General features: G+C 44.6%; 2 protein-coding genes across 3 annotated transcripts in view; one reads left to right on the top strand and one right to left on the bottom strand.

Moving 5' to 3' along the window:
- Positions 1–44539: 44539 nt before the first annotated feature.
- PPP1R9A (protein phosphatase 1 regulatory subunit 9A) lies at positions 44540–212326 on the top strand. Of its 2 annotated transcripts, XM_069729374.1 has the most exons (17): positions 44540–44696; positions 49145–50669; positions 136051–136183; positions 140811–140931; positions 151478–151582; positions 160163–160298; positions 171251–171403; positions 181362–181415; positions 183697–183926; positions 184689–184785; positions 184901–185072; positions 193050–193094; positions 200869–201026; positions 207026–207145; positions 207857–207880; positions 210106–210288; positions 210994–212326. In XM_069729374.1, the coding sequence occupies exons 2-17, from the start codon at positions 49287–49289 to the stop codon at positions 211198–211200; spliced, it is 3321 nt and encodes a 1106-aa protein (XP_069585475.1). In that variant the 5' UTR covers positions 44540–44696; positions 49145–49286; the 3' UTR covers positions 211201–212326. The 2 variants fall into 2 exon arrangements, with proteins under 2 accessions (XP_069585475.1, XP_069585476.1); XM_069729375.1 differs by lacking the exon at positions 207857–207880 and having other exon boundaries at positions 210994–211344.
- A 12227-nt stretch (positions 212327–224553) lies between these two features.
- The window catches only part of LOC138641750 (serum paraoxonase/arylesterase 2-like), a 71309-nt gene continuing 47780 nt past the window's right edge, over positions 224554–248082 (bottom strand). Inside the window, exon 9 of the mRNA XM_069729380.1 lies at positions 224554–224809. Coding sequence (XP_069585481.1) covers positions 224648–224809 — 162 coding nt within the window. The 3' untranslated portion in view covers positions 224554–224647. The remainder of the gene's footprint in view (positions 224810–248082) is intronic.

The following is a 248082-nucleotide window of genomic DNA, read 5'->3' as shown; positions in this document are numbered from 1 at the left end:
ATCACTAAAAAAAGATCCAGACTCCCTAAACTGATTCAGATCCCAGACCAGATTGTCTAAATTAAAACTATTCCGCAACCAGATGCCCCTAACACAGACCCTCTAAACTAATACAGACCCTAGATCAGGTCCCTTATACAAAATTTGCAAAAACTGAGACCATGACCAGACCCCGTAAACTCACACAGACCCAAGAACAGATTCCCAAACTAATTCGGATCCCAGACTAGATCATTAAGAAAAGACTCAGACCCCATGCAAACCCCAGACAAGATAGTCTAATCTAAAACTGATCCCAGGCCAGAGGCCCCAAAATACAGATCCCCCTAAACTAGATCAGTTCCTCTAAGCAAAAAAATGACCCCAAACTGATCCCCTAAAAAGAGACCCAGACCAGACCCCCTAAACCTATACCGACTCCAGAACAGACCCTGGACCACATCCCTTAAACAAGTGACCTATACCAGACCCCGTAAACTCATACCGACTCCAGAACAGATGTTCTAAACTAAAACTAAACCCCAATCAAATGCCCCTTAACTAGTACAGACCCTAGACCAGGGGCAGACATACCATTGGTGCAACCTGTGCGGCCGCACAGGGGCCCAAGAGGTAAGGGGGCCCATTTCTCGCTCCAAAGCAAGTGCAAATTTGCATTTTTAGGAGTTCTCGGGCTGCAAAGGGCCCATATATTGTTCTTGCACAGGGACCCTTTTCTGACTGTGTCTGCCAGTGCCCTAGACCACATCCCTCAAACAAGTGACCCCAGACTGATCCCCTAAAAAGAAACCCAGACCAGAACCCCTAAACTCAAATTGACTCCAGAACAGATACTCTAAACTAGTATTACAGACGCTTATGGGATAAATAGTGGGATATTTTATTAGTTTTCGACACTTACACACTTTGCGATATTAAATATTTACATTTGTATTTATGTATTTATTTTTTTAGGTTATCTTTATGTTCCAAAAAAAGGTGTGACATGAAAAAATGGAGGCAGCACACCATTCGTAGTGAAAAAGCAGGAGCTACTTTTATTAGCCCATCCCAGCTGCGGATAGCTCCTGCTGTTTCACTACGAATGGTGTGCTGCCTCCATTTTTTGGATTCCTGTAATTGAGGTTTAGTCTATTCCTGGGGGGTTTTGCACCAAATTTTTATTTTCTTCTTCTTTTGTTTTCTTTTGTGCTGCTCTAATTCCTCTTTTTTTCACTTTATATATATTATGATGCAGCGGTAGCACACTTATGCAGTGATGTGGCAGTGACCCAACAAAGTTCAAAGCAAAACGTCTCTTTAATGCGTTTACTTCACAGCATGAATGCCCAACTCATAAACACAGCACACAATATCCTCCAGATCGCATCCGGGCACATATCCTCTGGATTACAGTCACTAAACACGCCAGTCCTCCTCTTGAGACCAGTTGCCATGGGCGACTGCACCACCATGTTAATGTTCTACTCACAGCATTACACAGTACATGATATCCTCTGGATCGCAGCCGGGAACCATATCCTCCAGTTTTCAGTCACTAAACACGCTAGTCCTCCTCCAGGACATACTACCTCCAGTTCGCCGCTTGGCACAAGACAGTCCACCTCCGAGACCAGTTACCGTGGGCGAATGCACCGCTGTGTATGTGAGTCGCCCTCCAGGGCCGTGGGGTACCCGATACCGGGTCCGGGGTTCGCAGGGGGATGTCACGGTGGGTGACCCGGTCTGTGGCCCTGAGTGCCCATGTAAAAGGGAGATTGAATAAAGTTTATGTTCGTGACGCCACCTGTGGTATTCGGTCAGTGGGGACCGACGTGGCTTTAAGGGGTCCTCTGGGGTGATGTTATGGCAGCTAAATGGTATACTTTCCCACAGATGAAGTGTGACCCCAGGGCTCCCGGTGTGTAGATGGAAGATGGTGAATGGCGCAGTAAAGAACGAGGACACAGGTTTCCAGTCTCTTTACCTGGTTTACTGAAGACTTCAGCATCCACAGTCCAGGGCACCAGATCACAGGGCAGGCAGGGTCCGGTCGGCTTGGAATCGAATCCAGAGTTCCCCTTTACCAGGTGGAGATGAAAGCCTTCCTCTAGCGTGGTGGTGCTGTAGTCCCTTACTGCCTATGGCTTCAGATAAGGTCCTCACAGTTCTTCGCTGTCCCCCATATAGGATAGGACAATACCTGCATGACCGGTAATTCGAGCCTTTTTACAGGGACTCTAGCACGCCCCGGGCTCTGTGTTACTGTGTCTCAGGTGTGTGTGGCAGACAGGTAACTTGCAGCTCAGCTGTCCTGCCAGTCTCTGCTGTAAGTCGTAGAGTCCTTTACAACCTCGGTGTCCCGGCTACCGGTTATCTGCGCTTCAGAGGGAGACAGCTTGTTTGCAGCTGGTCTCCCCTGATATCACTCTCCTGTGATTCGCTCTCCTACATGCTCACTGAACGATGTTCTTTCCTTCTGTATCTCTATCCAGGAGCTGCAGCACTTTCTCGTGGCTGCACGGCCCCTCTACTTCCTTTCCCTCTGTCTCTCTAACAGGAACTAACTCACTTTCCCTCCAAACCACAATATATATAGGGGAGTCACCTAGGAATAGGATCAAAAGCTCCTGGATCGCCCCCCCCAGGGCTAGGGGTTACTCGGAGTCGGGCCCTTCGGTTCTCGTCGGGGATGTCACGGTGGGTGACCAGGTCCATTGCCCTAGGGACGTCCGTTAATAAGATGGGGAAAGGCCTTTAAAGGGATAGTGTTCGTGATGCCACCTGTGGGTGATGAGGGGTCCGCTGGGGTGATGTTATGGCAGCTAGATGGTATACCTTCCCACAGGTGAAGTATGTCCCCAGGGCTTCCCAGAGTTATGGATGGGGGATGGTGGATGATGTAAGGCGCTGTGAATAACGAGGACACAAGGTTGCAGTCTCTTTACCTTTACTGAAGGCTTCAGCATCCACAGTCCAGGGTACAGACCACAGAGTAGGCAGAGTCCGGCCAGTCTGAAGGCAAATCCAGAGTCCCCCCTTATCCAGGTAGAAATCAGTAGCCTTCCTCTAGCGCCTGTGTGTTGTAGTACCTCCCTGCTGAGCTTCTCGGTAAGGTCCTCACAACTATTGGAGATGTTAAGTCTCTTTCTCTCTGTCCCCCTGATGGATACGATAGGACAAAACCCATATGACTGATGGCCTGAGGCTTTTTGTAGGGACCCTACGACGCCCCGGCCTCCACAAGTTGCCACTGTGCCTCCTGGGTATATGGTGGGGCAGCCAACGTGGAATTAACTGTCCTGCCAGCATAGAGATCCTTACTCCCTTGGTGTTCTGGCTACCGGGATACTTGCACCTCAGAAGGAGGCAGCCTTTTACAGGGCAGAACTCCTTCTGCTTTTCCTCTCCTTTTGCTATGACTTCGTTTCTCACTCACTGCAACACAATTCCCTTTAATGTCTCTTTCTTTGGATGCTGCCGCACGTGGGGCAGGCACAGCTCCGTGGACCCTCGTCCTCCGCAGACCGCAGTCTGGATCTGGCTGGAACCCACTCCAACCAGCTTCTGCCAAACTCCGTCGGGTTCTGACTAACTTTCTGTCTAGACCACCAGTTTTACCTATATGTGAGGAGTGCCCTAATAGATAGAAGCTTAGCTCCACCTGGCGGACTGGAGTGTGAAGTGTGTTATGTGGTTGTGATACCTGGACAGAAGATCTCCTTCATTGCCTTCAGATGTAACATCACTCCCCCTGGTGGAAGAATAACATTACTGCAACGACAAGGACTCTGGGGCGTTGCACTCCCTCTTGTGGCCTGGAGTGTGAACATGTTGTGTGCATTGTGATCACCTGATGAGAGTTATCCTTCATCAGGGGCGGATTATCAGAGGGTCAATGTGGGCGGTAGCCCAGGGCCCAGTGGTCTGGGGGGGCCCTGGGCTATCGCACAGATTGACCCTCCGCTAATCGTCTGAATGCCCGCCGGCATTTGTGTGCCCCCGGACCCAGTGGGCAGAGAGAGGGGGCCCGCATCTGGCCCCTTCCGGCGCTGCGGCGGTTTCCTATTGATGTGCGGGCGCGCGCACATCAATAGTTAACAACAACAGCCGCCAGCCAATTGGAGGCTGGCAGCTGATGTCGGCCGCAGCACACACGTTGCCGGCGTCTGACGTCATTGTCAGTCGCCGGCGAGTATGCGCTGCTGAAGGGAGCTCGCCGCCTGGAGCGTAGACAGGTGAGGAGACTGTTTGTTTTTTTTGTTTTTTTAATCAGTTAACGGTGGACACACTGGGGGGCAATGCTGGAGACACTGGGGTAGATTGCTAGAGACACTGGGGCAGATTGTTGGAGACAGTGGGGCAATGCTGGAGACAGTGGGGCAATGCTAGAGACAGTGGGGCAGATTGCTGGAGGACACACTGGGGGCAATGCTGGAGACACTGGGGCAGATTGCTGGAGACAGTGGGGCAGATTGTTGGAGACAGTGGGGCAATGCTGGAGACAATGGGGCAATGCTGGAGACAGTGGGGCAATGCTGGAGACAGTGGGGCAGATTGCTGGAGGACACACTGGGGGCAATGCTGGAGACACTGGGGCAGATTGCTGGAGACAGTGGGGCAGATTGTTGGAGACAGTGGGGCAATGCTGGAGACAGTGGGGCAGATTGCTGGAGGACACACTGGGGGCAATGCTGGAGACAGTGGGGCAGATTGCTGGAGGACACACTGGGGGCAATGCTGGAGACAGTGGGGTAGATTGCTGGAGACAGTGGGGCAGATTGCTGGAGACAGTGGGGCAATGCTGGAGACAGTGGGGCAATGCTGGAGACAGTGGGGCAGATTGCTGGAGGACACACTGGGGGCAATGCTGGAGACAGTGGGGCAGATTGCTGGAGACAGTGGGGCAGATTGCTGGAGACAGTGGGGCAGATTGCTGGAGACAGTGGGGCAATGCTGGAGACAGTGGGGCAATGCTGGAGACAGTGGGGCAATGCTGGAGACAGTGGGGCAGATTGCTGGAGGACACACTAGGGGCAATGCTGGAGACAGTGGGGCAGATTGCAGGAGACAGTGGGGCAATGCTGGAGACAGTGGGGCAATGCTGGAGGACACACTGGGGCAATGCTGGAGGACACACTGGGGCAATGCTGGAGGACACACTGGGGCAATGCTGGAGTCACTGGGGCAGATTGCTGGAGACAGTGGGGCAGATTGCTGGAGACAGTGGGGCAGATTGCTGGAGGACACACTGGGGGCAATGCTGGAGACAGTGGGGCAGATTGCTGGAGACAGTGGGGCAGATTGCTGGAGACAGTGGGGCAGATTGCTGGAGACAGTGGGGCAGATTGCTGGAGACAGTGGGGCAGATTGCTGGAGACACTGGGGCAATGCTGGAGACACTGGGGCAGATTGCTGGACACACTGGGGGTAATATGCTGGACACACATGGGGCAGGATTGGATCATGGGGCAGGATGGATACGATGGAGACAGATGGGGCAGGATGGGGAGATCATATGGTGTAGAATGGATACTCATGAGTGCAGGATGGGAGAACATATGGCTGGAGCCAGGAATGAGACACACGGGGCCAGGATGGGGAATATTATTACCATAGGGGCTAATTAAGGGATATTATTACTGCAGTGATGTATTTATTTTATTTTTTGAGTATACTGTTTTAAATGGGGGGGGGGGGGGGGGCGGTCCTGTTACTGTGCAGAGTGACACTATATTGCCTTTTTTTCTTCATGTGGTGCAATTTAGAAGTTGTGAAAAATTAAGTAATGTGTTCTGCAAGCGGAGCTCGAGATAACTGTGTTATTTCCTGCAGAAACGAGTCCTGGCTGGAAGAAATGATGGCGGTCTGAGCTGGATGAAAGATGAAGGACTTCACCTAGAGACGTCACTGGTGAGTCAGTGTTACCTATACACTGACACTATACACTGTATACTATATACAGAGCTCCTGTGTATAATGTCACCAGTGATCACTGTATTACCTATACATTATATACAGAGCTCCTGTGTACAATGTCACCAGTGATCTCTGTATTAGCTCTACACAGACACTGCATACTAAGTACAGATCTCCTGTGAATACTGGCACTTATGGTGATAGTATTGTGTTTTTGTTTTTTTTTTATTACTGATCAGTATTGTAGTATTCAGTCACTATATGGTGGTAATATGTGGTCTGGAAATGGTGCGGTGGTATTTGTCCCTTGTATGTGCTATTTGGTCACCAAGTGGTAATATGTGGTCTTGACATGGTGCGGTGGTATTTGTTCCTTGTATGTGATATTATTCGATCACTGTGGTTGTAATTTGTGGTCTGGTCATGGTGCGGTTGTATTTGTTCCTTGTATGTGATATTATTGGTCAAGATATACCTAAATTGTATTGCAGATTTTAACAAATATTTAATAGGTTACAGTAGACTAGGGCCCGGCCATTTTTCTGGAATAATCTGGTTCGGGTATATCATGACCCCCGTCACATGACCCCCGTCACATGACCCCCATCACATGACCCCCGTCACATGACCCCCATCACATGACCCCCGTCACATGACCGGGGGGGCCCACAGTGTGTGAACAGCCCGGGGCCCTGGCTACCCTTAATCCACCCCTGTCCTTCATCGCTTCCAAGCGTGACATCACTCTTCCCATGAGGAAAGCAATGCTACTGTGATGGCCAGGACCCTGGAGCGTCACACTTGCTGTGGATGCCAGGCTATTCAGCTGCTTTGGCTGTTTGGCTCCTCTGGCCTGTGTTGCCTCACCAGGTGGAGCGCTGCAGAGCCTCCTGCTCTGTACTCTTCCAAACACCAGACTGACCCTGACACACACAAACCCTATACTGCAGGGTTTTTAACTAGCAACCTGTGCCAGGTCAAAACCCGGGCCAGGAATGAAATGGACTGCACCAATGCCATGTCCAGTCTGTTTCAAAACACCCAAAACCCAGAGCAGGTTTTCCCTAAATCTGCCTTGGACAACTAGCATGTCCAAAACTTATACTCACTTTAGTCTGCACTGCAACCACAGCTACACCTGTGACCACAATGCCCTCACTTATGGCCTCAATACTCCTCCGTGTGCATCCTGGGGGAACATACAGCGACCCCTACATGTAACACTAGTCACTGCCTCACAATATATATATGTATACAGTGGGTATGGAAAGTATTCATACCCTCTTAAATTTTTCACTGTTTCATTGCAGCCATTTGGTAGATTCAAAATTCAAAAAAGTTCATTTTTTTTCTCAGTAATGTACACTCTGCACCCCATCTTGACTGAAAAGAAAAACAGACATGTAGACAAGCCCCTTCCAGGTATATATGTCCTCCATCCTGGGCCCCTTCCTGGTATATATGTCCCCTATCCTGGGCCCATTCCAGATATATATGTCCCCCATCCTGGGCCCCTTCAAGTTATATATGTCCTCCATCCTGGGCCCCTTCCTGGTATATATGTCCCCTATCCTGGGCCCCTTCCAGATATATATGTCCCCCATCTTGGGCACCTTTCAGGTATATATGTCCCCCATTATGGGCCCCTTCCAGGTATACAGTATATGTCCCCCATCCTGGGTCCCTTCAAGGTATATATGTCCTCCATCCTGGGCCCCTTCCTGGTATATATGTCCCCTATCCTGGGCCCCTTCCAGATATATATGTCCCCCATCTTGGGCACCTTTCAGGTATATATGTCCCCCATTATGGGCCCCTTCCAGGTATACAGTATATGTCTCCCATCCTGGACCACCTCCTGGTATATACAGTATGTCCCCCTTCTTGGGCCCCTTCCAGGTATATATGCTCCCCATCCTGGGCCCCTTCCAGGTATATATGACCCCCATCCTGGGCCCCTTCCAGATATATATGTCCCCCACCCCATGTTTTTGGTTTTTATCCTGATGAAGAAGTCATGTGGAACCTCGAAACGCGTTGATTTCTAAAACTTGTAACATTAAACCTTTTGGATTTTACCTCTGCCGTGAGTTTGCAGATGTGAGCTTGCACATTTTATTTTTCTAACATTAGTTACCGGCCTCTGATTTGCCATCAGCATGTATTGCGGTGCATGGGCCTATGCAGGTCTCTGCGCCACATTACATTTCAGCTGAATGTGTGTCCTCGGACTCACATCCAGCTGAAATAGGTGCTGGCGTAGGCAGGCACCCCTCCTGCACAGACCCGGTCACGATTGCACCCTCTGCGACCACGAACCTTATGCCCTTGCTTATGTGCATGTTTGTAACCCCAGCAATCTGCAGTAATCCCTGGGAAAAACTGGCAGCAAATGTAAAATATCCATTAGCGCCACTATGCCGAACATAGGAAACCCCTCCCCGTTAATTGTATGTTCAGTAACAGGGCCATATTACTGTATAATGCAAACTCTGTCAAATATACAACATGTTAATACACCTTAGTTTTATGCTAATAACCAATGCACTGGCAGCAAATAATGAAGGTTTCTATTTGACAGCAAGCAGAGATTTTGAAAATTTTAATTGGTACAAAAGGTTTATTAAACTGTACATATAATTTTGAGAAAAAAAGTTTTTTTCTAAAACTGTAGTACCCCGTTAAAAATTAAATACAATTTCTGCAATCAAGTAGACATATTTTTACGAAAATATTAAAATAAGGATTTTTTTTTTATGTAGGGTACAGTACTTACTGTAGGCCACCAGATGTCACTGGTGCTATTGAAGTGAGCAATAGCGCATTGCATAGTAGCAATGATGTCAGGAAAGACCTAAAAACACTGGGGTAATGACAAAATATAAGTGTTAATTAGCTCTACTCTATATTAAAATGATTTTTTTAATTAAGTATATTTATAACCTATTTACATTTCTAGGGTCTTCCTATTAATAAGAGCACCGCCAATCCAAAGAACAGGTGCCCCAAAGACCCTAGTGTGGATGGACAATTGATGCACTAGTGACCCATCCTTTATTCACTTCTATGGGGCTGATGGAGGTGCAATCTCTGAATCCCATAGACTATGAATAGGAGCGTCAGTGCACATGCATGACATCTTTTCTTGTGATAGATGGGACCCTCAGTGATCAGAAACTCAGGGCTGAACATATCATTGATGCAATGTGTGCAGCCGCACAGGGGCCCAAGAGGTAAGGGGGTCCACTCTCACCTTAAAATCAGGAAATAGGTCCTATTAAACCATTTCTCGGCTAATGATGCCTGCAGCAGATCTTCTAGCAACATTTTATACACGACTTTCTAGGAAAACTACGTAAAAACAAAATAAATTACTTTAGGGGCAACTGCTGTCTCTGGAGCATACGATTATTATTAGATGAGTTATATTATAATGGATGACTTGTCCTGCACCGATACACGTGTCACGTGTACGATAAGCAGATGGCGCGCTATTCACGGGGGCTCGTTATTATCAGGGAATGCGCTAATTTACATCTCCAGTCTGTCAGGACAACAGAAATAATAGGGTGCGTATTACTGAACCAGATGTTTGTTTGCTTTTGTTCTGTAGTCAAAAAAGTGTCAAACACAGCAGGGGGGCCATTAGTTGCCCTCCAATATGGATGTAATAAATCTCTATCTTTAGGGCTGCAAAATCTGTAACAGGGCCTCCACCTATGAGACTGGCCTTTACGCCCTTTAAAGGGGGTTTTCCAAGTTTCGTAAACCCATCTCCCTTGAGCAGTTTTCTTTTTAAGACCAAACAGAGCTTCACCCACCTTTCCCGGGTCCAGAGCTGGGTTTCTGCCACTGCTCACAGTATCGTTTATTGTCTGCAGTGCAGACATCACGTCGATAGTGCTGCAGACAATCACTGAGCTCAGCGGTTCTGTCTGAGTTAATGGTGAGCTCACTGATTGGCTGCAGTGCTGTCAACGTGATGTCAGCGCTGCAGATAAAACCATCATCAGGAGCACTGGCGGGGAGACTCGGCGCTGGAAGAGTTAGTAAAGATATATAACTAAAGAAAGTTAGCTAAAGTTTTTAAATCAAATTGCAGCTGAGGAACAGAACTGATGTAGGATATCCCGGGGTTGGGGCCTCCTTCCCTATTCCTGAAGCTAAGGGCGACCTAGCTATCCATGCTCCCGGGATTACTTCTGATGGTGAAGAAGGCAGAGCCATGGGCCTTACAGAGCTCCTAAATCAGCCCTGATCTGTCCCCTCCCCAACCAGGGAAATGGGGACTTGTAGTGTATTTAAATACACAAACCAGACTAACAAGGGAAGATGTGCAGGGATAAATGAAAATACCAATTATACAAATATGCACTCACAAACAACATAGGAGAACCCAGGGAAGTAAAGGAAGCAAAAAGTCTAAAATGAGAGGATGAGGATATGCAAACAGACAAATCACCAAGGAACAGTCTTCTGAGCAATACTCCAAAAGCGTCCTCAACCAACACCTCCAACTCCAGAACCAGGCAGTATAAAACTAACAAGAGGTGAGTATATATAACAGAGGGTGGTGACCAACACCGAACAGCTAAGCCAAAGCCAGGAGAGGGAGAAAAATTCAGAAGTGGTGAATGTGCTTCTTTTAAACTTTTCCTCTGATTGTTCCACTCCTGATTTTGGCTTACAAATACTGAGGTAAAATATTGACCAAATACTGAACGTGTGAACGTGGCCTACATCAGTAACTCAGCTTTTCCAGGCTCCTGAATTACAAATCTTCACAGCTATGTAGTTGTGGAAGACGCACCACAGAATTTTTAGGAGATTTTTTAAACCTTAGCGAGCTATTTCAACAAACACTGTAATGGTGGCCATATTGGTCATTCTAGCTTTCCCAGAAACACAGGACAAATGATTAAAGTTTTTTTGTGTTTTTTTCTTTATAGGGGAGCTGTATATACTTATATAAGTGCAATGTATTGGTATTACAGCCCCAGAGGTATGTAATGCCAATATATAAACCTTGTAGGCCTCATTTATCAAAACAACCTTTGTTGTCTATAGCAACCAATCAAGATGCAGCTTTCGTTTTATAAACTGCTCTGGTAACTTGAAAGCTGCGCTGTGATTGGTTGCTATGGACAATAAAGACAATTTACTCTTTAAAGGGCTTTTTGACAAATCCATTAACTGTGATTTTGGGGATTTTTTTTTGTGACGTGACTGGGACTGGAAAATTAGCATAATGCAAGCAAACATCCCAACAGTGAAATGTCTGTGCCGGGGCACACGCCATCCTCCAGCAGGCCGTAATATGGCGTAGTAGCTGGTTACCATGGCAACCACCATTTTGTTCTGACACAAAGCCAAATAGTGTGAAGAGAGTAACCAGAGTTATGAGCGAGCCTGAGCTCGGGGTGGACAACGCTTGCACAGTTGTGACATTCTTGACAAGGGCTGGACGGCGGCCACACTGACCTCATTGTTGTTTACCTTTTCAAGATGTCTTCCAGACATTCTCCCCCCTCCAGACTGCATACATATAATGTCACTCCTAAAACATACAGGTATTTTTTTATTTTTTAAAGACTGGCTGAAGAAGGGAAGAAATGGACCAAACGGCTTATGTTTGGATGTCACGGAAATGAACAGAGGACTGAGAAGATGTCAAAACTTAAATGAGCATAATGGGTCCTTTTTTCAGTATTAGAAAAAACAAGACTACTTTCTTCTAAAAATGGCGCCACCGGTATCTAAAGGTTGTTTGTGGTATTACACACACTCCCTGTAGACAGGTGAGGCGCTGCTTTTGGAAGGAAGCAGTCATCTTTTCCAAATCCTAAACATCCCCTTTAATCCATTTTGTGTTTTTGCGCTTTTGGTACTCACCGTAACTTTTTTCATTTTCCGTTGGCGTATTCATTTTACCATACAATGTACTGGAAAATTAAATTCAAGTGCTGTGAAATAATGAAAAATAAATCAATTCTGTAAATTTATTTTTTTTTTTGGGGGGGGGTTCATTTTTAAGACGTTCTTTGTGCAGTAAAAATGACCTGGTAATATAATTCCCATGGGCACTGCAGTTACAGGCACTCCAAACTTGGATAGTTTTGGGGTTTTTTTTTCTAGATTTTTTTATAATCTATTCTTTACTGGTGACGGAGCCAAATTTTTGAAATCCGACCAGCGTCACTTTATGTGGTAATAACTCTGCAGCGCTTCAACAAATCCCAGTGATTTTGAGAATGTTTTTTCGTGACACATTATACTTTGTGATAATGGTAAATTTAGGTCAATATGTTTTGTGTTTATTTATAAAAAAATATCAAAAGTTTGAGAAAAATGTTAAAAAATTAGCAATTTTCAAACTTTGAATGATTATCCCTTTAATCCAGATGGCCATACCACAGCAAACCATTATTAAATAACATTTCCCACATGTCTGCTTTACATCAGCACCATTTGTAAAATGTTATTTTATTTTGTTAGCATTTTAGGAGGATTAAAAATGTAGCAGCAATTTTTCATTTTTTTTCAAGGAAATTTACAAAATTTATTTTTTAGGGACTTATCCATGTTTGAAGTGACTTTAGGGGTCTCATATATGGGGAAACCCCCAAACGTGATACCATTTTAAAAACAGCACCCCCTGACATATTGAAAACTGCAGTCAAGTAGTTTATTAACCCTTCAGGTGCTTTACAGGAATTAATGCAAAGAGGCATGATAGGAATGAAAATGTGTATTTTTACCACCTAAATGCCTCTAACTTCTGAACAGATTACTACAGCCTACAGACTCTAAGGCCACTATTTGGTCATGAATTGCCATGGCAAACATCAGGACCACAAAATCAAGATCTGAGGGCACCAATTTGGTTAAATAGGAAGCCCCCACACTCTGTTAACCATTTATAATGATGTAGTCACTATTGACAGCAGCATCTAAGGGGTTAAACAGAGTTGGACGGTGCAAACACTGATCGTGGCTGATGTAGCAAGTTGTCAGCTATAGTGGACAGCCGACAGCTACTGGATTGTCATCTGTATGGGGAGGCTATGCTCTTATATCTCAGGTCAGTTAAAAGACGTATTGGCTGTCATTAAGGGGTTAAAAAAGTTTCAGAACTTCTGGTTCATGCCTCCGTTTTCAAAGCTCCATAGCATTTTACCTTTCTTTCAAGGGCTCTGTATGAGGGCTTTAGCACGGCGAGCTTTGGTTTTTAACCCCTTTACACCATGTCCGTTTTCTTTTTTTTTTTTTTTTTCGTTTTTTCCTCCCCTTCTAAGAGTTTTAACTTTTTTTATTTTTCCATCAATATAACTGTATAAAGGTTTGTGTTTTTGTGGAACAAGTTGTACTTTTGAATGACACCATTTATTTGACCATATTTTACCGAAATTCCAAGTGCGGTGAAATTGCAAGAAAAAAAGTGCAATTCCATAATTGTTTTTTGTTAGTTTTTTCTTTTTTTATCATGTTCACAATATGGTAAAACTGACCAGGCAATATGATTCCCAGGCCAGTACAAGTACACAGATACTAAACATGTACAGTATCATTTATTTTTTATTTAAGTGGAGGAAAAAAATTCTGACATTTGTATGAAAAAAAAGTTTTTTTTGTTCTTGTTCCCATTTTCTGAGACCTGTAGCTTTTTAATTTTTCGAGATCTGGGGTTATTTTTTGTGCCCTGAGCTGACATTTTTATTGATAAAATTTGGGGGTAGATACAATGTTTTGATCGCCTCTTACTGCATTTTATTGCAATGTTATGGCTGCAAAAAAAAAAACGTAATTCGATTTTTTTTTTTCTCATTATGTCGCTTACTGACATGATTATTTTAGTTTATATTTTGATAAGAGTGGACATTTCTGAAGGCAGCTATACCAAATATGTGTGTTTTGTCATTTATTTATTTTCAATGTGACAAAAGGGAGGGTGATTTTAACTTTTGTGTTTTAATTGGGGGGGTTTCATATTTTTTCAAACTTTTTTTTTTTCATTTTGTACTTTATTAAGTAGTCCCCTCAGGAGACTTGAGGCAGCGATCGTCTAATCACTTCAGCACTGCTATGTATAGCAAAAATCACGAGCTGGAGTTCACAGGACTGGAGATCCAAAATGACAAGCATGGGGGCCTTCTGCCGACCACCAGCTGTCACGACAACCCATAGTGACAAGGTCGCCGATGGGTGGGATTTGTCCGAGATTGACAGTGGGATTTAACTGGTTAACAGCTGCAGGTGGAGCTCCAATCCACCCATGGCTGTTAAAGGTGCATGACAGCTGATTAAATCGGCGCCAAACCCTGCATCAAAGTCAGGGACACAACATATGACGTAAATATACGCATATTATGGGGAAGGTATGGCCACTAAAAAAAAACAGCAATTCTGGGGTTTCAATTTTATTTTCTTTATATTGTTTATTATACGAGTAATTTAATATTTTCATAGATCTTTTATGGTCATAATTATATGCGATTTTCAAAATAATTTTTTCTTTATTTTTCCTTTTTTTAGTTGGTCTTTTTTTCCTCTCTCCTAAATTAGTAAAATATTTTCAGCCATTTTACTATTTTTTTTTTCTGTTCCTGTGGTGCCAACAACCAGTATGGCCGCTGCTTACTAATACATTCCTTACATGGCATATTGGCTGCCGGGAGCTGTAGGAAGGCTGCGTGACCAAGTACATTTCCATAAGTAAATGCTCTTACGATTTCGTGTCTGATCCTTTGAACTTTTGTAAGACACGCGTCTCTGAATTCCGGAATCTTGTGATTCGGACTATAAAACCTAAAAGAACAGGATTTGTTCAGAATTATATTATTATTAGTCAGTAATGTCTTGCATCATGTTTTCTTTCCCCCACCCCTGCAGCAGCCTCTCACAAGATCACAAAACACAAATGTCCTCTGTGCTGCTGTGAATGCACCATGACACGACTGGCTAACCTCACCAGCTATGTGAAAATGTATCTGTCTCAGACAGGCCTGCTGCTTCACCAAGCGGCTGCTGTAGGCTTCAGCCCTGGTTGGTTTCACACACTTTACTAATGGGTGCTTTGGGGGGAACACAGATAGCAGAGCCTTCTTTCCTGGGTGGCACAGCTTTAATCCCCCACAAACACTGAAAACTACTTTTGGTGAATGTATCAGCCTACTATGTCCTGGAACTGTCCTGATTCACATGCTTTGTAACTTGTCATCCACTCTTATAAATGAGCATTTCATCTTCGTCGGCATTTTGCCAGCACTATAAGTGCTGGAATTTAGTTTTTCAGAGATATAATCACTTGTAGATATATGCCCAAAGACATGCTGTGGTATTCTTCTCCCTTTTTACCTGCCATGCCCCATCTGTGCCTGATGCCCACCCATCACACATCTAACCAGGCTCGGACTGGCCCACAGGAGAACAGGAGAATCCTCCAGTAGGCGCTGGTGAAGGACTGATAATGAGTAGTGTTATTACACTAGATTCACAAATTGCAGGAAAAGGTATCATCTAATCAATCATGCATTAAACAAGCTAGGCAAATTAATATTCTATAGAAGCAAAAATACATTTGTGCACTAAGGTCAGATTATTTTTGCATGTAGCTGAACAGTGGGCCCCAAGTAGGGCCCTTTAGTGGTCACTGGTGGGCCTTTGCCAACCCATTCCAACATTGCATCTAACCACGGACCCCAAATACCTTTTTAAACCTTCCAGTTTTAGCGGAACAGAGGAGATTTGCCCACTCTTCAAGGAGTCCACAAGATCTACCTTTTTCCACTAATCTTGAATGTGCTAACACAATTTTGAAAAAAAAAGTATTCTTTACCTGACAACCAGGTTTCATGTTATAAAACTTGAAGGGTTATTAACTAACTCATGAGTTAAAGTGTAGCTGAGCTTTCATGCAAAACTAATAGAAAAGCATGACCTCGTTGTCATTACGTGCCATAAAAACTGATTTTGGTGTACTGTACATATTAGTCTATGTCCCTCCTTTTTAGTTAGTGGTTTCTCTTCATTAGCATTCTGCCACTACTATAGGTGTTAGAATTTCCTTCACTTCCCAGAATGCACAGTGCTTTCCATTGGTCATGAACTGACAGCCCTCCTCAATGTTGTACCTGTATACACATTGTCAAATAACATAGTAACATAGTAACATAGTTAGTAAGGCCGAAAAAAGACATTTGTCCATCCAGTTCAGCCTATATTCCATCATAATAAATCCCCAGATCTACGTCCTTCTACAGAACCTAATTGTATGATACAATATTGTTCTGCTCCAGGAAGACATCCAGGCCTCTCTTGAACCCCTCGACTGCAAATAGAAGCTGCAGTGAATCAAACAGCCATTTCCTGCGGAGAAACAAAGCCCTTCCCCCACTTCCTGTAGAGAAACAAAGACCCGCCCTAATTTCCTGTAGAGAAACAAAGACCCACCTCCACTTCCTGTAGAGATAATGATCCACCCTAATTTCCTTTAGAAAGACAAAGAACTGCCCCCACTTTCTGTATTAAGACAAAGACCAGTGCCCACTTTCTGTAGAGAAAAAAAACCGCCCACACTACTTGTATAGGTAAAGACCCTCCCCCACTTCCTGTATAGGTAAAGACCCTCCCCCACTTCCTGTATAGGTAAAGACCCTCCCCCACTTCCTGTATAGGTAAAGACCCTCCCCCACTTCCTGTATAGATAAAGATCCTACCCACTTCCTCTATAGATAAAGATCCTGCCCTCTTCCTGTGTAGATAAAGACCGCCCCCACTTCTTGTGTAGATAAAGACCCGCCCCCACTTCTTGTGTAGATAAAGACCCACCCCCACTTCTTGTGTAGATAAAGACCCGCCCCCACTTCTTGTGTAGATAAAGATCCGCCCCCACTTCTTGTGTAGATAAAGACCCACCCCCACTTCCTGTGTAGATAAAGACCCGCCCCCACTTCCTGTGTAGATAAAGACCCGCCCCCACTTCCTGTGTAGATAAAGACCCGCCCCCACTTCTTGTGTAGATAAAGACCCACCCCCACTTCCTGTGTAGATAAAGACCCGCCCCCACTTCCTGTATAGATAAAGATCCTACCCACTTCCTGTGTAGATAAAGACCCACCCCCACTTCCTGTGTAGATAAAGACCCACCCCCACTTCCTGTGTAGATAAAGACCCACCCCCACTTCCTGTGTAGATAAAGACCCGCCCCCACTTCCTGTGTAGATAAAGACCCGCCCCCACTTCTTGTGTAGATAAAGACCCACCCCCACTTCCTGTGTAGATAAAGACCCATCCCCACTTCCTGTGTAGATAAAGACCCGCCCCCACTTCTTGTGTAGATAAAGACCCACCCCCACTTCCTGTGTAGATAAAGACCCGCCCCCACTTCCTGTGTAGATAAAGACCCGCCCCCACTTCCTGTGTAGATAAAGACCTGCCCCCACTTCCTGTGTAGATAAAGACCCGCCCCCACTTCCTGTGTAGATAAAGACCCTCCCCCACTTCCTGTATAGATAAAGATCCTACCCACTTCCTGTGAAAAGACCCTCATCCACTTCCTGTGTAGTTAAAGACCTGCCCCCACTTTCTGAGGAAAGACAAAGACCTATCACCACTTTGTGCAGAGACAAAAAACCCGCCCCACTTCCTTTAGAGGGACAATGACCTGCCCCGCTTCCTTTAGAGGGACAAAGACCCGCCACCACTTCCTTTAGAGGGACAAAGACCTGCCCCCACTTGCTTTAGAGGGACAAAGACCCTCCACCACTTCCTTTAGAGGGACAAAGACCTGCCCCCACGTCCTTTAGAGGGACAAAGACCTGCCCCCACGTCCTTTAGAGGGACAAAGACCTGCCCCCACTTCCTTTAGAGGGACAAAGACCCTCCCCCTATATAAAGGAAATAGATCCTCCCCTACTTCCTATAGAAAGATAAATACCCTCCCAAATTCCAGTAGAGACAAAAGCCCACAACCACTTACGGTAACATAAATATATATAAAAAAAACACAACTTTTTGAAGCGAGACAAATGCCGGCCACAAATTCTTGCAGAAAAATAAATATCCGTCCCCACTTCATTTAACGTGACAAAGACCTGCCCCATTTCCTGTAAAAACGACAACGTCCCTCCCCCTCATCCTGTAGCGATATAAACCCTCGCCCACGTTCTATATTCTGTCTATGTATCTCTGCTGTTTGAGACGGATTACACCTGACAACAGGCAGTGGACAGTAAACTACACAGAAGAGAGACATCTTGTGGCTGGCACTTTGGAGGGAATTTTTTATGGTAACGACATGATTTATAAATTAAATGATTTGCAGATTGTCTATCAAAGAGGTCAAGTTGTCTGAAAGGGACCATTTACTGTAGACATTTTCTTTCACTTTCCCCGTTCCCCTGCTGTGCCTGTTCTTCGGGGCAGGACTAGACTGTGTGGGCGAAACTGGCAAAATGTGTTTACTGCCCCTGCAGCGCCACCACTGGAGAAATTAAGTATTACATGGTGAACTTTGAAATGAATAGACTGTCGCTGTTATGTGTGGACATGCTGGTTCCTCTGGTCCTCCAGAGTGATGCTGTTCGTAGCCGCTCCAAGAGAACCCAATCTATTTTTTTAATCTAGATAACCCTTTTAAGTCACCATAGCTTGCCTCATTCATTATTATAGACTTCCTAACATTCCTAGCGGAGCGATAAGTGGTCAATAAATTACCCTCCCTGTACGAAAATCACGGTTAACCTCAAGAATTCCCTTTTAACACATTGCAATTCATTATGAAGTAAGGAGGAACGGATACGGTGTGAATAATTTATATTCTGCATCTCATTATATTGGTATCTTCGGCCTCATGGCCACCAATGAAAAAGTGAAATCTGTACATTACACCTATAACTTGTATTTATCTGAGCCGACCGGATGTTTATTCCATAAAATATTGATTTCATAATTACGGAGGAAAAAGCGACAGTGATGGCGACAGATAAGTGCAATTTTGGAGCTGACAGGAGGATTATCTACCATTACTGGGGGATTTCTGAGGATTATCTGCTTTCTAAAACAATATGAGAGGCAGGAATCTTATCTCTGTAAATGGAAGAATATGTCATTACCAGTAATCTCCCATCAGGGGGTTGTGACACTTTGTTTCCACCTGAGAGACATGTCTGGAGCAGTGACTCCAGCTGTTGAAAAACTACAACTCCCAGCATGCCTCAGCAGCTCAGGCGGAACTAAGGAACCTTTTACCCGCCAGGGGAAATTATTGCGAGAGCCCACCATGGGGCCATGGAAAGCAAGTGCGTAGGTTCTTAGTGTATTAACTCCCCCTCAAATAGCAAAAAAATAAAAATAATTAACTTCTGTCATATCCGATGGAGTTGTCCTTTAATGTTTTTTTTTTTTTTTTTAAGAACATATTGTGCTATAGGCGGCCCATTATTTTTGCAAAGCATCGACCCACCGGAAAATTTTAATCTGGGCTCTGTACATCCACACATACAGTATTTGTGATGTCTATGAAGGTATAAAGAAGTGCAAGATGTGTCCACTATACATCTTATTCCTAATTATTATGCAAATTGGAATTACGGTAGGTATTATAAAGATACTTAAGAAGGATTTTCCACATTATTAAGCAGCCACAGGTTTCAAGCAATATGGGAAAAAAGAGGATCTATCTGCTGACACAAAGTGTCAAATGCCTTGGACATGGTATGAAAACATTAGATATTTCACAAAAACTTAAAGGGGTTGTCCACTACTAGGACAACGCCTTCTCATACCTAGTGCTTGGCCCCAATAAAATAAAAAAGCCTATATTCGCCTCCCATGCCGGCGGCATTCCCCTGGTGTCGGCACTCGCTCTCCCGGGGCAGTGTTGTGACATTTGGTGTGCCCAATCAGCGCTGCCGTCACTGTCTCCACTTTCGGACAAATTGAAAATGAAGAGGAAGTCAGGGCTGCAGCTGATCTCTGACTTACTGTCCCCTCCTTCTGTCAAATTGAACATGAAGAGTAACGCCAGCGCCGAATGGGTGCCGGGGTCACGTGTCATCACAACCACACAAGAGTCCTGGGACCGCGACATCGGGGTCAAGCAAGGGGATTGAGACGGGGTTATCCAAGTAGTAGACACCCCCTTTAAGCGTGGTCATCTTACTGTGAAGACATTTGTGGCTGATACAGAGCATTGACAGGTTTGTGCAGATAAAGGCATAATGAGGAAGGTTTCTTGCAGACAAATAAATCAGATTAAGAGACAATACAATTGAAAAGCAGCAAACATGTAGTTGAAGCTGCTGGTGCCTTTGGAGTCCTCCAGAGGCTGTAGTTGTGCATAAACTTACTACTGGCCCACCACTAAAAACTGCTCACAAGCAGAAATGGTTGCAGTGGCCAAGACATACACAAAGACGAATTTTATTCTATACTGATTAGTGCCTTGCAATCTTGGATGGTCCACATAGATGGAGTAGTGGATGGCCACCATGTCCCAACAAGGTTTCAACATTGGCAAGGGGGTGGAGGAGTCATGTTCTGGGGCCGAAATCATGGAGAGAGAGCTGGTAGGGCCCTTTTTGGTCCCTGAATGTGTGAAAGTTATCTTGGGAAAGTAAATAGAGTTTCCGACCCACCACTTTCTTCCATGGTACAAACAGAAGTATTGTGCCATCTGTAGCAAAATCATCTTCATGCTGACAATGCACCATCTCATGTTGCAAAAAAAAACCTGAGTCATTGGCTCCTTTGGGCATAAAAGGAGATAAACTCATGGTGTGGTCACCATCTTCCCCTGACCTCAACCCTATAGAGAACCTATGGAGTATCATCCAGCACAAGATCTATGAGGGTGGGAAGTAGTTCATACCAAATCAGCAGCTCCGGGGGCGATTCTGATATTCTGCAGAGGAATTCAAGGAGAAACTCTCCAAAAACTCACAAGTTTGTGAGAATTGTGAAGGTGACATCAAAGAAGGGTCCGATGATACATGTAACTTGGCCTGTTAAGATGATTTTGATCGGAAAAGCTCTTGATTTCAGTAAATCAATGCTGCAAATTCAACAAATAACCATTTTTAGTTTTTTACATCCTATAAAATGTCTGGAAACTTTCTTGCGCAGAATAATTTGGTGCATTGTGAGTTTTTTTAAAATTTGCAAACTGTCCTGTTATCATTGGGAGGTTTGTCCAATAGAATGTGATTTATGCTCTAAGAGTTGATGATTGGAACATTATACTGACTCATTTGCATCGACCATTTAGGAAAATCGGGGAAAAGTAACCCCATAACAACCACTGTACCTCTATCATATTCAACGTAACCCCAGCTCACCAACTATACTCCTATCATAGACACAGTAACTGTACCTCAACCACTGTACCCCTATCATATCCTATGTAACCCCATATCAACCACTGTACCCCTATCATATCCTCTGTAACCCCATGTCAACCACTGTACCCCTATCATATCCACCGAAACCCCATCTCACCCACTGTACCCCTATCATATCCACCGAAACCCCATCTCACCCACTGTACCCCTATCATATCCACCGAAACCCCATCTCACCCACTGTACCCCTATCATATCCACCGAAACCCCATCTCACCCACTGTACCCCTATCATATCCACCGTAACCCTATCATTCAGGGGTACCGTGGCTGTGATGGGGGTACTGTGGCTGTGATAAGGTAGCAGGTAGCTGTGATAGGGGTACCGTTGATGTGATAGGGGTACTGTGGCTGTGATATGGGTACCATGGCTGTGATATGGGTACCTTGGCTGTGATGGGGTCCTGTGGCTGTGATGGGGGTACTGTGGCTGTGATAGGGGTACTGTAGCTGTGATAAGGTAGCAGGTAGCTGTGATAAGGTAGCAGGTAGCTGTGATAGGGGTACCGTGGCTGTAATAGGAGTACCGTGGCTGTGATAAGGGTACCTTGGCTGTGATAGGGGTACTGTGGCTATGATGGGGGTCCTGTGACTGTGATGGGGGTCCTGTGGCTATGATGGGAGTCCTGTGGCTGTGATGGGAGTCCTGTGGCTGTGATGGGGGTACTGTGGCTGTGATGGGGGTACTGTGGCTGTGATGGGGGTACTGTGGCTGTGATGGGGGTCCTGTGGCTGTGATGGGGGTCCTGTAGCTGTGATGAGGGTCCTGTGGCTGTGATGGGAGTACTGTGGCTGTGATAGGGGTCCTGTGGCTGTGATGGGGGTACTGTGGCTATGATAAGGTAGCAGGTAGCTGTGATAGGGGTACCGTTGATGTGATAGGGGTACTGTGGCTGTGATATGGGTACCATGGCTGTGATAGGGGTACCTTGGCTGTGATGGGGGTCCTGTGGCTGTGATGGGGGTACTGTGGCTGTGATAAGGTAGCAGGTAGCTGTGATAAGGTAGCAGGTAGCTGTGATAGGGGTACCGTGGCTGTAATAGGAGTACCGTGGCTGTGATAAGGGTACCTTGGCTGTGATAGGGGTACTGTGGCTATGATGGGGGTCCTGTGACTGTGATGGGGGTCCTGTGGCTGTGATGGGAGTCCTGTGGCTGTGATGGGGGTACTGTGGCTGTGATGGGGGTACTGTGGCTGTGATAGGGGTGCTGTGGCTGTGATGGGAGTACTGTGGCTGTGATGGGGGTCCTGTGGCTGTGATGGGGGTCCTGTGGCTGTGATGGGGGTCCTGTGGCTGTGATGAGGGTCCTGTGGCTGTGATGGGAGTACTGTGGCTGTGATGAGGGTCCTGTGGCTGTGATGGGAGTACTGTGGCTGTGATGGGAGTACTGTGGCTGTGATAGGGGTCCTGTGGCTGTGATGGGGGTACTGTGGCTGTGATAAGGTAGCAGGTAGCTGTGATAGGGGTACCGTGGCTGTGATAAGGGTACCTTGGCTGTGATAGGGGTACTGTGGCTATGATGGGGGTCCTGTGACTGTGATGGGGGTCCTGTGGCTGTGATGAGGGTCCTGTGGCTGTGATGGGGGTACTGTGGCTGTGATAAGGTAGCAGGTAGCTGTGATAGGGGTACCGTGGCTGTGATAAGGGTACCTTGGCTGTGATAGGGGTACTGTGGCTATGATGGGGGTCCTGTGGCTGTGATGGGGGTCCTGTGGCTTTGATGAGGGTCCTGTGGCTGTGATGGGAGTACTGTGGCTGTGATGGGGGTCCTGTGGCTGTGATGGGAGTACTGTGGCTGTGATGGGGGTCCTGTGGCTGTGATGGGAGTACTGTGGCTGTGATGGGGGTCCTGTGGATGTGATGGGAGTCCTGTGGTTGTGATGGGAGTCCTGTGGCTGTGATGGGAGTACTGTGGCTGTGATAGGGGTACTGTAGCTGTGATAAGGTAGCAGGTAGCTGTGATAGGAGTACCGTGGCTGTGATAAGGGTACCTTGGCTGTGATAGGTGTACTATGGCTATGATGGGGGTCCTGTGGCTGTGATGGGGGTCCTGTGGCTGTGATGAGGGTGCTGTGGCTGTGATGGGAGTACTGTGGCTGTGATGGGGGTTCTGTGGCTGTGATGAGGGTGCTGTGGCTGTGATGAGGGTGCTGTGGCTGTGATGGGAGTACTGTGGCTGTGATGGGGGTCCTGTGGCTGTGATGGGGGTCCTGTGGCTGTGATGAGGGTGCTGTGGCTGTGATGGGAGTACTGTGGCTGTGATGGGGGTTCTGTGGCTGTGATGAGGGTGCTGTGGCTGTGATGAGGGTGCTGTGGCTGTGATGGGAGTACTGTGGCTGTGATGGGGGTCCTGTGGCTGTGATGGGGGTACTGTGGCTGTGATAAGGTAGCAGGTAGCTGTGATAGGGGTACCGTGGCTGTGATAAGGGTACCTTGGCTGTGATAGGGGTACTGTGGCTATGATGGGGGTCCTGTGACTGTGATGGGGGTCCTGTGGCTGTGATGAGGGTCCTGTGGCTGTGATGGGGGTACTGTGGCTGTGATAAGGTAGCAGGTAGCTGTGATAGGGGTACCGTGGCTGTGATAAGGGTACCTTGGCTGTGATAGGGGTACTGTGGCTATGATGGGGGTCCTGTGGCTGTGATGGGGGTCCTGTGGCTTTGATGAGGGTCCTGTGGCTGTGATGGGAGTACTGTGGCTGTGATGGGGGTCCTGTGGCTGTGATGGGAGTACTGTGACTGTGATGGGGGTCCTGTGGCTGTGATGAGGGTCCTGTGGCTGTGATGGGGGTACTGTGGCTGTGATAAGGTAGCAGGTAGCTGTGATAGGGGTACCGTGGCTGTGATAAGGGTACCTTGGCTGTGATAGGGGTACTGTGGCTATGATAGGGGTCCTGTGGCTGTGATGGGGGTCCTGTGGCTTTGATGAGGGTCCTGTGGCTGTGATGGGAGTACTGTGGCTGTGATGGGGGTCCTGTGGCTGTGATGGGAGTACTGTGGCTGTGATGGGGGTCCTGTGGCTGTGATGGGAGTACTGTGGCTGTGATGGGGGTCCTGTGGCTGTGATGGGAGTCCTGTGGTTGTGATGGGAGTCCTGTGGCTGTGATGGGAGTACTGTGGCTGTGATAGGGGTACTGTAGCTGTGATAAGGTAGCAGGTAGCTGTGATAGGAGTACCGTGGCTGTGATAAGGGTACCTTGGCTGTGATAGGTGTACTATGGCTATGATGGGGGTCCTGTGGCTGTGATGGGGGTCCTGTGGCTGTGATGAGGGTGCTGTGGCTGTGATGGGAGTACTGTGGCTGTGATGGGGGTTCTGTGGCTGTGATGAGGGTGCTGTGGCTGTGATGAGGGTGCTGTGGCTGTGATGGGAGTACTGTGGCTGTGATGGGGGTCCTGTGGCTGTGATGGGGGTCCTGTGGCTGTGATGAGGGTGCTGTGGCTGTGATGGGAGTACTGTGGCTGTGATGGGGGTTCTGTGGCTGTGATGAGGGTGCTGTGGCTGTGATGAGGGTGCTGTGGCTGTGATAGGAGTACTGTGGCTGTGATGGGGGTCCTGTGGCTGTGATGGGGGTACTGTGGCTGTGATAAGGTAGCAGGTAGCTGTGATAGGGGTACCGTGGCTGTGATAAGGGTACCTTGGCTGTGATAGGGGTACTGTGGCTATGATGGGGGTCCTGTGACTGTGATAGGGGTCCTGTGGCTGTGATGAGGGTCCTGTGGCTGTGATGGGGGTACTGTGGCTGTGATAAGGTAGCAGGTAGCTGTGATAGGGGTACCGTGGCTGTGATAAGGGTACCTTGGCTGTGATAGGGGTACTGTGGCTATGATGGGGGTCCTGTGGCTGTGATGGGGGTCCTGTGGCTTTGATGAGGGTCCTGTGGCTGTGATGGGAGTACTGTGGCTGTGATGGGGGTCCTGTGGCTGTGATGGGAGTACTGTGGCTGTGATGGGGGTCCTGTGGCTGTGATGGGAGTCCTGTGGTTGTGATGGGGGTCCTGTGGCTGTGATGGGAGTCCTGTGGCTGTGATGGGAGTCCTGTGGTTGTGATGGGGGTCCTGTGGCTGTGATGGGAGTCCTGTGGCTGTGATGGGAGTACTGTGGCTGTGATAGGGGTACTGTAGCTGTGATAAGGTAGCAGGTAGCTGTGATAGGAGTACCGTGGCTGTGATAAGGGTACCTTGGCTGTGATAGGTGTACTATGGCTATGATGGGGGTCCTGTGGCTGTGATGGGGGTCCTGTGGCTGTGATGAGGGTGCTGTGGCTGTGATGGGAGTACTGTGGCTGTGATGGGGGTTCTGTGGCTGTGATGAGGGTGCTGTGGCTGTGATGGGAGTACTGTGGCTGTGATGGGAGTACTGTGGCTGTAATGGGGGGTCCTGTGGCTGTAATGGGGGGGTCCTGTGGCTGTGATGGGGGTCCTGTGGCTGTGATGGGGTCATGTGGCTGTGATGGTGGTCCTATGTCTGTGATGGGGTCCTGTGGCTGTGATAAAGTTACTACAATGTCATACAAATGGTAGAAGTGTTGGCATAGCTGAGGCTGCTGATTGGCTGAGCAGTCACATAAGTGGAAGTGATGTCATCATTGAGGACTGGTGGGGACCACTGAAGTGGCAGAGCCGGACCAGGGGGAGATTAAAGAGCTAATTATTGGTTATTTTATTAGTTTATACCATTTCCTGCAGTATAGAGTAATCCTTGTGTGTCTTACTGTAAGACCTATGTTCACACCTGTGTCCCGGGCACACCCCAATGACTTCATAGCAAGTCTCCATTGATTTCAGACCATTGTCAATCTGCTCCAGCGCGAGTTAATTATTACACGAGATTAAAGGCAGATTTCCCATTGCTGCAGTAAATCTCCATGTATTAACCATTGCTGCTAACGTTTCGCTCCCAGACTGCAAACATCAGGTACATTCAAAGCAGGGCGGAAAGAGGGGACAGAGCAGCGTCCATGCACGAATGTGAAGCCCGGGTGACTGTGCCGAAATATCTCCACTCACTACCAAGACCACCAGAGAGGCGTCCGATCTGAGCCAAGGTGACGGAAGAAGGGCAAGGCTCCTTTAAGACCATGCATTCAATAAATTGGTCTGTTGCGGCTAAGAAGGGCCACCTCTTATGCATTTTCTAGAATTCTGGATTTCTCAATCCCTCCATTGTTCCTCTTGGAATTGTCTGAAAATGAAGTATCTTTCCTTCTGTTTGGCAGCAATGACACCTGATACATTTATACGTAGTCAGGATTCTAGAAAGGTATAAAAGAAATATTTGACACTTGATAAAAATGAGAAAATAAAAATGTTACTTGCTAGTACATAATACATTTCTATTAGTATTGTAATAAAATATATGTAGATTGAAGAAGAGCTGTCCTTTCTACCACATCTATCCTAGTGAACACTTCATAGATCTGTTTGTTGTGCGGTTCCTCTGTTGTTACTCCTGTCATGGGTTAATAAACCGACAACTTAATGTTACCAGTTTTGGAAATATTTCTTCATACATTTACAATTGTTGGTGCCCTGGTCGGACTCACTAAGGACAAACGTTTTTGACAAAGGTAACAACCGATTCTCGATTTATTCCTACATTTTCAGGAGGAATAACAGAGGAACAGCACAAAGCAGAGTTCTAGGAAATGATGCTCCGACATTGCTATTCCATCAGGAACACAAGTATGTATGGATCCTCCTGAACACACAATATAACAGCGCTGACAGTTACCTTTTTTTTAACCCCTTCATGACCCAGCCTATTTTGACCTTAAAGACCTTGCCGTTTTTTGCAATTCTGACCAGTGTCCCTTCATGAGGTAATAACTCAGGAACGCTTCAATGGATCCTAGCGGTTCTGAGATTGTTTTTTCGTGACATATTGGGCTTCATGTTAGTGGTAAATTTAGGTCAATAAATTCTGTGTTTATTTGTGATAAAAACGGAAATTTGGCGAAAATTTTGAAAATTTCGCAATTTTCAGATTTTGAATTTTTATTCTGTTAAACCAGAGAGTTATGTGACACAAAATAGTTAATAAATAACATTTCCCACATGTATACTTTACATCAGCACAATTTTGGAAACAAAATTTTTTTTTGCTAGGAAGTTATAAGGGTTAAAATTTGACCAGCGATTTCTCATTTTTACAACGAAATTTACAAAACCATTTTTTTTAGGGACCACCTCACATTTGAAGTCAGTTTGAGGGGTCTATATGGCTGAAAATACCCAAAAGTGACACCATTCTAAAAATTGCACCCCTCAAGGTGCACAAAACCACATTCAAGAAGTTTATTAACCCTTCAGGTGCTTCACAGCAGCAGAAGCAACATGGAAGGAAAAAATGAACATTTAACTTTTTAGTCACAAAAATGATTTTTCAGCAACAATTTTTTTATTTTCCCAAAGGTAAAAGGAGAAACTGAACCACGAAAGTTGTTGTCCAATTTGTCCTGAGTACGCTGATACCTCATATGTGGGGGTAAACCACTGTTTGGACGCACGGCAGGGCTTGGAAGGGAAGGAGCGCCATTTGACTTTTTAAATGAAAAATTGGCTGCACTCTTTAGCGGACACCATGTCACATTTGGAGAGCCCCCGTGTGCCTAAAATTGGAGCTCCCCCACAAGTGACCCCATTTTGGAAACTAGACGCCCCAAGGAACTTATCTAGATGCATAGTGAGCCCTTTAAACCCCCAGGTGCTTCACAAATTGATCCGTAAAAATGAAAAAGTACTTTTTTTTCACAAAAAAATTCTTTTAGCCTCAATTTTTTCATTTTCACATGGACAACAGGATAAAATGGATCCTAAAATTTGTTTGGCAATTTCTCCTGAGTACACCGATACTTCACATGTGGGGGTAAACCACTGTTTGGGCACATGGTAAGGCTCGGAAGGGAAGGAGCGCCATTTGACTTTTTGAATGAAAAATTATCTCTATCGTTAGCGGACACCATGTCGCGTTTGGAGAGACCCTGTGTGCTTAAACATTGGAGCTCCCCCACAAGTGACCCCATTTTGGAAACTGGACCCCCCAAGGAACTTATCTAGATGCCTAGTGAGCACTTTAAACCCTCAGGTGCTTCACAAATTGATCCGTAAAAATGAAAAAGTACTTTTTTTTCACAAAAAATTTATTTTCGCCTCAATTTTTTCATTTTCACATGGGCAATAGGATAAAATGGATCCTAAAATTTGTTGAGCAATTTCTCCCGAGTACGCCGATACCTCATATGTGGGGGTAAACCACTGTTTGGGCACAGGGCAGGGCTCGGAAGGGAAGGCGCGCCTTTTAACTTTTTGAATGGAAAATTAGCTCCAATTGTTAGCGGACACCATGTCGCGTTTGGAGAGCCCCTGTGTGCCTATGCAATGGAGCTCCCCCACAAGTGACCCCATTTTGGAAACTAGACCCCCCAAGGAACTTATCTAGATGCATACTGAGCACTTTAAACCCCCAGGTGCTTCACAGAAGTTTGTAATGCAGAGCCATGAAAATAAAAAATAATTTTTCTTTTCTCAAAAATGATTTTTTAGCCTGGAATTTCCTATTTTGCCAATGGTAATAGGAGAAATTGGACCACAAATGTTGTTGTCCAGTTTGTCCTGAGTATGCAGATACCCCATATGTGGGGGTAAACCACTGTTTGGGCGCACGGCAGGGCTCAGAAGGGAAGGCACGCCATTTGGCTTTTTAAATGGAAAATTATCTCCAATCATTAGCGGACACCATGTCGCGTTTGGAGAGCCCCTGTGTGCCTAAACATTGGAGATCCCCCACAAATTACCCCATTTTGGAAACTAGACCCCTAAAGGAACTAATCTAGATGTGTAGTGAGCACTTTGAACCCTCAAGTGCTTCACAGAAGTTTATAACGCAGAGCCATGAAAATAAAAAAAAAAAAAATATTTTCTCAAAAATGAATTTTAGCCCGCAATTTTTTATTTTCCCAAGGGTAACAGGAGAAATTTGACCTCAAAAGTTGTTGTCCAGTTTCTCCTGAGTACGCTGATACCCCATATGTGGGGGGTAAACCACTGTTTAGGCACATGCTGGGGCTCGGAAGTGAAGTAGTGACGTTTTGAAATGCAGACTTTGATGGAATGCTCTGTGGGCGTCACGTTGCGTTTGCAGAGCCCCTGATGTGGCTAAACAGTAGAAACCCCCCACAAGTGTCCCCATTTTGGAAACTAGACCCCGAAAGGAACTTATCTAGATGTGAGGTGAGCACTTTGAACCCCCAAGTGCTTCACAGAAGTTCATAACACAGAGCAGTGAAAATAATAAATACGTTTTCTTTCCTCAAAAATAATTTTTTAGCCCAGAATTTTTTATTTTCCCAAGGGTTACAGGAGAAATTGGACCACAAAAGTTGTTGTCCAGTTTCTCCTGAGTACGCTGATACCCCATGTGTGGGGGTAAACCACTGTTTGGGCACACGTGGGGGCTCAGAAGGGAAGTAGTGACTTTTGAAATGCAGACTTTGATGGAATGGTCTGCGGGCGTCACGTTGCGTTTGCAGAGCCCCTGGTGTGCCTAAACAGTAGAAACCCCCCACAAGTGACCCCATTTTGGAAACTAGACCCCCAAAGGAACTTATCTAGATGTGTGGTGAGCACTTTCAACCCCCAAGTGCTTTACAGAAGTTTATAACGCAGAGCCGTGAAAATAATAAATACGTTTTCTTTCCTCAAAAATAATTTTTTAGCCCAGAATTTTTTATTTTCCCAAGGGTTACAGGAGAAATTGGACCACAAAAGTTGTTGTCCAGTTTCTCCTGAGTACGCTGATGCCCCATGTGTGGGGGTAAACCACTGTTTGGGCACACGTGGGGGCTCAGAAGGGAAGTAGTGACTTTTGAAATGCAGACTTTGATGGAATGGTCTGCGGGCGTCACGTTGCGTTTGCAGAGCCCCTGGTGTGCCTAAACAGTAGAAACCCCCCACAAGTGACCCCATTTTGGAAACTAGACCCCCCAAGGAACTTATCTAGATATGTGGTGAGCACTTTGAACCCCCAAGTGCTTCACAGACGTTTACAACGCAGAGCCGTGAAAATAAAAAATCATTTTTCTTTCCTCAAAAATGATGTTTTATCAAGCAATTTTTTATTTTCTCAAGGGTAACAGGAGAAATTGGACCCCAGTAATTGTTGCGCAGTTTGTCCTGAGTATGCTGGTACCCCATATGTGGGGGTAAACCACTGTTTGGGCACACGTCGGGGCTCGGAAGTGAGGGAGCACCATTTGAATTTTTGAATACAAGATTGGCTGGAATCAATGGTGGCGCCATGTTGCGTTTGGAGACCCCCTGAAGTGCCTAAACAGTGGAAACCCCTCAATTCTACCTCCAACACACCCCTAACCCTTATCCCAACTGTAGCCGTAACCCTAATCACCACCTTAACCCCAACACACCCCTAACCACAACCCTAACCCCAAAACACCCCTAACCCTAACCACAACCCTAATTCCAACCCAACCCTAAGGCTATGTGCCAACGTTGCGGATTCGTATGAGATTTTTCAGCACCATTTTTGAAAAATCCGTGGGTAAAAGGCACTGCGTTTTACCTGTGGATTTACCGTGGATTTCCAGTGTTTTTTGTGCGGATTTCACCTGTGGATTCCTATTGAGGAACAGGTGTAAAACGCTGCGGAATCCGCACAAAGAATTGGCATGCTGCGGAAAATACAACGCAGCGTTCCCGCACAGTATTTTCCGCACCATGGGCACAGCGGATTTGGTTTTCCATATGTTTACATGGTACTGTAAACCTGATGGAACACTGCTGCGGATCCTCAGCCAAATCCGCACCGTGTGCACATAGCCTAATTCTAAAGGTATGTGCACACGCTGCAGAAAATGCTGCGGATCCGCAGCAGTTTCCCATGAGTTTACAGTTCAATGTGAACCTATGGGAACCAAAAATCACTGTACACATGCTGCGGAAAAACTGCACGGAAACGCAGCGGTTTACATTCCGCAGCATGTCACTTCTTTGTGCGGATTCCGCAGCGGTTTTACAACTGCTCCAATAGAAAATCGCAGTTGTAAAACCGCAGTGAAATGCGCAGAAAAACCGCGGTAAATCCACGATAAATCGGCAGCGGTTTAGCACTGTGGATTTTTCAAATCCGCTGCGGAAAAATCCGCATAGGACCAGAATATGTGTGCACATTCCTACCCCTAACCCTAACCCTACCCCTAACCCTACCCCTAACCCTACCCCTAACCCTACCCCTAATTCTTACCCCAACCTTAGTGAAAAAAAAAAAAATCTTTATTTTTTTTATTGTCCCTATCTATGGGGGTGACAAAGGGGGGGGGGGGGGGTCATTTACTATTTTTTTTATTTTGATCACTGAGATAGGTTATATCTCAGTGATCGAAATTCACTCTGGAACGAATCTGCCGGCCGGCAGATTCGGTGGGCGCACTGCACATGCGCCCGCCATTTTGGAAGATGGCGGCGCCCAGGAAAGAAGACGGACGGACCTCGGGCGGCTAGGTAAGTATAAGGGGGGGGAGATCAGGTCACGGGGGGGGCGTCGGAGCACGGGGGGGTGGATCGGAGCATGGGGGGTGGATCGGAACACGGGAGGGAGGATTGGAGCACGGGGGAGGATTGGAGCACGGGGTGAGGGATCGCTGTGCGGGGGGGTGGATCGGAGCACGGGGGGGGGGGGTCGCTGTGTGCGGGGGGGTGATCGGAGTGCGGGGGGGTTTGATTGGAGCACGGGGGTGGGATTGGTGCACGGGGGAAGAGGACAGGAGGACGGGGGAGCGGAGCACAGGACGGAGGGGAGCGGACCACAGATCGGGGGGCTGGGGGGGGCGATCGGAGGGGTGGGGTGGGTGCACATAAGTGTTTCCAGCCATGGCCGATGATATTGCAGCATCGGCCATGGCTGGATTGTAATATTTCACCAGTTTTTTAGGTGAAATATTACAAATCGCTCATATTGGCAGTTTCACTTTCAACAGCCAATCAGAGCGATCGTAGCCACGAGGGGGTGAAGCCACCCCCCCTGGGCTAAACTACCACTCCCCCTGTCCCTGCAGATCGGGTGAAATGGGAGTTAACTCTTTCATCCGGCCTGCAGGGACGCGATCTTTCCATGACGCATATGCTGCGTCATGGGTCGGAATGGCACCGACTTTCATGACGCAGCGTATGCGTCAAAGGTCGGGAAGGGGTTAAAGGGATTCTCCTTAAAGGGAGCCAGTCAATAGTTTTTAGCTGCATTAACAAAAGGTAAAATGAAGTAGCAACAGGGTACCTTTATTGCTGTGAATGGAGGTTTAGAAAAAAAATAGATTGAGAAATAGTCAGGAACGGGAAAAAGTGTCCAGTGGGTGTTTCCCCTGTAGCTAGCCTAGGGAGCGACCTGTCAATCAAACCAAACCAGGAAGTGAGAAGCTTCAGGGGAGAAACCCACTGGACACTCCTCCCCATTCCTGACTCTTTCTCAAACTGTGGTTGAGTTTTTAGCTGCATTAACATTAGGAAAATGAAATATCAACAGGGTACCTTATGGCTGTGAATAGAGATTTAGAAAAAATATAGTTTGAGAAAGAGTCAGGAACGGGGAAAAGTGTCCAGTGGGTGTTTCCTGTCCATCGAGCCTAGGGAGCGACCTGTCAATCAAACCAAACCAGGAAGTGAGAAACCCACTGGACACTCCTCCCTATTCCTGATTCTTTCTCACACTGGTTCAGGTGACATGAAACTGGCCTTTAAATACCTAATAATAATAATTTACAGTATATCATTTTATGAAAGATTCTCTCCTCTCCTTTTCTTTCTTGTGAAATTCCAAATTATTTTACCGTCTCTGATAGGAATAAGTGCCAGTTTTTCACGCAAATCAGATTCCAGATTAAAGGAATTCATTATGCAAATATAGCGTCGTATGGCTACAAGCATTACAGAAGAAGTGACCGTGCGCCACTGCGATTAAAGAGTTTTTTGTAACAATTTTATCTTTGTTCAGATGCCCTGTTACATCAGCATAAGACCAACTAAAGTGCCGCCATGCGGGGCACGAAACGTTACAGCCTAACAGAAAAGTTGGGATTTATTTAGAACATAATGTAACTATTGTCATCCCTCCCGAATTAACATAAATATTCACTGATGTATCTGTAGAAAGCTGGAGAAGAGGTGGTGGCGCTCCCTTTCCAGCTTGTGTCTGCAGATGTATCATATTGCTGCGTGGTACAGGGATGACCCGCCGCCCTTGAGAAGCCGCCTGGTGCCCGGGGTGAGGTTCTCCTATCCTGCTTTATAAGCAGCTTCAATGCGTTCTCTGATCTCTCCTGCCTTTGATTCCGCCTTTTACTGCAAGCCTAACCATAACGTCTTCTTTGTGAGCAAAACACCCGATGCCTTCTCTCCCTCCATAAACAGGACGGTCAGATGCAAGAACTCAGCCCAACTTCTTCGTGTACTTATTATATGTTGTACATACAGTATATATTTTTATGTCATTACTAGTCCCTTTAAGGGGTCTTGGAACCGGCCTGCAACAAAATTTTGTATCACAGCGGCAGCCATATAAATAAAGGACCCTTCATTTAATATAGAACGGGCCGACGATCATTACAGAAGGAATCCTAAGGGTGGGACCCCACCTGCATCACACGACATAAGAAAATGGAGACAAACCGTTCAACCCCCCAGGATTGGGCAAAAGCGGGGCATAGTTTAAAAAAACTCAATACTCATCTCTACAATCCCCCGCTAGTCGTGCACTGCAGCTCTGGTTCTCAGCTAGCTTTCTACATTGGGTGCAGGCTGCACATTGTGCATGTGAACGGGGCCATCTCCAGGCTGCCGCGGACAAGAACGGGGCCATCTCCAGGCTTCCGCGGATAGAAACGGGGCCATCTCCAGGCTTTCGCGGATGAAAACGGGGCCATCTCTAGGCTTCTGCGAATGTGAACAGGGCCATCTCCAGGCTTCCGCTAATGGGAACGGGGCCATCTTCAGGCTTCCGCGGATAGAAATGGGGCCATCTCCAGGCTTCCGTGGATGTGAATGGGGCTGTCACGATAATGTGAATATGCCATGTTTGAGTATCTACCTAGAAGTTCCATGGCTTTCCAGATACACGCTGTGGGCCTTTCCGACCCCCCTCTTCCCCTTCTTTTCTCTGTGTGTATTCCTAAACCTCTCATTCCCCCCCCCAAGAAATAAGATGGCTTTACGCTGCGCAGTCAGACTCTGTGAAAATCCCTCATTCCCCCTCCCACCTGGTACTAATTAAAACTGGTATACAAAGCATGAGCTTCTATTGTTCTTTGAAGGTTATGTCTATTGGCACCGATCAGGGCTAGAGATATAAGAATTATATATTCCGGATGTTCATCGAGGGATCTATAATTGCCCTGATGTGGGGCACCTCCTGATCATTGTGGCTTTCATATACGAGATTCATACAGCGAGCTAGGCATAAATATGGGTTCCATACCTCTAAGTAAAGGGGAGGTTTCAGCCTCTAAGGGAGGTCACCATAGGGTGAGGACTTTGGTTTTAGGCTAGGAAATAAGTGAGTGAAGCAGCTGTCTTCACGTGTCTTTGTCTGGGGTCTAGCTGCTATACAGATGTGTGCTATGCATCTAGATGTGTCCCCTCCACAGCACACGGTCGGCCATGAGATGTGATGACATAGCAAAATGTAAGTGATTTTTCAACATTAATCACTTTTTATTTGTAATTGTCTTCTTTACAATATCTTTTTATACCTCTGTAAACACTGCCTACCTTTGTTGGGAGTAAAATATAAAATTACTAGCTTGTCTCTCCTTGCTGTCTAATGTACGGTCATGTCCTCTGAAGTGAATTACGCTACTAATCTGAGTTGGCTCCGTACCCGGTAATAATTAAGAAATCGGAGCTGGTGGCAGCGGATTTGTCCTGTACGGTTGCGAGCCTTTGTAGCGACCAGCGGCATTGATAATTATTATTCCCGCCTGAGTGAGACTAGTTATATCGCCCTCGCTGCAGTGTGCCTAATAGCCAGTACATAGAAGGCAGCCTTTCTGGCGACTAATTATCCTAGGTGCTGTACCTGGTCTGTCCTGAGGGTAAGGGGGCGCCAGAGAGCTGCTAGTTCCAAACAGGAACTGGGAAGTGGGATATAGATAAATCCCCTTCAGAAAGAACCAAGGGCACCCAAACAACCCCGGTTCATGACAAATTGGTGTGAGTGGTGGGGATGATAAAGGTATCATCCCCGTGAACCGTGACAGGGGCCATCTCCAGGCTTCCGTGGATGTGAACGGGGCCTTCTCCAGGCTTCGGTGGATGTGAGAGGGGCCATCTCCAGGCTTCCGTGGATGTGAACGGGGCCATCTCCAGGCTTCCGTGGAGGTGAACAGGGCCATCTCCAGGCTTCCGTGGAGGTGAAAGGGGCCATCTCCAGGCTTCCATGGATGGGAACGGGGCCATCTACAGGCTTCCACGGATGTGAACATGGCCATCTCCAGGCTTCTGTGGATGTGAATGGGTCCATCTCCAGGCTTTCGCGGATGTGAACAGGGCCATCTCCAGGCTTCCATGGACCTTTGGGCAAAAGAGTTCCAGTGGCCCTTTATTAGACCCAGGGTTGTCCATCCTATATGTGTCATCAGATGTTTCTCCAATGACACACTTTTCTAGTCACCCGACCGCTACAGGCAGGGATCGGACTGTCCCACCAGAAAATCCTCTGGTGGGCCCTGACTTCTCCTTCAGGAGATTTCACAGTGCAAACCTTACAGCTGCTATTGGACTCTTGAGTGGGTGAGAAAGGTGGGCCTTCAGAATCAAATCCTCTGGTGGGCCCAATGTTCTTCAGCCTGACACTAGCTGCAGGGTGTCTACCCCTACTTTCGAACATGGTAGACATGGCTTCCAAAGCCATTGGAGATCTCTGCATTGGATCAGATGAGTGCTAGAATATAAGTACGCCTCAATTTATAGGGGTTAAAAAATGGTTTCAAAATAATAAGCTGAGGCATATTTATAGTCTAGCACTCATCTGATCTAGTGTAGATCTCCATTGACTTCAGACTGGACCTTTTCAAACACTTTGACCCGTGTTATCTGCCCTAAAATAATCAATTGTATCTCTTTTTCGAATCAGTGGCTGCCAATCAATATGGCCATCATTACAGCATCTTCTGGGGTTGACTTGTAACCCATTTTGTGGACCAATGAATAGCATTTGTCAGATAGCAATCAGGAAAACATGGTGTATAATTATATTATACATCTGCGGACCAATTGTCACGATTCCCCTGACCGCTGTCACCAATGGGTCAGGATTCACACCGTGACCGTCACCCCTACGTCACGGATCGGGGTGACTTTAGGCCAACAGACAGCTATCACATGTGCAGGGGGCTTATCTTAGTTATCCCTCCACTCCACGATGTGATGAAAAACCACACACAAGGCTATTGACCTCTTAGTTTACAGCAGGGGCTTATTCTAGGTATCCCACTGCTTTTCTATATACCACGAACTGCAGGGATTTATGTATATCCCGCTTACAGTTCCACTTAACACTTGCAGCTCTCTGGCGCCCCCCTTACTCTCAGGTCAGATTAGGTACTGCACCCTGGGTAATTAGTCGCCAGAAAGGCTGCCTGCTATGTACTGGCTATTGGGCACGCTGCAGCGACGCGATAACTACTCCCACTCAGGCAGGAACAATAATTATCAAACCCGCAGTTGCTTCAGCATAATCCAACAGTCAGCACACTTTCGCTGCCACCAGCTTCGATTAAACGGGTCCGAAGCTAACCCAACTCAACAGTAACAGTAGCGTTTTCCCTTCAGAAGACTTAGGGTACGGTTTTTAGAGCATGGAGAAGAACTAACATATAATAGTATATCCCATTAAAAATTAGGCAGTGCGTTATCAAAAATATTTTATAAAGAAGTTACAAATGAGACAATTGCAAATATGTACATGGGTAATTATAACATAAAGGGAATAAATGAGAAAAGCAACACTCACATGTTTAAAGCATGACAGGCATCCAGGCTAGTGGAGTTTTTCCATATGTCCCAGCTCATTTGGACGTGCTGCTGGCTTCAGAAGACAAGCAGTCCAGAAGGAGACATCAGCAGATGTATATGCGGAATATGTTGGCGCTATATATAAATAAAAATTATTATATTAATAATGAGGAACAATATGGATATTGAGCTCTGTGTTCGCTTCCTTGACCGTAAGTAGATTATAAAGTGTCCTCCTACTGGGATCCTCAGCGATCAGCTGCAATCGGTGAGAAAAGAAAGTGTTTAATTTATCTGCAGTGCCTCCTCAGGAACAATGAAGTATTACAGCATGTCTATTCACATGAACGGTAATGCAGGACAAGACTGGTCCTCCAGGGTGAGAGACGCTCTTTGTCATCACCACTCATGGACCCTCTTCGTCTCCAAAAGCCAATAACAAAACAGTGAAGTACTAAGCGCAAGCTCTGGGGATAGTTAGCGTAATCCGTAAACTAGTAGGAATTGTTGAAAACTTTTTTTTTGTTATAGTTGGCCCCCTTGTCTACAGAGCCACAATGTAGCTGCACATATGATCGGTTCTCTGGTCCACCGTTGGGCACAAACATTTCTTTTCTGCAGACAGATACATCTAACACCAGCAATAGCTTTCAGTCGAGGCATTGACTAAAGATGGGCAAGTGTAGACTTGGTTCTTCCAGGCAACTTTTGAGATAATTGCATTTTTTTTTCCAGAGAATCTACTAAGAGCAAGATTAAGATTAAGTCTTCAGCTGTCAGATATATATATCCATGAATCTAGAAGACGTCGTCCCCCCATGAGTCATAATCCAGGTTGTACTTGCAGTGGAAAGCGTGGGATGCCAGCTCCTGTAGCCAGGCGAATATTTTGAACCCCCTAATCTATGAACCGTTAGGACTCTCTGAGTCCCTTCCAGTAGTCCAGGATTACAGTAAACCCCTTGTCCCCAAAGCACATGTATTATAATTTGAGCAAAATATTGATTTAATTAAAGCTTGCCCTTTCACCCTACTAGTTTTTTTTTCCAGATTTATTTTTGTTCAAATCAGACATAAAGTTTCCAAAATAAAAAAAGTTAAATGTTGCAATATTTTTTTGAATATTTTTAGAAATACGTTTTAATGTAACAATTTTATCTCCCTAGCCCTATGTTTAACCCTAACCCTAGCCCTGAGTTTAACCCTAACTCTAACCCTTATTAGGTGTCGAAAAAAGTGTAAAAACATAAAAGCAGCTCTTATTACCGTAAGCCACACCTATTAAAATCAGAAATGCCCTGAAACTTCCAAGAACCATCCTTTTTTTGTTACCATAAAGGCAAGCTATCATTTAAAAATAATCTATTGTGTATATCAAGTTTTTTTGTGATAATTATAGTTTTTTTTAAATTATTTTTTTTTTCATACATATTCCGAAAGAGACAAAAGTATTATAGTAGTAATATCTTTATTGGCTAACCAGAAAAATTATATTTGAGAATAATTTTTTTTTACAAATCTTGCAGTTCTCATATCGACCACTGGGGATTTTTTAGACTCTAACATCCTGATGTTTCAGGAAAAACACATGCACATTAGCAGCAATGAACTAACTCCGCCCTATCTTTTGTATTGAAGCATCTAATGAGCATGAGCAAAGGTCATTGTGAAGAGAGAAGCAGGGGAGCTGTGACATCACTTATTGTGATTGGTGGATTCTGTCTTATCAGCTGTATATAGAGGTGTTATCAGTCATTGTTATTCTGCCTCTGATGATAAGGAGTCTTCTGTAAAGGACAGGAAGTATGAGCCATAAAAAAGCCCCACTGGCCAGTATAAAAACTTCAAGACTACTATTTTTTTAATGAAGATCATGATAAGAAAGAAACACTATTGCCAAATTTAAAAAAATACACATAACTCAAAAGCAAAATTGAAACACTGTACCATAGCTTCCCTCAATTTTAGGATCTGAGTGACTGATAAATTATGATGACTAGACTGGGTGAGAGCATATTCAGAAAGGAAGATCTTGTGGGGTGTTCCTTCTATTTGGAGTGTCTTGTGGGGTGTTCCCTGGATTTGTAGATGTAGTGAAATATGTCCAGTGCCTTGCGAAAGTATTTGGCCCCCTGGAACTTTTCAACCTTTTCCCACATATCCACATATCATGCTTCAAACATAAAGATACCAAATGTAAATTTTTGGTGAAGAATCAACAACAAGTGGAACACAATTGTGAAGTTGAACGAAATTTATTGGTTATTTTAAATTTTTGTGGAAATTCAAAAACTGAAAAGTGGGGCGTGCAATATTATTCGGCCCCTGTAACTTAATACTTTGTTGCGCCGCCTTTTGCTGCGATTACAAGTCGCTTGGGGTCTGTCTCTATCGGTTTTGTACATCGAGAGACTGAAATTCTTGCCCATTCTTCCTTGGCAAACAGCTCGAGCTCAGTGAGGTTTGATGGAGATCGTTTGTGAACAGCAGTTTTCAGCTCTTTCCACAGATTCTCCATTGGATTGAGGTCTGGACTCTGACTTGGCCATTCTAACATCTGGATACGTTTATTTGTGAACCATTCCATTGTAGATTTTTCTTTATGTTTGGGATCATTGTCTTGTTGGAAGACAAGTCTCCGTCCCAGTCTCAGGTCTTTTGCAGGCTCCAACAGGTTTTCTTCAAGATTGATCCTGTATTTGGCTCCATTCATGTTCCCATCAATTTTAACCATCTTCCCTGTCCCTGCTGAAAAAAAGCAGGCCCAAACCATGATGCTGCCACCACCATGTTTGACAGTGGGGATGGTGTGTTCAGGGTGATGAGCTGTGTTGCCTTTGAGAAATGGCTTTCTTCTTGACACTCTTCCATAAAGGCCAGATTTGTGCAGTGTACGACTGATTGTTGTCCTATGGACAGACTGTCCCACCTCAGCTGTAGATCTCTGCAGGTCATCCAGAGTGATCATGGGCCTCTTGGCTGCATCTCTGATCAGTCTTCTCCTTGTTTGAGATGAAAGTTTAGAGGGACGGCCGGGTCTTGGTAGATTTGCAGTGGTATGATGCTCCGTCCATTTCAATATGATCGCTTGCACAGTGCTCCTTGGGATGTTTAATGTTTTGGAAATCATTTTGTATCCAAATCCGGCTTTAAACTTCTCCACAACAGTATCACGGACCTGCCTGTTGTGTTCCTTGGTCTTCATGATGCTCTCTGTGCTTCACACAGAACCCTGAGACTATCACAGAGCAGGTGCATTTATACGGAGACTTGATTACACACAGGTGGATTATATTTATCATCATTAGGCATTTAGGACAACATTGGATCATTCAGAGATCCACAATGAACTTCTGGAGGGAGTTTGTTGCACTGAAAGTAAAGGGGCCGAATAATATTGCATGCCCCACTTTTCAGTTTTTGAATTTGAACAAAAATGTAAAATAATCAATAAATTTCGTTCAACTTCACAATTGTGTTCCACTTGTTGTTGATTCTTAACCAAAAATTTACATTTGCTATCTTTATGTTTGAAGCATGATATGTGGGAAAAGGTTGAAAAGTTCCAGGTGGCCGAATACTTTCGCAAGTCACTGTATATGTACGGATGTATGACCAGCAGTAAATTAACATCTGTCTTGGACTGCAGCTCTCACAATGGGCATGACCTACGTTATCCTGAGCAGGCAGTTTCCTGGTCTCCATTCACCCCAGGGGGCTGGTCTAAAAATCTGACCTCCAAGTTAACTCTATAAATTAGGCCTTTACACATAGATGTTCACAGATTGAGGGGCAGCAAGCTGATGTGAGCCATTCCATATTCACCCCCCCCCTCAGGGAGCAGAATGCTGGACTGCAAAGTTTATATATTTCTGTAAGTTTTCTAACCTTTATTTTTATAATTGTTTTGCATATTTGTATGTCACTTTTTATTTCCATATTTTTATATCTTTTTTATTGTAAGCACAGTACCTTTTCTATGAAAGCTTAAAACTTTAATAAGTTGGAACCTTGTATGCTCTAAGGAATTCATAGCCTTAGAGGGTGTGGCTCTGATGATTGGCAGACAGTAGTAGTAGTATTTCCGGGACTCATCATCCGTGTGTTCGGTGAATGGTGGGAGCGTGTATCAGCGGGGTGCATGGTCTGTGTTGGGGGTGATTTATGCTCCCATTGCAGCATGGGACAGAGGCTGAATGCTAGACTGAGAGAGATGCGATATATTAACCCTTGCAGGTGCAACCCTAGTCACCTGTTGAGAAGCAGGTAAGTGACAGTAGGGTCTTGTGGGGTGTTCCCTCTCTTTGGAGAGTCTTGTGGGGTGTTCCCTCTATTTGGAGGGTCTTGTGAGGTGTTCCCTGGATATGGAGGGTCTTGTGGGGTGTTCCCTCTATATGGAGCGTCTTGTGGGGTGTTCCAGCTGTGGTGTCACCTGTATACAAACGGCTATCCACCCCTCTGTCTACTCTCTACCCCACTACCTCTCCTTACATCACCACTCATTTTCCTTGTACCCTGCTACATTTCTCTTGTTTCCATCATTACTCCCATATCCTGTAATCTGCAACCTCTCAGCACTTCAACACCTGTCTGTCCTGTACCCCATGATCTCACCACCCCTTCTCCCCATGACATCACCTTCCCCACTCTCTAATGACCTCACCACCTCTCCCCATGACATCACCAACCCCACCCCACTGTCCAACATGACATCACCATCCCCTCCACTGTACCCTATTTTTCCCTTGTACTGCATCACTAATCTTTTCTGTGCATCACCTCACTCTCCTCTGTACCCCACCCGCTGTACCCCATTGTCATAGAATCAGAATTTTAGAGTTGGAAGGGACCTCCTGGATCATCTGGTCCAACCCCCTGCTCAATGCAGGATTCACTAAATCATCCCAGACAGATGTCTGTCCAGCCTCTGTTTTAAGACTTCCTTTGAAGAACTCACCACCTCTCGTGGCCGCCTGCACCACTCATTGATCACCCTCACTGTCAAAAAGTTTTTTCTAATATCTAATCTGTGTCTCCTCCTATTCACTTTCATCCCATTGCTTCTAGTCTTTCCTTGTGCAAATGAGAATAATGATGATCCTTCTACAATGTGACAGCCCTTGAGATATTTGTAGACGGCTATTAAGTCTCCTCTCAAGTCTTCTTTTTTGCAAGCTAAACATTCCCAAATCCTGTAACCGTTCCTCATAGGACATGGTCTGCAGACCGATCTCTATTCTGGTCTCTCATCTCTGAACTTGCTCCAGTTTGTTGATGTCTTTTTTTTAAAATGTGGTGCCCATCTCTCCCTTGTACCCATTGCCTTTCTCCTTCCAGTCCCCCATCGTTTCTCTCCCTCACCTCCGCCCTCTCACATGTCCCCATCGCCCCTCTCTCCCCTGTCCCTCATCGCCCTTCTCCCCATCACCTCTTTGCATCCTGTCCCCATCCCCCCTCTCCCCTTTTCTCCCGTCTCCCATCATCCGTCTCTTCCTCATTGCCCCTCTCTCCCTTGTCTCCCATCGTCCCTCTATCCCCTATCTCCCCTGTCCCCATCTCCCTTCTCTCCTGTCCCCCATCTCCCTTCTCTCCTGTCCCCCATCTCCCCTATCACCCCACTCTCCTGTCCCCATCTACCCTCTCTCCTGTACCCATCTCTCCTGTCCCCCATCTCCCCTCTCTCTCCTGTCCCCATCTCCCTTCTCTCCTGTCCCCCATCTTCCTCATCTCCCCTGTCCCCCATCTCCCCTGTCCCCCATCTCCCCTGTCCCCCATCTCTCCTGTCCCCCATCTCCCCTCTCTCTCCTGTCCCCATCTTCCTTCTCTCCTGTCCCCCATCTTCCTCATCTCCCCTGTCCCCCATCTCTCCTGTCCCCCATCTCCCCTGTCCCCCATCTCTCCTGTCCCCCATCTCCCCTGTCCCCCATCTCTCCTGTCCCCCATCTCCCCTCTCTCTCCTGTCCCCATCCCCCCTCTCTCCTGTCCCCCATCTTCCTCATCTCCCCTGTCCCCCATCTCTCCTGTCCCCCATCTCCCCTGTCCCCCATCTCTCCTGTCCCCCATCTCCCCTGTCCCCCATCTCCCCTGTCCCCCATCTCCCCTGTCCCCCATCTCTCCTGTCCCCCATCTCCCCTCTCTCTCCTGTCCCCATCCCCCCTCTCTCCTGTCCCCCATCTTCCTCATCTCCCCTGTCCCCCATCTCTCCTGTCCCCCATCTCCCCTGTCCCCCATCTCTCCTGTCCCCCATCTCCCCTGTCCCCCATCTCCCCTGTCCCCCATCTCTCCTGTCCCCCATCTCCCCTCTCTCTCCTGTCCCCATCTTCCTTCTCTCCTGTCCCCCATCTTCCTCATCTCCCCTGTCCCCCATCTCTCCTGTCCCCCATCTCCCCTGTCCCCCATCTCTCCTGTCCCCCATCTCTCCTGTCCCCCATCTCCCCTGTCCCCCATCTCCCCTGTCCCCCATCTCTCCTGTCCCCCATCTCCCCTCTCTCTCCTGTCCCCATCCCCCCTCTCTCCTGTCCCCCATCTTCCTCATCTCCCCTGTCCCCCATCTCTCCTGTCCCCCATCTCCCCTGTCCCCCATCTCTCCTGTCCCCCATCTCCCCTGTCCCCCATCTCCCCTGTCCCCCATCTCCCCTGTCCCCCATCTCTCCTGTCCCCCATCTCCCCTCTCTCTCCTGTCCCCATCTTCCTTCTCTCCTGTCCCCCATCTTCCTCATCTCCCCTGTCCCCCATCTCTCCTGTCCCCCATCTCCCCTGTCCCCCATCTCCCCTGTCCCCCATCTCTCCTGTCCCCCATCTCTCCTGTCCCCCATCTCCCCTCTCTCTCCTGTCCCCATCCCCCCTCTCTCCTGTCCCCCATGTTCCTCATCTCCCCTGTCCCCCATCTCCCCTGTCCCCCATCTCTCCTGTCCCCCATCTCCCCTCTCTCTCCTGTCCCCATCCCCCCTCTCTCCTGTCCCCCATGTTCCTCATCTCCCCTGTCCCCCATCTCCCCTGTCCCCCATCTCCCCCATCTCCCCTCGCCTCCATCCCGCAGTGCTGCAGTCACCCCCGCCTGTCTACATCACACGAGCTCCATAGTGTTCATTTCTATACAGACACATGTTGTATCTTCCGCTGTACAGTAATGAGAGGCGCTGGAATGGTAGACTCCACACCCCCCGCAGCTGGCGTGAATGGTCTCTCCCGAGCAGAAAGCCGAGCACAAGGGCAATCACTGGCATTACTGACTCTGATGGCACCGTGACTGGTCGCCGCAGCGCCCGGCCGTGCACGCAGGAGGCGGCTGGAGAGATGGGGACGCTGCAGCACTGAGTCATGAGGAGGAGGCACCGGCGGCCACAGCCAGCGCCGAGCACCGCAGCTGCAGCTCCGCCAGGTAACAGCCGGCCAGGAATGGGGGCTCCCGGCGGCCCCAAACCCGACAATGGGCTTTGTTCATATGTCAGTGTGTGCAGTGTGCATGTGTGTGCAGTGTGCATGTGTGTGCAGTGTGCATGTGTGTGCAGTGTGCATGTGTGTGCAGTGTGCATGTGTGTGCAGTGTGCATGTGTGTGCAGTGTGCATGTGTGTGCAGTGTGCATGTGTGTGCAGTGTGCATGTGTGTGCAGTGTGCATGTGTGTGCAGTGTGCATGTGTGTGCAGCACCTAGGACCGGCACCGGAGACTGCACCGGAGACTGCACATGTATGTAGGGAGCAAGCCCCGCTGTGTGCGCATGTGTCTGCTGTGTACTGTGTGCGGCACCGGGCACATCACAGAAATACAGAGCCACACACCTATATATACGATATATATATATATATATATATATATATATATATATATATATATATATATATATATATATATATATATATATATACCCATATACATACCCATACACACACACGTATATACCCTGGGGAGAGCGGCACACACACACGTACATACATAGACATAGACAAGCTCACTCCTAGATCTATATATACAGTAAATACAAACACTGTATATATATATATATAGTGATTCCGATGTGCACACACATACAGCTTTATATATATACACACTCATTCTGATGTGCACACATATACAGCTTTATATATATATACACACATTCTGATATGCACACACATATACAGCTATATATATATACATACACACATCCTGATGTGCACACACATGCACAGCTATATATATATACACACATTCTGATGTGCACACACATGCACAGCTATATATATATACATACACACATCCTGATGTGCACACACATATACAGTGATGCTGTACGCACAGATATCGGTATGTAATGGCTGTATATGCGCTCAGCGCTCCTGTTATGGATGGATGTGTAGGTTTTCCATGCTCTGTACGGTATATTCCTATACGCACTGGTCTTTGCCATTCCCATGTCTCTTACTCTGTATCATGTCTGTGCATTCCGTATTGTTTCCCCTGACATCCCGCACGGCGTCCGTCCTCGCGCACGCACATGCCGCCCCCCCCCTTTATACCATGCAGTACTATTACTTGGAGCGAGCCATTTTCCACCAATAGCAGAGGATGGAGACAGAGTTAACCCTTTCCGTCTCCACCAGCCGTAGTAAGCCATCCATCCATCCATCGTCATCGTGGTTGCTGATTTTTGCTGCAGGTGGAGCAGGATTTGTGCAGCTCGGAGGCGTAACGCCGCGGTGTTCACGGCTGGGACTCGTTCTGCCGCCTGCCTTTATTTCATTACATTTTCTCCGGGGTTTAAGATCCTCGGCGCCATTGGATTTTAATATTTCCTGGTTTATTGATTGCGGGATTGATTTCCATAGTTACCAGACTATAACAGTAGAGGTCATATAAATTACGGGAATGGCGAAATCATTTTTTTTCAAAATCTGGGACTGCCGAGGATGGCACGCTGGACAGCGCCATGGTATATGTGACGTGTTCCAGTGCGTCACGTCATGGGCAGCATCTATACAGGACACTGGGGCTTTATTGTTCGGGCCATATTTTGCCTTTAAGGCACAAGCAGACGCTCAGAGCGACTTCATTAAAACCTTTACTGTTCAAAGAGACAGTAACTCATAGTGAAGCGTGCAGGCCCATTATAGCCGCCGCCGAGGGTCTGCTCCGTAGTGTTTAAAGCGGTATCTCACCCACAAAAATGTGAAATAAACCCCAAATACCGTAGGTACTAGAAGTTGCCATGAACCACATAGCAGAGGCTAAACTGCAATAGCATTGGGATATTTTTCACATTTTTTTTACTGGAAGTATGTGCCTTCAACACCAAGTGGTTGTAAAAAAAAAAAGTGCACAAGGAGGGGGCCAATATCAAGCTGTCTCCAAAAGCAGAAGAACCCCCAAATAATCATCTCCATCCCCAACCTTCTGAGCCAAGTGGATTTGCAAGGGTGAGGGATTGATGGCCTTACTTCGACAAAGCTTAGGGATACCCCATCTTGCTCCAGGTTGCCAATGTAATGTCCACCAGCAGCCAAATACAAGGTTTGGAGGTTATGAAGGGGTAAGGTTTCTGATGGCCTCTAGCCTCAAAGCTAGAAGGTCCCTGGAAGGGTTAGAGATTGATAACCTTGCTTTGGAGAATCTTAGAGGAGGCCTATCTTGCCCCTACTTTCTGCCTTTACTGTCACCCAGCATCTGCCAAGGTGAGATTTGGCTCCCCCGAAAGGCAATGGTGGTGACCATCAAGGTAAGGTGGCCATGCAAGGTCCAGGTATTGATGGCCTCTCTTTGCCTATATTTGAGAGCCTATTTCTCGCCAGCCATCCACCTGGTCTGCCACTCTAGTGCCGACCAAACGCCAACGTTGAGGATTGGTTCCACCAGAAGTCTGATAAGAAACCAAATATCTCCAGGTCTTAAAGCTGGAAGCCCCTGAAAGCCTCAGGGTGTGGATGGCTTCACTTCTTCTCACCCTCCTATCTACATAGTCTCGTGAGTAGCAGATGCCATCTCCTGAGTTCAGGGGCTGGCATCTACTGGCATTGTAGGCAGCTCTATTTTTTCTCGTCAAACTGGCAAATACCATTGGGAAATCCGGCAGACCCCATTATAGGATAGTGGGGGCCCCTGGTGCCCATCATCCAGAGGCTCCATGAAAGCATTGCTAGTACAAAAGGGCACAAAGCAGATGTGAATGTAAACTGTACAAGTGTGAGGACCTCTATGTACCCCATAAGGGGCCTCTGGGGTGGAGATACCCGATACACAGTATGACCATAGAAATCTATGGTGAGCAGTGATGTACGTCACCCGTAACGCTGCCTGTATGGGGGAGACTGATGTACTGTATATACAGCCCCCCACAGTCTTGACATCATGTCTGGAGACTAATACTGAAGCTCTTTACCAGCCCCTTGTATGTGTATATAGCATTATATACGCTCGCCTCCCCTGTTTTCTGCTTCACATCAATAAAACTTGCAAAGAAAGTGGATGGAATCATTAAGCCACACAAGGGTGACCACAGAAACTCAATTGGTCAGTCACTGCAGCAGCGCAAAGGACATGCACGTCTAAAGTGTTCACATGTAGCAGGGCCGAGCTTGTTAGCTGCAACAGAGCTGAGTGTGTGCAATGCAGCAGAGCAGAGTATCATGGATGCAGCAGAGCAGAGTATCATGCATGTAGCACAGCTGAGGTTGGAAGATGCAGCAGAGTATCCTGGATGTAGCAGAGCTGATGTTGGAAGATGCAGTAGAGTATCATAGATATAGCAGAGCTGAGGTTGGATGATGCAGCAGAGCAGAGTATCGTGGATGCAGCAGAGTTGAGGTTGAAGGATGCAGCAGAGCATTGTTTTGAAATCCTGCAGAATTGAATTTTGAACATTCGGCAGAGCGTAGTTTGGGACATGCGTCGGAGCGGAGTGTGGGACATGCGTCGGAGCGGAGTGTGGGACATGCGTCGGAGCGGAGTGTGGGGCATGCGTCGGAGCGGAGTGTGGGGCATGCGTCGGAGCGGAGTGTGGGGCATGCGTCGGAGCGGAGGGTGGGGCATGCGTCGGAGCGGAGGGTGGGGCATGCGTCGGAGCGGAGCGTGGGGCATGCGTCGGAGCGGAGCGTGGGGCATGCGTCGGAGCGGAGCGTGGGGCATGCGTCGGAGCGGAGCGTGGGGCATGCGTCGGAGCGGAGCGTGGGGCATGCGTCGGAGCGGAGCGTGGGGCATGCGTCGGAGCGGAGCGTGGGGCATGCGTCGGAGCGGAGCGTGGGGCATGCGTCGGAGCGGAGCGTGGGGCATGCGTCGGAGCGGAGCGTGGGGCATGCGTCGGAGCGGAGCGTGGGACATGCGTCGGAGCGGAGCGTGGGGCATGCGTCGGAGCGGAGTGTGGGAGTTGCAGAAGAACTGAGGGGCATATAGCAGAGCTTAGTTTCCGAGATGCAGCAGAGCTGAGTCTGAGAGAGGCAGAGAGTTGGATTTTGGAGAGAGAGCTGAACGGAAAACTGTAGTTAGAGGGATGTAGCAGAGCGGAGTCTGAGAGAGGTAGAGTTGGGTTAGATGAATGTAGCAGAGCTGACTTCGGAGGATGCGCTGCAGTTGTGTGCAGGATGTTCTGATTATGTGAGTGATATAAGTCCATAGGTGCTCAGCGCTTGGGTACTTTGACCTCTGTTTTATATTTATGGTTGAGCTATGGTGATCTGTGGTGTCGGGGCAGCCATGCCCTTCAGCCTCCTTTAACAAGGTAATATGTAATTTATCAAGTTTGTTTCTATTTCCATTCACGTAAAAAACACAAATATGCTGTAATTAGCTAAATAGTCAGAAGAAAGCTATATTTACCTCGATAAACATCTCTCATATAATTTCTTGTCTCTGTCACAGCTCGTCTTGGAGATTTACAAGAAACCTACTTGGAGGTGAGGCATGTCATAGCAGCGATATTCCCATACTAACCCTACAAATCTATATGCCAGGAGATCTCCAAGCGTCTTAGTCATCATGCACAGTGTGCTGGTCTGCTGAAATGAACATGATGAAGACAGAAGCCTCGGGAGAGCGCTCGAACCTGAGGAGCGCCTCGCCCCACCGGAATGCATACAGGACGGAGTTTCAGGCTCTCAAAAGCACCTTCGACAAAACAAAGCCCATTGGGGAAGAGAAACAAAAAAGTGAGGATGAGGTACCCCAAACGCAACAGACGAGGGGACGGAGGTATGGGTCAAATGTCAACAGAATCAAAAACCTGTTCATGCAGATGGGCATGGACCCCACTGAAAATAATGGTGTTCCACCAAGGAAGTCCAAAGGAACACCATCCTCTCCTCCAAGGAGATCAAAGCCCAGAGAGTTTGTGGAAAAGAAGGAAGTACCGGACGTAAAACTCAAGACTACGGTTTCAGAAAGGGTCAGCCGCTTTGACACTTTGGATGGTCCTTGTTATTCCAAGTTTACGGAAACCAGAAAGTTGTTTGAACACAGTACGCAAGACTCGGGGATGAGTAGTCGCTACAATTCCCGGAAGGAAAGACGAGGATCTGGTGAACTTCTAGATGAAGGACGCGGAAGTAAGTCAAATAGGGGGAGCAGTGACTCTTTGGACAGCTTGAGTTCGCGGACGGAGGCTTTGTCTCCAACGGTGAGCCAACTTAGCGCCGTGTTTGAGAACAGCGATTCTCCGAGCCCAAATACCCTGGAGAAAAATGAAAATAGCGAAGAGTATTCGGTAACGGGACATTATCCGCTCAACATTGTCCCTTCTTCTGTGGAAGGTTATGGGCAAAATGAAGACACAAATTCTTGGTCTCCACCAGGGGAGACCGACACGGATATATCTATGGAGAACATGCATCAAAGAAACAAGGCGGGATTACAAGAAGGTGGTCACAACTCCACCAAAGAGGTGAAAAGAGAAAAGAGTGTGGGCTGCAGTACCTCCAATGACAACATACCGGCCATGAATAATCTCATGGATGGTGCTGACAATGGAAGGCACATAGTGAAAAAACATGACCATATAATACAACACAATAACCTGTCTGAAGATTCAGTGAATGCTTTTGATAGGACTAAATCTGGAGAATCTCCGACCCCCGTGGAAAACCATGACAACTTTACAGCCAGTCGTAATCACGGAGCACCCACTTCTAATAACGTTGGGACGAGTATGACCGGTGATTTGAATTGTCTATCGACCATTCAGTCCTACGAACACTCCGATTATAATGTTTACAGAGTCCGCTCACGGTTTAACACAGACTGGGAAGAGACTGAACCTGGCGATGACGACGATAGTGATGAAAATAAGTCTTACGAGCCTGACATGGAATATTACGAGGTACCGGGATTGGCAGAAGAAGAGGAAGTTCCGGCCCAGAGGAAAATTAAATTTAGTAAAGCTCCTATCAAAGTAAGACACAGTTGTTTTTTTTTTTATGTTCGTGATCATTTTTGACACTTTTGTTGACTTTGCGTGAAAGGCTATGCTGACGCTTCCATTTATAACAGGTGCCGTAGAGCGCTGCCCAATCTTTTGTACCGATGCCAGACAGACTGCAGTGACTTATTCAAGGGTCCGGCCAGATCCATGTGGTTTCTGTCATAAATAGTGTAGTATACAGTGTTATTCTTTAGACCTAGTTTACGGAGTCTGCCGATAGAGGCTCTGAACGGCAATGTGAACAGACCCCCCAAGTCCTAATGTGTTTGAAGGGGTTGAATGTAATTAGTAAAGTGGTTCCCTTTTCCCAGTAATAGGGGCCTCTGTTTTTGAAGACCTTTTTCCTAATCTTGATTAACCCCTTTAAGTGTAAGGGAATTATGTGAATTTCTTGATAATTGTTGTTATGGATGTTTTTCCCATATAGACTTAGGAAGTGTTACACAAGTTAAAGGGAACCTCTCAGCAGAATTGTGTACAGTAACTACAGACAGTGTCTGGTCGGCACCGTTATACTGATTACAATGATACCTGGTGATGAAATCCATCTTGTGGTTGTTGTGTAATCTTTATTTTCAGTTTTAGGGTTATTACGAACATGAAAAGTTGGCATCTCCATGATGACTTATGGATTGGTGGGGTCTGCCCTCTTGACATCCTTGACATCCCCATGTGTCTCTGACTGGTGACTTGAATTATCTATCGACCGTTCAGTCCTACGAACACTCTGATAATGATAATGTTTACATTAAAAGTTTTCCCCTACCAGATTGTTAAGGGATTACTTATGGTTTGGTGAGGTACAACCGCTGGGACCATTCACAGATCCCAAGAACGGGGCCACCATTGAAATGTGGTCACTTCCTTTCATTCTCTTTAGGACTTCTGTAGTTAGTGCTCCATTCTAATAGGGAACTTTAGAGCCCCGTTCTTGGGATTGTTGGGGGTCTCAGCAGACCACTTCTAGATACCTTTTTGGGAACCTTTGTGATGCATGTCTCCAATCCCATATCATTAGGTTGGAATTCTGGAAAAATCTTGAAGACAAAATCCTGTAGATGCTTAAAATTTCTCTTGTTCTGGCTGCTATTTTTGGAAATAATGGCAAGTAAATCAGATAGAACTAACTAACCTCTAAATCCGCCCAGACATCAGGGGTGCTGCTACAGGAGGTGCGAGTTTTGAAGTTTAACCCTGGCCTTGGTGCTTCCGGGTGCCCAGAAATGGCCCTTGGAAGGTAGTTACGATTCTGCCACACAAGGATCGATTGTTTTTCTTGTGCTAGTTTGGAGATCAGACATCTGACCATTTGTGGGGGGCAATCAGAAGCTCTTGAGATCACCACACAAAAGAGATCATTGATTGAGCTCTTCCTTTTAGAGAGTGTCCAGATGTCTCACCACCAATTCAGTGTCAAGTGAGACATCTGGACATCTATGACCATCTGCCAAGTACAGGGTGATTCACTCACTACTTTACTCGGAGAAATTGCTGTAACTTCAAAAAGAGATGGTGGACCATACTGAAATGTGGACTGTACATACAGGTGCTTATCACAAAATCAGAATATCATCAAAAAGTTAATTTATTTCAATTCTTCAATACAAAAGTGAAACTCCTATATTTATATAGAGTCATTACAAACAGAGCGATCTATTTCAAGTGTTTATTTCTGTTAATGTTGATGATTATGGCTTACAGCCAATGAAAACCCAAATGTCAATAAATATCTCAGTTAATTAAAATACTTTATAACACCAGCTTGAAAAATTATTTTAAAATCATAAATGTTGGCCTACTGAAATGTATGTTCAGTAAATGCACTCAATACTTGGTCGGGGCTCCTTTTGCATCAACGACTGCATTAATGCGGCGTGGCATGGAGGCGATCAGCCTGTGGCACTGCTGAGGGGTTATGGAAGCCCAGGTTGCTTTGATAGCTTCCTTCAGCTTGTCTGCACTGTTGGGTCTGGTGTCTCTCATCTTCCTCTTGAAAATACCCTATAGATTCTCTCACCCATCCTCTGTAGACTGTGAGCCCTCGCGGGCAGGTCCTCTCTCCTGTACTTGTTTGTGCCCTGTTTTACTCATGTTTATTGTACTTGTCTATATTTGCCCCTTTCACATGTAAAGCGCCATGGAATAACTGGCACTATATAAATGTGTAATAATAATAATAATAATAATAATCATCATCATCAAAAAGTTAATTTATTTCAGTTCGCAATGCAAAAAGTGAAACTCATATAGTCATTACAGAGTGATCTATTTCAAGTGTTTATTTCTGTTAATGTCGATGATTATGGCTTAGATTATATTCTAATTCTGTGAGAAGCACCTGTATTTTTGGTTCATGAGAAGTGAGATTGCAATGAATCATAGTGACTGCACCGAGAAACATCCCTGCATTGAGTGGTCTTGTTGACTTGTTGCCCGCCGGTCGTCTGCACTATGAGATAGACTTGCTGCGCGCTTCTCTGCGTGTCGGTAGGTTACGTGCGGTGCTTGTATTTCACTCTTGCCTAATTCCTTCTTCATAATGTACATATACAGTTTGGAGGAGCGCGATTTCATTGTGAAAACTTATTGGAGAACTGAGTCCTTAAAGAGGTTCCAAAGTGAGTTTCTAAAGAAGTTTGGAGGTCAAAATCTGCCTTCCAAACCGTGGAGTGAAGCTTTCTTTGATGACCGAGTAATTTCCAAGGGACTGTGGCCACCAAAATCGTCTTGATATAACGCCTCTGGGGTCATATGAAGGGTCAGGTGTACAGTAACAAGCCACGAACATTACAGGTGCTCAGAGAGAACATACAGCGAGAAATTCAGGCAATGACCCCAGACCTCCTGCAGAATATATTCAACAATATGGAATGGTGCGTACAGGCATGCTTGGATGTGACCGGTGGACATTTTTAACATCTGCTTTAAAACATCAGTTTCTCATGAACTAAGTTATGTACAGTCCAAATTTCAGTACGATAAATCGTTTCTTCTAGAAGTTACAGCAATTTTTTCCTCCGGCTAAAGTAGCAAGTGAATCACACTGTAGAATTTTTTACCAGAACGATATTTTTATTTTCGCGGCAAATGTTCTTTAATTCTTCCGACAAAGTTCTGCAATTCTGAAAAAAAAGATTTCTCCCAAAGTTTTCAAAAAAAGGAAAGTGGAAGATCTTTGGATTAGTGGTGGAAAGTCCTGGTGGTCTCTTGCCACGTTTTGTGGTGTTTGTATGTGTGTTTTACATATAGAAGCTGTGGAAACATTTCTTAGTGGTTGTTTTATAGGTTTTGCTCCATGTCTTCAAGCATCACTTTAAACCCGGAATTTACTATCTCAAATATGAAGACAAAACAGAGTGTAGAGAGTTTACCCGGTGTATCGTGTTTCCTCGTGAGTCATTCTGTAATGTTGCTTCTACAGTTACAGCTTTTATGTTATGTGCCACGCAAGGTGATCCCTGGCAAAGAAGAAAAAACGGATCACTTTTTAGTAGGTTTATATGGAGTTTTGCTCAGAAAAATGGCATTAATTCATTAATTAAATGGTCAAAAGACCCTCTTACCAACTATAGACCTGGTGGATACCAATTTGGCATCCTTACGTCGGACATCATTATACTTTTTTTATACCTTCTGAGCTTTTCTTAGTTGCCTGCTGCAAAAGTTGTTTAGTGCACGGTATGAAATGTGTAGGCATGTTGAAGACGATATGCATGCTATGCATTGTCATACATTGGGTTACGATAAGGTCATTTGTTGTGACATTTTCCCGACATGAGAGACGAAAATAAAATTTGTACCGTTATTTTAAAAAGTTCAACGATGTTAAAAAAAATATAAGAAATAGGGAGGTCCTCAGTCCATGATCCTCATTTCTTGGTCAGGTTGGAGAGCGATTACAAAGAGCATCTCTTGCTCTGGAGGACCTCTCCTGTCCCAGAGGACTTTAATAGACAATGATGTGTAGTAATTAATTTCCCCTGTGGTGGCGCTGCAGGAAATTGTATCAGGTTTCTTCACGGATTACAGCGGATCAATGGGGGTCTCAGCGAGGAGGGGAGACACTTTGTGATTAGCTTGAGGAACTCTACTAATGATACAAAGTGAAGAAGGAAATTTTTCATTACAAACCTCCTCACGATACTGATTGAAAGTCATATAAACCTGAGGTTATTGCATAGAAGGAGATACAAGTCGATGTCATCACATTGTTTTCTTCCCGTAGAATCTTTGACACAAATTCCACCATAAAATAAACTGTTGTCTGTATGTTAAAGTGCAGCGCGGAGATCACGGTCCTCTCCGGCTTCCATACACATAGCCGGGGGTGTCAGTGTATTGTCTCCAACAATTAACGTCGTTGGAAACAGATTCATTTTCCTGTGGGGTCTATAAAGAACACAAAATGATTTGTTGCCCCTTTATGACTTTTGTGCTTTAAAAAAAAAAAAATGTTTATAGGATTTTATACGGTAGTTCGTACTTTGGTTTGCAGCATTAATCGTAGCTTAGTTGCTACCTACCTGCCTGTTGTGACCGATGCCGATCTCCACCAGCGATCTCACAGACCACTCCTGGTGATTCAGCTGACGTCGCATCGACAGAGCAGCGGCTTCTCTTCCACTCCACTCTGTTGACTGGATGTGACTGCCGACGCATGTCATGCTGATTGCAATCCAGCTTCCTACTGCCTAACTGCAGGGAGCCAGCGGTCAATCAGCATGACGTTGGCTGTCGCGCCCCATCGACAAAAGGTAGCCCAGAACAGGAAGAGCTGCTCTATTGATGTGGAGGAGTTGAATAGCTGGCAGGACCTCTATCATTGACATCATTGAGACCAACAATGAATATAGGCACCATCATTTCTATATGCCTTGGTTTGTAGATCAGCAGATTTGGCAAACCAGGAAACTTAGATTCTGATCCTAAGATGCTATCTCTCCCCCGATCCTCTACCAGACCCTTGAACATCTATGGTACCTGAGTATCTCCTGCGGAAACAAAAGTATTTGAAGGGTTTCTGAGGGATGTTATTCTGGATTATCTCAATGAGAATAACTGTTTAACTCCATATCAGCATGGGTTTATGAGAAATCGCTCCTGTCAAACCAATCTAATCAGTTTTTATGAAGAGGTAAGCTATAGGCTGGACCACGGTGAGTCATTGGACGTGGTATATCTCGATTTTTCCAAAGCGTTTGATACCGTGCCGCACAAGAGGTTGGTACACAAAATGAGAATGCTTGGTCTGGGGGAAAATGTGTGTAAATGGGTTAGTAACTGGCTTAGTGATAGAAAGCAGAGGGTGGTTATAAATGGTATAGTCTCTAACTGGGTCGCTGTGACCAGTGGGGTACCGCAGGGGTCAGTATTGGGACCTGTTCTCTTCAACATATTCATTAATGATCTGGTAGAAGGTTTACACAGTAAAATATCGATATTTGCAGATGATACAAAACTATGTAAAGCAGTTAATACAAGAGAAGATAGTATTCTGCTACAGATGGATCTGGATAAGTTGGAAACTTGGGCTGAAAGGTGGCAGATGAGGTTTAACAATGATAAATGTAAGGTTATACACATGGGAAGAAGGAATCAATATCACCATTACACACTGAACGGGAAACCACTGGGTAAATCTGACAGGGAGAAGGACTTGGGGATCCTAGTTAATGATAAACTTACCTGGAGCAGCCAGTGCCAGGCAGCAGCTGCCAAGGCAAACAGGATCATGGGGTGCATTAAAAGAGGTCTGGATACACATGATGAGAGCATTATACTGCCTCTGTACAAATCCCTAGCTAGACCGCACATGGAGTACTGTGTCCAGTTTTGGGCACCGGTGCTCAGGAAGGATATAATGGAACTAGAGAGAGTACAAGGGAGGGCAACAAAATTAATAAAGGGGATGGGAGAACTATAATACCCAGATAGATTAGCGAAATTAGGATTATTTAGTCTAGAAAAAAGACGACTGAGGGGCGATCTAATAACCATGTATAAGTATATAAGGGGACAATACAAATATCTCGCTGAGGATCTGTTTATACCAAGGAAGGTGACGGGCACAAGGGGGCATTCTTTGCGTCTGGAGGAGAGAAGGTTTTTCCACCAACATAGAAGAGGATTCTTTACTGTTAGGGCAGTGAGAATCTGGAATTGCTTGCCTGAGGAGGTGGTGATGGCGAACTCAGTCGAGGGGTTCAAGAGAGGCCTGGATGTCTTCCTGGAGCAGAACAATATTGTATCATACAATTATTAGGTTCTGTAGAAGGACGTAGATCTGGGGATTTATTATGATGGAATATAGGCTGAACTGGATAGACAAATGTCTTTTTTCGGCCTTACTAACTATGTTACTATGTTACTATGAGGAATAAATTTATACTGCCCAATCCTACTCACACCTTACTATAAACTATGTTTGTAGGAATTTTACTCACGCTTGAATTGGGGTTTTCATTCATAACCTCAAAGCGTTGATACCAAGACTGTCCGATGGACCCCATGAAATTTCACCGGGGTTCTAAATTAAGTTTCTGAAGACATTTATCACCAGGAAGAATGCAAAAAAAATCCTTTATTGCTCCATAGATGTAATAAAATACAGCAACATTTCAATCCCAAATGTCTTTTTTTCTTTTTTGAGCTTGAAAAAGACCATTGTGGTTAAACGTTGCATCTTATTACATCTATTGAGCAGTAAAGGATTTTTTCTATATTCTTCTTGGTGAGCGACGTCTTCAGAAACTGAATTTTTGGATCAGTACCTAGTGGATTTCTCGGACAAATTTGGACTGTCGCTCCATAGGCCCTGGATGGGCTGTGGAAAAAAATACTTTTTGTAAATCCCAATGGGGTGTCGTCAGCATGTCCAGCATTTTCAAGAAATGGTATTCAAAGGATATAAATACAACCTGAAAGTGCCAATATACATTAGATAAATGTTGACCAACCTTTTCAATTTTAGCAGCTCTAGCCACCCATCAAATATGTTTTAGGATGCAGAGTTTGGTAGACGTGGTGAATTTCTACATGTCCAATCCTTTTGTTCTTTTAGAAGAAAACTTCCATGGGCATCTGGCAGCAGCTTACTCCCCTCTAATTAAACGCGTGAAAACTTGGGCATCGGGAGGAATGCCGGTGGTCCAAACCTTTTGGTGGACATCTATCTAATTGTTTAACCTCCTTATTTTTACAAAGTGGGCCACGTTCATAGATCTAATGAATACAATACTACATGGTCTTTGTAGACCAATGATTTTTTATACTTTTGGGTAGATCGTAGTTGGCAATGTCCCGGTGTGTTCAAGAGCCATGGTAACATCTAGAGAAGTAGAAGCTATCTCTCTTAACCATTAGGTGTCATCATGAATTACATGTTTGCATCCCATGCAATGTTTTCAAGAACCACAATTGGGAAAAACTGACCTATGCAAGCTTTTCTGCATGTTTCGACTCCCCTGTAAGGCCGATAACGAGACTTCTTAGATGGAGCATCTCACAACCTGCTCATGCACACCTACTTTGCTTGCATAAAATTTTGCCTAAATGTTGACTATAACATAAGATCTGAAGAAGGCGCGACGAGAAGAAATGAAAAGAGACGCAATTAAAAAGTTAAAAGTGTGTTTCATCGAAACCTTCAAAGTACTGAGATGTCATTTCAATGACAAGGCAAAAGCTTGCACTAAGCATTACAATAACGACACAACTCCAAGCCCGGTTGTCAATCATGTCTTGGCCAGGCTTATACTTACTTATCACAGCGGGAAGGACAGCCCCGAGATAATAATACAGTCTGTCCAGGGTGTAACCTTGTCAGTGACTTCAGGCTTGTATAGGACAACCCTACTGAGCTGACGTACGGAGAGGATAAATTATTTTAGGCCAGATATTATAATTGAGTTATTTTCCCACCACTTGTTTCTGCAGGTTATGGCTGCATTGTGCTCCATGGGTCGTCAAGAGCAAATAAAAGACCTTCCCGTAGGCAGCATGTGCTGTATTGATCCTGGTTTGCTGCCAGCATTTGCATTTCTGTTCTGTAGATAACTTCAGACTTGTAAGGGCTTGTAAAGTGAGATTTAGATGCTTGGTGCGCTTATATAATTCCCACAAATGGAAGGTGGAGCATGTATTATTGTATAGTATCACTTAGGATCTGTTCACACTGTCATTAGAGGCTTCATTGGCAGTCTCAGAAAGAATTATCCCGCATACATTTCAGCCTAAAAACTCTTTAAGTACAGGGAAAAGGGGTCCGGCTATGGGGTCCAATAGGATCCCTCTCCAGTTGTAGATGAGGAGTACCGTAATTAGTGAGGGAGTAATGGAATAGTTATTGTATGTTACTGGGGAAAAGGGGAAAAGACTCAAGGGACGTAGCAGAGACCAAAATAGTAATCAATTTTTTTAAGTCCCGAACTCACTGTTAAAAGGGTTATTCCTTCTGACACAAGTTGCCACCTATATGGGGGTAGGGGTCTAGCTATGGGGTCCAACAGGGTCCCTCCCCAATCCTAGATGAACAGTGATTAGTGGGGGAGCAATGGAAACTTTAATATAGATTACTAGAGAAAAGGAAAAAAAACCTCAAGGGATGTAACAGAGACCAAATTAACCATCAACTTTTCAAGTATCGAAGTCACTAATGTTAAAAGGCTAATTCCTTCTGATGCAAGTTACCACCTATCTAGGGGTAGGGGTCTGACTATGGGGTCCAACAGGGTCCCTCTCCAATTATAGAAGAAAAGTGATTAGTGCGGGAGCAATGGAAAGTTTAATGTCCAGTAGATTACTGTAGAAAAGGGAAAAAGACTCAAGGGACGTAGCAGAGACCAAAATAACCATCAACTTTTAAAGTCCCAAACTCACTAATGTTAAAATGGTAATTCCTTCTGACACCAGTTACCACCTGTCTGGTGCTGATAGATGGGGATCTGACCACTGGGACCCCTACTGATTTCAACAACTACGCTCTTAAATGTCCCACTGAAACGGAGAGGTGATTGGACGTGAGTGTCACTGCATTGTCTATTATTTTAGGATCTGCTGGAGATAGCAAAAAGCTGTACTTCGCTACCCCCGGCAGTCCCGTAGACAGTAAATGGAGCAGTGGCACACATTCGTCAATTCAGAGCCCCATTATAAGGATCGGTGGGAGTCCCGTGGTAAGATGAATATTTGCAATCCATGGAAATAATTTGGTCCTCTACAAGGGGAGCCTCTCTTCGTAGCATTTAGATGGGGATCCCGAACAGATGATACACCCCCATTTAGATGGGGATCCCGAACAGATGATACACCCCCATTTAATCCATACACTTATCCACCCCAATTTTGAAATTGATGATACTCTGAAGATTGATGCAGCATTTTCGAGCTGGTGCCCCATCTGTGGGACTTTTGCAACCTCTACAATTATAATCGTTGGACATTTTGTGCTTTTCCCTTTTTTCAATATTTTTTTTGTGGTATAAAAGTGAATGCTAAAATGTCTTGAGCTCATTTTTGAAAGTAATAATTTGCCTGGTGCCAGGTAATTGGTGATTGCCGGCTCATGGGTGCCGGATATACAAGGATATATTGTAGTTTTATTTGTCGTTTTATGTCTCCCCTCGCCATTGACATACTCGTTTGCGTGGAGTTGACCATCTCCTCGGCTTTGCGGTACATATTCATGAATGCTAATGAGAATGTGAAGCGCGGGAGCATGCTAATTTGTGTTTTTAGCAAATTGCACACATATTGTATAGATTCCTGGTTGTCACTGGAGATTTCACGGCCACCAAGACGACCGCCGGCAGCAACGGCAGGCAATTTCTTTTGTACCTAATGTATTGTAGCTGTAAGACCTGCCAATATCTATTCATTCAACACCAATACGGAGGCGTCCAGTCCTAATCTCTTTCGCCTACAAATCTTTCAGGAGGATCCTTCTAACTGGCGATAGGAGTATATCCATAAAATCCCCGTCATGACCTCTTGGCGTAAAAAAAAAAAAAATAGCAATTACGGCTGAAAAAAAATACAAAAACGAGCCCCGCACCCCTCCTGTTTTCACTTAGCAAATTAACTTGCAAAATTCGGCAGCCGTTATTAACCTCCTTTATGGAAAATAAACAGATGGGGCTTTGTTGTCGCTCATTAGATACAGTGTTCTCGGCAGAGATTGTCATATTCTTCATCGGTCACATGAAGCCGCTTAATATTTACCCCTCCGGAAAAAAAATACAAGCATTTTCCTCTCCATTCTCCAGGGTCGGAGAACAGGAGCTGCTGAATTGCTCTCTATTTATTTATTTATTTTTTTGCTGCTTGGAATCAATATCCTGTATAAATTTCCCACGAGGTGCGGAGCTGAGAGCGGAGATGTCAACGGGACCTATTTGCTAGCAGGAGAGCTGCCATGTTGGTTTCTTGTAAGACGTTCGTCAGTAGCGCAAGATCACTTAGAAGGAGCGCAGCTTCCGGGATGTCGGATTTATCATGGAAATTAAGGTTGCAAAGGGAATCGGGAAAAAAATCTTTCCGTTGTGGAGGATGAATCCTAAAAGTAAAAACCAAGTGATCACAAATGTTTTTTTAGTACATAGGGCGGATTTTCCTGCTGCAAAATCTGCATGCGCATCGTGCCAAATCTGCCATGGATTTCACTCCTTTTCTACACCAGATATCTGCGCTGGAAAATGTCGCCCAAATGATTGTAATCCACACAGAAAATCAGCATTTCTGGCACCAGAGGACATAATTTTGCGGCCATATTTTATATTTTGTGTTCTAGCTGCAGATTCATCTCGACCGACTGTTTCATGACCAAAACTGGACATTTTTGACAGTTAGTTGTGTTTTGGAGACCCGCTGTCGGACTGCAAATCGTGACCAGAAAATACGCCTGGGATACCGTGTGAATCTGGCCTAAATCCTCACAATATTTCACCTATCAATCATGATCAACCATTTTGGAAGTGATGGTGGAACTTTTCCAGTCACCTATCTGGTTACAAACATGCACATACAGGTCCCAACTCTCTTTTTTTCCTGTTCGTTCCCCTACTTCGTGCCCACACGACAATCTGCACGCATCCGGAGTATTCGCTCCTTTTTTGTTGTGAGGCCACATTCGCAAGCACAAATTTCTCCGCCACGGATTTGAGATACGGCGGTATAAAAATCTTTAATGGCTGATAACAGGGAACAATGAAATTCTAAGGAAGGTGACCATTATTACTATGCTTCTCGTTACTCTTCTCCTGCCCGACACTCTCATGTTCACACTATTTCAATCTCGGCATCTGTCTAGTACGGGAATAACCTTGGGCTGACCCATCATTCTTCGTTACGGCCCATCTGCTCATATCCCGCCACTGGCATCGCGTATTTCCAGTGCTTTTGAGGGGAATGAACAATCGTTTTCGGTTTGTCACATTCGTAGGCCAACCGTGTTGGTCTTTCATAGAACGTGCCGGCTTCTGTGAGTTGTACAAGGCGGCGATCAGGGATTTTTGAGGATTCTGTGGTTGATGCGCTATCCAGGAGACAGGTCCGGCATTATTGGGTCAGTAACCGCCATATTGGTCGTCACCCAGCTTTTCTAGGAAAAAAAAGGTTTTGGATTTGCATTGTAATTTGATTTCAGCATGACCCAAGTGATAATGCGTTTTTACTATATTTTTGTGGTGGAAGGTTCAATGTTCTTAACCCTTTTACTCCCCCCCCCCATTGTGGTTTGCACGTTAATGACCAGGCCAATTTTTACAATTCTGTACGTTATGAGGTAATAAATCTTTAACACTTTAACGGATCACCGATTCTGAGAGTTTTTTTTCGTGACATATTGTACTTCATGCTAATGGTAAAATGTCTTCGATATAACTTACGTTTTATTTAGGAAAAAAATTGAAATTTGGCAAATTTAGAAAATTTAGCAATTTTCAAAATTTTAATTTTAGTACCCTTAAATCAGAGAGTTATGTCACACAAATTAGTTAATAAATAACATCTCGCACATGTCTACTTTGCATCAGCACAATTGTGGAAACCTAATTTTTTTTTTTTGTTAGGAAGTTATAAGGTTTAAAAGTTTACCAGCGATTTCTTATTTTTCCAACAAAATTTACAAAACCCATTTTTTTTAGCGACCACATCACATTTGAGTTGAGGGGTCTATATGACAAAAAATACCCAAAAGTGACACCATTCAAAAAACTGCACCCCTCAAGGTGCTCAAAATCACATTCGAGAAGTTTATTAACCCTTCAGGTGCTTCATGAGAACTGAAGCAATGTGGAAGGAAAAAATGAACATTTAACTTTTTTCACAAAAAAAATACTTTAGACCCAAAGTTTTTTTTTTTTTTTTCACCAGGGTAATAAGAGAAAATGGACCTCAAAATTTGTTGTGCAATTTCTCCTGAGTACGCCGATACCCCATATGTGGGGGAAAACCACTGTTTAGGCGCACGGCAGAACTCGGAAGGGAATGAGCACAGTTTGACTTTTTGAGCGCAAACTTGGCTAGAATCAGGAGCGGATGCTCAGTTATAGGGTCCATCACAGTGATCATAAGGAACCAATAGGAAAAATTCCCTATTGTTGCCGGGTGCTGGCTGGCAGATCTTGGCAGGCGTGCGCATGCACCCGCCATTTTTTTTTCAAGGAAGATTACGCGGAGAAAGGCCGAGGGACAGATCAGGAGGAACCAAGGATGGTGGATGTATCGGGGGGCCTCTCTGATATGTTAGATCATATCACCCAACAACCAGGAAGCAAGTAGGTGCAGAATTGCGGTGCGCTCCTGAAGAAATGAAGTTGAGAACGCTCCTTCAACCCCTTTTAGGATAGACCTGTTTTTAGCCCTTATGAATGAGTAATTTTTTAACTTTTTTTTTTTTATTGATGGAATCGAAACACCTTTTTTTCCCCCAACCTTTCTGTTGATGCAGCCGTTTGAGAGTTTTTTTTTTTTTTTTTATCATGGGGCAGATTTATATTTCCTAATTTTATCTCTTTGAGGCATGTATAATTTATTGATTAGCTTTTATTAAAAGTTATTTAGTACAAATGCAAAACTAACCCCATGTTTTCTGCCATGTTTTTTTTTTTACTGTTTAGCCTACAGCACCATGTTAACAGGTCGGCGTGAGTGCAGTTCCAAATAACTTTTTCATTTTTTGGTGGAACTAGTCACATCAGGTCTTTTCTGTTGCAGAATGAAGGTATTTTTTTCTGGCTATTATGTTGGGTACATATCATGTAGTGGCATCATACGGCATGGCACAATAGATGCTTATAAAGCAAGCACGGACCCCCGGCTAGCATAGTAACCGAGGATATCGATGGTCTGGCAGACAGAGCCCCCTCCCTGTGCCAAACACTTTCCATGATGGGTGCAGGTCCTCCTTTCTCTAAAAGAGAGTATGACTGCTGGATCAGACTACACAGGGTGTCTGTAGTCTGTTACCATGGAAACATATAGATCTGCCTAGCAACTGACCAACACAGAATTTGCACGTTTGCCTTGTTTCTCAAATTACCGTAGATAAATGGAAGCAAACACAAATGTTTTTGAGGGCGGACAGATATTTTAGGGCATTGATAACCCAGCAAGGTAATAAGTAGTGAAAACTGTCTGCACTGCTCCTTATATACAGTATAGCACTTCTGCCGGTTTCTTCTCCTTAAAATATGTTGAGTTGTATAACGGCCAATAATCCATGAACAATATGAACAATGGCGCCTATAACAAACGGCACATGGAGAACGTTTACTATAATTATATCCACATCTGTGACGAGCTGAAGTCAGACAGAACGGGGGTCATACGGCAAACTACAGTGTCACAGCCTGGCAGACCCCCGAATATCATGTGTAGTGTCTGCAGCTCCACACTGGGGGGATACAGCATAATCTACACTGGGGGATACAGCATAATCTACACTGGGGGGGATACAGCATAATCTACACTGGGGGATACGGCATAATATACACTGGGGGGATACAGCATAATATACACTGGGGAGATACAGCACAATCTACACTGGGGAGATACAGCACAATCTACACTGGGGGATACAGCACAATCTACACTGGGGGATACAGCATAATCTACACTGGGGGGATACAGCACCATCTACACTGGGGGATACAGCATAATCTACACTGGGGGATACGGCATAATCTACACTGGGGGGGATACGGCATAATCTACACTGGAGGATACAGCATAATATACACTGGGGGGATACAGCATAATCTACACTGGGGGATACAGCACAATCTACACTGGGGGGATACAGCACAATCTACACTGGGGGATACAGCACAATCTACACTGGGGGATACAGCACAATCTACACTGGGGGATACAGCATAATCTACACTGGGGGGATACAGCACAATCTACACTGGGGGGATACAGCATAATCTACACTGGGGGGGATACAGCATAATCTACACTGGGGGATACGGCATAATATACACTGGGGGGATACAGCACAATCTACACTGGGGGATACAGCACAATCTACACTGGGGGGATACAGCACAATCTACACTGGGGGATACAGCACAATCTACACTGGGGGATACAGCACAATCTACACTGGGGGGATACAGCACAATCTACACTGGGGGATACAGCACAATCTACACTGGGGGATACAGCACAATCTACACTGGGGGGATACAGCACCATCTACACTGGGGGATACAGCATAATCTACACTGGGGGATACGGCATAATCTACACTGGGGGGGATACGGCATAATCTACACTGGAGGATACAGCATAATATACACTGGGGGATACAGCATAATCTACACTGGGGGGATACAGCATAATCTACACTGGGGGGATACAGCATAATCTACACTGGGGGATACAGCATAATCTACACTGTGGGGATACAGCACAATCTACACTGGGGGGATACAGCATAATCTACACTGGGGAGATACAGCATAATCTACACTGGGGGATACAGCATAATCTACACTGGGGGGATACAGCATAATCTACACTGGGGGGATACAGCACAATCTACACTGGGGAGATACAGCATAATCTACACTGGGGGATACGGCATAATCTACACTGGGGGATACGGCATAATCTACACTGGAGGATACGGCATAATCTACACTGGGGGGATACGGCATAATCTACACTGGGGGGATACAGCACAATCTACACTGGGGAGATACGGCATAATCTACACTGGGGGGATACGGCATAATCTACACTGGGGGGATTGTTGTGAATTCCGCTCTTGGGCTCCCTCCGGTGGTTGTAAGTGGCACTTTTGTGAGTTCTGCTCTTGGGCTCCCTCCGGTGGTATTAAGTGGTATGGCTGCTCCTTGGATTTAGCAGTCTGCAGCTGCTTCCACTGATTGTCTTTCTGCTCGGCTATTTATGCCTGGCTCTTCCTTCAGCCAGTGCAACTTGTCAATGGTTCCTGGTTGGATTCACATCTCTCTTGGATTTCCCTGATATCCTGACCAGTTCAGCAAAGTTAAGTCCTTGCTTGCTCTTTTCTGTCCACATGTTGTGGACTTATTCGTTCTGTGCATTCTATGTTTTGTCCAGCTTGTTAGTATGGATTAATTCTGTTAAGCTGGAAGCTCTGGGAAGCAGATTTACCATCCACACCTTTAGTCAGGTGTGGAGATTTTTGTAAACTCTGTGTGGATTTTTGTAGTTTTTAATACTGACCGCACAGTATTCTATCCTGTCTTATCTATCTAGCTAGACTGGCCTCCTGTGCTACATCCTGGTTTCATTCTGTGTATGTCTTTTTCCTCTACACTGGGGGGATACGGCATAATCTACACTGGGGGATACGGCATAATCTACACTGGGGGGATACGGCATAATCTACACTGGGGGGATACAGCATAATATACACTGGGAGGATACGGCATAATCTACACTGGGGGGATACGGCATAGTCTACACTGGGGGGATACGGCATAATCTACACTGGGGGGATACAGCATAATCTACACTGGGGAGATACAGCATAATCTACACTGGGGGATACAGCACAATCTACACTGGGGGATACAGCATAATCTACACTGGGGATATACAGCATAAGAACATTACTACCAGTGAAGATTATAAATGCTCAGAGGAGTAAAATATATTATCTCTAAAATTCAGTTAAAGCCTCCATAGTACAATATACATCTCAAACCACATCTAGATGAAAAGTTTTAAGTTGTAAATCCATTACATCCTGTACTGATCCTGAGTTACCTCCAGAGCTGCATTCACTATTCTGCTGGTGCAGTCACTGTGTACATACATTACATTACTGATCCTGAGTTACATCCTGTATTATACTCCAGAGCTGCACTCACTATTCTGCTGGTGCAGTCACTGTGTACATACATTACATTACTGATCCTGAGTTACATCCTGTATTATACCCCAGAGCTGCACTCACTATTCTGCTGGTGCAGTCACTGTGTACATACATTACATTACTGATCCTGAGTTACATCCTGTATTATACCCCAGAGCTGCACTCACTATTCTGCTGGTGCAGTCACTGTGTACATACATTACATTACTGATCCTGAGATACATCCTGTATTATACTCCAGAGCTGCACTCACTATTCTGCTGGTGCAGTCACTGTGTACATACATTACATTACTGATCCTGAGTTACATCCTGTATTATACCCCAGAGCTGCACTCACTATTCTGCTGGTGCAGCCACTGTGTACATACATTACATTACTGATCCTGAGTTACATCCTGTATTATACCCCAGAGATGCACTCACTATTCTGCTGGTGCAGTCACTGTGTACATACATTACATTACTGATCCTGAGTTACATCCTGTATTATACTCCAGAGCTGCACTCACTATTCTGCTGGTGCAGTCACTGTGTACATACATTACATTACTGATGCTGAGTTACATCCTGTATTATACCCCAGAGCTGCACTCACTATTCTGCTGGTGCAGTCACTGTGTACATACATTACATTACTGATCCTGAGTTACATCCTGTATTATACTCCAGAGCTGCACTCACTATTCTGCTGGTGCAGTCACTGTGTACATACATTACATTACTGATCCTGAGTTACATCCTGTATTATACCCCAGAGCTGCACTCACTATTCTGCTGGTGCAGTCACTGTGTACATACATTACATTACTGATCCTGAGTTACATCCTGTATTATACCCCAGAGCTGCACTCACTATTCTGCTGGTGCAGTCACTGTGTACATACATTACATTACTGATCCTGAGTTACATCCTGTATTATACCCCAGAGCTGCACTCACTATTCTGCTGATGGAGAAATCTAGTTGTCTGCTCCCTCAGTGGCCCCTGTATTGTGGTATCTGACCCGCTTGCCTCTGGGGCCCCGGCACACGGTGTATGTGTGTCCACTTCCCTGCTCTGGCCGCTTCTCTCTGCTCGGTGTTTTTAGTCTCTGTATCGGGGGATATCTTTAGCTCATCCTCTGTGAAGAGGCCGCAGTCTTTTATGTAATCGCTTGATTCTTTCAAGCAGCTTTCTGCAAAATTGGGCAATTTATTTTTCCATTATCGGCCTGCACAGCGGCAGAGGAGGTGATGGCGATGTTACGCTTATGTCTGGTATAGCTCCAGTATAAGTGACCAGTGCAGAGCCGCAGCCGAGGAGCCCGGGGGGCCACAATCTTATAATTGAAGCCATTCTCATGATCAGGGACTGGATGTAAAGTGTTTGTCCCGGAGCAGACTGGCCTTATACTGGGGTGAGATCTGAGCGAGCATATAAAGCTGTGACACTATCATAGAGAAGTATCTGCTGGGTCAGGTGATGTTATTTGTGTGTTCCTGAAGAATAACACTATTTATGAGCATTATTGTATATGAGATATTCATTCTACAGGATATCTGTATTTTTCAGTTATCTTTGGATTAGTTGGTTGAGGACTAACACAGACATGAAATATTCCTGTTCAAAACGATAAGGGTATGTTCACACGTTCAGGATTTCCATCCTTTTTTTTTCCTGACTGTTTTTTAAAAAACTGCAGCTCTTGGCAGAAAACGCAGGTCCTTTTTTTGGTCCTTTTTTGGTCCGTTTTTGATGCGTTTTTTGATGCGTTTTTTGATGCGTTTTTTTGATGCAGTTTTCTAGCCAGAGTCTGTGTGTTTTCTAGGAATTTTTTTAGGGTTAAAATGGCTGAAAATACCCTAACCCTACCCCTACCCCTAACCCTAACCCTACCCCTAACCCTAACCCTACCCCTAACCCTACCCCTAACCCTAACCCTACCCCTAACCCTACCCCTAACCCTAACCCTACCCCTAACCCTAACCCTACCCCTAACCCTACCCCTAACCCTAACATTGTAAAAGTAACACTGAGCAGGGTAGCTGTGAATCCAGCTCTAAAAAGAGATGAAACACTTCCTGTAGGCTACAGTAGGATCCATCTCTCTCCGCTCTAAGGGTATGTTCACACGTTCAGGATTTCCATCCTTTTATTTTTTCAGGACAGTTTTTTTAAAAAACTGCAGCTCTTGGCAGAAAACGCAGGTCCTTTTTTTGGTCCTTTTTTTGTCCTTTTTTGATGCGTTTTTTGATGCGTTTTTTTAGGGTATGTTCACACGTTCAGGATTTCCATCCTTTTTTTTTCCTGACTGTTTTTTAAAAAACTGCAGCTCTTGGCAGAAAACGCAGGTCCTTTTTTTGGTCCTTTTTTGGTCCGTTTTTGATGCGTTTTTTGATGCGTTTTTTTGATGCAGTTTTCTAGCCAGAGTCTGTGTGTTTTCTAGGAATTTTTTTAGGGTTAAAATGGCTGAAAATACCCTAACCCTACCCCTAACCCTACCCCTACCCCTAACCCTAACCCTAACCCTAACCCTACCCCTAACCCTACCCCTACCCCTATTCTAACCTTAGTGAAAAAAAAAAAAAAAAAATTCTTTATTTTTTTTATTGTCCCTACCTATGGGGGTGACAAAGGGGGGGGGGTGTCATTTACTATTTTTTTATTTTGATCACTGAGATAGGTTATATCTCAGTGATCAAAATGCACTTTGGAACGAATCTGCCGGCCGGCAAATTCGGCGGGCGCACTGCGCATGCGCCCGCCATTTTGCAAGATGGCGGCGCCCAGGGAGAAGACGGCCGGACGGACACCGGGACGCCGGGTGAGTATAAGGGGGGGAGATTAGGGCACGGGGGGGGCATCAGAGCACTGGGGGGGGCATCGGAGCACTGGGGGGGGGCATCGGAGCACGGGGGGGCGGGATCGGAACACGGGGGGGCAGCCACACTCCGCCCACGCACTTCCGCCCGCTCCCCGCACTTCCTGCTGCAGCGGTTCTGCACATCAAACCGCAGTAAAACCCGCAGATATATTTTTGATCTGCGGGTTTTACTGCGGTTTGGACCTCACAATGGAGGTCTATGGGTGCAGAACCGCTGCGGCTCCGGAAAAAGAATTGACATGCTCCTTCTTTTTTCCGGGAGCTATTCAGCGCGTCTTTTTTTTTACAATTTCCGGACCATGTGCACAGTGTGTCCTGTTTTCCATAGGGTACAGTGTACTGTACCCTGCATGGAAAACAGCTGCGGAACCGCAGCGGCAAAACCGCCGCGGTTCCGCGGTAAAAAACGCACTGTGTGAACATGGCCTAAATAGGATTCAAGAGGCAGCTGTAATCTGATTCCTCAGTGAGTTGGTGTCCTCTTTAAATTGTCATCAGGGCAGAGTTAAATTTTAAGGGATTGTCCATATTTTAAGTAAATTATCCCCATGCTAATTTTTACTGCTTTAAGAAAGATTTTTCTTTAGATGGGGAAAGGTCATGGCAAATTTTTTTTGCAACTGCAGACAAAGGTGTAACTAATCATTGCTATTCGCTAAAAAAATGTATCAGGTACCATCAGCTTTTAATAAGCCAATCACATTATTTCTCCCAGCGATCAACTTTGATCTGTGATCGATCCAGACAGTAATTGCTCATTTCTCCCACAGCACCACCACAGGGCAAATGAAGTATTACACCTCTCCTGTGAATATCAGTGGGTTATCTATGCAGTTTGCAGACGTATCGGGTCCTCCAAAGGGAATTTCACTATTTCCAGTCGCTATAGTCATTATAGGTTTTCCAAAAAAGTTTTTTTTATTTTTTTTTCACACCAGACTAACGTAGGATGTGTGGGTTTTGGTCTGGACAACTGGAGGGGATTTCAGCAGAAGTTTCCTTTCTGTTTGCACAATTGTGTCTGTCTCGTCACTCGTTTTCCAAAGTGCGAGGAATCTTCGTTTTGCCATGAAAATGTGTGAAAATAAATAGCAAGAAAAGAGAAATTCTGCCAATCCAAGAGGCTTTAAATGTGATTGTTTGTGAACTTCCTCTTCGCCGTAGACATCTGACCTTCGGTTTATGACCACAGATTGGTAAAAAAAAAAAAAAATCATAGCAACATCAAAACAATCCGACTTTTTAGTTACAATGACAATAACTAGCAGCAAAAAGTTACATTCTGAGGATGAGGGTTCAGTTCATCTGATTGACTGCCAGGAAGAACTAATAGAAGGAAAGGAGGAGGACCAAGTGACAGATACAGCCAGTATGGCTGACACTGACAGCTGTTGAGTAGGGGACACAAACATAATAGTTAGAGTTCTCTTATAGAGGTGTTATCAGTCATTGTACAGGAGGAGGAGGTGAGCTGTGACATCACCTAATGTGAATGGTGGATCCTGTGTTATCTACTGTATATAGAGGTGTTATCAGTCATTGTACAGGAGGAGGTGAGCTGTGATATCCCCTATTGTGAATGGTGGATTCTGTGTTATCTACTGTATATAAAGGTGTTATCAGTCATTGTACAGGAGGAGGAGGTGAGCTGTGACATCACCTATTGTGAATGGTGGATCCTGTGTTATCTACTGTATATAGAGGTGTTATCAGTCATTGTAAAGAAGGAGGAGGTGAGCTGTGACATCACCTATTGTGAATGGTGGGTCCTGTGTTATCTACTGTATATAGAGGTGTTATCAGTAATTGTACAGGAGGAGGAGGTGAGCTGTGACATCACTTATTGTGAATGGTGGATCCTGTGTTATCTACTGTATATAGAGGTGTTATCAGTCATTGTACAGGAGGAGGTGAGCTGTGACATCACCTATTGTGAATGGTGGATCCTGTGTTATCTACTGTATATTGAGGTGTTATCAGTCATTGTACAGGAGGAGGAGGTGAGCTGTGACATCACCTATTGTGAATGGTGGATCCTGTATTATCTACTGTATATAGAGGTGTTATCAGTCATTGTACAGGAGGAGGAGTTGAGCTGTGATATCACCTATTGTGAATGGTGGATCCTGTGTTATTTACTGTATATAGATGTGTTATCAGTCATTGTACAGGAGGTGGCGGTGAGCTGTGACAGCACCTATTGTGAATGGTGGATCCTGTGTTATTTACTGTATATTGAGGTATAGAGGTGTTATCAGTCATTGTACAGGAGGAGGCGGTGAGCTGTGTCATAACCTATTGTGAATGGTGGATCCTGTGTTATCTACAGTATATAGAGGTGTTATCAGTCATTGTACAGGAGGAGGAGGTGAGCTGTGACATTATCTATTGTGAATGGTGGATCCTGTGTTATCTACTGTATATAGAGGTGTTATCAGTCATTGTACAGGAGGAGGTGAGCTGTGACATCACCTATTGTTAATGGTGGATCCTGTGTTATCTACTGTATATAGAGGTGTTATCAGTCATTGTACAGGAGGAGGAGGTGAGCTGTGACATCACCTATTGTGAATGGTGGATCCTGTGTTATTTACTGTATGTAGAGGTGTTATCAGTCATTGTACAGGAGGAGGAGGGGAGCTGTGACATCACCTATTGTGAATGGTGGATCCTGTGTTATCTACTGTATATAGTGGTGTTATCAGTCATTGTACAGGAGGGGGAGGTGAGCTGTGACATCACCTATTGTGAATGGTGGATCCTGTGTTATTTACTGTATGTAGAGGTGTTATCAGTCATTGTACAGGAGGAGGAGGTGAGCTGTGACATCAGGTATTGTAAGTGGAGGATCCTGAGGGCTACCTATGGCTGAGAGCACTTCTTGACTATTACCATACAGCGAGTACAATGTGTCGTCCCTGGAAGAGCAATGAATATCACAGACAAATCTGATTAATTTCCAGGAAGCAATAAATAAGATATTTTAGAAGATGGACTGCGGCGTAATTCTCTAAGAAATACAAAGTGACAGATGACGTTATTTTTTTCTCGTTGCTTAAAGGGAGAGAGAAATTTATATATATATATATATTACATCTTATATCAATGTGGTCCAGTTGTAACAACGGAGACATTTCTGGTAGGAGGACAAATGGAGTAGCCAGTGGAGCAGGGTATATTCAGCGATGAGCAATCGTAAGAGCATAACTGAGTAGCACCTTTAGGTAGAGTAGGTCCCGTGCTGTAGGAGAGTTATATCAGTGATATAGCAGAGCTGGGTTTGTCACAGAGTCCATGGCAATGCTGGCACAATGATGAGGCTTGAGTTCTCAGCGATACATCAGAGCTTGGTTTGTCACTGAATACAAGGCTGAGCTGGCAGCAGTATAGCAGAGGTATCCAGTGCTATAGCAGAGGTGGGTTTGTCACAGAGTCCATGGCAATGCTGGCACAATGATGAGGCTTGAGTTCTCAGCGATACATCAGAGCTTGGTTTGTCACTGAATACAAGGCTGAGCTGGCAGCAGTATAGCAGAGGTATCCAGTGCTATAGCAGAGGTGGGTTTGCCACAGAGTCCAAGGTAGAACTGGCCAGCGGAATGACAGTGTTAAACAGCAGTATAGCAGAGCTGTGTTTGTCATGAGTTTCTAGGGCTGAAGCAGTCCATTCTAGCATTTTGACTGCAGCATCATCTCCCCCCTACCTCTCCTTTCCTCCGTGTCCTAAGTTATTGGACACTACTAAAGGTACAGCTCGTCAATAACTGAGAGCGGACATGTAGAGAGGCTGCAGGCAGGAACGGTGACATACGGGTTACTGGAAGGTCAAGGTGACATCTAGTCTTCTATGTCCTGGGTCCAACTTGCCTGAATAATGGATTGGTGAGTGCCTCCCTCCATTACCGTTGTAGTACTTGGATCAAGGCAAAAAAAAATTTAGAGAAAAATGTACGTTTTTTAGGGAAATAAACGATTAACCAATTTTGTAAGTTTTTTGTTGTTGCTGATTTTGCAGGGTGTGAATCTACGAGCGGATGTGACCGCTGTGATAGGAGCGCCTCAGACATTTTAGAAGTTCCTCTTTTCTGTTCAGTGTGTCGCCAAATATATACAACAGTGCGGGGTCTCTGCGGGAATCTGAAGGGTTAAACCATGTGAGCCCCCATAGTCCTCGCTCCTTGTACTGCGCGTAGGCTGTTGAAATTTTGCAGATCTGCCACAGAGTACCCCGGAGTGAAGAGGAGCACAGTCAACTGTGTCCATGCCTGCACCTATAGGGTTAGAGAAGCCTCTCTGGAATAAACAGTATATAAATATATTTTCCATGTGTTAGTGGTAGAGATGGGAGAATCGATTTGGAGGCGTTCCCGGCTCTGCCTCTGACGTTGTGCGTGCGTCACACCGCAATGATGACGTCGCGCCATCGATGGCCAGAGGTCCTACAAAACCATTCTCCCATCTCTAGTTAGGGGTTATGGGTACCCAATAATCAGCCTGATCCAAGTTCCAGATTCTTCTCGTGTGTGAGTGTCTCTCTCAGTAATATAGGCTGGATGTGAAGTATCAGCGGTGCTGCTGTCTTCACTGCTCATATGTCAGCACAGCTTCTACCCTGCACCTACATCCTCTTCATGTGCTAACATTCTTATCTACAGTCTGATTTCTCTGCCCTCCCAGAGACTATACATGCTTTCTCTTCTCTCCACACTGTAAATCTGTATACAACCCGTATATCTCTAACCATCTTATTCAGACGTTTGTGTTTAAACACATACGTAATAAAAATGGTACCGTTATCAGTGTTTGTCCATTGTGTGGTCCGTGTATCCATCAGTATCATGTTTTTTTGTCCTTTGTTTGGTCCCTGTTTGCCATCGGGGTGGTCATCAGCGTTTTTCATGGGTGGATAAATAAATAAATTTCATTACAAAGCTTCTCTTATACTTTGCCATGATGAATACGTTCATCACACGGGGGGCTCAGGAATGTCATCCATGTCCTGCTGGAAAAAAAAACAAGGACATGTGACAAGCACCATAGATTATAATGGGTACGTGTTTTATCCGTGAAAAAAAGAAAAACTTTGAGAGAAGGGAAGGGGGAGACGAGGGAGAGTTGTAGCACCACTGTCAGATTTGTTACATTTTTGCAGAACATTCCGTTGGCTAAAACCCCCTTACGACACTCTGCAGCAGCAAAATTAAAAAAATTGGGGACTAAAAAATTGCAAAAACAATTAAAAATTAAAGCAAATTCGTCACCCCTCGTAAATTCACCTATTGTTGTTACGCTCCTGCCTGCTGCTCATATGGCACCAACATATTCAGCGGAGGTGCTGGTCCGCAGGAGAGCTCACAACCTAATATCCCTATCCCAGCCTGCAAACGAGGGGCAGCACACGTGCAACGTACGTCCGCTCCTGCCACATGACGGCTCAGGATTACCACTGCACACAGATAAAGCTTCTTAAAGGGACAGTCACATGATTGCATTTAGGGCACATGGTGACCTCTTTGGCCGCATAACATTGTGACTTGTGGCCGGAAATCACGTTTTTACCCATCCTGGACCCAGTAAGTCTGGCCAAGCACAGCTATGTCTTCCGACGACTCCTCCATGCACATACGTGCTGGGTTCTGCCGAGCATCCATGTGTTTTTGAAAGGGAAAACTGAGTCATTTATCTTTCCTGAATACGGAATCCTTCTATTTTTCCAGAAATCTGCTCTAGGTGGAAAGTTGGGAGGGTGATTCCTCGGATCAATGGGGGTCCAACTCCCTTGATCCATTGTTTATAGGTCCCAGATGTAAGGAATGTACAAAGCCAAAAGAGTACAGCGCCCTACACTGTGTAGTGGCCATTCTTGGGTACTGCAGGTCAGATCACGTTCACATCAATGGGAGCGAAGCTGCAGAAGCTGCAGTACCTGAGAACGGCCACTAGACATGTGATGATGACACATGAAGACGCTGTCGGATCTGATGGGTGGAACGTGCGATGTCCGCATGTGATGAATACATTATGTATCGGGATTGTTTCCTACACTCCGTCCGACCTGCAGGGAACGTTCTGTGCTGGCGGGAACTGCCGACATGGATTTGTCATTGCGCTGTCATAAAGTAGCAAATCTAAAAGTGTCACATTCTGAGTATTAATGTCTGGTCAGGTCCATAAACCAAACAGGGAGGCCATGTGGCGGAGATGAGGCCGGAACACAAGACTTATGTGAGTCCAGTATGGCGCAGTTATGTATGTGCTCTATGGGAGTGTAACTGCGGTATTATACGGTGCTGTAATCCGGACACCATCACACTGTTATATGAGTATTATTCAGTGATTTATCAAGGCACCATATGGGACTAGTGTGTGAGCATTGTATGGGCTATCTGTAGGCACGTAATAGTACAGGATGTAATGTATGTACACTGTGACTGCACAAGCAGAATAGTGAGTGCAGCTCTGGAGTATAATACAGGATGTAACTCAGGATCAGTAATGTAATGTATGTACACTGTGACTGCACAAGCAGAATAGTGAGTGCAGCTCTGGAGTATAATACAGGATGTAACTCAGGATCAGTAATGTAATGTATGTACACAGTGACTGCACCAGCAGAATAGTGAGTGCTGCTCTGGAGTATAATACAGGATGTAACTCAGGATCAGTAATGTAATGTATGTACACAGTGACTGCACCAGCAGAATAGTGAGCGCAGCTCTGGAGTATAATACAGGATGTAACTCAGGATCAGTAATGTAATGTATGTACACAGTGACTGCACCAGCAGAATAGTGAGTGCTGCTCTGGGGTATAATACAGGATGTAACTCAGGATCAGTAATGTAATGTATGTACACAGTGACTGCACCAGCAGAATAGTGAGTGCAGCTCTGGAGTATAATACAGGATGTAACTCAGGATAAGTACAGGGTCAGTAATGTATGTACACAGTGACTGCACCAGCAGAATAGTGAGCGCAGCTCTGGAGTATAATACAGGATGTAACTCAGGATCAGTAATGTAATGTATGTACACAGTGACTGCACCAGCAGAATAGTGAGTGCAGCTCTGGGGTATAATACAGAAGGTAACTCAGGATCAGTAATGTAATGTATGTACACAGTGACTGCACCAGCAGAATAGTGAATGCAGCTCTGGGGTATAATACAGGATGTAACTCAGGATCAGTAATGTAATGTATGTACACAGTGACTGCACCAGCAGAATAGTGAGCGCAGCTCTGGAGTATAATACAGGATGTAACTCAGGATCAGTAATGTAATGTATGTACACAGTGACTGCACCAGCAGAATAGTGAGCGCAGCTCTGGAGTATAATACAGGATGTAACTCAGGATCAGTAATGTAATGTATGTACACAGTGACTGCACCAGCAGAATAGTGAGTGCTGCTCTGGGGTATAATACAGGATGTAACTCAGGATCAGTAATGTAATGTATGTACACAGTGACTGCACCAGCAGAATAGTGAGCGCAGCTCTGGAGTATAATACAGGATGTAACTCAGGATCAGTAATGTAATGTATGTACACAGTGACTGCACCAGCAGAATAGTGAATGCAGCTCTGGGGTATAATACAGGATGTAACTCAGGATCAGTAATGTAATGTATGTACACAGTGACTGCACCAGCAGAATAGTGAGTGCTGCTCTGGAGTATAATACAGGATGTAACTCAGGATCAGTAATGTATGTACACAGTGACTGCACCAGCAGAATAGTGACTGCAGCTCTGAGGTATAATACAGGATATAACTCAGGATCAGTAATGTAATGTATGTACACAGTGACTGCACCAGCAGAATAGTGAGTGCAGCTCTGGGGTATAATACAGGATGTAACTCAGGATCAGTAATGTAATGTATGTACACAGTGACTGCACCAGCAGAATAGTGAGCGCTGCTCTGGGGTATAATACAGGATGTAACTCAGGATCAGTAATGTAATGTATGTACACAGTGACTGCACCAGCAGAATAGTGAGTGCAGCTCTAGGGTATAATGCAGGATATAACTCAGGATCAGTAATGTAATGTATGTACACAGTGACTGCACCAGCAGAATAGTGAGCGCAGCTCTGGGGTATAATACAGGATGTAACTCAGGATCAGTAATGTAATGTATGTACACAGTGACTGCACCAGCAGAATAGTGAGCGCAGCTCTGGAGTATAATACAGGATGTAACTCAGGATCAGTTATGTAATGTATGTACACAGTGACTGCACCAGCAGAATAGTGAGTGCAGCTCTGGGGTATAAGACAGGAGGTAACTCAGGATCAGTAATGTATGTACACAGTGACTGCACCAGCAGAATAGTGAGTGCAGCTCTGGGGTATAATACAGGAGGTAACTCAGGATCAGTAATGTAATGTATGTACACAGTGACTGCACCAGCAGAATAGTGAGTGCAGCTCTGGAGTATAATACAGGATGTAACTCAGAATCAGTACAGGATCAGTAATGTAATGTATGTACACAGTGACTGCACCAGCAGAATAGTGAGTGCAGCTCTGGGGTATAATACAGGATGTAACTCAGGATCTGTAATGTATGTACACAGTGACTGCACCAGCAGAATAGTGAGTGTAGCTCTGAGGTATAATACAGGATATAACTCAGGATCAGTAATGTATGTACACAGTGACTGCACCAGCAGAATAGTGAGTGTAGCTCTGAGGTATAATACAGGATATAACTCAGGATCAGTAATGTATGTACACAGTGACTGCACCAGCAGAATAGTGAGCGCAGCTCTGGAGTATAATACAGGAGGTAACTCAGGATCAGTTATGTAATGTATGTACACAGTGACTGCACCAGCAGAATAGTGAGTGCAGCTCTGGGGTATAATACAGGATGTAACTCAGTATCAGTAATGTATGTACACAGTGACTGCACCAGCAGAATAGTGAGCGCAGCTCTGGGGTATAATACAGGATGTAACTCAGGATCAGTAATGTAATGTATGTACACAGTGACTGCACCAGCAGAATAGTGAGTGCAGCTCTGGGGTATAATACAGGATGTAACTCAGGATCAGTAATGTAATGTATGTACACAGTGACTGCACCAGCAGAATAGTCAGAATAGTGAGTGCAGCTCTGGAGTATAATACAGGAGGTAACTCAGGATCAGTAATGTATGTACACAGTGACTGCACCAGCAGAATAGTGAGTGCAGCTCTGGAGTATAATACAGGATGTAACTCAGGATCAGTAATGTAATGTATGTACACAGTGACTACACCAGCAGAATAGGGAGTGCAGCTCTGGAGTATAATACAGGATGTAACTCAGGATCAGTAATGTAATGTATGTACACAGTGACTGCACCAGCAGAATAGTGAGTGCAGCGCTGGGGTATAATACAGGATGTAACTCCGGATCAGTAATGTAATGTATGTATACAGTGACTGCACCAGCAGAATAGTGAGTGCAGCTCTGGAGTATAATACAGGATGTAGCTCAGGATCAGTAATGTAATGTATGTACACAGTGACTGCACCAGCAGAATAGTGAGTGCAGCTCTGGAGTATAATACAGGAGGTAACTCAGGATCAGTAATGTAATGTATGTACACAGTGACTGCACCAGCAGAATAGTGAGTGCAGCTCTGGGGTATAATACAGGATGTAACTCAGGATCAGTAATGTAATGTATGTACACAGTGACTGCACCAGCAGAATAGTCAGAATAGTGAGTGCAGCTCTGGAGTATAATACAGGAGGTAACTCAGGATCAGTAATGTATGTACACAGTGACTGCACCAGCAGAATAGTGTGTGCAGCTCTGGAGTATAATACAGGATGTAACTCAGGATCAGTAATGTAATGTATGTACACAGTGACTGCAGCAGCAGAATAGTGAGTGCAGCTCTGGAGTATAATCCATAAATAAATGATAAAAAGGTAAAGTTAAATAAATGTTATGTACAATGTAGTAAAATCATTTGAGACTATTTTGAAACTTGTAATGTAAAGATGAACATTGATTTCCGCCTCCAGAGGTCTCATGTATCTGGTGGAGAATGAGGATTAGTTCTAATGTGACTATTATGTAGATTCTAAATCTGACGCTTCCTCGGTTATGATGGCGGTTTGCTTTCAGTGTGCAGGTTGTGGGGAGCAGCGTCCTTGTGTCTATAGATATCACATATTATAGAGGGGCTTCTGCAGGTTTCTGTTCACAGACTCAGTGTCTTGTGGGGGAAATGTTTATAAGGAATGATTGGTGGAAGCTGTGGGGGATGATCCCCAAAACAGGGGCCGAGGTTTTTTTTTCTTAGTAATAATGGGTCAGGGCTGGATTATAGGACACATGGAGCACATATGTTGGGTCGCCAGCAACGTGATGAGCGCTGCTCTGCAGGAAGAAGCCCTGATGGAGCGCTGCGGCCTGATTACATATATCGTCCACCGTGATAATATTTCCGAGTCTGATTCTGGCGCAGTGAGCAGATTATCAGAACTGCATTATTAATGTAAATTCCTCCATGTGCTTTCTGTGTATCCACGGCCGGCATAGAATCCCACAAATGCAGCCGGATGTCAGACCCCCCTTTTCTCCCATTCCTTCCAATGTGCAGCATTCAGGATAACGTCCCCCTTCATGTGCTCTAGATCAGTGGAGCCCAACCTGCGGCTCTTCAGCTGCTGCGAGAGTATGACCCCCAGCATGTGCGATACAAAGGGAGTCGTAGTCATGTAAAGACGGGAGACCGCTGCTGTCTATCGTGCTGCTCAGCGACACAACACAATGTAATGCCCCCCTATACAGTATGATGCCCCCTCAGTGCCCCCAAGCAGTCTAATGCCCCCTCTGCCACCAACACACAGTTTAATGCCCCACACCGTATGATGCCCTCTCGGTGACCCCACACCGTATGATGCCCTCTCGGTGACCCCACACAGTATGATGCCCCCTCATTGCCTCAACCCATTTTAATGCCCCTCTACACAGTATAATGTCCCCTCAGCGCCACTAACCTAGTCTAATTCCCTCCGCACAGTATGATGCTCCCCAACATAGTTTAATGCCCCTCTACACAGTATGATGCCCTCTGTGGCCCCAACAGTAATGCCTGTTCACAGTATGATGCCCCTAAAGTGCCCCTAACACAGTTTATTGCCCCTCCACACATTATAATGCCCCCTGTGTGCCCCAACACAGTCTGATGCCCCCTCAGGGACCCCAACACAGTCTGATGCCCCCTCAGTGCCACCAACACAGTCTGATGCCCCCTCAGGGACCCCAACACAGTCTGATACCCCCTCAGTGCCACCAACACAGTATGATGCCCCCTCAGGGACCCCAATACAGTCTGATACCCCGTCAGTGACACCAACACAGTAAGATGCCCCCCCCTCAGGGACCCCAACACATTAAGATGCCCCCTCAGGGACCCCAACATAGTATGATATCCCTTCAGTGCCACCAACACAGTATGATACCCCCTCAGGGACCCCAGCACAGTATGATGCCCCCTCAGGGACCCCAGCACAGTATGATGCCCCCTCAGTGCCACGAACACAGTATGATGCCCCCTCAGGGACCCCAACACAGTATGATACCCCCTCAGTGCCACCAACACAGTATGATGCCCCCTCAGGGACCCCAACACAGTATGATGCCCCCTCAGTGCCACCAACACAGTATGATGCCCCCTCAGTGCCACCAACACAGTAAGATGCCCCCACAGGGACCCCAACACAGTGTGATGCCCCCTCAGTGCCACGAACACAGTTTAATGCCACCCGCACAGTATGTTGCCCCCGCAGTGCTGTTTCTATTCCTGGCACAGCATGCACAATATAGTGATGCCAACGTCCCTCCTGTGCTGAGCCACAGACCGTATCTGCTCCTAAAGGCGCGGGCATCGATAAAAGCGGACATGCTCCTGACCTCCCAAACCCGGGACTGTCCCGCTGGATCCAAGGACCTGGAATGGTTGGGAGGCTTGAGCACAGATGCAGTCTTGCTTCTATGATGCTGCAAGAACGTTTCCATTCCCTGACAGTCATCAGAGATATTGAGAAATTTGGGAATTATAATAAATAAGTAAATTGTATTTTTTTTTTGTAATCATACTATGATAAAGTTCCATATACATGAGAGGTGAAGCTCTCGGGGGAGGTTTGGCAGAATAGATTGGTGGCACCGAGGTAATACCTAATACATCCTGGGACCTGCCCAATAATAAAGTAGGCCGAGCGGGAGCGCTGCCACTGGGTATCGGAGAGTGCTGCTCACTGGAGGGTTTATAGGCCTCCGCAATGAGATTGGACTTTACAGGCTCCATAAATCTGGAATTATTATGTGCGAAGTCCATAAGTCATAAAGCTCAGCCCCACTCGCTATCAGGAGCAGACATAAGACAAAGCAGGGAAACAAAGTACTCCCCGCTATAGCCGGAGACCCGGGCTGACGCTCCATGGAATAACAGTGACACATTGTAACAACACCTCCGCACTCCAGGACCGCACACCTGTCCTGCCACCTGTGGATGAGCCGTCCTGCACAGTGACACATTGTAACAACACCTCCGCACTCCAGGACCGCACACCTGTCCTGCCACCTGTGGATGAGACGTCCTTCACAGTGACACATTGTAACAACACCTCCGCACTCCAGGATCACACACCTGTCCTGCCACCTAATGATGAGCTGTCCTTCACAGTGACACATTGTAACAACACCTCCGCACTCCAGGATCACACACCTGTCCTGCCACCTAATGATGAGCTGTCCTTCACAGTGACACATTGTAACAACACCTCCACACTCCAGGACCACACACCTGTCCTGCCACCTGTGGATGAGCCGTCCTGCACAGTGACACATTGTAACAACACCTCCGCACTCCAGGATCACACACCTGTCCTGCCACCTGTGGATGAGCCGTCCTGCACAGTGACACATTGTAACAACACCTCCGCACTCCAGGATCACACACCTGTCCTGCCACCTGTGGATGAGCCGTCCTTCACAGTGACACATTGTAACAGCACCGCCGCACTGTAGGATCACACACCTGTCCTGCCACCTGTGGATGAGCCGTCCTTCACAGTGACACATTGTAACAACACCTCCGCACTCCAGGACCGCACACCTGTCCTGCCACCTGTGGATGAGACGTCCTTCACAGTGACACATTGTAACAACACCTCCGCACTCCAGGATCACACACCTGTCCTGCCACCTAATGATGAGCTGTCCTTCACAGTGACACATTGTAACAACACCTCCGCACTCCAGGATCACACACCTGTCCTGCCACCTAATGATGAGCTGTCCTTCACAGTGACACATTGTAACAACACCTCCACACTCCAGGACCACACACCTGTCCTGCCACCTGTGGATGAGCCGTCCTGCACAGTGACACATTGTAACAACACCTCCGCACTCCAGGATCACACACCTGTCCTGCCACCTGTGGATGAGCCGTCCTGCACAGTGACACATTGTAACAACACCTCCGCACTCCAGGATCACACACCTGTCCTGCCACCTGTGGATGAGCCGTCCTTCACAGTGACACATTGTAACAACACCGCCGCACTCCAGGATCGCACACCTGTCCTGCCACCTGTGGATGAGCCGTCCTGCACAGTGACACATTGTAACAACACCTCCGCACTCCAGGATCACACACCTGTCCTGCCACCTGTGGATGAGCCGTCCTTCACAGTGACACATTGTAACAACACCGCCGCACTCCAGGACCGCACACCTGTCCTGCCACCTGTGGATGAGCCGTCCTTCACAGTGACACATTGTAACAACACCTCCGCACTCCAGGATCACACACCTGTCCTGCCACCTGTGGATGAGCCGTCCTTCACAGTGACACATTGTAACAACACCTCCGCACTCCAGGATCACACACCTGTCCTGCCACCTAATGATGAGCTGTCCTTCACAGTGACACATTGTAACAACACCTCCACACTCCAGGACCGCACACCTGTCCTGCCACCTGTGGATGAGCCGTCCTGCACAGTGACACATTGTAACAACACCTCCGCACTCCAGGATCACACACCTGTCCTGCCACCTGTGGATGAGCCGTCCTGCACAGTGACACATTGTAACAACACCTCCGCACTCCAGGACCGCACACCTGTCCTGCCACCTGTGGATGAGCCGTCCTTCACAGTGACACATTGTAACAACACCTCCGCACTCCAGGATCACACACCTGTCCTGCCACCTGTGGATGAGCCGTCCTTCACAGTGACACATTGTAACAACACCTCCGCACTCCAGGATCACACACCTGTCCTGCCACCTGTGGATGAGCCGTCCTTCACAGTGACACATTGTAACAACACCGCCGCACTCCAGGATCGCACACCTGTCCTGCCACCTGTGGATGAGCCGTCCTGCACAGTGACACATTGTAACAACACCTCCGCACTCCAGGATCACACACCTGTCCTGCCACCTGTGGATGAGCCGTCCTGCACAGTGACACATTGTAACAACACCTCCACACTCCAGGATCGCACACCTGTCCTGCCACCTGTGGATGAGCCGTCCTTCACAGTGACACATTGTAACAACACCGCCGCACTCCAGGACCGCACACCTGTCCTGCCACCTGTGGATGAGCCGTCCTGCACAGTGACACATTGTAACAACACCTCCGCACTCCAGGATCACACACCTGTCCTGCCACCTGTGGATGAGCCGTCCTGCACAGTGACACATTGTAACAACACCGCCGCACTCCAGGACCGCACACCTGTTCTGCCACCTGTGGATGAGCCGTCCTTCACAGTGACACATTGTAACAACACCTCCGCACTCCAGGACCGCACACCTGTCCTGCCACCTGTGGATGAGCCGTCCTTCACAGTGACACATTGTAACAACACCGCCGCACTCCAGGATCACACACCTGTCCTGCCACCTGTGGATGAGCCGTCCTTCACAGTGACACATTGTAACAACACCGCCGCACTCCAGGATCACACACCTGTCCTGCCACCTGTGGATGAGCCGTCCTTCACAGTGACACATTGTAACAACACCGCCGCACTCCAGGATCACACACCTGTCCTGCCACCTGTGGATGAGCTGTCCTTCACAGTGACACATTGTAACAACACCGCCGCACTCCAGGACCGCACACCTGTCCTGCCACCTGTGGATGAGCCGTCCTTCACAGTGACACATTGTAACAGCACCGCCGCACTGTAGGATCACACACCTGTCCTGCCACCTGTGGATGAGCCGTCCTTCACAGTGACACATTGTAACAACACCGCCGCACTCCAGGATCACACACCTGTCCTGCCACCTGTGGATGAGCTGTCCTTCACAGTGACACATTGTAACAACACCGCCGCACTCCAGGACCGCACACCTGTCCTGCCACCTGTGGATGAGCCGTCCTTCACAGTGACACATTGTAACAACACCTCCGCACTCCAGGATCGCACACCTGTCCTGCCACCTGTGGATGAGCCGTCCTTCACAGTGACACATTGTAACAGCACCGCCGCACTGTAGGATCACACACCTGTCCTGCCACCTGTGGATGAGCCGTCCTTCACAGTGACACATTGTAACAACACCTCCGCACTCCAGGATCACACACCTGTCCTGCCACCTGTGGATGAGCCGTCCTTCACAGTGACACATTGTAACAACACCGCCGCACTCCAGGACCGCACACCTGTCCTGCCACCTTTGGATGAGCCGTCCTTCACAGTGACACATTGTAACAACACCGCCGCACTCCAGAATCACGCACACCTGTCCTGCCACCTGTGGATGAGACGTCCTTCACAGTGACACATTGTAACAACACCTCCGCACTCCAGGATCGCACACCTGTCCTGCCACCTAATGATGAGCTGTCCTTCACAGTGACACATTGTAACAACACCGCCGCACTCCAGGACCGCACACCTGTCCTGCCACCTGTGGATGAGCCGTCCTTCACAGTGACACATTGTAACAACACCTCCGCACTCCAGGATCACACACCTGTCCTGCCACCTGTGGATGAGCCGTCCTTCACAGTGACACATTGTAACAACACCTCCGCACTCCAGGATCACACACCTGTCCTGCCACCTAATGATGAGCTGTCCTTCACAGTGACACATTGTAACAACACCTCCACACTCCAGGACCGCACACCTGTCCTGCCACCTGTGGATGAGCCGTCCTTCACAGTGACACATTGTAACAACACCTCCGCACTCCGGGATCACACACCTGTCCTGCCACCTTTGGATGAGCCGTCCTTCACAGTGACACATTGTAACAACACCGCCGCACTCCAGGACCACACACCTGTCCTGCCACCTTTGGATGAGCCGTCCTTCACAGTGACACATTGTAACAACACCGTCGCACTCCAGGACCGCACACCTGTCCTGCCACCTGTGGATGAGCCGTCCTTCACAGTGACACATTGTAACAACACCTCCGCACTCCAGGACCGCACACCTGTCCTGCCACCTGTGGATGAGCCGTCCTTCACAGTGACACATTGTAACAACACCTCCGCACTCCGGGATCACACACCTGTCCTGCCACCTGTGGATGAGCCGTCCTTCACAGTGACACATTGTAACAACACCTCCGCACTCCAGGATCACACACCTGTCCTGCCACCTGTGGATGAGCCGTCCTTCACAGTGACACATTGTAACAACACCTCCGCACTCCGGGATCACACACCTGTCCTGCCACCTGTGGATGAGCCGTCCTTCACAGTGACACATTGTAACAACACCTCCGCACTCCGGGATCACACACCTGTCCTGCCACCTGTGGATGAGCCGTCCTTCACAGTGACACATTGTAACAACACCTCCGCACTCCGGGATCACACACCTGTCCTGCCACCTTTGGATGAGCCGTCCTTCACAGTGACACATTGTAACAACACCGCCGCACTCCAGGATCGCACACCTGTCCTGCCACCTCTGGATGAGCCGTCCTTAGCTGACTCTCTAGAGTCAGGGGGACAGTCAGCGAGCGCTGTGTTCAGCCGTCAGGTTGGAGAACTCGCCTTCCGCGCTGCTCTTCATGTGGGTTGAGTTGTAGGCAGAAATTATAAGGTGATAACGATGAAAGGATTTACAAGATATTCTCAGAAGTGCGGCCTACACAGGAGACGACGTGTCAGCTTCACTTTCTCTTTTGAAGGAGTAAATGTTTTGTGCACTCACATGTCTGTGAATGTTGCCTCAGTGTGTGAATATGTGTGCTTGGATATATGTGTAAATGTGTGTATGTGTACTATAGTGTGGGTATGTGTAAGCTGTAGTGTTTGTAGAAATGGGTTTAGTCAGGTCCAGAAATATTTGGAACGTTACTGAATCTTCGTGATTTCAGCTCTGCAGGACGCTATTTTGGATTTAAAACGAAAACTGAGATACAAATGAAGTGGAGACTTTCAGGTTAACACATTTAATTGCTTCTTGTCTTCAGTCACATCATCAGTAAACAATAGTGGCTTCCACCATGTTTTACAGAGGGTGTGCTAGGGTTTGTATCATGATCCATCCCAAACCTTTTCCATACTTTCTTCCTCCCATCATTCTACTACTAGTTAATCTTAGTTTTGATTTCCAGAACTAGTTCACATCATCAATTAACAATAGTGGCTTCCACCATGTTTTACAGAGGGTGTGCTGTGGTTTGGATCATGAGCCATCCCAAGCCTTCTCCATACTTTCTTCCTCCCAAAATTCTGCTACTGGTTGATCTTAGTTTTTCTTTTCCAGAACTGGGCGGCTTCTTTAGATGTTAGTTTGGCAAAGTGCAATCTAGCCATTCTATTTTCAGGCTGATTAATAGTTTCCACCTTGTGGTGGACCCTCTGTATTTCCTCTCATGTCGTCCTCTCTTTACGGTAGACTTAGATTCTGAGACACCGACTTCCCGGAGAGTGTTCTTCACTTGGGTGGATGTTGTGTAAGCGTTTTTCTTCACCATGGAAAGTATTCTGCTATCATCCTCCACGTTTATCTTCTGTTGACATCCAGGCCTTTTTGAGTACCCAATCTCACCATTGCTGTTTTTATTTTGGCAAAATGTTCCAAATTATTGATTTGGCCGCTCCATTTTTTTTTTATTTTATATCTTTCGGATGGATTTCTTCTTTTTCCCAGCCTAATGATGATCTGTTTCTCGTCTGCATGTTGTGGGTTCACAGCAACAGCTTCCAAATGCAAATGCCACGCCTGGAATCATCTACTGACCTTTAATTCCTTAATTGATGATGGATTAATGAGGGAATAGCCCATGCAGCCCATTAAAGAGCTTTTGAGATAATTGTCCAGTTACTTTTGACCCCTTTTGAAAAGAGGAAGCCTCATATTAAAGAGCTGTAGTTCCTAAGCCCTTACTCCAATTAGGATGTGAATGCTCTCAAATTAAAGCTGAGAGTCGGCTCTTCATACCTATATGGATTATAGAACTGTATCTTGAATATGTTTTGGTAAACATCTAAAATGCTAACTGTGTGTGTTTCTATCTGCATATCTTGTGTGTATGACTTTATGTACCTGTGGATATTTCATGGCAGACGCACAGGGTTGAAGAGAAGCAGCTGAGTGGAGAAAACTATTTGTTCTGCCTCATGCTAAATGAATCCATTGTGATGTAATCAAACAGATCCTTCTGTCAGAAAATACCAAAGCCGGCCAGAATGTAGGTCATAAGGGAAGATTTTACACAAGAAAAGCAATTGTGTTGCCCAGAGCCGCAGTTACATACAGTATCCGTAAAAATATTCACCCCCCTCCGAAATCCACACTGTTAAAGCACACATTTCCAAAATGGTCTGCATTCATTCCCACGCATAATAGTTTACAGCTATGGCAGCAATTATAGCGCAAGACCTAAAACTAACATTCGAAGTTGTAGCTGTGCCTGTATCTTCATGTTCTGGCCGCGATGTAGATCTCTCGATTCGCAGTTCTATCACAGACTGCAGCAGGTTTTGCGTACAGATTTTCTCCTCTATTTTTCTGCAAGTATTTTACTTTCCTGGGTTTGTTACTCAAATAATGATTCTTTACATCCACGGCTTTCTTGTGACTTGTATCCTTTGTTTTAGTTTTCCCCTCTGTAGGCTCCATTGATAATTGTTAGTTTCCTCTGACCTAGTGGGTGAATCTGCTATAATGTCTTCCCAACACAGCACACCCAGATATGAGAGATTCCTTCGCTCCTGTCTCTATTGACGTTATACAGCAGTACTGAGCAGTGTAGATGTGACTCCATCCCTGGGATGCGACTGAGCAGTGTAGCTGTGACTCCATCTCTGGGATGAGATGAATCCACTCTTACACGCAAGAAAGATATCATGATGGAGAAAGTTAACTCCTAACACTTAATACGGTAAAAACCATTGAATTTGTGTAGTTAGGCATTGAGCTACACTCTTTTGCATCAGGATGTCTTTGTTAATTTAAGAAAAGCTACATTAGTACTGGAAAGCAGCGTCACTGCTCTTTCCTCCATCTCCCCCTCTCTAGACCTGAATAGGCAGCTGTAATATGATCCCTCAGTGAGCTAGCTGTCTGTCTATTCTATTGTTTTTATTAAATGTGCAAAAATTTCTACATTTGTTTTTTTTTTTCAGTCAAGATGGGTGCAGAGTGTACATTAGCGAGGAAAAAAAATGAACTTTTTTGAATTTACCAAATGGCTGCAATGAAACAAAGAGTGAAAAATTTAAAGGGGTCTGAATACTTTCCGTAAGCACTGTAAGTCAAAGACAACTTGGCTGAAACGCTAAATTTTATGTTCATCGGACTGTATACAGATTTTAACTCTAAGCCTTTTCCAATCTTTTACGTGTATTTGGCAATCTATATTTTTGCTCTGGAGGACCTGGCGTGTCAGTGCCATTATAGGAATAGTCCAATGATTTATATTTGAATAGTGCAATACTGCTTAACCCCTGCGGGGGCGCTGCAGGGCAATTGAAAACTTTACTGATTTGCCTGTTCTTGATAATTGAAGGTCCCAGTTGTATAATACATTTAAATAATAGGGGGGGATACTTTATAGAGACCACAGTGAAGTTCATATTCCCAGACAGACCAGTGATTCGGAGAATAGGACCCGGCGGAGACCAGAGTAACTGGTACAGCAAGTTAGAAAAGTAACACACAAGGAATAGGCAGTAAGTACACACCCTCCGAGCCCACACACAGAAATATTTTTTGGGCGCTCACATACAAGTAAATACAAGCTTTGGAGTTCTCAGTCGAGAAGTTGAGAAATTTTCACTTTATGTTTTTCTCAGTTTTATTTGCTTTTCTTTCTTTTTTTTGGAAAGCAGCATACTATTTAACAAGCGAGGAGTTTTTGACATTAAAGGGAATCTGTCAGATGGTTTTTGCTATGTAATCAGACATCAGCTTGATGTAGGGGCAGAGACCCTGATTGCAGACATGTATCACTTAGTTTACTGGGTGCAGCAGTTGTGATACAATCACAGTTTTCTCTGCTGCAGATCTAGCAGAGCTCAAATGCTGAGCTGTGTATAACCCCGCCCTCACTTCTGATTGGCTGCTTCCTGTATACAATGTATCAGTGCTAGGGACGTGGTTGGACCAGGAGGCACAAGACACCTTTTCCTGTAGTGATAATCTCCTGCTGATAAAACACTGATTGTATTAAAACAGAAAAACACAGCCAAATAAGTGACACATCGCTGGAATCAGGGTCTCAGCCCCTACATCACGTTTCTCTCACATTACATAGCAAAAACCTGCTATGGCTGACTTTGGCTAACATTCTTTTTATACTATTATTGTTGATGTACAATTTATTGAATTTTGTATTTTTTATTTTATTTTTCAATTTTTGTATGAATTTTATTTCTTTTATATAACAATAACATCACTGTATCCCACATAAAATTCTATTACCGTTCAGTAGCATCTCTTGCCCAGAGTATATTGTTTTTTTGTTTGTTTGTTTATTTTTGATCCACCAAGTTCCTTTTTTATACCGCAATCGATCATTTCCCGCCTGATATGTAAATGAAGCTGGAAGAACAGGCAGATAATTAGCAACCTGTAAATTCTTAGCCCTATAAGACAGAGTCCTGGATAACCCCTGTAGGTGATGGTGTATGGTCTACAAACACTGAGAAACTTTCTGGGCGTCTTTATTAAGTGCATTTTTTTTTTAGAATCTTTTGGAGAATGTCCGCTCAGAACGTCCCTTGAAAAACTCTTGAAACACTTTCTGTTCATCTCCATGGTAATACTGATTTGTTTTTCATACCTTCCATTTTTTTAAGCATTTTTCTTCCACCTCACAGGTTTTGAAAATGTATATATGATGTGGAAAAAATAATAATTTTACTAGTGGGGGAAAAAACTCCCCAAATTAGGCTCTGTCCAATCTAAAGGCTGCATAAAAAAACTAGGGGAAAAAACTCTCCAACTTTTGAAAAACTTTTCGAAACTTTTCTAAAAAAAAAAAGAAGGCGCAAGTCCTGAAGCAGTTTCCATTAGAATATGGAAAACTAATACGGCCAAGCCAGCCCCGTTCTTTGTACTATCTTTGTACCATATTGTTACCCTATTCTTGCCAAATTTATGTTTGACGATCGATTACGAACATGTTCGTTAATTTCAACTCCCATTGACTCCAATGATGTTCGGCAAGTATTGCAAAAACAATATTCGCCGCCGATCGTAATCGGAACCGAATTTTTAAAAATTCGCTCAACTCTACCAATCACATAAATGTGCTTGTACATGAAAATTTGGGATGTACATGTATGTCCGTGTCAGATGGCATTAAAGGGATATTCTCTGCTTGACCAGTATATTACACTAACATCATACTTGGCAACTTTATGGGTTGACTGCGGCTCCTGACATTTTTTTTTTATGACCATGCCCTATTTTTTACCACGCTCCATACATTTTTTATCCCCCCTCCCCTCTCCAAAAAAAAGGAATCAATGCCTCTTGAAACCTACTTGCTGGGACTTTTCAGACCAGTTCGGTGGCATTTAGATGATTTCCCGACTCTTCCAGGAGTCCCTTATTTTTCTGAGAGCCTTCAGACATGTCAGGAAAGTTGGCAAGTACAGTTTGTTTTGCAGTACGTTATTCAAGGTTTGCTTCAATTGATGATACATATGCATTAAAAATCTTCCGGATCCACCCCTGAGGCCTGGACCTCTGGGGTTGGACTCTCCAAACCTTCATTTAGTAGGTGAGGTGGCCACCACCTACCATAACCAGCCTGAGAATGGCGGGCGGTGGGGACACATATTACATGGACATTTATGGAATATCTGATATGTCATAGATTCCTAAGTTGGGACACCCCTTTAAGAAAATGGAAAAATAATTGTGAAAAGTGTTAAAGGTTCTCCCAGCTGCCGCAGTGCTGTTGCCACAAATGATGGCGCACTGTGAAGGTCACTGGTTCCTCACTGTCCGTTCTTTGAGGATTGCACCCTGGTGACGGTACGACACCCCACGCATCATTGACAAGACTCTTCCCATCTTCTAAAATTAGACGAACGCAAGACCACATATTCTTCTCTGACATTTTATACGTGCAGGAAAAAAATAGGCTTTTGTTCTATGAATGTGTGAAGTCGTGCAGTGTCACGGGTATTTCGCAGGTAATTCATGTGTAAGTAAAATGAATTGGGATCAGCCACCCCAAAAATATTCTATTATGGCCATTTATAGTAAAAAATAGAAAAAAAAATGTGCATTATAAAGGCAAACTTCACTAAAAACAGCCTGTGCTGCCTAGAGCGCAGTCTCCAGCCTCTCGTGGGCAGTAAACCTGCAGTTTTGTTTTTTTCAGCATCCCACAATGGTCTTAAAAGAGGACTTGTCACTTGCCATAAATATGTAATTGTTTCACCCGGTGTAAAAGCCGCTGTTCTCCTGAATCCGGCGCTGTTTTTCTTTTGTTCCTGCGCCTAACCGTTCCTGAGATATGACCCCCTTTTCCCTGTATGTAAATCTAGTTTTTTATGTGGGCGTGTTCCATGACTCTTCTCTGTGGGCGTTTTCTTCAGTACCACGCCCACTTGACTGCCAAGACTAGATTTAAATACAGGAAATAGAAGGCTATATCTCAGGAACTGAGAGGCGTAGGAAAAAAAGAAAAACATCGCCGGATTCAGGAGAACAGCGGCATTTAAAATATGACATATTTATGACCAATGATGAATCCTCTTTAAATCCATATCTTTTAATTAAGTTACCGGAGCTACGGACTGCAGAGGAAAACTGTCTAAAATCAAGATGGTGGACAGAAGAGGTGTCGTAAGGAAATCAGAAGTGTGTTATAATCGGGGCAGAGTTTTGGGGAATGATTTCTTATGTCTGCAGAAATTTATGGAATATTCCCACCTCTTAAATTTATGCTGTATCCATATATTTGGGGTATATGGGGGCACCACGTTTTGGGTTGTGTCTTTTGCTGCTTTATTGAAGGGATTGGTGCTAAAAACCAAGGTCTATCCAAAGCATAGTTGATAAGTTGATGCTCTCTTGAGCATGATCGACCATTGGTTTGTTAAATTTGGGACTCCATAACCCAATTCTTTTTATTGTGGGAGTCCCAAGTGGTCCGTTATGGAGCGATTGGCAACTTCCATCTATCTTTTATCCAGTTATATGGGGGGACGTCTTTAACTTCCATAGTTTTGATTAGAGAACATGGCCACCTTAACAGGGGGATGGCTGTGCTGTATGACCGGCGACCTTTGTGCCCGTCCTGCCGCTCCATTAATACAGGCGAAATCACAGCAGCGACACTTTATAGTGCACGAGCCCCTTCATGTTCAAGCCGTTACTTTGGCGTGAAGACGGAGAGCCCGTTGGATTTTTGAGTGAAGGCGAACGCTGAGCTGTGATTAGGAGCCCACACACTTCAGTCTAGAGAACAACAGCGTAAAAGTGCGCCCCCCTCCCCGTCTCCTCCAGGTGCTTTTAAAATGGACTGTCGCTTCGGGGGTCTCCTTTGACAAGATTAAAGGGGCACCTGCCACTTCAGTACTGAAATCAATGTACTGATTTTTTTTAAAGGGACATTCCACTTTTGAAAAACTTTCAAAGTAAAGTATTCCTAAACAGCTGAGTCACTTTGTAATTACTTCCCTTTAATTCTATTATATTATTCTTAAGCTACGTGTCTTCTCCGTTCACACCCAAAGTGAATGCACTTTTTTTTTTGCACTCTACAGTCCTGTGTAGTGATGAGCGAGTGTACTCGTTACTCGGGTGGTCTCTGAGTATTTGTTAGTGTTCGGAGATTTAGTTTTCATCACCACAACTGAATGAATTGCAGCTACTAGCCAGCCTGAGTAGATGTGGGGGTTGCCTGGTTGCTAGGGAATCCCCACATGTATTCAAGCTGTCTAGTAGCTGTAAATCATCCAGCTGCGGTGATGAAAACTAAATCTCCGAGCAGTCACAAATACTCGGAGACCACCCCGAGCGTGCTCTGGAAAACCCGAGCAACGAGTACACTCGCTCATCACTAGTCCTGTGACCTGGCAGCGGAGCAGCATGCTACAGAACTGGGGACGTCTCTGCAGACAGGAAAGGATCTGCGTATGTCCTATAGATGGAACTGTAAGAAGTAGAGTTAATTTGTAGCAGTCTCTCAGTACAGGCTCTGCGCCCACAATCAGGAAGCAGCGGCGTTTTGGACACAGTGTATTTTCGCTGCATTAATCACGCAGTTAAATCCGCACTTGTTCAGTGAACCATACGGGTTTACCGCATCTAGTGGGGGGGGGGGGGGGTTGAAACTATGCAGCGGAATGTGGCGGAATTACAACAATTCTGCAAAGATGAGTCGCCAAAATTCCTCCAAAGCTTTGTAAGCCTCATTGCCGGTTACTGCAGACACTTGATTGCAGTTGTTGCTCCTAAAAGCGGTCCAACCTCAGTTGTTAGATTTAGGGGGCAATCACTTTTTCACACAGAGCTGTGTAGGTTTGGATTTCTTTTTCCCTTAATAATAGACACCTTCATTTATAAGGCTACGTTCACATTAGCGTTCCGCTAATGTGCGTCGCTGTTGCGTCGGCGACGCAGCGGCGACGCAGCGGCGACGCGCCCCTATGTTTAACATAGGGGACGCGTGCGTTTTTTGGGTGGCGTTTTTCGACACGTGCGTCGTTTCCGACGCTAGCGTCGGACGCAAGAAAATGCAACAAGTTGCATTTTTCGTGCGTCCGATTTTCGTCAAAAAATGACGCACGCGTCGCAAAACGCAGCGTTTTTGCGCGCGTTTTGCGCGCGTTTTTGTGCGTTGCGTCGCCGACGCACCGGCGCGCAACGCTAATGTGAACGTAGCCTAAACTGCATTTTGTGATTACTTGTGTTATCTGAGGAAGCTGACAACTAGATTTCTCCACCAGCAGAATAGTGAGTGCAGCTCTGGAGTATAATACAGGATGTAACCCAGGATCAGTAATGTAATGTATGTACACAGTGACTGCACCAGCAGAATAGTGAGTGCAGCTCTGGAGTATAATACAGGAGGTAACTCAGGATCAGTAATGTAATGTATGTACACAGTGACTGCACCAGCAGAATAGTGAGTGCAGCTCTGGGGTATAATACAGGATGTAACTCAGGATCAGTAATGTAATGTATGTACACAGTGACTGCACCAGCAGAATAGTGAGTGCAGCTCTGGAGTATAATACAGGATGTAACTCAGGATCAGTAATGTAATGTATGTACACAGTGACTGCACCAGCAGAATAGTGAGTGCAGCTCTGGAGTATAATACAGGATGTAACTCAGGATCAGTAATGTATGTACACAGTGACTGCACCAGCAGAAAAGTGAGTGCAGCTCTGGAGTATAATACAGGATGTAACTCAGGATCAGTAATGTGTGTACACAGTGACTGCACCAGCAGAATAGTGAGTGCAGCTCTGGGGTATAATACAGGATGTAACTCAGGATCAGTAATGTGTGTACACAGTGACTGCACCAGCAGAATAGTGAGTGCAGCTCTGGGGTATAATACAGGATGTAACTCAGGATCAGTAATGTATGTACACAGTGACTACACCAGCAGAATAGTGAGTGCAGCTCTGGAGTATAGTACAGGATGTAACTCAGGATCAGTAATGTAATGTATGTACACAGTGACTGCACCAGCAGAATAGTGAGTGCAGCTCTGGAGTATAATACAGGATGTAACTCAGGATCAGTAATGTAATGTATGTACGCAGTGACTGCACCAGCAGAATAGTGAGTGCAGCTCTGGAGTATAATACAGGTTGTAACTCAGGATCAGTAATGTATGTACACAGTGACTGCACCAGCAGAATAGCGAGTGCAGGTCTGGGGTATAATATAGGATGTAACTCAGGATCAGTAATGTAATGTATGTGCACAGTGACTCCACCAGCAGAATAGTGAGTGCAGCTCTGGAGTATAATACAGGATGTAACTCAGGATCAGTAATGTAATGTATGTACACAGTGACTGCACCAGCAGAAAAGTTATAGAAATTATCTGTGACAGGCAGAATACATTCTCATTTTCGGGTGGAGATTCAGGACTATGAAGTTTACCTTGTGATACGTTGTTCTTGCCAAACATGTTAATGTTATAGTTTATATTATGTGCGGCCCCCGGCAGGGACTTGCTCTCACACCCACTGCGGGTTTCTTATGGACAATGGTTGTTTCTTTTTCTGTCCAGTTAGAAAATAGAATCAGAATATGAATATAAGAACGTTCCTCACTGTTGTTACCACCGGTCTCTTAATTATTTATGGGATGAGTAACAGCAAAACAAAGATCGATGTTTCTATAAATACTCCGTCCTAATATAGGAGAGCGCGGACAAGAGTCCTGTGTATACTGATATTCTGATATACTGTAATCTGCACTATATACATCAGGGGTGTCAAACTGCATTCCTCGAGGGCTGCAAACAGGTCATGTTTTCAGGATTTCCTTGTACTGCACAGGTGATAATTTAATCACCTACACAAATAATGATTGCAGCACCTTGTGCAATGCTAAGGAAATCTTGAAAACACGCATGGTCTGAGGCCCTCGAGGAATGCAGTTTGACACCCCTGATATACAGTACAGACCAAAAGTTTGGACACACCTTCTCATTTAAAGGGAACCTGTCACCCCGTTTTTTGAGATTGAGCTATAAATACTGTTAAATAGGGCCTGCGCTGTGTGTTCCTATAGTGTATGTAGTGTACCCCGATTCCCCATGTATGCTGAGAAATAACTTACCAAAGTCGCCGTTTTCGCCTGTCAATCAGGCTGGTCAGGTCGGGAGGGCGTGGTGACATCGGTGGTTCTTCCTCAGCTTTACGTTGGTGGCGTAGTGGCGTAGTGGTGAAGACACAGCGCGCGATCTGCGCTGTAATCCCTTGCATCGGTGGGGGCGGCCATCTTCCTGGGGCCGCGCGTGCGCAGATCGAGTGCTCTGCTGCACGGGGCTTCAGGAAAATGGCCACGGGATGCCGCGCGTGCGCATTAGAGATCGCGGCGGCCATTTTCCCAAAGCCGAGATGCAAACTCGGCTTTGGGAAAATGGCCGCCGCGATCTCTAATGCGCACGCGCGGCATCCCGTGGCCATTTTCCTGAAGCCCCGTGCAGCAGAGCACTCGATCTGCGCACGCGCGGCCCCAGGAAGATGGCCGCCCCCACCGATGCAAGGGATTACAGCGCAGATCGCGCGCTGTGTCTTCACCACTACGCCACTACGCCACCAACGTAAAGCTGAGGAAGAACCACCGATGTCACCACGCCCTCCCGACCTGACCAGCCTGATTGACAGGCGAAAACGGCGACTTTGGTAAGTTATTTCTCAGCATACATGGGGAATCGGGGTACACTACATACACTATAGGAACACACAGCGCAGGCCCTATTTAACAGTATTTATAGCTCAATCTCAAAAAACGGGGTGACAGGTTCCCTTTAAAGATTTTTCTGTATTTTCATGACCATGAAAATTGTACATTCACACTGAAGGCATCAAAACTATGAATTAACACATGTGGAATTATATACTTAACAAAAAAGTGTGAAACAACTGAAATTATGTCTTATATTCTAGGTTCTTCAAAGTAGCCACCTGTTGCTTTGATGACTGCCTTGCACACTCTTGGCATTCTCTTGATGAGCTTAGAGAGGTAGCCACCAGGAATGGTCTTCCAACATTCTTGAAGGAGTTCCCAGAGATGCTTAGCACTTGTTGGCCCTTTTGCCTTCACTCTGCGGTCCAGCTAACCCCAAACCATGTCGATTGGGTTCAGGTCTGGTGACTGTGGAGGCCAGGTCAGCTGGCGTAGCACCCCATCACTCTCCTTCTTGGTCAAATAGCCCTTACACAGCCTGGAGGTGTGTTTGGGGTCATTGTCCTGTTGAAAAATAAATGATGGTCCAACTAAACGCAAACCGGATGGAATAGCATGCCGCTGCAAGATGCTGTGGTAGCCATGCTGGTTCAGTATGCCTTCAATTTTGAATAAATCCCCAACAGTGTCAGCAGCAAAGCACCCCCACACCATCACACCTCCTCCTCCATGCTTCACGGTGGGAACCAGGCATGTAGAGTCTGTCCGTTCACCTTTTCTGCGTCGCAAAAAGACACGGTGGTTGGAACCAAAGATCTCAAATTTGGACTCATCAGACCAAAGCACAGATTTCCACTGGTCTAATGTCCATTCCTTGTGTTCTTTAGCCCAAACAAGTCTCTTCTGCTTGTTGCCTGTCCTTAGCAGTGGTTTCCTAGCAGCTATTTTTCCATGAAGGCCTGCTGCACAAAGTCTCCTCTTAACAGTTGTTGTAGAGATGTGTCTGCTGCTAGAACTCTGTGTGGCGTTGACCTGGTCTCTAATCTGAGCTGCTGTTAACCTGTGATTTCTGAGGCTGGTGACTCGGATAAACTTATCCTCAGAAGCAGAGGTGACTCTTGGTCTTCCTTTCCTGGGGTGGTCCTCATGTCAGCCAGTTTCTTTGTAGCGCTTGATGGTTTTTGCCACTGCACTTGAGGACAGTCCTTTCAAAGTTTTCCCAATTTTTCGGACGGACTGACCTTCATTTCTTAAAGTAATGATGGCCACTCGTTTTTCTTTACTTAGCTGCTTTTTTCTTGCCATAATACAAATTCTAACAGTCTATTCAGTAGGACTATCAGCTGTGTATCCACCAGACTTCTGCTCAACACAACTGATGGTCCCAACCCCATTTATAAGGCAAGAAATCCCACCTATTAAACCTGACAGGGCACACCTGTGAAGTGAAAACCATTCCCGGTGACTACCTCTTGAAGCTCATCAAGAGAATGCCAAGAGTGTGCAAAGCAGTCATCAAAGCAAAAGGTGGCTACTTTGAAGAACCTAGAATATAAGACATATTTTCAGTTGTTTCACACTTTTTTGTTAAGTATATAATTCCACATGTGTTAATTCATAGTTTTGTTGCCTTCAGTGTGAATGTACAATTTTCATAGTCATGAAAATACAGAAAAATCTTTAAATAAGAAGGTGTGTCCAAACTTTTGGTCTGTACTGTACGTGCAGTATATACAGAGTACGGGATCACACACAGACAGGAGACCCAAACTATTATTACCCCAGGGAGTTTAAGTCTCTTAGCAGCCAATCATGGGTTTGCTTTGAGGTTCAGCATTTCTATCATCTGATCCCCCCTTGTCTAAATGTATGTGGGGTTTGGGGGACCACCGGGCGTTCTATGATAATTTACACTATGGAGAAAAGTTTCTACATAATTGAATTTAGTTTTTATATTTAGTCCCATTGTCCATGGTATATAACCTCCAGCCCCTCATCCCTCCATTATATAGCATTCAGCCCCTCACCCCCGGTTTATAACCTCCAGCCCCTCACCCACCCCCCATAAGTGCAGAGTCCAGATGCACTCTGTTCCCCCGCCGGGAGCTTTATAGCTGAGCAGCTGCGTGCAGCCGTACATCACCAAGCACAATGGCGACCGTCGGATGGAGTGGTGTAAAGCCGCCACCACTGGACTCTGGAGGAGACGTGTTCTGTGCAGTGAAGGTGAACACTTCTCTATCTGATGGAGGAGTCTGGGTTTGGTGATTCCAGGAGGACGTTACCCCCTGACTGCATTGTGCCCCCTGTACAGATGGTGGAGAGGGATAATGCTCTGGGGCTGTTATCAGGGGGCGGCCTCGGACCTTTAGTTCCTATGATGGGAAATCTTAATTCTTCAGCACAAGACATTGTGGACAATTGTAGCTTCAGCTTTGTGGGAACAGTTTGAGGAAGACCCTTATCTGCCCCCCATGACTGTGCTCAGTGCACAAGCTCCATACAGACATGGGGGGAGAACATGAGCCCGAGCCCCAACCCCTTCCAACAACCAGCACAAAGAATCTCATTGTGACCCTATTATCACACCGTGTTCATGGTGGAGATCGCCCTATACAACGGCACATACAACATAGACCTGCAATGATGGCCACACACATGAGGTAGTTGTCCCCCGACTCCCCCGTACAGGTGAGAGCTCAGCCGAGGGTTCTTCTGTTCTCAATGAGGAAAGCGGACAACCATCTGCTAGCGGACAGCTCCACGTGTGCCGGATATACAGTATGTCACGTAGCTCTGCAGTGATGAGCTTAGGTGGCCCATGATCTCGGTGTCTGTGAGTAGTCTAAGAAGCATGTGTCACCTTATAAAAATAAGTATTTGTAAATTTCTTTGAATCATCCTCTTATGTCAGGTTATACAAAATTAAATGCTGTCTTATTTTTTGGTGATGTTTGGTGACAACCAATATGTCCACCCTTGCTGGAATTATACCAGGACTCACTGGTTAGAAAAAGCATGCGAGTCCTGCTTCTCACACCCATTTATAGAAAAAGCACGTGAGTCCTGCTTCTCACACCCATTTATAGAAAAAGCACGTGAGTCCTGCTTCTCACACCCATTTATAGAGAAAACATGTGAGTCCTATTTTCCCCACCCACTTCTAGAGAAAGCATGCGAGTCCTACTTTCCCCACCCACTTCTAGAGAAAGCCTGTGAGTCCTGCTTCCCACACCCACTTATAGAGAAAGCATGTGAGTCCTATTTTCCCCACCCACTTATAGAGAAAGCATGCGAGTCCTACTTTCCCCACCCACTTATAGAGAAAGCATGCGAGTCCTACTTTCCCCACCCACTTATAGAGAAAGCATGTGAGTCCTATTTTCCCCACCCACTTATAGAGAAAGCATGTGTGTCCTACTTTCCTCACCCACTAAGGCTGCTTTCACATTTCCGTCGGTACATCGGGCCAATAGTGCACAACGTGGGCAGCGGATGCAGTTTTCAGATGCATTCGTTGCCCATTTTGAATTCCGGGGAGGAGGGGGCGGAGTTTCGGCCGCACATGCGTGGTCGAAAATGGCGGACGCGTCGCACAAAAAAAGTTACATTGAACTTTTTTTGTGACGACGGTCCGCCAATTACTGACACATCCAGTGCACGACGTATGGAACGTGTGTCCATATGTCGCGATGCGTCCGTAATGCAAGTCTATGGTGCAAAAAACGCATCCTGCGGGCAACTTTGCAGGATGCGTTTTTTGCACAGAACGACGCATTGCAACATCTTTATAAAGACAAAAGTGTGAAAGTAGCCTTATAGAGAAAGCCTGTGAGTCCTGCTACCCACACCGACTTATAAAGTTTGTGAGTCCTGCTTCCCACACCCACTTATAGCGAAAGCCTGTGAGTCCTGCTTCTCACTCCGACTTATCGAAAAATTCTGTGAGACCTACTTCTCACACCCACTTATAGAAAAAATCTGTGAGTTTTACTTCCCACATACACAGTAATTGTCAACCTTACTTGTTTCATGTTGTATAAAGGATATACTGTTGATCACCTTGTGGGAAGGGGAAGCAGGACTCACATGCTTTTGTTTTGTATGGGTGGAGCAAGCATGATCACAGACTTTCTCTATGAGTGGGTGAGGGAGGCAGGACTCACAGGCTTTCCCGAGTGGAAGAGGAAAAAAGGACTCACAGGCTTTCTCTATAATTGGGTGGGGGAAGCAGGACCCACAGGCTTTCTCTATAGTGGGGTGGGAGACGCAGGACTCACAGGCTTTCTCTATAATTAGGTGGGGGAAGCAGGACTCACAGGCTCTCTATAAGTGGGTGGGGGAAGCAGGACTCAGAGACTTCTCTTTCAATAGGTTTTATAAGCAGGACTCACAGTTTTTCAATATGAGTTCTGGCCACATTTCAGTTGCTTTTTACCCTAAAAAAAATCATCCATTACCCTCAGATAGGAGGCCAGATCCATATTATTATGAAAGCTGCCATAGCTGCATTATAATTTAGGAAATTCTACCATGTAGACACTTTGTTTTGGCTGATACATGGAGGGTCTTGAGTGGAGGACCCCTCTCTTTGACATCCATAGGACAATTAAGGTAAAACTAGTTGGCCCGTGTGAAATTTTTGCACATTGGTTTTCGGGGGCGCAGGCAATTTCAGGAAAATCAAGCTGGTCAAATGTTAATGTATTTAATGCGATGATGAACACAATGAGGTATTTATATATGTAGACTGGTAATACAATGAATTGGTTTGATAAGTAGAGGCTAAAAAAAAATGTCTTGAGGTTGTGGTGCCACCTGCAGGTTATTGTTTTTTTTCTGCAGGTTTCTGAAAATGAATGTTTAAACTGTATTTATTGATCAAATCGTGAATTTGTGGTTTGTTTGTGTCTTTTCTTGCTAAAGGGGGCAAGTTTACCTTTCAAATGGTGTATTATTTGTGTGTGTGGGGCAAAGTAATCACCGAAAAAGCAGCGCATGTTTACAATTGTGTTTGCATATGTGAGTCACAATTTGTGTGTGTGGGGCGAAGTAATCACCAAAGAAGCAGTGCATGTTTACAAATGTGTTTGCATATGTGACTCACCTTCTGCAGTGAAGTGTGCTATCCTCAAATTTGCCTGAAATAGGCTTAGCAAGCACTTCAGCAAGCTGGAAAGACCCCAAGGCAAATGCTACCTGCAGGTAATTTGACCTTTGAAATGGTGTATCATTTGTGTGTGTCGGTGGAGTATAAACAGAGCAAGTGTGTACTTGAATAGGCAGTGCATGTTTACAAATGTGTTGTCATATGTGACTCACCTGCAGTGAAGTGTGCAATCCTCCAATGTGCCTGAAATCGGCTGGGCAAGGAGTTCAGCAAGCTGGAAAGGCAAATGTTAGGATTTGTTTGTGATGTCTGTAAGCAGCTTTGTGGTAGTGTGCTTTGGGGTAGTGTGGTGCCACCAGCAGGTCATTTTTCCTTAGTGCAGGTTTATGAAAATAATGTTTAAACTGTATTTTGTGATCACAGGCAGCAAGTTTACCCTTCAAATTGTGTATCATTTGTGTGTGTGGGTGTAGTATGAACGGAGATACAAAGTAATCAATGAAAAAGAGTGTTTAGAAATAATATATAAGGATGTTCATGCATGGCCTATTCAGTGACATTAGGTGTTGAACACTTGCATGCACTGTATACAGTATAATATACAGGTGTTTCTCACAAAATTAGAATATCGTCAAAAAGTAATTTTATTTCAGTTCTTCAATACAAAAAGTGAAACTCATATGTTATAAAGAGTCATTACAAACAGAGTGATCTAGTTCACATGTTTATTTATGGTAATGTTGATGATTATGGCTTACAGTCAATGAAAACCCAAAAGTCATTATCTCAGTAAATTAGAATAATTAACAAGAAGCACCTGCATAGGCTTCCTAAGCATTAAAAAGGTCCCTTAGTCTGTTTCAGTAGCTCCACAATCATGGGGAAGACTGCTGATCTGACAGATGTCCAGAAGGCAGTCATTGACACACTCCACAAGGAGGGTAAGCCAGGAAAGGTCATTGCTAAAGAAGCCAGCTGTTCGCACATGCAATTGTGATAACCGCAGCCTTGAAATGATTAAGAAAAGGCCATTCAAAAATTTGGGGGACATTCACAAGGAGTGGACTGCTACTGGAATCATTGCTTCAAGAGCCACCACACACAGACGTATCCAGGACATGGACTACAAGTGTCACATTCCTTGTGTAAGGCCACTCATGACCGATAGACAACGCCAGAAGCGTCTTACCTGGGCCAAGGAGAAAAAGAACTGGACTGTTGTCAGTGGTCCAAGGTGGTGTTTTCAGATTAGTAAATTTTGCATTTTGTTTGGAAATCAAGGTCCCAGAGTCTGGAGGAAGAGTGGAGAGGCCACAATCCAAGCTGCAGGAGGTCTAGTGTGAAGTCTCCACAATCAGTGATGGTTTGGGGAGCCATGTCATCTGCTGGTGTAGGTCCACTGTGTTTTATCAAGACCAAAGTCAGCGCGGCCGTCTACCAGGAAATTTTAGAGCACTTCATGCTTCCCTCTCTCTTTCTGGAGATGGAAATGTCATTCTCCAGCAGGACTTGGCACCTGTCCACACGACCAAAAGTACTAATACCTGGTTTACAGACAACAGTATCACTGGGCTTGATTGACAGCAAACTCGCCTTACCTTAACCTCATAGAGAATCTATAGGATATTGTCAAGAGGAAGATGAGAGACACCAGACCCAGCAATGCAGACGAGCTGAAGGCTGCTATCAAAGCAACCTGGGCTTCCATAACCCCTCAGCAGCGCCACAGGCTGATCGCCTCCATGCCACGCCGCATTGATGCAGTAATTGATGCAAAAGGAGCCCCGACCAAGTATTGAGTGCATTTACTAAACATACATTCAGTAGGCCAACATTTAGGATTTTAAATTCATTTTTCAAGCTGGTGTTATAAAGTATTCTAATTTACTGAGATAATGACTTTGGGGTTTTCATTGGCTGTAAGCCATAATCATCAACATTAACAGAAATAAACACGTGAAATAGATCACTCTGTGTGTAGTGACTCTATATAATATGAGTTTCAGTTTTTGTATTGAAGAACTGTAATAAAATAACTTTTTGATGATATTCTAATTTTGTGAGAAGCTCCTGTATACTACGGTATATACTTGTCAGCTTTGTTCTAGTCCTCACTAATGGAGACTTTCCCAGTATGTAGACCTTTACTACCTAGTATGAATCCATACATAACCGTAGATGTGGAATAGGGCGATGCAGGTGGGTCGATCGGAAACAGCTGTTTAATGAAATTCCCGACGTCATTCCCTGGTGCTGGTCATTGACTTGTCTTTACTTGTTAAACTCTTATTTAGAGCAACAAATCAGCACAATTCCTACGGGGCATTATACTGGGAAAAATGGTAGAATAGTGCAGAAGTAAGACCACCCATGGGACCCTGCGTCAACTAATGGTGTTTGCGGAAGCTAATCTTTGATACATTATTGTGGTCTCTTTAAGTGACTTACAATCCTTTGCTTAGATATCGTTGAACCCATGTGTCATTGAGATGCTTGTGGTGTATAAACCAAGGATCTGCCATCATTTCAAGGATGCTACAATCTGACATTGACGCAGTGAGATTCCATAGTAAGTGGCGCTGTTGCATTGCTCCTTATGGAAGATTTGCTACTGACTTCAGTGGTGGGAGGCGGTATTGCAAACAAAATTAAATTGCATGAACAATTTACGGTAATCTGGGTTCCTTACATGGCCATATAGAGATGACCGGGCCAGAAGTACAGTACAGACCAAAAGATTGGACACACCTTCTCATTTAAAGATTTTTCTGTATTTTCATGACTATGAAAATTGTACATTCACACTGAAGGCATCAAAACTATGAATTAACACATGTGGAATAATATACTTAACAAAAAAGTGTGAAACAACTGAAAATATGACTTATATTCTAGGTTCTTCAAAGTAGCCACCTTTTGCTTTGATGACTGCTTTGCACACTCTTGGCATTCTCTTGATGAGCTTCAAGAGGTAGTCACCGGGAATGGTTTTCACTTCACAGCTGTGCCCTGTCAGGTTTAATAAGTGGGATTTCTTGCCTTATAAATGGGGTTGGGACCATCAATTGTGTTGAGCAGAAGTCTGGTGGATACACAGCTGATAGTCCTACTGAATAGACTGTTAGAATTTGTATTATGGCAAGAAAAAGCAGCTAAGTAAAGAAAAACGAATGGCCATCATTACTTTACTTTAAAAAATGAAAGTCAGTCCGAAAAATTGGGAAAACTTTGAAAGTGTCCCCAAGTGCAGTGGCAAAAACCATCAAGCACTACAAAGAAACTGGCTGACATGAGAACCATTCCAGGAAAGGAAGACCAAGAGTCACCTCTGCTTCTGAGGATAAGTTTATCCGAGTCACCAGCCTCAGAAATCGCAGGTTAACAGCAGCTCAGATTAGAGACCAGGTCAATGCCACACAAAGTTCTAGCAGCAGACACATCTCTACAACAACTGTTAAGAGGAGACTTTGTGCAGCAGGCCTTCATGGTAAAATAGCTGCTAGGAAACCACTGCTAAGGACAGGCAACAAGCAGCAGAGACTTGTTTGGGCTAAAGAACACAAGGAATGGACATTAGACCAGTGGAAATCTGTGCTTTGGTCTGATGAGTCCAAATTTGAGATCTTTGGTTCCAACCACCTTGTCTTTGTGCGACGCAGAAAAGGTGAACGGATGGACTGTACATGCCTGGTTCCCACCGTGAAGCATGGAGGAGGAGGTGTGATGGTGTGGGGGTGCTTTGCTGGGGACACTGTTGGGGATTTATTCAAAATTGAAGGCATACTGAACCAGCATGGCTACCACAGCATCTTGCAGCGGCATGCTATTCCATCCGGTTTGCGTTTAGTTGGACCATCATTGGTTTTTTCAACAGGACAATGACCCCAAACACACCTCCAGGCTGAGTAAAGGCTATTTGACCAAGAAGGAGAGTGATCGGGTGCTACGCCAGATGACCTGGCCTCCACAGTCACCAGACCTGAACCCAATCAAGATGGTTTGGGGTGAGCTGGAAGCAGTGAAGGCAAAAGGGCCAACAAGTGCTAAGCATCTCTGGGAACTCCTTCAAGATTGTTGGAAGACCATTCTCGGTGACTACCTCTTGAAGCTCATCAAGAGAATGCCAAGAGTTTGCAAAGCAGTCATCAAAGCAAAAGGTGGCTACTTTGAAGAACCTAGAATATAAGACATATTTTCAGTTGTTTCACACTTTTTTGTTAAGTATATAATTCCACATGTGTTAATTCATAGTTTTGATGCCTTCAGTGTGAATGTACAATTTTCATAGTCATGAAAATACAGAAAAATCTTTAAATGAGAAGGTGTGTCCAAACTTTTGGTCTGTACTATATGTAGAGCACATCAGCATGTCTTTGTGGATCTCATTTTGAAGTATTACTGTTGCATTTACCTTGCTATAAATACTATAATCCTGTCTCTATGTACAGGAATACAACTACTTTAATACTACTCCTGTGTACAAGAATATAACTACTATAATACTGCCCCGTATGTGCAAGAATATAACTACTATAATACTGCCCCAATGTACAAGAATATGACTACTATAATACTGCCCCTATATACAAGAATATAACTACTGTAATACTGATCCCTATGTACAAGAATATAACTACTATAATACTGCTCATATGTACAAGAATATGACTGCTATAATACTGCCCCTATGTACAGGAATATAACTAGTATAATATTGCCCGGTATAGATAAGAATATAATTAATATAATACTGCCCCCTATATACAAGAATATAACTACTATAATACTGCCCCTATGTACAAGAATATAACTACTGTAATACTGCTCCCTATGTACAAGAATATAACTACTATAATACTGCTCCTATGTACAAGAATATAACTACTATAATACTGCCCCTATGTACAAAAATATAACTACTATAATACTGCCCCCTATGTACAAGAATATAACTACTATAATACTGCCCCTATGTACAAGAATATAACTACTATAATACTGCCCCTATGTACAAGAATATAACTACTATAATACTGCCCCTATGTACAGGAATATAACTACTATAATACTGCCCCTATGTACAGGAATATAACTACTATAATACTGCCCCTATGTACAAGAATATAACTACTATAATACTGCCCCTATATACCAGAATGTAACTATTATAATACTGCCCTTATGTACAAGAATATAACTACTATAATACTGCTCCCTATGTACAAGAATATAACTATTATGATACTGCCCTTATGTACAAGAATATAACTACTATAATACTGCCCTTATGTACAAAAATATAACTACTATAATACTGCCCCTATGTACAAGAATATAACTACTATAATACTGCTCCTCTATGTACAAGAATATACTATAATACTGCCCCTATGTACAAGAATATAACTACTATAATACTGCCCCTATGTACAAGAATATAACTACTATAATACTGCCCCTATGTACAAGAATATAACTACTATAATACTGCTCCCATGTACAAGAATATAACTACTATAATACTGCTCCTATGTACAAGAATATAACTACTATAATACTGCCCTTATGTACAAGAATATAACTACTATAATACTGCCCCTATGTACAAGAATATAACTACTATAATACTGCTCCTCTATGTACAAGAATATAACTACTATAATACTGCCCCTATGTACAAGAATATAACTACTATAATACTGCCCCTATGTACAAGAATATAACTACTATAATACTGCTCCTATGTACAAGAATATAACTACTATAATACTGCTCCTATGTACAAGAATATAACTACTATAATACTGCCCTTATGTACAAGAATATAACTACTATAATACTGCCCCTATGTACAAGAATATAACTACTATAATACTGCTCCTCTATGTACAAGAATATAACTACTATAATACTGCCCCTATGTACAAGAATATAACTACTATAATACTGCCCCTATGTACAAGAATATAACTACTATAATACTGCCCCTATGTACAAGAATATAACTACTATAATACTGCCCCTATGTACAAGAATATAACTATTATAATACTGCCCTTATGTACAAGAATATAACTACTATAATACTGCCCTTATGTACAAGAATATAACTACTATAATACTGCCCCTATGTACAAGAATATAACTACTATAATACTGCTCCTATGTACAAGAATATAACTACTATAATACTGCCCCTATGTACAAGAATATAAGTACTTTTATACTGCCCCTATGTACTAGAATATAACTAGTATAAAATTGCCCCGTATAGATAAGAATATAATTAATACGGTCACATGACCGTGACGTGATGGCAGGTCCTTATGCCACCGGAACCTTCAACGGAATATGGCGGCCGGCGAGAGCGGACAACGGAGGGTGAGTATAGCAGATTTTTTTTTTTTTAATTATTATTATTATTTTTAACATGACATTTTTTTACTATTGATGCTGCATAGGCAGCGTCAATAGTAAAAAGTTGGGGACACACAGGGTTAATAGCGACGGTAACGGATTGCGTTACCCGCGGCATAGCGCGGTCCGTTACCGCCGGCATTAACCCTGTGTTAGCGGTGACCAGAGGGGAGTATGCTGGCGACAGGCACTGACTGCGGGGAGTAAGGAGCCGCCATTTTCTTCTGGACTGTGCCCGTCGCTGATTGGTCGCGGCAGCCATGACAGGCAGCTGGCGAGACCAATCAGCGAATGAATAACCGTGACACAAGGACAGACGGAAGTGACCCTTAGACAATTATATGGTAGATAATTCTGCCCCACATGGATAAGAGTATAAGAACTATAATTGCAGAATTTTCCTCTCATTAGTCTTCATCCGTCAGACAGATGTGACACTGTGCTGTGTGCTGATGTTTTATGGCCTCAGGATAGCGGCGGCTCAGTAAGGATCACTGTGATTTCTTTTAGGAGACTCTGAGAAATTGCAAGATGATTACAAATAATAGCGCTTCTTCTGATGACGTCTCCTCGCTGTGGACTTCCGTGAGTCCTGGGAGAGCTCAGCCTTAAACGCTTCATCGCTTCTGTAGTTAATTTTCACCAAATGTTTGTCGTTTTACGGACGGGACATTGTATCTCAGATGTTCTCTTGATTATTAATCCTACACTGATTGGAAGACTTGTGCTGATTGTGAATGTTCTTGACTGTTTCTTGGGGTAAAGTTCTTTCAGCAATCACCCTGCACAGGTAACATCGCAGTGTCCTACATACCGCGTCATTCCTCTCTTCACAGACGGATATTTTCAGGTAGACCTTCTTAAAAGAAACACTTTTGTAATTCATTGTTTGTTCATATATTTAGCCATTCTTGAGATATTACCTTTTTTTGTTTTGTTTACAGCTTGTTGCCTTAGTGACAGACCACCACTGCTGTCTTGGCTGCGGCAGCCAAGCACACAGAGTGCTTACCAGCTCTTTTCTATTCAGCTTTTAAGCCCTGCTTTACAATTGGCTGGTATCACCGGAGATCGCTGTCATCTTCTAATCCCGGCCAACTTCATACAGTGCTTACAAGCGTGACAGCAGCGGTGGTCGGTTCCCAAGGCAACCAGCTGTAAACAAAAGAAAATTGTTAATATTTAAAAAAATGGCTAAAATTTTTAATAAAGAGTAACTTGAAAAAGTGTTGGTTTTTTTTTTCAAGCTCTATCAGAAATCACTCAGTCTTGAAGATGGAAGTAACATCTTAACATGCAGGACACCTGCCACATATAGCATAATTTCAGAGCTCAAACAGGAGCACGAGAACTCGGACAGGAGCACGAGAACTCGGACAGGAGCGCGGTAACTCGGACAGGAGCGCGGTAACTCCGACAGGAGCGCGGTAACTCAGACAGGAGCGCGGTAACTCAGACAGGAGCGCGGTAACTCAGACAGGAGCGCGGTAACTCGGACAGGAGCGTGGGAACTCGGACAGGAGCGCGGGAACTCGGACAGGAGCACGAGAACTCGGACAGGAGCACGAGAACTCGGACAGGAGCACGAGAGCTCAGACAGGAGCGCGGGAACTCAGACAGGAGCGCGGGAACTCAGACAGGAGCGCGGGAACTCAGACAGGAGCGTGGGAACTCAGACAGGAGCGCGGGAACTCAGGCAAGAGCACGAGAGCTCAGACAGGAGCACGAGAACTCAGACAGGAGCAGTAGAACTCAGACAGGAGCAGTAGAACTCAGACAGGAGCAGTAGAACTCAGACAGGAGCGCGGGAACTCAGACAAGAGCACGAGAGCTCAGACAGGAGCAGTAGAACTCAGACAGGAGCAGTAGAACTCAGACAGGAGCAGTAGAACTCAGACAGGAGCGCGGTAACTCAGACAGGAGCGCGGTAACTCAGACAGGAGCGCGGTAACTCAGACAGGAGCGTGGGAACTCAGACAGGAGCGTGGGAACTCAGACAGGAGCGCGGTAACTCAGACAGGAGCGCGGTAACTCGGACAGGAGCGCGGGAACTCGGACAGGAGCGCGGGAACTCGGACAGGAGCACGAGAACTCGGACAGGAGCACGAGAACTCGGACAGGAGCACGAGAGCTCAGACAGGAGCAGGAAAACTCAGACAGGAGCGCGGGAACTCAGACAGGAGCGCGGGAACTCAGACAGGAGCGTGGGAACTCAGACAGGAGCGCGGGAACTCAGGCAAGAGCACGAGAGCTCAGACAGGAGCAGTAGAACTCAGACAGGAGCAGTAGAACTCAGACAGGAGCAGTAGAACTCAGACAGGAGCAGTAGAACTCAGACAGGAGCGCGGTAACTCAGACAGGAGCGCGGTAACTCAGACAGGAGCGCGGTAACTCAGACAGGAGCGTGGGAACTCAGACAGGAGCGTGGGAACTTAGACAGGAGCGTGGGAACTCAGACAGGAGCGTGGGAACTCAGACAGGAGCGTGGGAACTCAGACAGGAGCGCGGTAACTCAGACAGGAGCGCGGTAACTCAGACAGGAGCGCGGTAACTCAGACAGGAGCGCGGTAACTCAGACAGGAGCGCGGGAACTCAGACATGAGCGCGGGAACTCAGACAGGAGCGCGGGAACTCAGGAGCACGAGAACATCAGAATATTTCCTTTGCTCAGGTTTTTTTCTACATTAATTTGCTTTTTTGCCCTTTGATTTGGATAGTGGTTAGTTTGGAGAGTTCTTCTTAACGACATACTCTTTTTTTTCCCCTATAAGATGTTTTTTAAAACATCTTTAGCAAATAAAAGTCCTCATATGAACAGGAAAGTGGATATTCCATACAAATTGATAGGAAAATGTTTCTAATAGTTTTTAAGAAGGATCTGAGAAACCATATGCACTTGGGAAAAACCTCTGTGTGAATAATCGCCTGAAACTCTCTGAAAATGTTTCTTATTTATTTCTATGGGAATTCTTTCTGTCCATGTAATGAATTTTTTGGTATTTTCAGGCTTTTAAAAAACATTAGTTTTCCATTAGAAACTACTTTAGGAAATTTCTTTTTTGCGGGAGATTTTGGAGCAGTTTTTACTTTTCTAGAAGCCATTTTATAAAGCGTTTTAGGCAGTGCCTAGCTTTGAGAGGTTTTGATAAGCATCACGTCAAAGAAGTGACAAGCATTTTTGTTTTTTTTTCCCCGTGGATTTCTCCAATGCTCTTCAGGAAAAAAAAGCTCAAAAAACTCATTCGAATGAACAGCAAAGAGGATTTTCCAAGAGTTTTTGAAGAGGATTTTATAGAGTTTCTGCAGGAAGGTCGTTTTTTTTCAGTGATTTTTTTCAGGCAGATTCCAGCCAAAATCCATCTGAAAAAGACATTGTGTGCACATAGCCTGAGAGTGTTTTTTTGAAAAACGCCTGGTGGAAAAAGAAAATGCATGTCACATCATCGTTGTAGAGGATCCTGAATGAAAGTGGTTTAATAAAAAAACAAAACAAAACACTAAAGTAAAAAAAGTATCAAAAACTCTTTGAAAATCGTTATGAGGAAATGAAAAATATGTCCAAAAACGAATTTCTTTAAGTGGTTTATGTTTCAAAAAAGCTCAGTGTGAACAGCGCCTTAAGCTGCACCTGTACCTTCTCCTCTGCGCCCATCACTCCCTCCTTGCAGCTGTATACGCTCCCTGCTACAATCGTTGTGGACGGCTGTAAATCGCTGTTTGTGTTCTTGCACTTTCTTGTGCATTGACCTTTATAATGTGATTTAATCGAGTCCCGGTCTCAGGATGACAACCCCCACCGTCCTCCCGTGTCATGTACGCTCCGCGCTGCTCTGTTTGGTGGGACGCCCGGGTTGTGTATACAGAATGCTCTAATGTGGGTAAGTGATTTGCTGTCACACAGCTGCCAGATGAAGTGATACAGACTAGAGCTGGGGGGACGCGCGTCGGGGGAGGGGAATATTGTGTGGGGGCCACATAGCGCCATATGGAGGGCATGACAGGGGCGACTTTATTGTGCGTCTTTATTATACCAATAGTTAAATATGCATTAATGTAATCAACCGGCTGCCGGGGACAATGGCCGGGAGTCTGTAAAACGCGTGATGTGATTTTCTGGTGAAGATGGAGAACAATCAGTGCGGCCCCCCGGACCGGGCCCCTTTGGTGCATGATGTATGGTTTCAAGACTCGGCCATGTGGATGGGGGGGGGGGCAGAAGGGACGATCTGCAATGCAGATCACAGGGAACAATCGGACTATAGACGCGGTAATGTCCTAAGTGGCCATGTGTCTGCCCTCATTACAGACTGAGGCCTTCTGTGAGCCGGGCCCCTGAGGGACACATAACGCCACTTCACCCGGCAGAGCCATAAGTCATCTCCCAGGAAGAATGATGGAGTCGCCGGCTGGAGCTGCTCCGGACACTTCTGTGGGATTGTTCTGGATACAAAGCGGTGATAAAAGAAATGTATCCGAGAGGAGCGACGTACAGAAGACGGAGCGTCACACGGAGAGCAGCCCGGGCATAGTGGTGATGGGCAGACGTCACCGCACACGTAATGTGACCTGCGCCACTGAGTAAGGCCTCACTCACACATTCAGGATGGGGTCAGTATTATATATCAGTATTTGTAGCCAAAACCAGGAGAGGAACAATCATAGAAACACGTCCGCACTTCTGTATTATCACCACTCCTGGTTTACAAATACAATACCGACCAAATACTGAATATGTGAACGTGGCCCAATACTGCGCCTCCTCCGCAGAGAGAAACTGCTGCCAAGTTATTGAGACGGCGCATTATTCATCAGGTGACATCCGCATCTGCAGATAACCAGAGCTATATATGTACTGTCTATTTATCTATTATCTATCTATCTATTATCTATCTATTATCTATCTATTATCTATCTATCTATCTATTATCTGTCATCTATCTATCTATTATCTATCATCTATTATCTATCATCTATCCATCTATTATCTATCTATCTATTATCTAACATCTATCTATCATCTATCTATCATCTATCTATCTATTATCTTTCATCTATTATCTATCATCTATCCATCTATCATCTATCTATCTATCTATTATCTATCATCTATCCATCTATCATCTATCTATCTATCTATCTATTATCTATCTATCTATTATCTAACATCTATCTATCTATCTATCTATCTATCCATCTATTATCTATCATCTATCTATCATCTATCTATCATCTATCTATCTATCTATTATCTATCTATTATCTATCATCTATCTATCTATCATCTATCTATTATCTTTCATCTATTATCTATCATCTATCTATCTATCTATTATCTATCTATCTATTATCTATCATCTATCTATCTATCTATTATCTATCTATCATCTATTATCTATCATCTATCTATCTATCTATCTATCTATCTATTATCTAACATCTATCTATTATCTATCTATCTATCTATTATCTATCTATTATCTATCTATCCATCTATTATCTATCATCTATTATCTATCTGTTATCTATTATCTATCTATCATTTATTATCGATCTATTATCTATCTGTCTATTATCTATCTATTATCTATCTATTATCTATCTATTATCTATCTATCTATAATCTATTATCTATCTATTATCTATCTATCATTTATTATCTGTATATCTATCTTATCTGTCAATTATCTATCTATTATTTATAATCTATTATCTATCTATCTATCTATTATCTATCTATCTATTGTCTATCTGTCTATCTATCTATTATCTATCTATCTATTATCTAACATCTATCTATCATCTATCTATCTATTATCTATCATCTATCCATCTATCATCTATCTTATCTGTCAATTATCTATCTATTATTTATAATCTATTATCTATCTATCTATAATCTATTATCTATCTATTATCTATCTATCTATCATTTATTATCTGTATATCTATCTTATCTGTCAATTATCTATCTATTATTTATAATCTATTATCTATCATCTATCTATCATCTATCTATTATCTATCTATTATCTATTATCTATCTATTATCTATCTATCTATTATCTATCTGTCTATTATCTATCTATTATCTATCTTATGTATTATCTATCATCTATCTATTATCTATTTTCTATTATCTATCTATTATCTATCTATCTATAATCTATTATCTATCTATTATCTATCTATCTATCATTTATTATCTGTATATCTATCTTATCTGTCAATTATCTATCTATTATTTATAATCTATCATCTATCTATCTATTATCTATCTATTATCTATCTATTATCTATCTATTATCTATCTGTCTATTATCTATCTATTATCTATCTTATGTATTATCTATCATCTATCTATTATCTATCTATTATCTATCTATTATCTATTATCTATCTATCTATTATCTATCTATCTATCATCTATCTATTATCTATTTTCTATTATCTATTATCTATTTTCTATTATCTATCTATTATCTATTTTCTATTATCTATCTATTATCTATTTTCTATTATCTATCTATTATCTATTTTCTATTATCTATCTATTATCTATTTTCTATTATCTATCTATTATCTATCTGTCTATTATCTATCTATTATCTATCTACAAACTTTGGATGAAAAGCCTCCAAGGTCATCACATCACCAAAACCTCTTGAACTCAGACCCCCCCCAAAAAATACTGGCAGCGTTCCAAAGTCAGATGGTGAAATAACTGTTCTAAGATTTGTCATTTTTGCGCTGAAGCTTCTCCTGGCCCTCCTGACTAATCCGTTTCCTCGCCATCCATCTCCGGCGTGCTGCCTCCATTTTTATAATTCTCTGTTTATCTCCATCTTCTCCATTCAGGCTTTTTCTTTCTTTCTATGTATTTCTATGATATAATGAGAACTGTAGATAAACTGCAGAGAATCCTGAAGTCTGCAGCCGGCGGACGTCATCTTATTTCTGGATGAGGTATTATTTAACACCGCAGCTGCCGTTCATGAAATATGCAGAGACATATGGCTGTTTGTATAGAAACCTTCCGTCCGTCCGTATGGTTTACTGAATGTTTAAAGAAGAAGGTGAAGACACCCTGCTGCTGCTGGTATGATACAGTATGGATTCCCGTCCCCCTCACCTCCCGGACTACTGATGTTCCTATTACTTTACGGCAACTATTTATAGGTGTAAACAATGGTTTTCCCACTTTAGAGCCAACTCCAGAGCTGAATTCACAATTCTGCTCCCTGACTTACAATACAGGATCTCCTCTATCACCGGCGCCCCCTGCTGGTTCGGTGTCTGTACAGGCAGTAGCACAATCTGAAGTGTGACCTCTATGCATTATGATGTTTCCAGTGAACTTTCAGAAAAGTGCTGGTGGTTTCCAAATCAGAGCAGAATTTTGAATGCAGCTCTTGATGTGAATGAAGAAGACATTCTAAGTATTGAAACAATTATTTAAAGAAAAATGTCAAGATCTGCCAACATCTGCATTATAATTAGAACATATGGACGTCACTGAGAGGGGGGGATCCTCTACTCAGGACACCTATTAGCTAAAGCTCAGGACCCCAGCAAAAAGCAGCTGTGAAATGGTAATCAGATGTTCGGCTCCGTTTCCACCGTGTCAGGCATATGGTTACATTTTGGTTATAAATTATTCCTCCTCCTTTTTTTTAATGACTTCATCGTCACAATAAAACCGGATCCTCATCTGGATGTTTCTTCTTCAACTCATTCACCTCCGCATTTACCTTCAGGCACCATTAATCTTTCATTTTCTTGTGCTGCCCTGATGTCTGCCGCCTCGGTATTATTTATCCTGCTTCCCTGATATCTGTATGTGGATTTCTCATCACTGACGAGAGCATAATCCTCACTGACTGAGAGTCAAGTTATATTCTCACGTATAGGGGCAGTATTATAGTAGTTATGTTCTTGTACATAGGGGCAGTATTATAGTAGTTATATTATTATACATAGGGGCAGTATTATAGTAGCTATATTCTTGTACATAGGAGGCAGTATTATAGTAGTTATATTATTATACATAGGGGCAGTATTATAGTAGTTATATTCTTGTACATAGGGGCAGTATTATAGGAGTTATATTCTTGTACATAGAAGCAGTATTATAGTAGTTATATTCTTGTACATAGGAGGCAGTATTATAGTAGTTATATTATTATACATAGGGGCAGTATTATAGTAGTTATATTCTTGTACATAGGAGCAGTATTATAGTAGTTATATTCTTGTACATAGGAGCAGTATTATAGTAGTTATATTCTTGTACATAGGGGCAGTATTATAGGAGTTATATTCTTGTACATAGAAGCAGTATTATAGTAGTTATATTCTTGTACATAGGAGGCAGTATTATAGTAGTTATATTATTATACATAGGGGCAGTATTATAGTAGTTATATTCTTGTACATAGGAGCAGTATTATAGTAGTTATATTCTTGTACATAGGGGCAGTATTATAGTAGTTATATTCTTGTACATAGGGGCAGTATTATAGGAGTTATATTCTTGTACATAGAAGCAGTATTATAGTAGTTATATTCTTGTACATAGGAGGCAGTATTATAGTAGTTATATTCTTGTACATAGGAGCAGTATTATAGTAGTTATATTCATGTACATAGAAGCAGTATTATAGTAGTTATATTATTATACATAGGGGCAGTATTATAGTAGTTATATTCTTGTACATAGGAGCAGTATTATAGTAGTTATATTCTTGTACATAGGAGCAGTATTATAGTAGTTATATTATTATACATAGGGGCAGTATTATAGTAGTTATTTTCTTGTACATAGGAGCAGTATTATAGTAGTTATATTCTTGTACATAGGGGCAGTATTATAGTAGTTATATTCTTGTACATAGGACAGTATTATAGTAGATATATTCTTGTACATAAGGGCAGTATTATAGTAGTTATATTCTTGTACATAGGGGGCAGTATTATAGTAGTTATATTCTTGTACATAGGAGCAGTATTATAGTAGTTATATTCTTGTACATAGGGGCAGTATTATAGTAGTTATATTCTTGTACATAGGACAGTATTATAGTAGATATATTCTTGTACATAAGGGCAGTATTATAGTAGTTATATTCTTGTACATAGGGGCAGTATTATAGTACTTATATTCTTGTACATAGGGGCAGTATTATAGTACTTATATTCTTGTACATAGGAGCAGTATTATGGTAGCTATATTATTTTGCATGGAGGCAGTATCATAGTTATACTTGTAGTTAGTAATGAAATAATTGTGCACCTATTTGTGTTTCCATTTGAAAATAACATACTTTTTAAATAATGTAATTGTCCAACAACCCATTTAAAAAGACTCTGTCAGGAGGTTTTTGATTTGTGATCTGAGAGCATCATGATGTAGGGGCAGAGAGCCTGATTTAGGGATGTGTCACTTCCTGGGCTGCTTGTTGTTGTTTTAATAAAATAAGTGTTTTATCAGCAGGAGATTATTACTAGAGGACTTTACTTTTTAAAGCTACACAAAATGATATCGAGAAACTCTCGGGGTTGTAGTGTGCTGCAGCGCTCGTACCTGGTGCTCTGCGCTCGGTCATCATGTTCTCACTGTATCGGCTGTGGTTTGTCTCCAGGTTCGCTCTGTTCTGGGTGGACTGGTGCCGGAATTATGGTCACATGATTGAATATCTATGGAGCAGGTGAGATTTGTGATGAATTTTCTCAGGATATTTGTTTTCATTTTCTTTTTGCCTGTAAAATGAAATCATCTTATTATCAGCACAGCACGGAGAACAAACCGCGCCGCAGAGAACACGGAGCTCAGCGCTTCTCCCTGTCACGGCCTCGGGCTTTAGACATGACCCTTCTTCTATTTTTATCAGCAATGCTGTTCTCCTTAGCTGGAAAGTCAAACCCACGATATGTTCATGTAGAGGCAGCAACCTGCCATAATGACTGGATGATCGCAGCGGAGAGGGGGCTCACAACAGAGAGGGGGCTTACAGCGGAGAAGGGGCTCACAGCAGAGAGGGGGCTCACAGCTGAGAGAGGGATCACAGAGGAGAGGGGGCTCACAGAGGAGAGGGGGCTTACAGCGGAGAGGTGGCTCACAGAGGATAGGGGCTCACAGAGGAGAGGGGGCTCACAGCAGAGAGAGGGATCACAGCAGAGAGGGGGCTCACAGCAGAGAGAGGGATCACAGCGGAGAGGGGGCTCACAGAGGAGAGGGGGCTTACAGCGGAGAGGTGGCTCACAGAGGAGAGGGGCTCACAGAGGAGAGGGGGCTTACAGCGGAGAGGGGGCTCACAGAGGAGAGGGGCTCACAGAGGAGAGGGGGCTCACAGAGGAGAGGGGGCTTACAGCGGAGAGGGGGCTCACAGAGGAGAGGGGGCTCACAGCAGAGAGAGGGATCACAGAGGAGAGGGGGCTCACAGCAGAGAGAGGGATCACAGCGGAGAGGGGGCTCACAGAGGAGAGAGGGATCACAGCGGAGAGAGGGATCATAGCGGAGAGGGGGCTCACGGCAGAGAGAGGGCCCACAGCGGGGAGAGGGATCACAGCGGAGAGGGGGCTCACAGCGGAGAGAAAGATCACAGAGGAGAGGGAGCTCACAGCGGAGAGGGGGCTCACAGCAGAGAGCGGAGAGAAAGATCACAGGAGAGGGAGCTCACAGTGGAGAGAGAGATCACAGCGGAGAGGGGGCTCACAGCAGAGAGGGGGCTCACAGTGGAGAGGGGGCTCACAACGGAGAGGGGGCTCACAGAGGAGAGGGGGCTTACAGCGGAGAGGGGGCTCACAGAGGAGAGGGGGCTCACAGCAGAGAGAGGGATCACAGCGGAGAGGGGGCTCACAGAGGAGAGAGGGATCACAGCGGAGAGAGGGATCATAGCGGAGAGGGGGCTCACGGCAGAGAGAGGGCCCACAGAGGAGAGAGGGATCACAGAGGAGAGAGGGATCACAGCGGATAGAGGGATCATAGCAGAGAGGGGGCTCACGGCAGAGAGGGGGATCACAGCGGAGAGGGGGCTCACAGCGGAGAGAGAGATCACAGCGGAGAGGGGGCTCACAGCAGAGAGGGGGCTCACAGCGGAGAGGGAGATCACAGCGGAGAGGGGGCTCACAGCAGAGAGAGGGATCACAGTGGAGAGGGGGCTTACAGCGGAGAGGGGGCTCACGGCAGAGAGGGATCACAGCGGAGAGGGGGCTCACAGCGGAGAGAAAGATCACAGGAGAGGGAGCTCACAGTGGAGAGAGAGATCACAGCGGAGAGGGGGCTCACAGCAGAGAGGGGGCTCACAGTGGAGAGGGGGCTCACAACGGAGAGGGGGCTCACAGCGGAGAGGGGGCTCACAGCGGAGAGGGGGCTCACAGCAGAGAGAGGGGTCACAGTGGAGAGGGGGCTCACAGAGGAGAGAGGGATCACAGCGGAGAGAGGGATCACAGCGGAGAGGGGGCTCATGGCAGAGAGGGGGCTCACGGCGGAGAGAGGGATCACAGCGGAGAGGGGGCTCACAGAGAGAGGGGTCACAGCAGAGAGGGGGATCACAGCGGAGAGGGGGCTCACAGCAGAGAGAGGGATCACAGCGGAGAGGAGGCTTACAGTGGAGAGGAGGCTTACAGTGGAGAGGAGGCATCGCAGCGGTTAGGGTGCTCGCAACAGAGAGCTGGCTAACAGCGGAGAGGGGGCTCACAGCAGAGAAGAGACTTACAGCGGAGAGGAGGCTTAGGGTATGTGCACATGTAGAATGGTCCTCTGTGGATTTTTCCGCAGTGGATTTGATAAATCTGCAGGGCAAAAACGCCGCGTTTTTGCTGCAGATTTATCGCGGATTTACTGCGGTTTTTGTGCGGATTACACTGCGGTTTTACAACTGCGGTTTTCTATTGGAGCAGGTGTAAAACTGCTGCGGAATCCGAAGAAAGAAGTGACATGCTGCGCAATGTAAACCGCTGCGTTTCCGCACGTTTTTTTCCGCAGCATCGGCACAGCGTTTTTTTGTTTCCCATAGGTTTACATTGTAATGTAAACTCATGGGAAACTGCTGCGGAAATGCTGCGGATCCGCAGCAAAATCCGCAGCGTGTGCACATAGCCTTACAGAGGAGAGGAGGCATCGCAGCGGAGAGAGAGATCACAGCGGAGAGGGGGTGACAGTGGAGAAGGGGTGCAGGTGATAGAAACTTACAATGTCATCTGTAGAGATGTAGTAGTTATAAATATATGTATATACAGTGGAATGTAAAAGTATGGGCACCCCAGGTCAAAATTACTGTTATTGTGAAGATATATTCATGTAAAGTCTCTAAAAGGACTAAAGTTAACTACTTGGATAACTTCTTCTAATACCCCTCGCTTGGCCCCATAAAATATTAAAGCCTCCTGTGCCGCTCCCATGGTGTCGGCAGTCACTCTTCCTGGGGCTCACGACACATGACCCCGGCACCCAATCAGCGCTGGCGTCACTGTCCCCTCCTTTGGACAAATCGATCATGAACATGAAGTTTGGGCTGCAGCCAAGCACCGGCGTCACGTGTCACAACCCCATATGCGATCCCTGGGTGAGCAACTTCCAACACTGCGGGAACGACACAAGCACGGGAGGTGAGTTTTGGCTTTATTATTTTTGGGGGCCAAATATTTTGATCAAGAAGGGGTTGTCCTAGTATTGGACAACCCTTTTAAAGATGACACATTTCCTTTGTATGTTAGGCAAAAAATAAATTACAAAAAGGAAAATGGCCCTATGCAAAAGTTTGGACACCTTGCATGGTTAGTACCTCGTAGCACCATTTTTTTTAAAGCATCACAGCTTGTAAACAATTTTTGCAGCCAGACAAGAGTCGTTCAGAACTGGAGGAATTCTCCGAGGAAGAATGAAGGAAAATCCCTCAAGCAAGAATTGAAAGACTTGTCTGGCAACAAAAAGTGTTTACAAGCTGTGATTATTTCAAAAGGGGGTCTACTAGGTACTAACCATGCAGGGTGCCCAAACTTTTGCCTCTCCTCATTTTCCTTTTGGTAATTTTTAAAATGTAAAAGATGAAAATACATATTTTTTTGCCTAAAGTAGAAAAGAAATTTGTCATTTTAAACTTTAGGCCTTTTAGAGATGACAACGCAGGAGAGGCTTTTTTCTGATGACTCTTCCATGAAGGTCATATTTGTGCAGGTGGTGCTTAAGTGTTTAAAATAACAATAATTTTGACCAGGGGTGCCCAAACTTTTACATGCTGCTGTAAATGACATCTATCTGATAGCAGAATAATACTTTCTATTGATAGTTTTGGTTTCCCCACAACTCCTCGCTGTGCAACGTTGCTCATCCCAAGCTTCCTCCATGAATATAATCCAGGCCTGCAAGGACTTATAGGAAAGTTTCGTGGTCCAAGACTTAAAAAAATAAATGAATGCATGGACTGTCCAACACTTCCCATAGTGAGCTATGTCATTGGGTTTGATGAGGATGGATATTTTATTGAGTAATTTTTGCTTATATAGCGCCATTAGTTCTGCAGCACTTTACAGACATCATCATCTCTGTCCCCATTGGGGCTCACAATCTACATTCCCTAGCACTATGTCTTTGGCGGAAACCCACACAAACACTTGGAGAACATGCAGATGTCATTAATAGTGGGATTTAAATATATATATATCTTTATTTATTTTTTTTTACCATCATCTATGGAGGCAGATTCAGCCGGAGTTGCACATACACTAGTGGGGTGCCCCCTCGTCACCCGTGGGGTGCGGTCCATCTGTTACGTGGAGGCCTCTCATAATATGCGGTGCTTAGTACCGGGCTTATTGTATTAGCCAACTCCTTAATCTGTGGCTTCGCTCTCGCCTCAGCTCCTCACATCACATCAAAAGTGTCTCTCTGTCACGCAATGTCCTCACCACGAGGGCAGAAGAAAAAGAGAAAAAAAAAAGAACATCGAGAGAAAATCTTCTCGGCACGGTGGAACCCGCAACGATGCAGCAGATCTGAGAATTTGTATCCCCATTTCAAAATCAAGGTGCAGGAGGATGCATGTCTGACTTTCACTCTGTTCATTTTCTATGGAACTAGTCTATAAAAGTTCCCTGTTTTGCCAGTCAGTCCCAACCATTCCATCCTGACCAGTCAATAAGTGACCACTTAATACTAAACAATTCCTTTACTTATATTGTTTTTTTCAATATTCATCTATCATTTATTATCTAGCAGCATCTTGCTGTGGGGAGGCTTTTCTTCAGCAGAGGCAGGGAAGCTGATCAGACTTGATCGGAGATGGAGGAATCTAAATACTAAATACTAGCAAAGCCATTAAGGACTGAGTTACGGTAAATCCCATCACTTAATTTGGTGCTCCTGGCTAGCTTCAGCTAAGCAGCAGGGCATGGGTTCACCTGGGAGCTCTCAGTCTGCTGGGGATGTTGAGCAGAGTGTAGTGTGTTGAAGCTGGTGAGTAACCAGCCAAAATGTGAGCTATAGCTGGGAGAAAGACATTGAGAATCTCTCTCTGAATGGAGACTGCATGGGTCAGCTGGGAAAGCTGAGAAGTCTGTGTGCTGGAGCTCAGGATGAAGGTGATGATACTGAGACCTGTATGGTCGTACTTCTTCTGTATATAAAGTTGAAACGGGAGAGAGAGAGGACTAATCTGTCCGTGTGAGCCCATACTGAGTGCCTGCTAAATGAACTGTTTATACTGTTATACTTTGTGCCCAGAAGAGGTTGTTTTGTTTGAATCTTTTGTATTTTTTATAAAGGCAATAAAACTGTACATGTTTGGACCAAGCCACATTGTCGGAGAGCGTGAATCCCTACACTATCTATCATCTATATATCTATAATCCATCTATCCTATAAAGTGCTTTGAAAAAGGATCTACACCCTACCTGTGAATTTTTCCACATTTATTCGCGTTATACCAACTTTCTTAAATGTATTTTATTTCCAATTTATTTGATCTACCAACAAAAAGTAGCAAATATTTGTGACGTGTAAAGGAAATGATACATGGTTTTCAGAATACTTAACACTTATAAATCTGAAAATTATGACGTGCATTTGTATTCAGCGACTCCTAAATAAAATCCTGAGTGACCAAAATTGCCTCCAGAAGTCACATAATTAGTACATGGAGTCCACATGTGTGTGATTCCTTCTCAGTATAACTACAGCTGTTCTATGAAAGGCCTTAGAGATTTGTTTGAGAACGTTAGGGATCAAACAGCCTCATGAAAACCAAGGAACCCATCAGACAGGTCAGGGATAAAGTTGTGGAGAAGAGTAAAGCAGGGTTAGGTACTGCAGTGCGCAGGCGCTGGGCCTCTCTGACATTTCCCGGTGCCTGCGCACTGCAGTACTTTGCTCTGCCCTCAACAGGGCAGAGAATTATGCCTGCGCAGGAGCCGCGACAGAACATCATCGCATGAAGATGGGAGGCGCCGGACCTGTGATGCCCATCAGACCCAGACCGCCCCTGGGTGAGTATAATCTAACTTGTTTTTCTTATCTTTCAGGTTACATGGGGGGGGGGCTTATCTACAGCATTACAGAATGCTGTAGATAAGCCCCTACTGGCAGTGGCCACAGCTTATATGCGAAAAATGAGGTGACCGATTCCCTTTAAGACATGGCCGTCCACCTAAACTGATATCCCAAACAAAAAGAGCACTAATTAGAGAAGCAGCCAAGAGGCCCATGGTCACTCTGGAGGAGCTGCAGAGATCCACAGCTTGGGTGGGGAAATCTGCCCACAGGACAACCGTTTCCTCCTCAAATTTGGTCTGGAAGAGTGACAAGAAGAAAGACATGTTTTGAAAGCAAGCCATTAGAGTCCTGTTTTCAGTTTGCAATAAACCATGTAGGAGACACAGCGAGCATGTGGACGAAGGGGCTATGGCCAGATGAGACCAAAGGAGAACTTTTTGGGCAAAATGCAAAATTCTACTTGTGGTGAAAAACTAACACTGCACATCACCTTGAAAACACCATACCCACCGTCACACAAGGTGGTAGCAGCATCTTGCTGTGGGGAGGCTTTTCTTCAGCAGAGGCAGGGAAGCTGATCAGAGTTGATGGGAGATGGAGGAATCTAAATACACGGCAATAATCGAGGAAAACCTGTTAGAGAATGCAAAAGACTTGAAACTGGGGTGTAGGTTCACCAAACATCCAGAACTACAATGGAGGGTTTAGAATAAACTATATTCATGTGTGTGAATGACACAGCAGTCCAAGCCAAAATCCCAGTGAGAATCTGTGGAAGACATGAAACTCTCACTGAGCGAGAGAGAGTGTGCAAAGAAGAAAGAGCAAAAATGTCACCTCTAGATGGTAGAGACAGACCCCCGAACGACGGCGAGTTCTGACTCAGGGGGACTAAATACAAATGCACCTCACAAGTTCAGATTTATATTTTTAAAATACTTAAAAAACCCTCTCACGGGTGACTCACGGGTCACTCGGTCACCCTGCATGTACGAGATTTTGCTGTGACGGTACTCTGCCAGAGATCTGTTCAGTGGTGGAGTGTATACAAGTATAAAAATAAATAAATAATTTACTCTTTACACTCTTCTGAAACTGCCCTCACTAAAGTCTCTAATGACCTACTAACCGCTAAATCTAATGGTCACTACTCCATGCTAATTGTCTTGGATCTCTCCGCAGCATTCGACACTGTGGATCATCAGCTCCTCCTCACTATGCTCCGCTCCATCGGCCTCAAGGACACCGTTCTCTCCTGGTTCTCCTATCTCTCTGACCGATCCTTCACTGTATGTTTTGCTGGTTCCTCCTCCTCTCACCTTCCCCTTATTGTTGGGGTTCCTCAAGGATCAGTCCTAGGCCCCCTCCTCTTCTCTTTGTATATTGCCCCTATTGGACAAACAATCAGTAGATTTGGTTTCCAGTACCATCTCTATGCTGACAACACCCAATTATACACTTCTCCTGTTATCACGCCGACCTTTTTAGAAAACACCAGTGATTGTCTTACCGCTGTCTCTAACATCATGTCCTCCCTCTATCTGAAATTAAACCTGTCAAAAACTGAACTCCTCGTGTTCTCTCCCTCTACTAACCTACCTTTGCCTGACATTGCCATCTCCGTGTGCTGTTCCACCATTACTCCAAAGCAACATGCCCGCTGCCTTGGGGTCATCCTTGATTCCGAGCTTTCCTTCACCCCCCACATCCGATCAATGGCTCGCTCTTCTTATCTGCATCTCAAAAACATTTCTAGAATTCGCCCTTTTCTTACTTTCGACTGACTCTGCAAAAACTCTTACTGTTTCACTCATTCATTTTCTTCTGGACTATTGTAACTCTCTACTAATCGGCCTCCCTCTTACCAAACTCTCCCCGCTCCAACCTGTCCTTAATGCTGCAGCCAGGATCATATTCCTCACCAACCGTTACACCGATGCCTCTACCCTGTGCCAGTCATTACACTGGCTACCCATCCACTCAAGAATCCAGTACAAAATTACTACCCTCATCCACAAAGCACTCCATGTCTCAGCACCACCCTATATCTCCTCTCTGGTATCAGTCTACCACCCTACCCGTGCCCTCCGCTCCGCTAATGACCTGAGGTTAGCATCCTCAATAATCAGAACCTCCCACTCCCATCTCCAAGACTTTACACGTGCTGCGCCAATTCTTTGGAATGCACTACCTAGGTTAATACGATTAATCCCCACAGTTTTAAGCGTACCCTAAAAACGCATTTGTTCAGACTGGCCTACCGCCTCAACACATTAACCTAACTTAAAAAAACTTAAACCATAATCATGTTCCTCGCATCATGTTCTCATACACTTTATGCAGTTATTAGCCCTCTGTGTCTGTACTGCTAAATACTTAGGCAGTTAACTGGTTCATGCAGCTTTACACTATGGCCGGTCCGAACATCGAAAGCAATTGTTACCATCCACCTCTCGTGTCTCCCCTTTTCCTCATAGTTTGTAGCTTGCGAGCAGCAGGGCCCTCATTCCTCCTGGTATCTGTTTTGATCTGTGATTTCTGTTTTGCTGTAATGTCTATTATCTGTACAAGTCCCCTCTATAATTTGTAAAGCGCTGCGGAATATGTTGGCGCTATATAAATAAAATTATTACTATTATTAATCCTATAGATTTAAGAAAAAAAAGATATTAAATGAATAATAATAAATAACAAAAATAAATTAATAATAATAAATGAATAATAATAGTAATAATAAATGAATAATAATAACCAGCGCGGCATCACCCTGCCGGTAATTACTGTCATCACTTCGTATAAGGTCGGAGCCTTAATGTAGCAAATGTAGAAGAGATTACGGTCCGCTCAGATTAATCTATTTATGCCGATTTCTAGGATGACGACTGTGCGCAGGCGGAGGGCTGAGCTCATGAGGGTCTGTGGGGACGCCATGTGTATGTAACCAGCAGTAATGTGAACATAACCACGCTCGTCGTTTTACATTATCGGCCCTTGTGTTATATTATATGCCTGAGAGGCTGCAGGCGTCCTGCGGGGGGGATCATTAATAGGGGCCGCAGTTTTGAGCGCTGATTGTTGCTCTTTTGTCTGTGGCACGTGGGAGCGACCTGCTGATCAGTCACTATTATTTTACAAGTGCTGCTCGAGGAGCGGTAATCTATACGTGTCGGCTTCGTTACGTTGTACGTGTTGTTTTTCTCGTTCTTTGCGTCAGTTTGGGGCTCTGATCATTACTATGGTTCTCAACTAACACGGAGATGTATAGATATAATAGCCCGTGTTTATATTGCCTCCCAATTTTTAGGGGCTGTGATAACACCAATTTTTTTTTTTTTTTTCATCTTATACATAACAGTACGAGGGATTTTTTGATAAATATAATTATATCTTAGAAATGTTTTATGTTTTGTGCATAAATGGGAACAAAAAGTAAATTAATATTTCTTTGCCTTTTATTACTTTTTTATGCCATTCACTATGAGGTTTCTAGAACATGGTACTTGCCAATTTTTTTATTTCTTTTTTTCTTTTTTAGTATAACTTTTGTTTTTATATGTTTTATATGTTTTTTGTCTTTTTATATGTTTGATTTGGAATCCCTACAATCCATGATCTCTGATTGAAAGGGTGGTGACGGATGGCCGGCATTTGTATACTGGGAGGATAAGATCTAATGGTATTTAGGTCATGACAAAGCCGAGTGAAAAGTTCACTGCGGTGATAGTAACGTCAGATTAATTATGTCACCATCCTCTCGACTTCCCCGAGACCTGGCAAGTCGCCCAATCTTGTCACAGCGTGTCTATAAACGTGTCTAGTATGGACGGGCGTCTGACTTGTTTACAGTCATGTGTCACAATTGTGCAAACCGGTGCACCGCGTGGTACCGAGGGCACGTCCCGGGGTGTCGTCACTTGGTGTCACAGACTATTAGAAGAAACTTCACCGTTGATTTTCTTTGGAAGACAAATCGCCATTGTGTTAGCCTCGTCCCATCCAGTATACAGTATTTAGCGCACAGTATGGAGACGTCACGTCCATGTGTTGCTTGTGGACCTTGTTATCCCGTGGCCATTAATATGGAATTTGACCCACAAGGTTTGAGGTCTCCAACCTGAGGGTCTACAAACACTACAATGCCTAACTTGTCCTAACAGCTATAGGTTGGGTTGAATGTTCATGAGTTAGCCGATGGTTTTCCATTCTACCTAATGACTTGGTTCCATCATGACTTGGTTCCATCAAGTTCTGTGATGCCAAACCATTTCCTTATGGACTATTATCATGCCTGTTCCCGATATATTCTCCTGCCATTGTGGTTTGCCTCATTAAGTTGGGAAGTTGATTAAAAAAAAAATCTGGTTCGCCAATAGTATTCCGATTCTCCCCAAATATGTTCTTTGTAGTTGAGGTCATGGCTTGGGGTCCCCTTCTAGTTCCATGATACCAAACCATTTTTGAAGACCATTGTCATGAACTTTCTGAGGTGTTGCCCCAAAGTTGAAATATTCTTCTCCTGTTATCCACCGAACTCATCATGTTCTCACTCCAGAGATCCTCATTCCTGTTATGTTTTTTAAGTCGCACTCGGAATGGAGGCTGCTACGTTGGAGTCTAATGGGCCCCACAGACATCAGACTAACGTTGGCTTGACCCACCGACAGAATAATATCCATGGGGGACCTCCTAACATTTCCCCAACATATGATGTAGGGGGAGAGAATAATTTGTCATGTCCGATTTTGGATCCTTCTCCGAGAGAGAGAAGCCACCGCTCAAGGATCCTGGCAGTGGCTCTCTCATTTGGGAACACGGGAGCGCTCCTGTTGACGGCGAATTCGAGAGTGATAGCACGGAGCTGTTGGACAAATGATGCTAGCTACTGTATATGGGTGCTTAACCTAGCTGTCCATTATGTCACCCATAATCAGTGGCTTTTTGGGTTTGATTTCCAGGCTGAAGTTTACCTCGCCAGAGGTACTCAGGTACAAGGGTTTTAACCAAGATTTTAGTTTTTTCTCCTTACGCTGTACTTGGTTATTCCTGGCAGACCCATAGACATTGAACGGAGCGGTGGTGCACATGCTCAACCTTCGATGGCACTCTGCGGAGCCCCGTTATCCCCTACCCTGTAGATAACTTATAATCTTTTACAACCCCTTTAAATAACAAGAAAAGCCAGAGGAGACCGAACTGCAATCGGAGGAAATGTCTCCGAAACCAGACGACAAGATGAGAGGATGAAGCAAAAGCCTAATCAGTGAGCAAGGTTAGGACAGGATCAGAGAATGAAGAATCAAAATAGCCTCAGAAACAAGCCAAGCGAAGGATCTCCCTTAAAAGCAATCTGTCAGCAGGTTTTTACTATGTAATCTGAGAGCAACATGATTTAGGGGCAGAGACCCTGATTCCAGTGACGTGTCAACTACTGGGCTGGGTTTCCCTGTTCCAATAAATCAGAGTTTTATCAGCAGGAGATTATCACTACAGGATTATGTGTCTTGTGCCTCCTAGTCCAACCACGATCCCACCACTGATTAGCTGCTTTGTGTCAATATTCAATGTGCACAGCAAGATGTTAATCAGTGATGTGGGGACGGGGTTATACAGGGCTCAGCATTAAGAGCACTGCAGCAGAGCAAATGGATTGTGTCACAACTGCCTCATCCAGTAACTTAAGTGACACATAACTGGAATCAGGGTCTCTGTCCCTACATCAGATTACATAGCAAAAAACTGCGAACAGATTCCCTTTAGGTGAAGAAATTGTAGCAATGTTTTTGCTATTTAAAGGGAATGTCTAATCATAAAATGACCTTTTCTTTAAATCATTTTTTTTTTGTGTTAAATGTATTTTTAAAATAATGTTGGCCTTTATTGTTTTCCTTATCACCATTGTTATGAAAAATAAAAATGAGATTCTTTTTTTTCACAATTTTCACAGTGACCACTGGGGGGGATTTGTTAGACTCTAACTTCCTGTAGTTTCAGGAAACAACGCATGTGCATAAACCACAATGAACAGACTCAGACCCTGTCTTTTGTATTGGAAGCATCTAATGCAACGTCCAAAGACCATTATGAATGGAGGAGGAGCAGGGTAAGCTGTCACATCACTTCCAGTGACGTCGCCTGTATATAGAGGCGTCATCAGTCATTGTAATCCTGCCTCTGATGATAACGAGAATGCTGAAAACTCTTCCTGAAAAGACAGGGAATATGAGTTTAAAAAAAAAAACTGAAAATTGCAAGATTTTGAAATGTTTTTTTTTTCTAAATAAAGATGGTGATATGAAAAAAATAATGTTTTAAAAAAATCCATTGAACACAAAAGCCTGATCAGTGTCCGTGTCACAAGGAGTAGATGCAATAACTTATTTATGCCAATTGATTTTTTTTTAGGTGCACTTTAAGGCAAATTATGCAGAAATTCAACAATTTTCTTGCACCGTTTTTGTCTGTTTTTTTCACCTGTATGCAGTCAGACGATCAGATATAGCTGGGGTTTTTTGACCTCCGAAAGGAGCAGACATAACAACCCCGTGACCGTAGCACCGTGCTGAGGTTACGAGCCGCTATCCGGGGGTCTCGGGGTTGGATCTTTGCCTGTTTTGTTCCTGTATTCCCGTTTTTTTTTTATCGGTCGTCGCCTTTGGAGAACTTTATTGCTCGCGGTTTTGTTGTTGATAATCTTCTAAGTGCCTGAGCTTCAATTCATGATACATTTTGGAAGTTGCGGCGTCCAGGAACAATGCGAGGCCGCTGACAGCACGTGCCGCCATTTATATGGTACAGTTACCTACAGAATGATTCAGCTTTTATCTGCCGCTCAGCCTCTAGGATAGGTGCACACAAAACTTTTTTTAGGAGTCTTTAGGAGCCGGTCCGCACACAAAAAAAGTAATACAAAAAATACTGTTCCTATTTAAAAAAACAATCTGCTGCTTTTATGTTCATTCTTTTGATCGTTTTTTTTTTTTTAAACTTCTGATGGTGAAAAGAAGTGGATGTTACTTCTATGAAGGGACTCCTGGTGGAATCGCCTCCAAACTAGACACTGTCCAATCAGAAGGCAGCAAAAAAGTTTACGAACTTTTCCAAACCACTTCAGGAAATTAAAAAATCTTTCAAACACTCCCCCTAAGGCCACGTTCACACATTCAGTATTTGGTCAGTATTTTACATCAGTATTTGTAGTCAAAACCAGGAGTGGGTGATAAATACAGAAGTGGTGCAGATGTTTCTATTATACTTTTCCTCTGATTGTTCCACTCCTGGATTTGGCTACAAATACTGATGTAAAATACTGACCAAATACTGAAGATGTGAACGTGGCCAAAGAAAGAGGATTTCCTGAAGCGGTTTCCTTTAGTCTTTTTTGATGGCTTCCTTGTGCGCATGGTCGTAGACGACCACAACTCCCAACTGGTACACGTGCCCTTCCTAACCTTTTCTTGGTCATGATATGATTTGCAGCAGATTGTGGATGATTGTCTGCAGCGGTCCTCCAGACTTCGGTAACATTACAGATACTTGTGTGCTGCCAGGAGGCGGTATATTACCAGGGCTCCAGTGGTCGCGGGTCGACTATTGTCTTGTCAGGCAATGACTTTGTCGCCATCGGCTTTGTATCATTGTTAGAGACAATAGTATCTTAAAGTCTCTTCTTTCCCTTTAATGAGACGTCTACACCTCCCCCGGCCGCAGCGCTGCTATAAATGAATATTAATATTTGGCAAGAAGTGCCAAGCTTTTTATAAGAAGCCATCTGACACGATGGACAAATCCCAGAAAAGAAACTTGGCAAGAATTCACCTAAACCTAAAGGCTCCATATAGGACGATCAGCGCAAGGACAGAAGGGACAAAGCTCCGCAGCCGCAATACATCCATTATCATACTGAGGACTGGAAGAACCAGTCCTGATATTCCTCAGGGAGAACCTTACTGATCACTCTGCCACATAGGTAATAGATAGATAGATACAGTTAGGTCCATATATATTTGGACAGAGACAACATTTTTCTAATTTTGGTTATAGACATTACCACATTGAATTTTAAACAAAACAATTCAGATGCAGTTGAAGTTGAGACTTTCAGCTTTCATTTGAGGGTATCCACATTAAAATTGGATGAAGGGTTTAGGAGTTTCAGCTCCTTAACATGTGCAACCCTGTTGGTAAAGGGACCAAAAGTAATTGGACAGATTAAATAATTTTAAATAAAATGTTCATTTCTAGTACTTGGTTGAAAACCCTTTGTTGGCAATGACTGCCTGAAGTCTTGAACTCATGGACATCACCAGACGCTGTGTTTCCTCCTTTTTGATGCTCTGCCAGGCCTTCACTGCGGTGGTTTTCAGTTGCTGTTTGTTTCTGGGCCTTCCTGTCTGAAGTTTAGTCTTTAACAAATGAAATGCTGCTCAGTTGGGTTGAGATCAGGTGACTGACTTGGCCATTCAAGAATAGTGTTGAGCATTCCGATACCGCAAGTATCGGGTATCGGCCGATACTTGCGGTATCGGAATTCCGATACCGAGATCCGATATTTTTGTGATATCGGGTATCGGTATCGGAAGTGTAAAATAAAGAATTAAAATAAAAAATATTGTTATATTCACCTCTCCGGCGGCCCCTGGACATCAGCGGGAGGATCCGGCGTCCGGCACGGCTTCTTTCTTCAAAATGCGCGCCTTCAGGACCTGTGGAATGACGTCCCGGCTTCTGATTGGTCGCGTGCCGCCCATGTGACCGCCACGCGACCAATCAGAAGCCGCGACGTCATTCCTCAGCTAAAGTCCTAGAATGAGCGCCTTCTAGGACCTGAGGAATGACGTCGCGGCTTCTGATTGGTCGCGTGGCGGTCACATGGGCGGCACGCGACCAATCAGAAGCCGGGACGTCATTCCACAGGTCCTGAAGGCGCGCATTTTGAAGAAAGAAGCCGTGCCGGACGCCGGATCCTCCCGCTGATGTCCAGGGGCCGCCGGAGAGGTGAATATAACAATATTTTTTATTTTAATTCTTTATTTTACACTTTAATATGGATCCCAGGGCCTGAAGGAGAGTTTCCTCTCCTTCAGACCCTGGGATCCATGAGGATACCTTCCGATACTTGATGTCCCATTGACTTGTATTGGTATCGGATATCGGTATCGGCGATATCCGATATTTTTCGGGTATCGGCCGATACTATCCGATACCGATACTTTCAAGTATCGGACGGTATCGCTCAACACTATTCAAGAATATTCCACTTCTTTGCTTTAATAAACTCCTGGGTTACTTTGGCTTTATGTTTTGGGTCATTGTCCATCTGTAGTATGAAACGACGACCAATCAGTTTTGCTGCTTTTGGCTGGATCTGAGCACACAGTATGGCGGCTCTGAAGACCTCAGAATTCATTCGGCTGCTTCTGTTCTGTGTCACATCATCAATAAACACTAGTGACCCAGTGCCACTGGCAGCCATGGATGCCCGCGCCATCACACTGCCTCCGCCGTGTGTTACAGTTGATGTGGTGTGCTTTGGATCACGAGCTGTACCACACCTTCACCATACTTTTCTCTTTCCATCATTCTGGTAGAGGTTGATCTTGGTTTCATCTGTCCATAGAATGTTCTTCCAGAACTGTGCGGCTTTTTTAGATGTTTTTTAGCCTTTTTCTTCTTGATGCTTATGAGCGGCTGCACCGTGCAGTGACCCCTCTGTAGTTACTTTCATGCAGTCTTCTCTTTATGGTGGATTTGGATATTGATACGCCGACCTCCTGGAGAGTGTTGGTCACTTGGTTGGCTGTTGTGAAGCGGTTTCTCTTCACCATGGAGATTATTCTGCGATCATCCACCACTGTTGTTTTCCGTGGGCGCCCAGGTCTTTTTGCATTGATGAGTTCACCAGTGCTTTCTTTCTTTCTCAGGATGTACCAAACTGTAGATTCTGCCACTCCTAATATTGTAGCAATTTCTCAGATGGTTTTTTCAGTTTTCGCAGCTTAAGGATGGCTTGTTTCACCTGCATGGAGAGCTCCTTTGACCGCATGTTTACTTCACCGCAAAAACTTCCAAATGCAGCACCACACCTCAAATCAACTCCAGGCCTTTTATCTGCTTAATTGAGAATGACATAACGAAGGGATTGCCCACACCTGTCCGTGAAATAGCCTTGGAGTCAATTGTCCAATTACTTTTGGTCTATTTAAAAACAGGGTGGCTCATGTTAAGGAGCTGAAACTCCTAAACCCTTCATGCAATTTTAATGTGGATACCCTCAAATGAAAGCTGAAAGTCTGAACCTCAACTGCATCTGAATTGTTTTGTTTAAAATTCAATGTGGTAATGTCTATAACTAAAATGAGAAAAATGTTGTCTCTGTCCAAATATATATGGACCTAACTGTAGATAGATAGATAGATAGATAGATAGATAGATAATACATAGATAATAGATAGATAAATAATAGATAGATAGATAATATATAATAGATGGGCAATAGATAGATATATAGATAGATAGGTAATAGATAGATAGAAGGAATGAGATAGATAGATAATAGATGATAGATAATAGATAGATAGATAATAGATAGATGATAGATAGATAGATAATAGATATTAGATAGATGATAGATAGATAATAGATAGATAATAGATAATAGATAGATGATAGATAGATAGATAATTGATAGATAATAGATAGAAGGAATGAGATAGATAAATAGATAATAGATATAGATAATAGATGATAGATAGATAATAGATAGATAATAGATGATAGATAATATATAGATAATAGATTATAGATAATTTAGATAGATAATTGATAGATAATACATGATAGATAATAGATATTAGGTAAATAATGGATAGATGATAGATAATAGATATAGATAATAGATAGATAGATGATAGATAGATAGATATTAGATAGATGATAGATAGATAATAGATAGATATTAGATAGATACAATGATGCAGGTGGACGGTATGACACATTCTGTTATTCTTGTGTGACGGATACTTCTGTTTGTCGCTTTCTCGCTCGCTTGTTGTCGGATCATTCGTCGCTGTTATTGTCTGATCTGTGCTGTCATTAATGACTTTTCTGGACTGACGGACTCTCCCACTGTTGTGTGACATCCCCCCCCCCCCCCCATCCCATCCTCAGTATGCCTTTGGCCCTCAGTGCATGCTGGGAGTTGTAGTTTCCGAGCATCCGTAATATCTAACATCTGATCTTATTTTTTTTTCAGGTGTTCAACACCTATTCCAATGAAGACTACGACCGGCGGAACGATGAGGTCGACCCAGTAGCGGCTTCTGCAGAATACGAGCTGGAGAAGCGAGTGGAGAAGCTGGATTTATTCCCGGTGGATCTAGAGAAAGGTGAGTTTTCATCGCGCTAATTGAATTTTAATAGGCGGTTTCCTTGGAGAAATGGCAGCAGCTTGTTCTAATGAGAGAGGCGTCGCGCCAGGTATCGGAGCGCAGCTCGTGTAACAGGTATTCTCATTCACCGCACTCGTGAGAAACGTCTGGAGCCCAAAAATCTACACAGGAGGAATTACCCTAGGACTGGCCATAGTGCGACCCTTGCCTAATGCACAGAACCTTTGTGGCTGGGCGGAGCGCAGAGATACAGAAGCCACTCAGATCCAGTCATCCTGCCAGCTTTCGAGCAGCGCTTACAAGCTCTCAAGCAAACCGCTTGTGTTCCTTTAATACTAGACTGGCCACCTCTGATGGACTGCAGCAGTGGCTGGTAACCTAGGCAACATTTTTGGAACATAAAGAGGAATTTTAATAAAAGGTACATTGCAATGTTGCTTGTTTTTGCGAGAACTGAAAATTTTCCCATTTTAGAAAAGTAAACCACCTCTTTAAGAATAATTTTCATTGACTTAAAAACCTGTTTAAACCAATATAACTGCTGAATTAGAAGTAGGGAAGATCGGGCATATTGAACTTTAAACAAATGTCGGGAGAGAGAAGCATCAGGCATGTAGAACTTCATACAGATGTTGGGGTAGAGAAGGATCGGGCATGTAGAACTTCATACAGGTGCCGGGGGAGAGAAGGATCGGGCATGTAGAATTTCATACAGGTGCCGGGGGAGAGAAGGATCGGGCATGTAGAACATCAGACAGATGTCGAGGAGAAAAGCATCAGGCATGTAGCACTTCATACAGATGTTGGGGGAGAGAAGGATCGGGCATGTAGAACATCAGACAGATGTCGAGGAGAAAAGCATCAGGCATGTAGCACTTCATACAGATGTTGGGGGAGAGAAGGATCGGGCATGTAGAACATCAGACAGATGTCGAGGAGAAAAGGATCGGGCATGTAGAATTTCATACAGGTGCCGGGGGAGAGAAGGATCGGGCATATAGAACTTCAGACAGATGTCAGGAGAGAAGGATCGGGCATGTAGCACTTCAGACAGATGTCGGGGAGAGAAGGAACGAGTATGTAGAACTTCAGAGAGATGTTGGAGAGAGAAGGATCGGGCATGTAGAACTTCAGTCAGATGTCGTGGGAGAGAAGGATCAGGCATGTAGAACTTCATACAGATGTTGGGGGAGAGAAGGATCGGGCATGTAGAATTTCATACAGGTGCCGGGGAGAGAAGGATCGGGCATGTAGAACGTCAGACAGATGTCGGGGAGAGAAGGATCGGGCATGTAGAAAGTCACAGATGTCGGGGAGAAAAGGATCGGGCATGTAGAACGTCACAGATGTCGGGGAGAGAAGGATCGGGCATGTAGAACTTCAGACAGATGTCGGGGAGAGAAGGATCGGGCATGTAGAATGTCAGACAGATGTCTGGAGACAAGGAACGGGCATGTAAAACTTCAGACAGATGTCTGGAGAGAAGGATCGAGCATGTAGAATGTCAGACAGATGTCTGGAGAGAAGGATTGGACATGTTGAACTTCAGACAAATGTCGTGGAGAGAAGGATCGGGCTTGTAGAACGTCAGACAGATGTCTGGAGAGAAGGATCGGGGATGTAGAACATCAGACAGATGTCTGGAGAGAAGGATCGGGCATGTAGAACGTCAGACAGATATCTGGAGAGAAGGATCGGGCATGTTGAACTTCCGACAGATGTCTGGAGAGAAGGATCGGGCATGATGAACTTCAGACAGATGTCTGGAGAGAAGGATTGGACATGTTGAACTTCAGACAGATGTCGGGGAGAGAAGGATCGGGTATGTAGAACGTCAGAGAGATGTCTGGAGAGTAGGATCAGGCATGATGAACTTCAGACAGATGTCTGGAGAGAAGGATCGGGTATGTAGAACGTCAGAGAGATGTCTGGAGAGAAGGATCAGGCATGATGAACTTCAGACAGATGTCTGGAGAGAAGGATTGGACATGTTGAACTTCAGACAAATGTCGGGGAGAGAAGGATCGGGTATGTAGAATGTCAGAGAGATGTCTGGAGAGTAGGATCAGGCATGATGAACTTCAGACAGATGTCTGGAGAGAAGGATTGGACATGTTGAACTTCAGACAGATGTCGGGGAGAGAAGGATCGGGTATGTAGAACGTCAGAGAGATGTCTGGAGAGTAGGATCAGGCATGATGAACTTCAGACAGATGTCTGGAGAGAAGGATCGGGTATGTAGAACGTCAGAGAGATGTCTGGAGAGAAGGATCAGGCATGATGAACTTCAGACAGATGTCTGGAGAGAAGGATTGGACATGTTGAACTTCAGACAAATGTCGGGGAGAGAAGGATCGGGTATGTAGAATGTCAGAGAGATGTCTGGAGAGTAGGATCAGGCATGATGAACTTCAGACAGATGTCGGGGAGAGAAGGATCGGGTATGTAGAACGTCAGAGAGATGTCTGGAGAGAAGGATCGGGCATGATGAACTTCATCGCTGATCATTTCACTCGCAGAGGTGGCATCTGGTACTAGATCTCTCTGGTGGTGACGTTCTTCCCTCTTCCCATGCAGGACACATGGATGCTCTGCCGTGCTCGTAATGTAGTCAATTTTTAGGAAAGGCAGCAAGACACAATTCTCCGTGAGATAAGATCTCAGGATGTTTTTGCGTTAGAGTCAGAGGGAGATTCTTCATTACGCAGCACATTTTAGGGCTTCCTTGGACCCTTTGTAAGGTCATGATTTCCAGCTCTGGCCCTAAACACGTCAACTGGTGCAGAAGTTTGTGAATCCTGAAGCCCCAAGTTCTCCACCGACTTGCGTTGTACCAGCAGCCGCAGTCTTTGCTCTTGGAGGTTGATGAGACGCTTCATTACACAGGTTCTAGACGAGAACGTCTTACAGCAGGTGATAGCGTCACCTCACAGGAGAAGAGCGCATCCTGCAGTCAGTTCTCTACGTGACCTTCATCTGCCCAGCCTCAGGTGTGAATATATTGATTGCACGCTTCATCAATTCGAGGATTTACCAGACTAGTGTTCTTCCCTTCAGCTCTCCTACGTCACCACGACCATGCCAGCCGGAAAGGTTGCCGCCTGTAGATTACCTGTGGTTAAAGAAGGCATCACAGCGCCCTCTGCTGGACTCTATGGCATCTGCATGGCTTGGTCTTTTCTATGACCTTGACTATCATCTAACGGGCATTGCTTAGCTATTACAAAATCACAAAAAGTGCACAAGCCCTAAAAAATGCCATAACCCCATGCCAAAGACACATTTTATATGCCAGTCATATACCCTGATACACTGGCTCCGAGGCACCTGTCCCTCAATGGATTTCTCCTTTTAATTTCGATTAATTGCTGCAAAAGTGTATGTGTGCCCCCTAAATTCACCTGAAAAGTGTCATCTAGAGTAATTTTTTATAATATTTTAAAATGATTCTTTAAATTATTAATAATGACCCAAAGCTTCCCCAGAGTTCCTCTAACAGTAATAGTGCTCCCGTGTTATACCCCAGTGGTAATAATGCTGCTCCAAAATGCCCCCAACGGCAATAGTGTTCTCGCATTATATCCCAATGGTAATAATGCTCCTCCAGAGTGCCCCCAACAGTAATAGTGCTCCTGTGTTATACCCCAGTGGTAATAATGCTCCTCCAAAATGCCCCCAATAGTAACAGTGCTCCCGTGTTATACCCCAGTGGTAATAATGCTGCTCCAAAATGCCCCCAACAGTAATAGTGCTCCTGTGTTATACCCCAGTGGTAATAATGCTGCTGCAAAATGCCTCCAACAGTAATAGTGCTCCTGTGTTATACCCCAGTGGTAATAATGCTGCTCCAAAATGCCTCCAACAGTAATAGTGCTCCTGTGTTATACCCCAGTGGTAATAATGCTGCTCCAAAATGCCTCCAACAGTAATAGTGCTTCCGTGTTATACCCCAGTGGTAATAATGCTCCTCCAAAATGCCCCCAACGGCAATAGTGTTCTCACATTATATCCCAATGGTAATAATGCTCCTCCAGAGTGCCCCCAACAGTAATAGTACTCCAGCATTATACCCCAATGGAAATAATGCTCCTCCAAAATGCCCCCAACAGTAATAGTGCTCCCGTGTTATACCCCAATGGTAATGTTCCTTCAAAGTAATAATGCTCCCATCATAGAGAAATTAGCTGTATTATTCCCCCTTTAGTGCCTCTCAGTAATAGAGCCCCTCAAAGTGCCCCCAATAGTGATAATATTCCTCATGGACTGATTGGACGGAGGAGGCAATGTAATCTGTGAGGTTCTTCTGGGGAATATAGAGTGAAATGAACATGGAACGATCGGCCATAACATGGAAACCACCTGCTGATATAATATATTACGTGTAGGGTGCCCGGTCTGTCCAGTGTTGGGTCGCTGGTGCGTGTCTGATCCGTGTGACGCCAGGAGCCGAGGTTTCCCGGCAGAACTATGTAACTATTGCGTTATGTAAGTCGTCACCTCGTGGCCATGGCCTGGAAGACAATGTGATACGTCTATATGTTGACTACATTTAGAATTCGGACTAATGGTGTAGCTGAGCTCTGTAGTTCCACTCTCTCCTTAACCGTCTGATCTTCTCTTACAGATGAAGAAGGTCTCGGCGTCAGCATCATTGGAATGGGGGTTGGAGCGGACACGGGACTGGAGAAACTTGGAATATTTGTCAAAACCGTTACAGAAGGAGGAGCTGCCCAAAGAGACGGCAGGTACGAGCAAGAAGTCGCCCATGTTATACCGCTGGGATGTATGGATTCTAGACACTACGCATGGATGGGAGAGGCTATAGGTGCAAAAAAAATGCAGTAACGCAGCCCAGGCTGTGATTGTAGCTTCCACAGAACCCCCAGATTCCAAATTCTTTGTTGTAACATCCCCGGAAATTTATAGCCCTGGACTAGAAAGAAAAGTCCAAAACTTGCAAACATGAAACGTGAAAATTGAATTGGATTACTGCACTAGAAATATGAAAAATTGAGAAAGTTTAGCGCATAAATTGGCCAATTCATGTGTACCTGGTAGCCACGATAAGGCGTTTCTCTTTTACCAGGACCTAGCAGTGCCTTTCCTCACCTAGAATAAAGTCTTCATCTGTATAGGAACATAAATCCTCTGTTAGACTAAAATCTATATCTCTGTGGAGGGGTAGTGGTCCTGCTGGGATTAAAAACACCTGTGGTTAAAAGGAGGAGTGCTCAGTCAGAAGGCTAATGAATACAAACGTCAAAAAACTGACCGTCACATCCAAACATAGACTAAGTGTGAACAGGTGCTGAATCTATGCGCTAAACTTTCTCAATTTTTCATATTTCTAGTGCAGTAATGCAACTCAATTTTGACATTTCATGTTTGCAAGTTTTGACGCTACAGTGTGCTGCCTTGTTGTTTGAGAGTATATGAGTTGGTGACTCTAGGTTCAGCACCTGTTCACACTTAAGGTACCTTCACACATAACGATATTGTTAACGATATCGTTGCTTTTTGTGACGTAGCAACGATATCGTTAATAAAATCGTTATGTGTGACAGCGACCAACGATCAGGCCCCTGCTGGGAGATCGTTGGTCGCTGAATAAAGTCCAGAACTTTATTTCGTCGCTGGACTCCTGCTGACATCGCTGGATCGGCGTGTGTGACACCGATCCAGCGATGTCTTCACTGGTAACCAGGGTAAACATCGGGTAACTAAGCGCAGGGCCGCGCTTAGTTTTTTCTCTGCATGCGTTGTGTTGCAGAAATGCAACATGTAGTAATTTTTGCGGCGTTTTTTTTGCCGCAAAAAACCGCATGCGTTTTTTCGCGGCAAAAAAGCCTATTGATGGCTATGTAAACGCATGCGTTTTTAAGCACATGTGTTTGTTTGCGTTAAAAACGCATGCGTTTTTATGAAAAAAAACAGAAAACACACTGATATGCCACCCCCCACCATAAAGGTGATAAAGGGATCCTAACCCCAACCCTAAAGGGATCCTAACCCTAAGCCTAACCCTAACCCTAAAGGGATCCTAACCCTACCCCTAACCCTACCCCTAACCCTAAAGGGATCCTAACCCTAAAGGGATCCTAACCCTACCCCTAACCCTACCCCTAACTCTAAAGGGATCCTAACCCTAAAGGGATCCTAACCCTACCCCTAAATGGATCCTAACCCTAACCCTAATCCCTTTATGATCCCTACCCCTAACCCTAACTATTTCTGTTTATAGTGGGTTTTTTACTTTATTTTGATGATTGGCAGCTGTCACACATTTCTCATCATGCTTTTAAAAAACGCAAACGCATGAAAAAACGCATGTAAACGCGTCAAAACGCCGCGTTTTTTTCACCACATGCAAAAACGCATTTTGAAACGCAAGTGTGAAACCAGCCTAATAGATAGATAGATGATAGATAGATAATTGATAGATAATAGATACATAATAGATAAAAGATAGATAGATAACAGATATATAAAATAATAGATAGATAATAGTTGATAGACAGATAATAGATAGATAATAGATAGATGGATGATAGATAATATATATATAATAGATAGATAGATGATAATAATAATAATCTTTATTTTTATATAGCGCTAACATATTCCGCAGCGCTTTACAGGTTGCACACGTTATCATCGCTGTCCCCGTTGGGGCTCACAATCTAAATTCCCTATCAGTATGTCTTTGGTGATGATAGATAGATACTACATAAATATATAGATAATAGATAGAGAGATGATAGATAGATTTATTTCTAGGCTCTATTCACACATCCATTTGTTACGATCCGTGTTTCTAGATTTTTTTTGCAGTTGTCGTCCTAAAAACGAATGAAACTTGGATGGAGTTCTGCAGTATAAATAAATAAATAAATAATCTTTATTTTTATATAGCGCTAACATATTCCGTAGCGCGTTACAGTTTGCACACATCATCACTGTCCCCATTGGGGCTCACAATCTACATTCCCTATCAGTATGTGTTTGGAATGTGGGAGGAAACCGGAGAACCCGGAGGAAACCCACGCAAACACGGGGAGAACATACAAACTCTTTGCAGATGTTGTCCTTGGTGGGATTTGAACCCAGGACTCAGTCTTCCCCGTTGCATCCATTAAATACCGGTCCCCACAGTTTTTAATGTCCGAGTCTGGTCCACAAAGCAGATGACAATAGGCCGGGCTCTGAGTCTCGCGGACCAGAGACTGATGTGTGTATGGATCCAAGAAACTCTATGTGCTGTCCGTGGAAAAATACAGGCAGCACTAGCACGCGTTCCGCAGATGTGTGACTGCAGCCGTCTGCCCAGGAGAGGAGTATTTGATTAGTTTTAGTGACCCATTAAACATGGGTCGCCTCGTCGTGGCTCGTGGGCTCTCATGAATTGGCCAATTTGTGTGCTAAGTACTTTCATGTTTTAAGTGTATCGTATAGAGCGGATCCTCCACCTGCCACCAGACCGCAGGCCACGGGGGCGGTAAATGGAGGCACCGGTTTCCCATGTGCTCTGGGTCGATAATAATTTGACAAATTAGTTGGGATCGTTTTTGTAGATAAGTATACATTGTTATTAATAGGTATAAAAGGACAGTAACAACGATGTCCAAAATAATGCTGCACGAACCGTCCCCCAAAAAACTCCAAAATTATTTGGTCATTGTGACAAAAGATCGTAGCAAGAATATACGTAGAACTAAGGGGATACGGGTAACATTCTCCAGCCTGCGCCATTTTTTTATGTGTTCAAAATAAGATTAAATAATAAAACAAGAGTCTCTATAATTTTTAGGATCTGATGTTTTTATAATGGAGACATCAATCCTGAATTTACAGGAGAAAATATTCACAATGTGATGTTCTGCATCGCGATAACCTTTAAAGGTCAAAATCAACGTCGCCCCATAGATCGAATCTGACAATCTTCGGGAGACGTCTTAGTTTCTTCCTATTATTGCAGTTGGAAAGTGTTTATAGGGATTTTGTAAATTAATGGGGGCTTCATACTTATGCGTAGATATAGGACAGGCACCTGCGCGTCTCCGCGTGCCAGCACACTTAGTACCGCTGAATCCAGTGATAACACTCGGGCTACCTGCAGTCACCAGCAGAGGGAGCTCACAGCGCACATATGTATACACATGGCTTCCAGTGATTGCTCCCCCTTGTGGCCGATGCTGGTAGGGTTTTAAAGGGGACTTGCTCGCTCTATATGATGTCCTGATTATTCTAATGTCAGGTGACCCCCTAACTTACAGTTAGAGATGAGCAGTGACCTGGTTCAGTGGCCCTGTGAGTAGTTCGTAGCCACAAAACAGACGTCCTGTGACCCGCCACGTTCCTGCTTACCGATGCATTTATAGTAAATAGTCACGCCCCCAATGCCCTTAAAGGTTAATTTGCATGTGGATAATAAGCTTGCTTTCTCAGCGTCGGCACGTCGGATTACTACAAGACAAGTATTATTTTTATTGCTTTCTACGACCTATAATGTCATACCACAAATACCAGGAGAAAATATCATCCTGACATGTTCCCTTTAAAAATTCCCATCCATCCCTTTAAGCTGAGCTCCTTATCGATTATTACTGTATGCTGTTGCAGGATGGTTTTTGCCGTGATGGAAAAATTAGCCGAAAAAGATTCTTATCGTAGTAATTAGAGACCCTATGAGGGAGTGAACAGGGCGGCCTTTATTTCTGCGAGCGCCATAATTAGCGCACATGCAGCTGTTTCCCCGGATAATTGGGGGTCTGCGGGTAGTTATTTCACATCGCCGGGCTGATGGGAGCAGCATTAGTCACGGATCTGCCTGATGAGCCTTTGTGATACGAGTGACAGAGCCGGAACATTGGAACTTAGAGGACGAGAAGTCCGCGGAGCCCAAAAGCTGCAATATAAAGAGGAGCCAGCGCTTCTCCAGTGTAGTCAATGACAGTGTACTCGCTCTGGAATAAGTTGGTGAAATAAGAGTTTGATATTGTTCTTACTTTTTACATAGTTGCCAATTTTCCCCCTTAATTTGTTACTTCCTTTAGCAGCTCCAGCTTGACATTGAGCGCTGCTCCTGAGTGTACTGGTTACCAGTAAGCTGAAGTCTTGCTCTCTTATTTTGCCCACCCCTGGTCTTGCTCTTACTCTTACTGTTGATTAGTTGCCAAGAGTTCCAGATTACTCTGTCCCTGCTGGTATGGTCCCTGCTAATATGGTCCCTGCTGTTATGGTCCCTGCTGGTATGGTCCCTGCTAATATGGTCCCTGCTGTTATGGTCCCTGCTGATATGGTCCCTGCTGATATGGTCCCTGCTGGTATGGTCACTGCTGGTATGGTCCCTGGTGGTATGGCCCCCGGTGGTATGGTCCCTGCTGGTATGGTCCCTGCTGGTATGGTCCCTGCTGGTATGGTCACTGCTGGTATGGTCCCTGCTGGTATGGCCCCCGGTGGTATGGTCCCTGCTGGTATGGTCCCTGCTGGTATGGTCACTGCTGGTATGGTCCCTGCTGGTATGGCCCCCGGTGGTATGGTCCCTGCTGGTATGATCCCTGGTGGTATGGTCACTGCTGGTATGGTCTCTGCTGATATGATCCCTGGTGGTATGGTCCCTGTTGGTATAGTCCCTGCTGATATAGTCCCTGCTGGTATGGTCCCTGCTGGTATGGTCCTTGCTGATATGGTCCCTGCTCGTATGGTCCCCGCTGATATGGTCCCTGCTGATATGGTCCCTGTTGGTATGGTCCCTGCTCGTATGGTCCCTGCTCGTATGGTCCCTGCTCGTATGGTCCCTGCTGTAATGGTGCCTACTGTTATGTTCGTTGCTGGTATAGTCCCTGCTGATATTTTCCCACTCATATGGTCCCTAGTGTTATGGTCCCTGCTGGTGTGGTCCCTTCTTATATGGTCTCTGGTGGTATGGTTCCCGCTGATATGGTCACTGGTGGTATGGTTCCCACTGGTATGGTCCCTGGTGTTATGGTCCCTGCTGGTGTGGTCCCTTCTTATATGGTCTCTGGTGGTATGGTTCCCGCCGATACGGTCACTGGTGGTATGGTCCTTGCTGATATGGTCCCTTCTGGTATGGTTCCTGGTGGTGCGTTCTCCACTACGTGAGCCAGTGCTTTAGGTACCACCTGGGCTCCAATTGGTGAATTAGTAGTTTGAGTCCTTCCATGATGATCCAGTGGTGACCCATGGATGTAACTGGTTATCAGTCATCATCGATTGTGGAGCGTCTGCTTCTCTCGTGGTACAGAGTCCATGTGTAGTGACCCTTTGGTCTCTGGACATGCTGCTTTGCACTGATTATCCATCCCTGATAGCGGTGATTTGCTCTTCATTTCCTATTGATCAGGTAACAATCACAGCTGATTTTGATGTTGGAGTGATGCACCGTCCATCTCTGAGCATTTTGTTGGGATCTTAGGGCAAATTGTCAACTTTTTGTGACTTATTCTGCATCCCCAGTGATCTACCCCAGTGCATTGTCCACCACTACTGTCCTTGTGGTAGACTGCCAGTCCTTGGTGTCCTACTAGTGCATTGTCCATCCCTGGTGTCCTTGTGGTAGATTGCCAGTCCTTGGTGTCCTACTAGTGCATTATCCACCACTACTGTCCTTGTGGTAGATTGCCAATCCTTGGTGTCCTACTAGTGCATTGTCCTTCTCTGATGTCCTTGTGGTAGATTGCCAATCCTTGGTGTCCTACTAGTGCATTGTCCATCCCTGGTGTCCTTGTGGTAGATTGCCAGTCCTTGGTGTCCTACTAGAGCATTGTCCATCCCTGGTGTCCTTGTGGTAGACGAGACCCTGACATGAAGCTCCTCTTGGACAGGAGTTACTAAATCCAGAACGACTAACCTTCTCGCTGGGGGTCTCTTCAGTAATGTTGGGGGTCTGAGTTTGTAATTGTCCACCTGAGTATGTACAGTGGGGCAAAAAAGTATTTAGTCAGTCAGCAATAGTGCAAGTTCCACCACTTAAAAAGATGAGAGGCGTCTGTAATTTACATCATAGGTAGACCTCAACTATGGGAGACAAACTGAGAAAAAAATCCAGAAAATCACATTGTCTGTTTTTTTAACATTTTATTTGCATATTATGGTGGAAAATAAGTATTTGGTCAGAAACAAACAATCAAGATTTCTGGCTCTCACAGACCTGTAACTTCTTCTTGAAGAGTCTCCTCTTTCCTCCACTCATTACCTGTAGTAATGGCACCTGTTTAAACTTGTTATCAGTATAAAAAGACACCTGTGCACACCCTCAAACAGTCTGACTCCAAACTCCACTATGGTGAAGACCAAAGAGCTGTCAAAGGACACCAGAAACAAAATTGTAGCCCTGCACCAGGCTGGGAAGACTGAATCTGCAATAGCCAACCAGCTTGGAGTGAAGAAATCAACAGTGGGAGCAATAATTAGAAAATGGAAGACATACAAGACCACTGATAATCTCCCTCGATCTGGGGCTCCACGCAAAATCCCACCCCGTGGGGTCGGAATGATCACAAGAACGGTGAGCAAAAATCCCAGAACCACGCGGGGGGACCTAGTGAATGAACTGCAGAGAGCTGGGACCAATGTAACAAGTCCTACCATAAGTAACACACTACGCCACCATGGACTCAGATCCTGCAGTGCCAGACGTATCCCACTGCTTAAGCCAGTACATGTCCGGGCCCGTCTGACGTTTGCTAGAGAGCATTTGGATGATCCAGAGGAGTTTTGGGAGAATGTCCTATGGTCTGATGAAACCAAACTGGAACTGTTTGGTAGAAACACAACTTGTCGTGTTTGGAGGAAAAAGAATACTGAGTTGCATCCATCAAACACCATACCTACTGTAAAGCATGGTGGTAGAAACATCATGCTTTGGGGCTGTTTCTCTGCAAAGGGGCCAGGACGACTGATCCGGGTACATGAAAGAATGAATGGGGCCATGTATCATGAGATTTTGAGTGCAAACCTCCTTCCATCAGCAAGGGCATTGAAGATGAAACGTGGCTGGGTCTTTCAACATGACAATGATCCAAAGCACACCGCCAGGGCAACGAAGGAGTGGTTTCGTAAGAAGCATTTCAAGGTCCTGGAGTGGCCTAGCCAGTCTCCAGATCTCAACCCTATAGAAAACCTTTGGAGGGAGTTGAAAGTCCGTGTTGCCAAGCGAAAAGCCAAAAACATCACTGCTCTAGAGGAGATCTGCATGGAGGAATGGGCCAACATACCAACAACAGTGTGTGGCAACCTTGTGAAGACTTACAGAAAACGTTTGACCTCTGTCATTGCCAACAAAGGATATATTACAAAGTATTGAGATGAAATTTTGTTTCTGACCAAATACTTATTTTCCACCATAATATGCAAATAAAATGTTAAAAAAACAGACAATGTGATTTTCTGGATTTTTTTTTCTCAGTTTGTCTCCCATAGTTGAGGTCTACCTATGATGTAAATTACAGACGCCTCTCATCTTTTTAAGTGGTGGAACTTGCACTATTGCTGACTGACTAAATACTTTTTTGCCCCACTGTAATTGTCCACCTTTCAGCATCATGATGTTTCTTTAACTCCAACCTCCTGTGCTGGTTAATCTATTTATATAATCACCTTAAATTGTCTGTCATCCACTTCCGTCTGGACGTACTTAAATCCCACAATCCACCACATAGGAAGTACGCCGACCGCTGTATTGGAATACCCAAGTGATGGGTATTCCAATATGGCACCCGCTGGTGGTACCAGGCACTTGCGCAGTACCACCAGCGGGTCATCGCCGGACCCCCCGCTGCTGGGACTCCCCCGCTGCAACAACCCCACGCGGCAAGGAGCTCTCCCCACCACTGGGATCCTGGCCGCCACTGGGATCCCGACTGCCTCTGGGATCCAGACCACCAGGGCACCCTCTCCGCCGGGAAGCCATACGAAAATGATTCACTGCGCGGCTGTGTCTTTGGAGTCAGAAATGCTTCCAGGGGCGATCCCCATGGTGTTCTTGCGTCTCAATATCTAAACTGCTGCTGGAACCAACCTATTGAACGGTACCACCAGCGGAACACCGTCGCACCACACACACTGTATATGCCGTACGCACCACACACTCACACACACACACACTCGCACACACATTCACACACACACACACGCTCACACACACTCACTCACACTCACATGCTCTCACACTCATATTCACACGCATGCTCACATTCACGCTCACATTCACACACTCATGCAGCCTCTTGCGCGGTACCACCTGCGGAACACCCTTGCGAACACGCCGCCGCCGGGATCAGCCAAATTATTCACTGACTGCCGCCATCTTTGTACAGGAGGAGCGCATGCGCAGTTTTAATGTGACCGCCACTATCTGTCTGCACAAAGATGGCGGCTGTCTGATTTACTGCGCTTGTGCGTATTATGCGAATGATTAGGCTGATCCCGGCGGCAGATACGCGACGTGTCTACGGGCAGAGGGAGCCAGTCACATTAAAGGGGTTTTCCAACGAACGAAAGTTAATTTTAAAAATTGACTGTGTCTGACCGTGTACAGAGCGTTCCACAATACTGACATTACAGCAGGGGATCACGGTGGATTCATTTTGTGAGGTAAAATATTTCACTGACTGTTTTTTAAAAATATTTTACCTCATAAAATGTATTCTCTGCGTTCTCCTGCTGTAATGTCAGTATTGTCTTTTGCTTCCTCCCCTGCCCAGAAGCTGTGGTATGTTCTGTACATGGTCAGACACAGGGGTGAGTGTGTCTGACAATGCATGGAGCATACCACATCTCCTGGGCAGGGGAGGAAGCAAAAGACAATACTGACATTACAGCAGGGGACCACAGTGGATTCATTTTGTGAGGTAAAATATTTCACTTACTGTTTTTTAAAAAATATTTTACCTCACAAAATGAATCCACTGTGATCCCCTGCTGTAATGTCTGGATTGTCTTTTGCTTCCTCCCCTGCCCAGGAGCTGTGGTATATTCGGTACACGGTCAGACACAGACAATTTTTAAAATGAACGTTTGTTTGTGGGAAAACCCCTTTAAAAAGCAAATATCAACGCCAATATGGTTCCTCCTAAAAAATACGCCAATGAAAGGAAAGCAGCAAAGGCACAACGTCGAAGACAACAAAAGGCAACAGCATCGCTGGGACAAAAACAAAGCGTAGACATCAAGCACAGGAGTCCCCTGATGCAAAAGTCATTAGATTATCACAGGATGCCATTAGGTAACAATAGCGCCACATGCCTGCCCCCATCGTGATATTACCGCTCTCCCGATGCGATAGCATTGGGCCTCCATATAGTTTCTTAATATATCGTTAAGGGGGTTGTCCAGGTTTGTCCAAAATGTAGGCAAAGGCAGGTAATTCTTTAAAATGGAAGCTCCCGCCTGCTTCTCCTCGCCATGCTTTGTGAAGTGCAGCAGTGACATCCCCGGTATAACATGTGACCGCTGTAGCCAATCACAGGCCTCAGACAAAATGAGAACGCCAAAGGGTGTGATTGCCTGCAGTGGTCCCTGCTGGGGAGTTGCAGAGATGTGGCCCCGCACTAGCAGGTGATTCAGTAAGTAATGCTTATTTTAATATTTAAACAGTTAATTGTCTTTGCCCCATCTTTGGATGATCATGAGCAACCACTTTAAAAAGGACCAATATATGTAAAAAAAAGGAAAAAAAAAAAAGTTTTTACCTGGTGTGAGTGCCGCTGTTCTCCTGAATCCGGCGATGTTTTTCTTTTGTTTCTACGCCTCTCCCTTCCTGAGATTTGGCCTTCTCTTCTCTGTACATAAATCTAGTCTTGTAAGCCAAGTGGGTGTGGTCCCCAGTTTTTCTCGGTGGCGCCCATGCCCAGTTGCCTAAATAGACTGTAGTTGCATACAGAGAAGAAGGGTCTATATCTCAGGGATGGAGAGGCGTGGAAACAGAAGAAAGACAGCGCCGGATTCAGGAGAAGAGCAGGATTTACCCCAGGTAACAGACAAAATCATAATTATGGCAGGTTTTCTTTGCAGAGGGTTTGGAGCTCTGTATCAGCTCCAACCACCATATAGTCATAAAGATGTTAATTTTTTGTCCACCTGCAGTCGCCACTAGGGGGAGCCTGTGAGCTTACTGGTTTAATATTGAATTTAGTGTATAAAAGTTGGCAGTGGTCTCCCCCCCGTGACACTTGTGGGCATGGAAAATGTTATCAGGGTGTTCAATAATGAACATTTCCTTTTTTTTAGTTTTTACCATGTTTATTTATGTCTATTTTTCTACATTTCCAGGATTCTTGTCAACGATCAAATCTTAGAAGTAGATGGAATTAGTCTGGTCGGCGTCACCCAAAATTTTGCAGCCACCGTTCTCCGAAACACCAAAGGAAAAGTCAGGTAATGATGTTTTGTTGTTATAGGGCGGCTCCGCTGTCTGCACCGATAATCTGGCTGGGGTCTTAATAACTTAGATGTCGGCTGGATGGGAGATGACTTAATAGGACTGTCCGAATGAAGGCGAGCACAAGGGCCCCATTGATTGTCCCAGTAAGAACCCAGCAACAATTGTTTGATTTCATGAGATTTCATGATCTGGTGTGGATCCTACCCAGAAGCTGAGGGCTCAGCACCGTCACTAAATGTGAGGAGTAATGAAGGTGGAACCATGTGAGATCCTTACTATGGAGGCTTCATTTTCACAAAACAAAGCAATTGCGCTCGTTTCGGCCAAAAGGCTTTCCAGCTTTTTTGCAGACTTTGCACAAATCATGTTTTGCACAGGCAGAATATTGCTGAGTCCAGGGCAAAATCTGCAGTCAAAAAGCTGGAACATCGTGTCGTCAAGTCCTAAAACAAGAGACAGGAAATGAGAGAAAGAAATTAGTTGCATATCCAGCGCACACTCAACACATCACCCAAACTGCTCGCTATTTATTAGTGAAAGCCGGCGGAGGTCCCGAGACACCAACTCTAGAGACCACTGAGGCAATGTGTCCAGTAGTGGAGGATACACCTCAGGTGATCATTCACAACCTGTGAAAAGCATCAATCTGGCGGTGGATATACTTCTGTCCCACCCATGGTGGTAACTGTTCCTCTACAGGGCGAGGTGACACCTTCGGTAACTGTCCCTTCTATGGTGACACCTCCGGTAACTGTCCCTCCCAGGGTCCTAATAACTTCATAAACTGCTCTCTCCTGACAGTGACGCCGCTTGTAGCTGTCCCTTATGTGGTGCTGATACCTCCTGTAATTGTCCTTCTTGTGGTGCTGATGCCTCCTGTAGCTGTTCTCTCGCAATTGTAATACAAGTATTTATCAGCCGAGACCAGGAGTGGAGATAAATACAGAAGTGATGACGTGTTTCTATTATACTTTTCATTTGATTGTTCCTCTCCTGGTTTTGGCTACAAATATTGAGGTAAAATACTGGCCAAAAACTGACTGTATGTCCACCTCATGGTTGTGATACCTCCTGTAGGTGTCCCTCTTGTGGTGGTGATGCATCCTGTACCTTTCCCTCACATGGTGGTCAATGTCTCCTGTAGTAGTAGCTGTCCCTCTTGTAGTGGTGATCCCTTTAGTAGCTGTCCCTATTGTGGTGGTGATACCTCCTGTAGGTGTCCCTCATGTGGTAGTCATATCTACTGTAGCTATCCTTCTTGTGGTGGTGATACCTCCTGTAGGTGTCCCTCATGTGGCGGTCATATCTGCTGTAGCTATCCCTCTTGTGGTGGTGATACCTCCTGTAGGTGTCCCTCATGTGGTGGTCATATCTACTGTAGCTATCCTTCTTGTGGTGGTGATACCTCCTGTAGGTGTCCCTCATGTGGCGGTCATATCTGCTGTAGCTATCCCTCTTGTGGTGGTGATAGCTCCTGTAGGTGTCCCTCATGTGGTGGTCATATCTACTGTATATGTCCTTCTTGTGTTGGTGATACCTCCTGTAGCTGTCCCTAACATGTTAGGGCATGTTAGGTTAGGCTATGGGTTGAACTAGATGGACTTAGTCTTCCTTCAACCTTAATAACTATGTAACTCTTGTGTTGGAGATGCTTACTGTAGATGTCCATCTTGTGGTGGTAATACATCCATTAGCTATCCCTCTTGTTTTGGTGATACAACCAGTAGCTGTGCCTCTCATGGTGGTGATATCTCCTGTAGCTGTCCCTCTCATGTTGGTGATACCTCCTGTAGCTGACCCGCTGGAGTTAGTGAAACCTCCTGTAGCTGAGTCTCTGGTGTTAGTGATACCTCCAGTAGCTGTGTCTCTCGTGATGGCACCTCCAGTAGTTGTCCCTCCCATGTTGGTGATATCACCACCATGAGAGGCACAGCTACAGGAGATATCACCACCATGAGAGGCACAGCTACAGGAGATATCTCTTGTAGCTGTCCCTATCATGTTGGTGATACCTCCTGTAGCTGACCCGCTGGAGTTAGTGAAACCTCCTGTAGCTGACTCTCTGGTGTTAGTGATACCTCCAGTAGCTGTGTCTCTCATGATGGCACCTCCAGTAGTTGTCCCTCCCATGTTGGTGATATCACCACCATGAGAGGCACAGCTACAGGAGATATCACCACCATGAGAGGCACAGCTACAGGAGATATCACCACCACGAGAGGCACAGCTACAGGAGATATCTCCTGTAGCTGTCCCTATCATGTTGGTGATACCTCCAGTAGCTGACCCTCTGGCGTTAGTGATACCTCCAGTAGCTGTGTCTCTCGTGATGGCACCTCCAGTAGTTGTCCCTCCCATGTTGGTGATACCTCCTGTAGCTGTCCCTCCCATGTTGGTGATACCTTCTGTAGCTGTGTTTCTCATTGTGATGATATCTCCTGTAGTTGTCACTCCCATGTTGGTGATACCTCCTGTAGCTGTCCCTTTGTAGTGGTGATACCTCCTGTAGCTGACCCTCTGGTGTTAGTGATACTTCCTGTAGCTGACCCTCTGGTGTTAGTGATACCTCCTGTAGCTGACCCTCTGGTTTTAGTGATACCTCCTGTAGCTGTCCCTCTCATGTTGGTGATACCTCCTGTAGCTGTCCCTTTGTAGTGGTGACACCTCCTGTAGCTGACCCTCTGATGTTAGAGATACCTCCTGTAGCTGTGTCTCTCATGGTGTTGGCACCTCATGTAGCTGTCCCTCCTATGTTGGTGATACCTCTTGTAGCTGTCCCTCCTATGTTGGCAATACCCCCTGCAGCTATTCCTCTTGTGTTGGCGATACCCCCTGCAGCTATTTCTCTTGTGTTGGTGATACCTCCTGTAGCTGACCGTCTGGTGTTAGTGATACCTCTGTAGCTGTTTCTCTCATGGTGCTGGCACCTCCCGTAGCTGTCCCTCCTATGTTGGTGATACCTCCTGTAGCTGACCGTCTGGTGTTAGTGATACCTCTGTAGCTGTGTCTCTCATGGTGCTGGCACCTCCCGTAGCTGTCCCTCCTATGTTGGTGATACCTCCTGTAGCTGACCCTCTGGTGTTAGTGATACCTCTGTAGCTGTGTCTCTCATGGTGCTGGCACCTCCCGTAGCTGTCCCTCCTATGTTGGTGATACCTCTTGTAGCTGTCCCTCCTATGTTGGTGATACCTCCTGTAGCTGACCCTCTGGTGTTAGTGATACCTCTGTAGCTGTGTCTCTCATGGTGCTGGCACCTCCCGTAGCTGTCCCTCCTATGTTGGTGATACCTCCTGTAGCTGACCCTCTGGTGTTAGTGATACCTCTGTAGCTGTGTCTCTCATGGTGCTGGCACCTCCCGTAGCTGTCCCTCCTATGTTGGTGATACTTCTTGTAGCTGTCCCTCCTATGTTGGTGATACCCCTGCAGCTATTCCTCTTGTGTTGGTGATACCTCCTGTAGCTGTCCTTCTTGTAATGGTGATGCCTCATGTAACTGTTCTCTCACAATGGTGACACCCTGGTATCTGTCTCATAGTGGCGGTATTCTGTTATATCCTTCTCCGTTACAGATAATCCACCCCTGGTTCCTTTCCCACTGTGGGTATATTGATGATAATTGTTCGCCAGCACATCTCAGATGGAAATCCATATATATGGAGGGAATATTTAAGGGGGTTCATACAAGATACTCAGCGGTTTCCTGATGTTCCTGAGATCATAGTTTAATGGGGGACGTAGAACAATCATTGGAAATGGAGTTATGTTTGCACTTTATATAACCTAACTGTAGGGGTGGGGGAAGGGCAATGACAACCGCTCTGAGCACATATTTAGCTTTGTGAAAAGGGGTTGTCAGCTTTCAGGATATCAATAAAGTGAGTAATCATCAGAATACTGACCTGATCTATTTGAGTAACCGCATTTTCTTACTTGCGATTCTACTAGAATCGGTTTTCTTACATAATTAGGATCTTCTCCCTCCGAAATGATAAAAGTAACTTACAAATCAGTGACTGTCACACAGCAGAAATATTAGGGCAGATCCTTCCTACCACTCAACCTACTTCCAGCTAAGGAAGATATGAGAATTGTGTCCTGGCGCGCTGCGCACACACTGAGCGCGGTTCGGGCCGCGGAGTCAGAGACTTCTCCTGGAAATGAGTTGGCCGAGTGACAACCTGGAGCTCAATACTCTGCTATAATGAAATGCATCCATTCATATCCTAATGGAGAGGCCGGCGCTGCTACACCTGTCACAGACCCTGCTGGAAATCGATTTTATATATATATATTTTTTTTTTTTTTTTTAAGTAAGGTGATTTTTTCCAATTAAGGAGTATTCCAGCTGAATGCCAATTGCCTTAATTAGCAGCGCGGCCGCTGAGAGCTTTATGACCCATGGGTGTAATGTGATTTACTGGCACATTCTCATGTCTAAGTGCTTTTCATTTATTATATGTGTAATGCAAATGAAAGACTTACTGTCCACAGACGAGCTACATCTATGTCCGTCCTTCAAGTGCCCGATTGCATTTTGCAATATTAGACTTGAAATTTTCCATTATTTACCTGTGAGATACATAGCGTGCTGCTTCACCCTGCCTGGGAAGCTGTACAGCAGCTATATTATTGGCCATAGGGGGCAGTATTATATTCTTGTACTTAGGACAGTATTATAGTAGTTATATTCTTGTACATAGGGGCAGTATTATAGTAGTTATATTCTTGTACATAGGAGCAGTATTATAGTAGTTATATTCTTGTACATAGGAGCAGTATTATTATTATTGTAGTATTATAGTATTGTAGTAGTATTATTATTGACCTTAAGGTACCGTCACATTAAGCGACGCTGCAGCGATATAGACAACGATGCCGATCGCTGCAGAGTCACTGTTTAGGTCGTTGTGTGGTCGCTGGAGAGCTGTCACACAGACAGCTCTCTAGCGACCAACGATGCCGAAGTCCCCGGGTAACCAGGGTAAACATCGGGTTACTAAGCGCAGGGCCGCGCTTAGTAACCCGATGTTTACCCTAGTTACCATTGTAAAAGTTAAAAAAAACAAACAGTACATACTTACATTCCGGTGTCTGTCCCCCGGCGTCAGCTTCCCTGCACTGTGTCAGCTCCGGCCAGCCGTAAAGCAGAGCGGTGACGTCACCGCTGTGCTCTGCTTTACGGCCGGCCGGCGCTGACACAGTGCAGGGAAGCTGACGCCGGGGGACAGACACCGGAATGTAAGTATGTACTGTTTGTTTTTTTTAACTTTTACAATGCTAACCAGGGTAAATATCGGGTTACTAAGTGCGGCCCTGCGCTTAGTAACCCGATGTTTACCCCGGTTAACAGTGAAGACATCGCTGAATCAGCGTCACACACGCCGATTCAGCGATGTCAGCGGGTGATCCAGCGACAAAATAAAGTTCTGGCCTTCTAGCTCCGACCAGCGATCTCACAGCAGGATCCTGATCGCTGCTGCGTGTCAAACACAACGATATCGCTATCCAGGACGCTGCAACGTCACGGATCGCTATCGTTATCGTTCTAAAGTCGCTCAGTGTGAAGGTACCTTAAGACTAACATCCCCCGTAATCCGAACCTCGCACCTCCGTCTCCAAGACTTCTCTTGTGCTGCGCCAGCTCTCTGGAATGCACTTGCCTAGACGATCAGACTGATACCTAGCCCTGACTTATTCAAGCGCGCTTTCAAAACCCATCTCTTCAAACAAGCCTACCACATCTACTACTCAGTAAACTAACTTTGTCCTGTTCCCTCCTTCCAAATATTATTCTGAATCTGCACCCTACTAGTCATCTGTCTCCACACCCTCCATGCACACGATAACTGCACTTGATACTTGACTATTGCACTTAAACACACGGGCTGATGACCGGATCATGCAGCTTTGTATGAAAATCCCTATTTATTATAATTGCCAGACCTGAAATAACAAACAATTTCACCTATTGTGCCCCCCCATCTCCTTGTAGACTGTAAGCTTGCGAGCAGGGACCTCACCCCTAATGTCACTGTTTAAATCGTCTTAACTTGTACTGAATTTATTGTCTGTACATGTCCCCGCTTAATTGTAAAGTGCTGCAGAATATGTTGGCGCTATATAAATAAAAATTATTATTATTATTATTATTACAGTAGTTAATTCTTGTACATAGGAGCAGTATTATAATAGTTATATTCTTGTACATAGGGGCAGTATTATAGTAGTTATATTCTTGTGCATAGGAGCAGTATTATAGTAGTTATATTCTTGTATATAGGAGCAGTATTATAGTAGTTATATTCTTGTACATAGGAGCAGTATTATAGTAGTTATATTCTTGTACATAGGAGCAGTATTATAGTAGTTATATTCTTGTACATAGGGGCAGTATTATAGCAGTTATATTCTTGTACATAGGGGGCAGTATTATAGTAGTTATATTCTTGTACATAGGAGCAGTATTATAGTAGTTATATTCTTGTACATAGGAGCAGTATTATAGTAGTTATATTCTTGTACATAGGGGCAGTATTATAGTAGTTATATTCTTGTACATAGGGGGCAGAATTATAGTAGTTATATTCTTGTACATAGGGGCAGTATTATAGTAGTTATATTCTTGTACATAGGGGCAGTCTTATAGTAGTTATATTCTTGTACATAGGGGGCAGAATTATAGTAGTTATATTCTTGTACATAGGGGCAATATTATAGTAGTTATATTCTTGTACATGGGAGCAATATTATAGTAGTTATATTCTTGTGCATAGGAGCAGTATTATAGTAGTTATATTCTTGTACATAGGGGCAATATTATAGTAGTTATATTCTTGTACATGGGAGCAATATTATAGTAGTTATATTCTTGTGCATAGGAGCAGTATTATAGCAGTTATATTCTTGTACATAGGGGCAGTATTATAGTAGTTATATTTTTGTATATAGGAGCAGTATTATAGTAGTTATATTCTTGTACATAGGGGCAATATTATAGTAGTTATATTCTTGTACATGGGAGCAATATTATAGTAGTTATATTCTTGTGCATAGGAGCAGTATTATAGTAGTTATATTCTTGTACATAGGAGCAGTATTATAATAGTTATATTCTTGTATATAGGAGCAGTATTATAGTAGTTATATTCTTGTACATAGGGAGCAGTATTATAGTAGTTATATTCTTGTACACAGGAGCAGTATTATAGTAGTTATATTCCTGTATATAGGAGCAGTATTATAGTAGTTATATTCTTGTACATAGGAGCAGTATTATAGTAGTTATATTCTTGTACACAGGAGCAGTATTATAGTAGTTATATTCTTGTATATAGGAGCAGTATTATAGTAGTTATATTCTTGTACATAGGAGCAGTATTATAATAGTTATATTCTTGTACATAGGAGCAGTATTATAATAGTTATATTCTTGTACATAGGAGCAGTATTATAGTAGTTATATTCTTGTATATAGGAGCAGTATTATAGTAGTTATATTCTTGTACATAGGAGCAGTATTATAATAGTTATATTCTTGTACATAGGAGCAGTATTATAATAGTTATATTCTTGTACATAGAGGCAGTATTATAGTAGTTATATTCTTGTACATAGAGGCAGTATTATAGTAGTTATATTCTTGTACACAGGAGCAGTATTATAGTAGTTATATTCTTGTACATAGAGGCAGTATTATAGTAGTTATATTCTTGTACACAGGAGCAGTATTATAGTAGTTATATTCTTGTATATTGGAGCAGTATTATAGTAGTTATATTCTTGTACATAGGATCAGTATTATAGTAGTTATATTCTTGTACACAGGAGCAGTATTATAGTAGTTATATTCTTGTACATAGAGGCAGTATTATAGTAGTTATATTCTTGTACATAGGAGCAGTATTATAGTAGTTATATTCTTGTACACAGGAGCAGTATTATAGTAGTTATATTCTTGTATATTGGAGCAGTATTATAGTAGTTATATTCTTGTACATAGGATCAGTATTATAGTAGTTAATTCTTGTACATAGAAGCAGTATTATAGTAGTTATATTCTTGTACACAGGAGCAGTATTATGGTAGTTATATTCTTGTACATAGGAGCAGTATTATAGTAGTTATATTCTTGTACATAGGGGCAGTATTATAGTAGTTATATTCTTGTACATAGGAGCAGTATTACAGTAGTTATATTCTTGTACATAGAGGCAGTATTATAGTAGTTATATTCTTGTACATAGGAGCAGTATTATAGTAGTTATATTCTTGTACATAGGGGCAGTGTTATAGTAGTTATATTCTTGTATATAGGGGCAGTATTATAGTAGTTATATTCTTGTACATAGGGAACAGTATTATAGTAGTTATATTCTTGTACATAGGATCAGTATTATAGTAGTTAATTCTTGTACATAGAAGCAGTATTATAGTAGTTATATTCTTGTACATAGGGGCAGAATTATAATAGTTATATTGTTGTACAAAAGAGCAGTAGTATAGTAGTTATACTTATTTACATAGGGGGTCTGGATTATTTTGTAAATATTAATCTTTCTGTTTTTAATTGTACAGATTTATTATTGGACGTGAAAAACCCGGACAGGTCAGTGAGGTTGCCCAGTTGATCAGCCAAACTCTGGAGCAGGAGCGTCGTCAGAGGGAGATGCTTGAACAGCACTATGCACAATATGACGCTGATGATGATGAGGTAATAATAGTAGTAACTTTGGTTTTTGTGATATATTTCATTTAAAATTTAAGGGGTTTTCAGAGATGATGTAAATACCAGTAATATAATCCAGCACGGGAAGTGTAATAAATTATCAAATAGTGTAAAATAAGCCGCCTTACATCACAAGATGTTAATAATACATTCCGTCACCTCTGGTCGCGTACGACTATTTATTTTCGTAACCGTTGCTTTTACGTGTGATCCATGCCGTGTCTTCTTATATGTGATAATGCAGGATTCACGGTGTTCTCCATATTATTACCCACTTATTGGTTTCCTCACTTTTTCAATTCTTATTACGGTATCTTACATGTATAAAAATGTTTTTTTCCATATAATGTCTCGAGGCGGCAGAGCAGCTCCATTCTCTTCGACGTGTAGCATCAGAAGGCTGTTTTCTGATCCGTGTTTTCGGTGGTCCCGTGGTGAATATCACAAACATGGACATGTGATCAGACAGATCACTTACCACGCATTGCACATAATATAGCTGGTAATGTCGTAAGGTTTTTTAGTTATTTTTTTTGCACCTGTGCACGTGGAATAGCCACACATATAGAAGCCATTGGTGTGTAACCAGATGAAAGTGTTAGGCTATCTGCTCACCTTTTTTTCAGGGGTCAAAACCAAAGATTGTTCTAGCGGAAACGTCCTCATGAAATGCTCCTTCTTTGTGGAGTTTTTTTTTTTTAAATTTTAAAAAGTTCCAAAAGCTGTTTTGAAGAGTTGTTTTTTTTTTTTTTTTTTTTTTTACCATTTTTGCAGTTTTTTTTCTCCCTGAAGCATTTTTTTGTAGCCTTTTGCCTGCACAGTACCCAGTTGGTGTGGATTCCGCCAGGAGCTGCTTTATACAAGTGACACATACTTTTTTTTTTTCTCCAACCCGGTGTTTTTTTTAAAGAAAATCTGAAGTAGAAGAAAAATGCTGACACATCTGAATATATGACCAATAGGAGACAGTTAGGAAGAGATTTTTCAGGCTTTTTTTTAGCAGACCTGCTTCATAAAAACTTCCAAAAACTCAGTGTGCAAATACTATTAGTAACCGTAACGCTAACAAAAAGACTAGAGGGAGAGCAAACTACCCACCATGGGGGCTGGTTTTCCTGTACACTTAATGAGAGTAGTGACGATTTTTTAAAACTTTTTATCCTGTTGGAGCAGAGGAAAGTACCGTTTGTATTAAATGTGCTACGAATTTCAAATAACTGTGGACTTTATATAGACGTAAAAGTTACTTTGTCCTGAACATACCGATACAGTTTCCTTTACATTCCCATACAGTTTCCTCTACATTCCCATAGTTTCCTGAACATTCCGATACATTTTCCTGAACATTCCCATATATCTCCTGTATATTCTGATCTACTTCCTGTACATTCCGATACATTTCCTGTACATTCCGATACATCTCCTGAACATTCTAATTTATTTTCCTGAACATTCCGGTATATTTCCTGTACATTCCAATACATTTCCTGACATTTCCTATACATTTTCCTGAACATTCCAATATGTTTCATGAGATTTGTGATACATCTCCTGTTTTTCCGCTACATTTCCTGTATATTCCTTTACATTTCTTGTATATTCCAATAGATCTCCTGTATATTCCTATACATCTGTATATTCTGATGCATCTTTTGTACATTTCGGATACATTTCCTATATATTCTTATACATTTTCTTATTATTATTTCCCCCCCAGACATCGGACCTCTGTATTTAAAGTACATTTGTCACGCCGATAACAGCGATAAGGGGCAGGACGACGTACGGGGACCCGCTCTTGTCCCTGCCAATATAAGGGGGCCTGGCTTTCCCTTATCTCAGGGGTACCTATGAAGGTTAGGAGGCCTAAGCCGCCAGCGTATCCCTGTCTCCTGTGCAGGCCCTATTAGTGGCCGCCTCTCTCCCCCAGGGAGGAGGACTGCACCAGTGTATAAATACAACAATAAACAAGGTATACAGATAAGGTAACTAAAAGTCTCAAACTCACCAAATGCTCACACAACCACAGAGGAAACATAGAGAAGGGAAGAGAAGGAAAAAACTAGGAAGGAAAACAGGTTTAACATGCAACCAAAACAGCAGACACCAATCTCTGTAAATAAACCTCCAAGATCCAAAACACCACACTCCTTCAACCTCCAAGCCAGGCAGCAGAACTGATCACTGACAACAGTTGAAGACAAAGCTGAGTCTATATAGGAGCAGTGATTACCAAAACCTAATCAGCTGAGAGACCTAGCTCTCAGCACCTTCAGTAACAAGGTTTAACTCCTGCCCTGCTGGCACAAGACAGCCAGGTCAGAACTCAGGAGAAGGGCTTCTGTTCATCGTGTGTGAACGAGGCTCAGAGCGCTGCGGTTCTCTGGAACCTCTCTGTCGCGGTAGCCCCGTGACAACATTATTATCTGCTCTCTTAGCATCCAATGTGGATTATTTCTCTTCTGTAACTTTTCTATGTCCATTTTTATTCTTGAAGTCATATCTGTTTTTCTGTCATATTTCTTTTTATTCTGATTTACCCACAGAACATTTTTTTATGGCATGGTACATTTTTAATATGGGGTAATTAATAAATCTCCTTTTAGTGTGGTGTCTAATAAAATTAATCTATGTTTCTTATAAGTGTGCTGTAAAATTAAGATTCATGTTTTTATTGTTAATCAAAGAGACACATTCCATAGTCTTTTCTGTAGAATCCATGTCAGGAGCAGGTCGTCAATATATCGACGATGTCTCTAAAATGGAGGGCCGACTCTTTGATATTCATATGTGTTATTAGACCTGTCCAGGGCTTATTATTACAGCCCATGTAGGCAGGACATAGTACTAACTTGAGACACATAGAAGAATGCAAGATCAATTCACTGCAACTTGTTGATGGTTTCCAGGAACCTTTTTAGGAAACAGACTGAAAAAAAGAGTCGAATTCAAGAATAAAATAATAACCATATATTAAAAGCTGCAGGATTTTACATGTAAGAGCCATTGTTGATAGTGGAACATTATCTGTATGGAGGTGGAACATACTTCATCATGCAACAGGGTTGGCGTACATTTCGAGCTTTGTTATATTTTATGTATTTTATTTATTACGTCTTGTCATTTTTCTACGATTCTGGACTAGTTCCAGATTTGCAGCAGCCTGAACTGCACATGAACCGCACCAGCTGGGACGCAGCCTGGATTATTAATGTCATCTGCTCATTTCTGTCATGTCTTTTCTGCTAACAACGGGGGTTTTTTTCGGTTTTTTTTTTTTGACCCGTTATCCCAATTTATTGTGTGTTTCATGATCTATTTTTTATACTGTAAAATTGGTCTGGAATCTCCCTATTTTGATAGGATTTATCGACAGCTACATGTTTCTGGGTAGCTCTCAAACAAGGGTGGGACAAGTTTGATTTTTGGGGTTGTCTATTTTTATAAATATTGGCATCCCTGAGTTGTGTCCTGGGACTGCAGGTCTTCTACTAATTCTCCAAAAATTTACCTGATAGATAGCTCCTCAGAGTCCCTCCTCCCTGCTTGTGCTAATTGTCCTGAAAGTTACCTGATTGACTGCGCCCCAATGTGTCTCCTTCCTGCTTCTACGGATTCTCCCCAAACTTACCTGACTGAAAGCTCCTCAGTGTTCCTTCTCCCTGCTGCTACTGAAATCTAACACTGCTCAGAACAGTCTGCAGGCTGAGTGGGTGCAGGTGAAATAGCTGCCTGGCTGGATGGACAGAGATTGAACAGCTGTCAGTCAATCTGTGTAGGTAGAAATTGAATAGCCTTCAGGCTGGGTGGGCTTAGATTGAATAGCTGTCAGGCTGGGTGGGCTTAGATTGAATAGCTGTCAGTCAGACTGGATGGGCGGATATTTAATAGCTGTCAGTCTGGGTGGGTGGAGATTGAATAGCCATCAATCAGGCTGGGTAAGTGGAGATTAAATAACAGTCAGGCAGCGTGGAAGGGAATTGAATAGTTGTCAGTCAGGCAGCATGGGCAAGGACCGGAATAGCTGTCAGTCAGGCTGCGTGGGCGTGGATTGAATAGCTGTCAGTCAGGTGGCGTGTGCGTGTATTGAATCGCTTACAGGTGGCGTGGGCGGGGATTGAATAGCTGTCAGTCAGGTGGCGTGGGCAGGGATTGAATATCTGTCAGGATGGATGGGTGGGCTGAAAACAGACTCTGTGGGTGGAAATTGAATAGCTGTCAGGCTGGGTGGGCTTAGATTGAATAGCTGTCAGTCAGTCTGGGTAGGTGGAGATTAAATAGTAGTCAGGCAGCGTGGGCAGGGATTGAATAGTTGTCAGTCAGGCAGCATAGACAGGGCTTGAATAGTCAGGCAGCGTTGGAGTGGATTGAATAGCAGTCAGGTGGCATGGGCGATGACTGAATAGCTGTCGGTGTGCGCAGGGATGAAATAGCTGTCAGGTGGGGTGGGCGAGGATTGAATAGTTGTCAGTCAGGTGGCGTGGGCAGGGATTGAATAGCTGTCAGTCAGGTGGCATGCGCGATGAATGAATAGCTGTCGGCGTGGGCAAGGATGGAATAGCTGTCACTCAGGTGGCATGGGCAAGTATTGAATTGCTGTCAGTCAGGTGGCATGGGCGAGGATTGAATAGCTGTCGGCGTGGGTAGGGATGGAATAGCTGTCAGTCAGGTGGCATGGGCAAGGATTGAATAGCTGTCAGTCAGGTGGCATGGGCGAGGATTGAATAGCTGTCGGCGTGGGCAAGGATGGAATAGCTGTCAGTCAGGTGGCGTGGGCAAGGATCGAATAGCTGTTAGTCAGGTCGCGTGGGCAGGGATGGAATAAATGGCAGGCTGGGTGGGTGGGCTGAACACTTAAACTCAGGAGCTCTTTCCCTCTTTATCTGGACACCATTGCTTGCTGAGATGAAGGAGGAGAAGCTCGGTCTCCTCTCGGGTAATATTGGCTTTGATTTTGCTCCTCTGAGATGTGAGTGGTGTTTCAACTGTACTCTATGGATCAACCCGTGCGCTCTGCAAAGCCAATCAGAACCGAAGCTGAGCTCCTCTTCCCCTACATTTCTGTGAATGTGAGCATCGTCATACTTTAATTACCCTTTAACTCCCGGTTTATAGATGGTATATAGGGGCCCAAGAGATAAGGGGGCCACAGCCACCTCCAAAGTATCTGGAATTATGTATGATGATGAGCTACTGGACTGCAAAGTATCAGATATAGTTCTGGCACAGAACTGTTTATTGATCATGTGAGTTTAGTCTTTTCGAATATTGTTTCTATATATATATATATATATATATATATATATTGTTACTTTAGGGCGGTCACCATTTGTGTATGGCGGACCTTCCTTCGCCAGGTTCCTTTTCTAGGTATACGCTGCACCCCAGGCTGCCTTATTCGTCTGCAGATTTCTTAAACGATTGTTTTTCTGCACACACATTGACCTGGATGTAGCATCTCCGAGTATTGCCCCAGGGAACAGTCCCGAAGCTGCTCTGAAGCCTCCACTCTAATTTCACTCGACTTCCATTAAAACAGACAATTAAATGTCTGGAGTGCGTCACTTACATAAATAGTGGTATTAAATATTTCCTGCAGCAGATAATCAAATTACACAGCAGCGGTGCATGGAATGTAAATGAGGCAGGTGCTCGGCTCTGATGAAATCCTGCCTATCGAGCAATCTGTTATTTCACAGACGTTTGGTTCTTCAGTGTCTCCAAAGCTGCGCTTTTCAATTCATCATCTAAATCTTTCAATTAAAAAGTAAAGCGGCTCCGTGATTCCTTTTTCATCCTTCGGCTGATCAGAAGAGACGGCGAATCGTGCCATGACTTGTTGCTTTTTTTGTCTTTTATTATTACAGTATTTTTTTTTCCATACCGTAGAGAAATGATCGTGGCATAGTAATACGTTCTGCACTTATTGCGATGGCAGGCAAGTCACCAAATTTTGGAGGCTCCTGTTATATATTGGTCAATGATACAAGGGTGGATTCATAGAAACGTCCACTTAATGTAAAGATTGATGGCACCAACCAGTAGTAGTGACACAGAAACCTCATGGGGTCCATATTGGAATGCAGAGTGTGAACTAAGCTACTGTACTCAGCCATGACTACCACTTGGAGGTTTGGACATTAGCGCCTCGGATTCACAGGTAACAATCCTTGGAATCGTTGGGTGAGGTTTGAACATTAGCGCCTCAGATTCCCATGGGACGATTCTTGGAACGGTTGGGTGAGGTTTGAACATTAGCACCTCAGATTCCCAGGTGACAATCTTTGGAACGGTTGAATGAGTTTTGGACATTAGCGCCTCGGACTCACCGGTGACAATCCTTGGAATGGTTGGTTGAGGTTTGGACATTAGCACCTCGGATTCCCAGGTGACGAACCTTGGCATAGTTGGGTGAGGTTTGGACATTAGCACCTCAGATTCACAGGTGACGAACCTTGGAATGGTTGGGTTAGTTTTGTACATTAGCTCATCAGAATCCCAGGTCACAATCCTTGGAATGGTTGGTTGAGGTTTGGACATTAGGGCCTTGGATTCCCAGGTGACAATCCTTGGAATCATTGGGTTGACCACTCTTGGAGTTGGCTAGAAGATTCTATCCTGGAGAGTAAACACGGCATTATGTCATAAAGCTGAAGAGTCCCAAAAACAATCACCAGATCTACATAATCCCCTAAACTCTTCTCTGATTTACTACAGCAATGTCAATTTATTTTTCGCAATTTCATAGGGTTTTCACAACTACTTCAGTGATGTCAGTAGATTTTTCTAATCTATAAGGCTGCTTTCTGAGATAGGACAGTGATGTCAGATTATCAGTAGATCTCAGTATTCTCGTAGATTCTCCTCTGAGTTGTTTAAGTGATGTTATTAGATCTCAATGTTCTCATAGTTGGCTCTCTTTTGAATTGCTTCAGTAATTTCAGTAGATCTCATCTCGTAGACTCTCTTCTGAGTTACTACAGTGATGTCACTAGATCTCAGTAATTTCATAGGCTCTCCTTTGAGTCACTTCAGTGATGTCACTAGATCTATGTAATCTGATAGGCTCTCCGTGAGTCACTATAGTGATGTCACATTATTACAAAACATTGGCGATATATAGTTCCCAGACTTGACATTTTTCAGGTACACTTTTTTTTCTTGACATGTGCTTATCTATAAAACATTAAATAAGGCAGGAAAACCGCCTGCACAAAAATACATGAAATAAAAAGCACCACCAAAAATGTGTGCCACATTAAAAAAAATGCTTACTATTTTTTGCACATCAACTAGATACAAGATCTAGTAACATTACTGTATTGACGTTGAGAAAAACCTATGAGAGTAAAAAGATCCAGTGGCATCACTAAAGTAACTTTGAGGAGAACTTATAGGATTATGAAGATTTTGTGACATCACTATTGTACATCTGAGAAGATCATATGAGATAATTAAAATATATTTACATCACTGTAGTAACATTTAGGCGAGCCTATAAGATTGTGAAGATCTGGTGACCTCACAGGTAACTTTGAGGAGAACCTGTGAGATTACATAGATTCAGTGACATCACTATAGTAACTTTCAGGAGAGCCTCTGAGATTGTGAAGACCTAGTGATCTCACTAGTAACTTTTAGGAGAGCCTCTGAGATTGTAAAGATCTAGTGATCTCACTAGTAACTTTTAGGAGAGCCTCTGAGATTGTGAAGACCTAGTGATTTCACTAGTAACTTTTAGGAGAGCCTCTGAGATTGTAAAGATCTAGTGATCTCACTAGTAATTTTTAGGAGAGCCTCTGAGATTGTGAAGACCTAGTGATTTCACTAGTAACTTTTAGGAGAGCCTCTGAGATTGTAAAGATCTAGTGATCTCACTAGTAACTTTTAGGAGAGCCTCTGAGATTGTGAAGACCTAGTGATTTCACTAGTAACTTTTAGGAGAGCCTCTGAGATTGTGAAGACCTAGTGATCTCACTAGTAACTTTTAGGAGAGCCTCTGAGATTGTAAAGATCTAGTGACCTCACTAGTAACTTTTAGGAGAGCCTCTGAGATTGTAAAGATCTAGTGACCTCACTAATAGCTTTTAGGAGAGCCTCTGAGATTGTAAAGATCTAGTGATCTCCCTAGTAACTTTTAGGCGAGCCTCTGAGATTGTGAAGACCTAGTGATCTCACTAGTAACTTTTAGGAGAGCCTCTGAGATTGTAAAGATCTAGTGATCTCACTAGTAACTTTTAGGAGAGCCTCTGAGATTGTAAAGATCTAGTGATCTCACTAGTAACTTTTAGGAGAGCCTCTGAGATTGTAAATACCTAGTGATTTCACTGTAGTAACATTTAGGAGAGCCTCTGAGATTTTGAAGACCTAGTGATCTCACTAGTAACTTTTAGGAGAGCCTCTGAGATTGTGAAGACCTAGTGATCTGACTAGTAACTTTTAGGAGAGCCTCTGAGATTGCGAAGACCTAGTGATCTCACTAGTAACTTTTAGGAGAGCCTCTGAGATTGTAAAGATCTAGTGATTTCACTGTAGTAACTTTTAGGAGAGCCTCTGAGATTGTGAAGACCTAGTGATCTCACTAGTAACGTTTAGGAGAGCCTCTGAGATTGTATCTTTTAGGAGAGCCTATAAGATTACAAAGATTCAGTGACAACACTATAGTAACTTTTAGAAGAACCTATGAGATTCTAAAGACCCAGTGATCTCACTAGTAACTTTGAGGAGAGCCTATGAGTGTAGAAAGATCTAGTGACATCACTACAGTAACTTTGAGGAGAGCTTATAGGATTATGAAGATTTTGTGACATCACTATTGTAACTCTGAGAAGATCATATGAGATACCGTAATTAAAATATAGTTACATCACTTTATTAACATTTAGGCAAGCCTATAAGATTGTGAAGATCTGGTAACTTCACAGGTAACTTTGAGGAGAACCTGTGAGATTACATAGATTCAGTGACATCACTATAGTAACTTTTAGGAGAGCCTCTGAGATTGTGAAGACCTAGTGACATCACTGTAGTAACATTTAGTAGAGCCTATGAGATTGTAAAGATCTAGTGACAACACTAGTAACTTTAAGGAGAGCCTATAAAATTACAAAGATTCAGTGACAACACTATAGTAACTTTTAGAAGAGCCTACGAGATTCTAAAGACCTAGTGATCTCACTAGTAACTTTTAGGCGAGCCTTTGAGATTAAAAAGATCCAGTGATCACTGTAGGACTTTTAAGGAGAGCCTATGACATCATGAAGATTTAGTGACATCACTGTAGTAACATTTAGGAATGTTTATGAGATGGTAAAGATCTAGTGACCTCAATGTAGTAAATTTTAGGAGAGTCTCTGAGATCATAAAGATGTAGTGACATCACTGTAGTAACTTTTTAGGAGAACCTATGATATCATGAAGACTTAGGCTAGCGGTTTTTTAAATCCGTCACAATGCGTCGTTTTGCAGAAAAAACACATCCTGCAAAAGTGCTTGCAGGATGCGTTTTTTCCCCATAGACTTCTATTGACGACACATTTGCGACGGATTGCCACACTTCGGATGCGTCGTGCTTTGGTGGACCGTCGGAAGAAAAAAACACTACATGTAACGTTTTTTTTTCTCCTGACGGACCGCTTTTTACGACCGCGCATGCACGGCCGGAACTCCGCCCCCACCTCCCCGCACCTTACAATGGGGCAGCGGATGCGCCGGAAAAATGCATCCGCTGCACCCATTGTGCAATGCAGCAAACGCTAGATTCGGAATCTCTCCCCGACGCATTGCGACGGGGAGATTCTGACGCTAGTGTGAAAGAAGCCTTAGTGACATCACTGTAGTAACATTTAGGAGAGCTTATGAGATTCTAAAGATCTAGTGTCCTCACTATAGTAACTTTTAGGAGAGCAGTGAGATCATGAAGATCTAGTGACATCACTGTAGTAACATTTAGGAGAGCCTATGAGATTCTAAAGATCGAGTGACATCACAGCAGTAACTTTGAAGCGAGCCCATAAGATCCTGAAGATCTAGTGACCTCACTGCCGTAGCGCAGGATAAAGTGTATCACATTACTAATACCTCTAACATTCCGAACGCAAAACAGCAGAAAACAAATCTGTGATATTATCCTCCTCCTCCACCGCAGTTTGCTGTTTTGTCAGAGTTGTCACATTCCCCTTGAAGCTGTATTATAGCTGTCAGCATCTCGCCGGGCTTATAAAATGTTCCTTTCATCCTTGGAAACAATTAGGACATAAATTGTGCTTAGAATGTGTTTTCTCTCAGCGGCGTCGTGTTCTGATCACCCACGTTTTCGCCATTATTGGGTTGACGTGCTTGGGAGTGTGGGTTACAGAGCTTTTTAATTCTGAGATAAAAGGACGCGGGGTGCGCCTATTAGTGCAATGCACATGTTGTGTTGAAATATTAACGAGTTTAGGTTACAAAGGTGTGACATTACGAGGAAACTTTATAGTAAGTGTATAGACTTCTGCACTTAGCCACAGGCTTCTGGCACAGTCTCCTGTTTCGATGGAAACATATTTATTGTGAAAATAAAGTTTCTATTAAACTTCGGGGCAGCTAAATATATCGTCAGTGCGTGGAAACATGGAAACAAATCAGTTTTGCCCATAGAATACTTACATGATGACATTTTGTCTGCCGGCAGCCACCACTAGAGGGAGCTCATGAGTTCAATGCAGACACTGAACTCAATGATAGTACAGTATAAAGGAGGCTCCCTCTGGTGGTGGCTAGAGGTATTATTTAAAGTGATATTCCCTTCCTGGACATTTGTTTTTACATTTTCATAGAAGTCCTGAAGGCAGAATTTGGAGTTCTTATATCAGTGATTGGAGACAGGCACACATGCACTGATTGCTATAAAGAAATGCTAAGTAATGAATGGCATAATGGCATGTTTCATCTCATAGACAGGAGAATACGCCACTGATGAGGAGGATGAAGATGTGGGCCCGGTCATCCCAGGAAGAGAAATGGCCATTGAAGTTTTCGATCTTCCAGAAGGCGATGAAATGTTTTCTTCGGACCTGGATGCAACAAAACTGGCTCATAAATTTAAAGAGGTAACTCAAAAAGTTGTCTGAGTTCACTGCCACGGAGATACGAGAACCCAGTAACGTTATGGATTTTGATATTTTTTTGTCTGATCATACGGTTATCCAGGATAGCTCCGCAATAACTAGCAATTTATTTTTATTTTTTTTATTTTTACATTATTTTCTACATTTAAAAAGCCAAAACTCTTCTTTTTTTTTTTTTTACTGACATGATTCTGTGAGTCCTCGTTTTATATCTGAGAAATTATATATTTTTTTCCCCCTAATTTTGGAAACATATAAATTACTGAGTAATTTATATAATTTATATAATTATATAATATAATAATTTATATAATTTTTTTTCTGATGCAAAAACGGCAATTTTGAAAATTCTTTTTTATTTGTAATTTTTCTATGTTCAGGTTTCGCACCCAATCACCCGTTGAATTAATTATTTAGGTTATTGAAGGGAATGTCCACTACTCGGACAGCCCCTTCTCAATCACTGAAAAACAGCCTGTACCCACCTCCAGTGCTGGCCTATAGGTCACATGAGCCCTGCAGCGAATCAGTGACTGCTAGTGGACGTACTCACTCTCACCTCCTAATATCTGGAGAACTGCTGCTGCTTTCTGATTCGCTGCAGGGCTCATGTGACACAATATCACGTGACACCCGGCACCGACGTTGCTGGAATGGCACTGACCCCGGGGAGACTACAGAACATCTTTATTTCGCACTGCACAATACAGCAATTCAGGAATGATTGTCCGAATAATAGACAACCCCTTTAAGGTGACATGTTGACACCTAATTTGTGCACTTTTTTGTTATATGTATGTACAAATATGTATTTTATATGATAAAAATATTTTTGGGGGGGAGGAGGCGTTTATACTTGCTGAAAAATTTTCATATTATATACCGTATATATTTTTACCTATTTTGTTCACCAAGCGATCAGAAAATATATATTTGTTCTTTGCATTTTTTCACCCACTGTAACTGGAGCATCTATAGGAGTCTCGGTTAAAAAGGACAACAGCCCAGTAAAGTGACATCAGTGACTGGCAGACTTGATTTGGGTCTGTCATTGCCACATCCAACAGAATCATTGCTTTGCTTGGTTATTGTCCTGTATTATACTCCAGAGCTGCACTCACTATTCTGCTGGTGCAGTCACTGTGTACATACATTACATTACTGATCCTGAGTTACATCCTGTATTATACTCCAGAGCTGCACTCACTATTCTGCTGGTGCAGTCACTGTGTACATACATTACATTACTGATCCTGAGTTACATCCTGTATTATACCCCAGAGCTGCACTCACTATTCTGCTGGTTCAGTCACTGTGTACATACATTACATTACTGATCCTGAGTTACATCCTGTATTATACCCCAGAGCTGCACTCACTATTCTGCTGGTGCAATCACTGTGTACATACATTACATTACTGATCCTGAGTTACATCCTGTATTATACTCCAGAGCTGCACTCACTATTCTGCTGGTGCAGTCACTGTGTACATACATTACATTACTGATCCTGAGTTACATCCTGTATTATACCCCAGAGCTGCAGTCACTATTCTGCTGGTGCAGTCACTGTGTACATACATTACATTACTGATCCTGAGTTACATCCTGTATTATACCCCAGAGCTGCACTCACTTTTCTGCTGGTGCAGTCACTGTGTACATACATTACATTACTGATCCTGAGTTACATCCTGTATTATACTCCGGAGCTGCACTCACTATTCTGCTGGTGCAGTCACTGTGTACATACATTACATTACTGATCCTGAGTTACATCCTGTATTATACCCCAGAGCTGCACTCACTATTCTGCTGGTGCAGTCACTATGTACATACATTACATTACTGATCCTGTACTGATCCTGAGTCACATCCTGTATTATACTCCAGAGCTGCACTCACTATTCTGCTGGTGCAGTCACTGTGCACATACATTACAGTACTGATCCTGAGTTACATCCTGTATTGTACTCCAGAGCTGCACTCACTATTCTGCTGGTGCAGTCACTGTGTACATAAATTACATTACTGATCCTGAGTTACATACTGTATTATACCCCAGAGCTGCACTCACTATTCTGCTGGTGCAGTCACTGTGTACATACATTACAGTACTGATCCTGAGTTACACCCTGTATTATACCCCAGAGCTGCACTCACTATTCTGCTGGTGCAGTCACTGTGTACATACATTACATTACTGATCCTGAGTAGAGATGGGTGGACTCCTGGATGTTCGAGACTCGACCGAACAGTTAAAAAAAAAAAGTTTGGTTTCAGGTACCAGAACACTACCCGAACCTGAACCCGAAACCAGACCCCCTTCACTTGAATGGGGGGGCCCAAACATTCAGTGTTTGCCACGCTGTCATGTGCATGACAGTGCAGCAAACACTGCTTTTGATCTGCAGTAAAATCATCACTGTCGGTCAAAGAGCCGTGGTTCCCATGCTGTCAAATGACAGAGTGAGCCCGCAGCTGTGATCAGAGATATAAATTTAACCTCCGGGCACTGGCGTCGGCTGATGGGACTACTGCTCTCATCAGCCTACTCCGGCGCCCCTAATAACAGTGAGAACAGGAGCAGCTGATGGGAGTATTCATCAGCCAGCGCCTGCACACTAAATAAATAATTTAAAAAAAACAGCGTGGTTTCCCCTGTATTTTTGATAACCAGCCAGGCAAAACTTGACAGCTTGGGGCTGCAACCCTCATCTGTCATCGTTAACAGGGCTATTTATCAAGAATAGAGGGGTCTCCATGTTGCTTTTTTAATTATTTAAATAAATAATTGTTAAAAAAGTGGCGTTCTCCCCATTTTTGACAACTAGCCAAGCTAAAGCTAACAGCTGGTAGCTGGTATTCTCAGGCTGGTAAGGGGCCATTGATATAGGCCCCCCAGCCTAAAAACAGCAGCCCCCCAGCCGCTCAGAGAAGGCACATGTATTAGACGCACCATTTCTGGTGCCTTGCCCAGCTCTTTCCACTTGCCCTGTAGCAGTGGCAAGTGGGGTAATATTTGTGGAGTTGTCACCTTTGTATTGTCTGGTGACATCAAGGCCACGGCTTAATAATGGAGAGGCGTCGAAAAGACATCCATCCATTACTAATCCTATAGTTGTATTGTAAATAAAGACACAGCCAGAATAAAGTCTTTCATTAGAAATAAAACAAAATACCGTATATACTCGAGTATAAGCCGAGACTTTCAGAGCACTATATGGCACAGCTATGGGGCAATAATGAACGGTGCAGAGCACTATATGGCACAGCTTTGGGGCAATAATGAACGGTGCAGAGCACTATATGGCACAGCTATGGGGCAATAATGAACGGTGCAGAGCACTATATGGCACAGCTTTGGGGCAATAATGAACGGTGCAGAGCACTATATGGCACAGCTATGGGGCCATAATGAACGGTGCAGAGCACTATATGGGGCACAGCTATGGGGCCATAATGAACGGTGCGGGGCAGTATATGGCACAGCTATGGGGCAATAATGAACAGTGCAGAGCACTATATGGCACAGCTATGGGGCAATAATGAACGGTGCAGAGCACTATATGCCACAGCTATGGGGCAATAATGAACGGTGCAGAGCACTATATGGCACAGCTATGGGGCAAAAATGAACGGTGCAGGGCACTATATGGCACAGCTATGGGGCAAAAATGAACGGTGCAGAGCACTATATGGCACAGCTATGGGGCAATAATGAACGGTGCAGAGCACTATATGGCACAGCTATGGGGCAATAATGAACGGTGCAGAGCACTATATGGCACAGCTATGGGGCAATAATGAACGGTGCAGAGCACTATATGGCACAGCTATGGGGCAATAATGAACGGTGCAGAGCACTATATGACAGCTATGGGGCAATAATGAACGGTGCAGAGCACTATATGGCACAGCTATGGGGCCATAATGAACGGTGCAGAGCACTATATGGCACAGCTATGGGGCAATAATGAACGGTGCAGAGCACTATATGGCACAGCTATGGGGCAATAATGAACGGTGCAGAGCACTATATGGCACAGCTATGGGGCAATAATGAACGGTGCAGAGCACTATATGGCACAGCTATGGGGCAATAATGAACGGTGCAGAGCACTATATGGCACAGCTATGGGGCAATAATGAACGGTGCAGAGCACTATATGGCACAGCTATGGGGCAATAATGAACGGTGCAGGGCACTATATGGCACAGCTATGGGACAATAATGAACGGTGCAGAGCACTATATGGCACAGCTATGGGACAATAATGAACGGTGCAGAGCACTATAAGGCAGAGCTATGGGGCAATAATGAACGGTGCAGAGCACTAAATGGCACAGCTATGGGACAATAATGAACGGTGCAGAGCACTATATGGCACAGCTATGGGGCAGTATGAACGGTGCAGAACACTATATGGCAGAGCTATGGGACAATAATGAACGGTGCAGAGCACTATATGGCACAGCTATGGGGCAATAATGAACGGTGCAGAGCACTATATGGCACAGCTATGGGGCAATAATGAACGGTGCAGAGCACTATATGGCACAGCTATGGGGCAATAATGAACGGTGCAGAGCACTATATGGCACAGCTATGGGGCAATAATGAACGGTGCAGGGCACTATATGGCACAGCTATGGGACAATAATGAACGGTGCAGAGCACTATATGGCACAGCTATGGGACAATAATGAACGGTGCAGAGCACTAAATGGCACAGCTATGGGGTAATAATGAACGGTGCAGAGCACTATATGGCACAGCTATGGGACAATAATGAACGGTGCAGAGCACTATATGGCAGAGCTATGGGGCAATAATGAACGGTGCAGAGCACTAAATGGCACAGCTATGGGGTAATAATGAACGGTGCAGAGCACTATATGGCACAGCTATGGGACAATAATGAACGGTGCAGAGCACTATATGGCAGAGCTATGGGGCAATAATGAACGGTGCAGAGCACTATATGGCAGAGCTATGGGGCAATAATGAACGGTGCAGAGCACTATATGGCAGAGCTATGGGGCAATAATGAACGGTGCAGAGCACTAAATGGCACAGCTATGGGGTAATAATGAACGGTGCAGAGCACTATATGGCACAGCTATGGGACAATAATGAACGGTGCAGAGCACTATATGGCAGAGCTATGGGGCAATAATGAACGGTGCAGAGCACTATATGGCGCAGCTATGGGGCAATAATGAACGGTGCAGAGCATTGTATATGGGGCACAGCTTTATATGGAGCATCTATGGGGCAATAATGAACTGTATGGAGCATTATATGGGCCTCCTGATTCAATATGAATATTCAAAAACACTTAACCTACTGATGTCTCAATTAATTTTACTTTAATTGGTATCTATTTTTATTTTTGACATTAACCGGTAGCTGCTGCATTTTCCACCCTAGGCTTATACTCGAGTCAATAAGTTTTCCCAGTTTTTTGTGGCAAAATTAGGGGGGTCGGCTTATACTCGGGTCGGCTTATACTCGAGTATATACGGTACACTTATTTTTTCATTTAAAAATATCAAACACAGTTATACTTACCTAACTCCTAATTCCACCAAAGCCCTCGTCTCCTGTAATAAAACTGAAATAAAAAACAACCATATCCCTCACCTGTCGGTTGTTCTCTCCCACGCCGTAACCCATGTCTGGGGGATAAACAGTTTTCAAAATCACATATAATCTCTATTGCTCAGCGCGTTTCGTCGCTCTCTATTTAGCGACTCATTGGGAGACACTATGAAATACTCCCATTAACGCCGGAGTCACACACAACGTATATAAATACGGTCCATTTTTGATGGCCGAGATACGCAGAAAATTTCCTGAACAGTGATCCATTTTCAATGCGAGGATGCAATTTTTTTCTCCAAAAATTATCCATGTGTCATCTGTATGGCTTCCGTACGGCGAGATTTTCTCGCCAGGTTGCAAAATGGACATAGAATTGTCTATATATATATTGTCATATATATATGTGTCATTGAGACACATATATATACATATATTTATATTTCATATAGCGCTAGATAGCAGAAAAGCCGGTAATTCATTTGCCAGCTTTTGCAAACTCCTTCCCAAACCCGACATGATATGAGACATGGTTTACATACAGTAATCCATTTCATATCCCTTATTTTTTTACATATTCCTCACTACTAATGTTCCAAGTGTCTGTGTGCAAAATTTGGGGGCTGTAGCTATTAAAATAAAGGGTTAAATCATGGAAAAATTGGCATGGGCTCCCGCGCAATTTTCTCCGCCAGAGTGGGAAAGCCAGTGACTGAGGGCAGATATTAATAACCTAGAGAGCTATCTCTTGCCCGCTCGTGCCGCTTACACCTAAAGAACATCTCTAGAATCCGCCCTTTTCTCACCATGGAAACAACAAAAACCCTCACTGTCGCCCTGATCCACTCCCGCCTGGACTACTGTAACGCTCTGTTAATTGGCCTCCCCCTCACTCGACTTTCCCCTCTCCAGTCCATCCTTAATGCAGCAGCCAGGGTCGTCCATCGTCCGTCCGCTTTTTCCCCAGTCGTTAAACTGGCTGCCTATTCATTATAGAATCCAATTCAAAGTACTTGTTCTCACCCACAAAGCTCTCCACAGTGCGGCACCCCCTTACATCTCCCTTATTTCTGTCTATCTGCCTAACCGACCGCTGCGCTCTGCAAATGACTTTCGACTAACCTCTGCACTAATCCGTACCTCCCACTCCCGACTCCAAGACTTCTCCCGTGCTGCGCCAATCCTCTGGAATGCTCTACCCCAAGATATTAGGACCATCCACAATTTGCATAGTTTTAGGCGCTCGCCCAAAACACATTTGTTCAGAGCGGCCTATCATGTTCCCTAATCAGTTATGTTTGTGTGTGTGTAGCCCATTCACTATCTCCATCTATCCCCCACCCCCTGAAGATGGCTGGACCATCATTGTAAATACATCATGGTAAATACTCACCTGTACTTTGTATCTCCCCCACCTCATTGTAGATTGTAAGCTCTCACGAGCAGGGGCGGCTTATTTTGCTTTAATTATTGTATTGTTAACGTTGTTACTTATGACTGCTGTTTTTGAAACTGTTAGGGTATGTGTCCACGTTCAGGATTGCATCAGGATTTGGTCAGGATTTTTCATCAGTATTTGTAGCCAAAACCAGGAGTGGAACAATTAGAGGAAAAGTATAATAGACACATCTGCACCACTTCTGTATTTATCACCCACTCCTGGTTTTGGCTACAAATACTGACATAAAATCCTGACCAAATCCTGATGCAATCCTGAACGTGGACACATACCCTTAAACTGTAAAGCACTGCGGAATATGTTGGCGCTATATAAATAAAGATTATTATTATTATTAGAGAGGGACCATGGTTATTGGACCCCCTGGCTAAAAACATCTGCCCCCAGCCACCCCAAAAAAGGCACATCTGGAAGATGCGCCTACTCTGGCACTTGGCCACTCTCTTCCCACTCCCGTGTAGCGGTGGGATATGGGGTAATAAAGGGTTAATGTCACCTTGCTATTGTAAGGTGACATTAAGCCAGGTTAGTAATGGAGAGGCGTCAAGTATGACACCTATCCATTATTAATCCACTAGTGTGAAATGGTTAAAACACACACGCATTATTACAAAGTGTTTTAATGAAATAAATACACAGGTTTTTGTAATATTTTATTATACTGGTAATCCACCTGAAGGCCCTCGTTCTGTAAAAAAGGTAAAATAAAAAAACAACAATATCTCATACCTTCCGATGATCAGTCTGAAATTATTTAACCCCTTCAGATGGATTTACAGCGTGGGACAAGAATGAACGAAGGAAGGTATGGAATATTGTTGATTTTTTATTTTAACTTTGTTTCAGGTGACAAGGGTCTATAATTGGATTGAGAGTATAATAAACTATTACAACACCCTGTGTCTTTATTTCAATAAAATACTTTTTTCCTAATGTGTGTGTGTTTTATTGACCATTTACTACTATTGGATTAATAATGAATAGGTGTCTTATTGACGCCTCTCATTACTAACCTAGCTTACTGTCACCTTACAATAGCAAGGTGGCATTAACCCTTCATTACCCCATATCCCACCGCTACACGGGAGTGGCCAAGTGCCAGAATAGGCGCATCTTCCAGATGTGCCTTTTCTGGGGTGGCTGGGGGCAGATGTTTTTAGCCAGGGGGGGTACCTAAAACCATGGACCCTCTCTAGGCTATTAATATCTGCCCTCAGTCACTGGCTTTCCCACTCTGGCGGAGAAAATTGCGCGGGAGCCCACGCCAATTTTTTTCCGTGATTTAACCCTTTATTTTAATAGCTAGAGCCCCCAAATTTTGCACACAAACACTTGGAACGTTATTAGTGAGGAATATGTTAAAAAATAAGGGATATGAAATGGTTTAGGGTATGTTTCCACGTTCAGGAAACGCTGCGTTTTTGACGCAGCGTTGAGCCGCAGCGTCAAAAACGCAGCGTCCAGATGTTACAGCATAGTGGAGGGGATTTAATGAAATCCTGTCTCCACTATGCAGTAAAAGATGCATGCGGCAGACCCGCGAAAACGCACATGCGGCGCGTCTTTTAAGAACGCAGCATGTCCTTACATTGCAGAAAAAACTCAAGGACAACGCAGGTGATCTGCCAGTAACCTCAGGTGCAGATTTGTTCAGGATTTTACCTGCGTCAAATCCTGATGCAATCCTGAACATGGACAAATACCCTTACTGTAGGTAACCATGTGTCATATCCTGTTGGGTTTGTGAAGGAGATAGCAAAAGCCGGCAATTAAATTACCGGCTTTTCTGCTATCTAGCGCTGTATGAAATATAAATACACACACAGATATATATCTATATATATTATGTGTAGACATTTATCTTAGCTATTCTATTCTAACCTGTCAGTGTGATTTTACTGTACACCGCGCTGAATTGCCGACTTTTCTCACCGCTGCGTATTTCTCGCAAGTCACACTGTTGGTCCGTGTGTAATCCGTATTTTTCTTGCCCCCATTGACTTTCATTGGCGGATTTTTTGCGCAATACGCTGACAACTGCGATTTTCTACGCCTGTAAAATACGACAGAGAAATATACGGCAGATAGAAGCTGCCCCATAGAGAATCATTGGTCCATGTGCAATGCGTAGTTTTTGTGCCTCTCATACGTCCGTAAAACTCGCTAGTGTGAACCCGGCCTAAAGAAAGCCTGTGAGTCCTGCTTCCCCGCCCTGTGCATCGGTATATATTAGTAAAGGGGTGTATGTTGTTAAAATCTTTCTGGGGGTTGTTGGGTGGTCCTGTGACTGCTGCAGTAGGGTGGGCTGCTCTGACTACGTTATTCCCATATACTCAGAGACCTATACACCTATAGATCTGTATATCCCGCCATACAGATGACATGTATGTGGCACAGGACACCATTTCTCCGCCTGGTTATTTTTAATACTGGGTCGGAGCTGTGACACTATGGTAGCCCCCACTGTATCATCGCTCCGCTCTATTCCTGGCACTGTCACTAATTGCCTGTTATGTGGCAGCGGCATGGATGGAGCGCATCAGCGAGCCCGATGTTATGTAACCGCGGCGTGACTCACTCCTGCTGCACACTGTTGCATCGGAGATGTTTATGTTGACGGCTTTAGCAGCTTGCACGCTGCTCGGTATTATAATGGTTGACGTTAGAGATCAGTACGACAAGACGTCTGTCTAACCTAATCTGAACGCTGACACAGTATAGGAGTTTTTTTTTTTTTTGCAGTGAGACATTTTAATTTACAACCTGCTGCACTGCAGTGTTTTCCACGGACCCTCTACCATCCAGCCGCACGCGGCGCACCGCCACCCTCCGACAAGCCCGCTCTCAATAGTCCTTTCCCTTTATTTCGTTACAGCTGCAGATTAAGCATGCCGTCACCGAAGCCGAAATCCAGAAGCTGAAAACAAAGGTAAGGCTGCAATGATCCATTCTTCTTCTAGTCGGCGGGCAAAACGTAGGCAGGGGCTTGTGCGCGAGAAGAGAGAGACTCAGCTGCTCAAAGGGGAAGGCGTCACAACATTTTAATGGTGGGGCGCAGCAGGGGAAGACGATTATCTCCGAAGATGATGATGGCGACTGGTTATATCGGTCTTTACTTCATTAAATCCGTGTGTGTGCAGACTGCAATGAGACTTGTAATATATGTGCATGTGTGCACCACCCGCAACATCGAAATTCCAACACCAAGAAATAAAGACATGGAGTTCTGGGAAAGGATGGAAATGTGACTGATCTGCAAATGGTAGAAAAAGGGAAACAACATTTTCAAAACATTGATTTAGTCAGTCCGGAAGTATGCGCCACGTGTGGAAGTCTCGGCACTCGGCTGCTATCAGTGAAGGTTCTGCTGCTGAATGCACTTGGGCAAATCATCAAGATCCTCCGCTGGCAGCTCCTGTGTAATCACCGACCAATGACGTACCAGATGTGCTCAATGGGAGACTTCTCCAAAGTGTCCCCGAAGTCACAGGGAGCATGTTTCTTCTGTGAGCAGTCTGGACGTGCTCCCTTGGCTGCCGAGTCTCCAGACTTGTCTCCCATCGAACACATCTGGGACGTCATTGGCCGGTGATTACACAGGAGCTGCCAGCAGTGGATCTTGATGATTTGCCCAAATTAATTCAGCGGCAGAACCTTCCTCAGATGACCATTAATAATGTCAGTGATAGCAGCTGAGGCCGGAAGTGGCGGGATTTCTGCATGTGGCGCTCATACTCCAGACGGAATAGATCGAGAGGTTTTGAACATTTTCTTTCCAATATTATATAATTTGCTTATTAATAAAATGTCTATCCATCCTGGGATTGCCTTAATTCCATGATTTCTCCTTCTTTTTGCAAAGTCAATGTTAAGGGATGTAGATACTGACACACATATGTCAGTAGGGGATCAGCATTAATTAAGGTTTATGGAAACTGTCTGCTGCCGACCACCGCCTTTAAAGGGGTTGTCCAGACCTGGGAATCTTCACAGCACACAGTGCACGCGCTGTCAGGATTTTCCGGCACTGGATGTAAGCAGGCGCATGAACATGAGTAGTAGTCGGAATGTGGCCAGAAGTGTGCAGACCGCCCCGAAGAATCCCAACAGCGTGCACTATACACACTGTGAGGATTCTCAATTCTCCAGTCACATAATCTTAAGCCCCAATCCTGGACAACCCCTTTAAATGTCCTCTGCTCAGCTATATACAAGCAGATTTGCCACTGTTTGATGGTTTTTTTTTTAGAGGCTGCTTCAACTTTTATGCGAACAGAGTGATCATCAATACGATTGCTGTGTGTGTATGGAATATCACCGTTACCAGCAGCGCTTCACCGTTTTACACCGGACAGTACGCTGCCGATAACGCGTTTTGCTGGGTGGATTGGCGACCTGTTTGTACCAGCGAATATTCGGCGTACTACACACGTTGTTTTTTTCAGCTGCACTTTTTTCTGCAGGTTTACGCACCAAAACATGCAATAGCAATCTGCTCAGATTAATGGTGTTTTTTTCTAGTGTTTTTTTTTTTTTGCTACAAAGTTTTTTAATGTAGAATTTTTTCACTTCAAAATTATTTTGCATTTTTACATGTTTTAGGCTTCTCGAAGAAGCCTTTGGGGAAAAAATGCACCAAAAAAAAACCGCACCGTTTAACGGCGTCTTTAAATGCAGAGTGGGCAGGAGTGGTTATGAGATTTGATCTACTTGATCTGTTAATGGGTGGGGATGAGCGGATCCGTGGAAGTTCAGGTTCTGGCACCCGACCAAACTTTATGTCCAATGTTTGGTTCGAGTACCAGAACTTTATCCGAACTTGAACATGAACACCAACCCAAATGAACCCGAGCTTCGCAGATGTAAAATTCTCTCTCTTCCTGAACTTCCCCCGGAGCTTCGAGCATTAAATCGGAGTTCCGTGAGAAGTCAGTGTTCGGAGTTCAGCACCGGTACGAACCCCGATCTTTAAAGTTCGGGTCCGTTCATCTCTATTAATTGCTTATTCTTATTATTGGTCTTCAGGAGCCTCTTGGCTGCCTAATTGCCAATGTGGGGGATCCATGTGCTCCTGATGATTGACAGTTCTGGCCGGTGGCACGGTTGAGCCACCGGTCCAAACTGTGCTGTCTCCGTCGCTGCTAGCACTGGCGGTTTTGCCTCTATGAGATTCTTTATTTTATGTAACATTTTCTCATTTTTTTTTTTAGCTAAAAGCGGCAGAGAATGAGAAAGTGAGGTGGGAACTGGAGAAGACTCAGCTGCAGCAAAACATCGAGGAGAACAAAGATAGGATGATGAAGCTGGAAAGTTACTGGATCGAGGCTCAGACTTTGTGCCATACCGTCAACGAGCACCTGAAAGAGACTCAGAGCCAATACCAGGCCCTGGAGAAGAAATACAACAAGGCCAAGAAGCTAATAAAGGATTTCCAACAAAAGTAAGTCCACGATTTTTGTAGCGTTGATGCAGTTACGTAAATTTGTCAGTAGTGGTCAGTATTAGCAAGGAGGTGGAACAGGTAGATAGAGGGGAGGGTCAGACTACACAAGATGGGTTTGTAGTCTGTTACCAGGGAGACACGTAGCTCAGCAGAGGAGCTGCAGACACCGAGTGACGAGGTGTCAAAGGCTATTTGCAAACTTGTTGATTTTTATTTTAAGATATATTACGGCAATTAAATAAAAAATAAAAAGTTTCGTCTAACATCCACATCTGCATTCAGAATTCTGTCTCCCTTCAGTTATGACAGCGTGTGATGTAGTAAGCACCAGCGCAGCCGATGCAGTTTGTGGCGGGTGTAGTGTGGCGTACCAAAGTAAACCGCCTAGATCCTTCACTTTTTATTGGAGTTGATCTGCAACGCGTTTTGAGTACAGATGTTCATGGTGCCGATCGGTTTAGCGTTGTTACACATTGGTTGCGCCGATCAGCTGTTACCAGATCCTGCGGCTTCCAGACGTTCGCATCATACTGTATGGAGCCAGAATACTCCAGCGCCACACACTGCACCGTGGCCGTTCTAGGGTACTGCAGCTCAGCTACCTGGTTCCTGTTAACAGCTGATCGTTGGTTCTGTCTAATGTCGGACCCATCACCGATCTGATATTAATCCTAAACATGTCCTTAAATATTTTTGTATCGTTTTTTTTTTTTTAATGAACTATAAGTTTTGCCTTTTCTTTTTTTTCTTTTTTTTCAGGGAGGTTGATTTTATGAAACGTCAAGAAGCGGAGAAGAAAAAAATCGAAGACATGGAAAAAGTTCATCTTGCCGAAGTTCAAAACTTGCAGTCACGTGTGAGTAACATGAACAAGTCGCTGGCAGGTTTGTTAGCAAGAGGGGGGTTAAAAGTTCTTGTACAGCATTGTTCCAGCGCGTTTCGCTCACTTCTATCACCTCCTATTATTCCAGATCAGGGACCTGGAAGCGGAGGTGTTTCGGCTTCTCAAGCAAAACGGCAGCCAAGTGAACAATAACAACAACATTTTTGAAAGTAGGACATGTCTCGGCGACGACTCGAGCGGGGTCTCGGCGGAAGATTTGGGTGAAAAGAAAGAGCCCACCTTAGATGGCTTGAAGGAAGGTTTGTTGAAACATTGAAAATCTTGAGTTAAGGAAGGAAAAAAAAGGAAACAAAAAAAAAAAAGTAAAAACCTAAATGACCCTCCTGGCAATATGCATAATGCATGTGACGAGCGCTGTGCTCCAGGCGACATTTCTCCGAATTCAGAATGCAGTGTTACAATGTATCAGTGTCATTACTGGATGCTTCTTCGTATGGTCACACACCGGCGCCATCTCTGTATACGTTTTCTCTTGTCGGGGGTCGAGTTGTGTAAAAGTTTATTACAAAAAAAAAAACGACATAAACAACGGAACAAAAAAGTGGGATGGGTAATATATACCTACATATATATATATATATACAGTCATGTTTTGTGTTTTGACTTCAATTGTACACCCAATAAACCCGAAAATATCAAGGAGCGATTCAGGGCTGCACCACCTAAGTGTGATTCATTTTGACATTTCCAAAAATCTAAAGCCTGAAGGCAAAATTTGATTGAAGCAATACTGAAAAAAAAAACAAATGGGGTAGGTAATACTTAAAGGGAGTTTCATCGGCCCTTTTCTGCTCGTTGAACCAATGTTAGTGGCGGGTGGGACGGTTAAGCGTAGGCACACCATGGCGGCCTCGGAGTGAGATGTCGTACTTTGTAACCGATGTTTATGGGGTCGTAAGGGCCTGATGGACGTTCCTGAGCCTGGCAAGCTCTCCTAGATAGATCCTGCCCTTTGCTGCCGCCTTAGTTTTGGTTGACTTCTTCAACATTCCCTAGTAGAAGACTTCTGCTGTCCACCTGGGGTCCGCCAATAAAACACCAGACTTTCCTTCCCCCTATGGCACATGTATTCGTAGAGCCTTAGAATGACCCCAAAATATATAAGATGGAGTTCTGCATCTCTACTTTTCCCGGTGGACTCCAGACATTTCTGCGGAAGCCGAAAAATTTGCTTAGTTATGGCCGTACATTTACAGGAGCAACAATTGGATAAATCCTCACCATACACATTGTCTTCCCGCTTTCTCCAATGGGGGCGGGAGCTATTTCGGAAAATATTGCCACTTTTCTCGTCAGGACAAGTTTTGGAATGGGTAGAGGGACACAGGCGAGAGGACGTTTAAGACCCTCGTAGACATTGGGTGAAAGTCATCCGAGCCCACCGATGTTTATGAGTTCAGCCATATTTTCCCCCCCAATAGATGAAATTCTAACTGCCTGATTCTTCACTCCCCCAATATTTTTTATTTCAGGGGAAAATAAGCTGCTGTCAGGTATCTGTCAGCAATTTACTCCCCATCGAAAACACATGAACACTCACAATCTGAAGGAAATGACCCCAACTTACGTAGCATCTAGTTACTTTAATGATCACACATGTATCAGATTCATCAGGAAAGGTGATAAATGTCTGATTACTGGGGGTCCGACCATTAGGAGAACCACGATCACGAGAAAGCGGATCTCTTGTGTAAATGGAACAGCGCTAGTGAGCATGTGCGACCACTGCTTCATTCACTGTGATGGTCGCACATGCTCTAAAAGTGGGATCGTGGAAGTCACAGCAGCCGGTCCTCCATTGATCATATATCGAGGACGGCTGATAACTTTCCATCACACTTCGGACACTTAGAATTCTCGATTTTCATTTTTTTTCTAAAGGGAACTGGTAAAAAAAAAAGGTCTATATTCTGCATTTCCTGTTTAACCACAAAACTGTGATGTTATGTCAAATGTATTAAAAAAAAAAAAAAAAAAAAATGTTTGACCGTTTCGCCATAAATCCCGTTTCGTACTTCGTTTGCCATATTTTTAAATCATGTCTTACGGTGGTCAGTCAGAGGGGCTTTCACTTTTGCAATAAAGATATTGAAAAAAAAAATGCGTTTTTAAGGCTCTTTGATTCCATTTCGAATCAAGCAGTCATGCCCATTCCACGCCGACGATGAGAGAGGAACGAGTGAATTCATTTTCATTCATAAGGGCCTGGTCATTGAGATCATGGACATTTTTTTTTATTATTTCAGACCATTTTGCCATCTTTTTTTTTTTGGGGGGGGGGATATTTTACTTTTTATCAATTTCACCTTTTCTTGCAATTGTAACACTATCTGAATGTCATTCAGTCACTCAGCGCATTTTCACTAAGAACTTTCACTGGCGCAACTAGAAAGCTTAAAAGCAAATATCTCCTTATTAAAAAAAGGGTATGTAGACTTTTGCAATTATTTTATTACACTAATGCACATTGAAAAACTGGCGCAGGTTTTCCCAAAAAAATATTTTGTAAGTTATGTTTTATTCACAGCAATCCCTATAGCAGTTTTCCAGATAGATCGTCCCTGGACTGAAATTTCTATGTCTATGTGACTACTGTAAAGAAAGCAGCAGCTCCAAGAAGATGGCCATTCTCCCGAGATGTGCAAAAAAAAATCTATTCTCCAAAAAAGGGGATTATAATATGTTTCACTGCCTGCTTTTAATTTGATTAAAAATTTTTTTTTAAAAAGTGATAGTTCCCCTTTAAAAATATCCAACCGTTTTGTGTATGCAGCTCTTGTATCTCCATGGTTACAAACTACAAATAAACTTTTTTGTACCGGTTGATTCCGCAGTCGTGTGTTTTTCTCTTCCGTTTCACCCCTTTTCCCACTGGTCTGGAGGGCAGAAAAAGTGATGGAGCAGATGGAAGGAGGGATCACATGACTGCAGGACCAGACTACAAGAAAGGATTGTTTGTAGTCTGTAACCATGGAGACACATACGTCTGTGTAAGAGCTGTAGACAAATACAAGAACATTCCCGCTAAAAGAAATTGATTGCAGAAGTCTACATATTTATGCGGTATATGTGCAGAATATCTGATATTTTCAGTAGAGTGGGGTTCCACCGATGTTGTTTTGAAAGGCAGCCCCTTTAAGTGTCCAAATCCCTTTAATAGAAGAAGGTACATTAATCCTATATTTCTTATAGATGCAGCCATTGAGGATGCTCGGATCCCTTTTAAATCTGTGCAACTCCTTTAAATGAACCTAACATGTTAAATACCCTTCCTTATCTACAGCGTGTTAGAGAGCAGATTGATATACGATTTGGAAAAGAAGATCCAGCGCCACAAACAGCACCACCCTTGTATGGTGTTTGAGTCTGGTACTGCAGCTCAGCCCTTGTCAGGGAATACAGCACCAGACTTAGCCAGTGGAGGTGCTGTTTGAAAAAAAAGTAGATCCATTTCCTAATCTAAAAAAAAAAAACACAGAAAAGGACAGTCCAACCCAAAAATTGTGAAGCTACAAGCCCAGTCTGTGACTACGGGCCCCTGCCTATTGTGTAGCACAGATCTGATTGCTTGCCCCCATTTTATTGCGAGCCACCAGTGAGATGCAGAGTGTCTGCAGACGTCTTCCAGTGTCATAAAGCTTCGACAGGTAAGTCAGCGTGGCGTAAAGAAAAAATTAAAGGGATGCTCGAAGCAAAACTTTATGAATAAGATACAGAAAATGAGCCAATATTATGTCCTGTTTCTAATTTAAAGGAACACTCCAGGCAGAAGTTACTTCCCAGTTCAGACTCGTTAGTAGAGATCTGCAAGAGAATGAACCCAAGCTCTTACTGTCATTTCTGCTCATTTACAGCCTCTAGTGGCCCCTGGGTGGTGAAGATACGGGAACTTTTCTTCTTTATAACCCCTCTTACCAGTTACTGTAATCTGCCACCAGTACAGCTCCCATTCACACCATGGGCGATGATAGCAGCAGCTTTCTTCCATTTGTTCATTATTTCTCTTACCAATCACAGCTTGTTACTTTTCTATCCGGCCCAACAAAGCCTCTGATGACCCGTTGAGGCGGTGATACAAAAACTTATCTTCATGCTATGATCTTTCTTACCAGTTGTATCATTTTACTGTTATCTGTCCCCTGTATGACTTCTGATTATTCTGGGAAGGGAAGCAGGGACTTTTCCTCCATTGATCACCCTTGTTTCCATTTGTGGCTTTTGCTCTCCTACTCTTATAGAACGAATGACTTTTGGGTGGACACAGGAACTTTTCTTTATGTTATCACTCTTCTGACCAATCTCAGCTTATTAGAATGATGTCTCCTCCCCTGCACACCCTCTAGTGAACCCAGTGGGAGGGATTCAGGAACTTTTCATCATGGTATCACTCTTCTGACCAATCTCAGCTTATTAGAATGATGTCTCCTCCCCTGCACATCCTCTAGTGAACCGTGGGGGAGGGATTAAGGAACTTCTCATCATGGTATCACTCTTCTGACCATTCACGGGTTGTTACTGTCATTTCTCCTCCCCTGCACAGCCTCTAGGGAGCCCAGTGGGAGGGATTCAGGAACTTCTCATCATGTTATCACTCCTTTCACCAATCACAGGTTTATACTATCATTTCTCCTCCTCTGCACATCCTCTAGTGAACCCAGTAGGAGGGATTCAGGAACTTCTCTTCATGGTATCACTCCTTTGACCAATCACAGGTTTATACTATCATGTCTCCTCCCCTGCACAGCCTCTAGTGAACCCAGTGGGAGGGATTCAGGAACTTCTCATCATGTTATCACTCCTTTCACCAATCACACCAATCACAGGTTTATACTATCATGTCTCCTCCCCTGCACAGCCTCTAGTGAACCCAGTGGGAGGGATTCAGGAACTTCTCATCATGTTGTCACTCCTTTCACCAATCACAGGTTTATACTATCATGTCTCCTCCCCTGCACAGCCTCTAGTGAGTCCAATTGGAGGGATTCAGGAACTTCTCTTCATGTTATCACTCTTCTGACCAATCTCATCTTATTAGAATAATGTCTCCTCCCCTACACAGCCTCTAGTGAACCCAGGGGGAGGGATTCTTGAACTTTTCGTCATGTTATCATTCTTCTGACCAATCACATTTCCTCCCTTACACAGCCTCTAGTGATAGTCTATGGGGCTGTGCACACGTACGATTTTTTTTTCTCAGACGTAGAGGTTTTGGAAAAAATCGGAGACATGACCAATTTTAATCTGAACGCAATGCAAATCTATGGATCTATGAAAAAATCGGACTGCACTCTGATGTCATGCAAGTCATGCAAGTGTTGTCCGATTTTCACATTTTTTTATTTTTCTCTCCCTCTCAACATCCTAAAAAAAACTGATGCCACTCTGATCAAAGTCTGATCAGAATAATCAGACCGTTTTTCTCGGAGGTGAAGAAATCGGTCGTGTGAACCTACCCTTTTAATAATGATTTCTGGAGTGGACTACGCCACTTAAATTTAGTTTTTGTAAATAAAAATAAATCTGATTACTGCCAGAATTAAAAGATGGCAAAATGTGACTGCAGCTTTATTTATTATTTGCATTCTTGTGTGACAATCTGGATACCGGGAAGCAGTATTAGACGACCGCAGCAGACGTGGTAGGGTTGTTATGGAGGAACTAGTCAGCCTTAGATTGCTGAAATCTTCCGTTCAAGGCTGTATCGTCAGTGAAATGAGCAGGTTATTTTTCTTATTGCTCCATTAATCTTATTGTTTTAGCTTGTGCAGATGCACAAAAGCATAAAACCCGCCCACGAGGTTCACCTGATAACCAAGCGTCACATCACCAATACTGACTTCTTCCCGGGCAGTGCGTGTGCATAAAATTTTCTACTGCATTTCAAGGGGACACATGCATCAGTATTAGTGATGAGTGAACGTGGTAGTGTGACAAGTAAACCTCATGGGCAGGGAAGTGAAAAAAAAACGTTACTTTATATATTACTTTCTTTCTTGTTTTTACCTTCTCCCTTCCTCACTCCTATCTTCTCTCACTCTATTTCCACCCCCAACTTTCTATTATTGTATCTGCAGATCATCACATCTAACAAAAAAATTTATCTGCATAAAAAGTTGAAAATCCATCTACTGTAAATATATTACATTACTGATCCTGTACTGTTCGTGAGTTATATCCTGTATTATACTCCAGAGCTGCACTCACTATTCTGCTGGTGCAGTCACTGTGTACATACATTACATTACTGATCCTGAGTTACCTACTGTATTATACCCCAGAGCTGCACTCACTATTCTGCTGGTGCAGTCACTGTGTACATACATTACATTACTGATCCTGAGTTACATCCTGTATTGTACTCCAGAGCTGCACTCACTATTCTGCTGGTGCAGTCACTGTGTACACACATTACATTACTGATCCTGAGTTACATCCTGTATTATACTCCAGAGCTGCACTCACTATTCTGCTGGTGCAGTCACTGTGTATATACATTACATTACTGATCCTGAGTTACATTCTGTATTATACCCCAGAGCTGCACTCACTATTCTGCTGGTGCAGTCACTGTGTACATACATTACATTACTGATCCTGAGTTACATCCTGCATTATACCCCAGAGCTGCACTCACTATTCTGCTGGTGCAGTTACTATGTCCATACATTACATTACTGATCCTGAGTTACATCCTGTATTATACTCCAGAGCTGCACTTACTATTCTGCTGGTGCAGTCACTGTGTACATACATTACATTACTGATCCTGAGTTACATCCTGTATTATACCCCAGAGCTGCACTCACTATTCTGCTGGTGCAGTCACTGTGTACATACATTACATTACTGATCCTGAGTTACATCCTGTATTATACCCCAGAGCTGCACTCACTATTCTGCTGGTGCAGTCACTGTGTACATACATTACATTACTGATCCTGAGTTACATCCTGTATTATACTCCAGAGCTGCACTCACTATTCTGCTGGTGCAGTCACTATGTACATACATTACATTACTGATCCTGAGTTACATCCTGTATTATACTCCAGAGCTGCACTCACTATTCTGCTGGTGCAGTCACTGTGTACATACATTACATTACTGATCCTGAGTTACATCCTGTATTATACTCCAGAGCTGCACTCACTATTCTGCTGGTGCAGTCACTATGTACATACATTACATTACTGATCCTGAGTTACATCCTGTATAATACTCCAGAGCTGCACTCACTATTCTGCTGGTGCAGTCACTGTGTACATACATTACATTACTGATCCTGAGTTACATCCTGTATTATACTCCAGTGCTGCACTCACTATTCTGCTGGTGCAGTCACTGTGTACATACATTACATTACTGATCCTGAGTTACATCCTGTATTATACTCCAGTGCTGCACTCACTATTCTGCTGGTGCAGCCACTGTGTACATACATTACATTACTGATCCTGAGTTACATCCTGTATAATACTCCAGAGCTGCAGTCACTATTCTGCTGGTGCAGTCACTGTGTACATACATTACATTACTGATCCTGAGTTACATCCTGTATTATACTCCAGTGCTGCACTCACTATTCTGCTGGTGCAGCCACTGTGTACATACATTACATTACTGATCCTGAGTTACATCCTGTATAATACTCCAGAGCTGCAGTCACTATTCTGCTGGTGCAGTCACTGTGTACATACATTACTGATCCTGAGTTACATCCTGTATTATACTCCAGTGCTGCATGCACACTTGTGCTTGTGTCAGAGCTGCTAGATCCCAGTATTTTTTGTTCTGTGTTATTACCGTATACTGATATAATGCATACAATGCTAGAGAACAAGCTTTTCAACAGTTTACCGCAACTTCAGGCAGAATTGTGAATGCAGCTTTGGAGATAACGTAGGTTGTAAGTCAGATTTACAACTTTTTATGTAGATCTTTATGTTAATATTTATTTATATATTAGAAAATTAATTAAAGGGACAATGAAATACTGAGACACTGTGTTAAGTTTGGAATAGGTTCTGCGGGGGCGGAGAAGAACACAAATGGCAACAGTGAGAGAATTTCTGCCAAGTCCGCCCCCGCGGTTCCTGCATTAGGCATAACTCTATTTTAGTTGTGTCTATTCTATTACTGTGTTGTTTGGGCGACACTTGAATGTCCTTTCTTTCATTCTAATAATGTTTTTTTGCTAACACCATTAACTTTCACAGTTTCAGAAGGCGCAGCGAAAAGTGTGGACCATGATGATGTGTTTGGTGAGTTTGGAATATAAATTATGTGACAATTATCTCTTGATATAAAATGTTCCTGGAGAGATTTCATCCAGCGGCTACATGATATCTTCTGGAGGGGGGCGGGGCGGCAGCTGAGATTGAACTATGATTCTGTTTTTAACAACATTTAATAACAATTTACAACCCTAGACCACCAGAGATGTCACAATTTACAACCCTAGACCACTAGAAATGTCACAATTTACAACCCTAGACCACCAGATATGTCACAATTTACAACCGTAGACCACCCGAGATGTCACAATTTACAACCCTAGACCACTAGAAATGTCACAATTTACAACCCTAGACCACCAGATATGTCACAATTTACAACCGTAGACCACCCGAGATGTTACAATTTACAACCCTAGACCACCCGAGATGTCACAATTTACAACCCTAGACCACCAGAGATGTCACAAATTACAACCCTAGACCAGGAGATGTCACAATTTACAACCCTAGACCAGGAGATGTCACAATTTACAACCCTAGACCACCAGAGATGTCACAATTTACAACCGTAGACCACCCCAGATGTTACAATTTACAACCCTAGACCACCCGAGATGTCACAATTTACAACCCTAGACCACCCGAGATGTTACAATTTACAACCCTAGACCACCCGAGATGTCACAAATTACAACTCTAGACCAGGAGATGTCACAATTTACAACCCTAGACCAGGAGATGTCACAATTAACAACCGTAGACCACCCGAAATGTTACAATTTACAACCGTGGACCGCCAGAGATGTCACAATTTACAACCCTAGACCACCCGAGACGTCACAATTAACAACCGTAGACCACCCGAGATGTTACAATTTACAACCGTGGACCGCCAGAGATGTTACAATTTACAACCGTGGACCGCCAGAGATGTCACAATTTACAACCGTGGACCACCCGAGACGTCACAATTAACAACCGTAGACCACCCGAGATGTTACAATTTACAACCGTAGACCACCCGAGGTGTTACAATTTACAACCCTAGACCACCCGAGATGTTACAATTTACAACCGTGGACCACCAGAGATGTTACAATTTACAACCGTGGACCGCCAGAGATGTTACAATTTACAACCGTGGACCGCCAGAGATGTCACAATTTACAACCCTAGACCACCCGAGACGTCACAATTAACAACTGTAGACCACCCGAGATGTTACAATTTACAACCGTAGACCACCCGAGATGTTACAATTTACAACCCTAGACCACCAGAGATGTTACAATTTACAACCCTAGACCACCCGAGATGTCACAATTTACAATCGTAGACCACCAGAGATGTTATAATTTACAACCCTAGACCACCAGAGACGTCACAATTAACAACCGTAGACCACCCGAGATGTTACAATTTACAACCGTAGACCACCCGAGATGTTACAATTTACAACCCTAGACCACCCGAGATGTCACAATTTACAACCCTAGACCACCAGAGACGTCACAATTAACAACCCTAGACCACCCGAGATGTTATAATTTACAACCCTAGACCACCAGAGATGTCACAATTTACAACCCTAGACCACCAGAGATGTCGCAATTTACAACCCTAGACCACCAGAGATGTGTCAGTTTACAACCGTAGACCGCTAGAGATGTCACAATTTACAACCTTAGACCACCAGGCATGTCACAGTTTACAACCCTAGACCACCCGAGATGCCACAATTTACATCCCTTTCTTTAGCATTAACTCAACTCCCTGTGTTTGGAGGAAGAGAAATGCTGCCTATGACCCAAAGATCACCATCCCCACTGTCAAGCATGGTGGTGGAAACATTATGTTTTGGGGGTGTTGCTCTGCTAAGGGCACAGGACTGCTTCACCACATCAATGGGAGAATGGATGGAGCAATGTACCATGAAATCCTAAGTGACAACCTCCTTCCCTCCGCCAGGACATTAAAAATGGGTCAGCCAAGGCAACAAAGGAGAGGTTCAAGAAGAAGCACATTAAGGTCATGGAGTGGCCTAGCCAGTCTCCAAACCTTAATCCCATAGAAAACTTATGAAGTTGAAGCTCCGAGTTTCCAAGCGACAGCCTCAAAATCTTAATGATTTAGAGATGATCTGCAAAAGAGGAGTGGAGCAAAATTCCTACTGACGTGTGCGCAAACCTCATCATTAACTACAAAAAACGTCTGACTGCTGCGCTTGCCAACAAGGGTTTTACCACCAAGTATTAAGTCTTGTTTGCCAGAGGGATCAAATACTTATTTCTCACTGCAAAATGCAAATGTATATAATTTATACAATGTGATTTTCTTTATTTTTGATATTCTATCTCTCAATGTTAAAATTAACCTACCCTTAAAATTATACACTGTTCATGTCTTTGTCAGTGGGAAAACTTACAAAATCAGTGAGGGATCAAATACTTATTTCCCCCATTGTAGATAATAGATCGATAGATAGATAGATGATAGATAATAGATAGATAATAGATAGATAGATAATAGATAGATAGATAATAGATAGATAGATAATAAATAGATAGATAATAGATAGATAGATAATAGATAGATTAAGCTGCAGAAAGGTTCAGACCATGAATCGAAACGTTGAGCCAATAAATTTCTTTAACTTTTGCGCATTATTTTTAGAGCGCTAATTCATTTGTTTCTTGTAGCTAGATATTTATGAGATAGATAGAGAGAAATTAGATAAGTATAATCATGGCCGAAAGTGTTGGCACCCATAAAATTGTTCCAAAAAATCAAGTATTTGGCACCCTCAACTTAAAATTTGGTTGCACGTCCTTTGGAATAAATAGCTGCAATCAATCCCTTCCTATAACCACCAACAAGCTTCTTCAAGATCTCAGGAGATGGACTTGTAACCTTGACATTGTTGATATTTTTCAATAATTTTGGTTCCCAAGTCCTCAGACAGTTCTCTTCTCCCCTCTCTGTTCTCCATGCTTAGTGTGGCACATACAGACACAAAGATCGAATCAACTTCTCCCCTTTTTTTATCTGGTATCATGTGTGATTTTCACATTGCCCACACCTGTTACTTGCCACAGATGAACATCACGTGCTTGAAACAAAATTGTTTACCCACAATTTTAGATTGGTGCACATAATTTTGTCCAGCCAGTTTTGGGGGGTTTGTGTGAAATTATGTCCAATTTGCCTTTTTTTCCTTATTTTTTATGTTGTCCCAATACACACAAAGGAAACCAACATGTGTATAACAAAACACGTGTAATTGCAATAATTTTCTGAGAGAAATATTTCATTTTCTGTAACAATTTCAAGGGTGTCACACTTACACTTTCGGCCATGACTGTTTATAGTAAATGGATCATTAGATAGAGAGATAGATAATAGATAGATGATAGATAGATAGATAGATAGATAGATAATATATAGATGATAGATAATAGATAGATAATAGATAGATAGATAGATAGATAGATAGATAGATAATATATAGATGATAGATAATAGATAGATAATAGATAGATAGATAATATATAGATGATAGATAATGCATAACAAATAGATAATTATCTATATATTATCTATTATCTATTACTAGCTGAAGAGCCCGGCGTTGCCTGGGCATAGTAAATATCTGTGGTTAGTTATAGCACCTCACTTCTCTTATTTTCCCATCACGCCTCTCATTTTCCCCCTCACATCTCTCATTTTCTCCCTTACACCTCTCATTTTCCCCCTCACACCTCTCATTTTCCCCTTCACACCTCTCATTTTCCCCCTCACTCCTCTCATACCCCCCTAACACTTGTCATTTCGACCTCACATCTGTCATTTTCCGATCACTCCACTATTTTCCCTCGCTCCTCTCATTTTGCACTCACACCTTTTCATTTTCACCTCACACCCCTCATTTTCACCTCAGTATATACATGTTTGTCATCTCCCTTATATATAGTATATACCTGTATGTCATCTCCTGTATATAGTATATACCTGTGTGTCATCTCCCCTGTAAATAGTATATACCTGCTGTATGTCATCTCCTCCTGTATATAATATATAGCTGTATGTCATCTCCTGTATATAGTATATATGTGTATGTCATCTCCCCTGTATATAGTATATACCTGTGTGTCATCTCCCCTGTATATTGTATATACCTGTATGTCATCTCCTCCTGTAAATAATATATAGCTGTATGTCATCTCCTCCTGTATATAGTATATACGTGTATGTCATCTCCCCTGTATATAGTATATACCTGTGTGTCATCTCCTCCTGTATATAATATATAGCTGTATATCATCTCCCCTGTATATTATTATTATTTTTTATTATTATTATACATTTTTATAGCGCCATTTATTCCATGGCGCTTTACATGTGAATACGGGGCAAATATAGACAAATACATTAAACATGAGCAGATAACAAGGCACACGAGTACATAAGGAGGGAGGACCCTGCCCGCGAGGGCTCACAGTCTGCAGGGGGTGGGTGAGGATACACTAGGAGAGGGAAGAGCTGGCTGTGCGGCTGTTCAGTAGGTTGAGGATCACTGCAGGCTGTAGGCTTGTCGGAAGAGATGAGTCTTCAGGTTCTTTTTGAAGGTTTCTATGGTAGGCGCAAGTCTGATGTGTTGGGGTAGAGAGTTCCAGAGTATGGGGGAAGCACGGGAGAAGTCTTGGATGCGGTTATGGGAAGAAGAGATGAGAGGGGAGTAGAGAAGGAGGTCTTGGGAGGATCGGAGGTCGCGTGTAGGTAGGTACCGGGAGACCATGTCACAGATGTATGGAGGAGACAGGTTGTGGATGGCTTTGTATGTCAGTGTGAGGGTTTTGAACTGGAGTCTCTGGGCGATAGGAAGCCAGTGAAGGGCTTGACACAGGGGAGAGGCTGGGGAATAGCGGGGGGACAGGTGGATTAGTCGGGCAGCAGAGTGTAGGATGGATTGGAGTGGTGCCAGAGTGCTAGAGGGGAGTCCAGAGAGTAGGAGGTTGCAGTAGTCGAGGCGGGAGATGATAAGGGCATGCACTAGCGTTTTTGCAGTGTTGCGGTCAAGGAAAGCACGGATCCGGGAAATATTTTTGAGTTTGAGACGACAGGAGGAGGCAAGGGCTTGGATATGTGGCTTGAAAGAGAGGGCACAGTCGAGGATCACCCCGAGGCACCGGGCGTGTGGGACTGGGGATAGTGAGCAGCCATTGACATTGATGGATAGGTCTGGTGGAGGGGTAGAGTGAGATGGGGGAAAGATGATGAATTCTGTTTTGTCCATGTTCAGTTGTAGAAAGCGAGCAGAAAAGAAGGCTGAAATGGCAGACAGACAGTGCGGGATTTTGGTAAGCAAGGAGGAGAGGTCAGGTCCGGAGAGGTAGATCTGCGTGTCATCAGCGTAGAGATGGTACTGCATACCGTGGGATTCTATGAGCTGTCCCAGGCCGAAAGTGTAGATGGAGAAGAGTAGGGGTCCTAGAACAGAGCCTTGAGGAACACCGACTGACAAGGGGCGAAGTGAGGAGGTGGTGTGGGGGAGGGAGACACTGAATGTTCGGTCTGTCAGATATGACGAGATCCAGGAAAGGGCCAAGTCTGTGATGCCAAGGGATGAGAGGATTTGTAGCAAAAGGGAGTGGTCAACAGTGTCAAAGGCAGAAGACAGGTCCAGGAGAAGGAGGACAGAGTAGTGTCGCTTGCTCCTGGCAGTTAGTAGGTCATTGGTGACTTTAGTTAGGGCAGTTTCAGTTGAGTGATGGGAACGGAAGCCTGATTGTAACCGATCAAAGAGGGAGCAGGAGGAGAAGTGGGAGGACAGTTCAAGATGGACGTGTTGCTCCAGCAATTTGGAGGCATAAGGGAGAAGAGATATCGGGCGATAGCTAGACACAGAGGATGGGTCGAGGGAGGGCTTTTTGAGGATGGGTGTGATCTTGGCATGCTTGAAGGATGAGGGAAAGACACCTGTTGTGAGTGAGAGGTTGAAGAGGTGTGTTAGGGTTGGGATGAAGACCGTGGAAAGGTTAGGGATGAGGTGGGATGGGAGCGGGTCAAGCGTGCAGGTGGTGAGGTGTGATCTTGACAGGAGGGTGGAGAGCTGATCTTCTGTCATGGTGGAGAAGCTGGTTTTGGAGGAGCAGGGTTGAGCAGCTAAGAGGGGCAGTGGGCGCTGTGGGCCAAAGCTTTCTCTGATCGTATCGATCTTCTGTTTAAAGAAAGAGGCGAAGTCATCAGCAGAAATGAGGGGGGAGGGAGGAGGTGCTGGGGGACGGAGTAGAGAATTGAAAGTGTTGAAAAGCTGTTTAGGGTTGTGGGACAGGGAGGATATGAGGGATGAGAAGTAAGTTTGTTTTGCGGCAGTGAGCGCAGACTTGAAGCTGGCGAGGGACTGCTTGTATGCAGTGAAGTGGTCGGCAGAGTGGGATCGCTTCCATCTCCACTCAGCAATCCTGGAAGCCCGTCTCAATTCTTTGGTCAGGCTGGTCAGCCAGGGCTGCCTGTTAATTGTACGAGTTTTACTATGCATGAGTGGGGTGGCCGAATCGAGTGTTGTTGTTATTGTGGTGTTATAAAAAGTGGCAGCAGCATCTGTGTCATGAAGGGAAGCTATGTCTGTGAGAGGGAGAAGGGACTCAGAGAGTGATTGTAAGTTGAGATGTTTGAGATTTCTGCGAGGGTGAGTGAGTTTGTGGAGTGTATAGTATATACCTGTGTGTCATCTCCTCCTGTATATAATATATAGCTGTATATCATCTCCCCTGTATATAGTATATACCTGTATGCCATCTTCTACTGTATATAGTATATACCTGTATGCAATCTCCTCCTGGCTGTCAGTTTGCCTCCAACACTTTTCCTTTCACTTTTTCCCCATTATGTAGATAGGGGCAACATTGTTGAATTGGAACGCGCGGGGTTAAAATTTCGCCTCACAACATAGCCTATGATGCTCTCGGGTCCAGACGTGTGACTGTGCAAAATTTTGTGGCTGTAGCTGCGACGGTGCAGATGCCAATCCCGGACATACACACACACACACACACATACATACACACATACATACACACATACATACACACATACACACATTCAGCTTTATATATTCGATCTACCTATCTATTATAATACCGTATTTTCTGGCGTATAAGACGACTTTTTAACCCCTGAAAATCATCTCAAAAGTCGGGGGTCGTCTTATACGCCGGGTACGGCGTGTGCAGGGAGCGGTCCTGGATGGTTCCCAGGGTCTGGAGGAGAGGAGAATGAATATGGATCCCAGGGCCTGAAGGGAGAGTCTCCTCTTCTCTCCTCCAGACCCTGGGAACCATCCGGACCGCACACGCCGTATAAGATGACTGGGCGTATAAGATGACCCCCGTCTTATACGGCGAGTATATCCCACACTCCATATTTTATATGGAAAAGTTGGGGGTCGTCTTATACGCCCAGTCATCTTATACACCATAAAATACGGTAAGTATTTGGGTAAGTACCAATCAGACAAAGGTCACCTTGCCATGGTTGATGGGCACACATGAATTGGACAATGTATGCGCTAAGAACCTTCATTTTTGTAAGTACATTTTATTTAGCAGTAATGCAGTGCAGATCTCATGCATTCAGTGTTTGCATATATTTTGGCCCTTACAGAGGCCGCTGTGCTCTTTTTTTCTTTTTTACACTGTGCTGTCATTGCGGCTTGCACCTGTTCACACTGTATGGAGGTGCTGGTCAGTGTTTTGTAGAGAGACTTTTTTCTTTTATTTGACAGATATTTCTCTTGCAGGCTTTAATGAAGCGATCCCAGAAACGGAGAGGCTGGATTCCAAGGTTCTGAAGACTCGAGCCCATCTCATAGTAAAGAGCAAGCGACATAAACCCTCCAGGGTGCGGTTAGGAGACAGCATTAGCTCCACTGACGGAGAGGACAGCATAGAGAGGAAGGTAGGCCCGGCCGGGGCTTTGGTCTTGTGTATCTCCTCACTACTTGGCCACGTTTACTTTCTTCTAGTAGGAGGTAAATTGAAGGCCACTGTCTCATAAGGTGCTATCCTTCTGTACATCTGAATGGACACCGCGCAGTTCTATATTTGGCCTGTAGAGGCCGCTCCATGAAAAATATCTGGCGGCCTGCATCTTCTCTTGGCTAAAAAATACAACAAACCGCTTGTGCCAAAAAGACAGACCTGTAATCAACTGATTGCTATGGCTGATCCGTTCTTAAAGGAATTGTCGCCAACTTTTCGATTAGAGTTTTTCCAGGAGTAGGTAGAAAAAAAATGTGATAACTAGAAAAAAGATTGCTGGAAGTTATGTCCATTTCAGTGGAAACTTCAAGTAGCCATTTTGTGTAAGGAAAGTTTGTGGCTGCGCTTCTATATACTGTATACTGTCTATGTGCAGCCATCATACACGTGTATGAGGAACATTTCACATGCTCAGGCCTTTATGGTCTGAGCTGGAGCTCTTGACATTCTCAGGCCTTTATGGTCTGAGCTGGAGCTCTTGACATTCTCAGGCCTTTATGGTCTGAGCTGGAGCTCTTGACATTCTCAGGCCTTTATGGTCTGAGCTGGAGCTCTTGACATTCTCCGGCCTTTATGGTCTGAGCTGGAGTTCTTGACATTCTCAGGCCTTTATGGTCTGAGCTGGAGCTCTTGTCATTCTCAGGCCTTTATGGTCTGAGCTGGAGCTCTTGACATTCTCAGGCCTTTATGGTCTGAGCTGGAGCTCTTGACATTCTCAGGCCTTTATGGTCTGAGCTGGAGCTCTTGACATACTCAGGCCTTTATGGTCTGAGCTGGAGCTCTTGACATTCTCAGGCCTTTATGGTCTGAGCTGGAGTTCTTGACATACTCAGGCCTTTATGGTCTGAGCTGGAGCTCTTGACATTCTCAGGCCTTTATGGTCTGAGATGTAGCTCTTGACATACTCAGGCCTTTATGGTCTGAGCTGGAGCTCTTGACATTCTCAGGCCTTTATGGTCTGAGCTGGAGCTCTTGACATTCTCAGGCCTTTATGGTCTGAGTTGGAGCTCTTGACATTCTCCGGCCTTTATGGTCTGAGCTGTAGCTCTTGACATTCTCAGGCCTTTATGGTCTGAGCTGTAGCTCTTGGGTTTTTGCAATTTTTCTAAACATTGCGCCAATGACTTTGGATGATTTTTCTTGGACGTCCACTCCTGGGAAGATTGTCTCTTGACAATTTTCCACTTGTGAATAATCTCTCTCGCTGTAGAATAGTGGACTCCATATTGCCTAGAAATGGCCATATAACCCTTCCCAGATTCGTGGGCATTTACACTCGCTTCTCTGAGATCCTTGCTGATGTTTTCCATCTCTGAAGAAATAACATGACTGCGAATGTTGACATTTCATGGCTATATATACACATGTGTGATCCGTGTATATATATATTTACATTTCATTCCTGTGGGTATCAGTCCAGAGAATTCTTGGTGTCTGATTCCGTTGTTTCGCCTCCTGTCTGTCTCGCCGTCTCTCACTGTCTAACACTCATCCCATGTCTAACGCTTCCCATCTGTCTGCTGTTTCTCTCGCAGTGCTTCTCTTTCTGGCCGTCTGTAGCTCGCAATACGTGTCGCTTGGTACAGTATTTTGGCTTCCTATATTCATTCTTATTTTAATGTCTGAAATACAGTAACTTGCAAATGTTTTATTTTTTTCATGTTCTTTTCTTTTCCTACTTTAATATATATATATATTTTTTACTACCACAAAGCTCCACAGGTAACATTCTGTCTCCTTATAGTCACCACTAGCGGGAGCTCACTATACAGATTCTTTTGAAGTGAATGATGAATCTGTCTGCAGTGAGCTCCCCCTAGTGGTAGCTGCAGAGAAATAACATTGTCATCATTTCACTTGATGACTGTGTTTAACCCTGCTGTTGTCTTCGGTCTGGGGAGACCTATTTTGAACTTTGGTATTTTTTGGGGTGTTCAAGATGCGGTTCTGAAACTTGTGGTTGATTGACTTAAATGAGGATGGGTCGATCGGCCACGGGTTTCAGAGCCACATCTTGAATATTTTAAAGAATATTGAAGTTCAAGGTCGGTCGTTTTTGACCGAAGACAACAGAAGGGTTAAAGGGAGCCTGTCAGCAGGATTGTGCACAGCAACCTACAAACAGTGTCAGGTCGGCGCCGTTCTACTGATTACAATGATACCTTGTGATGAAATCTGTCTTGTGGTTATTGCTGTGCACAATCCTGCTGACAGGTTCCCTTTAAGGTCCCTTTCACATGACAGTATTTTTTATACTTTCCAACAGTCCCCATTTCGACAGGAAAATCCATTAATCGTGATCACCAAAGAGGCAGCGGGATTTTGCAAAGTGCCTTTTTCAGATACATTGGCGATTTAAAAGGAGTCTGTCAGAGAAAAATGACTGCTCAAACCAAGCACAGACAAAATGGTTCACCCTTTTTTTTTGGCCGAGCAGTTGAGTGCACCTTCCCATCTACCACCCTCCTCTGACTCCTGGAAAGTTAAAGCTGTCAGTCAGTAGGTGGGAAGGTGCCCTGAACTGATCAGCCTTAATAAAAGGTGCACCGAGCGCCCGTACTTTGTTTGAACAGTCATTTTGCGCTGACAGGCTACCTTTATATGTTGGCGCATGTGCATTTTACATAAGTATTTGTAAGCCAAAAACAAGGGAAGGGACCGAAACAAGAGAAAAAGTTTTATGGAAAGTTTCTCAAAACTTTTTGCAGTGGTTTTCCTAATCCCTGCCCCTAGTTGTGGTCTAGTTCTCCCAAGATTGGGAATGTTGGCACGTACGGCGTTGGATTCTACAAATACTAGGAGAACATATTGCTGTGTTAGGACTGAGGGAGCAGAGGATTTGGTGACGTCAATTATATTTGCCAAATCTTTCGGAAATGTCCAGGAGGCTCTGGAAAAAATGTCAGATCTCCCAAACTTCTGGAGATACAATTCTTGGGAAGTCGTTTTTTAAGGAGGCTCCCAAATGCATATTTTAGGGGTGTAGTGGGTGCAAGGCTATAAGAAAAAAAATGTCTGCAGGAGACGCAATACCGACACTCGTTTTTTCCCTAAGCTCCCATGGATATATTCTGCATGTGCCATTTCTGAGCCTGGACTGGCTGAGTGAGCGGTGATGGTCGCTATATTGGTTGTCACCCACAAATACTAATTTTAAAGCAGTGGTATTTTTTTTTATTATTTAAATGCCTATATCTCAGGCTAAAAATCATTTTTGCCTTTGACTTTCATTCCAAATTTTTCCCCATTTGGCTTTTATAGGCTCTTTGTTTCCAAGTTTTGCCCCATTTGGCTTTTATAGGCTCTTTGTTTCCAAGTGTTGCCCCATTTGGCTTTTATAGGCTCTTTGTTTCCAAGTTTTGCCCTATTTGGCTTTTATAGGCTCTTTGTTTCCAAATTTTGCCCCATTTGGCTTTTATAGGCTCTTTGTTTCCAAATTTTGCCCCATTTGGCTTTTATAGGCTCTTTGTTTCCAAATTTTGCCCCATTTGGCTTTTATAGGCTCTTTGTTTCCAAATTTTGCCCCATTTGGCTTTTATAGGCTCTTTGTTTCCAAATTTTGCCCCATTTGGCTTTTATAGGCTCTTTGTTTCCAAATTTTGCCCCATTTGGCTTTTATAGGCTCCTTGTTTCCAAATTTTGCCCCATTTGGCTTTTATAGGCTCTTTGTTTCCAAGTTTTGCCCTATTTGGCTTTTATAGGCTCTTTGTTTCCAAGTTTTGCCCCATTTGGCTTTTATAGGCTCTTTGTTTCCAAATTTTGCCCCATTTGGCTTTTATAGGCTCTTCCTTTCCAAGTTTTGTCCTATTTGGCTTTGATAGGCTCTTCGTTTCCAAGTTTTGCCCTATTTGGCTTTTATAGGTTCTTTGTTTCCAAGTTTTGCCCTATTTGGCTTTTATAGACTTTTTGTTTCCAAGTTTCGCCCTATTTGGCTTTTATAGGCTCTTTGTTGCCAAGTTTCGCCCTATTTGGCTTTTATAGGCTCTTTGTTTCCAAATTTTGCCCCATTTGGCTTTTATAGGCTCTTTGTTTCCAAATTTTGCCCCATTTGGCTTTTATAGGCTCTTTGTTTCCAAATTTTGCCCCATTTGGCTTTTATAGGCTCTTTGTTTCCAAGTTTTGCCCTATTTGGCTTTTATAGGCTCTTTGTTTCCAAGTTTTGCCCCATTTGGCTTTTATAGGCTCTTTGTTTCCAAATTTTGCCCCATTTGGCTTTTATAGGCTCTTCCTTTCCAAGTTTTGTCCTATTTGGCTTTGATAGGCTCTTCGTTTCCAAGTTTTGCCCTATTTGGCTTTTATAGGTTCTTTGTTTCCAAGTTTTGCCCTATTTGGCTTTTATAGACTTTTTGTTTCCAAGTTTTGCCCTATTTGGCTTTTATAGGCTCTTTGTTGCCAAGTTTCGCCCTATTTGGCTTTTATAGGCTCTTTGTTTCCAAATGTTGCCCCATTTGGCTTTTATAGGCTCTTTGTTTCCAAATTTTGCCCCATTTGGCTTTTATAGGCTCTTTGTTTCCAAATTTTGCCCCATTTGGCTTTTATAGGCTCTTTGTTTCCAAATTTTGCCCCATTTGGCTTTTATAGGCTCTTCCTTTCCAAGTTTTGTCCTATTTGGCTTTGATAGGCTCTTCGTTTCCAAGTTTTGCCCTATTTGGCTTTTATAGGTTCTTTGTTTCCAAGTTTTGCCCTATTTGGCTTTTATAGACTTTTTGTTTCAAAGTTTCGCCCTATTTGGCTTTTATAGGCTCTTTGTTGCCAAGTTTCGCCCTATTTGGCTTTTATAGGCTCTTTGTTTCCAAATTTTGCCCCATTTGGCTTTTATAGGCTCTTTGTTTCCAAATTTTGCCCCATTTGGCTTTTATAGGCTCTTTTTTTCCAAGTTTCGCCCTATTTGGCTTTTATAGGCTCTTTGTTTCCAAGTTTTGCCCCATTTGGCTTTTATAGGCTCTTTGTTTCCAAGTTTTGCTCTATTTGGCTTTTATAGGCTCTTTGTTGCCAAGTTTTGCTCTATTTGGCTTTTATAGGCTCTTTGTTTCCAAGTTTTGCCCTATTTGGCTTTTATAGGCTCTTTGTTTCCAAGTTTTGCCCTATTTGGCTTTTATAGGCTCTTTGTTTCCAAGTTTTGCCCCATTTGGCTTTTATAGACTCTTTGTTTCCAAATTTTGCCCCATTTGGCTATTATAGGTTCTTTGTTTCCAAGTTTTGCCCCATTTGGCTTTTATAGGCTCTTTGTTTCCAAGTTTTGCTCTATTTGGCTTTTATAGGCTCTTTGTTTCCAAGTTTTGCTCTATTTGGCTTTTATAGGCTCTTTGTTTCCAAATTTTGCCCTATTTGGCTTTTATAGGCTCTTTGTTTCCAAGTTTTGCCCTATTTGGCTTTTATAGGCTCTTTGTTGCCAAGTTTTGCCCCATTTGGCTTTTATAGGCTCTTTGTTGCCAAGTTTTGCCCCATTTGGCTTTTATAGGCTCTTTGTTTCCAAGTTTTGCCCTATTTGGCTTTTATAGGCTCTTTGTTTCCAAGTTTTGCCCCATTTGGCTTTTTTAGGCTCTTTGTTTCCCGGTGAATGGAAATTTTGAAGTGAACTGTAGTCATAAATTGTCTTAGAGGAGCTCAGAAAAATACAGATAAAAGAGTTACAATCTCTCTTGTCAGACTATCAGAGCGAGCTCACTGACAGATTCCCTGTTAACTCATCCTGCAGCTAGGAATAGACAATGCAACACAGGAGGCAAAAATGTTAAAGAAACCCAACTGCAAAATGATTTTTTAACCCCAAATATGGAAATTAAAATAATAAATTGTCTCCAAATTCAGACCGTGGATTTGGCCAAAGTGGGCTTTTTATGGGGGGGGGGGGGGGGCATTTGTAACCTAAGACTAGATTGTATAGTAACTCATGTGTGTGACTTGTGATTCCAGAACGTGACGGTGAGCGACGACTTCAGTCCCAGCAGCACCAGTTCTGCGGACCTGAGCGGTCTTGTGGTGGAACCAAAGTTTGCCGAGAGATCTCACTCGTTAGCTCTGTCCTCAGATGAGGTAATTGCCGCGATAACCAATCAGTACTGGGATCCTCCTTGGGATCAGCGATCAAACTGATCACACATTGATCAGTGATCCAAGCGATCTCGGGGTAGGCCATCCATTAGTATTCCTGGAAAACCTACTTAATGGGGTCTTCTGCACTTTTACATAGTGAAACGTCATCTTCGGTGTCTCTATAGGGCAGTGTCCGGCTCTGGAATTTGGCAACTTTTTTTTTTCATTATTATTATTTCTATAAAAAAAATCTGATTAATTGAACTTTTTTATATATGATTGGTTGGAAAAATGAGGCAGAAATTCCTTTATTTTATTATTTTTTTCAAATGCTTTGTTGCTGCGCTTTTGTTAGCGTTTGTTTTACTGTTAAAAAAAAAACAGCGTAAAAATACTGAAAAAAATTGACCTGCTGCATTTAAAATAAATAAAAGCAACATTCTGTATATGCAGACTACAGGCTGTCCTCAGGTTACACATATTTTCCCAGTATATTCCGCCTTTATGGCAGCTTCCGGAGGTGGAGTTGCTGACACGATGAGATAAAGTGATCTCGGCACGATCTGTTACTTACGTCCATCGCTGTCCTGGGTCATTTCTGCACTTTGTGGTTTTGCTTCCTCTAATGCACTGACTAAAAATCACTTTTCTGTGTCTTTTACGATTTTTCATTTTTCTCTTTGTCTTGTATTTTCCCCCCATCTTGTATAGAGCCTGGATATGATAGATGACGAGGTGAGTCCGCCTTGATTGATTCCGCTACGTCTTAACACTTTTCTTATTACTCTGCCCTGGTTTGCTTATTTTTTTCTTTTCTTGCATTGTTTCCTTACTTTCTGTCAATCATTCATCACCCTCCACAAAGATAATTCACGTTTTTGTATCCTGCACTCCCTCCGCACTCCCTGCACTCCTCGCATTCCCTCTGCCTGTTTTTTTTTTCTGATTACATACAGCTCTGGCAAAAATTAAGAGACCGCTGCAAAATGTTCAGTTTGTCTGATTTTTCTCATTATAGTTATATTTTTGAGTAAAATGTAAATTGTTCTTTTATTCTATAAACTACTGACAATATGTCTCCGAACTTCCAAGCAATATTTGGGGTTTTTTTCTGAAAAGGAGAAAAGGTCAAAATTACACAAAAAAACCCAAAAAACTCCAGTGCTTTCAGACCTCAAATAATGCAAAGAAAACAAGTTCATAATCATTTAGAAAACAACAATACTAATGTTTTAACTCAGGAAGAGTTCAGAAATCAATATTTTGTGGAATAACCATGATTTTTAATCACAGCTTTCATGCGTCTTGCCATGCTTTCCACCAGTCTTTCACCTTCTTCTGGTACAATAATGTCAGCAGTTCTTCTTTGTTTGATGGCTTGTGACTATCCATCATCCTCCTGATTACATTCCAGAGGTTTTCAATGGGGTTCAGGTCTGGAGATTGGGCGGCCCATGACAGGGATTTGATGTGGTGGTCCTTCATCCACACCTTGATTGACCTAGCTGTGTGGCATGGCGCATTGTCCTGCTGGAAAAACCAGTCCTTAGAGTTGGGGAACATCGCCTGAGCAGAAGGAATCAACTGTTTTTCCAGGATCACCTTGTATGCGGCTTGATTCATACGTCCTTCGTAAAGAACAACCTGCCCAATTCCAGCCTTGCTGGAGCATCCCCAGATCATCACCGATCCTCCACCAAATTTCACAGTGGGTGCAAGACACGGTGGCCTGTACGCCTCTCCAGGTCTCCGTCTAACCATTAGACGACCAGGTAGATGGACAGTCACAAGCCATCAAACAAAGAAGAACTGCTTACATTTTGGTGCCAGAAGCAGTGTGAAAGACTGGTGGAAAGCATGGCAAGACGCTTGAAAGCTGGGATTAAAAATCATGGTTATTCCACAAAATATTGATTCCTGAACTCTTCCTGAGTTAAAACATTAGTATTGTTGTTTCTAAATGATTATGAAGTTGTTTTCTTTGCATTATTTGAGGTCTGGAAGCACTGTTTTTTTTTGTTATTTTGAAAATTTCTCATTTTCAGAAAATAAATATAAACTTTATTGCTTGGAAATTCGGAAGTTTATAGAATAAAAGAACAATTTACATTTTACTCAAAAATATACCTATAAAGAGAAAAATCAGACAAGCTGAACATTTTACAGTGATCTCTTAATTTTTGCCAGAGCTGTATATATGTAATGTGCTGCTGCAGTGCAGTATAGTGCAACCTCCACCAGGGGGTGCTGGTTAAGGAAAAGAGGTTACACACAAGGAGCAGCAATACTGAACTACAACACAGCTGTCACAGATAATGAAAGAGAAGTCAGACAAGCCAAGGTCATACACGGAGATAGCAGCGCGGTACACAGGGGGAGTCAGAAGAATGGTCGGGGACAAACAAGAATTCAGAGCCTACCGGGAACGTGGTAACCAAAACGTGAGACGCAAGACGAAGTCTGGATACAAGCCAGAGGTCAGAGCAAGTCATAAACGGGTGCAGGCAGTCAGAGGCAAAAAGGAAAACTAGTACAAGTGAACAGGTCAGGTGCTCAAGCCGTGCAACATGAACTATAGCTGACACTGGCCCACAGGCTGCAGAGGACTTAAATAGCTCAGCCAGCTTCAAAGTGAGGCAGAGGGGATTAACTCCCACATGACCAGTCCAGAAACAAGAGAGCTGAACATAAACTCAGAACTGGATCATGACAGTATATATATATATATATATATTGCCCAAAATACAAAGGAAATGTCATCAGTAATTTTAATCCTTTTAGAAATCATTTCATCCTCAACTTAGCTAACTGTTCACAATACAATAACAGTAATTTTGACCAGAGGTGCCCAAACTTTTACATGCCGCTCTATGTATCCTCATTCCCATCATTTACTTCTCCTCTGTCGCACGTTCTATAGTCGGATAGACCAAAAGTTCTCCCATAAACATTTCTTGCAGATTCTAGATGAAAGTCAGTCTCCAAAACATAGTCAGTGGCAAAGTCGGACCCCCCTAGAATGGAGCTCGCAGCAAGTGACCAACTGGTTAATGACTCTGAACTTGAATCACTGCGTTTCCGAATTCGCGGCCCAGAATGTCAACGGTGAGCAGCTCCTCCAGCTGGACAGCGCGAGGCTGAAGGTAAGGAACAAAGCGCATGGATGCGACGTATATATACTGTATAAACCCTGCACAACGTTTTCTAGTCTTGGAACCACAATGCACCATTCCTAAGAAGCTCTCTTGTAGAGAATACCCATTGTGCAGCGCCCCCTCAGGCCTGGAGGTGACATAACACAAGGACAGTTTTGCATGTGTTGCACTTTTAAAGGGATATTCCATTATTTTTTCTAACTGCACGTCCCACCCCTCCAGAACAAGGGTCTTCTGACCTCAGTCCTGCCAGGAGACACGACCCCTGACTGCTACATCCAGTCCTTGCTCTCCATTCCCCTCTAAGGGAGCTGTCCAAGCCAGTGTACTCAGCTGTATCCACCTCCGCCCCTTCTGTTCACGGACACGTGGGGGGAAGACAGGCACAGCTGTGTCTGGGACTCCCTTAGATGTGAAGAGAGAGAACTGTGCAGTTTGCATTGGGGGGCTGGAGATAAATGGGGGTCTCAGTTGTGAGTCTCATATGCCATAAATAAACATTTTTTGTCATAAATGTCTAAAGATCGGGATACCGATCGGGCTAAAAAAATCCTCCACCCATGCAGTCAACGGGATCACACATTGCCTCCATAGACTAGTCCACCTACGTACAGGCCGCATGGGACCCCCGAGCGCTTGTTGTGAACCCCTAATTTTGTATGTAACCATCCCATCCACTTTGATTTGCTTTAGGCCCTCGGGTTAAATGCACAAGACAGAACGATCATTAAAAAAAAAATCAAGGACATGAAAGTAACAATCGAAAAAGTCCGAAAAGCCAACGAAAAGATGGAGAAGCAGAAAGAACGGCTCCGTAAAAAGGAACAGGACCAGCAACTACCACGGGTTCGGCACGAGAACACATCGGAAGACCCCGCTCAGAGCCCCCAGGAGCCATAACTCCGGGACTGCCAGTGTGAATAGGACATTTCTATGACAAGAGTCCGATTTGTACTGTATCCAATCCTCCGGGCGCTGCTGGTTATGGGTCAGGAGGACAACTCCTAACTTCTTCGCTTTTACTTTCTGCTATCATATCAGTTGTGTTTGCCAAAAATTGGTCAACTTCAAGGTTTAAGATGAAGCCTTCATCGCTCCTCCAAAGCTTACAGCATTATCTGAGTAGACGACCGCAACTAATGGAGTCCTAGAAATATTCCACAACGTTTTGGCCGCCACCGCGAGGAATAAATCAGTATATCATAAGTGTCATGGCGTCTATGAGCACTTGCTGGATGATAGTCCTCTCACCCATACACAGTGCAGACGTAGATTTTAGCTGTTATCTGTATATCATTTTTAGGACCAAAATTCTGTACGGAGTCATTTCACAATATATCTCTTTAGCAATCGGAGCTTTGTTTTACGGATACAGAGCTCCAAACACCCTGGATAACACACTGATAAAGTATAGAATTGTGGCTGCCTGCAGTCACCACTAGAGGGAGCTCAGCGCAGACTATTTATGACCTCAGTAATAATACAGTGTGCTGTGAGCTCCCTCTAGTGGTGGCTGCTGATATTGATCTTTTAAATCTACGTAAATGCAGGAGATTTGGAGGTATATAGAGATATATATACAAAGCCCGAAATATATTGATATATTCACTCTTTAACACTCCATGATGGATGTATCTGTTATGTATCTGGTTGGGGTGTGCTGAGCCGCTATTCAGCCAACATCTCTCTCTTAACAGCAGTGATCACTCCTGTTTAACCCCTTAAATACCTCTGTCAAATGCTGTTCGACCCCAATTAGGCAACTGTTCCAGGCACACTCCCCATGACGTGATCGTAGCCATTTTTGGTGCTGCCGTGAAGCACGGCCGCAGGCTGAACTATACTGGAAAGCGTAATTTGTAATTAGGTCTACGTACAGCCATACATTGGTTTGTAGTACACAGAGCAAGAAATCAAACAATCGCGGGTTCAAGTGAAAAGGAAAAAGTCTAATAAAGCAAAAAAAGTGAAAAATTAAAAAAAAAGTTTAAAATAGAATTATATAATAAAAATATAATAATTTGAATCATTTACCTTTTTACTTCCAGTTAAAAATAAGAAAAAAAGAAAAAATATATTTGGTTTCACTGCGTCTATAAAAGTCTGATGTATGGTGGTGTTTTGCCGGACAAATGAAAAAAAAAGTTACAGATCTCAGAATATGACGACACAAAGAAAAAAAATATATATTTGAAAGTTCTTAATTTGTTTTAACTGTTAAAATATTTACCGTTGTGACGGCACAGCATTTTATCTTAATTAACCAGACGTCTATTTTCAGTAAGCCAGGAAGAATAGACTGTTATCTATATGTAGACTTTTGAATTTGTGTTTCTTTCTTCAGTTGGTGAAGAGTCTGAACTGTTCACTCTTGTAAGTTAAATTGATATTTGTAAATTGATGAATGGTTGATATTTACCGCTTATATCAGTTCCTATTTCAGACGCTTGGCCAAGTTTGGTATCACTGTGTTCGTATTGGCCTTGACAATCATCAATGAACGGCGTCAAAACCAACCCCAAAAAACTATGGTAAAACTTTTTTTTTTCCCCCGGTCTCCTCTACATTTTATCATAGTGCCATGCAAGACTAAAATTCTTCCAACAAATAAAAAAAATGTTATGTATTTATAAAAAAAAAAAAAAAAAAAAAAAAAGGAGAGCAAAAGTGCAAAAATGAAACTTAGCCGTGTACTTAAGGGGATGAAATCCGCACAGAATTTCCACATTCCGGATCCTTTTCATACCTGGGGTTCTGTCTGGGCCTTTAGACTCTGAGCAGAAACCTTTTCACATAAACCAGAACTAATGTCCATAGCCGGCTGTAGTGGTGGTGTAGCATTCTAGCAAACTGAACAAAGTGGCAGCCTCCACCATATTAAGTGACGGGCCTTCTTAAAGGGATGTTCTCATAAAGTGATGTTATATCGCTATGAAATATGAGATCATCGAGTGGGGGTCTTGCATCTGTGAATCCCGCAGAGGAGTATGATCCTCCACCAATCATAAAGTGTTGGCAGATCCTAGTGCTGTGCGATGATTTCAGGGGATGGGAGACCCCTAAGTCATTGTCTGAGTACCGTGATCCATCCTCATTTCTCAGTATCTGTGAATCGTCACGCTCGCTGTGCAGTATTCTGGAATTATCGGATATGTGTATTTATATATATATTATTTTCTTTCATGCAGTAAAACTGGAAAATACTATATATTGCACCCTGCATTTGTCAGTACCTCATTTTGTTGAAATCAAACATATTAAACTATATCTACCGAGAAAGTGTTAATATCATTGACGGCGTTTACAGCATGCAGATGTGTTTATATGCAGTGCAAATCTCCCATTAAATTGGGCACAGATGACGGATGAAGGATATAATGGGGCGTGAGCTGACGCTTTGTAATAGTTTGATACTTTATCGGTTCTGCTTAAATTTATTTATTTTTCACTTAAATGTTTCTATTTTGGGCTAAAAATAATTTTTTGCAATTGGGTTTTATTAATAAATTTGCAATGTTTGTGTTTTGCAGGCTGCAGAATGAGTTAAGTGAGAATCCGTTAGTGAGCTTCTGTTTGTAACTCTTTTAATCTTCTCTTTTTCTGAGCTCCTCTCAGCTAATTTATAACCAGATCAAAGTTCTGACAACTCCAATGTAGTCTGTCATCTTCAGTTAACACAGAAGAACAGATAAGAGTTGAAGAACATTGCTTTAGGATCAGCTTACTGACGGATTCTCTGTTAACTCATTCTGAAGAATGCCAGGAAATAAAGAGTCACATCAGGCAGTGGGGGAGATAATCACATTGCAAAACATTGCTTAAAAGGTGTTCTCTAACGATTGAAAAAGTTAAAAAAGAAAATATATATATAATTTTAATTAAATTCCTAAACCCCTTTAATTAGCAAATCACGCCAATTAGGAAGGTAGTCGCCATAGTACATTAGAATGGCCGTTATCTTGTTACATTGATGGAAACCCATCCTATAATGTCAAAAGGACAGGAGCCTGTGAGCATGTGCAGGCAGAAGCTCCGATGCCGTGACCTGGAGAGAGCCAGACAGTAAAAGTCACAGTAGCCACTATGCATTCAGAAAGGGTTAACATCATGAGGAGCCGCTTCCTACATCAGCACCCCTGGTATCTTCAGTAGTAGATCAGATAGACAGGGTGGACAGCAGTGTGAGCAGCCTCTTCTTACATCGGCACTTCTGGTATCACCAGTAATAGATCAGATAGACAGGGTGAACAGCAGTGTGAGAAGCCTCTTCCTACATCGGTACCCCTGGTATCTTCAGTAGTAGATCAGATAAACAGGTTGGACAGCAGTGTGAGCAGCCTCTTCCTACATCGGCACTTCTGGTATCTTCAGTAGTAGATCAGATAAACAGGTTCGACAGCAGTGTGAGCAGCCTCTTCCTACATCGGCACTTCTGGTATCACCAGTAATAGATCAGATAGACAGGGTGGCCAGCAGTGTGAGCAGCCTCTTCTTACTTCGGCACCCCTGGTATCTTCAGTAGTAGATCAGATAAACAGGTTGGACAGCAGTGTGAGAAGCCTCTTCCTACATGAGCACTCCTGGTATCTTCAGTAGTAGATCAGATAAACAGGTTGGACAGCAGTGTGAGCAGCCTCTTCCTACATCGGCACTTCTGGTATCACCAGTAATAGATCAGATAGACAGGGTGGCCAGCAGTGTGAGCAGCCTCTTCTTACCTCAGAACCTCAGACATCTTTAGTATTAGATCAAATAGAAAGGGTGGACAGCACTGTGACCATCTTTTTCTTATTTCTGCATCCATGATATCTCCAGTATTAAATCAGACAGACAGGGTGGACAGCAGTGTGAGCAGCCTCTTCTTAACTAAGCATCCATGGTATCTCCAGTACTAGATCAAATAAAAAAAAGTATGGACAGCAATGTGAGGATCTTATCTTACCTCAGCACTCCTGGTAGCTCTACTATTAGATCAGACAGACAGGATGGACAGCAGTGTGAGCAGCCTCTTCTTACCTCAGCAACCTGGTATATCCAGTATTAGCTTAGAGAGAAAGAATAAACAGCAGAGTGAGCAGTCACTTCTTACCTCAGCACCCCTGTTAGCTCCAGTATCAGATCAGACATACAGTGTGAGCAGCCTTTTATTATTTCTGCACCCATGATATCTCCATTATTAAATCAGACAGGGTGGACAGCAGTGTGAGCAGTCAATTTTTACATCGGCACCCCTGGTATCCCCAGTATTAGATCAGATAGACATGGTGGACAGCAGTGTGTGCAGCCTCTTCTTAACCCAGCACCCCTGGTTTCACCCCAGTATTAGATCAGATAGACATGGTGGACAGCAGTGTGAACAGCGTCTTCTCACCTCAGCACCCCTGGTATCCCCAGTTTTAGATCAGATAGACAAGGTGGACGGCAGTGTGTGCAGCCTCTTCTTACCCCAGCACCCCTGGTTTCACCCCAGTATTAGATCAGATAGACATGGTGGACAGCAGTGTGTGCAGCCTCTTCTTAACCCAGCACCCCTGGTTTCACCCCAGTATTAGATCAGATAGACATGGTGGACAGCAGTGTGAGCAGCCTCTTCTCACCTCCGCACCCTTGCTATTTTCAATATCAGATCAGATAGACAAGGTGGACGGCAGCTTGACAATGCAGGTTATCTCCAGGTCAGCGCAGTGACTCGGAAGGACAAATGGTGCAACCCAACCGCAAAATATTTTTTAGCCTAAAATACAATAAAATAAGAGAAAAAATATATAGATCCCCAAATCTGTCCATATCTTTTAAAAATTAACTCCACTTGCAAAATCTTATTCTGTAATTGAATACAAATAAAATGCCTTGTACCCTGCTTCTTTGCATTTTTCACTCCTCCCTTTTTCATGGTTTCCTATATGGTGACTACTCTCGCTATACATGTAATAGACTAAATATCTGGTGTCACCAGTAAATATTCTGCCCATTGCAAATAACCCACAACCCCCATAATATAGTTTTACAAAAGCTGAAGGGAAATGCAAGAAGTTTGTACTTTTGTAAGAAGCTCTTCCGAGTCTTTAGAAAAACAGGATGATGATGATGAGGTCACCAATCCGTTCTTGGACCACACAGCCAGGCCAAGGAATAGAACTTGCTCCTCAAATGCCCCAAAATGTATCTGCCCCAACCTTAGCTCTGAGCCAGCGGCCTCTGACCTTTACTGCTGTGTACAATCCCCCAGGTACCAAACTTTAAGTTAAGTTCCTTCCCGGCTGTGGCTGAACCGTTGTAATTGTTATTTTTTGGGGGGGAATTTTGTTGTGTTTTATGAGTTCATTCCAGATATGTTGCCTCGGTTTGTGAACACACTGACATTTGTTGATGATTGTACAAACTTGTGAATGTCTTTGATAATTGTATATTCTTATCCCTAAATGTATTTCTTTTGAAAGGAGGTGTTTATATTCATTGATAATACAATATAATATAAGACTGTGAAACACGGGCATTACAGAACATTGCAGAAAGGGGTTCTCGGAGTGTAATAAAAAAGAAAAAATGTCATTTAGAATGAATTCATAATTAACTTTATTTAGCAAATCATGATTGTTTTGTATAGGGAGATAATGACTAAAGTACATTAAGATGGCTTATACTAGAATGTTACAAGGACAGGAGCATGTGAACATGTGCAATAGGAAGCTTTGATGCGGTGACCTGGAGTACAAATCCCTGATGCCACTCAGCATTCAGCAGTGTGAGCAGCCTCTTCTTACCCCATCACCTCTGGTATCTTGAGTATTAGATCATAAATGCATGAGTGTGGACTGCCACTTCTTACCTCAGTACCTCTGGTATCCCCAGAATTTGATCAGATAGACAGGGTAAATAGCAGGACTGCAGTGTGAGCAGACTCTTCTTACCTCAGCACCTCTGGTATCCCCAGAATTTGATCAGATAGACAGGGTAAATAGCAGGACTGCAGTGTGAGCAGACTCTTCTTACCTCAGCACCTCTGGTATCCCCAGAATTTGATCAGATAGACAGGGTAGATAGCAGGACAGCAGTGTGAGCAGACTCTTCTTACCTCAGCACCTCTGGTATCCCCAGAATTTGATCAGATAGACAGGGTAGATAGCAGGACAGCAGTGTGAGCAGACTCTTTTTACCTCAGCACCTCTGGTATCCCCAGAATTTGATCAGATAAACAGGGTAGATAGCAGGACAGCAGTGTGAGCAGACTCTTCTTACCTCAGCACCTCTGGTATCCCCAGAATTTAATCAGATAGACAGGGTAGATAGCAGGACAGCAGTGTGAGCAAACTCTTCTTACTTCAGCACCTCTGGTATCCCCAGAATTTGATCAGATAGACAGGGTAAATAGCATGACAGCAGTGTGAGCAGACTCTTCTTACCTCAGCACCTCTGGTATCCCCAGAATTTGATCAGATAGACAGGGTAGATAGCAGGACAGCAGTCTGAGCAGACTCTTCTTACCTCAGCACCTCTGGTATCCACAGAATTTGATCAGATAGACAGGGTAAATAGCATGACAGCAGTGTGAGCAGACTCTTCTTACCTCAGCACCTCTGGTATCCCCAGAATTTGATCAGATAGACCGGGTAGATAGCAGGACAGCAGTCTGAGCAGACTCTTCTTACCTCAGCACCTCTGGTATCCCCAGAATTTGATCAGATAGACAGGGTAGATAGCAGGACAGCAGTGTGAGCAGACTCTTCTTTTTTCAGCACTCCTAGTATCCGTAGTATTAGATCGGATACGTTGGGTGGACAGCAGTGTCGGCAGTCTATTCGTATCTGTGCACCCCTGGTATGTCCAATATTAGATCAGATAAACATGGTGGACAGCAGTGTGAGCAGCCTCTTCTTACCTTCAAATTGCTGGTATCTCCAGAATTAGATGAGATAGACAGGGTGGACAGCAGGATAGTAGTGTGAGCTTCCTACTTCACATGCATCTGTCCTATTACCATGTTAGGGCAGGTTTCGGTCAGTGTAACAGGATCTAGTCCAGTTTACTTCCACAGTGATTTCCTACCTAACAATTTGCAATTAAAGGTATTTAGGAAATTATTCTTAATTACATGTCCTTCATTTATTTTTTGTTTTTCCCAGAGAACCTCTTTTTGAAGTGAATTCTCCTGGACTTTAACATTAATTACCTTAGGATAGGACTTCTTCTGATCCAAACCGTATTAGGAGCAGTTCCAGGCCTGTATAAACAATGACGATGACATGACATATATCAAGGTGTATCCCATAGGTTGGAACCCTACAGACCAAACGGGCTCATCATAAGCATAGTGCTTTAGTGTTGAAGTCATGGAAGAAACCCCATAGGTAATCTCCAGAATGAGATTTACGGTACTTTAGGCTTGGTATCTAGACCAGTTTATAATGGTGATTGAAACAGGAGGTTCCAGGCAAAATTGCCATATGGCGCCATGTTAATATATCTAAGGACCATCTGTCTGCATGTGCTTGGGGGTATGGAGGCCACACACCAGCTGAAAAGCTGCTACCTGAAATAGGAGCCCCCAATAATCAGATCACTAAATTATAGTGCTCTACAAACTATTTATCGGGGATTCGTTGCTAAACAAATCTCATCCATGCCTCCTCCATACACTCATAGAAACCCAATCTTTTCGGCAGCTAAGTCATAAATTGGTTGCATTAGGTCTAGATAACGTGGAGTCCAATTCTACTTGTCATGTTCAACTAGTTAGCCAATCACTGATCATAGCAAAGATCACAGTGCAAGTGGGCGGGAATAGAACCTTCTGTAGCCAATCACTGATCGTAAGGAAGTACGGGAATAGAACCCTCTGTAGCCAATCAAATCATGAGAAAGATGCCAGCAGCGGAAGAGCAATGTGCTGACCTTGAGAGGAGACAGTGACTTGTTCACTCCTGGGATGATGTTAGTGAGATAATGAGAATATCAACCACACAATATGCAAATTATATTTCACAAAAGACTTTTAACCTACAGTTATCCATGATTAGAAAAATATGGCTGTATTCTTCCAGAATCAGTGCCACACGTGTCCACAGGTTGTGTGGGGTACTGCAGCTCAGCCTCGTTCACTTCAGCTTACTGGTGAAACATCGTTTCTGGAAGAAAGCAGCCATGTTTTTCTAATCCTATACATAATCCTTTTAAACCAGAACGTGGTCATCCGTCCACCAGAACTTGGTCATCTGTCCACCAGACTGTCTAAGCCATTGCTGGTCCATCTGTAATATTTTATCTAGAAATTTTAATTTTCAAAAAGTCTAAAAATGGTGGTCGCTTTTTCTACCTTGCACATAAAACGCTGATGAAACATTCTTGAAAGCCCCCCCCCAATCCCATCACTAGCAACCGGGGACTTGAAAAACCTCCATTGCCACAACCATAAATCTGCCACTGTATTAGATACAGAATCCACGTCTTGAGACCAGTAAAAGGTCTTCTTTTTATTTTTGTTTGGATTTTTATTTTGAGGAAATATTTAACTTCACAGCTGCTTACAAGTGCTGGTGCTTCTGGGTATTGGTATATTTTATTTTGCATGACATGAACCCGTTCAAATTAGTGTTATTTTATTTGTGGCTGCTTCCGGTGCTGTTTTTATTGGTATTTTTGTGTATTGTCCGGACCCATCCTTTGATTTGCTCTAATTTTTGCTAGCCTACAATGATCAGCCGTCTGCTGTACTCTGACTACTCTTTGGCCTAGGCTACACAGGTGATAATATAATAGTGTGATGTGAAAACCAAAAAGATTCTGGTTTGAACGATTCTTTTTGTTATAAGCTGAGCACAGGATGTCCTCCATTGATCAGCTGTGATCCAATGTGAAATCTGTCAGCAAGTGCTCACTTTCCCTGCAGCACTCCCACAGGAGAACTGAAGTATTGCACACAAATTATTGTAGTTTCTGAAGGCTCCAGGTCCTCCAGAGAAAGAGATGCACCCGATAGCTGCACAACTAGTTAATTCATTGAGGTCCTACACAAGGACCCCTCTCTGTTAACTCTAAAATATGAGGCCATTATTCTCGCATTGCCAGTGTGGCTTAGGCCTTCCAATGCCATTTGTCAATGTAAGCAAACCTCTTGTCAGTGGATATAATTATTGTTAGAAAATAAATGCAATAATAAAAAAATACAGAAGAAGCTAATTTTTGTCTTTTATTGATTATGTTAATTATTTTGGCATGTTGTGCTGTTGGCGGGACGACGGCGTGATTAACAGGGTCGCCTTATGACAAGGTGCTCTGTAGGAAGATCAGCGCACACAACCATCATCATCTGATATTAGAAATAATTTTATATGAAGCTCCAAAAGAGGATTTTAGGGGCAAAAGATTATTGGATTTTGGTGAAAAAGTGCAAAACTTTCCAATGGATTTCAGATGATAATATTTATTATAAAGAAGTAGGGTATATTAGTGTCCTATCTATAATATTACTGCCTTATAAACTTTATGTATTATAACACACAAAACCTCAAAAAAGTCATGTTCACAGGACCCTTATAAAATATAATATTTGATTTACTGCCATTCCACCAATGGAAATCATCAGAGTCAAGCAGTACTATCTGTGCTTACATCATTTACCATGAGAGATGGCAAGCCTGTGCCTACATTGTTCACATGAAGAAACAGTAAGGGTACCGTCACACAGTGCAATTTTGATCGCTACGACGGCACGATTCGTGACGTTCGAGCGATATAGTTACGAGATCGCAGTGTCTGACACGCTCCTGCGATCAGGGACCCCACTGAGAATCGTACGTCGTAGCAGATCGTTTGAAACTTTCTTTCGTCGTCTAGTGTCCCGCTGTGGCGGCATGATTGCATGGTGTAACATATATCGTATACGATGTGTGCATAGTAACCAACGGCTTCTACATCGCACATACGTCATGAAATTATCGCTCCAGCGTCGTAGATTGCAAAGTGTGACAGCAGTCTACGACGCTGGAGCGATATTGTTACGACGCTGGAGCGTCACGGATCGTACCGTCGTAGCGATGAAAATTGCACTGTGTGACGGTACCCTAAGTCACTATTATCTGTAACTACCTTATTTTTAGAGACAAGAAGGCAGCAACATCTGTACCTACAGCTTGTGCACAAAAAAGGCAAGGAAGTAGTACTATCTGTGCCAACATTACTTATAGAGAGAAGGAAGAAGCATTATCTGTTCTTACATCATTTGAAGAGAGAGACAATTACATGGAAGCCGTACTATGGTATTTTTTATAGACAGGAGATAGCATTATCTATACCTACATCATTTTAAGAAAGAGACAGGAAGGCAGTACTATCTGTACCTTTATAGTTACAGGGAGGCAGCACTATCAACACCTTTTATATTTAAATAAAACTACTATTGTACCAACTTTTTTATAGCGTGGAGACAGCATTATCTATACCTACATCATTTTAAGTAAGAGACAGGAAGGCAGTACTATCTGTACCTTTATAGTTACAGGGTTTCAATACTATCGATACCTTTATATTTAAATGAAAGTACTATTGTACCAACTTTTTTATAGAGTGGAGACAGCATTATCTGTACCTACATCATTTTAGAGGCAGGAAGGCAGTACTATCTGTACCTATATTTACAGGGAAGCAGTACTATCTATAGTTTTATATCGACAGAAAGACGATACAATCTGTAGCAGCATTATATCTTGAGAGAAGGAGTACTATCTGTGCCAACATCTGCAAAGAGAGATCAAAGAGACAGCAGCTCTGTCTGTCCCTACATCAATTACAGAGAGTTTAGGGGACAATACTATCAGTGTCTAAATGATTTACAAAGAGAGACCTGGAAGTAGCACTATCAGTGCCTAAATCATTTATAAGGGCAATACTAAAATTTCTTATTACACTTCTAGCATCTAAGGCCAGGAGTACACTAATATAGTGCTCTCTATCGAGGGCCATTGAAATCTACCCCCTGCACCCCCAACCAGGGGTCTATCCTCTACACGTGCCCCCATACTCCACGACAGCACTAGCACAGCTCCGGGTAACGTTCTCTGTTCCCAGGATCACTTGCAATACAATGAGGAAATTCTGTCATGTAGAGGAAACGTTTGCCCATAAGTGAACTTGTGTTTCTTGCTCAATTTTTCTTTATTGTTTTTTATTGAATATGGTTATTGGATACCAAAATAATTGTATGAGAAATTAAATACTTCAGCTTCCCAACAAATAGTGTTTATCGACCACCAGAGGGCAGTCACATCACAGATACTTCAATGGTCGGTCTCATTCCAACACCCTCTGTATAAATCGATTGCACAAGTGAGTAGAACAAAACTTTGTGATGTTTTCAGGGAAAAAAAAAAATCTCCTTTCTCCACTTCAAGTCACTTCCATCATTGCTTGAATGCATCATTAACTCTGAAAATCTGCTAAAATCCATATTGGAGTATAATCATGAACTAAGCACTCATGCTGCTCAGTAACAATGGGGAAGTGAATACTTAGGCTTTATAAAAGAAATAAATGTTATTAAGTAATACATATTAAAAAAAAGTAAAAAATCAAAAGGTTGTTGTCGCCGAATAATGTGGGACGTTCTGAGACATCGTGCCTGCTCCAAATTAAATTGTAAAATTCAAATGAGTGCACGGAAGAGCCACGCTGATACACTGAGCATCACAGCAGATCTCTCTTTATTACATCTTCAATCACTCATATATATGGACATTTCTTGAACATTCATTGTAGCAATGTCATTGGCTCAGCTTCTCTCTAAATGTGTGCTGGCATTAGCATACATAAATCTCATTGGCTAAAGGTAATACTGTCTACACCCATCAGAAGACTCTAGGTGTGTCTCTTACTTAGCTTCATTTCTCCCACTTTCCTATGTTTTCTCTAGACAAAGATCACCTCATCTGATCATAGACTCCATCTTGCAAGGAAAGAGATGTATGTATGATGAAACAAAGATGGAGTCCAGAATAGATAAATATAAATCCTGCTCTCACAAGGTGCTGATAGATAAGTGACGCAGCGGATAATGCTATGTAATGCAAATGATAGGAATATATAGTGTTGCAGTCCACTATTGTGGTGAAGTACTGTAAAAAAAAAATATTAAGAATATAAAGTGCATAAAAGTCAAGCATAATAATAGCCTATTGAAGGCTATGTCAGGTGAGCAGAGGCACAGACATACTCAAGCCGTGTTGCAGCTTTCTTCTGTTTAACTCCAGTGTTGGATTCACAGCTACAATGCTCAGTACTGCTGTATAATGTCCTGTTTGCTGCCTCTGAGCATGTTTTACATAGAGACAGGAGAGCAGGAATCCCTTATGTCTGTGTGTGCTATGTACGAAAGACATCATCGCAGCAAGTGAGTCCTTGACCACTAGCTCAGAGAGAACTGAAAATTGGTTATAGAGGAGAAAACTGGTGAAAAAGTGCAGGATACAAGTCTTATAATGGTCAGAAATAGTGTTATTTGTCATGACGGTTTATTCTGAAAAGTCACTTGAGATTAAAGGGGTTGTCCAGGATTTTATATTGATGGCCTATTCTGAAGATAAGGGTCAACAATATCAACTAGATTGGTACCAACATTAGGCACCAAAACTGATCAGCGAAGTGCTCAGCTGAGCAGATCTGAATAGCTCTGTCAGCCATAGATTGGTCACAGCAGGGTACCCAGCAGCCACCATTATACGGCGGACGGAGCGGTGTAGTTCCGCTCTGCAGTTGATCACTTCTGGCTGCCACCAGCACCGAGAACAGCTGATCGTTGGCCGGAGGTTTCAGGTGTCGCACCAGATATTGATGACCTAAGAATAGGCCATCAATATAAAGTTCTGGATAACACCTTTGAGTAAACAGCGATATAAAATCCATATATATTGAGTTCCCCATAGTGATGGCATCAGGCAAAAAAATGTCAAATTCCACTTGTGCCAATTTTCACAATTCGTACAACCTTACAGTAGACAATTGTTAGTGGATCCCCCTATGGTTCCCTATGAGACCTCTAGGATTAAGTAATCTACGGGTGACCACCTCTGCGAATGGTTATTCATAGATATCCCCATGCCACATAAACCCAAAAGTCACAAATCAGGTGGTGCCATCGTTCTCTTCGACTAATGTGGACTTGCCCAAGTATGGTGGCATGAATCTAAACCATGAGAGGTGTTCCCTGTTTTTTTCCCTTGGAAACCATTTCGAAATTATTTTTTTAACCCAAATTTACTCAAATTATATATTTTGTTAAATTTATTTCGGTTTATATTTAGTTAAAAAAAAAAATCACAGTAGTTGCGGCATTTCGTCCTTCACAATTTTAGGAACGTTACTCCAGCTGGCAGAACAGGGCTCGATGGAATACTGTGCCCACCAGGAGCTTGCCTTCATATACGGACGCACAGGACGACCCCTGGATCACCGAGCCATTGTTCGCATACACTTTGGTGATGACGGGATTATCTGAGTGAATATTCTGTACACGGAAGACCTGATGTGGAGAACAAAAGAATGAAAAAATCAGTGAAAACACCCGGAGAGGAATGGAGGCCACATGTAGGTCACGTGTGCGATGGCCCCCGAAGAGGAAGTAGTTATCTATTGATGGGCCAGATTCTCGTATCCTGACCGTAGAGCGTAGAATGGCTCCTGCACCGCAGCTAGGGGGCAGCACTCGGCAGGGCTATTCTCAGAGCTAAATGGTTGTCACTATTATTGGGGTATCATGGCTGGATCTGCTATGATATTGGGCTCTGTGGATAACTCCATGTTGGGAGCTCCATGGTTAACTCTAGGGGGCCCTGTGGTTGGTTTTATAATGGGGGCATAGTGGCTGGCAGTGTTATTGGGCATCATATACCATTCTATTAGGCGGCTGCATGGCTAGCTTTGTTATAAGGCACCGTGCCTTGTTCTGGTATTGGGGCACTATGGGTATGGCTTTTTGGGGAGCACTGTGCTTGGTTCTATAATAGGGCACTGGGTGAGATTCAGTTTTGGGGTTCTGTACTCGGATACTGTGCTTTGTCTTCTAATGGGGTCACTGTGTCCGAGTCTGTTTGGGGGCACGACCTGTTGTGCTATGGGGCATTGTGTCTGCTTCTGTTATTAATGCACTGAGTACTGTTATCGGGGCACATTTTTATTATATACTTTTATGGGGGCATACTTTTATTGTCAATTGTTTTCTACTATGGGGTCACCTTTTTATCATGAGGGTACTGTGTACTGATATGGGGACACTTATTATTAGGAGGTTACGGTTATGGGGTTTATTTATATTTTAAGGGTACTATGTAGATTTATGGAGGCATTTATTTTGAGAGTACTATATACTTTTACACAGGCACATCATTATTTTAAGGGTACTGTGTACAGATATGGGGGCACGTATTTATTATGAGGGTATTGTTTTCTGTAATGGGGCAATTTTTAATTATGAGGATACTGGTTATGGGGCACGTTTATATTGTGAGGGTACTATACTGTTAGGGGGGCACTGTTTTATGAGCTTACGGATTACTGTTATAGGGCCACATATATGTTTTTAAAGTACTATGTACTGTTATAGGGACACATATATATTTTGAGGGTATTATATACTGTTATGGGGGCACGTATATGTTTTGAGGGTACTATATACTGTTTAGGGACAAACCCAAACACCAGTATTATGGATGCACCAGGGAGACCAAACTGAATTATAAAATAATATCTGTATTAACAAATAGTAGCAATACAGAAAAAAAATTATTTTTAAAATAAAACAGACTGTTGTGCGAATCAGGACAGTATGTATAATAAAAGTAAACCCATAAACACAATTCATATCAGTGCCACCAATGGGCATGTGCAAGTAATGCAATTCCCTGAAATTCTTGTGTCATTGTGCCAGAAAAAAGTAAAAAAAAAAATATATATATATATATATATAACAAATATAAAAAATGTGCATAAACGATGTATATAGCAATGTATATAGCAATGGGTGACGAAGGAAGTGATTTCCGAAACGCGCGTCGGGTGTGTGTGTGTGCGTTTACAGGACAGTGAGGCACCCTAAGGTAATGCTCTAATAGTATCTTCCCCTGATATATTTTTTTTTTCGTGAGTCACTTTTTCAGCACATTGCACTTTGTGATTCTGCTGCTTTGCACAGCTCTCAGGGATTTCCCTATGCACATGTGAGGATTCCTCCCTGAATCTATTTCCACACACTTTATATTACTTGCTGCAATTTTGCACGGCTTTTTTGTGTGACCTCCACCCATTGCTATATACATTGTTTATATATTGTTTTTGTATATTTTTTTATTTTTTATATTTGTTATTTATATATTTTTTAAACTTTTTTTCTGGCACAATGACACAAGAATTTCAGGGAATTGCCTATATTCCTTAAAGGGGAATCATTACCTTGCACTTGCCCATTGGTGGCACTTATATGAATTGTGCTTATGGGTTTGCTTTTATTATACATGCTGTCCTGATTCGCACAACAGTCTGTTTTATTTAAAAAAATATTTTTTTCTGTATTGCTACTATTAGTTAAAAAAGACATTATTTTATAATCCAGTTTGGTCTCCCTGGTGCATCCATAATACTGGTGCTTGGGTTTGTTTCTGGTCATGAGTGGTTTCCACTTTTCTTTCTTGTTTTAACACCTAGGGCAATCAGTACTATTAATATATATTAATTTTATTGGTTTTTTTTTTAAATCTTTTATCTACTATATAATTGTCTAAAAGGGTCACTTCCATCTGTCTGTCTGTCGGTCTGTCTGTCACGGATATTCATTGGTCGCGGCCTCTGTCTGTCATGGAAATCCAGTCGCTGATTGGTCTCCCCAGCTGCCTGTCATGGCTGCCGCGACCAATCAGCGACGGCCACAGTCCGATTAGTCCCTCCCTACTCCCCTGCAGTCAGTGCCCGGCGCCCGCTCCATACTCCTCGCAGTCAGTGCCCGCTCCATACTCCCCTCACACAGGGTTAATGCGAGCTGTAACGGACCGCGCTATACCGCGGGTAACTCACTCCGTTACCGCCGCTATTAACCCTGTGTGACCAAGTTTTTACTATTGATGCTGCCTATGCAGCCTCAATAGTAAAAAGATCTAATGTTAAAAATAATTAAAAAAAATAAAAAATTATCATATACTCACCTTCCGGCGCCTTTCCCGCTCCTCGCGACACTCCGGTGACCGCTCCATGCAAGCGGCAGGTTCCGGTGGCAAGGATGGTATGCGTCAAGGACCTTCCATGACGTCACGGTCATGTGACCGCGACGTCATCACAGGTCCTGCGCTCATCCAACCCTGGGACCGGAAGCTGTCGCCTGCACCACACACAAGCGCCAGGACTACAAGGGGCCCTCGGAAGGTGAGTATATGTTTATTTTTTATTTTAAGTCTTTTTTAACCTGTTACATACGTGACTGGGCAATATACTACGTTGCTGGGCAATATACTGCGTGGCTGGGCAATATACTATGTGGTTGGGCAATATACTACGTGGCTGGGCAATATAGTACGTGGCTGGGCAATATACTACGTTACTGGGCAATATACTACGTGGTTGGGCAATATACTACATCACTGGGCAATATACTACGTGGCTGGGCAATATAGTACGTGGCTGGGCAATATACTACGTTACTGGGCAATATACTACGTGGTTGGGCAATATACTACGTGGACATACATATTCTAGAATACCTGATGCGTTAGAATCGGGCCACCATCTAGTAGTTTTATATTGTTCCTAGGTGATTCAACTTTATCATACTGTTATGGGGGCACATATATATTTTGAGGGTACTATATGCTGTTATAGGGGTACATACAGTGGGGCAAAAAAGTATTTAGTCAGTCAGCAATAGTGTTGAGCATTCCGATACCGCAAGTATCGGGTATCGGCCGATATTTGCGGTATCGGAATTCCGATACTGAATTCCGATACTTCCCGCGTATCGGATACCGGAATCGGAAGTTCCCAGAATTCAAATTGAACGCAGCAGCCAATGAGGAATGAATGAAAGTGTGGGCACATCCTGTTTAGCATGGTGGGCATGTAAGTACTGGCAAGGCTTGGATTGGCTGCTGAAATGATGTCACTCTGCACTATAAAAAAGCGCTGCCGCCATTTTGCGCTCACTCTGCTGTGATTTCAGTTAGGGACAGGACGCTGTGTTCTAACTGAGGGCCAGTTGAGATAGCTAATTGCTTTATTTTCCTTTCCAAAGGCTAATTTAGCAAAACGCTGTGTGTTCTTCACTGTTCACCTTGCTCTTGCCTTGCAGCGCTGTTTTAACAGCGTTCTGCAAGGTCTCTGTGTGTGTGTGTGTGCAGCTCACTCTGTAGTCTGTGTGCAGCCATATACCCGGTTGTATTCAGCTCAGGGGGGGTTCACACTGCCTCACACAGTTGTTCTTTTTTGCTCTTAGTGCAGCCTGCTGCACATTTTTTCTCAAATTTCCTATTAGTGTTTTTCCACCAGTCTCCAGCTCTATTGTGGAAAAACACTACATAGGATAACCTAGAGGGGGGTTTTTGGGCCTTGCAGCGCCGTTTACGGCTGTCTGCACGGTCTCCGTGTGAGCCCAGCTCGCCCTGTAGTCTGTGTGCAGCCATAGCCGGTTGGATTCAGCTCAGGGTTCGTTACTGGCTCATACCTTGAGAAAAATTTTCCTTTTTTTCAAATAGTGCAGCCTGTTTAAAATTTGAAAAAAAAAATTCCTATTAGTGTCTTTCCACTCGTATCCAGCTAAATAGTGGAAAAACACTATATAGGATAACCTAGAGGAGGGTTTTTTGGCCTTGCAGCGCCGTTTACGGCTGTCTGCACGGTCTCCGTGTGAGCCCAGCTCGCCCTGTAGTCTGTGTGCAGCCATAGCCGGTTGGATTCAGCTCAGGGTTCGTTACTGGCTCATACCTTGAGAAAAATTTTCCTTTTTTTCAAATAGTGCAGCCTGTTTAAAATTTGAAAAAAAAAATTCCTATTAGTGTCTTTCCACTCGTATCCAGCTAAATAGTGGAAAAACACTATATAGGATAACCTAGAGGAGGGTTTTTTGGCCTTGCAGCGCCGTTTACGGCTGTCTGCACGGTCTCCGTGTGAGCCCAGCTCGCCCTGTAGTCTGTGTGCAGCCATAGCCGGTTGGATTCAGCTCAGGGTTCGTTACTGGCTCATACCTTGAGAAAAATTTTCCTTTTTTTCAAATAGTGCAGCCTGTTTAAAATTTGAAAAAAAAAATTCCTATTAGTGTCTTTCCACTCGTATCCAGCTAAATAGTGGAAAAACACTATATAGGATAACCTAGAGGAGGGTTTTTTGGCCTTGCAGCGCCGTTTACGGCTGTCTGCACGGTCTCCGTGTGAGCCCAGCTCGCCCTGTAGTCTGTGTGCAGCCATAGCCGGTTGGATTCAGCTCAGGGTGCGTTACTGCCTCATACCTTGAAAAACAATTTCCTTTTTTTCAAATAGTGCAGCCAGTTTAAAATTTGAAAAAAAAAATTCCTATTAGTGTCTTTCCACTTGTATCCAGCTAAATAGTGGAAAAACACTATATAGGATAACCTAGAGGAGGGTTTCTTGGCCTTGCAGCGCCGTTTACGGCTGTCTGCACGGTCTCCGTGTGATTTAAACTAGCTCTGTAGCCCGATCTGCACCAAAAAAAAGGTTAAGTTCACCAAACACAACTTACACTTGTGTAGGCCACATTTGAAAAATAATAAAGTTTAGTCCACAATTTACAACATTAGTGTTTCTTACACCTGTTAGGAGGAGCATTACAGGAATAAGCACACTAAGGCCTTAGTACTTTTCTGCTTATCTTTATCTGTCAACCAAGATGAAGAGGGCAGGGAGTAAGGCACGTGGGCGTGGGCGCGGAGCAGGGAGAGGAGCAGGGAGAGGACGTGGTGATTCTGTGCCTGCTGCGGGCGCCGGTGACTCGTCGTCACTCAGTTTCAGCAGGGAACAGTCCTTCATGCGCAGCTTTGTCGGAGAGCGCCGTGCACCGCTGCTGCGTGAAGACCAAATTGAAGCCGTTGTCGGGTGGATGGCAGCTAACGCCTCGGCATCGACTTCAGTTAGTGCCACATCCTCTCAGGCACAGAGCACTGGAGAGCAGCCATCTGTCTCTTCACCACCTGCCAAATTGGCCAGGCAGTCAGAGAGCCCAGGACAGGAGCCGTCTCTACTTCTGTTCTCTGAATCTCTTGGCTTGGAAACAGGGGGCCAGCCAAGCAGCATTGGAGAAATGGAAGAAGAGGCAGTGTGCAGTGATGCCCAACACCTTTTTCTCTCTGACTCTGAAGAGGCAGGTGGGCCAGTGCCTCCGGTGACCACAGCGCAGTACGCATCTGATGATGAAACTCAGGTGCCGCTTTCTCGTGCGTACTGTGCTGCTGAGACTACCCAGGAGGAGCAGTTGGTGGCAGAGGGTAGTGGAGATGATGAGGTCCTTGACCCATCGTGGCGTGAGGAACAGGAAGGTGGTGGGAGCAGCTCAGAGGAAGAGCTTCCTCTTACGGGCCAAAGAGGGAGAGGGAGGGGGAAGACTGCGGAGCCTGTAGCCTCCACTTTGGCACCCGTTAGGAGCCTGTCTCTTTCCAAAGCCAAAAAGGGCGCTCCCAAGACTTGCAGTGCCTGGTCCTTTTTTGACACAGTTGCAGATGACATTTGTTTTGTCAAATGCAAGCTGTGTCATCATAAAGTAAAAAGAGGGAAAAATGTCAGCAACCTCAATACCACAAATATGTGGAAACATGTGCGGACCAGGCACGCGGTGGAGTTACAGAAACACACTGAAGATGTAGGCCAACCAACAGCGGCAGCTACCACCTCTTCAGCTCGTGTTGCCTCTTCCTCCAGCTCACGCACAGCTGGTTTGGCTTCCTCCCAGAGACCTTGTGTAATTCCACCCACAGCACCACCTTCCCAGTCATCCTCACACTCCCAGTCTACTCTACAGCCATCGGTAGTACAGGCATGGGAGAAAAGGCGGGCATTCTCGGCCAACCACCCCCGAGCACAGGCTCTGAATGCAGGCATTGCCAAACTGTTGTCCCTGGAAATGCTCTCGTTCAGGCTGGTGGAGACTGACAGCTTCCGTGACTTGATGGCATTGGCAGTCCCACAGTACAAGGTGCCCAGCCGCTTTTACTTCAGCAGGCAGGCTGTCCCTGCCCTGCACAGGCATGTTGAGGCAAACATAAAACATGCGCTACTGAACGCCGTCAGTAGCAAGGTCCACCTCACCACCGATGCGTGGACCAGTCAGCATGGACAGGGGCGATATGTTTCCCTCACTGCCCATTGGGTTAATGTTGTTGAGCCAGGTACAGATCGTGCGAGTGGCGCAGGACGTGTCCTGCCCACTCCAAGGATTGCAGGAATCCAGTCTGTACGCATCGACTCCTCCTCTTACACCAGTTCCTCTGATTCCTCTCTGCAGGATCCGTCACAGTCCACCCCCACATGGACCCGTGAACGTTTACCTATGACCGACATGAGCACAGCCGTGGCCAAACGTCAGCAGGCCGTCTTGAAACTAGTTTCATTGGGGCATCGAAGCCACACAGCGCAGGAGCTCTGGAATGCCATAAAGCAGGAGAGCGATGTGTGGTTACTGCCAGCGAATCTCCAGCCAGGCATGGTAGTGTGTGACAATGGCCGAAATCTGGTGGCAGCTTTGGCCCTTGGCAACCTCACTCACATCCCATGTCTGGCACATGTGCTCAATTTGGTTGTGCAGAGTTTTCTGAGGGACTATCCGGATCTTGATGCCCTGCTGCACAAGGTCCGCCTAGAGTGTGCTCACTTGCGGCGTTCCAGCTTGGCCAGATCCCGCATTGCTGCTCTGCAGCGCCGATTCCGCCTTCCGGAACACCGCATCATATGTGACCTACCTACCCGGTGGAATTCCACGTTACATATGTTGGAGCGGTTGTGTGAGCAGCAGCAAGCAGTTATGGAGTACCAGCTGCATCAGGCGCAAAGAAGTCGCAGTCAGCGCCGATCAGACTTCACAACCACAGAGTGGGCCACTATGAAGGACGTCTGCCAGGTTTTGCGTCCTTTTGATTATTCCACGCGGATGGCAAGTGCAGATGATGCACTAGTCAGCATGACTGTCCCCCTTATCTGCCTGCTTCAGCAAACTTTGCAAGGGTTAAGGGATGATGTGGTGGAAGAGGTGGAGGATGAGGAGTCACCTTTTCCATCAGCTTCTGGAGAGTCAGCGCCACGTGGTTCCTCACAAAGGGGTACGCAGGGGCCAATTTGTGAGGAGGATGAGGAGGAGTCAATGGAGGAGGAAGAGCTCCGTCCAGAGGAGGGAGCGACACAATTGTCCAGTGGTCAGTGTGTACAGCGAGGGTGGGGTGATGACGAGCGGGCAGAGATCATGTCTCAAGCAGGGGACAGCGTTTCTGGGCCGGTTGGCACTCTGCAGCACATGGTGGATTTCATGCTGCAGTGCCTGAGAAACGACCGCCGCATCGACCACATTCTCAACATGCCTGATTATTGGGTGTTCACCCTCCTCGATCCTCGCTACCGGGACAACGTCCAAAACCTCATCCCTGCGTTGACCCGGGAGCGTAAATTGCGGGAGTACCACGACACACTGGTGAATTCCATCATCTTCTCCTGTCCAACTGAGAGGAGTGCTGCTAGTGCTTTACAAAGCAGCTCAGTGCGTCGAGGCAGTGGGGGAGGCTCTGCCCAAAGAGGGAGCAGAAGCAGTGCCTCTGCCCAAGGCAAGCCCAGTATGGCACAACTCTGGCACACTTTTGTGTGCCCGCCCCAAATGTCTACACCATCACCGGCGGCTCCAGTCAGCAGGAGGCAACGGTTCCGTCAGATGGTGACAGACTACATGGCTTGCCCTCTTACTGTACTCCCAGACGGCTCTTCCCCGTTCAAGTTTTGGGTCTCTAAGCTGGATACATGGCCAGAGCTAAGCCAGTATGCATTGGAGGTGCTGGCTTGCCCTGCGGCTAGTGTCTTATCGGAACGTGTCTTTAGTGCCGCAGGTGGTGTACTAACAGACCGTCGCATGCGACTATCCTCCGATAACGTTGACCGGCTTACTTTCCTGAAAATGAACCAGGCCTGGATCTCGCAGGAATTTGCCACTCCTCTGCCTGATTAAGTAATTGGGTGTCATCCAGGTCTCCTGCTGTGTTCATCTTTCTACCACCTGAACTGCTATTCCTGGGCTCCAACACCGCCAGTTGCGGCTCAGAAGTGCAGGCTGCACAGTAAAAACATACGACCCAGTGTTATTGGGTTTCAGTAACGTCAGCTGATCCCCAGCTGTGTAGCCGGCAATGTGTCCTGCGACCGCCACGCTGGCACAACAACCTAAATGTAAGGGAACCTGTCCCCCCCCCCCCCCCCCCCGTCGTTTGTTACTGAAAGAGCCATCTTGTGCAGCAGTAATGCTGCACAAGGAAAAGGTAGCTCTTTTTTTTTAGCTCTTTGCACACGCAGAACTTAACACTTATAAAATGTGTTCACTGATACCGTTATACCGTCCCGGAGCTGGGACTTTCCTTCGTAATGTGACGCAGCACAGCCGTCATTCCTACCCCCTTGGTGCCATGCGCTGCCTCCTCAGCGTTGTTTTAAGCTGTCACGGAGCCTGCGCTGTTCTGTTATCCCTTGGGCATGCCCTATTTGCGCTGCCTGTCTTCTGACATAATTTGGTGTCAGGCTGGCTGCGCCTGTGCGGCCGCGGTGCCCGAGATCCCGCCTCGCAGTGTCTTCTGATTGAGTCACACTGCGGGCCTGGGATCCATGGGCATGCGCAGTGCATATCTTCCCCTCGGGCTCTCGCTCATTTCCCTCCGCCTTCTTTAGACTGTGCGCCGTCAGCTGATCCCTAGCATGCCACGGCCGTGACACCGCACAGTCTGAAGAAGAGGGAAGGAGGGGAGTGAGAGTCGAGGTTATGCACTGTGCATGCCCATGGTTCCAAGGCCCGCAGTGGGATTACGTTAGATGAGACTGCGAGGTGGGATCTGGAGCAGCGTGGACGCACAGGCACTGACAGCCTGACACCAAATTATGTCAGAAGACAGGCAGCGCTAATTGGGCATGGCCAAGGGCTAACAGAACAGCGCAGGCTCCGTGGCAGCTTAAAACAACGCTGAGGAGGCAGCGCACGGCATCAAGGGGATAGGAATGACAGCTGTGCTGTGTCCCATTACGAAGGAAATTCGCACCTCCGGAACGGTTTAACGGTATAAAGGGACACATTTTTAGTGTTTACTTCGGTGTTTGCAAGGAGCATAATTAAAAGAGCAACCTTTTCCTTTTGCATCCTTAGTGCTGCACAACATGGCTCTTTCAGCTACAAACGTCTTGGGGGGGGGGTTAAAGGTTTCCTTTCAACTTGCTCCAATCAGGCTTCGGCCTACACTCTGTTCCTCTGCTCCTCCTGCTGTCCCTGGGCTCTAACACCGCCAGTTGGTGCCTGGAAGTGCTGTGTGCACAGTCAACAGTCGCTCCTCTGTTATTGGGGTTCAGTAACGTCAGCTGATCCCCAGCTGTGTGTGCGGCAATACCTCCAATCTGCTCCTCCTGCTGTCCCTGGGCTCTAACACCGCCAGTTGGTGCCTGGAAGTGCTGTGTGCACAGTCAACAGTCGCTCCTCTGTTATTGGGGTTCAGTAACGTCAGCTGATCCCCAGCTGTGTATCCGGCAACGTGTCATGCGACCGCCACGCTGGCACAACTAAAATGTAAGGGGACCTGTCCCCCCCCCCCCTAGGCGTTTGTTACTGAAAGAGCCACCATGTGCAGCACTAATACTGCACAAGGGAAAGGTCGCTCTTGAAATTATGCTCCTTGCAAACGCTGAACTACACACTCATGTAATGTGTCCCCTCACACCGTCCAACCGTCCCGGAGGTGGGACTTTCCTTTGTAATGTGACACAGCACAGCCGTCATTGCTACCCCCTTGGCACCGTGCGCTGCCTCCTTAGCGTTGTTTGATTCCGTCATGGACCCTGCGCTGTTATGTTATCCCTTGGCCATGCACAGTTTGCGCTGCCCGTCCTCTGACATCATTTGTTGTCGTCCTGGCTGCGCCTGTGCGTCCACGCTGCCCGAAATCACACCTCGCAGTGTCGTCTAATGTGATCCCACAGTGGGCCTGGTATCCATGGCCATGCGCAGTGCATATACTAGCCTCTCACTCCCCTTCTTCACGCTTCTTCAGACTAGGCGGCGTCAGCTGATCCCTAATAGCATGCCACGGCCGTGACGCCGCACAGTCTGAAGAAGCAGGAAGGAGGTGAGTGAGAGGCGATGATATGCACTGCGCATGCCCATGGATCCCTGGCCCGCAGTGGGACTACATTAGATGACACTGCAAGGTTGGATCTCGGGCAGCTTGGACGCACAGGCACTGCCAGCCTGACACCTACATGATGTCAGAAGACGGGCACCGCTAACTGTGCATGGCCAAGGGATAACATTACAGTGCGGGCTCCGTGACAGAACCAAACAACGTTGAGGAGGTGGTGCCCGGCACCAAGGGGGTTGGAATGACGGCTGTGCTGTGTCACATTACAAAGGAAAGTCCCACTTCCGGGATGGTTTGACGGTGTGAGGGGACACATTATATGAGTGTGTACTTCAGCGTTTGCAAGGAGCATAATTTTCGGAGCCACCATTTTCCATGTGCAGTATTACTGCTGTACAAGATGGCTCTTTCAGCAACAAATGCCTGGGGGGGGGGGTTAAAGGTTCCCTTTCAACTTGCTCCACTGCAGGCTTCGGCCTACACTCTGCTCCTCTTTGATTCCCTGGGTTTCAACACTGTCAGTTGCCACCTGGAAGTGTTGTCTACACAGAAAAAAACACTAGGTGATGTGTCAGTGGGGTTCAGCACCGCCAGCTGTTCCCCTGCTGTGTAGTCGGCAACGTGTCCAGCACAAGCCACGCTGGCACAACAGAACAAAAGCTGCCACCAGTGCAGGCTTCGGCCTACACTCTGCTCCTCTCCTCCTCCTGCTGACCCTGGGCTCAAACACCGCTAGTTTTTGCCCGGAAGTGCTAGCTGCACAGAGAAAAACACCAGCCAATGTGTTAGTGGGGTTCAGCAACGCCAGCTGTTCCCCTGCTGTGTAGCCGGCAACGTGACCTGCAAACGCCATGCAGGCACAGGAACTGAAATTAAAAGGGAACCTGGCCCCACCCCCCCAGGTGTTTCTATGTATAACAGCCACCTAGTACAGCAGTACTGCTGCATTTGTACAAGGTGGCTGACTTTTTCTCCTTGCCCACGTGGAACTCAACACGTACAAAATGTGTCTCATTGAGACCATTCCACTGTCCCTGAGGTGTGACTTTCCTTTGTAATGATACGCAGCACCCCCCTTGGTAGCGTTTCCCGTCTTTTGTCATCATGGTTAGCTGGCTGCGCCTGTGCATCCGCCCTGCTAGAAACAACGCCCCTCGTTGTCATATTTATTTTGTCAGCGAGGGTGTGGTTTATGGGCACGAGCAGTGCATATGTTCGCCTGTCTTAACTCATCTCCTTCCGCCTTCTTCAGACTGTGCGGCCTCCTGGCCGTGGTAGGCGATAAGGGATCAGCTGAGGCCGCCCAGTCTGGAGCCGGTGTAAGGACATGTGTAAGCGGCAAACCTATTTACTGCACAAGGCCACGAATCCCAGCCACGTAGTGTGATTGTTTGAAAACACACTGTGGGTCTGGGATTCATGTCCATCGCTAACCGCAACGGCCGACATGAAATGAGGTCAGAAGACAGGAAGCGCTCACAGCGCATGGCCAAGGGATCACAATAGCGCAGACTCCTGTACAGCAAATAACAACGCTCAGGAATCTGCGCCCAGTACCTAGGTGCAAATTTTGACACCTGTGCTGCGTCTCGTTAAAAAGACAAGTCACGCCTCCACAACTGTTTGACAGTATAATGGGCTAAATAGTGTACGTGTTTTAGTCAGCGTGTGCAAGGAGCAAAACAAATAGAGCAACCTTTTACTTGTGCAGCATTAATGCTGCACAAGGTGTGGCTCTTGTACCTTGCAACACCTGAGGGGGGGGTTAAAGGTAACCTTTGAAATTGGTTCAACTAGGCTTCGGCCTACACTCTGCTCCTCTACTCCTCCTGCTGACCCTGGGCTCAAACACCGCTAGTTTTTGCCCGGAAATGCTAGCTGCACAGAGAAAAACACCAGCCAATGTGTTAGTGGGGTTCAGCACCGCCAGCTGTTCCCCTGCTGTGTAGTCGGCAACGTGTCCAGCACAAGCCACGCTGGCACAACCGACCAAAAGCTGCCACCAGTGCAGGCTTCGGCCTACACTTTGCTCCTCTCCTCCTCCTGCTGACCCTGGGCTCAAACAACGCCAGTTTCTGCCCGGACATGCTAGCTGCACAGAGAAAAACACCAGCCAATGTGTTAGTGGGGTTCAGCACCGCCTGCTGTTCCCCCGCTGTGTAGCCGGCATCGTGTCCAGCACAAGCCACGCTGGCACAACCGACCAAAAGCTGCCACCAGTGCAGGCTTCGGCCTACACTTTGCTCCTCTCCTCCTCCTCCTGCTGACCCTGGGCTCTAACACCGCTAGTTTTTGCCCGGACATGCAATCTGCACAGAGAAAAACACCAGTCAATGTGTCAGTGGGGTTCAGCAACGCCAGCTGTTCCCCTGCTGTGTAGCTTGCAACGTGACCTGCAAACGCCACGCAGGCACATGAACTGAAATTGAAGGGAGCCTGCCCCCCACCCACAGGTGTTTCTATGTATATCAGCCACCTTGTACAGCAGTACTGCTGCATTTGTACGAGGTGGCTGACTTTTTCTCCTTGCCCACGTGGAACTCAACACGTACAAAATGTGTCTCATTAGAGACCATTACAATGTCCCTGAGGTGTGACTTTCCTTTGTAATGACACGCAGCACCACCCTTGTTAGCGCTGCCCGTCTTTTGACATCATTGGTTAGCTGGCTGCGCCTGTGCATCTCCCCTGCTCGAAACAACGGCCCTCGGTGTCTTATTTTTTTGGACAGCGAGGGTGTGATTGATGGGCATGTGCAGTGCATATGTTTGCCTGTGTTCACTCATCTCCTTCCGCCTTCTTCAGACTGGGTGTCCTCATGGCCGCGGCAGGCGATAAGGGATCAGATGAGGCCGCCCAGTCTGAAGCAGGTGTAAGGACATGTGTGAGCGGCAAACATATTTAGTGCACCAGGGCACGAATCCCAGCACCGCAGTGTGATTTTTTAAAAACACACTGTGGGTCTGGGATTCATGTCCATCGCTAACCGCAACGGCCGACATGAAATGAGGTCAGAAGACAGGAAGCGCTCACAGCGCATGGCCAAGGGATCACAATAGCGCAGACTCCTGTACAGCAAATAACAACGCTCAGGAATCTGCGCCCAGTACCTAGGTGCAAATTTTGACACCTGTGCTGCGTCTCGTTAAAAAGACAAGTCACGCCTCCACAACTGTTTGACAGTATAATGGGCTAAATAGTGTACGTGTTTTAGTCAGCGTGTGCAAGGAGCAAAACAAATAGAGCAACCTTTTACTTGTGCAGCATTAATGCTGCACAAGGTGTGGCTCTTGTACCTTGCAACACCTGAGGGGGGGGTTAAAGGTAACCTTTGAAATTGGTTCAACTAGGCTTCGGCCTACACTCTGCTCCTCTACTCCTCCTGCTGACCCTGGGCTCAAACACCGCTAGTTTTTGCCCGGAAATGCTAGCTGCACAGAGAAAAACACCAGCCAATGTGTTAGTGGGGTTCAGCACCGCCAGCTGTTCCCCTGCTGTGTAGTCGGCAACGTGTCCAGCACAAGCCACGCTGGCACAACCGACCAAAAGCTGCCACCAGTGCAGGCTTCGGCCTACACTTTGCTCCTCTCCTCCTCCTGCTGACCCTGGGCTCAAACAACGCCAGTTTCTGCCCGGACATGCTAGCTGCACAGAGAAAAACACCAGCCAATGTGTTAGTGGGGTTCAGCACCGCCTGCTGTTCCCCCGCTGTGTAGCCGGCATCGTGTCCAGCACAAGCCACGCTGGCACAACCGACCAAAAGCTGCCACCAGTGCAGGCTTCGGCCTACACTTTGCTCCTCTCCTCCTCCTGCTGACCCTGGGCTCAAACAACGCCAGTTTCTGCCCGGACATGCTAGCTGCACAGAGAAAAACACCAGCCAATGTGTTAGTGGGGTTCAGCAACGCCAGCTGTTCCCCTGCTGTGTAGCTTGCAACGTGACCTGCAAACGCCACGCAGGCACATGAACTGAAATTGAAGGGAGCCTGCCCCCCACCCACAGGTGTTTCTATGTATATCAGCCACCTTGTACAGCAGTACTGCTGCATTTGTACGAGGTGGCTGACTTTTTCTCCTTGCCCACGTGGAACTCAACACGTACAAAATGTGTCTCATTAGAGACCATTACAATGTCCCTGAGGTGTGACTTTCCTTTGTAATGACACGCAGCACCCCCATTGTTAGCGCTGCCCGTCTCCTGACATCATTGGTTGGCTGGCTGTGCCTGTGCGTCCCCCCTGCCCGACACAACGCCCCCCGTTGTCTCATATATTTTGACTGCGAGGGTGTGATTGATGGGCACGAGCAGTGCATATGTTCCCCTGTTTTCACTCCCCTCCTTCCGCCTTCTTCTGACTGTGCGGCCTCATGGCCGCGGCATGCGATAAGGGATCAGCTGAGGCCGCCCAGTCTGAAGCAGGTGTAAGGACATGTGTGAGCGGCGAACATATTTACTGCACAAGGCCACGAATCCCAGCACCGCAGTGTGACTTTAGGAAAAGCCACTGTGGGTCTGGGATTTATGGCCATCGTTAACCGCACCGGCCAACATGAAATGAGGTCATGAGACGGCCTGCACTAACAGGGTATTGCCAAGGGATAACACAAGAGCGCAGACTCCTGTACAGCAAATAACAACGCTCAGGAATCTGCGCCCAGTACCTAGGTGCAAATTTTGACACCTGTGCTGCGTCTCGTTAAAAAGACAAGTCACGCCTCCACAACTGTTTGACAGTATAATGGGCTAAATAGTGTACGTGTTTAATTCAGCGTGTGCAAGGAGCAAAATTAAATAGAGCAACCTTTGACTTGTGCATCATTAATGCTGTTCAAGGTGTGGCTCTTGTACCTTGCAACACCTGAGGGGGGGGGTTAAAGGTAACCTTTGAAATTGGTTCAACTAGGCTTCGGCCTACACTCTGCTCCTCTACTCCTCCTGCTGACCCTGGGCTCAAACACCGCTAGTTTTTGCCCGGAAATGCTAGCTGCACAGAGAAAAACACCAGCCAATGTGTTAGTGGGGTTCAGCACCGCCAGCTGTTCCCCTGCTGTGTAGTCGGCAACGTGTCCAGCACAAGCCACGCTGGCACAACAGAACAAAAGCTGCCACCAGTGCAGGCTTCGGCCTACACTTTGCTCCTCTCCTCCTCCTCCTGCTGACCCTGGGCTCTAACACCGCTAGTTTTTGCCCGGACATGCAATCTGCACAGAGAAAAACACCAGTCAATGTGTCAGTGGGGTTCAGCAACGCCAGCTGTTCCCCTGCTGTGTAGCTTGCAACGTGACCTGCAAACGCCACGCAGGCACATGAACTGAAATTGAAGGGAGCCTGCCCCCCACCCCCCCAGGTGTTTCTATGTATAACAGCCACCTTGTACAGCAGTACTGCTGCATTTGTACAAGGTGGCTGACTTTTTCTCCTTGCACACGTGGAACTCAACAAGTACAAAATGTGTCTCATTACAGACCATTACAATGTCCCTGAGGTGTGACTTTCCTTTTTAATGACACGCAGCACCCCCATTGTTAGCGCTGCCCGTCTCCTGACATCATTGGTTGGCTGGCTGTGCCTGTGCGTCCCCCCTGCCCGACACAACGCCCCCCGTTGTCTCATATATTTTGACTGCGAGGGTGTGATTGATGGGCACGAGCAGTGCATATGTTCCCCTGTTTTCACTCCCCTCCTTCCGCCTTCTTCTGACTGTGCGGCCTCATGGCCGCGGCATGCGATAAGGGATCAGCTGAGGCCGCCCAGTCTGAAGCAGGTGTAAGGACATGTGTGAGCGGCGAACATATTTACTGCACAAGGCCACGAATCCCAGCACCGCAGTGTGACTTTAGGAAAAGCCACTGTGGGTCTGGGATTTATGGCCATCGTTAACCGCACCGGCCAACATGAAATGAGGTCATGAGACGGCCTGCACTAACAGGGTATTGCCAAGGGATAACACAAGAGCGCAGTTTCCTGTACTGCAAATAACAACGGTAAGGAATCTGCGCACAGCACCTAGGTGTAAATTTGTACACCTGTGCTGCGTCTCCTTAAAAAGACTAGTAGTCACGCCTCCACTACTGTTTGACAGTATAATGGGCTAAATAGTGTACGTGTTTAATTCAGCGTGTGCAAGGAGCAAAATTAAATAGAGCAACCTTTGACTTGTGCATCATTAATGCTGTTCAAGGTGTGGCTCTTGTACCTTGCAACACCTGAGGGGGGGGTTAAAGGTAACCTTTGAAATTGGTTCAACTAGGCTTCGGCCTACACTCTGCTCCTCTACTCCTCCTGCTGACCCTGGGCTCAAACACCGCTAGTTTTTGCCCGGAAATGCTAGCTGCACAGAGAAAAACACCAGCCAATGTGTTAGTGGGGTTCAGCACCGCCAGCTGTTCCCCTGCTGTGTAGTCGGCAACGTGTCCAGCACAAGCCACGCTGGCACAACAGAACAAAAGCTGCCACCAGTGCAGGCTTCGGCCTACACTTTGCTCCTCTCCTCCTCCTCCTGCTGACCCTGGGCTCTAACACCGCTAGTTTTTGCCCGGACATGCAATCTGCACAGAGAAAAACACCAGTCAATGTGTCAGTGGGGTTCAGCAACGCCAGCTGTTCCCCTGCTGTGTAGCTTGCAACGTGACCTGCAAACGCCACGCAGGCACATGAACTGAAATTGAAGGGAGCCTGCCCCCCACCCCCCCCAGGTGTTTCTATGTATAACAGCCACCTTGTACAGCAGTACTGCTGCATTTGTACAAGGTGGCTGACTTTTTCTCCTTGCACACGTGGAACTCAACAAGTACAAAATGTGTCTCATTACAGACCATTACAATGTCCCTGAGGTGTGACTTTCCTTTTTAATGACACGCAGCACCCCCATTGTTAGCGCTGCCCGTCTCCTGACATCATTGGTTGGCTGGCTGTGCCTGTGCGTCCCCCCTGCCCGACACAACGCCCCCCGTTGTCTCATATATTTTGACTGCGAGGGTGTGATTGATGGGCACGAGCAGTGCATATGTTCCCCTGTTTTCACTCCCCTCCTTCCGCCTTCTTCTGACTGTGCGGCCTCATGGCCGCGGCATGCGATAAGGGATCAGCTGAGGCCGCCCAGTCTGAAGCAGGTGTAAGGACATGTGTGAGCGGCGAACATATTTACTGCACAAGGCCACGAATCCCAGCACCGCAGTGTGACTTTAGGAAAAGCCACTGTGGGTCTGGGATTTATGGCCATCGTTAACCGCACCGGCCAACATGAAATGAGGTCATGAGACGGCCTGCACTAACAGGGTATTGCCAAGGGATAACACAAGAGCGCAGTTTCCTGTACTGCAAATAACAACGGTAAGGAATCTGCGCACAGCACCTAGGTGTAAATTTGTACACCTGTGCTGCGTCTCCTTAAAAAGACTAGTAGTCACGCCTCCACTACTGTTTGACAGTATAATGGGCTAAATAGTGTACGTGTTTAATTCAGCGTGTGCAAGGAGCAAAATTAAATAGAGCAACCTTTGACTTGTGCATCATTAATGCTGTTCAAGGTGTGGCTCTTGTACCTTGCAACACCTGAGGGGGGGGGGTTAAAGGTAACCTTTGAAATTGGTTCAACTAGGCTTCGGCCTACACTTTGCTCCTCTCCTCCTCCTGCTGACCCTGGGCTCAAACAACGCCAGTTTCTGCCGGACATGCTAGCTGCACAGAGAAAAACACCAGCCAATGTGTTAGTGGGGTTCAGCACCGCCTGCTGTTCCCCCGCTGTGTAGCCGGCATCGTGTCCAGCACAAGCCACGCTGGCACAACCGACCAAAAGCTGCCACCAGTGCAGGCTTCGGCCTACACTTTGCTCCTCTCCTCCTCCTCCTGCTGACCCTGGGCTCTAACACCGCTAGTTTTTGCCCGGACATGCAATCTGCACAGAGAAAAAACACCAGTCAATGTGTCAGTGGGTTCAGCAACGCCAGCTGTTCCCCTGCTGTGTAGCTTGCAACGTGACCTGCAAACGCCACGCAGGCACATGAACTGAAATTGAAGGGAGCCTGCCCCCCACCCACAGGTGTTTCTATGTATATCAGCCACCTTGTACAGCAGTACTGCTGCATTTGTACGAGGTGGCTGACTTTTTCTCCTTGCCCACGTGGAACTCAACACGTACAAAATGTGTCTCATTAGAGACCATTACAATGTCCCTGAGGTGTGACTTTCCTTTGTAATGACACGCAGCACCACCCTTGTTAGCGCTGCCCGTCTTTTGACATCATTGGTTAGCTGGCTGCGCCTGTGCATCTCCCCTGCTCGAAACAACGGCCCTCGGTGTCTTATTTTTTTGGACAGCGAGGGTGTGATTGATGGGCATTGTGCAGTGCATATGTTTGCCTGTGTTCACTCATCTCCTTCCGCCTTCTTCAGACTGGGTGTCCTCATGGCCGCGGCAGGCGATAAGGGATCAGATGAGGCCGCCCAGTCTGAAGCAGGTGTAAGGACATGTGTGAGCGGCAAACATATTTAGGTGCACCAGGGCACGAATCCCAGCACCGCAGTGTGATTTTTTAAAAACACACTGTGGGGTCTGGGATTCATGTCCATCGCTAACCGCAACGGCCGACATGAAATGAGGTCAGAAGACAGGAAGCGCTCACAGCGCATGGCCAAGGGATCACAATAGCGCAGACTCCTGTACAGCAAATAACAACGCTCAGGAATCTGCGCCCAGTACCTAGGTGCAAATTTTGACACCTGTGCTGCGTCTCGTTAAAAAGACAAGTCACGCCTCCACAACTGTTTGACAGTATAATGGGCTAAATAGTGTACGTGTTTTAGTCAGCGTGTGCAAGGAGCAAAACAAATAGAGCAACCTTTTACTTGTGCAGCATTAATGCTGCACAAGGTGTGGCTCTTGTACCTTGCAACACCTGAGGGGGGGGTTAAAGGTAACCTTTGAAAATTGGTTCAACTAGGCTTCGGCCTACACTCTGCTCCTCTACTCCTCCTGCTGACCCTGGGCTCAAACACCGCTAGTTTTTGCCCGGAAATGCTAGCTGCACAGAGAAAAACACCAGCCAATGTGTTAGTGGGGTTCAGCACCGCCAGCTGTTCCCTGCTGTGTAGTCGGCAACGTGTCCAGCACAAGCCACGCTGGCACAACCGACCAAAAGCTGCCACCAGTGCAGGCTTCGGCCTACACTTTGCTCCTCTCCTCCTCCTGCTGACCCTGGGCTCAAACAACGCCAGTTTCTGCCCGGACATGCTAGCTGCACAGAGAAAAACACCAGCCAATGTGTTAGTGGGGTTCAGCACCGCCTGCTGTTCCCCCGCTGTGTAGCCGGCATCGTGTCCAGCACAAGCCACGCTGGCACAACCGACCAAAAAGCTGCCACCAGTGCAGGCTTCGGCCTACACTTTGCTCCTCTCCTCCTCCTGCTGACCCTGGGCTCAAACAACGCCAGTTTCTGCCCGGACATGCTAGCTGCACAGAGAAAAACACCAGCCAATGTGTTAGTGGGGTTCAGCAACGCCAGCTGTTCCCCTGCTGTGTAGCTTGCAACGTGACCTGCAAACGCCACGCAGGCACATGAACTGAAATTGAAGGGAGCCTGCCCCCCACCCACAGGTGTTTCTATGTATATCAGCCACCTTGTACAGCAGTACTGCTGCATTTGTACGAGGTGGCTGACTTTTTCTCCTTGCCCACGTGGAACTCAACACGTACAAAATGTGTCTCATTAGAGACCATTACAATGTCCCTGAGGTGTGACTTTCCTTTGTAATGACACGCAGCACCCCCATTGTTAGCGCTGCCCGTCTCCTGACATCATTGGTTGGCTGGCTGTGCCTGTGCGTCCCCCCTGCCCGACACAACGCCCCCCGTTGTCTCATATATTTTGACTGCGAGGGTGTGATTGATGGGCACGAGCAGTGCATATGTTCCCCTGTTTTCACTCCCCTCCTTCCGCCTTCTTCTGACTGTGCGGCCTCATGGCCGCGGCATGCGATAAGGGATCAGCTGAGGCCGCCCAGTCTGAAGCAGGTGTAAGGACATGTGTGAGCGGCGAACATATTTACTGCACAAGGCCACGAATCCCAGCACCGCAGTGTGACTTTAGGAAAAGCCACTGTGGGTCTGGGATTTATGGCCATCGTTAACCGCACCGGCCAACATGAAATGAGGTCATGAGACGGCCTGCACTAACAGGGTATTGCCAAGGGATAACACAAGAGCGCAGACTCCTGTACAGCAAATAACAACGCTCAGGAATCTGCGCCCAGTACCTAGGTGCAAATTTTGACACCTGTGCTGCGTCTCGTTAAAAAGACAAGTCACGCCTCCACAACTGTTTGACAGTATAATGGGCTAAATAGTGTACGTGTTTAATTCAGCGTGTGCAAGGAGCAAAATTAAATAGAGCAACCTTTGACTTGTGCATCATTAATGCTGTTCAAGGTGTGGCTCTTGTACCTTGCAACACCTGAGGGGGGGGTTAAAGGTAACCTTTGAAATTGGTTCAACTAGGCTTCGGCCTACACTCTGCTCCTCTACTCCTCCTGCTGACCCTGGGCTCAAACACCGCTAGTTTTTGCCCGGAAATGCTAGCTGCACAGAGAAAAACACCAGCCAATGTGTTAGTGGGGTTCAGCACCGCCAGCTGTTCCCCTGCTGTGTAGTCGGCAACGTGTCCAGCACAAGCCACGCTGGCACAACAGAACAAAAGCTGCCACCAGTGCAGGCTTCGGCCTACACTTTGCTCCTCTCCTCCTCCTCCTGCTGACCCTGGGCTCTAACACCGCTAGTTTTTGCCCGGACATGCAATCTGCACAGAGAAAAACACCAGTCAATGTGTCAGTGGGGTTCAGCAACGCCAGCTGTTCCCCTGCTGTGTAGCTTGCAACGTGACCTGCAAACGCCACGCAGGCACATGAACTGAAATTGAAGGGAGCCTGCCCCCCACCCCCCCAGGTGTTTCTATGTATAACAGCCACCTTGTACAGCAGTACTGCTGCATTTGTACAAGGTGGCTGACTTTTTCTCCTTGCACACGTGGAACTCAACAAGTACAAAATGTGTCTCATTACAGACCATTACAATGTCCCTGAGGTGTGACTTTCCTTTTTAATGACACGCAGCACCCCCATTGTTAGCGCTGCCCGTCTCCTGACATCATTGTTGGCTGGCTGTGCCTGTGCGTCCCCCCTGCCCGACACAACGCCCCCCGTTGTCTCATATATTTTGACTGCGAGGGTGTGATTGATGGGCACGAGCAGTGCATATGTTCCCCTGTTTTCACTCCCCTCCTTCCGCCTTCTTCTGACTGTGCGGCCTCATGGCCGCGGCATGCGATAAGGGATCAGCTGAGGCCGCCCAGTCTGAAGCAGGTGTAAGGACATGTGTGAGCGGCGAACATATTTACTGCACAAGGCCACGAATCCCAGCACCGCAGTGTGACTTTAGGAAAAGCCACTGTGGGTCTGGGATTTATGGCCATCGTTAACCGCACCGGCCAACATGAAATGAGGTCATGAGACGGCCTGCACTAACAGGGTATTGCCAAGGGATAACACAAGAGCGCAGTTTCCTGTACTGCAAATAACAACGGTAAGGAATCTGCGCACAGCACCTAGGTGTAAATTTGTACACCTGTGCTGCGTCTCCTTAAAAAGACTAGTAGTCACGCCTCCACTACTGTTTGACAGTATAATGGGCTAAATAGTGTACGTGTTTAATTCAGCGTGTGCAAGGAGCAAAATTAAATAGAGCAACCTTTGACTTGTGCATCATTAATGCTGTTCAAGGTGTGGCTCTTGTACCTTGCAACACCTGAGGGGGGGGTTAAAGGTAACCTTTGAAATTGGTTCAACTAGGCTTCGGCCTACACTCTGCTCCTCTACTCCTCCTGCTGACCCTGGGCTCAAACACCGCTAGTTTTTGCCCGGAAATGCTAGCTGCACAGAGAAAAACACCAGCCAATGTGTTAGTGGGGTTCAGCACCGCCAGCTGTTCCCCTGCTGTGTAGTCGGCAACGTGTCCAGCACAAGCCACGCTGGCACAACAGAACAAAAGCTGCCACCAGTGCAGGCTTCGGCCTACACTTTGCTCCTCTCCTCCTCCTCCTGCTGACCCTGGGCTCTAACACCGCTAGTTTTTGCCCGGACATGCAATCTGCACAGAGAAAAACACCAGTCAATGTGTCAGTGGGGTTCAGCAACGCCAGCTGTTCCCCTGCTGTGTAGCTTGCAACGTGACCTGCAAACGCCACGCAGGCACATGAACTGAAATTGAAGGGAGCCTGCCCCCCACCCCCCCAGGTGTTTCTATGTATAACAGCCACCTTGTACAGCAGTACTGCTGCATTTGTACAAGGTGGCTGACTTTTTCTCCTTGCACACGTGGAACTCAACAAGTACAAAATGTGTCTCATTACAGACCATTACAATGTCCCTGAGGTGTGACTTTCCTTTTTAATGA

This window comes from Ranitomeya imitator, chromosome 6 (genome assembly GCF_032444005.1).
Source record: "Ranitomeya imitator isolate aRanImi1 chromosome 6, aRanImi1.pri, whole genome shotgun sequence".
In the NCBI taxonomy this organism is placed as follows: Eukaryota; Metazoa; Chordata; class Amphibia; order Anura; family Dendrobatidae; genus Ranitomeya; species Ranitomeya imitator.
The sequence above is the reverse complement of the archived record's forward strand: the minus strand, read 5'-3'. Positions and strand labels throughout refer to the sequence as shown.

Excerpts from the sequence above, each read along its gene's own strand:
- PPP1R9A (XM_069729374.1), top strand. The coding sequence starts at position 49,287 with ATGAACATGATGAAGACAGAAGCCTCGGGAGAGCGCTCGAACCTGAGG. Across the intron at positions 140,932-151,477 it reads GCTGCCCAAAGAGACGGCAG|GATTCTTGTCAACGATCAAA; the intron begins GTACGAGCAAGA and ends CTACATTTCCAG. Across the intron at positions 160,299-171,250 it reads ATGACGCTGATGATGATGAG|ACAGGAGAATACGCCACTGA; the intron begins GTAATAATAGTA and ends TTCATCTCATAG.